At 35.0% G+C, this 288,358-nt stretch overlaps 2 protein-coding genes and 1 long non-coding RNA gene across 4 annotated transcripts; 1 reads left to right on the top strand and 2 right to left on the bottom strand.

The window, feature by feature from the left end:
- Positions 1–26,848: 26,848 nt before the first annotated feature.
- Positions 26,849–28,677, bottom strand: LOC149557917 (strigolactones hydrolase CXE15-like). The gene has a single exon (XM_089832372.1). It carries the CDS (start codon positions 28,028–28,030, stop codon positions 27,002–27,004), a length of 1,029 nt encoding a protein of 342 aa, XP_089688498.1. The 5' UTR covers positions 28,031–28,677; the 3' UTR covers positions 26,849–27,001.
- Positions 28,678–102,926: 74,249 nt separating this feature from the next.
- LOC149557915 (uncharacterized) lies at positions 102,927–248,660 on the bottom strand. Of its 2 annotated transcripts, XR_016352423.1 has the most exons (4): positions 248,264–248,660; positions 247,867–247,921; positions 133,601–133,681; positions 102,927–103,582 (listed from the first exon to the last, which is right to left on the bottom strand). It is a non-coding gene; the product is annotated as an uncharacterized LOC149557915 (long non-coding RNA). The 2 variants fall into 2 exon arrangements; XR_016352424.1 differs by lacking the exon at positions 133,601–133,681.
- Positions 181,490–211,988, top strand: LOC149557916 (uncharacterized). The gene is made up of 7 exons (XM_089786086.1): positions 181,490–181,767; positions 199,814–199,878; positions 203,437–203,837; positions 203,942–204,058; positions 204,179–204,347; positions 204,479–205,014; positions 211,797–211,988. Exons 1-7 carry the CDS (start codon positions 181,490–181,492, stop codon positions 211,986–211,988), a joined length of 1,758 nt encoding a protein of 585 aa, XP_089642212.1.
- Positions 248,661–288,358: the final 39,698 nt, after the last annotated feature.

Raw genomic sequence — 288,358 nt, 5'->3', positions numbered from 1 at the left:
TGTTAGATGAATTGCTTATGCAAGGATTAGGTGCAAGCGTATAAATAAGGTTTGTATATAACATAGCTTGTCATTCCGACATATATGTATTCATCATTTCATGCAACTAACGTAGTAAAATGTGGTGTACATGGATCATATTATCATTAATTATACATAGGGTACATGAGCTGACGAGCTACCTCTAATGACATGCGTATTGACCCTTATTACATACTAGCTAACTAATGCTTTATTCCTACACTATATTTTCAAATTGGTATATATATTCTATCAACTTTGATATTCTACTAATATCTTCAATCGAATCCACAACATTCATTATCTAACTAACATTCCCTCAAGAAAAATATAAAATTCATTTGACATTAAATCCAACATCTACATAGGTTTGTCATGCATTCAATTCTATCTAGTAACTCTTATCTATCAATGTGCTTTATTGACTAGATAAAACTAGATTTGAGTTATTATTTTAATCCACCATCCATCCTTATCCTTGATTCTCCAATCCCATCATCTCGACAACTTACTTCATATTAACCCTATTATATCTACATCCAACTATCCTCATTTACAGTCTTAACACTAATTTAATTAAACCCTCCGTACTTAACATCATGTTCAATTATATATGCATTCTCGTAAACTTATTTATTTCATTTAATTTATTTTCCTATATTGAGCTTTTCCATTACCATATGGTTTAATTGTTACATGTTTCTAAATGAGCCCCTTGATATAAACATTACCCTTAAACTAAGCTCAAATACACTAAATGTCATTATCCTCTACTCAAGACTTGAAATGATTAAATAATTATCTGATAAAAATAAAAACAAATCTAAAGGGTGAATCTCCTATCTATCTTAAATCCTCATCATTCCCTAACTCTTACCAAGGTCACATTTCTTCCTACATGTGGTCCCCACAAGGTCCCACATGGGTCATGTGCATAATTTTGACTAATCCAAGCCTTAGGACATCTTTTTCCCATCCCTCCAATCAACAATCCTAATGTGAACAAATCATATTAAATGTCAACTTGACATTCTCCTAAGTACAAATCCCTTGGGATTGCTATCCCAATCCCCCTTAATTTCAAGTCGACTACCTATGCTTGGGAACACGTGATCATTGTTGCAAGAAATTTCAAGTTGACTACCTATGCTTGGGAACATGTGACCACTACTGCAAGGAGGGGACAACTAGTGCATAGGACAAGGATGTGACATTAACCCTTTCTCCTATGCACCCAAGTATATTAATGGGGATGAAACCCCTTTTCAAGGAGGCAAGCTCAAGGATAAAAGTTTTGACATGACATGTCAGAATGAATGTCATATTTAACAATACGCCTTGGGGAGTGGAGAAAACTTTTTGCATTATGATGGCTTAGGAAATGTTGGGGGCTGCTCTAGAAGGGCGGTCAAGATCAATCTTGGCTTTTATTTTATTTTTGAGTTAAATATTTAAATTTTCATATTCTCCAACATGCACACTAATATGCCTTTATTTATTTAATTACTAATTTATTATTTGAGTGTTGGATGTGACTTAGAGGTCACAAGATTGTAATGTGTACCGTTTTGTCACTTAGGAAATATATTAGTCTAGGACACTCATTAGCCTCTATATGCTATTATTATTATTTTTATTGGATAGCAGTCTAGAATCTGGGAATATTCTTTAATATTTTATTGCTCTGTATTAAGGAAGAGATTTATCTTCCTTTACCATACATTTTCTAGAGAGGAAAATGCATGCCTACAACAATGTATCTCATAGATTTTATTGTGTCTTCTCTTACAACAAACTTAATTTTGTTATATCATGAAATTAATTTGATGATTTCCTTGCTTAGAATTGCATTAAGCTTGGTAATTAAAATCAATGTTATCCATGCATGTGATATGAACATAAAATTTTCCTTCCAAATTATTGAGTGCACAACAAGATTGTAAGCAATCTACTAAGTTTTAAATTTATACAATCAATGGTATCATATAACATCTATGGATTTTTATTATCAACTAGTCATTTACAATACCACAAGGAGAAAACTTTCTTTCACATTTTCAAATGATAACAATGATGTCAAAGAAAATCTACGACTCATACCAATGCTTTCATAACAATATAAACTCCAAATGAAACATGCATATACAACATTATCAATTATTTCCTCTACATGTACATTACGTAACAATGATACAATCTTCTTCCATCACAATGGGGAAACATAAGGGACTTTTCAAAATCATAAGGAACATGAGCATTGAAAGATATGGAGTAGCATGAACATTGTCAAACATGATCGTTGAGAACATGAACAAGCTAGTGAATCCGCCTTCACAAATGAGGGCACAATGTCAAGTTTTCTCATCCAACATCAATCTACAAGATGATCATTTCAAGCCATTTCCATTGCTCCCTTGGACATAAATCTGCATATGCAACACAACAAAAATAACAAGGACCATGGGTGCTTTCCACCTAACCATAGGCTTCAAAGAGACCACCCCCGTGCTAGGGAACAAGGCTCAAACTAGGATACACATACAATATTTCAATGCATAAACATTACATTTCAAACTTGAACAATTTCCCCCCAAGACTATTTCACAATGGCTTCACAGATGGAACCATAAACATAGGGTGAAGGTGTGTTCTAAAATGGAGACTTGCCATACCAAACCATATCTGCAATAAAAAAATTGCATGCCCTCTCGGGGCTATCATAATTCAACAAATTTCATGCCCTCTTGGGGCTATCATAAATCAACAATTTAATGCCCTCTCGGGGCCTCCACATTTCCTCCTCCAAACCCACTACCATGAGTTGTAACTCCTCAAACTTCCTTTCTACACCATACTTTCCTTATCACCCCCAGCAAGATATGAATGGTTATGGCATACAATGGAGCCCATACTCCAAGGTTCTCAATACATTTTTCGAACCCAACTTAAGCTCTTCACCTTGGACTTCTCTTCCCTTCCCACAAGGGTGAGTGTAAGTCCCACGCCCATAACAACACTCAAGCACAAAACAAGAAAACAAAACCAAGTAGAAATAAAACAAGAAATTTTCAAGAGCACGTCACATTTTCACAACACAATATCAACACCCATAATACAACAAGAAAATAGAGGAAATCCAAACCTCATACTCACAATACTCCACACAATACAACAAGATGCACAATGACGTCACACTAATCTACATGGAATGAACACCATTTAAGCACTCACATGAATGCTACTCCACAATGCAATGCAATGCATACTCCATTGATAAACTCCACACTTGCATATTTGCTTAACCATGCTAAAAGAAAGAAATGGAAAAGAAGCAAGTTTGAGATACCAACCTTGGTCCAAGCTAGGGTAAGGATAGTTGTAGTAGAGCTCCCCTAATCTCCCTCCAAAACCTAACTGTCTCTAAAATTAGAGAGTGGGTAGACACCCCACTAGTTTGGCCAAGACCCTCTAATAAAGCCTTCCAACTAACTTATTTTAGCAAAAACACTAAGCCACTACTTCTTACAAACTTGTCTCCTCTAACAGTTCATTGATAGCCCTCACGAGCTCTGAGTTATGACCCTCGAAAGATCGACCTCAAAATGCACTTAGAGCACCTTGGAGACTCCTCGGTATGGGGTGGCTGCAAATGATGGATGGTCTCTATGGCCAGAAAAAGGGTGTGCCTAGGGTTGAACCACCCATCCGGAGCTAATGGCACTGACGATTCGATGCCAAGATCAGCGGTTTCAAAGTTACGCTGTGGTGCACCTATGAATTGAGGCACACTGTGAGTTTTGGCATTGAGCAAGATGGTTGTGCCAAATCCAAAAGGAATGTGATCTCTTGAAAATGATATAGTTTATTTTAGGCCTCAGTATCACTATCCTGTAGCATTTGACAGTTCATCAATAGCCCTCACAAGCTTTGAGTTATGACCCTCGAAAGATCAACCTCGAAATGCACTTAGAGCACCTTGGAGACTCCTCGGTATGGGGTGGCTGCAAATGATGGATCGTCTCCGTGGCAAAAAAAAAGGTTTAACTAGGGTTCACCCACCCATCCGGAGCTAATGGTGCTGATGATTCGATGCCATGATCAGCGGTTTCAAAGTTATGTTGTGGTGCACCTATGAACTGAGGCACACTGCGAGTTTTGCCATCAAGGGAGGTCACTGTGTCGAATCCAAACAGAATGTGATCTCTCAAAAATGAGATGGGTTGTTTTAGGCCTCAACATTAGCATCCTGTAGAATTCAATAGTTTATCGATAGCCCTCACGAGCTCCGAGTTATGACCCTCAGAAGATCAACCTCAAAACGCACTTAGAGAACCTTGGGGACTCCTTGGTACGGGGTAGCCACGGACGATAGAGGGTCTCCGTGGTTGGAACAAGGGTGTCACTAGGGTTCACCCACCCACTCAAAGCTAATGGCATTGATGATTCAAATAGTTCGAGCCATTAGGAGTTAGATTTTGAAAAGTTGTCAAGAAAATTGCAAAAGTTGCTAAGCAACTTTTTGCAATTTTTGCGCTAAGACAAGTTTTATTGAAAACTTGATTGCAAATAGACTCTACAAACTCCTAGGGATCCTAATAATGTTCTAAACATCTAGACTTACCTAAAAAAACATGGAATTTACCAAAAATTCACTTTATTGGACCAATTGATGGCCAAGGCTTATAGTTGCACCATGGGGTCTTGTGTCCATTACAAATGTGGATGGTCATAGGGAGATCATTAGATCTATCCCTAGACCTTATTGCATCAAGGAAAGAAAAATAATTAGGTGCTTTGCACTATTGTTCCATGTATTTGATAAAATTTAAACTATAGAGTTTCCTTCCAAAATGCTCATGTAGCCGTTACATTCAAGATTTGAATTTTCTAAAGCAATAAGCTAAATTTTAAGTGACTTATTGAATGTTTCAACTTATGAAATGACTTGAAATTATTATAAGACCTTATTAGGACCTGTGTAATGACTCACTTACCCTATGCAAACCTAGACATTACTAAAGTTCAAATCTCATGGTCCTTTACAACTTTTCAATATGAAAGTCTTTCAAAACATTATACAATATTTAGACTCTTTATGCTTTCAAATGCCATGATTGTTTGCAAAATGGAAGAAATCAAGTATTCTAATTGTTCATCCGTACTTTCTAGATTTTTCTTATTTGATTAGTTTGGTAAAAATAGTTTTAATAATCATAATGTCTACTTTATGTCAAATAAGGAAAAAACCAAATTTGTAATAAGATATCCGCAAGAAATTATCTTTCATATAGTTATAGATACTCTTACAATTGTCCTTATAGCCTTGTATCACATGCAAATATGATTTGCAAGAACTTTTTCAATATCTTCCTCTTATAATTCCTTACAAAGAACCTACCTACCAAAATACAAATTAGAATGTGCAACTAATTTAACCTGTCTTTTTCATTATTACAAAAACCATATACAAAAAAAGTTCACATTTTACATCATAATACATCATAAAACTTAGGAATTCTCCCCAATACCACCCCCCCCTACATTCCAATATCATAAAAAAATTAGTAACTTATTGTATTAAACAAGATAATCATCAGTTCATTGAATCATTATGAAAAAAATAACATAAGAAGTAAATATACCTAGTAGAGTGTTCCAATATGGTCCTCTCTCTGTTTTAGGGTCTCCAATAGGGCTTCATGATCAACATTAGCAATAGTAAAAAGTTCTTTTACTTTTCATCTTCCTTGATGCTTCAACAACTTTACATTTGTTGCTATAATAAGATGTGAATATATGAGAATTATTTTGTGCTTCTAATAGTCTTCGAATGCAGAAATTCCATTCCTTCTAAGCATGTATGTCTGCAACCATGTTCTAGCAACAACCACTGAACCACTACGACCTACGACTATGTCTTGAATAATTGTAAAAAAGATTTGCCTTGAAATCTGAAATAAAACTAGCCTCACTAATATATTTTCCAACCAATTCACATCTAGATCTCTCACCTCCACTCTTCAATGTGTATTTCACCATTTCATATACCTTTTTTTTCACTATTTTCTTTCCAAGATCTTGTTTTCACCCCTCATGGAAACATGTGTCAAACTTGGATAAGCAACCACATTCTAAACACTTCTCATTTAAGCAAACATTTTTATAAAAGAAACAACCATCAACTCTACGACATAAAAGTTGATCTAGCAAGTCTCTTGATGATTTTGGAAGCTCACTAGCACCACAATCCTCCAACATTTCTTTACTATGCAAAGTAGAATGGATGGAGCGCAATAGTTGATAGTACATAGAAAACTCAACATGATATTTGCAACAACATGTATTTCAAATTTTGAGTGGCACAAAATAAAATGGCTTCAAAGATTCAAAAGCCCTTTGTGATATATGAAGACTTGGATGACTCTCTTTAAATTGTTTGAACAACATAGTTTGACTTACCTCCAAACAGTGCTTAGGATGTGGCGTGCAGTCTCTGATGCCAATTCTCAACTTTAACACATCTTTAGCATTGGGTGATACTCGTGAGTTTGAGTGCAAAAATTGTGTAATTTCTTCCTACACATCATCAGATAGCTTCTTATCAAAACGTAGAAGTCTCCCACCAAATGCCCATGTTTCATTTTGAAGAGGATCATCAATTTTCTCTCGTCGACTAAGTGCTCTTCGCAAAGTAGTACGATTTAGATTCAAATCAATACAAGTTTGTCTCATATATCTATCCCTTCTCAAATGATGACTTACCAAAGAGGTTGTAATAACCCTTCGAGCAACTCTGTTATCCTTCTCCCTATTATTTTTCCAATGCTATTGAGAGCATTGAAAAGATTCTTCACAATAATGGCATTTCTTTCTAACTTTTTATTGACACGAATCTTCAATTTGGAAAGCATAGGTCTCATCTTTTGCATCTTTAATAAGTGCATGAAAAGCTGACATTGCTCTACCACTATCTTGTTGCTGAAAAACATCTGACATAGTCTTGAAGCCCATAACCGAATGGTTCTTTCCAATTTTTTCCCTTCCAAACTAGTAATAATCATTTCATCAATTTCAATTATCCATTTTGGTGTTTTAGAACCTTCATGTCAATTATAATTAGGAGAAATGTAACGTTCTTGTGCATTGTCATGTTCGACATGGTCAATTATGCAATTTGAATTATGACTTGGTAGCATTTCATCTTCAAAATTTTCATTCTCTAAATTTTCAATTTCGGCATTATCATTTTCAATAGGAACATTTTCATTCCCTAACTGTACATATTCATTATCTGACTCTATGATTTCACCTTCAACTAATTCATTGTCAACTTGACTGATATTTCGCTTACCTTTTCTTTTTCTTTGGTGTTCCATTTTGTCTCTTTCCCTATATGCCGCAATGTCTTCATTGGATATCTTCCTTTTGCGTTTACCCTTTCGACAACTATTGCTCCCCATTGAGATGACAAATTCGAACACCTAAGGTTATATTTTCAAATTTTTTTCGATTGGTTGGGCCCCAAAATGCACTTTTTTGCAAAACCCGTGAATTTTTTTTGAAAAAGTGATGTTGTCAGGTCCGCAGGGATAGGGATATGTTGGAAACTGGTGCCAGGAGAAATCGGATATCTGATTTTCTCCAATGACATTTGGAGGGAAAACAACCTTTGTTATAATAGTATTAATATTAGAATAATTATTGAAGGGAAACCGACTTTGGTTTATTAGTACTAATATATAGTATCAATATTATTATTATACCTATAATAGTATTCTTATTATTACTATAGATATAATAGTATTAATGTTTAGTGTTTATTTATATTATTATTATTATTATGTTACAATAGTATAAATATATATATTAATACTATGCCATAATAGTATTAATATATATATTATTATTATAGCTATAATAGTATTATTATTATTACTATAGATATAATAGTATTAATATTTAGTGTTTATTTATATTATTATTATTATGCTACAATAGTATTAATAGTATATAAATATGTCGTCATTTAATGGGACAAAGGGGTTCATAGGTCAACCTATTACACCCTTTGACCCATATTAACCATTCTAATATGTCTCTAGGGGTCCTAGGACCCCTAGGGACATATCTCGTCATTTAATGGGTCGTGGGGGTCATAGGTCAACCTATGACCCCCTTTCACACATATTAACCATTCTAATATGTCCGTAGGGGTCCTAAGACCCCTAGGGACATATGTCATCATTTAATGGGTCAAAGGGGGTCATAGGTCACCCTATGACCTCCTTTGACCCATATTAACCATTTTAATATGTTCATGGGTCAAACGTTGTCATAGGTGCCTTTGACCCATATTAACCATTCTAATATGTCCCTAGGGGTCCTAGGACCCCTAGAGACATATGTCATCATTTCATGGGTCGTGGGGGGTCATAGGTCAACTTATGACCCCCTTTGACCCATATTAACCATTCTAATATGCCCCTAAGGGTCTTAGGACCGCTAGGGACATATCTCATCATTTAATGGGTCAAAGGGGATCATAGGTCAACCTACGACCCCCTTTCACACATATTAACCTTCTAATATGTCCCTAGGGGTCCTAGGACCCCTAGGAACATATGTCATCAATTAATGGGTCGAAGGGGGTCATAGGTCACCCTATGACCCCCTTTGACCCATATATACCATTCTAATATGTCCCTAGGGGTCCTAGGACCCCTAGGGACATATGTCATCTCTTAATGGCTCAAAGGGGGTCATAGGTCACCCTATGACCCCCTTTGACCCATATTAACCATTCTAATATGTTCCTAGGGGTCCTAGGACCCCTAGGGACATATCTCATCATTTAATGGGTCGTGAGGGGTCATAGGTCACCCTATGATCCCCTTTCACACATATTAACCATTATAATATGTCCCTAGCATATGTCATCATTTAATGGGTCAAAAGGGGTCATAGGTCAACCTATGACCCCCTTTGACCCATATTAATCATTCTAATATGTCCCTAGGGGTCCTCGGACCCCTAGGGACATATCTTGTCTTTTAACGGGTCATGGGGGGTCATAAGTCAACCTATGAACCCCTTTGACCCATATTAACTATTCTAATATGTCCCTAAGGGTCCTAGGACCCCTAGGGACATATCGCATCATTTAATGGGTCGTGGGGGTTCATAGATCAACCTATGACCCCTCTTTACACATATTAACCATTCTAATATGTCCCTAGGGGTCCTAGAACCCCTAGGCACATATCTCATAATTTAATCGGTCAAAGGGGGTCATAGGTCACCCTATGACCCCCTTTGACCCATATATACCATTATAATATGTCCCTCGAGGTCCTAGGACCCCTAGGGACATATCTCGTCATTTAATGGGTCGTGGGGGGTCATAGGTCAACCTATGACCCCCTTTCACACATATTAATCATTCTAATATGTCCCTAGGGGTCCTACAACCCCTAGGGACATATCTCATCATTTAATGGGTCAAAGGGGGTCATAGATCACCCTATGACCCCCTTTGACCCATATTAACCATTCTAATATGTCCATTGGTCAAAGGGGGTCATAGGACACCTTATGAGCCCCTTTGATCCATATTAACCATTCTAATATGTCCCTAGGGGTCCTAGGACCCCTAGGGACATATTTCATCATTTCATGGGTCGTGGGGGGTCATAGGTCAACCTATGACCCCCTTTGACCCATATTAACCATTCTAATATGTCCCTAAGGGTCCTAGGACCCCTAGGGACATATCTCGTCATTTAACGGGTCAAATTTTCACACATATTAACCATTCTAATATGTCCCTAGGGGTCCTAGGACCCTTAGGGACATATGTCATCAATTAATGAGTTGAAGGGGGTCATAGGTCACCCTATGACCCCCTTTGACCCATATATATCATTCTAATATGTCCCTAGGGGTCCTAGGACCCCTAGGGACATATCTCATCTTTTAATGGGTGACCCATATTAACCATTCTAATATGTCCCTAGGGGTCCTAGGACCCCTAGGGACATATCTCATCATTTAATGGGTCGTGGGGGGTCATAGGTCACTCTATGACCCCCTTTCACACATATTAACCATTATAATATGTCCCTAGGGGTCCTAAGACCCCTAGGGACATATGCCATCATCTAATGGGTCAAAGGGAGTCATAGGTTGACCTATGGCCCCCTTTGATCCATATTAACCATTCTAATATGTCCCTAGGGGTCCTCGGACCCCTAGGGACATATCTCGTCATTTAATGGGTCATGGGGGATCATAGGTCAACCTATGACCCCTTTGACTCATATTAACCATTCTAATATATCCATAGGAGTCCTTGGACCCCTAGGGACATATCTTGTCATTTAATGGGTCATGGGGGTTCATAGATCAACCTATGACCCCCTTTCACACAAATTAACCATTTTAATATGACCCCTAGGACCCCTAGGCACATATCTCATCATTTAATGGGTCAAAGGGGGTCATAGGTCACCTTATGACCCTCTTTGACCCATATATACCATTCTAATATGTCCCTAGGGGTCCTAGAACCCCTAAGGACATATCTCGTCATTTAATGGGTCAAAGGGGGTCATAGGTCACCCTATGACCCCCTTTGACCCATATGAATGATTCTAATATGTCCATAGAGGTCTTAGGATCCCTAAGGACATAACTCGTTATTTAATGGGTCAAAGGGGGTCATAGGTCAACCTATGACCCCCTTTGACACATATTAACCATTCTAATATGTCCCTAGGGGTCCTAGGATCCCTAGGGACATATGTCGTCATTTAATGAGTCAAAGGGGTTCATAGGTCACCCTATGACCCCCTTTGACCTATATGAACAATTTTAATATGTCCATGAGGGGACATATGTCATCATTTAATGGGTCAAAGGCGGTCATAGGTCACCCTATGACCCCCTTTCACCCATATGAACGATTCTAATATGTCCCTAAGGGTCCTAGGACCCTTAGGGACATATGTCATCACTTAATGGGTCAAAGGGGGTCATAGGTCACCCTATGACCCCCTTTGACCAATATGAATGATTATAATATGTCCCTAAGGGTCCTAGGACCCCTAGGGACATATGTCATCATTTAATGGGTCAAACGGGGATCATAGGTCACCCTATGACCCCCTTTGACCCATATTAACCATTTTAATATGTCGCTAGGGGTCCTAGGACCCCTAGGGACATATGTCATCATTTAATGCGTCAAAGGGGGTCAATGGTTTACCTATGACCCCTTTTGACTCATATATATTAATAATATACATATATATTAATAACATATATATATATATATATATATATATATATATAACGTTATTATATATATTAATAATACACACACAGATATGTGTGTGTGTGTGTGTATTACGTTATTATAGTTAATGGAAATATTACGTTATTATGTATCTATTAATAACATACATATTAATATAATAATATATAATACATATTATATATATATATATATATATATATATATATATATATTATGTTATTATATTTAGTAAAAATAATAATAATATAAATTATATTTATAGATTGTAATATGATTAACATAATATATTATTATATATTAATAGATTATATCTTATATCTTTACATTACGTTATTATATATATATATATATATAATATACTTAAATACGTCTTTACATAGTAATATAAGTGAAATAATTTATAAATCATAAGCTATAACTTTTAAATGCAATTTTCCCTCCAAAATGGGTTGGGATTTGAAATTTCCCACCCAAATTTTGCCGAAGCATATTGGATATCCAATTTCAAATCGGATATTCGATTAGGCTTGGTATTTACCAAGCCTACCCGGTCAACCCAAAAGACGTGTTTGAAGAGGGTTTTAGTGATACTCAGACTTCGGGTAGCCGTCTGACAATGTTATTTTAATCGAAATTGAATGAAATGAAAATAATTTTTTAATATTGCACTCGAGATTCCATCAATATAATTTCTATCAAATTTTGAGATCGATAAGTATTTATTAGTTAATTATCAATGAAGATTAGTGTAAAGTGTTGATTGACATACTGATTGAAAAATAGTTATAATTTTCAATTGGTATAACATTTTTTTAATCTAAAAGTTACGTCACATTCTATGCTTTGCCTAGTATAAGAAGAAAAAAAAAAAATTGGTAAAATTTTCTATTAGTTAAGGTGGTCAGACACAGGACCTTTTTTTTTCGAAAAAGTTTTGGTAGAAAATTCATATTTAATTATTTATTTGGAATAAAAATACTGAAAAATATGCGTCACATCCGGGCATGAGTCTACTTTTCATATCTATAATTATATTAAAAAAATATTATAATTAATTTTGATTAAGGTGGTCAGGCATACACCTACTTTTTATTTTTGCCCTGAAATTTTTCGTAGTACTGCATTAAAATTCAAACTTTTGACCAATCAATTATTTTTTTCTCCTGATAAGGTCTAGTAGTTTAGAAACTAATTCAATTTTCTATAGATTATTTTCTTACAAATTTTTGATATAAAGTCCATAACCACTTTAAAATTATGTGTCAAGTTGACATAACCCTAATTTGTTGGTTTTTCACTGCCACTTAAGGCCATAGTTTGGTTCACCATGATCCTGCACATACCCGTGTCTCTATTGTAAATTTTGATTATTTGTCTATTTTAATAAGGGCGTTTGTGGTGGTGCACAAAATTGTTGGTTGACTTCCTACATGTTTGCCTACCCTGATGTTGGAAAACTCAACACAATTTTGGTCAACGAAGAAGGCTACAACTTTACCTTTTTCAACCATTTTTCAACCTCCACACTTTAGACTCTGCAAGACCTAGGTGGTAAATAATAATTGTGATTGCATACTTAGTGATACTCTTGAGTTTGGCAATAATTCTCAACGAAAAATTAAAAATGTTAGAAAGGTTTTGAAATGGGTAAAGGTATTGAAAGATGATATGTGCAATACTAATAGATTGAACCTCATTAACCTACAACCATATATATACACTTACAAGAAATATGCAATGACCAACCTTTGATCCTTTGGGAAAATAGAGTCAACTCCCACATAATCTTATTATTTAGACCCTTAGAGACATTGTGCACCCCATCAACTACTGGATGAAAGGAGAGATAATTGCAATCCTAAACCTATATGGGTTTAACCACAACTTAAGGAGACAATATATATAAATTAATGCAATATATTCATTCATCAATACAATAGTATTAATATAAGATAAATAATGAAGAACATTAGACATTTAATTAACAAAATGAGCAAAAAAGATTTACATAACTATAACTAAATAACTAACTATGTAAAAGAAAAGACATAAAGCATAAAATCATTAGGCCTCATCAACATCTTCTTCTGCAACAACAACCTTGACTTCTTCTGGTACCTTCATGTATATTTAAATCCATTTGGCTATCTGTGCATGAGTTATCCACGTGAAAGTAGAAACTGTAGGAGAAAATGCTTGAAAATCATTCCATCTGTTACCCTAGGCTCTTTTAGCTTAGCTGACGTGTTTGACAATTTTATTTTCCAAGGCAATCAGCTTGTTAAGAAATCTATGAAATGTGTCTATTTGGAAAGTCTTATCACCTTTATACTTTTCTATCACTATATGTGGGAACACTTTGAATTCTTGCTTCCAATATTCAAGTGATTTAACCCTTCCATCTCCATCAAGAATTGAAGGGATGCATGAATGTTCTGTACAATAGAGATTGTCTTATGTTTATTCCCAAGTTTCTATATTTCTTGATTTATGTAAGCTAAATTCTTTGACACCTTATCAAGAAAATCAATGCTATCCTTAATTTGAATAGGTGCATTAATATCTCTTTTAGTAACTTCATATAATCTATTCAATTAAAACTCTAAAGTGCTCAATTTCCTTTCTATTTCCAAAATCTTTTCAATTCCTTTTTCAAAGAAATCCAATATACTTGACACATTATTGTAACCTTCAAAAACTTTAGTACACTTATCTAGAATAACATTAACTCTGTATGAATGCACTTCATCTAGTGTGTAAAGAACAATCATGATGACCAACTCTCTGAATCAATTTTAAACTTGGAACTTCCTCCATAGTCACAACGAGGGCTCTTTGAACAACCATGGCACTAGAAATCTCATTTGGTCTTTTCTCACTTATTTTGTTTTCAAGTCTTCAATTCTTTACATGACCTTATTGATAATAGAGTTCATTTCCATTTTTTTTTATTTCAATTCCTTGATCATTTCTTTCATATGCCTAATATGGGCTTGATTTAACATTGACTCATGAGTGAGTCTTGCAGCAATAACTTCTGGCTCTGTATTCTCCATAGTTTGGATTAAGGTCATTCCTTCTTCATCCTTTGAAATGTCAATCAATTTTGGATTATTTCCTTTGAATGCCACCTAGGTGGCTAATGTCTCTATTTTTGGATCATAATTGGTGCCTTCTACCTTATCTAATGAACCAAATTTTGATACAAAAGTCAAATCTTCTTGCTTTCTTATTTGATCAAGTATGAATAAATCTTTAAGGGTCAAACCTGGAAGAATCAAGATATCACCTTTCTTCACAATCTCTTTGGATTCTTCCTCTCTACATTTGATGTTATCTAAATCTAACTCACTCATCATCTGTTGTATTATTGCAACATGATGAGACTCATCAAATCCTTCAAGTATTTTGACCTTTTTCTCTTCAAAATCCTTCATCTTATATTTAATCCAAAAGTTCTTGAATTCTTGTGATTGAACAAAATTTTCCTATTCAATGGACCGCAAAGAGATAGCCTGTCTCTCATCCTCAATGTCTATTGGAGAATTAATTTCCATTGTTTGAGCATAATATCCATGTATTTATTTTGAATAGTTCATGGAAAGTCCTAAAAGTCCAACCCCTTGTCATCTTTCATGCTTTCAAGAACCTGAGTGATTTGTAATGACCCCATCTTTTAGCCTTCATGTTCTCCAAAGTCTAAGTGGAGCATAAGAGGAAATTAAATTAATTTCTTATAAAGTCATTAAATAAATTAAAAGGTGACTTTATATTTAATTAATTATTGTATTACAAGGGAGAAGCTTCTAGAGTGGGTATTAATTATTGGAAAGGTGGAAGCCTCTAGTAATTTAATTTTCTAGAAGCACAATTAATTATTGTATTGCAAGGGAGGAGTTTCTAGAGAGTGCATTAATTATTGGAAGGGGGAAGCTTCTAGCATTTGCAATTAATTAATGTTTTAGTTCCTTCTAAAAGGGTGAAGGAAAAGGATAAATAGGGGTGAGAGTCTCATTGTTGAGCATGGGATTTTTGTGAATGACATTTGATAAGAGCTTGGATGTGTGAGTCACATATCTTTCTTGGCAACAGAGGACATTCATCCTCTCTTGTAACATTCTAGACGTCATTCCCTTGGGGTTTGGCCTTTGGAATACATTGCTTTGTACTTGATTTTATCATTTTGAGAACTAACATAATTTCAACATCGGTTCAATCTTTAGTTTGCATAAAAAATCTATTTTAGCAGTTGGTTTAATTTTTGGGCATTTCCAAGGTGCCCATTACAGTGGTATCAGAGCTTTCTTGCAAAGTCTTTCATGAAGTTATAACCGGTGGGTGCCCATTACAGTGGCATTTCTAGGGTGCCCATTACAGTGGTATTAGAGCTTACTTGCAAAGTGTTTCATGAAGTTATAACCAGTGGGTGCCCATTCTAATGGTATTAGAGCCACCCATTATAGTGGTATCAGAGCTATAAGTCCTGTCATCCTGTGGTGGATTGAAACCTATGCAAAGACATTTAAATTGCTTTCAAAAATTGGTTTAGTTCATGGGCATTTCTGGGGTGCCCATTATAGTGGTATTAGAGCTATAAGTCTTGCCATCATGTGGAGATCTTTAGCATCTATGTTTAAGCATGCGACAAGGGCTTTATAATTTCCGCAATACCAAAGCAAGACAAAGTAGGAGTTTAGACTTGTAGAATGAATAGGGTAGTTCATCCGTGCAGAGGGCCATTCAATCTAGTCATACAGACAAATAGGAAGTATTCTTTGAACAAGACAACAGTATGGGTAACCAAGATGATAGGAATACTGGTCCAGATCAGGAAAATATAATGTTTAGGTTATTGGATAAATTATAGGAGGGGCAGTAGATGCAATAGGAGTAGAATAGGCGAATGGATATGATGTTGCAACTAATGGCTAGATAGATGGGCATCAATATTAATCCAGATGATGCCAACAATGGAAACAACAATAACAGGGGCAATGATAATGGAGGTTAAGGCAACATTAATGGTAATAATGGACATGAAAACAATGGTAATGAGGTTGATAACTTTAGACATGTTGCACACCAAGCTCGAATAGTAAGCTCGAGACCTCTTCTACCCACCTTTCCACCCAGAGATCCAGTTCAACCAGTTAATGAACCAAAAATTACAGAGTTATAGGATCAGTTCAGGGGGGATTGGGAGGCTAGTGGACCAGAGTTTTAGGCAGACATTTCTCTCAGAGATTACTTAGACTTGAGGATGAGACACATGCCCAGATTAGGAGGAAGAAGTCAAAACCTTGAGCTGAGAAAGAAAGTTGGGAAACTTTCTTTACCTTATTATGATGCTTCAAGGAAGATGACTGCACGAGCTTGGGTGTAGAAGATGGATACATACTTGTAGATGAATCATATGCCTAAAGAGGAGGCTATAAAGTATGCGGCTATTCACTTGGATGGACTAGCACATGAGTGGTGACACCATGGCATGGTAACCACGGGGCATATTCAGATCACATCTTACGAGGAGTTCACTAAGAAGCTCATAGAGAGATTCAATACCAAGGATCCTAAATTACAGTTTAAGGAGTCGGCACAACTCAAGCAATGGGGATTAGTTGAGACATATATCAATGAGTTTCAAAGGTTAGCTGTGTTGGTCACAAATATTTTAGAGAGGAGGTTAGTAGTGTTTTTTATGGATGGACTCTCAGAACCCTTATGAGGTTGTGTCAAGGGGCATGACCCAACTACGTTGCAAGAGGCCACTAGAAAGGCTCATGACTCAGCAGCTTCTTCATTTAGGAGCAGATTTCAGCACATGAATTCTTATATGAAAAGGGACAAGGAGAAGGAAAAAAAAACTATTCATAAGGATGCTTAGTCAAAAATAGATAAGTTGGATAATGACACGTTGAATGATTTAAGAAAGAAGAAGTTATGTTTTCATTGCAGAGAGCCTTTGGATTTATTTCATAAGTGTCCTCTCAAGGCTAAGGCAAATCAAATGGATTATTTCTCAACTGAGGAGTCACAGTCAAAGAGGGAGGAACGACACACTAATTCAGATTAGGATAGCACTACAGAGGAGAGCAACATTCCTAAGGATGAGAATTCATCAACACGATTAACGGGGGCTCAGAAGGCAATCACATTTAAGGTCAAAGGTACTATCCAAGGGTGGAAAGTGATCTCACTCATTAACACTAGGGCTACATATAATTTTATAAATGCACAATTGGTAGCCAAGAGAGGTCTACAGACTGAGGAACATGCCAGATTTAGAGTTATGGTAGCTAATGGTGAAAAACTATTATGCACTCGGAAGATATCTAATCTTCACATCAGGTTTGGAGATGGCTATGAGTTGGAAGATGAGTTCTATGTGGTAGACATGGGAGACTATGATGTCATCCTTGGCATGGTATGGATGGCCTCGCTTGTAGAGTTCACACTTAACCTAGCAAAATTGGAGATGAAGTTTCAACATGAGGAAAGAACTATTGTACTTAGAGGACTTTCAGATGGGAGTTGCAAAGTAGTTTCCATGAGGAGAATGTAGAGACTTTTTCGGCATAATAACATAGAGTGGGCAGAAAAATGCTTCACTATGCCAACTTCACAAGAGCAATAGGTGAAGAGTCATCCACCAGATATCTAGGAGATACTTGACAAGCACACTAAGGTATTTGGTGAGATTACGCATGCGGTTCCTCCTGACAGGGGGATAGAGCATGTTATTGAGCTCAAGGAGGGAGCCAAACTAGTCATGATTACTCCCTATCATCATCCTAAGAAACATAAGGATGAGATAGAGAAGGCAATTAAGGAGTTGTTGGAAATAGGGCATATTAGGCCTAGTAAGAGCCCCTTTGCTTCATCAGTAGTGTTGGTAAAGAAGAAGGATGAGATGATGTGCATGTGCATCGATTACAAGAAACTAAATAAGAAGACCATTAAGAACAAATATCCCATCCCATGAATAGATGAGTTACATAGTGCATGCTTTTTTACAAAGATTGATCTATGGTCAGGGTATCATCATATCAGGATGAGGGAAGAGGACACTGAGAAGACAACTTTTCGGTGTCATTATGGCCACTTTGAGTTTTTGGTTATGCCATTTGGGCTAACCAATGCCCTTGCTACATTCTAGAGTTGCATCAATCAGGTATTTAGGGAGCAGCTTAGGAGATTTGTTTTGATTTTCTTTGATGACATTTTAGTCTTTAGTAAGACTTGGGAGGAGCATTTACAACATCTTGAGATGGTGTTGTCCACTTTGGAGAAAGAGTCAGTGTATGCCAAGGAATCTAAGTGCAAGTTTGGGATGACTGAGCTGCTAGATACCTTGGACATATCACTAGTGCAGATGGACTTCAGGTAGATCCTGAAAAGATTAGGGCTATTGTTGATTGGCCTAATCCTATGAATCTTACATAGCTTAAGGGATTCCTTGGTCTCTATGGATTTTATAGGAGATTTGTTAAAAGATTTTCACAGACCCCTACACCCTTAACAGACCTTACCAGGAGAGGGGCCTTCACATGGATAGAGGTAGCTTAGAGAAACTTCAATCATTTTAAGAAGGTGATGCCATCATGTCCAGTACTAGCTCTACCAAATTTCACAAAGCCATTTGAGCTTCATTGTGATGCATTAGGGGATGGGATTGAGGCAGTCTTGATGCAGGAGAAGCATCCCATTGTTTTTGAGAGCAGGAAGCTCCATGGGGTGGAGAGGAACTATTCCATCTATGATCGGGAGATGTTGACTATAATGCATGCATTGGCTAAGTTTCAGTCCTACCTAGTTGGGGGAAAGTTTGTTATCAAAACTGACCACAACAACATCAAATACTTCATGAGCCAACATGATTTGAATGATAGATAATAGAAGTGGGTTATGAAGTTACAGGCCTATGATTTTGACATTGAGTTTGCCAAAGGTAAGAAGAATGTGGTGGCAGATGCTTTATCCAAGAGACCTCATATTTGTGCTCTAGTTGAGATTATAGGAGATTGGAGAAATAAGATCATAAAAGAGTATGCGAGGGACACTTGGGCTTTTGGAGTAATTGTAGGCACCATACATGATGATCATTACATGGTGATGGATGAATTGATAAAGTTTTAGGGTAGGCTATATTTGATTCCTTCATCACAATTTAGGGAGGTAATACTGAAGGCATTTTATGATGCACCTACAACTAGACATCCAGGGGTCTTTAAGACCTACAGGCAGATCTGTGAGCGGTTCACATGAAAAGGGCTCAAGGATGATGTTCAAAAGCATGTCAGGGAGTGTGCAATTCGCCTATAGAATAAGGGAGAGCACACATATCATGTAGGGTTATTACAACCTTTGCCCATTCTAGATAGGAAATGGGAAAGTATTTCTATGAACTTCATCACTGGGTTACCATGAGTACAAGGGAAAGATTGCATCTATGTGATAGTTCACCAGCTAACGAAGTTTGCTCACTTCTTTGCTATTCCATCCACTTACACAACAGTACAAGTGGCCGATCTTTTCTTCAGAGAGATATTCAGGTTACATGGGCTACCTAGTTTCATTGTCAATGATTGGGACAATAAATTCATGAGTACTTTTTGGCAGTAACTATTTAGGTTGTATGGTACAGATCTTACACCTAGCATTAGTTATCATCCACAAATAGATGGGCAGACATAGATTGTGAATAAATGGGTGGAAGGATATCTGAGGAACTATGTGACTACACAATAGAGGGCTTGGGTCAAATGGCTACATATGGGAGAGTACTGTTATAACACCACTTATCATATGTCCACCAAGATGACTCCATTCATGGCATTGTATGGTTATGAAGCACCTAGTTTCATGGATCTAGTTTTGGGGAATAGTAGAGTGCCTAAAGAAAAACACTTCTTGTAGGATAGTTAGGATATTTTGAGGGTGCTCAAGGAGAATATACAGCAAGCCCAAAATCAGCAAAAATTGTATGCTAACCAGCACCAGATAGAGTGCAATTTTGAAGTTGAAGATATGGTTAACCTGAGGCTACAACCATACAGACAGACATCACTCAAGAAAAGCAGAGCAGAGAAGTTGAAGCCTAGGTTTTATGGCCTCTAAAGAGTGATTCACAAGGTGGGCGAGGTTTCTTACGAGATTGAGCTTCCAGAGGGTAGTCGGGTGCATAATGTGTTTCATGTGTCAAGGCTTAAGAAAGCCATTTGTCAAAGAGTTATGCCTTCAACAAAATTACCACCATTAGATGAGGAGGGAAAGCTCATATTAATTCTTGAGGCTATTCTGGATACTAGGGAAAGGACTCTGTGAAGCAAGTTGATTAAATAATATTTAGTCAAATGGAGATATCTGCCGAAGAAAGATGCTACTTGGGAGAGTGACCAAGTGCTACATCAAACAGGACTGAGATTGCTTGATGACAAGCAATTTCAAGAAAGGCAGACTATAATGACCCCATCTTTTAGCCTTCATGTTCCCCAAAGTCTGAGTGGAGCATAAGAGGAAATTAAATTAATTTCTTATAAAGTTATTAAATAAATTAAAATTAAAAATCAAAAGGTGACTTTATATTTAATTAATTAAATTAATTATTGTATTACAAGGGAGAAGCTTCTAGAGTGTGTATTAATTATTGGAAAGGTGGAAGCCTCTAGTAATTTAATTTTCTAGAATCACAATTAATTATTGTATTGCAAGGGAGGATTTTGTAGAGAGTGCATTAATTATTGGAAGGGGGAAGCTTCTAGCACTTGCAATTAATTAATGTTTTAGTTCCTTCTAGAAGGGTGAAAGAAAAGGATAAATAAGGGTGAGAGTCTCATTGTTGAGCATGGGATTTTTGTGAATGACATTTGATAAGAGCTTGGATGTGTGAGTCACATATCTTTCTTGGCAATAGAGAATGTTCATCCTCTCTTGTAACATTCTAGACATCATTCCCTTGGGGTTTGGCCTTTGGAATACATTGCTTTGTACTTGATTTTATCATTTTGAGAAATAACATAATTTCAACATCAATTCAATCTTCAATTTGCATAAAAAATCTATTTCAACAGTTGGTTCAATTTTTGGGCATTTCCAGGGTGCCCATTATAGTGGTATCAGAGCTTTCTTGCAAAGTCTTTCACAAAGTTATAACTGGTGGGTGCCCATTACAATGGCATTTCTAGGGTGCCCATTACATGATTTCGCTTGAAGCTTCATCATAAGAATCATCATATGAAACTAGTGATATGTTAGACTCCTCCTACTATTGGGATGTGGAGGTACTAGGGCTAGGCTCTACCTTTGTCTTTTTAACCTAAGGGGAGGATGGTGTGTCTTCAACATTTTTTTGCATTCTGCTCAATATACTCTTGGTACAATTCATCATAATTATGAACACATTTTTCAATCCTTATTATTTCCAAATCTATGTTTGAGTAGAGTCGTAGCATGCATTTGCTTAGTCTTATTTCTTCAATTCTAAACAAGACATGCCATTTCTTTAGTCTTTGATAGACTTGGGCTAAGTCCTCACAATTTATGATGACATCATCTTCTAGATTCAACTAATGAGTACATCTGGCCTTAATACTTATGACATGCCTCTCAAGGTTATATTCTCTACTCTTCTTGTTTGTCAACTAGTAGCCATTCTTAATATACTCCTATAATTCCAAAATCATGTTGTATCCAATAACAAAACCATCAAATTTGATGAGGAAACATATTGCCCTTCCTTCTAGGTTGAGCTATTTCCCTTTCTATCCACATCATCTACCAAAAAAGCTCCAGAAACCCTAACCTCTCTGGGACAAACAATGACAACTTATGAGGAGACTGCTTGCATCCATAAATCCCAATTAATGTGTACTTGGGTTTGGAATCCAATCTCCCAAGTTGAAGACAAAACCTTTTAAGGTTGGCAATCTTTAGGTGTCAACATATTTTTTATTACTTGATGAATTCTTGTTATGGGCTCTCCAATCATCCTAATCATCCACTACACAAACACATATCTGAAAACACTAAAATCACCATCTTTGGCACGATTATCCCAAAGGGGCACCACAATTGAATAGGCAAAGGATTCCATCATTATCTATAGTTGCCAACTTCATAGATTCCTTAAATTGGTCAACATTCTGATATAGTATCAAATGACACAATAAAGAATAATTTCTAAAGGACTTCGATGTCTTCCATTTGATCAACTAATTATGCAGATTCTTCAAAATCTCAGTGTCAAAGTTAGATTCCAAATAAGGACATGGATATTGAATCTTCATACAAAAATATTGTGAGGTCCCTCATCTCAAACACTTAAAACATATCTTAATATTTTGAATATGTTTTATAATAAGAGTTTAGAATTGTTTAGAAGAGTGAGATGGGGTGTTATAAAGGAAACATGTTCCTTGTAAAATTTGATGGGAATAGAACTCTCATATATTGTTACCTTACTATATTTCGATGATAATGTGCTTTGAAATAATTGTTAATAATATTTTTAATTATTCATATAATCCATATTATCAATTCATATCCCTTTCTAGGTTGATGTGTGTAAAGCTATATTCTAAGTCATTATAGTTTGAATTCCTTCATAAAGAACTTTCTATTAGATTCATTATGTTGATATGTTATGAAAATTGAATTTTCATTGACAAGAACTTGATATTATGGATTACGTTGATTTCTGACTTGAGGTTGATGTCATAGTGATATCTCATGCTTAGTTTAGGGATAAATGATTTGAATGGTTATTATGTATTATAGTTCGGTAAATTACCTTCAAGAAGATTATTTAAAATTAGAGATGAAACTCGTATTAAGCTTAGAAGTCCTCTTACCAAACTTAAGGGAAAGTATTAAATGTGAAATATTGGAGAATAGTTCGATAATTAAGGATATTGTGTTGAATTATATTAATTTCTTTTATTATGGCATGAATTTCTCTACTAGGTTATGATATTAATTAGAAGTTAAATGATTATATTGGGATACCTTTCATGTACTTTCTATCCTTAATAGATTTAGATGAGTATTATGTTGAGTCAAAATTGCATTATAAATTTCATGATGTGATTATGTTACGCAAATGAATTTTGGTTATAAAATAAACTAAATGTTGATTGAATATAACATGATGTCCTAATTTTGCATATATAGAAGGAACGCTTGTGTTTATGTGTGATAACTGAATTACAAGTTGATGCTTTGATATTTAGGTTCATTAGAATTGTTACAAAACAAATGTCGATAGAATTTGTATCATGACAAGAAGGTATCATATGATAATTTGTTATTAAAAGTGAAATTATTGCACAAGTAAAATCACAAGGATATTGTATTGTGAGATTAAAAAAAATAAATTATAAAATTGTGATGAGTTTTGGTTGACTATATAGAAATATGAATTAGATGGTATATGATATTCTATATGCTATTGACCAACGGATTTAGATGATTAGCATAATGGAAATAGAGCTAGGAATTTTATGGATTAATCATAATTGACATGCGAAGTATGTTTAAGGAAATTGATGTCGTTGTGTTGAGTATGATGGTAAAAAATTTGAAAATACCTTATATGAAATTGAATTGTGAATTGAAGGGATTATGCAATATGAATTATGTATGTTTATTGTGGATTAATTATTATGTTGATTTATATTTTTGATTTCTTGAATAGAAAATTCGATTAGGAAAATGGTGAATTGTTCAATGCAATTAGATTATGAGTTGATTATGTTAATAATGTTATCAAACATATTATTTCTTGGGCTACTGATATTTGAATTGAGATGTGCAGGAAAATAACCATGGAAGTTTATTAGGAGAATCAAGTTTGAGCTAATATGAATCTATGATGCCAAGGATTCATCTAATGAAGAGATGTAAACCTCATTGTATTGTGTTTATTTCGTAAATGTGGTTTGAAGTATGACTATTCTAAATGTATTTTTATGTTTAGTATTTTTTTCCCTTTCTAAATGGACATGTCATGTGGAATTGTTGTACTGTCAATTGACACATGTGCAAGTGAAGTGTAAATGAGATGGCCAAACAAGGATTATTAAAATAATGAAACCCAACCTATATTGGTAACCCTAGGTATCACCTACGTTAATCCCATCATTGAATGACCCATGATTTGAATCAAACCTCTTGAACCCATAGGTGGGTTAGAAGTGGGTTTTTAGAGGGTTATAAAGACCCTAGAGGGTAGCTAGGGCCAAACTAACCTATGCTACTTATGGAACCTTGGGTTGGGGGGTGTTTTCTAGTAAAAAAGGTGCTCATGCCTTATTTATGATCCTTTGTAAAGGGTACCTTTGAAGAGTGATGAAAATTAAATTGCAAGGAAGCCATACCCCACACCACACCTTTACTCTTTATTCCATTTATGAAGGGTGGGACAAGGAGGATTTATGAGGGTAGGAGACCCATTCCTCATTAATGAGAGTTAGATGGGAAGGGGGAGAACCCTTTTTAGGGAGGATTTAGTGACACATTTGGGTGTTCACCCACTCTCTAAACTTGGAGACCACTAGGAATTAGAGATATTTTGGAAAGAGGGAGTTGTGTGAAGAATTGGTGAGAAGTCTTAAGAGAGCTCTACTACAAATTTCATTGCCTTAAGCTTGGATTCTAGGTTTATTTTACTTCCCTTGTTGTATAATTTGCATGTTCTTTATTGTGTTATGTGCTTTGTAGAGAGATGTTGATAAAGTGAAATGTTATATTTGCAATGTATATGTAGTGTTGATGATGGATTGAAATGAGTCCTTGTGAAGTTTTCTTGTTGTAAACAAATGTTGAGTTTGTTTTGTTTTTGTGTTGTTATGAGTCTTGTAATGTTGGGTGTATAAGGCACACTCACCCTTGGGAGGGTAGAGTAGCTTGGGGTGAAGGGCATTTGATACCCCATTATGTGTAGAGCCTCTCCTTGTGTAGGAGAGTGGAAAATCATGCATGGATGGGCTCCATGTTGTCAAAGTTGTTTTAAATATTTGGGGGTGATAAGGGTTGATATGAATTGGGGGTGATAAGGGTTGATGTGAATGAAAAATAAAGATAAGATTTATTTGTATGTTGGCCTTGTTGAAGGCAACTCTGTTTATCTTGGTTGTTCAAACTTGGTTCTCTTAGCTCGGGGGTAGGCTGGGAGGTGAGCATTCCATGGGCATGTAAGATATTGTATTGTAGGTCTTAAGTGAAAGGATGGAATTGCGGAAGAGCACAAGATAATTGTAAAGCTGGCTTGCTTCAAGTTAATTCGAGTTAAAAGCTTGAGTACCAAGCCTTTAAAAAAAAAGTGTAATTTGCATTCATGTGTAAATCCATAAAAGTCGGATGTAATATGTTAAGAATGGACTATTCATGTGTTGTTTTATTTCATTGTTTAGATGTTAAAGGAAGGAAATAACATTTTCTTCATGTTATATAAGATCAACTAGTTAAGTCCTTTAATTTGTATATCTATTTGAATGTTAATAAACTTTTATTGATTTAGAATCTTGTTAAAATATAATATAACGAATTTTAAAAACTAATTTTTAGTAATATATATATATATATATAGTATTAATTTAAAATTCTTTTAAACTTACATAATTGAATTTTTTATATTTTATTTTTTTAATATATTACTAATTTATAATTATAAGTTATTTATAAAGACATTTGTATGTTTTGCTAATTAATATTAATTACTTTCTAATTTATAAAAATATTTAAAATTAAAATGATTCGTTAATAATTTAAAAAAATGGCTATATTTTTTTTCCCATAACATAAAAAAACGAAAGGCACTCATCATTTAAAAAATAATAATCATATGATAGGTAGGGGTGGCCGTCAAATTCAGGCCTGTTCCGCGGCTCCTGCTCACGCGACTTCTGGCAACACTTTTGACTGAGGGGAGACTCCAAACTGAGACGAGACGTCTGCAGCCAGTCTTTGCCTAATTCCTACTTAACCTTGGAGTTGGGGGTCTTCAACTTCGCACTATAAATATTATAATATTGCGAGGCCATGAGAAAAGACTATAAACACGCTTGGATTTTGGCAGCTGTTTCATCATAGCAGTTTCTTGGCACAGTTTATATCAAGAGAAGACGATTACGTTTCTTAATCTGTTTTCATCAGCCTCCAATAGCAAAGAAACAAATTAAATTTAGAAAAAACCCAAATAATTTTAACTATTTAAAACGTAGCTTTTATGGTGTGATATAATCGAGACTATTTCTAGAAGTTGGTCGTTAGAATTGAATGTTCATAGTCAAAATTATATTCTACAACAATTTATTTGCAAAGACACTAAGATCCTGACAGCTATTTGTTAGTACAATTTAGCTAAGCTGAGAAACATACAAACATGCTAATATAGATATAGCACTTCAACAGGAAACTGTTGGGAAATTGGGAATGCCGTATTGCGAGAGGAAACTGTCGAGATATTGGGAATGTGGGAAAAAGATGGAAATATAGAAGACAAAATGAAAAGACTCATTGTACCGAATTATTCATTCATCCATTCGTACGTTAATAAGTGATAAGAAGGCTGTCAGGATGAGGACCACGAAAGTTAACAGGAGGATTCCAGACTAAAAACAAACCGCGGAACTGACCGCTAACGTTCATCAACTGTGGCCACCAAATCCGTTATTTGGCAAAACAGCGGCGGAGGAATCTGTCGATGCCATGCAGAAGCTTAGCGGTCTCGTTAGCCACGTGCGGATCGAAATTGATGGCGAGCTGATTGAGATAAAAACAGTGCCCCACGTTCTCCGACACAACCGTCTCCACGTCATGCCCCGCTTTTCTCATCGCCTCGCAATACTCCATCTCCGTGTCCCGAATCAGATCTCTGTTCGCAATTCCCACCAGCAACGGTGGAAATCTTATCTCCTCCAACGGCGGCGCGAGGGCTCCCATGGGGCACGTGATCGGGTCATCTTTCGTGCTCCCCGCCGGCAAAGAAAGCCCCAAAAACTTATCCACCATCTCCAGCGTCAAAAGCGCCGAATCCGGCGGAATCTCGGCCTCCGATTTACTGCGCTCCGACCGCACAAACCCCGGATGCAAAGCCACGCCGCCGCGCACGCAAAGCGGCCGCAGCTCTTTCTCGCGCTCCACCGCCCGTGCTGCCACGTGGTGGACAATATTCCCTCCCGAGCTGTCGCCGATCAACACGCACCGCTCCAAATCGGCGTGCTGTGAGAGCCACGGCTCCTCCTGTTCCCCACGTGCGACTTCCCCGAGCCACGCAACGGCGGCGAAACAGTCGTCGATCGCCGCCGGGAGGCGGTGCTCTGGCGCGAGGCGGAAGTCGACGGAGACGCAGATGACGTTGGAGGCCGTTGCGAGGCGCGAGTAGAAGTGATTGTACATTTGCCAGTCGGCGCGGCTCACGCAGAACCCGCCGCCGTGAAAATGAATGACCACGCCCAATTTCTTCCCGGCCTCCTTATCCAGCGCCGCACGAGGCAAATAAATGCGGATCCAGACGCCGTTTTCGCCGCCGATGGACACGTGCCTGGTGGCGACGCCGTCAACGAAAGCGTCGTTGGATGGCGGCACGGGCATGACGAGCGGCTTCACTTCTTCGGGGCCGGTCCATTCGCGCTCCACAGAACCGTCGGAGAAAATTTTGAGCCATCCAGAAACTTCGTCCACAACCTTTCTTTCCATTTCGCAGGGTTTTCTCGCAAAAACTTCACTGCTGAGAGAATGAATAATCACGGTCAAGGGTAACGCGAGGGTTGCAGAATATTTATAGAGCAGGTTTTCTTTCCCAGGGGGACTCGGGTCAAGTCCGCCGGCGGCGCCGTCTCAGTTGGAGTCGTTGTATGTTCTTTTCGCCGGAGAAAAATGTGGGCAGCCGCCGCAGGAGCAGAGTCCGTTGGCAACGGCTAACCAGGCAGGAGGATCGCCCTGCCTGGATGCCCATCCCCATGCATCTGACGTCTGTCCTGCTGATCAGTACTCTGACAGGTCCCACACACCATGCGAATTGGTCCCAGCGGTCTGTCCAACGAAGAGGTCCCATCGATGACGTGCCCCACCTCCCATTCGACACTTCTTCTTTTCTGACAATCTCGGTATCCTAGCGAGTTCACTCTACGGGATTGTTTTTTAAACGAAAACTTACAAATATTTTTTGTTTTATGATGAAAAGTGTTAATTTAGTGAAGGTTTTTTATATTTCTATGTGATTAATTATCATTGTTAATTCAATTTTTCATTTGTTGTTTTACATTTGTTTTACATTTGTTTTTTTTATAAAATAATTAATGTATCGATATGTTAATTTGAATATAAATATTGTCAATTTGATTTTTGAATTTTTTATTGTGTTGAAATATAAGATTTATTCATTTAAGTATTTGTTCAAATATGTGATTAATTATAAAGGTTAAACCTTTATTGTTAATTCTATTTTTAATGTTTTAATATTTATATTTTGTTAAATTAACTTTAATATAATGATTAATATGTAAAGTAACATTTAAAAGTAAATAGTATTTAATGTATCAAAGTTTAATTTGAACATAATTTTTTTCAATTGAATTTTTTAATTTTTTAAATATTTTTTTTTAGAATTTAAGATTTTATTCATTTGAATATTATTTTAAAAAAAAAAAAAATTGTTTACTATTGTTTATCTCATAATATTAATAAATATATAATTCTTACATTTTAAAATCTATATAATTTAACATTTAGTATGAACATAATTTTTAAAATACAATCAATTTATTTGTATATTTAATAACAATGTAATGTATAGTCTTGTAAATGTGAATAAAAATTTAAAAAATTATATTTTTCATTTTCTTACATTTTAAATTCTATATAATTGAACATTTAGTATCAACATAACTTTTTAAATACAATCACTTTATTATTTATATATTTTGTATATTTAATTAACCAATATAACTTAATCTATCTTTTACATAGTCTTATAAATGTCAAGTAAAAATTAAAACAATTATTTAGATAGTTCTTCACTTCTTACATTTTAAATTCTATATAATTTAATTAATAAAAACTAAAACAAATTTAAAGATAGTAGTTTGATTTTCCATGATATATAGTACATATTCATATTAATTTTAATTTGATATAATAAATGTCAAAATATTAAAAATATTTTATATTATTAATTTTTACTCAACATCATTACTATTGTGATATAAATATCAGGATTTAACTATGTGATTTTGAGTCAACCTCGATGATCCAAAATCACACAATTAAATCCTAATATTCATATCACAATTTGACTTGCTGTAGAAATTATCTCCTACTTATCATTATTATTACACAAATACATATTAATAAAAATACGTTCAAGATTTAAAATTGAAATAACATTTAGATATAAAAATTTAAATTATATATGCATAAATAGAGAATTTATTAAAGTCATTATTCATATATAACATAAAATTAATATAAAAAATACAATATTGAGAATTAATATGTATATTAAAAAATTAAATTGTTTTAAGCTGAAAATTTGAGGATACTTTTAGTAATTTTATTTCATGTCCTTTTTTGAACTTTTTTTATTGGATAAAACTCTGTATTACTTTAAAAAATTCTATTAATTAATATTAATTTCTAAAAATGTTGTTCCTAATATAAATTATACAATTTATTTCTATATTTTATATTATCATTTTTAAGTTGACTTTTATATTTAGAAATATTATCTTTTATAAATTAATATTAGTAAACCAACATAAAAAAATAATAATACTTAAATCAATAAATCTTATATTTGAACACAATAAAAAATTTAAAAATCAAATTGACAATATTTATGTTCAAATTAACATATCGATACATTAATTATTTTATAAAATAACAAATACTTTTTTTATATAACTTATAATTCATGAAAAATAAATGTAAAATATTTATTGTTAAATTTTTTTTATTTTTTATAATTTTCAAAAAAAACTACATTTGTACCCATCTATTTAATTTAAAAAATAAACAATAATAGACTAATACAAATGAAAAATAGAATTAACAATTATAATTAATCACATACAAATATTAAAAACCTTCACTAAATTAACACTTTTCATCATAAAACAAAAAATATTTCTAAGTTTTCGTTTTAAAAAAAATTCGGTAGAGTGAACTCGCAGGAGATTGTCAGAAAAGAAGTGTCGAATGGGAGGTGGGGCATGTCATCGATGGGACCTCTTCCTTGGACAGAGCACTGGGACCAATTCGCATGGACTGTGGGATCCGTCAGAGTACGGATCAACAGGACAGACGTCAGATGCATGGGGCTGGGCATCCAGGCAGGGCGATCCTCCTGCCTAGTTAGCCATTGCCGAGTCCGTCGTTGGGGGGGGGGGGGGGGGAAATGTTGTACATCAACTGACATCTGTGTGTTTACATCAGTGTACATTGTTTAAAATATTAAATTGAAACACTGTTTGAGAGTTTTTGGCGCCTTTAGGCAGCTAACTTGAACATTAGGCAGTTTTGTATTCTTTATTAGTTAAATCAATCGCCCATTAACTTAAAAAGAAAAGGCATTGAAAATTTATATTTAAATAAAATTTTGAAAAAACTAGTCTTGTCAGGTGTGTTTTGTTTGCTGTACAGCTATTTTGGATTTTGGATTTTTGTAAGCCAATATAAAATATTTTCGCTTAAAATTTTTTTTTTTTTAAACATAAGATATTTTCATGGATGCTTTTTGTTGTAAGATTTGATATCGGGTTCTTTATTCAATCATTTTTAAAAATCTAATATGTTTTATATAAAGAATTTTATACAAATCTATCTCACTCTTGAAATTTAGTTAATATACTTTATAATCATGTGAAATTATTTATAATAATAATTGTATGTGATTTTTCTTTTCAGATTTGCTATATTTACTAGATTTGATACACTGAATATTTTATGTAATGAAAAACTTTATACGATTTGCAAATCATCTTATATTAATATTAATTATTATGTAGAGCAGATTTAAAAACCAGCAAGATTAAGATGGACTCGGGTCATAAATATCTGCAGCCGTCGCGTGAGCAGGAACAGTGGGGAAATAATTTGCATCATGCCTTCAAATTGACCTCCTTACTTTGGATATACTCGTTTGATGATTTAAATAAAAACAATAAATCAATTTTTAAAACGAAAACAGTGGATCGATTAGCACAACTTGATGTGTAAATTTATATTTATATTTGTATTATATGTTTTGGTAAATATTTTTTTAATATAATAATTAAGTCTATACACTTATATATGGGAGATTTGCTTTCATATTTTATAATGTCTTTATCTGGTCTCCCTTTTCTTCTTTTACCTTTTTTTTTTTGGACAATTGAGTTGATTTGGATGTATGTGATTTGGGCAGTTTTTTGCTTTAATTTGCTATTTATTTTATCTATGTATGGAGTTGTTCATTGTTCACATGTATATTAGCTATTTTTATTTGTCAATTGGAATGTCGAGATTGTTCTTGATTTGGATTTTAATATTTGTATTGAATTTAATAGGGGATATATGTTAGTATTTATATTGATTTCATTTTACCATATTCATTTTATATCAGAATGAAGATAGAAATAGAATACCTCAAAATCTCAAATGAATGAAAGTGATTGATAAATTTTAATATATCAATAAAGTTCATTAATTCATTGAATTTTTATTTTATGGAAGCATTAAATTAGTGTAAATAAATGGTGTGTCAAGTTTTATGTGCACACATTTAGAGTTTGCTGATTTTTTATTAACTTATGATTTAAGATTTATGGAAAATTTAGTTTTTAAGATGAAATAGTTTATTTTGGAATTAATTAATAAAATGATTCTAAATAAATGGTGTGTATTGTTTTATACTATGTTGATAGCCCACATTCGGAGTTTTCTGATTTGTTTATAAATGTATGATTTAAGATTTATGAAAAATTTAGATTTAAAGATGAGTAGTTTATTTTGGAACTAATTAATAAAATGATTCTACAACTTAATAAGTCAAATGATAAAAGTTCACATATGTAAAATTAGAAAACAATTTTTTTATTTTTCAAAATGAGGCTAAAGAATTGTGGGTCTAGGAGGTTTGGATATATGTTTTTTTAATTTCAGTATTTTGATGAAACTTTTTAAAATTTGTCTTTATGGCACAATTAAACACATTTTCATCTATAGAAATAATAGATTTTTTTTGTTATTATGTGCTATAATTATTTTTTATAAACTAATTCTGACATACTTATTTAATTTTTAATAGATTTTGTTTGTTTATATATATTTAAATAACCACAAAAGTCCAAAGTCTTGATGACTCAATTTTCATTGTAATGTTTCTTTATTTTTGGATGTTCAACTTTTAGTGAAACATAAAAGAAACTTTTTGATAATATTAAATTTATAAAATTAGTTTTCTATCGACACACCCCTTACATGCACAAAAATATGCAACTGATAGTTTATAAAATGTTGTATATCTTTATTTTTATTGATTCGTGCTGACAATAATGACTATAAAAATTAAATTATTATATATATTTTATTTGTTAAGGTGGTTAGAATATAAGATTGTTGACTTTGACTTCATGTTGTTTCATTAATGGCAATTGTGATGTTATTCATATTTATATTTATTACATAATTACATTAAATTTTTTTAATAAATTTTACATTATGCAATTAAAAGATATCCAATTACTTTATGTAGTCTCTATTAGATTACATTACATATTGATAGTATGTAATGTTTTCATTAGTTTTTAATATTTTGTTTAGTTTGTATATTCATTTAGGGGAAGAGACCCAATAGCCACCAGGGGGTCTAATGACAATAAGGGTTTTGTGATAAAAGAATTACTCCTAATTAATACTTTTAAAAAGCTCCTAAAAGTCTAATGACCATAAGGGCTTTGTGATAAAAAAAATTACTCCTAATTAATGCTTTTAAAAAGCTCCTAAAAATGATAACATGTGCACTAATAGCCGGTAAAACATGTACTAATAGTCAAATTTCTTAGTTGTTGACTGGTCCATTTGTGCCAAACGTACTTTTTTTGTGAGTGGCTATTGGGGGTGAACATAACAGGTATCGAGTGAGTATTTTAAAATGATACTTTTTGACCACTTCACTAATTTATGGCCAACTAACCTTTAACAATTTATTGATGATACAATGCTATATCAGTAGGGAGGTGCCAAGGAAGCTAGAAATTTTAAATCAATTTTAGATTTCTACTCTAAGGCTTCTAGGTAGAAAATTAATCAACACAAATCTAAAATATTTTCCTATAATACTAAGAAGAACATGGAAGAGGAGATATATAGAATTATGAAATTTAATAAAGAGATTATATGTTAAAAATATCTAGGTTTATGTCTATATTTTGGGGTTAGATTAGACCCAAATTTTGGGATAATTTGATTTAAAGAATTAAAATCAAGAATTGGCTCATAGAAGGGTAAGTGGCTTTCCTTAGCATACACAATTATTATTCTTAGATCAATCCTCTCTTCCCTCCCCATCCCTAGGATTTCTTGTTTAAAATTTCCTGTTGGGAAACAAGAATGCTTAAATAAATGCTTAGGATGCTTCTTTTGGAAAGGCTTAATGGTCAAAAAAATGTATTCCCTTCTATCTTAGGATAAAGTTTGCAAACCCAGAGAAGAGGGGGGTTTTGGTATCAAGAACTTGTAGGACTAAGGGAAAGCATTGGGTGCCAAACTAAAATGGAGATTGTTTACAAATCCATACTTTAAATGGGTAAGAATTATTAATCAGAAATATATGAAAAAACACAAATTGCACTACTATCTTGCACACAAGGAATCCCCCAAGGGGATCAAGAATATGGAATTTTATGTTAGAATGTATAAACATTATTCTTAAAAAAGTAACTTGGGATCTAGGGGATGGCAAACATGGCCTACTTTGGTTAGATTTTTAGGGAGATTATTAGGTTATCTATGAGGTAGCTCATTTTAGTACTGCTTAGACCTTGCTAGAATCCTCATGGGGTATTAATGTGAAGGACTATCTTGAAATACAAAATGGGGACCTACTATTAAGATGGAGATGGAAATCCTTCATGGACATTGCAATACTAGATAAGGAACAAGTTCACCTTGAAGGGATCGGCAAGGAAAGAGTCATCTCTTTCAATCTTAGAAGAAATGAAATGGTTTGGAATGACTCTAAAAAAAGCAATTATAATACTATAGATGGATACACCTATCTTTTTAATAAAAAATAGACGCCTAGAGAATATCCCTTCCCTCATCAATATGTTGGGACAAATTATACATTTCTAAAGATAGAACCTTCTCCTAACTTGCTCTTCAAATAAAATCTTGACATGTGATAGGTCTAAGAAAAATGGCTCCGAAGGTCCTATTCAATATCCATTATGCAAACAAGTGGAAGAAAATATTGATCATGTCTTTATTTTTTGTAGTATTCTTATCAATGTTGGATATGGCTTATTCAAAAATTAGGATAAAAAATAGCCTTACCATCATCTATTTGTAGTATGTTTTAGGTTTTTCCATTAGTTAAAACAACTTGTGCATTTAAAGGCCTGTGGATCACTACTCTCTCAATTATGATATGGGAATTATAGAAATAAATAAACAAAAATGACTAATAAATTGTCCAGGATTGAAATGGAAGCATTGATAATTAAGAATCTCAATAGAAAGACATTACAATTTGGTAGTGAACTTGAAATGTCCTCATGGGATGAAAAAATGAGATTGAAATGATCAGGTTTGAGGATTTCTTCATTCAATAGCCAAGGGGTTATTATAGGGAAAGATAAATAGAAGAAATTTGTATGGAATCCCCCTAGATTAGGTTGGTTTAAAATGAATTTTGATGGGACTTCATGGGGAAACTCAATTATTGTAGGGAATTGATTTTTTATTCATGAAATTATCAAGGCAACGACCCCAACTATATGGCTAATCCCACAGGGATAACTTCTAACAATGAAGGAGAACTTACAACCTTATTTGAAGGAGTTATCCTACGTTATAAATTGGGTATACCTAGGAAACCTTGATATTGAAGGAGAATAAACAACTATCATTAATGTACTCTACAAGGGTGATATGCCTTATTGGAAACTCTAGTTTATAGGTCAGGAAATCATAGAGAAGATGATTCGGCCAATAAAGGGGATAGTGGGGTGATAATTGATTATCTAAACTAGCTAGCATGACATTTCTTTCTCTCTTCAAGATTTAATTTTTTTTTTAAATTTTTTTTCTAAAATATGATTCAAAAAGTAAGTTTTAAGGGTTGACAAGCCAATTGTACCTTTTTTTGATATCCATCATTTATGAGGAAGGGTTGTTAATATTTGGAAAGACCTATTTTTTATTCTTTCTTTTCTACATGTTTCATCCTTTGTTCTTGTTGTCATTCTTTTCATCCTTGGTTTTCTTGTCAGTCATATCAAACCTTGTTGTATTTATGATTATTCCTTTCTTGAAACTCTCCTTATTTTGAAATGGTAACTTTCTAGCTAGCCTGCATGCTTTGATCTCTAACAAGCATTTATTGTTACTATAAAGCAATTTCCAACTAAAGCCTATTTTAGGTATTCTCTACCCTTTGCATCTTTTTGTTTCATGCTTCCAATTCATCTTTGTTGATAGTTGGAAACTCCCATTAAATTTCACAACTTCAATAAGAAAACAACCTTTGATACATAGGTCACTTTAGATACAACCCATCAAATTATAGTAACTCATAACAAGCTTATCTGGAGGGTTGTCCTAAATATTTTGGGAGATTAGTTTATCTATTGTAGAGACAAATTTTGAGCCAACATAGGTATCCCTACTATGATGATAGTTGTAGGAAAACATCTTTTTAATGATAGGATTGGTATTTCCAAGCTTTGGAGGGAGCTTTTCTATTAAGGATATTCTTATTGATTTGGATATAGTTATTCTTAATATTAGGGATGATCATACTATTCCTAGAGATATAGAATATGGTGTGTTCATGTTGCATAATCAACATGTCCCAACTTATCCCATTTTGTTCTCTAAATATTTAGATGGAATATAGGTCCAATGGTCTTCCCTAGAAAGGAATATCTGGTATGTTATGATTTTCTTTGATGTTTATAATCTCATTAAGAAAAACTCATTATAAGTATATATTCAAGCCAAGAGCCTTGCCTAAGATGAAACCTTCGCTACTACAACTATGCACCTTAGAGAGGTTGTTAGCCTAGCAAGCTAATAGGTTGGAACTTTTTTTTGTGTTTCCTTTTTGGAGAATAGATCATAATCTAGCTTGAAATTATAAAAGTTGGTAATGAAACTTTTACAAAATTACACTTTTGCTAACAAATTTTTTCTATGGACCCATTATGACTCACACTTTCTCAAATGGGGAAAATTTATCCTGTTCACATCATGAGAGGCCATATAAGGCCTTTTGACAACTCTTAATCCAAATCCTCTTCACAGTATGAGAGGATATATGAGGCCTTTTGACAACTCTTATGCCATATGACAACATTGACACTTTATAAACAATTTTGCAATTATAACTAAAAAATGACTTCAAATCACATGGATTGGTTACAAAATATCTCAAGGTTGTCTTGAAGACCCTATTTATGCTAGAACAACCTTATTCATTATCAAAACAAAAACACAACCTATGAAATTTGGCTTTAGAGGCCATTATGGCCTAGGGTACTCTTGCACTAAGTAGTCAAATTTATAAGTTAATACTAAGTTTAAATCATATATAAATCAGTTGTGTAAGATTAATGTATACTTATACATCATTTTTTCACATTCACATTACAATATTTGCTACAAACACTTAACACAATAACTTTCTCATTAAAGAAGAAAAATATGTCTCCATTCTATATTCAACAAAATGTGTAGAAACATGATAATATCAGGGTCCAACTTCTGCTTAGTACAACTTATTCAAAGAGGATACTCTTGTGAAGTTGGGGATGAACTCATCATCTTCTTCAATAGTAAAAGGATTGAAATCTAGAAGACATGATGAAAAGGTTTATTATCACACATACTAATTAACCTTATTTTAAAATAATTCTTTCATCAACTCATATGTCATAATTATCAAAAAGGAATCCTAGTTTTAAGTGCACAACATTTATTATTTTTGAAAGTTGACTAGTCAAATTTATAAATTGATATTCAAAATCATCCATTGATAATAATAAAAATAGCAATCAAGCATGTAAGATTACTTAATAATTTCACCTTATGCTTGTATCGCAATATTTCACAATTATATTACCTTTTTTTATCTATAAAAAAGAAAGAAAGTATAAACATGCTAAATTCATAATAATTTCTTGGTACAACTTATTCAATGAGGACACTCTTGAGAAGTTGGGGATACAAAATAGGAAAAATATTTCAATGTAGAAGAAGAAATGATAATGTTGATTGTCTCATAGACTATATAAATAACCTTATAAAAATTATTCACTTATCCATTCAAATATCATAATTTAGTCAAAGGGAGAGAAAGTTGCATCCATGCTAATATCATAACTATTGTTTCTTGGTAAAATTTATTCAAAAGAGAGAAAAGTAACAACATGCTAATTTTATGACAAATGTTCTTGGTTGCTAACATTTGAAAATAGTCTATGTTGAAAGAACAGTACAATGATGACAACATAATAGTTGTTGGTGCGTTTTATACAAAATTGAAAAATCTACAAAGATATTAGTATCATAACAACTACTTCTTGGTACACTTTAATCAAAGAAGGTAGTAGATTAAAAAGTTAAAGGTACCCATCATCTTCTTTCGTAAAAAAGAAAGATAAAAATATAAAAAACAAGAGCTTTGATGGAGCTTGAGTCCCTACTTTTTGTAAAAGTGGAAGATTTGTGAGATGGTTAAACCATAATTACAAAATAATTAGAAGATTTATGTAACGATTAAATAATATAAATCACTAATTGTACTTGAGACAATAATTTTAGTCTTAATTTGATGATTACCAATACTTCTAAGTTTTATGGTTTGTAGAAGTTAACGATCATCATTTCAACCATTCCTTCAAACATCATAAAACACATTCAACCCTAATGTTACTGATTATGAATAAGTTTGATAAGAAACTTCTAATTTTCCTTATGAAATTCTAACTGGTCATTTTTTTAGTTTGGAAAAAAATCAATTCAATATGATTTTAATTTTTCATATTAATCTGCATGTAAAACATTAAATTCAGCTATATCCATATTTGAAAAACTTATACAATATTTATATAAAAAAATTCAACCATTAGATCTTACCCATAATTCCTCATAAATAGATAGTTAATTCTATATATATATATATATAATAAGCCGAGAGATATCCTTCTACCTATTTTCATAATCCCATAATTTTAATCATTTCATATTTATGTGAGTCTAAGAGGTGTGAGGAAATGATTTGAGATTCTTATCTGCCTCATTTTTACTTCCACTTCCTCTCTATAATTTTCACGATTTTAATTACAGTTATATTTAGTCTATTTCTATTTTGTTTTTCTGAAATGTAAATGAACGTCAAATTTTTTTCAAAATAGATAATGTTTAAATTGAAGATTGCTGCCACTGTAGAAAGCCTCTTAGCTTAATTATAATAAATGATACATTTGAGTGATGTGTAGTTGTGGTATTCTATTAAATCAACTAAATTCAATTAACCTTCAAGTAAAAGTCATATGATTAAAAAACTAATAATTATAATAAATGATACAGTTGAGTGATGTGTAATTGTGTTATTCTATTAAACCAACTAAATTCAATTGTCTTTCTGAGTAAGAGTCGTTGATTAAAAAGCTAACAAATAATGATATATTTGCGATAGATTTTTCTAATAGTTTTATAGAATATTGTAATAATATTTGACACTAAATTCTTTAATAAAACTATTAAAGAATATTTAAAAACAACAATATAATAATACCATAATTATAATTTAATATAAAGTATAATAACTTTGTAGCTCAATAATAATAAACAAATATATCACTTTTGATCTAAAATACTATATGAACTTAAAATATATTATAATAATAAGAAATTAGAAAGATATCATACTTAAATAATATAACTTATTAAAAAAAAATTCTAATCCCTATATGTAGGCATGCTAAAAGTGGTGTGCATAAGGTAAATGCCCGAAGACACTAGCTAACTATAAATGGATGTGGAAAAGTTCAACTCCAGGTGCCTTATGTATTAAATTTTTAATTTTTTGTCATTTCCTCTTTGCCTTTGTTTTCATTTTAATTCTTTGGAATTATTTTCTCTTATTTGAGAGCATGTACCAAAAATAATTGGCATCTCTAAAACCCATACTAGAGGATATCTATAAAATGCATTTGATTAAAGCTAAAGTTTGAACTCTTTGCCATCATAATTTTTGTCCGCTAAACTTAAAAAATAGAATTGAGTTTAGACATTTACCAAAGGGAAATGGAGTGCTCACTTTCACCCTTCCTAAATATGATGCTTGATAGTTATGACTTAAAACTCCTTGGATTTTCACTTATAACAAATTTAACAATGGAAATAAGGTCGAACAATCTAAAGGCGTTCTACATGTAAAGTGGAAATGTGAAATTCCACTTCTCTAAAAGCAATAATTTCTAATTTGAGAACTATATTCTAGATTTATGTAGAACAAAAGATACAGTTTGATTACAGGAGAAAATTACAAAATTCTTCCACCTATTGGAATAGAAGTTAAAAAAAGAGGGGCTCTACATTACAACACCTCCTTCCAAAAATGGCAATGTTCCTTGATCAGAAGAAGACCATTGCATGTTTGCATTCAAAGATGTGAGCACTTCGAACAACAAAGATGAATAGGTAGAAGTTTTGGGAAATCATGGTTGGAAGCCTGGAAGTTTCTTAAAGAGTGCTAGAAGTTGGCCTTACTAAATATGTGCCTATACAACTATTCTTGCATTAGATTTTTGATCTATTTTTTTTTAGTTCAAAATTGTTGAACCCTCAGCAAAATTTCAGTCGACCAATCACAAAATTAGAAAAATGGCTGAAAAATAATATTTAAATAAAAGCATTGGAAACCTTACAATTTATGTTTTATTGGGATGCCCAAAATTAATGCAAGGAGCATTCAGGAACATTAGTTCCTGGCCTTATGTAAGGTAGGGACTAACCGAACTAGAAAAGTCATTATATACCTCCAAGCTATTTTTAAAATTGATAAACTTTTCTCAAATTATTCACTTCTTAGAGAGTGAAACTGGAGGGTTACAAAATATTTATAGAGCGGATTTTCTTTTTCGGGTGGAGTTGGGTCAAGTCAGGTGGTGATGGAGTCATTGTATTTTCTTTTCCCTAGAGGAAAATGTGGCCAGTCGTTGCAAGAGTAGGAGTCCATGGTGGGCCAAGGGGAAATTTTGTACATCATTTTGCCATTTGTCTTATGTGTTTACTTATTTAATGGTTTAAATTTTTTAATTGAAACACTATTAATTTTAACGGTTATCAAATATTTTTTAGCGTTGTCTACGTAGCTAACTAAAAAATTCATTCAAATTAGACAGTTTTGTATAGTTGATTAATTTTAAATTAGTTGTTGATTAACTAAATAGTAAAAGGATATTGTGATTTTCTATTTAAATAACAAACTAAAAAAACTAGTTTGTTATGTTTGTTTTGAAGGGTGCAAGGGTTAAAATAGTTTGTATTTTTTTTTATGATGTTCTTCATTATTTATTTATAAAATATCTTTGTTTACTTCCCTACACTAGTTTTTATATCTTTTTTATACACACATATTTATATCTTTGTGATTCACACACATGGACACTCCTTTCACCCTCCCTATCTCTATTTTAGCTTACCCCTTTTCCTTTATACATTCCCCACCTTACTATCTCCTCTTCCTATTCTAGTTTGGTCACATCTCTTCCCTTAACCCTCCCTATATCTCCTTACATATAAAATAATGTTACATTATTGATATATTATTTTATATTGTTGATGTCATATTTATATTTACATTTACCTTTATGATGTTACATATAATATTTGGCTATTGTGAGAATTTTTTAAGGGGAAACTATACTAAATTGTAATATTCCTATTACATATATTTTTAAATATTAATTATTATAAATAACCAATATTTTCAGATAGATCTATTTTTTAAATATTTAATATATTAGAAATAATATTTAATATATTAGAAATAATATTTATATTATAACAAAAATTAAGAACACTATTTCTTCCAAATTAACAAGGTGTAAAGTGAGCATAAGAATTCTCATTTAAATATGAAATAACTTAATTTATAACCTTTTCATCATAGACAAATTTATTGAATTCTTAAACTATAAAATTGATTAATAGTGATTGCATTTCAATACTCAAAATTTTGTTGGAAAGAAAATATTTAAAATAATTAGTAAAATGGTTTCTATTATTTTATATTAATTTAAAAATGTAATTTTTAATAAATAATAAATAAAGCATATTTTATATATTTTAAATATACTAATCTTACTTTTTTATGATTAAAATTATAATTGTACTTATAATTTTAATCATTTAAATATGAGATTTATATAACCTAATTTAACAATTTTAAGTAGTTCTAATTTTTATGTCAAATTTATTTTTAAAATATATATTTATAATTGTGTAAATATATATTGGCCTTTTAGAGTAAGATGCTATAATAGTTTTATATAAAATATTGACATCTTATATGGGATTGTTTATTATATTGTTAAAGTTAATTATATTACATACTAATGTTGAGTAGATTCAAACCTAAGATCTCCTCGATGAGAGACTCACAATTTACCATTGCATTGTAAGCTCTTGCCTTCATTATAGAATATTTTCACCTAACAATCTAATTAAAATATTTTTTGTTGCAAGATTCAAAATCCCTTTCTTATTCAATGTTTTTTCCAAATCTAATATCTTTTATACAAAGGATTACAGATCTCTTGATTCTTAAAAGATTTATCAAAATCTCTTAATTGACAAATTGAATAATTTGAATTATTCTATTCAATAGAAATAAGTTAATATACTTTATAATCATATTACAATTATTTATAATAATCAATATCTAATTCATAATAGATTTAATTGTATAATATTCTTTTAATAATTTATCTCCTTTAACAATTATTAATGTATATGAACATTATGATTTCTATAGTTAAACCAAAATAATTTTTACTCAATAGTTCTTCGATCTTTATAATACATTGAATATTTTATCTAATGAAAATATTTCTATGATTTTCAAATCATCTTATACTAATATTTATTATGTAGATTTTTTGGGCATAGTATTATGATATTCTTAATTGGATCTATTTTATAGAGGGTTTTAAAATGCCCAAGCTTAATTTGACGTCGGGTAAAAAATATTGGGAGCTATCACGTGAGCAAGAGTTGGGGGGATTCTATGCATAGTGCCTCTACTTGTTTAATGGTTTAAATAAAAATAATGTTAATTAGCACATGCATAAATCAATTTTTAAAACTAATAGAAAGTTTTCAACATCAGGTGGCAATTGGATGTGTAAACTTATATTTATATTTTATTTTAATATTGTACTTTTTTGGTAAATAAAATTTTAATACTTATTTTATAGAATGTCATGTATCTTTATTTTTATTGATTTTCCAAAAAATAAATTATTGTTTTTTTTTAAAACATTGTCACTTCAATGACTCCCTTGGTCCATAGTATTATTGACTTCAACATCATGTTATTTCATTAAGAAAAAATGTGATGTTATTCATATTCATATCTATTATAATTAAATATACATTTTCAAAAAACTCTCACTAAGTAATTTTAAAAATATCTAACTACTTTATATGTAGTGTCTATCAAATAATTGATTATTTTTAATGTTTTAATTACTTTTTAATACTTTGCTCAATTTGTAGGTATCTATTATTCATGTAATATACAATACATTGTATACAAATATTTAAAATCCTTAATAAATCTAAATAATAACAATTTTTTTAACAACTTTAAAAGTTCAATTTACTACTTTATATAGGTTTGCAATGAAGGTGATTCATTCATCTACTCCCATGCTTCAATTGCTCCACTAGGAGGTGGAGGATGAAGGTCTCAACACAAAGGACTCAAATAAACTATATGGCTTCCTAGCACATGATCGGACCAAGGTCTTGCTAGCGAAAAAGGTCAAGGAAAAGGATAAAGTTTAAGCCTTTTTTAAATTTTATGTTTTATTGTCTATGCTCTAGTTTTGTTGGGAATTTCTAGCTGGTAAATTTTTGGGTTGGCCAATGATGACCCTTATGGACTTTAATAACTTTTCCAATAGTTGTAATATGTATGTTTTAAGTTGGTATAGATAGTACATGCTTATATTTGTGTTGTTAGAAGAACATTGCTCTGGTTGCTAGTAATTATTCTACTATGTTAGAGAAGAACTTGTTTTGGCTATGCAAGTTCTGTCGGATCAATTTTTTTGGTATTAAGGGATGGGGTTTGAATGTGTTGGTATGTTAGTTACTGGTTATCTATTGTGAATGGTTGAACAACTATTTTTTTATAAGGGCCAACCCCCCTTTTTTTTGCCTACTTTAATATCAAATACAACTTTTTACTACTTACATTAAATTTATTTAGTAATTATTTATAATGTCATGAAAAAATTATATATGAAACAAAAATATTCTTTGTTGAAATCTATGATTTTGAATTGTAAAGAAGGGTGAAAGATGATATCAATAATTAATTCAGTATATGCATAAGGATGTGGGTCCAGACTTTTGGTCTAGCAAAGTGATATTTCATGTGCCATATGCTCTAGGGTGCACGCCTTATGGTATGGTGTTCCTAAGCATAAAGGCTTGGACACACCATTTCTATATAACATACACCTTATTCTATGGTGTGCCCATGCTTGAGGCTTAGGCACACTAAGCCTATATGGTATATGCCCTAAAGGTTGTACACCCTATGTTTCATATACAATGTATACCATATGTAAAACATCACATATTTTGAAATCGCATCCTCAAACCCTTAGTTTTTGGTTGAAACTATGCACAAGGAGAGCATTTTTAAATGACATACATAATATTTGAGACTCATTTTTCTTTATAGTCACATTATATCACAAATATGTTGCCAAGACATCGAGGAGGTCAAAGAGGTGAGGATATTTTCCATTTTAGTTTTTTTTTATTAAATATAATTTTAATAAGTGTTTTAAATTAAATTTTCTTCAATTTCTAATAAATGTTAATCCTCCTCAACAAACCCCAAGCAACCTCCCCATTAAGAAGTTCCTGAATGTAATGAACCTCATCCTCCTCCATCAAAGACAATCATTACGAATACAATAGATACTTTTTTAAAAAACCAAAAAGAGAATAACAAAACTCAATTATATGCTTTCATTGGGAGGTTGGAAGAAACTATTGGAACAAATCTCATAGGGAATCACTTGAAAATTTATTGCAATCAATCTTGATCTATGCAGGCACAATTAGTGGACAATTAATTTATGGTCAAATAAATGAAATCAGAAAACATAATATTACGTTGATAAATTATCATATAAGAATAGTAAAAAGATTAAAAAAAGGGATATTTGTGCATTGTTTACCAAAACAAGAATATTTGAACCTCTTGAAGTTAATTGCAAGAGATTTTCATCTAGTAGTATGACCAAGAAGGAATTAAAAATAATGTTTAGGATATATGGTGCATGGTTTCTAATAGCCCTCCTTGTAATAATCATGAGGTTTCATTTTATTTTTGGAGGAAACTCTATTTTGAGTTTTTCCTTAATGAGGTTCCAAATTATTTTGATTACCATAAATCAAGAGCATAATGTGACCCTAACATAGTCCTTGGATTTGGATTTATGATGCCATTGTATAAAAAACCTCTTGGTGTAATTAAGTAATAATACTACACATTAATTGGGCAGTTAAAATAAATGAATAAGATAATTGTGTAGCTCACCCATGCCTTTAGTGCTGGTATAGGCAATGATGGTGTAGGAAGGTGCTTGTCATTTTGTGAGTACTAGATATCTTATATTTGGTAACCTTGTCTAAATGGGAGGTTTTTTAAGCCACATATAGTCAATTGGGTGTCAAGGTGTAGAGATACTACCTTTATAAATCAAGGATTAGATGCATGTAATGAGTCTTCCCTATATGCATCTTAGGTTTCCTATATGTGTTGGTTGCCTTTGTGATTAGAAATTCTTACCTTTTAACTATGTATAGTACCTCTTGAGATAGAGAGATTTTTGGATTCCCTTGCCTAGGTTTTATGTTTTTGCTAAAATTTTGGTTGATATTGGAGTGGGACATGATGTTATCTCCTCACCACAATAGGAGTGGACCTTTGGTTCCACATAGTGGGGTGGTAGTGATTCTATTTCTATTTGAGGTTATGATGTACTTGCACTTGCATTAGATGATTATTGTAGCAATTTTACCTTATTCTTCGTCATCAATGGAGACTTACCCATCCCTCTTATGTTATATATTGTATCATGTATCATTGTATAAGTTGTGATTCTTATGAAATATTACAGTATTATATTTTTTGCTTGGACTATTATTACATATCCTGTGACTTGTGCAATGGATATTGTTCCTTGTTTATACCTTATGATATCAGTTGTATTTATGCATTCATATATGCAATAATGCATTTGACATTCATTTATGCATGAGAGATTTGTAATTATCATTAATATATATAATTAAATTAACATAAATGTGATTATATGTTATGAAACCCTTTAGAAATCTAATTTGTGTTTTGTATTGCATTTATGCATATGTAATGTGTTCCATTATGTTTCTTTTACATTGTTGTTGTATAAAATTTTTAGAGAAAAAATATTATTATATTAAATTAGTAACATGTTTTAGGTAAATTTATCTTGGGTTCCCATGTGAGGCATTGCACTCATTTATTTTTAATTTAGATTTTAATGTATTTAATTTATAATGAATTAATAACTAAACTAGTAAAATGATTATGATCAAATTCAAGGTCAAAGTGTTCATGGTAGTGGAAGTCTTCCTTTAGTCCCCCTTTTTCATGACATTGTTAGCACCAAAAGCATAATTCTAAAAAAGGATTATAACTATTACACATGAGTAAAAAAGAACTATATGAATCGTCATCTCATAACTCATAGCACACGTGCATTGGTTTACGAGTTGACCCTCAATGTTGACCTCACATAATCAAATACATTGATATGGGTGTATCTTAGGTTCTTAGCAATCCTGCATCAACCAAAGAACATCCATGTTTTAGTTTGTTCTTAGTTTACTAGTTTGTATAGTTAGTGTGATCAATTGGATGACCTATCGGATATTTGAGTTACACCTTGTGTAGTTGGGGACTTATTTAAGACATATTTGTGGATCATTTTCTAGGATCTTGGCTCATTTATTCAACTCTTACTCAAGTTATGTTAATTTTTTATTGGGATATTGTGCTCTTTCCATTTTCTTGACCATTTCATGGAATCCAATCTAGTGATAGAAAATCTTGATGTGTGATGGTTGATGGATCATAGTTCTATGTTTGTGCATCATGCATGGACCTAAATCTTAGTTCTCCTTCTCTTATATGATGTTTGTATTTAGTTCCATATGATATACAACCTACCATATTTGTGGTAATATGTTTCCTTTTCTTGAGGAATGTAATTCAATTCTCCACCCACGTGTTTGATGTGGCCTATATATTGCATTCTAAAAGAAATCTTAAGGAAGTATAGTGAAAATTATGATAAAGAAGAGGATTCAAGGTTTTAGATAGAATATTGACTTAATCATGCATGTTTTTCCTAGCATGTATGAAGGAACATTGCCAACTAATTGTAATTGGCTTCTAGTTGAATAAAGGCTGATATGCATTTGTTATCTCATCTTCCTTGTCTTTTTTAATGTTTACTTTTGTTGCACACTTGGGAAGATAACTTTGATGTCCTTCCATGAGTGACTACATGTGGTATTAGAGAAAAGGTTTTGTTTATTTTGGAGGTTGATTTATAAATTATAGTGTGAAGCCCTAGCTAATTTTTCATGGGGTAGTATAAGTGTGATATAACCCACAATTATAAAGGACTTTCAACACATGGTTTGTGGAAGGAGATCTAGGTGTAATGGACATGTAAAGATAAAATGCATCCAAACTTGAAGTTGTCGAAACTGCCTAAAAAATAGGTAGAAATATTGAAGATGTAAGTGATGGTGAAGTTGAAGAAGCTGCAATTGAAGGTGAATAACTTGTACTTGAGAAAGAAGATGAAATATTTCTTAGAGAAATAGAAAGAGTGAATGTCAAACCTCAATTCAATCCTCTTGATTATAAAAAGGATTCTGATGAATTACTTGATTAGATCAATAGTATGGAGAAATATTTTGAATATTAAAGCATCAATGGAGACATGAAGGTTACTTGTATGTTAGTACTAAGTTGAAAGGACATGCACTATTATGGTGGAAACAATTAAAAGTTGGAAAGGAAAAAGAGAGAATAACACTCTTTCATATACATATACATTTCAGCCCTAGGTTCTTGTTTTTAATTTTTTAATTTGCAATTCAACTTCCTTCATTGTAAATATTTTTATGTAACTATTTCTTCAAAGTTCACAGTTGACAAAGGAAGATGAGTTTCTTGCAAGAACGAACCCTATCATGTTTTCCTAAATTGTATAGAACCTAATGCAAAAGGATTCTAGTGTGAAGGTGTATTTTGAGGAATTTTATTTCCTAATTGTATTTCTACAAGCATAATATAAGATTTCCATCAACAAATATAATAGCATAGATATTATAATTATTGTCTAAAAACACTCAAGAATATTTATAAACAACAAGAAATGTAATTTTTTAATTAAAATCTATTAATAAAACTACATACTGCAAATTATATTTTTCATTTTGAAAATTGATAGTGCTAAAAAATACTAAACCTAACCTTTGCATTCTTGTTCATGGGATCTACTCTAGAAAACCACTTGAATGCCATAACTACAATAATGCTCAAACAAGTCAAAAAAATTGGAGGAGAAAATCATTAATGATACAAAAACTAATATTTATAAAAATGATCTTTAATAAATATATTAGTAATATTACAGGGGTCTTGTTTCACACAACCATATATATAGTTTTGCATCTTCTTAATCTAATCTACATTAATGGAGCAACAGTCATGCGTTATACCATGTTTCTCTTAAAACACCACAACATCTAATTGTTAGTGCTAATTATGCTCACCAAAACTAGTATATATGCAATTCCTATATTGTCTCACTAAATAGGCAAACAAAACAAAATTTTCAAGAGCTATATATTCATTAAACATTTCTTGTGATTTAGATTCCACATGTGATATTATTGCAAACATTTTTACCAGATCAAATGTCAAAAAATACTTGTATTTTATAAATTTAACAACTTTCACTTAATCTAGATATGGAACTTATTTAAAACTACTTTTTCTTTTAAGGAAGAAAAAAAGATGAAATCCAACTTGAAAAAAATGTAGCTAACCCTTAGCAAACTCAAATGAGCGAGCCTTTAATTCTCTCTTCATTGTCTTCAATTGATTCAAAACAATGTCGATGAGATTTGACAGTTATGTACCCACTCTATGGTATACAAGTCAAAGTTTAATCTAATGTCTAATTTCCTAGAAAAGGATGGAATGCTCCAATCATTTGACAGTTTCCATAACACAAACACATTGATTCCTATTTGAATATGCCCACAAAAAAACTCATAAATCTCAAGATCTCTCTGAAATTCCTCACCCCATTACCAAAAAATAATTTCCCCTAAAATAAGAGGTTGTTTTATTTTAGAAAAAATATGTACTTTTTACATGAATTTCATCACCACTTTGGTACTATATTTTGATGTACAATGTTTTGTATTTTGATCAAGTTTAATTTTTAAAAATAAAACACAACTATGAACAATGATGTTTTATTATTATCAATTATTATATATTGATTAGGATTTATTATTGGCAGTGGGCTAGCATCTTTCTGGAGATTCGTGACATGGCTTAATAGCCTATTGTGTTCTATAAGACAAGTAGTTGTATTTGGCATTAATACTTCGAGCTTTTGGTGCAATAACAACACTAACATCTCAACAAGTAGTATTAGAGACGGTCACAAGTTGAAATGGGGGATTTTTTGTAGTGGACCAACATCTCTCATGGGAATTGTGACATGGCTTAACTACCTTCTATAATAAAGTGGTTGTATTTAGCATCAACATTTGAGTTTTTGGTGCAATGAAAATAGTAGCAACTTAGCATTTATGTGTAGGTTTAGAAATAAAGACTATAAATATGATGACACATAATGTATTGGTTTCTTAAATCTTTATTCATATAACATGCAATTATACACCAATACATACTCAAAATCTAAAAAACCATGAGTCTGAGGTTAATAATGAAGACCTGCAAGATTTGGTGGATACCATGCTCTTAAACTCAAATAAATCCATGTCATCATCCAAGTTATCATCAAATCTACATATCACTCTCTCAAAGCCCCCCAAATTACGCCTACCCTTTTCTATCAATCCTAGATTACTCAACACTTGTTGAATCTCATAAGAGGAAATATACCCATCTTCATTCAAATCATAAAATTTGAATGCCTCCATTAAGTTTGAAGTTTGAAGATATTAATGGTGGGTGAATTGAGGGGCTCAATTGAAGGGGTTTGGAGAAAAGAAAAGGGTTGACATATTGAAGCCCTCTATAATATGGGTAGAAGATAAAACTCTTTTTTTGTTTGGAAAGGATGAGGTGATGGTAAGATAGATCACAAAAAAACACGATTAAGCCCTATAAAATTATTTCCATGTTTACATGTTTTCTAATGTTGTGTCTCATTTGCTAAAGAACAATTAAAGCCTAAAAATGTTTACTTACAAAATGCCAACAATGCAATGTTATAGTAAATGATTCTTTTCAATTTAACTCTTATATTAAGTTTACTTAGGTGAGCTCATAAATTAGGAGGAATTATATATTCTTGGATATTATTATTAGGAGGATATTGTGAGTCATCTTTTTGACTCCAACTACTCCTAAGATATCACATGTGTTTAATTCCAATTTGGACACCACCCTTCTAGATTGTAGGTGGATGGTAGGTGGTTGATTCCACTAGGACTCTACATCCTCCAAGCAGAGACACTTGTCTCAATCTTGTCCAAGTATCCTCCTAGCTCTTTCCTTTATAATAGGCTAGCTCTTATGGATTATATATTAGAAAATATTGATGCTATTATGCCTTTGAGAATTTACATCAAATATTTTTCTTGTTTTGCTATTCTGACCATTTATTTCCTCTTAATTAATCCATGTCTTTCATTAGATTTTGTTTTTTATTTATTTTATACAAATTCTAACATAGTATCAAAGAAATTTTGAAAGAGTAGATTATTTTTATTAGAGGTTTTGTACAATCTCGTATGCTCTTCTCTTGCATTTTTATACGAATTGGAGAATTATAAAGGTTTTATGAAGACCCAATAATCCCTCTTTTGCATATATGTATTTTTCCTTAATTTGTTAATTCTAGCATTTTGGTGGATTCATAGAGTCATTCTGACAATTCTATTGCAATAGAAGGTTCAACAATGTCAAAATTGACTTTTGTTTCATCCAAATCAAAGTTTGTTTTCATAAATAAAAAACACATGCTTATAACTCAAATTTGGAGGAGAACAGACAAAATGAAACATTTTTAGGCCAAACATATAGTGCCATTGTGTCTAGAAGGCTTCAAAGATGAATTTTCATATATAATACATTCTATTTTGGTGCCGAGAGCTCTTTGTGGCAACTTTTTTTTATTTTGCTCATAGTCTTGACATGCAAACCAAGACAATCTCAGTGCACAAATCAAGGAAGATTTTATGTAATAAATATTATAGTTGGTGAAGGCAGCTACTTTGGCACATGTGCCATAAAAGGAGGATCAGCAAGTTGGCGAACACATAATACAAGGAGCTGACCATAACACTCATTTCAAGGTCAAAAGGCACAAATGCATTCACTTTCCTAGTGGGGCCCACGTGCACTTACTAGCCCCTCAAGTAGACCACCAACCATTCATGCTTACATGATTCTCAGACACTAGTCAAATTAAAGCACTTAAAACCCATTTTCTCATGAATGTGGGACTAAAATTCTTTGCACTATACCTCTGAACTCCTATGTCAAGTTTGGCATCCATATGCTCATCTTTGTGAGTTGTTTTTCCTTTTCACAATGTCCATTTTCCCATCAAGTTTATTTATAGCTATTTTTGAATTACCCTTCTTCAATTATATTTTATGTTTGGTAGTCTAACTTTCAATGGCCATAACTTGGTCATCCAGACTCCAAATTGGATGCAATTGTTTTTGATTTGGGGTAGACTTTTCCAAATAATGCAGTGGTAGGATTTTCCAAATAATGCAGTGGTGGTGTTAGTTTTAATTTTTAGATGCATATGGTAATCTGAAATTGTAGGTTTTCATGACTGTACATGTGTAATCCTACATGTTTTAACTTCTAGAGCATCGTACAAGCTCATATAGTCAAATTTGTGAGTGTCGTTTCTTTTAAGTGATTTATTTTTTGAGAAGAATTCAAAGATTCTATAAAATTACAGTCTTATTTGGATGAAAAATGTACTTTCAACCTTTGGCCAAAAATGGTACTTGTAATAGTTTGTATTCATATAAATCCTTTGTCCTAATTGTATAAGTCTTCATTTGCTTAAAATTGGAAGTTTTAATTGCAAAATCAAGTCCACTTTGATTCATATTTTACAAAAGTGACAATTGTACAATCACTAAATTATAAAGTACCAAAATCATTGCATCTTAGAGGGTAATTTTTTGATCTAATAAAAAGGGGGGTAGTCTCGTATGTACTCTCATTACTCTCTTTTGTTAACCTTGCTTCTCTTTCATTCTATACAACAATATTTATTTTTGCATTAAAATGGATTAATCAACAATACCATTACTCACACCCTATAACTACTATGAGTGGAAGTCTAAAATGACAATCTTTCTTAAGAAGTTAGAGTTGTATAGAGTAACAATGAGTTTTGAAATTGAACCAACATTACTTGTAGAAAATCCTAAATGACACAACAAATGTGATGACGCATATTGTACCTTATGCATAGCTATATCTCTAGAGTTTCTCGTTCATGTGGAATCATCTACAACTCTTAATAATGTATGGACAACATTAGAATAATTATTTGGAAATAAACATGATTTTAGAGGGCATCAATTAGAGAATGAATTGATAGGATTAAATCCATGTCATTTTGATACTATTCAAGACTTCTTCACTAAGTTGAAAGTTTTTAGATTGCAATTAGAAGAATATGAAATTAAGAAGAAAGATTCACATTTAATCCTAGGTATACTTTCCAAGATTGGTCCTACATATTCTGTGTTTGTCTCTACCTTATACGCTACTAAAAGTGCCTTGGGAAACAACTATATAATGTCTTCTCTTGATGAGTTTGCAAATGAACTCACAAAGGAGCAAGACAAGTTTATCCATATGGGCACAATCAAGCCATCTAATTCCCATGCCTTGACTACAAACCAGGCCATAAGAGAACAAAGAGGGCCTCCCAAGAAAGAAAAGAAATAATAGTACCAAGCACAAAAGAATCAAGAAAAGAAGTTTTCTACTCCAAGAGCAATAAATGATGCATCTTCTTCAAAAAGAAATAAGCCCAAGGAGAGAACATATTCCTATTGTAAGAAACTTGGTCATGATGAACATAAATGTCTGAAGAAGCAAATTGATCACTTGTCCCATCTTCTTGAAAGGAACAATATCAAAGTGCCTGATTCTCTCAAGTCAAATTCATCTCAAGAATCTTCCAAGGAATCAAGTAAAGGAAAAGGAAAGGGTAAGGCCCTAATACTTGTTGCCTCACAACCAAATTCATGGATTATTGATTTGGGTGCTTCACACCACATGACTTCATCAAAAGAATATTTTTCCTCATTGGAGTCATGTCCTATGCCATCCATTCTTTTGGGTGATGACACTCATGTTGAAATGCATGGGAGAGGAGCTGTTGACATGAGTGAAGGGACATTTCATGATGTTCTTTGTGTTCAATCTTTGTCAACTAATCTCCTATCTATTTATCAGTTCACTCTGGAAAAAGAGTTCAGTTTACTTTAGACACAGTGGTTATTAGTGAGATGAGAAATGAGTCAACAATTGTAGTGTGAAAGGCAGAACATCAATCAAGATTATATCACTTCTCTCACTTTATTCCTGATTCACCTTCAGTTGCATTACTCACTCACTCTAATGAAGTGAGTTATTTTGGCATCAACATTTTGGCCACTTAAACTATCGCTACTTACAACAACTTAGTCAAAATGATAGTTATAGGGTTGCCTTTTGCTTGATTTTCTAATGGAGCTTGTCAAAGATGCATTCTTGGCAAGCATCCTGAAGAAAAATTTGATAGAGGCAAAGCATGGAGAACCGCAAAAAATTTCAAGCTAGTACATAGTGATTTGGCAAGACCATTTCCACATCCTTCTTTCAGTAAAGCCAAATATGTTTTAACATTCATTGATGATCTTTCAAGCGATACACTTTTCTATATTTTCTCAAATAGAAGTTTGAAGTCTTTGAGTATTTCCACTTGAGTTCAAAGTTTTTGCAGAGAAACAAACTGGGAAGTTCATCAAGGTCTTGCACATGGATAATGGAGGAGAATATGTCAACCAAAGGTTTGAGCAATTTTGTATCTCAGAAGGATTTGATCTTCAACACACAGTTCCCTATAGTCCACAATAGAATGGAGTTGCAGAAAGGAAGAATAGGTCCTTAAAGGAAGTGGCCAATACTATGATCCATTCAAAATTATTAGCATCTTAGTATTGAGAAAAGGCCATCAACCATGCATACTACATTCAATATTAGGTTCCTCGTCAAGCTATAAAGAGGGTAACTCCTTTTGAAGCTTGGACTAGTCAAAAACCTATAGTCAGACACTTTCGAGTGTTTGAGTCTCTTGCATGGGCCCATATTCTAGCCAAGAAACACAAGGCAATGGATCCACAAAGTAGGCCTTGTATATTTGTTGTGTATACAAATGGTGTCAAAGGCTATAGGCTTCTCTAACCCACCACACATGAGATTTTCACTGGGAGGAGTGTTTGCTTTGAGGAAGATACATTGAGTTCTTGTTCTATCACTTCTCCATCATCCATTCCTATGGAGACATTGTGACTGCATGATGATAGTTCTTCTAAAATTCTTGATCCTCTTGATCTAGATGAGGAATCTTCTACTTCAAATGATGATGATGGGGATCCATTTTCCTCTAGTCATCATTTAGAGAATGATTCTTCTCTAGATTCTCCTCTTGGGATTAGTCCCTCTTCCTAAGGGAAGAAAACTTGTTCAGTGCAAGTGAATCTATCGAACAAAATTTTTAGTAGATGGGTTAGTTGATAAGTATAAGGCTTGCCTAGTCACCAAAGGATTCTCCCAAGTTCCTGGAATTGACTTGTCTAAGACCTTTGCACTAGTTAAAAAAATGAATTCTATCTGACTTGTCCTCACCATTTTTGCATCCCATTATTGGGAAGTTCATCAAATGTATGTAAAGAGTGCATTTCTTCATGGTGATCTTCAAGAAGAGATCTATATAGAGCAGCCACAAGGGATCATTAAGGATCCTACACTTGTCTTCGCCTTCAAATTTTCCTCTATGGACTTAAAAAAGTTCCATAAGCTTGGTGTGCCAAGATGGACTCCTTCCTTCTATTAGTTGGGTTTACTTGGTGCCATTTTGATCTCAAAATCTACATCTGGAGGCAAGATGAAACTCTCATCTTCTTTGTCCTATATGTTGATGACTTGTTGATCACAAGGAGTCACTCATCTCACACCATGGTAGTCAAAATTGTCCTTCATGATCAGCGCTTAATTGTTAGGATAAACCACGGACAGAAATAAAAACTACATGCAAATATAACCAATAACAAAAATAATAAAACACACAGAAATGAACACAAGGCACCAAGATTTAACGTGGTTCACCCAATCCCTGGGCTACGTCCACCAAACAGCAAGTCCGATCTTATTACAATCCAGTGATTACAACCTGATTACAATCCGTAATCCCTTACAGCTCAATACCGCCGCAAGAACCAATTTCGTATCACCACATATGAAAAATACCCAACCCTAAGCCCTTTTTATACAAGTATTAAACCGCTTTAGGCTTATAACATGTCGGCCATATGTCGGCCATAATATGTCGGCTACCATGTCGGCTACTTCCAAAAAAAAAAATTTTCGGGCCGATGCCCCGAACCCCACTATTTATGAAGTATGTACAGTACTTTCCTGATCAGTCACCACAATCTAACATTAATGTCTAACTTAGGCCCTCTTCATTACTTCTTAGGATTGAGATCTCTCAATATTTATTGGCTAGCCTAAGTATGCTCTTGATATGCTCTCCAAATTTCACATTATTGACTGCAAGTATACATAGACTCCATTTTTGTTAGGGGTCAAACTTGAGGCTTCGTGTTCTTCACTCTTGGTTGATTCTACCAAGTGTATCATCAGTTGGTTGGTAGCCTCATATACTTGACTCACACAAGGCCTAATATTTAATATGTTGTGGGCATAATTTCTAGGTTTATGTAGGAACCACATGAGCTACATTGGAAAGAAGCTAAGTGGATTCTTCATTACATCCAAGGTACTCACAATTATGGAATTCATTATGCAGTGGGTTTAGATATTGACTTGGCGAGCTATACAAATTCAGATTGGGAAGGCAATTCTCAAGATCGTAAGTCTACTGCTGGGTATTGCTTCTCTCTTGGTTTTGGTCTAGTCTCTTGGTCAAGCAAGAAGTAATCTGATATTTCTCTTTCATCCACTAAAGTTGAGTATCAAGGAGAAATTAATGTAGCCACTAAGGCTATTTGGCTTCAACACATCCTTAATGAGTTTGACATTTCTTTCCAAAAGCCAACAATCATCTTCTGTGATGATCAAAGTGTTATTCAAATTTCTTGCAATCGAGACCATCATCAAAGGACCAAGCACACATAGATTCACATGCACTATATCTGTGAGCTGATTCATGAGAAGGTCCTTGACCTTCAGTACTGTCAAACATCTGATCAGACTATAGACATCTTCACCAAACCCTTCACTGAGAGCAATTTCATACACTTACATGTCTTTCTTGGGGTGCGACAGGTGTCTTCTTCTAGAGATTTTTAGCTTCATTTCTACTTTCTTTTGGAGAGGAGTTTTGTCCTACTGGGTTTTCTCTTTTTTCTCTAGTTATGAGAGGATGCTTTTTAGATACATATATGGGTAGCTAACATGGCTTTGATGCCAGGACCCATTAGCTACATATTGCATTATAGTACTCCCTAAGTTGTATTTAAGGGGGGGTGTTAGAGTAAATGGTTCTTTTCCAGTTAACTCTTATATTAAGTTTACTTAGGTGAGCTCATAAATTAGGAAGAATTATATATTCTTAGATATTATTATTAGGAGGATATTGGGAGTCATCCTTTTGACTCCAACTACTCCTAAGATAACACATGTGGTTTATTCCAATTTGGACACCACCCTTCTAGATTGTAGGTGGATGGTAGGTGGTTGATTCCATTCAGACTCTACTTCCTTCAAGTTGAGACACTTGTCTCAATCTTGTCCAAGTATGCCTTTGAGCATTTACATCAGAGATTGTTCTTGTATTGTTTTTCTGACAATTTATTTCTTCCTAATTAATCTATGTCTTTCATTAGATTCTAGTTTTTAATTGTTTTATACAAATTCTAACATGCAATGCATAAAATAAGCCTTATTTCCAGTTTATTATTTTCTCCTACTTTATCTCACTAGAAAAATAAAAGAGTATTAAAAAAATGAGAATAACCGATAAAAAATGAGAAACGAAAAAATAGAAATTTCATTTGAATAGAAAAAAAATCAGAGCCATAGAATAAGTGTGACGTTTTTTCTCGATTTATGAGGAACTGATTAATAAAAAAGAATGAGTCGAAAATATTAACAGCCTAAAGAAGGGAAGGACTAAAAAGACAAATATAAATAGAAACTAAATTTTCTTTTGATTTGATTTGATTTTTCATGTCACATATTGAAGTCCCATTTTAAATGTATACGTGGGAACATCTTATTGTTAGATTTTTTGATTACTAATGTGTGACATTTCAACAACATTTATCCTAAATGACATCTATATTTTAGCATGAATAGTTTATGACGAAAATATGTATGTGTTTTCATAAATGATTGGATGTTTGATATAGGTATACAAATAAATATCCTCTTTGACTTAACAAAAATATGAGTGGCATCCATAATAACTTTCTATGTCACTTCAAACATATATAATATAGTTTAAAAATATAACAAATATATAAATTTTACATTTAAGAAAACATAGAAGAAATATCTCATTTATTATTTTTCACATTTCAAAATATGAATATCATGAATATATTGAGGCAATTTATCTTTTCTTAAAAAAAAGAAAAAAAGAAAAAATATATATATCATAAAATATGGTCAATTTTTTAAAATGAATTAAGTATTTTTTTAACACAGTATATAATTCTAATAAAATCATAACAAAAAGACATTCCCTCAAAATCTAAGTAATAAATACCTGGAAACAATTGAACAATTTTTTGGGGGTGTGACTTGATTAGTGAGTGCTTCCTATAGTAGGCATAATGTTCAATCTACCTCATTGACATGACTTGATACGCAAGAGCTTCCTCAGATAGATACAAGATCATGAGGTCCAATCCACAATCATAATAAAAAAATTACCTCACTCATATAACATTAAAAAATATATAATATCAAATATCAATATCACTAATTATATTAAAAAGATTACCAAATCTGATAAAATACTACCCAACTCCACATATGTTTGAAAATGTGGCCAACATAAAAAACCAAAGTTAATCCTATATAACACTAAGCAATTATAGTATATTTTGTCTTTGCACAAAGCTATTTTAATATAAAGTAGGTTGTAAGGAAGAGTCGAGCAATATTTGCTTGAGGATCATAAGTGCTTGTCACATTCCAGTCACTTTGCAATCTGAAAGCTTCACTTGTTGTTGTTGGAAAATGATGGATTAACGTGTTTCTTTATTTTGTGGAAAATCAGTTGGCAGACATTTTTATAGTGGATGTCTTTTCAGTCGCTGATAAACACGGTATCCATTGAAGTTGGGCAATTCTGAGCTAATCATGTTATATGATGGAATGTCTATTCAAATTATGATATTGCAATAGCTATCACAATAATTGATCATTGGCTTAAAAAAATCCATGGCATTCCATTTCCTCTCATCCTTCTTTTCCTTGAAGGTTAAAATAACCCACTTTGAACTAACGTGGAACAATTGGCAATACTGAGTTCCAAGTTGATAGACATAGTTAATTGGAAGTATAAAAATTCTGAATTATAGCTTGTTCATGCCAATTTGGAGTTAAGATTTTGAGTCAGTGGAAACTTATAATATGGTCCAAAGATGCGTGAATATCTGTGTTATGTTCTTTCATTTGTCATAAGTTATTATTCAGTATTATCAAGAGGTATTAGAGTGGTTTCTATCTAGGTTTTATTTTCATGGTAATATTATGTTGTTTTATTTGTTGTATACAAAGTAGTATTAGAGTGACTTTTGTTTTTTAAGTTGTTATGAGTGCTTTAAATTTCCTCTATAAGTAGTAGCATTATATCTTATAGTTAGAGAGTTCCCCTGAAAAGCATTTCAATAGAAGATAAAATAATAAAGCTCTAGTGAGTTATTTTAATTAGTAGAAGTTGTGAAAACCATAGGGAAGTCATTCACTAACATATTTCTCAAAGGAGAAACTTAATCTAGTTAGGAGTCTGGAAAGGTGAAAATATTACTTGAAGTAAATATATTATATTCAACATAAAGGTCTATCATGATCTGAAGTGAGTGTATAAATTGTAATTTTACTTCTTCCATGCTGATAATAAAATTTACACTATTGTTCTCCATATTGTTGAGTAACATAGTTTTATATTTTGATGCTTAAGGTATAGTTTGACTTGATGAGATTAATGTGCAAATTTAGTGAATATGAGTACAACACATGCAAAATCATTAGGACTAGTTACTAATTTACATTTAAACTATAAAGAACGTAGATTTGTTATGTTAACATGTATCAATTAGTCTTATTTAAAACCGACCAAGATTCCAAGTCATCCATTTTAGAATGTAAATTGTGCCCATTGTGTTCTTTCTATATTTGGTTACTTTTAAAATTTATGAATCAAATGCAAATATATATATGTTGTAGGCAAAAATCACCATTTTTGGATTTTCAAAAAAATTGTTAAGGATATAATGTTTAGTCGTTACATAATTCTATTACATTTGTTCTTTTATTGTTTTAACAAAAGAATATTTCAAGATTTTGTTTTTACAATTTTCAAGGAGGATTTTGAGAGCTTGTTTGGAAGCACCATGGTAGATTTTCTTCCTTTCTTAGGAAGGAGTTAGTTTCAACACTTATTAGACAACATGTCTATTGATTTTTATCATAAGATTGATGCAAGTTTTCTTTTTGAAATCTTTCAATGAGGGTACCGCTCATTACTTCTTTTACCTCTCCTTGGTAGGCACTATATTCTTCTTAGGTTTTTTCCCTCTATTGGGGTGTCATGAACCATATATTTTAGCTTTCATATGGATACTAAAATCTGCTAAAATGATCACTCTCTTAGAAAACCATACTTTTTTTCCTATGGCCTTTTGTGTGTTTAATGGTAACCTTCATCCAAATAACCATGCATTTGCATAAAGACCCTTCTCTCAGATGCTCAAATCTACAAGAGGAATACAAAATAAAGATGCTATAATCATAGTTTTCCATTCATTTTTGGATGACATACCTATTGAATGCTTCCTTTTCTCACAAGGAACATTAAGATTCATTGAATTATTTCTCTTCCTTCTATAGATATGGACTAAATTATTTCTAAAGTGTAGAGGTTGATCATGATCTAAATTGAATGAATAAATTGTTGGTATAGATGCTTCTAAAAGCCTTCTGATGAAGGTTAATCTCTATCGCCCTATTGAATCTTGGACCCAGTCGTTAGATTATGAGGATCTCTCATTTCGATGCAGGAAATGCTTTAATACCGAGCATTTTGCAGCAAATTGTGCAGGTGAAAAGATCAAATCCAAAAAGCTCACTTGGTGGTTGGGGGCTTTGAAATTTTATGGTGGTCAAAGTGCTTGAATATGAAGTTGATGTACCCCAAGGTGATGTTGTTTTTCAATGCTAGAACACTAATTTTGTCGCTTCTTATGTTCTAATTGTTGAGGTTGGTCATAAGGATGATGTTGTTATGGTTCCCTCTTTAGCTGGTTCTACCATTGTAGCTTCTGATGTTTCTATTGTTGTTGATCAGTTTTTGACTAATTATGTTGGCTCATCCCAACAAGTTGTTGTTGTTGGTAGTGGTTGTATAGTGGCTTTTGTGGATAAGATTAATACAACTGGCTCTACTTGAAGTGGCTAAGTGAAGGGTGGTACTTGAGCTATTGGAGTTGCTTTTGCTAAACCTGCTAGATATGATGTTGGTTTCGATGGTGTTGGTGGTTCTCTTGATATGTTGGCCTGACACTCTATGGAAACTAAGATTGAGGAGGGATGGATTATAGTGAAAGGAAAAAATTCAAATAAATTTTCCTTACATTCTTCTCCTAATCCCCATAAGATAGGGGTTATCTTATGGGGGTTAAGGGAAAATATTAAAATCTAATGTCTTGATGGGTAGACTGATTATAAGGCGTTTATCCTTTCATGGACCACAAGTTTGCTTCGTGGGATTTGTGAGTCATTTTACATCCCCTTTCTATCTAAGTTATGTTGTGTCTTTGTCATGTGTCTCTTTGGAGTGCATAATATTTATCTTTTGGGTTTGGACCGCAAGTATTTAGTTTTACACCCATTTGTATTTGGTTTCAAGGCCCCTTCAAAACCTATTTTACTTAATCAAAAATATTGATCTGCAATATCTTGGACAAGAGCGTCATAGCTGGGAAGATGAATACCTCAATGAGTTTTATTTGTAATTTTTTAGATCATGTAAGCATACATAAGTTTAGATAGTTTTGTGATGAACAAAACAAGAAGTTCAACTGACACATAATTCACTTGTGACCTTGTGTTTGATAGCCCAACCATAGTGATGTTAACCATGGGTTATATCCATAACTAACTTAGTCCACCTCTATTTCATATCCTATATGTATGAGGATATACATAGTCATTGATTTACATGTTATTCATCCATTCCCACTTTTAGCATGCTTGTGTTAGTTACTAGAAATAACGTGATTCAATTATTCCTAGCATTGGAGGGAATATGTCTCACTTCCTATTTGCTAATTAGTTTTGGTTCACACAACTTCAAGTGATTAAGGAAACTATCAAATCTATGCTTGGCAATGAAGTAGGTGGATTCTAATTATCTCTTTATATTTTGGGTCATTTCACTCTCTTTCAAACAATAAACTCCTTGACCAATTTTTCTTGTGCTATTGCCTTTTTCCAAACCCCACAATTCTTTCAAATTCTACAATGTGAGATTTTGTTGGAAAATCTGCACAAATACAATGCATACTTGGTTACCTAATGCAACATAGGGTCTCATTCTAGTCTCTCTTAGATTCATGAAACTATTATGGTAATAGAAAGTATTTCCATGATATCAAGGTGATCTCATCTAATCGATTACCCACTCACTGCATTATCCACACTTTATTTTGTAGGGTCTATGACATCCTCTACAACAACTGTTGAAGTTTTACAAAATCATCTAAAAGAGAGCCATAACTTATCTAACCTACAATCAATTAGGATATATAATATTTTCTTGTGACATCTCCACATATTTGATTAGCATTATTCGCTTAATGCATCTTGTATTTTCTAAGGCATTATCATCCTTGAGTGTACATTTATTGATTCATGCCATGTTGGATAAGAAAGATAATGTACAAAAAGGGAGGGATATTGCTTCCTTGTTACCCTCAACTAATGCCATGATGCCAATTGGCATCTCATCCCTTATTGTATTTCCTTTTCTCAATGTATTTCATTTCAAATATGTGATCTCAGAGATTGCTCACACCAAATATACCATCATTTGAAACTTTTCTTTCTAGTTCCAAAGTGTCCCTATCTTTTCCAATTCTTATAACTCTTTTCATCCACCTCTTCTTACATTTATAGAAAAAGCTGATCCATTCAGGTGATACATCCTACAAAGTTATGATGCACCTTTTCATCATTTAATAATGCTCTATCTTTTGAGAGTCTTTTTAAAGTATACTTGGCCAAAGTGTGACTTGTTACCCCATAAGTACTATCATAAAGGGGATGTTTCTCACCCAACATGATCATATTGCAGACATATTAGTCAAGTTTTTTATTAGTGACACACACTTATTTAGATTGTATATAGCTACTGAGCTCATTGTACAGTTCTCAGTGTTTTCCATGTAATTCAATTGTTCATCGAGTTCTACAATTTCTATCGAGTCCTTTGGACAAATCTCAATCATTACTAAGAAATTTTAGTTAATGTGAAGACCAGTAGTGTAAACCATGCATTTTAGTTAATACTAAGTTTATCAGTGGTTACCAAGCAGTGCAATGTTCATCAAGCTTCATAGTGTAAATGAAGAGACTCAATTAATACCAAGCTTGAGGTGAGAATGTTTACTGAGTCATACAACGTAAATCAAGAGACTCAGTTTATATGAAAAGTTTCACAATGTCTACTGAGTCACCAGTGCAAACCAAGTTTAGGACTACTTAGAAGTGATCAGTATGGACCGAGCTTCTACATCTACTGAGTGCATGACAATGTCGAGCAATGACAGTGGATGTCGAGTATCAAAACCTCACCGAGTCAGTCTTCAAAACCCAAATGTCTTCATTTGAGCCGACTTTGTAACATTTGTGTAAACTTTTATGATGGCCAACTTTGTAATTTGTATAATTGGATTGATATATATGTAATTCATTGTTTCATATCCAAGCATGCATGTATGTGAAATATGAAGATGTGAATGCAAATTAAATTAGAGAAAAGAACAAGGAGCGAATTGTAAAGGCCATAACAGCATAAGGAGCAGCAGAGACATATCTATCATAGAAAGGTGATCAGTACACAAAGGAATCTCATTTAGCAAATGAAGTTGCAGATCAGAGATCTACTACTGCTTCATCCTAATAGGTGGATCAATCAAATCCGTTCACAAGGTAGACCTAATAGTCTTTTGTAAATCTCTTTACTGAGTGCATACTTAATTGTATGTTTGTAAATCCTTTCACAAGGTGGACATAGTAGTCCTTATTGCTCCTAACAGGGTAGATCATCAAAAGTGATCAATGTAAGCTTTAACAGGCTACCTTTATACTGCAGTACTAAAGTTGTGGGTATCATCTCCAACCCAGTTTTACTTTCTATTTGGAAGGTTTTTGGGTCACCAAATCTTTGTGTATCAGTGTTATGAATGCTTTCATGTTTTCAATTTCTTATGCATGCAATTAGATCATAATTTATTTGATGGATTAAATGATATTTGAATGAATGGATTAAAGGCTAAAATTGTTGACTTTTTAGAAGTTATTGATTCACCCCTCCCCTCTCAATAACTTAGCTTAGTCTTAAATATTTCCAACAATTGGTATCAGAGCATTTTGGTTTTTAGGAGAAAGTTTAACAGCTTGAGCAAAGATCAAGGCCATGGAAATATTCAGACTTGACAAAGCTATTGACAATGAAAAGCTAATTTTAGAAATAGCCATTGCCCAACTCAAGAAAAAAAAGGAGAAACTCTCTCAATCCTTGAAAAGAAGAAAAGATCTTGCAATTCAAATGAATGATAATCTCTAAATTGAAGATCTTCACCCTTTAAGCAGCTCAAATGAAGCAATCAAAGAACTCCTAGAAAATAATGGTTCCCTACAAGAAGAAGTAAGAAAGCTAAGAAGAGAACAAGAAATTTAGTCAATAAGGTTATGTGAAGTCTTGGAACAGAGAAACAAGATAAAAGAAGAGATAGATGGAAGGAACAATGAAATCTAGAACCAATCCCTTTAGCAAGCAGACCTTATTGATCAGCTCTCCAATGCAAATGAAGAAATCATGAGCCTAAGATTTGAAAATGAAAGAATGAGGAATGATCTAAATTCTAAAAGGAAAATCAATGAAAGAATGAGAAATGATCTAAAAACTGAAAGAAAAATCAATGAAAGCTTAAGGAATGATCTAAACTTTGAGAAGAAAATCAATGAGAGAATGATGAAATCTCAAGCACACATGAATCAATTGAATGAGCATAACCTCTATAGACAAAAAGGAAAAGAAGGAATTGGATATACAAAAGAAGGAGAATCATCTAAGCAAGGAGCTCAAAAGAATCAGAGACCTACTTACAATAATTGTGGTCAGATAGGTCATACATCAAACAAGTACTAGAGTAATGAAAAAGAAAAATTCAATGAAAAATGCTACAATTGCAATCAACATGGTCATAGAGCTAATGAATGTAAAGAGAAACCAAAATTTGAACGCAAATGTCACAAATGCAAGAAACATGGACACAAGTCATCAGAATGCAAAACCAAGGTATTAAATCTAGCAGAGCAAATTGTGAAAGCAATATTTGGATGGGACTACAACACCTAGTGTAGATGTCATTACTATGGAGAATTTGGACACATTGGTATGAATTGTGTTAAACATCATATTAGGAAAAGAGATACTAATAAAAGATGTTTCATTTGTACAAAACTTGGTCATCTTGCCAAGAACTACATGAATACTGGTAGAATTGAAGATGAAAAGAAGGAAAAAGCTAATAACATCTAAAAGCAGATGAGACAACTGAGGATACAAATCCAAAATAGTTCCAAATTGAAAGATGATAAAGATCCAAATCTGTATTCAGGATACAAAGGGATCACTGAGTGAGATCACTATCAGTTATTATCGAGTTACCTTTTCTACCAAGGTCAGGTCATAGAATCTATTGAGCAAGGTTGGGAGTAATAAAGGTACCTATGGTTACCAACTCATGAAGACTTTGCTAAGTGATCAATGCCAAGTAGTGGATGATAGTCTGTCAACATATCTACTTTTGTACCAAGCATTAATGGCAAAATTTCAACAAAAGGCATGGAATCAAAATCATTTTTTATCATGAAATTTTGAGTGCTATTGTGAAGAGCAATTCAATCAAAGAAATTTAAGAAAATTTCTAGCAAAATTCTTTTGAATTCTCTCAAACCGTAATGAGTGAAAATGACATCCAGCAATAGTAAGGTTAAGCTAGGATCTGACATGTTGGTTCATGGAGTTGAGTGGAAGGGGCCAATTTCAAGCTCACTCCTACGATTGCTGAAACCCTAGATCCAAGTGGTGTGCAATCCCAAATTCCTCCCAAGGTACTTCTTATCAATGATATTCACACTCATTTCAAATGCGTTATCCAAGAAATTGGTACACTAGAAATGGATAATGCCTAGGTCAGTTATGTGCAAATGGAGTCCTAAAACTTGAGCATCAACATCTAGAAACCAAAGGGTTGACACACATCCCTCCCATGCCCCATGAATTTCAAATCAAATGGATTAGGTTTATTCTTAGCTGGGTGCACAATGGGAAACTATGGTTAGAACAACCAATTATAATAACTAAGAAGATGATTCATCAAATCACTAGCCTTCCTATGCTAGCCAAAGCCAAAATGATAAAAACCTTAGGTCAAGCAGAAATGGAAAAGAAAACCCTAGCTGAATGGGATGGCAGAGGAATGAAAATCAGCAGTGTTGCTGATGTAAAATTGAAGTTTGGTATTTACGTCATTACACACAAGATATACAGTTCAAGCAGACTGAATAGTGTGTCATGTGAAGCCATGGACTTAGCTTACAAGGTGGTTAAGAATAATTTATCATACGACTTTGCCAAGCTATTGCTAAGACAACTCAACAAGAACATGGAAAGCATAAGAACTTCAAAGAACAACCAATGTAAGTTTGGTTCCTCGTTGACTTGTTTATTGTTTTATGTTCATAAATTATTTCCCTCTAAAGGCACTATAGTATGGAGAAAAGATGTGCCTGTGCTCTATAAAATCAATGAGTATATTGTTGAGATGGGTGAGAACTACAACAGTATCATGGATAATTATTTTGATGTATTTAAGGAGAAAATGAACAATAGGTTCAAAATCCCCAAGTAACTAGTTGAAGACTACAAAGATGATATATGTTTCATGGTGGATAGTGATAAGGTGTATATTCAGGCAGTTAAGCCTAGAATTGTGTGGGTAAAACCTCTTGGTTATGAGGTCAACATTGATGAAGCAAAGGATATCACTGAAGCTCTTATCAATGAGCCAGTTGATCCTAAGGCTACATACTTTGGAACGTATGATGAAGCAAAGACCAGCATTGAACTTGAAATAAAGCTCCCTCAGGCAATCAACAAAGGGAAAAGAAAGATTGCAAAACTAGAATCAAGTTCACCCCTTTTGTTAACAGAGGGAAAAGGTGAGGATGAGCAAGGTGAAGAAGCAGAGGATGAGGAAGAATCTAAGGAAGAAGAACCTTTAAAGAAGAGAGCCAAGGTGATCATCACCAAGCCAACAAAACCATCCACTACAGTATTCACCAGGAGGTCAAGAAAGAAGGCTAACAAAGAAGGAGGAGACATCATATTTAGAAAACCTCCACCCACCTTCTAAGACAGATTAAAGCAATTGAAAGGAGCAGGCATAACAAATTTTAAATCATTAAAATATGAGATTAGGACAATAGAGGAGTAGAAGCATATTAAAGACTTGGTGTTGAATAAAATGGGTAAGTGGAAATACTCACCAGATCAGCTTGCTTCTCAAGTTCCTAGTGAGTTATTACAAAAGATAAAGCCAAGATGAGATTTTTCTATACATATTGTCAAGGATATATATGGGAAAACCTTGAGGTAGTTATTACCAAGCATATCAGATGCTAAGGTGAAAGAGTCATTGAAGAAAAATGAAGAAAAAATGACTCTAAAGTTTAATAGTTGTCTAGTTTTGATTAAGGACATTGAGCATGTTGTGAAGAATGCAACAAACACTAGGAAGAATATATATTTGTTACATAAACCAAGTGATTTTCTAGTCAATGTCAAAGATGATGATGATGAAGAAGATAAGGAGAAAGATGAAGAAGAGAATATTAAGAAGTAACTTACCTTGACAATGAAGAAGATGAAGAGGATCAAGGACAAGAGGCTGTTGAGGAAGAAAAGAAAGATGATGAGGAGACTGATCTAGTCAAGATAGCTACAATAGTCATTACCTCACTTCCTCACTCTCCAATCAAGCCAGTGTCAACATCAAGTGTGGAGATAGCATCAACAAGTTTGGTTATGACTACTAGTGACATCTCAAATGTCCAATCACTCTTTGCTCCCACTCAACCTAGAGCATTACTGACATAAGTGACTTCCACTTCATCCACTGAGCTGTAGATTCTTCCTTCTTCTATTGAGTTGAGTACTTTAGTTTTGACTTCTCCAATTTTGACTTTTTCAATTTTGAGCACATCACTTTTGGGTTCCTCAAGTATTTATGTAAGCTTTCCTTCAATTAGTAAAGTATTAGTTTTTACTGCAAGCCCAAGTATCTCTTCTATTTTTTCTATTCCAAATGCAAAAGCAATAAGTTGAAGGACAGTTGAGCCCAAGGTTCAAACAAGCACAAAATTTTTGGGGAAAGGAAAGGAGATAGAAGAAGATATTGATTTAGATGAGGAAATAGTAATCCCCAATTAGGATATTTACAAGCTTACTCCAAACCAAATGCAGACATTTGGTGAACTCCTCCAAAAGAAGGCTAAACAACAAAGGCTAACAGAGGAGAGAGATAAAGAGTTCAACATAATTGAAGATGCTAAGAACATTTTGGCAGAGGCTATAGGAATTGAGGTTGATTCTTCTCAACCTATATTATATTAGCTAGTAGAATTAGTCAATAAATTTAATGAAGACACTGATGGACAAGATAAGCTAGTGCAGAAGGCTAAAAAGAAGTTTGACAATAAAATGCTGGAGCACATTGCTCAGCAGATTGCCATTCATCAAGTAGAGCTCTCTACAATTTTAGGCAATTTAGAAACATCATTTTCAAATGTGTCATCACTTTTTGGGAAGCTATGTGATGTTTCTTGTTTTACAAATGAAATAAAGGAAAAATTGTCCAAAATAGATGAAGATTTGAAAGCTAGTGCTCAACAGCTACAACTTGAACCCAATTCAAGCTTTGCACACTTCAAGAAAATAAGTTTCTTGTTAGATATGCAAGTAGAATTGCTAAGGGAAGAAGCAAGGATCAGATCCACATTGATTGCCATATAGAACATGATCCTTCCCAATATGGATGCACAGCAAAAACATATTACATATTCAAAAACTCTGATTCATGACAATAACTTCTCTATTGCAGACCATATGATAGAATTTTCAACAGAGGTACAAATTGCACTTCATACGTGTAAGTTCCAGCAAAAAAATTGGGATAAAACCTTGGCGATAATTCTCAAGGTATACTCTAAATTTTTGTCTCATTTTGGTGTTTCTATGTAAATAAAATAGAATAAACCATTGGCATTGCTGTCAAAAAGGGGGAGAGAGACATAGTATGAAAAAGAAAAAAGGGGCAAAGAGACACATAGTATGAGGAAAATATGCTATGGGGGAGAACTTGCAATAAGTAAGAAATAAACAAAAGATGTTGTATATAGCAAGAAGATGTATAGTATATTGTATATACCTTACAAAATCAATTTTGAAAAATCCCAAAAATAGTATACTATACTGAGCTAGTATCACGTGGTGATGGATATAAGGTATTCAATTTTGGTTGATAAGTGTTTTTTGTCACTAATGCCAAAGGGGGAGATTGTTGACATATTAGTCAAATTTATTATTAGTGACCCACAATTATTCAAATTGTATATAGCTACCAAGCTCATTGTACAATTCTCACTATTTTCCATGTAATTCAATTGCTCACCGAGTTCTACAGTTGCTACCAAATCCTTTGGACAAATCTTAATGGTTACTGAGCAGTTTTAGTTAATGTGAAGACCAGTAGTGTAAATCATGCATTTTAGTTGATGCCAAGTTTATCAGTGGTTACCGAGTAGTGCAATATTCACCGAGCTTTGCAGTGTAAATCAAGAGACTTAGTTTATACCGAGCTCAAGGTGAGAATGTTTACTGAGTCATATAGTGTAAATCAAGAGACTCACTTTATATGACAAGTTTTACAATGTCTACCGAGTCACCAGTGTAGACCAAGTTTAGGACTACTTAGAAGTGATTAGTATGGACTGAGCTTCTATGTCTACTAAGTGCATAATGATGTTGAGCAATGACAGTGGATGCCAAGTATCAAAACCTCACTGAGTCAATCTTTAGAACTTGAATGTCTTCATGTGGGCCAACTTTGTAACATTTTTGTAAACTTGTATGATGGCCAACTTTGTAATTTGTATAATTGGATTGATATATATGTAATTCATTGTTTCATATCCAAGCATGCATGTATGTGAAATATGAAGATGGGAATGCAAATTAAATCAGAGAAAAGTAGGAGGGAATTGTAAAGGCCATAATAGCATAAGGAGCAATAGAGACATATCTATCCCAAAAAGATGATCAATACACAAAGGAATCTCATTTAGCAAATCAAGTTGTCGATTAGAGATCTACTACTGCTTCATCCTAACAGGTGGATCAGTCAAATCTTTTCAAAAGGTAGACCTAATAGTCTTTTGTAAATCTCTTTACTGAGTGCATACTTAATTATATGCTTTTAAATCCTTTCACAAGGTGGACCTAACAGTCTTTATTGCTCCTAACAAGGTAGATCAATATAAGTTTTAACAAGCTAACTTTATAATGCAGTACTAAAGTTGTGGGTATCATCCCCACCCTAATTTTACTTTCTATTTGGAAAGTTTCTGGGTCACCAAATCTTTGTGTATCAGTGTTATGAATGCTTTCATGTTTTCAGTTTCTTATGCATGCAATTAGATCAGAATTTATTTGATGGATTAAATGCTATTTGAATGATTGGATTAAAGGCTAAAATTGTTGAAATTTTAGAAGTTACTGATTCACCCCTCCCCTCTCAGTAACTTAGCTTAGTCTTGAATATTTCCAACACATATAAGGCGCATTTTCTATTTAGTGGTTGAGTGCGCAACTGATATGGCTTGGTTGCATTTCATCACAACCTTAGATTAATCCTTGATTGAAGCCCTCCAATCTTATTAATAGCATTCATCAAGATTCATTCCCTTTCATATTCATCTTTTTTTATTTATGTACATTCTTTCCATCTAATTTTGTTTTCATGCCTACCTTAGTAGGGAAGGAAACATTTGGGATAACTTAGGTCACTAGAGAAACTAGAACTAATAAGTGGAGTGATCAATACTCTAACAAGGGTGAACTTGTCATATTTTGGCATAAATATTTTTCATAAGAAGTAAAAAAGTTTAGATGGGACCTCAAAACCCAATACAATCGGATTTTGAAGAGGTTCTAAAATTCCACTAGGATGATTCACTACAAGAGATGGGAGGTTACAAGAAAATAACCCAAATCTAGTAGATAAACAACAACATAGCACACCAAAGTATTCAAGTTATAAGTTTTCCTTGAGCCCTACAAGACCTTTATCTTAAGACATCAAAATAAACTTCCAAACAAGGAGATCATTGAGGTTTTCAATGACACCCCAAACCATGACTTTGACTTTTACCATGGCTCCCAAAACCATAGTACACGCACATCCTCAACAAAATAATCACCAAAAGATCAACTAAAACCTTAAACTTGGTTTTTACAATGGCACCCAAAATCATCAGTAAGCTTTTTACCATAGAATCCATAACCATCTATTTGTAGGAATAAAAGATTCCCCATAAGAAAAAAAATCTAGTCCCACAAAAAAATACCCTTCACCTCAATAGAAGGAGATACCACCTTAATAGGAATGACAAAAAAGAGAGATGTCCGCCACAAAACCCATATCATAGACCACCCTTCCTTCTAGAAACCAACCACAAGAGAGATAAAATCCCTTCTACAACCAACTTCAACCTCAAAGCACATCACCACATCCATAGATGATGTGACTGCTTCAATAGGGAATGAGATCAAAAGAGACAACAATAGAGGGAATCTAACTATCTAGAAGTTCATAAAAAGTAACCAAAAAAACCAAAAAAGGACCATCGCCTTTATAGAAAATTCCATTAGAGTCCAACAAATCATCAAAATAGTGAAATACCCAACTCTCCCAAAGGTTAGAGAAACCCTAAAACTTGAAAACAATCCAAACCAAAAATAGACAACATCCAAAGAGGACTCTTGAAAACTTTCACCATCCATAATCTGGCCAAAACCATAAAAACAAGCACAACTCACCTTAACCAACCAAAAAGAAAACACGAATAAAAAAGAAGAGCAAGATAGGTGTAGTTTCAGACAAGATTACAAAACACCATGGAAAGGGTGAGAAACCCCCATGAATAAGGATGATACACCTAAAGAAGAATCTCTCCAAGGAAGATGAAATCAAATGGCAATAGAAAAGGCCAACTTGGTATCAATAACTGCATAAGAAAAAAATTTGAAGCCTAATGACTCAACACACTATTTAAACATAACCTCAAACACCCTAGAGAAAAAAAAATATGTACAAGGTTCCGAGAAAAAAAAATGTAAAAAATGCACAAATCAAAGATGATCTTAACTCCAAATCAATAAAACACACAACTACTAGTTGTACACCTACAAAAAAGAGATCAAAAAAATTTCTGAGCACACCAAAGGAGGAAAAAGGGAAATAGAGGCCTCTAAACCCCACATAACATCAGGAGCAACAAATTAATGCCCATGGTTGTTGTTGCACCAAAAGATTGACTTGTTAATGGACGATACAACCAATAGTCTTATAGAACCACATGAGGTGGTTAAGCCATGCTATGAAGCCTATGAGGGATCTTGGCCCATTGTCAAAAATCCCCCTCCCAATGTCACTCATCATGTGGAATACAAATTTGGCACATGAGTCCCATACTTCATGCTTTATCCCTCTTCCTTCTAGGGAAGAGACTCTACCCTCAAAGACTAACCCAACTAACCCTGTCATCCAAAAGGCCACTACTTCCCTCCTAGAGGTGAGTGATTCCTTGCACACCTATAAAAAAACTACCATCAAAATAACAACAAGAAAAAACAAACAAGAATTTACATATCCATTACAACAAGACATCCACAATCAACTCTACATAACAAGAATGCATATATTCATTACATACACAATGCAACAAGCTAATCTACAACATATTAAAAGTCTACAAATCTCTTCATGGCAAGAGCACCAACCTTGAAATCCTGTGCAATAGTAAATGAGGTTTTAGAAGAGATTTTCCCTTTTTTTCTCCTTATCTTTCCAATCTCCAAAAAACCCTAAGTGTCTCTTAAAGTAAAGAGTGGGTGCACAACCACTAAATCTCAAAAAGTCCACTTAAAGGCCTCCAAAATCCTACCTAACCACTAGCCATAAATGTGAATATGAATACATGTCCTTCCCTTTCCATATTGTCCCCTCTCATTAATGAGAGTTAAACTAGGAGTGTGGGATAAGTAAAATGCATGTGGCCTTCTCCATTTTCTCCGCTTTTTAAAAGTGGCATTTTTGGAATGTCATAAATGTGATCTAGACATCCTAATGGTCAAAATCTAACCCCTAAATCATTGTATCCCCACATGGTTAGTTAATTCTGACTTAATTGCCACCCTATAGTCACTTTCAAACCCTCTAAAGTCTACTTTAAGTTTATCTATTATTTTCATGTGGATGGGACAACATTTAAGGATATCTAAACAAGTGTATTTACTTAAGTAACCAATTAGATCTACCCTAGGTTAGGTAACTTTTGCAAACCCTAATTGATATGTCATTATCACATACACAATACAAGTGTCAAGTGACACTACAAAATGCACTTCACAATCATAAGTGACATGTCAAATTTACACAATGCACTTTAGTCTATTACATTCATCCAAATTACATTTACAAAATAAAATACATAACAATGAGGTTTTAATCTCTTCATGAGATTAAACCTTAGCTTCACAGTTTTCACATAAGTCTAACCTTGGTTATCCAATTAAATTTGATGGTCTATTCACTACAAAATAAACTTGAGCATCAGTAGTCCAAGGAAAATTTACACACACACACACACACCAATCAACATTACATAGTTGAATTCAATATTTGACATTCATAACTCAAATTCAAATAACCTTTTTATTTCTTCAAGAAATGTTCCCAACCTAATGCTTACGTACAATACTTGAAGAATTTGAACACCATGATATGCTCATCAGAATCAATCCTTAAACTTAAAACATACTTCATGTAACATTTGAATTTAATCATGATTTAATTATCCTCATCAAAACCACACACACACACACACACAACCATCAAAGAATATAAGCTAGGTCCTAATCAACATCATAGGTAAATTCCACATAATTTAAATTATCACATAACATTGAATAACATGGATCACTATCAAATCAGTCAAAAGTGAAAAATGTCAAACCATAAAGTATCAATTATGAATGTATCATCAGTGCTATGATGGGTTGGGGTGGGGCCTCACAATTATAAGGAGAAAGTTTTTAAGTCACATAATGTCAAGTTAGCCTCTAATTCCATCCAACATATAATTCAAAATTTAACATGGAATATAATGCTCCTATTGCAATATTGTGGTATCATATATATAGCAATCACAATGCATATAATAAGTATCATAACTTCGTAATCATAAGTATAGAAATTATTATATAACTAAAATATCAATTCCTTGTCAATTAGAATCTAGACCCATTCCAATATCCTATAGGAAAACATATTTGAAGAGTTAGATTTGTTTAAGCTCCTAAGAGGATGGGTCTCACAAAAATAATATATGTTTTTCCCTTTGGAGTTTGGTGACTACAATTATTAGATTTAGAATTATAAATCAATATTCAATATTTATCAATATTTAATTGTCATTTCATACACATTTGGAGTGATCCTCCTACTTTAATAGGGAAAATAGGGAGCAAATGAAACCAAGAAAGAGGGGTAGACCATAAAGCTCCCCCTCCAAGATGAGATGTTGCATGAAAAGGTAAAAAGGCCAAAGAAAAACTAGCATGCAAACACAACTAGGAAAAGGGAAAGAGGGACTTCCAACCATACCCAACTAGACACTATTAACATTTACATTTTTTATTACCCTTATGGGAACAAAGGGTCATCTCAAATGAGGACTAAGGAGATTTAGATTTCTTTATTTTACCTATAATTTGACCCTCTTCCACCCTAGAAGAAGTACCCTACCATGAAATCAAATCCAACACAAAATTTTGCTAACCTTGGGAGGGAACACAATATCTCAAGGAAGGGCCAACATAATTCTATGAGGGAGAGACATATCTAATAGATCTAGTAGGTCTAGAAGGAGTAATAGAGCCAATAGAAATATACAAATATGAGACAAGTCCAATAGAAGCATGAGTTCTAGGACCAGAGACACCCACAAGGGGACAACTATCAACCATCACCCAATGAAGAAAAATACTCACAAGAGGATAAGAAGTAGAGACTACATTAGTACCACCACAAGAAAGAACCTCAGTAGAGGTAGAATTATTAGCACACACTATAGCGGATCAACTTATAGCGGAAGACTAACCTCAGTAATCAAAAAATCTTGTGCAACCACCTAGGAGAAATTGTTCTTCCTAAAAATGAAATGCTCTCAAGAAACACCCTACTAACAAGAAGAATATTTTTTTTGATTCTTCTAATCCACACTAAGAAGAGACATGACCAACCTTGAAGAAAATTTGACATCTGAAGGGGATGCCTTCGTAGTCAAGTAGTTGAATCCAAGGTCACATGGAAGAATTGATCTCAATCTAGTAGGAAGACCCTTAGAAACATCCAAGTCAACCAAAATGTTGGCAACAAGTAGAGTGGAAAAATATCAGAAGAATCAACATCAAACATCCAAAAATCTCCCAGAGCCTTGCCCCTTCCTCCAATAGAGATTTTCTCCAAAGATGAAGGGGAAGAACCTCACCCACTTCCTCCAATAGGGAGTTTGTCCAAAGATGAAGGGGAAGGTTTAGGAGTCTAGTCTAGATAGGAATCTTGTTGACTAGTTTAGAGGAGGGACTAAAAGTCATGGTGTCATGGTTTAACCATCAACATAACTTTATCATCCTAGCTCAAAAAGTGATCACACAAGACTCTAGATCCACCCTCAATTTTATCAAAAATTGTAATAAAATATCCCTTTATCATTGGGAAAATGTGAACAATATCAATTAAGATATGTTCTCAATTTTATGAGATCCAATCAAGAAGTTGAGGGAGACTTGAACAAAAGCCCTAAAAATGACAAATTGTCCCATGAGAAGTAAAAGCCTTGGTGTTGTGATCAATATCCCTCTTAGTCTCTATAGATAACTTGATGATAATAGATTTATAAGCCAAAAACAAGTCCCTATGTTATAGGACAACAAATCAGGCCTCAATCATATTTGCAGAAAAGGGGATAATTCTCATATTAGATTGGCCACCACCTCACACAACTCCTGTAAAGGGAAACATAGTAGGCCTTCAAATACCCAATCCCTTAAGAAGAGGAGAAAGTGATAGTCTTGCAATGACAATCATCAACACCCCTACTCTTGAAGTCATTGATCACACTCCTAAGAAGATATTACACCCAACATAGTAGACAACCTTGTGCAACCAACAATCACCCCAAATGTAGCTAAAGAAAGCTCTAGATGAGCAGGCCCAATAGAGGATGTCTTGTGACCATTGCCACCACGACATAAAAACCCTTCATTACCTGAAGACCCAACAGAAATTGTAGCAAAACCTTTGTGAGCTCCAATAGAAGCCATTATAAGTATGATACATTTTAATAAGTTATTCATTCCAAAATAAAATTATTAATATCAAATCTCTAAATTTTATAACTACAATCATCAAGGGTATGTATACTAAGATGAGGGACCAAAAATATGTCAATTCTCATTTTGGCCTCCATTGAGTATTTAACAAGTGCCAAATTTTTTGTATGTCAAAATTTGGCATAGTATAAAAGAATTCGTGTACTTTAAACCCACACCTTTCGTTAACTTGTGCTTACAAAGGTAATTTTTTATTTTTTAGATGTAAGTTGTGAAATCTCCATAAAAATACCATTGTGATGCCTAGGAGATCAAAGAGGTAAGTATCTTTATCTTTTTAGTTTTTTGAATTTTGATGAAAATGCAGATTGGAATAGGTTTTTAATTTTGATTTTTCTTTTGAGGGATTGATATTCCACTCCCAATTGTTGAAAATCATTGATCGCTCCTCATGAAGATGACCTACTAATTGATTATTTTTTCACTTGTAAGTTGTGATATCTCTGTCAAAAAACTACCATGTAGATGCCTAGGCGCTCAAAGAGGTTAGTATCTCTATCTTTCACTTTTGAATTTTGACTAAAATGTAGATTGAGTTAGGTTTCTTTATTATTATTTTTAGCAAAATCCTAGGAATTGATATTCCACCCCCAAATGTTGAAAACCGTTCATCAGCTCCTAATAAAGACCCTCCTATGTCTAAAAAGATAAAAAATATCTCCATTGATTCCTATACATCTCCTAGGAATATGAGAAAACATACTAGGGGAAATAGAAAATACAAAAAAATAGCTCGAGGAAAGTATTAAAAGAACAAAAAATTCCATTCTATAAAATATCATAAGGTAGACCTTTCTAAATCTCTAAAATCTATGTCTCATATAGAAATAGTGGGTAAAAATTTATTTTTTGGTCCAATAATAGGGAAAAGCATAAACATTTTCATAGGAAAACTATCTTATGAGCAAGTACAACAAACAAAAACTAACAAATCCAACTTGAGTGCCATCTTCACTAACTCATAAGCCAATAAACCCTTATAAACTAGATGCGTGATGATTCTTATCCATTGGTTCCACCAAGAAGGGATAACAAAATAATTTTTGGGCCAAGCAGTGGGTGAATTTTTACTAGGGTTGATATAATAATTAGGAGGTGCCAACATACTTTTTGAGGAAAAACTATTGCGTGTCTTTCCTTATGATATTCTAAACTATTTTGAATTGATAGATTTATAAGGTAGGTGTGAGGGATACTATCAAGACACTTAGGTAGACCTATGGTGGATCATGTGTTTGTTTCTTATGTTTTTAAGGAGAGTGTTGAGGTGGATATACTACAATCTATTAGCTCACTCACTAAGAGTGTTATACAATATACTACACATCTAGTATAGGTGGTTCTTCTAAGCCTCAAGTTCTAGTTTATTTTTATCAACCGCATGACACTATTTTTCACTTATGATCCCTAGCATAGTTAGGATGCACCTACACTGGAGGCATCAGCTATAGAGGTGATAGTCATGAAAAAAAAATTGTTGAATGAAACATATAACATTAATACTCTATTAAATTCTATCAAGTTTATTTCATTATTTTTGTTAAATTTTATTTTTAAATGTAAGTAATATTAACATAATGATTATGATAAAATATCAAGGGCACAATGCTCACATTGTTTGGAGTGCTCCTCTATCCTCTTATTGCATGATGTCGTCAAGTCCACTAGTATGTAATTATGTGAATATTTCAACCTAATGTGAATGTTTTTATTATAATTCACATTGAGTTTGTATTATTCAATGTTAGACTTTCAACATCAACACTTCTATAGGTCATTAATGAACTTTCACCCAAGAAAACCTCTATTTATTCATGTTTTTGTAAAATAGTGATAGATGGTTTAGACTATCATGTAATACATCATACATGGTGCATAGTCTTAAAAAGAAAACACTTACTCTGTGTTCTTTTTAAGACCATTTTGATCCCTCCTTAATGTGTTTATTATATTAGGATCTCACATTACATCTAATTACATACATTATTTACATCATGTCGTACCCTCTCCTTTGATATTTCTTGAAACTCTAAGCTACCTCTAATTTCTAAGTACAATTTCCCATTTATCCATTCATTCACAATTTATTTCCCTCTTGGACCTTTGTAAACATTTATGCTTGGTTTTTCTACTTACCCTTATAGTTTTTCCAAAAAAAGATTATCACTCTTTGAATCTTGTAACTATTAACTCAAAATTGACACCTTTTGAGTATAGGTCAAATATAGTTTGATCTATACAACAAGGGTTTAATTTTGATGGGTTTTGGGCCCAATGCAAAGTTATTTTAATTTTCTTTTCCAGTGAGGTTAGTCTTCATAAATTTGGACCCTAAAATCACTATAAAAGGAGACCTCTTCCCCTTATTTTCATATCCAATATCACAACTTGATATCTCATCTCATACAAGCAAAACCTATCTATAAACAAGCTATTGTGAATTCAAGGAGTTCAAGCAAGACTAAAAAAACATCAAGGCTTTCATCCGTCATCCATCAAGCATTTCCTTCTATAGATCTACCTTCTTTCTTTATAGGAGACAAAGGATTTGGCTATCAAGGGACAAGATCTACATTCATCCATTCAAGTCTGCTTCTTATTCTTCTTCAATTCAACATTGGAGCAAACTACATTGTCATGCCCAAAATTCAAGGCACAAACACACCAAACTTTTTTTTATTCAGAATAACAATGACTAAGGTTATAACATACTAACAACAAGGTAAGTTGAGTTCAGGTCACAAGGTTTGGATAGAAATTAAGTTTAGATTACATCACATGAGGATGCAAAGTCAGTATTCAATCATACTGCATAGGTTCGAAACCCTAGGTTCTAATGCTATAGGAACACTTAGTTCAGGTTGAATTAGTCGATCGATTAAGAATTAGTTTTAAATTACCAAGGTATGACATCAAGTTCAAAATAAATGTTAGGGTTTCCAAGTTCTTAAGTCAACTCTAATGCTATCCCTTTTAATACTATACTAGACCAATCCTTAGGAGAATCTAATTATGCATTTTAAAGGTTACTCTATAATATACTAATACTTAACTCTAGGTGTTACCACAACCTATTTGGATCTAAATAAAAACACTAAAATATTCACCATAAGAATAATTTCAACATGCATTTTATCTTCTAACATAAGTAGACTTATCCCATCAAGTTATCTAGTTAACCTTAATCTATAACAGTTTCAATGCATTAACATCTTCTGATTTTCAAATTTCTAACTTGACCCCTATATATATAATTATTATTATTTTATTTGTTGAAATTTGCCCTATAATTATTAAGATATCCAAAACAAGTCATCGATTAATAACCCATTACTATACAATCTTGAAACCATGATCTTAAAGACATTTCTTATCACTATGCAATTCTAAGCCATGGCCCTTCTATAACTAAAACCCACTTAATATATTAACTAGAAATAATAGATTCAAATTCAAATGCATTATAAATGTAATTCTTGATATAACTAGATTAAGTTTACTATCTCATAGTAACTATAAAATAATATTTAGCAAAAAATAACACTAATATACTAGAATAATCTTAATTCCAATCATATTTCAAATGTATAATAATGAACACTAACACTAATTATATGACCCTTCGGTCGCGTAAGGGTAACCTCGTTTTAAAAGGATAATCTTTTGTTCCCTTATGCTGACTGGTTCCTCTGGGTTGGTGTTATGGTCTTGTCTCTGGTTTTCTGGTATCTGGTTTGGATAGCCTTCCTTGCTGCTTTGCTCCAGTCTGTTTGTCCTTTCAGATTCCAGAGTTTTTGGTTAATTTTACTGGTCATATCTGCTGGTTTCAGGTCCCTGCAAAACCTGGTTTAGTTGTTTGGTTGGTTTCAGGTCCTTTTAAAACCTGGTTGTGCTTAATGGTTTATCTTTCTCTTTGATGTAATGGGTTTCGGGGCCGCTTCAAAACCTGCTTTTACCTTAATCTAAATCTAAAACTTTATCAATTTTAAAATCCAGAAAATAAAATTTCATTTTCATACTTATCAAAAAAAAATCCAGATTTCAATACACTAAATAAAATCCACTTATTCCTAAATAGAACAATCATAGCCTAATCCTTATTAGCTACTAACCCATTAATATAATCATTCTTTGGTGAACTTTCCTTTATAACACAAGATCTATAAAAAAACATTAAATTCTTATTACTTAAATCTTAACTTCTTTATTAACTACTAATCATCATTAATAGTTACTAAAATAATCCTAACTAACCACACAATAACAAGACTACTCACTAATTGCACTTTATTTACAACATACTAAACTTCATTAAAAATACATTAAACCTTACTAATGACTCATACTACACATTAACTTATCCTAATCTAACACTAATCTCGCTACTACTAAATTTGTAAAACACAATTGAAATTTTTATATACTTAAGCACTCCCTAAACACCCACTACCCTTATTAAGCAAACTTCTTAAACCCATTCCAAGTATTTCCACCCTACCCCACTCATTACATCCCATCCCATACTCGCATACTCCAAGTGGGTGCAATGTTTTGAAGGTGGCAGGCGGCCCACACATGCAACACCCAAGTTTCAGGGAGATGGTGCCAAGTCAAGAGGATTGGGTGGTTACCAAAAAGTGCAGACCACCACCCAATGATAGGAGGCCATACTTAATGCCAAATCAGTGCATAAGGCGGGGAACATTCCCACACACATGGAAAGGGAAAAATATTTATCGGGTAAAAATTAAACTAGCACTTGCACCCAAAGGAGCAAGGGGTACGCTAATAGTGACAAAAGATGCAAGTCTTATAATATGATTGTTCACATAATTTTTTTATTAGACATTTAATATAATATTAGAGGATACTTAAAAGTTTGAAAAATAAATTAAACATTGTTAATTTGAGATAGTTCAAATCAATTGTTCTTAAATTCGTATAAGTTTATTCTAAAACAAAAAATAAATGTAGAAGAGGAAAAAAAAATTAAAAAATAGTTAAATTGGTAAGGTTTTTCCCACAAACAAAACTAGTTTCTAGGAAAATAGTAGAATCTTTTAGACGCAATTTTTTTGCAAATTTAATATATTATATGTATTAAAAAGTAATGGGTAGTCTGTTTTTGGAACAAGAAGAAGTGGTTTTCTCAAAAATATGATTTGCATTGAGAAGGGGCATCTTCTCATAATACTTATAACACAACAACTCTATTTAAATTTGTATATATTAAGGGAGCTCTATTGAGACTTGTTGCAATCAAGATTCTTCTTTTTTCATGATAATCGTATATATGTATTATTTTTCCCTCTTGAGTATCGATCTAAGGATAATGGTGGTTCTATTTTAAAGACATCTAGTAAGATTTTTCTATAGTTGTAAAAGTCAAACCTTGTCATTATGTTTTACCAATATCAATTTTTATTTTTCGAAGCATTAATCCTTTGGATTTACGTATGGTGAGCACCCATGACATGGTTAGTTGTATTTGTATATGATTAATCAAAGATAGGGGTGATATATGTAAATTGTTTGGGTCGTCTTGGTTCCAAGGTGGGTCGTTGTAATTATCAAATAAAAAAACCACATATATAGGTGGTTCTCAAGATTTACAGTCATATATCTATACAATATCTACTACCTCCCCTTTAATTTTTTCACTTGTTCTAGACATAGGTAGATGAGTAGCTACCATGTTGGAAGCACCAAGATCTCTCTTTCTATTCTCTAACATCTTCTAATCTCAAGAGATGAGCACTTGGAATGAGATTTCTCAGCAATTTATGAATTGGGTATCACATTTGCATGTTGCTATGAGATAGTTTTTATTTTGAGTTTGTTAGTATCTTTCAAGATAGTTTGTGAGTCTCTCAAGAGTTAGATTAGCTTCTAGATACCATCTTGGTTTACTAACCAATGTGTTATATGGTAACCTTTTACACTATCCATTGATATCATTGTACTTTTTATCTAGCAATATGGAACCATCAATATTTATCAATATTTTATATTGGTAAGGAATACAATGTGCATTTTTTAAGGTTCTTTAAGGATGTGTATGCTAGTTCATTATTGTTAAAAAATTTCTTATTTGGAAATTATAATATAGAAGATTCTTTAAAATTCATTGACATTTCAAACATTAATTTATTTTTTCATAGGTTTTTCAAAGCAATAGTTTTATTTATTTATGTAATTTTGTGATATTCCTATGAGAATTCAATTGTATAGATTTTAATCCAAACTCATTGATCCATGTCCCAATATATTAAATGTCTAACATTTTAAAAAAAAATTTGAACAACCATATTATATAGACTTGCACCTTTTGTCACTATCTACATACTCCTTGCTCCTTTGGGTGCAAGTGCTAGTTTTGTAGCAAGATTGAAAAAAATATGAGCTTTTCATTTCATCTTTATGTGGCTATTGTAGGCCCCTTATTCTCCGAAGAATGGTAAGATCAAGGGAAGCGTTGGTATGGATACTACTTCTACATGCATAAAGATAGGAAGGAATCAAACAAAGGATGTAATGTTGGAATGCCCTACGATAATATACCTCCCGAGGGGTGTGAGGCATGGGTGAGGAATCCAATCTTGATGCACGCCTAGGTTGAATGGGTGATTGAATCTTCATATTATGACTACATTTATGTCCCTCAAATAAGATAATTGACATGATTTATTATTTACATTTCATTATATCTATAAAATAAGATTATTGTGATGAGTTGATTTTCAACTTCCAAGATTTGAATAGTTTGATTAATTCAAGATCTAACTATCATACATCAAGATGTGCATCAAAATTATGATTTGTGTACTTAGATATGTGTTTATAATCATGCAAGTCTATGAAACTTGCACGCCATCAATAACATTGCTCAAGTAGAAATTATCTTTAAAAAATAAACTAGAGGCACATTATTCTAGTAGCAATTATCTTTAAAAAGCCAAAGACTCCAAGCACATTATTCTACATAGTCACTCATTGGCTTGAATCATTTTTAGCAAACAATAAAAATTCAATAAGACATTATATATTTTAAATTACTTTTATCTTTTGAATCTTTTCATTGCAATTATTAGTTAAAGAACTTGGTTGTTGAAGTGGCTGCGAGTTTCTTGTTGGGTCTGTGTGCTAATATGTTTGTGTCTCTATTGTGTAGTTGAGATTGGCAAGGTCACCTTACTAAAACTACATGAAAGTTTGGCATATTATCAATGAACTTATATATATATATATATATATATATATATATATATATATATATATATATATATATATATATATATATATATATATATATATATATATATATATATATATATATATACTGAAGAAATAACTTCCATATGGAGATAGGAAACTCTTCTCCAGCTTTTAGAAATATCTCCTACCACTACTCGATCTTGTGTAGTTTGACTCGATCAAACATAGCAGCTAGGATAGGAGATGAGGCAGTAAGTCCATGAGTGACAACAAATTATTCAGAAGGTAGGGGGGTCAAATGGAGACTTGCCTAGCTAAACACCTTGTTGGATCAGGCTTTCGCTCATTGTCCAAGATTCCCCACTATTGCTCCTCGTGGGAGTTCGAGTCAGGTCTCAGTTCTAGTGTAGTTGATCATCCAAAAAGACCAAGTGACCACCTTGATAAACACATCCTTTGGCTCAAATGCATGTGAAAGGAAAGTGGCACCATGATAGTTGACCATAAGTCTTGCAGCAATCAAACTCATATATATATATATATATATATATATATATATATATATATATATATATATATATAAAGTTTTTTAAGGAATGTTTTTAACAGTCATTAAGATTTATTTTTTAATATTAGGAATATCTTTTAACATTTATAAATAAATATATATAAACAACAGAATTTGTAAAGAAAAAATATCATTTATAATTGACTAGACATTAAACAATAGACTTATTGTATTTTTTTTTGTAATAAAAAGAAATAGCACCATTATATCTCTCCACATAATATGTTAAATTATTAAATGTTAACATAATTGACTATGATTTTTTTTTAAAAAAATTTAAAATCTATATATAAAAAAATCATTATCTAAATATCTCTCTTATATGCACACATTTTTCCTAATAAATTGCTCACATTTATCATCTTTTCTTTCAAATATAAAACAATCACAAACTACTCCACAATGAAATAAGCTAGTAAATCAATCAGCTCACAAGTTGTTTACTACATACTCTAAAAACAACAAGCTAATAAATCAATCAGCTCACAAGTTGTTACTCCAAAAAATAAAACAAATACTCTAAAAACAACATATAACATCTGAATAACAGGTACTTCACACAAACTCACATAAGAAATGGCAAAGCAAAAAGCTACCCAAAATTCCTTAAAACACAAAATGCATATTAAGTCATTTGAGAGGAATAAACTCAGATGAATGGGTAGCTCTAATTCCGGGCTTTCCATGTTTGATAGGGTAGAAACAAAAAACTATGCTAAATAATGTCCAATCATCTCAGCCTTGATTCAACCTGGTTGAACGTATTAACATTGTAAATGGCCACAATACTCCCAACCATTTTAGGGAGAACGATAATCTTTCTAGTTGGCCTAGTGGTGGAGAACTTGTACTCTTGAAAGAGAGGTCACAAGTTCAAATCCCACTGGGGGGTAGGGTATGTACGCCTCGTTTGTAGCACCAAGCGCCTCTCGAAAAAGAGTACGAGGTAGTCCCATATCACTGTCACCATATGTAAACCCAAAAACTATGGCATAGTGTCGTGGACTATAAAACCCACTTACTTACTTACTTTTTTTCTAATGTGGCTTTTAACACCCAAAGATTGTTGGTGTTATTAATTCTAACTTTGGAACACCTTCTTTGGATTCGTAATTATGGCTGACTTTGTCAGGTATAGAGCAGTTCAAGGGTGATTATCATTCATGTTTTAGTTAACTGATTGTATCTTCACTATAACTTCTTTTCTCGTGGTGGTTTGATTTGTATAAATCTTACATTGACATCTAGTTTGTAATCATCAATGTTTAGTAAAACTCATTTTTCAACAACTTTGTTTCTCTATTTTATTTCCGCATGAATTATTTTCTCTTTCCTAACTTTATACTAACTAGATATATGCAGTTTTAACTACCAAATTTTACAATGACTTCTCTCCTTGAAGAGCACTTCTTTTTTCTCTCCTCAGCTTCTTGATGAGAGAAATGGCCTACCTTCCCATACCACATTGGAGACTTCTTCTTGCATGGGCACCCAACTCATTCACAAGATAAGTTAGAGGCATGTCCATCAGAGCTTCCATATCATGCCCTCTCAATGTGAACTTCAAACTTCTCTTCTTTGTTTGCATATCACCCAAATCCACATCTGCATTCACCATGATAATGGAGATATTTAGTGCAATAAAGAATGTTGAGTTATGCATTATTTTAACTCATACATATGTTTATATAGGTATGTTTGCAAAATCGATAGTTGTTCTACAAGGAATATGAGTCACTGCCTCGAGCATTTTATTTAATAATAGGAAAGAACAAAGTGGGTGTTTCCTGAATACTAAATGGATAAATGTCTCTTCATGATTGTTATACTAAGATCTTAGTATCTTACAATCCACATTTCATTCAAAAGAAGAAAGTTTAATTCTCAGTTCCATAAAATGCTACCCACAACTTGCATCAACTATATTTGCTCTCAAATTCAACGAGCCATTCAAAGTTGAGTCAACAACTTTAGATCCATTTATGGAATTAACTACAGGTTACTTTTCTATCATGTTCAAAATCTCTTCTCGGATATTGTCCATTTTCCATAGCTCTCAATCATGTAGTAGATGTAGATAAGTGAATCTTTGATATGAATCCTTTCTGAAACTATGAAAGGGGAAGAGCTCAAACTACATCTAGAAATGCTACAAATAATGTACCAATCTTCACATGAAGGAAAAGCCACACCCTATGATTTATCATGTTCGGTGTTCCCAATTGATCAAATGACAAAAATTGTAAAAATGCAACATTAAAATAAGAAAATAAGTGAAAGGGAGAGAAGGGTTGAGAAGGATTCACACAATGACCATTGAAAAAATAAATATTGGAAAGCCTCGATTTGCAAACTGTACCACAATTCTCAGCCGCATCTGTTGGAAATCCACACAACAGAATAAATAACTCAATGAAGAAACTTGAATTATACTGATTTTAATAATTAGTAATTCTCATTTTAAACTATTCAAATCACACCAATTTTTTGATGAAGATTCTCCACATGATGACAAGGATTAAAATTATAAATGCCATCTATTTCAACTATATGATTAAGGAAGAACAACAATAATCCTTGAATAAAATCTATAAATGATAAGATCAATATCTTGCCTTGTATCCAAGTCAAGAAATATCATTTATTTGACCTCTCAAAAATATCAATGGAGATTAACAAAATTCATTTGATAAATTAAAGATTTCCTTGAAAGGCCTTGGGTTCTCTACTCCTGCGGCTGGAATGCATTGTGAATTGAAGCCCTGACTCTAGCCACAGATCTATTTCTCTTAGGTTGCACCATGTTTTTATTGACTACTTGTTTGACAAACTCACTTCCAAATTCATGTTCTCATCGACCACCAATTTGATAAACTCATTCTCAAGTTCACTCTTTTCAAGTATAAAGACAATTTATTAGAAATCTGTTAGTCTTCTCCGTAGTGCACCCCTACAATCCATTTCTCTAATCAATTGCATCATGAAGAGTTTTGGCTTAATGGCCTTTTTTTTCTCAATCTCTTTCAGTTCCCCCAAGCAAGAAGATACTCAAACACAAACCCAAACATGCAATTTATGTAAAGTTATTATCTTTCCTTGCAAAGGCCTCCATAATCATGTACCCATTGGAAGCCCTGATTCCATTTTCACTGTTCTTCTACCACGAGGCACCAAAAAGCTTAGGTAGGCTTTCTTTGATGTGAAACCCAAATACCCTTGGTCAAGCTAGAAACTTCAAGAAGTTGGGGGGTTGTTATCACATATATATAACATGGCGTAAGATATTGCTTCAATAACATGGAGAAGACTTATTTTCGAAATATGTTGAATTAGGAGTAAATAAATAAAGAAGTTAAGTTGTGGAGGTTGTAGATTTTTAAAGGAAAGATAGTTAGCAATGGAAATAAGTGTGAAGTTTCAGGTTACTTTTACAAAGGCAAAATGACCCACATCACTTGTTAAACATCTCCAAAACTTGTTAAGATCTCCAAAACTTGTTAAACATGAAATAGATATTTGAAGCTTGATTTTCCAGTATGCAAGCTTTTTTTGTGAGGGATGTTGCTATGTTATAACACGCAGGCCTTTTCATGATTTAAATCTTCTCCCTTGCTTGGCCTTTTCCTCTGAGCTCAATCATTTTCTAGGCATCCAACTATAACTTCTTCTAGTTGTTAAGAGATATGAACCTTAATGGGATGTGGAGCAAACCCTATTGGAGCCAAGCGGGGCATCTACGTGTTGCCCCTCCCCTTACAAATGACTTTGGCATCGTTCTTTATTGGGACTTTGAAAAATAAAGCTCACATAAACATCTTGATTCCTCAAGCCACCTATGATGTTGCCCTACTTTCTACCTTCTGCTCTATTGTATTTATGGAATAATAGGTTTTTTAATACAAGGTAAAGATGGAATCAGTTAGATTTTATGGTGATTTGTAAATCTGATTTGATTATGAGATCTTATCGCTTAGATTTTATGGTGATTTGTAAATCTGGTTTGATTTGAGATCTTATTTGTAAATCTAATTTGACTTTTAAAACTCTAAACCACCTCAAAAATAATAAGTTGTTTTGAAACATTAAACAGGTTTCAAGTGAAATTCTTATCTATAATAGCTTATTGACTAATGACACAAGAAGCTTTGTTTTTTTTATTTAAACTTCAATAAAATACATTCTCACCAATATGAAATTTTTTATTTTAACATATTAAAAATATTTAATTTAATTTTTTTTTGCAAAAAGAGGAGTAAAAATTTATTAAGACAGAAAGGAATACAACAAGGAGAGCTCAACAAGGAGCTCGATCCTAAGCAACAAGATCATCAAATTCTTGCACCATCTCAAAGGACAGTTGCCCCCTATCCCTAATATTCCAACCCGGATCATGACTGGAAGTCCATTTGGCTAAACAATCAGCAGTTCTATTCCATTCACGAGGAATATATATGAACCTAATGAACTGAAAAGAGGAAGAGAAGAAAAGAATCTTTTTTATATAAATTATTATTTGAATTTATAGATTTAATTGATAAAAATTTGAATTTATTTATAGATATTATTTTATAAAATAAGATGAATAAATATATTTTATTTGAACGAGATGCATGCATTATATGTTATAAAATATATAAAAAAGTAATATGTATTAAAAGTAACTTTAAATGAATAAAATCTAATCTAATTTAATAATCACAAATCATGTTAATTAAAAGATACATAATTATTGTTTAGATTTTAATTATATAATAAACAGATATATTTATATTTATATAAAATAAATATACTTATAGATCTAATTGAATTTAAGTATAAAAATATTTGAAATAACTTTAAAATGATATAGAATTAAGGAAAAAATGAAAACAAAACTAATTATACTAAGAATGATAACATTTTAATATTTATCAATTTATTCTCTCAAAATTTTATGATTAAGGAAAACATGAAAACAAATATAATTATACTCTAATAATGCTAACATTTTGATATTTATCAGGCAAGAGTGTACAACACAACGGTAAATTGTGAGCCTCTTATCAAGAGGTCTTGGGTTTGAATCTACCTACACTTGATGAATAATTATAATAATTAAAAACAACACATTAATTAATCTTGCCTTCTGCCTCTTTTCGATCAAAAATATATATTTTGATATTTATCAATTTATTCTCTCAAAATTTTAACTATTAATACACTTACTAATTATTCATATTGTATTTTAAAGATTGCTATATTTTCTTTATCTTTGTTTTTACATCATATTGTGTCCATCTCACTTAAATTTTGCTCATGACAAGCTCATATGTTACATGTTATTATTGAATTTGATTATATCATTATTTTTTGCATTTGGAAAAAAAAAATTGTCTATAATTCTATTATATGAACTTTAAAAATTGAGGTGCTTAAAAATATTCATTTTAAAAATTAAACTTGAATTTATTATTATATAATAAAAACAAAAGTTAGATTTATATATTTAATAAAAAGAATTAATTCATACATAAAATTTCATTAAATTTTTTTATAAATATTTATAAAATATAATATTAACAAAAACTATTAAATTAGAAAAAATAAAATTTTCATTTAAATTTACAATATAATTTTAAAAGATATTATACATTTTAATTTCTAAATAAAATTATGATAGTTTCTTTTGTTTTTTATATTCAGATAACTTTGATTGAAAAATAAAAACTTATTGTATTGTCACTTTAGATAAAAAGTGAACAAAAACTGTTATCTCTTAATTTTAGAGGAACGAATTTTGAGATGCGTTTGTTTTGAAATTACTAAAGTAAAACTAAAAAGTATTGTCGGGATGCACCATAAGAGAGCGACAACGATATGGAGGGAGAAGGGGCCCAATACAAATAAGTTGCACTGTAGGTGGTGCCAGTGGTATTAGGGATAAGGAGAGAGTGAGTGGGGTGGGTTTAGGGGGTTGGGTGCATTTAAGTTTTCTTCTTTTTGACTTTGTAATTGCTCTTTCTAAGATCTACATTCACTTGGATAGAGGAGGATATGAGATGGGTGGGGTGTGGGCCCCACATAGGTCACATCCCCCCTTACTACTTGCATTTAAAATACATTTTTATTCTTATTTGTATTTTTTGTATAATAGGATATGCAAGATTAACTTATTTTATTGACTTTGGATGTCATGTTTTTGTTTGCATAAATTTAGGATATTTACATTTAAGAAAATAGAATATTCTCTATTATAAGTTTTTTTTTTGTTTTTTTTTTAGAATTAATCTATGCCCCATACATTTTCTAGAGAGAAAATTTGCCCTCTCCCAAAAATGTATGGGCATATTACTTGCATACCTAGCTTATTCCTTATGACATATATTTCTTTTTTTTCGTGGTGTATGGGGTTTGTTTATTTGAAAGGTTTTATACTAATAACACCTTACTTGCTCCCTCTCCTCATCGTGAGGAGAGATTCTACACTGACCTAGAGTCCAACTAAATCTCTTCTCCTGTACATGGCCACTTCTACCCTATCTAAAGGTGAGTAATATCAACACACCCTTCATATATTTCCCAACAAAACTAAAAATAAAACATGAAAGGAAAGGAAATATAAAACCCCCAAATATTCATCCCTTACATATTACAACACAAACACAAAATATACACATGCAAGAGATCTACATAAGCAAGCAATGAGCAATGTATGAAGAACATGGCCATGAAGAATCATACCTTCACAAAGGTTATGGCAATGGAGTTTTGAGATGAACTAAATCATTTTTCCTCCTCAATTCCAAGCTTGACTTTCTCTAAATGTAGAGAATGGGTGAACAACCTTCAACTCTCAAAATGACCATTAAATAAACTTCTAAACTCACCCACTTAAAATAACAATAACTTCAGACTTGACTTGAGCCTTCTAAGGTCTTACCACTTGTTTCTACCATTAAGACAACCTTTTAGGAGAAGTGTAAACTTGACTAACCTCATGGTAATGTTCAATTTTCGCACTAAAGGGAAAATGAGATATTTAAGGGGTCATAAATGCTATTAGGAAGTTCTAGAAGGGTGGAAAATGTTTCCAATCCACACACATACCCCTTAGGTACTTGGATTAAATTAAATTTGGCCTCTAGAATCATTTTAGAACCTATATAATTGACTTGAATATTTGATCTTTCAAAATCCTAAGGATGGCATTTCCACTAAACCCTAATTAGGGTAATTAATCTAGGTTATCAACTAATTAGTCTTAGATTACGAACTTAATCAATCTTTGGGTAATGGGTTATATTGTCAATCCTAATTAACATGTTGATACACATATACATATTACGAGTGCCAAGTGACACCATAAGATTCACTATTACGTGACATTCAACACCTTCAAAATATAGAACGATACACATGAATTCAAATTACGATACAAATAAAATACTTAACAACGAAGTTCAAATCACTTTATTGGATTCAAACTTAGTCTTATAGTTTGCACATAGGGTCAATTACTGATTCTCTGATAAATTCCATCGTTAATTATCCTGCACACTCAATTCAAATATCAGTAGTTCGATAACATCACATTCACATGTTTAAACCCAATTACATTTATCAAAATATTAAAGATTTTATTTAAATAACCTTTTTCATTTCAACACACATATTTAATCATCACTAATTTCATAATTGAATCATCACAACCTATTCATCAGTTCGAATTAAAATACCAAATATAATCATCGTAATGCATATGTATACTTAAAACATCACCAATGGAGCATACTGAACTATTTGAATGCATATAACCTAATCATCAAGGTACCATAATTAACATCATCATCATAAGGTGAAATGTCTCATATCATCGTTAGTACAATCAATGCTTAAACAGTCAAACAATCTAGTAAGTCTCGAATCAAGGGGTATCAAAACATGAACATATCAACCGATCCTAATTTCCCTTAGGACTCCTAAAGCATAAAACATTAATTCATATCCATTCAAATCTCCTTTAACGAATTTAACAAAGAAATTCATATTTAATAAGTACATACGAGAGGGGTCTTACATACATCACGTACTAAGAAGAAATGCATTTACATTGTATGATATACTTCATTTTTGTTTAATCTTCACTTCATGATAGCATTTCTCTTTTTTTTATTCAAGGTTAATTACCAAATAGGGGCGTTGACCAAGGCAAGCTCCTTCCCCCAAAAAAAACCCCTTATATTTGGTGTGGAAGTGCATATTTGTAGAGTATTGGATTTGGAATGTGGATTTGGAGGTATAATTTCAGCCACATTCCTGAGACCTTCATATTTATCCTTCTTGGGCATAGGTCAACTTGGTGTGACCTATACTAATATAGGTCAAATTAGGTTGGACCTATTCCTACAACACTCAAATTTTGACGTTAGGAAGACATAGCCTTCAAGTCATTGGATCCTTATTTCTTTCTAGTTCTTGTACAGTTTGATAGGGTTTCTATAGATCTAAAGTTACTTATCCACTAACCCTCAAGGTGAGTACATCACCATCCTTCTTTCATAGCATTTACTTTGATACACTAGATCTAATATCTTGTCTATCATTGCATGAGTGTTTGCTTTCATTTACTTGTATATACAATACACTTTTATTTGTCTATACATTAAATGAACAATACTCTAGTATTAATACTTCCTTTTAGACCTAGATCATGCATTATCACCCATACATCCACTTGGGTCATGCTAATCAAATTTAGTTTGAAAGAGGTTACATTTTAGGTCTTATTTCCAATGTATTGTGGTGAAGTCAGAGTCTACCATTGATAACCATTTTTCCAATATAATGATATAATATTTTTAAAAACTCAAATTTCAATGTCCCCCCTTATAGTGGGTCTAATGCCAATGTTTGTGGCATTTAATTGTTGCATGAAATCAACATAAATGTGAATCTTGTCCAACCCTATGATTCTGTCTCATTGTATGACTTTCTCAATGTTTCTATACAATCCTCAGATACAATCCCCTTACCTACTATGACATGTTTGGTTACTTTACTTACAACTATGTGTGTTGTGTCTAATACCCTTGCATATAATATTCTTCTAGGGAAACCTTACTTGCATGCTATGCTATACTATTTAAGTTCCTATTATGTCACACATGGTGACATTATTATCCTATTCTTTGGGGGCTCATTGCCATTCTTGGGGGATAATTTTAGGTGTAATCATATAATCTTAGCAACATAATAGCCTTTCGTATCCTCATCTTTGTTCCTAGTGGGCATGAGTAGTATTTTGATCTCCTATCCTTTAAAAGTATCTACTTTCACTTCCAATTGAGTGGTACTTGTTTATCACATGACATTTTCTCTTATGAAATTGTTTGTTTTACTAAGGAATTCTCTCATATTTATGAGTTGTGTATTCTTGACCAAATTGTATTCCTTTCTTTACATTGTATGCCTACCATAAACAAATCTCTTAGAAAAAGTTAAAGATAAGTGAAGCCAAAAGAGTCATCGAGTAGTGGTCACTATGAAACAAGTTAAAATATAAAGTGCAAGATGGATGATAAATTAAAGGAGTACAATTTGAAAAGAAAGTGATGAAGACAGAAAAATTTAATGTGTGATGCTTAATGGCTTGTTTGTTGCCTCTAAATCAATGAGAACAGGGCATGGATTAAAAATTATAATTATGAATGTAGAAGGTAAAATTAAGGATTTGAAATAGGTAACCAAGAAAAGAAAAATCATAGAGTGGAAGAAAGGAAAGGAGACCCATCAAAGGGTGATAGAAACAAATTGTATGGTGGATTGTGAAATAGGTTAGGAAGGAGGAAAACCCAAGCCAAAAAGAGTAAAAAATATTAAAGACAAAGTATATTTAGCATCATGAAAGAAAATGAAATAAAGATGAATGAGAACAAAAACTGAAAAAATAATTTATTTGTAGCAAACAACCCTAAGAAAAGATTGGCAAGAACCTCAATTAGTAGTTGTTTTGGTTCCAACAAGTGAATCTTCGCATTCATCGGCCCTTGATGTTGACAAGTTGAATTACCATACATTAACAATTGTGAATCAAGGAGTTGCATCTCTACATCCATCAGGCAATTACGTGATTGATACACAACAATGCAAAAGCCATAACCAATTATTGCAATTTGTTGATGATATCAATGCAGTATTTACAACTTCTGCAAAAGCAAGTAGTGCTTTGGCTATTGCTAGTGATTCAAGTTACATTGAACATGAAATACTTGTGGTAAAAAGGCTATCAATTTTAACTTTCATAATCATAATAAATGGCTCAATCTTGTGATCTGGGTAATGGAATCTACATCTTTATGTTCACATCTATAACATTATATATTGAATTGATTGGATTCAAAAATATTTTTTTGCAAAAATAAGGTGCACAAACCTTCACAAGTTAACAAGGAATTCATGGTTGGTTAATATTACTTAGTCACTAGTTAATTATTGCACAACCAAACTTTTGCATGAAATAGACTAGTCTTGAGACAACTTGAGCAAGTGAAAGTGACACTTCACAATATTGTAATTGTAGAACTAGATCTTAGTGTGCAAGGAACATTAACATTAAAGAAAGCATTCACAAACCAAAACTAAGTTCACATATATGCTTAGACAAAGAAAACAAACAAGAGATGCAAACCTCAAAAGATGAAGCACTTCATTGCTTTCTTGATTTTGTAGATGTGTCCTTTGATGTGGATGTATGCTCAATTGCTTGCCCAATTGCTTCAATGGTGGAGATGGGTAATGGCAAATTGGTAGCCTTGTGAGCTCTCAATTTGGCATTATAAGGGTAAGATTGATGACTTTGGTTCTCCAAATAGCATGGTAACTTTAGCTTAAAGATTGTGATTGAAATGGCTTGGGAGGGGATTCAATTTATAGGCTAAGGGCCTAAGGGATGGAGGGCTAAGATGCAAGGAGAGATGAAAGCTCAAGGAGGGCTAGGATGCACTCAAAGGAGAGCACATGGATTGTGTTTGTTTAGCACAAATGGGAAGGTGACACTTGTCACAAAGAGGATGAGTGTGAGAGGGTAGGGTAAAGGGTTGGTTAAAGGCATGATGAGTGGGGTTGAGTATGTAAGATAGATGTAAGAGGAATGAGTGTGGAAGAGGGAAGAGTGTGGAAGATGGATGTAAGAGTCATGAGTGGGCTTGTAAGAGTCTTTTATGGTTTGTAAGAGCACTCATGACTTGGTGGTTGGGATTTTTGAGGGGAGACTTTGGTTTGGTTTAGGAAAGTCTTAAACTTGCTTAGGGAATGTGACAACATTAGGGGGTGGATTAGGCTTGGGTTTAGGATTAGATTAAGGATGTTAGAGATGTGCAAGTGGATGGCATTAATGAGGGTGGGTGAGTTAGTGGCTAAGCTTGGTTAGTATGGGTCGATGGGGTGGATTAGGCTAAATGGAGGATTAGGGATAAGTTAGGGGTTTTTGGATTTGAGGATTTTATTTATCAAATAGATTTATTTAATAAATGGAGATTTTTGGAATTAGATAGGAGAATAAGATTTAATTGATAACTAATAGGTTATTTGATTTATCAATTAGGAATATAGATGATTAATTAAATTAATCAACTAGGGATGGCAAAGGATTAATTAAATAAAAATTTAATTAATGATGCCTTTAGAGATGGCTAAATTAGATTACCAAAGCGGTGTAATCAAATTTAGGTGTCTACAGTAATCAACAATAATAGGCCTATATAGCGGCAAAGAAACACTAAGAGGTCAACCAAAATAATGAAAAGGATATTAGATGACTAAAGGTGGGAATGTGTTAAGTTCATCAAGTCCATGATGAGCATGCTTTCGTACACTGACATGGATAGGCCTTTCCTTGGAGAGAAGTATGATGGCATAGACTTGTGTGGGTTAGGATAGGATCGAGTCCAAAGTGGGTAGTCCAAACTAGACCACAACGAATATGGACCTAGGTAGACCAAATGGATAAAATGTCAAACAACAATCAAACCACACACAAACTTGGTCCTATGAACAATAACAGTCAATGGCCAATTTGGTTTTTGTGACAAATTTAATAATTTTTTGACATCCACAACCCTAAAAAGTGGATTCCAAAGGCCTATGTTGGTTTCTAACTCTCATTTTCAATGTGTGAATAGGTTATATCTCTTGAGCTTGAGAAAATGGATGGTTGAGCAAGAGTTTAGTTGTGCAAGAAATTGGAGGATTGATTTGTGGATCTTGTTCAAGTGTTTGTGCCCCATTACTACGTCTTTGCAATCTTACAAAGAGTGGAGAAGGATGTTCTTTTTCCATCTACTTTTGTTTTATTTAAGTTTTTCTTTTCTTTTCATTTAGTAAGATCTACTTATCTTCTTATAATTTTTCATTCTATGTATAAAACGTCTTTCCATAGGAAAAGGAACAACAATGGCACTTACCTTTTCCTCCATAAACTATATTGAATTAAGAATAAAACCCTATTTTTATTCCCTTGCATGGAAGTAGGTTGATATTGTGAGACCCCTTCCAAGAGGTGTTGTATTTTGTTAGAAATGCCAGGGTTGTGAGGTAGAAATGAATATTTCATATTATGGGGCAGTAGGCCATTTCTGTGGAATTTTTGGAATAAGTCACAAAATGCCCTTGAAAAATGATGCACCTATACCAAATGAAACAATATTAAAAATATATTGAGGACCATGAGGCAACTGAAGAGAGAGAGAAGAACATATACAAAATCATTGATAGTAAAAGCTATAAAAAGAAAAAGCAAAGGGAACACAACTTCATTGTACAAATATTTTGATAGATGACCTCCATTTTCATGCTACCTCAAATGGCTCTGCTACTAAAACTAAAACACTCATTACACACTTAATGTACTATTGGAAACTAAATTTCAAAGTGATAGTCGTGATATTACCAAAATTGATGTGGCAAGATGCTTATATGCAAATGGGCTAGTGTTGATTGCTCACTAGACTAAAAGATGTTGAAAAGTTCCAATGAAGCTCCAAGAGGGTATAAAGGCTCCTATTATGAGAGTATTGACCACCTTGTTGGATAGAGGTTAAAATGAATTGACGATGCATTGAAGCCCATAAGGAATTCATGTGATGTGATGAAAGTATCAATTGTTTTAGATGGGTGGAAAGATGCAAGAAATCATCCCTTGATCAATGTCATGGTAGTATCCTCTGAAGGAGCAATGGTTTTTAAATCTATGGATTGTGAGGGGCAAGTATAAGATGGGGCACATATTGTTGATATTCTCATCTTTGTCATTGATCAAGTAGGAGCTAGAAATATTGTCCAAGTCAACAAAAACACAATGAATTGTAGATTTGTCAATCATTTGTTGGTTGCAGATCAATATCAACATATTACTTTTGCAATCAATTCCCTCAATATTATGCTAGAAAAGGTTGGGAAAATGAGCTCGTACCTATCATCCTGAATCCGGACATCTATAATATCACGTGCAAATGTGTTCTTGGAATACTCAACTAAAAGTTAAGATTTCCAATCAGCTGAAATCTCTAACATAGCACAACAAGTGGCATTAGTTGGTCTCTTGGAAAGTGCATCAACCACTTTAATATTTTTCCCTTTGATGTATTTGATGTCAAATTCATAAGCTTGAATATTGTTGATCCACTTTTGTTGTCTCTCATTCAATTTCTTTTGTGCCAAGAAAAACACAAACTGTTATGATTTGTTCTTACTACAAACCACCCACCTACTAGAAACTACCTAAATTTAGCTAAAGCATGCACAAGTTCCCTCACCTGACACTTCACACTCCAAAACAGATGGTTTAGAGAAATCAGGTAATGTTAACAGTGAGCAAGTACTCGTAACCTTTCTTACCTTATCAAATATTGCCTCTACATCCTCTGACCATCTAAAAGAACCCTTTTCTATGAGATTCATGAGTAGTGTCAACAACTAAAAAAATCCCTTTACAAATATGTCACAACAAGAACACAATCCAAGGAATCCTCTCAAATTAGAAACATTTCTCGATGGTGGCCAATCCAATATGGCGTGTATCTTTTCTTGATGGACTTTGACCCCATTAGCACCAATAACATGCCCAAGGTATAAAATCTTTGTTAGGCCAAACTCCCATTTAGACTCTTTGGTAAATAAGGAATGTTGCTCCATGATGCTCAAGACCTCATCCAAATGTTGTAGTCTTCCCATGTCCTAAAATCAAATTTTCATTAAAAAATACAAACACGTATTTGTGGAGTTTCTTATTAAAGATGTATTTTTCTGAAGTTTAGCAAGTACACTAGTGAATTTGAAGGGCATCACCAAAAACTCATGATGATCGAAGCAATGTTCGAATGTTATCTTATGCACATGCTCCTCGCGCACCCAAATTTGATGGTACCTTAAACGAAGATCAATCTTCAAAAAGTAAACAACCCCATGCAACTCGTGCAACAACTCACCTACGAGTGGAATAGGATAGTTTTTCTTGATATTTCCTTTATTCAAGGCCCTATAATCAATGCACATATGTAAAGTCCCAACTTTCTTCTTTACCAAAACTAGTGAAAATGAAAATGGACTCGAGCTAGGTCTCATGTGTCCCATGGCTAATCCCTGCTTATCCTCTCAATCTCCTTGTAATGCCTAGAGTGGTAATAGGGTCTATTGATGACAGAATTCACACTCTCCAATTCTATCACATGCTCAAACCTACAATTAGTCGATATGTCAAGAGGAATGTCCTCAAAGATTCTCGTGTTCTTATCTTGTACTGCATGTATATCTAAGTAATGATGTCCCAAATTTGAAGTGGATTTGGTGGAAACAAAACAATGTGTTGCCTTCTCAATGTCATTGTGCCTCAATATGGTCTTCATCTAATGAACTAAAATAATCCTTGAAACCTTGTTAGCCATGGCAATAAGAATGCTTTATTGATCACCTCTCATAAACTCAATTTATTTTAGGTCATGATCAATCATGTACTTGCCAAGAGTCTGAAGAAATAGCATCCATCCCTCCTAGCTTAACCACATAAAAAGATGCAATCAATGTATAAATCTCCAACTAAATAGTAAGTTATGGAGTCATTCCTAAGCACTTAAGTCGCTCTCTACCAACTACCTTAACATTCAATTCAAGAATTGTTTCCACTTGCAACTTCCCTTGTGCTTCTATGGAAGCGCTGACAAAATTATGTGTAGCTCTTGTATCTACTAAACAAATTGTTTGTTTCCCCTTAGCCATTCCCTTAAAAAGGGGATAAGATTCCCTATAGATCTTCCTCGGAGGTGGCAACTGTAGGCAAGTGATTGGGAACTTGGCCCTCAAATGCCTCTACTTGGGACTACACTTGATTTATTTTCTCCACCACTATTATCAAATTTGTTACCTCCAATTTCATCATTGGAAGCCACCTCAATATAGTGAACATTATAATCCCTTTCGTAGGCAGCTATGATTCAGGGTACAAGGTTCTTTGCACGTGAAGCATAATTTGTTCCTTAGTTCATTATTGCACTCATAATCCAACTTAAGTGGTGTGTTTTTGCTTTGAATTATTTTTTTATTTGTTAAAAGGTTGTTTAGGGGGTTGAACTATACTAAATGACCTATCTAAATTGAGTGTCATCTTAATTGCATCTTGAAGTGTATTTGGTTTCAACAATTTCACATACCCTTTAAATCTTTTACTTAACCCTTCCACAAACATCACCTTTCTATTTTCTGACAGGTTTAGAACCATGATAGAAACCCATCAATGTATGTGTCAAATGCATCATTTTGCGTTAACTGGGCTAGCTTCCTAAAGTAAACTTTTATGTCCTTCCTATCAAGTCGAGTGATCAACTTGTTACTAAATTCTTCATTTGAATTGATCATGTCATGATCCTAGTGTAGGACCAAAAAACGGGCTAATATGTAACATACTATGAGCAAATCACAAACTCATTAAACATACGTTGATACCCTCTAGTCTACCATGAAAGCCAAATAAACAAAATGAAAACTACAAAATGAAAACTCCCTCTTTCACTTGTAGCTCCCATGTCCTTTTTTCTTCTCCATGTGATGTAGCTCCAGTTGCCTAATGCACACAATTAGGAAGCAAAAGCCTATGATAGTGATGATGCTATGAGAATACTAGATGTGATTTAAGCTTGAGAGAGCAAAAGACAAAGACTTAGAACCTACGAACTTGAAGGACTTGAAGGACTCAAAGACTCGAGGACCAAAAATGAGAGGAAGAATGCTCATTTTATAATCAACATGAAAGATGAGAGCGTTGGACTTGTCACCTTGGATATGTGACTTGGCAAGAGATTCCTTTGAGAATCCATGATGCATATGACACAAGATGCCAAATGTAGGATTGTGTGATACTTGGAAGTCAAATGTGGCTAAAAATGGAAGAGGATCTATGATGCATCATGTGACACCTCAAACCCACTTAAAGCCAAGAATCTATGACAATGGAAGCCAAATATAGATATGCGTAAGGGAATAAGAATTTATCAATTATGACATATCTTAGCCAAGTGTAAATGGAGAATCCATGATGTGTCATGTCCATGTGTCACGATGATGGCAATATCATGTCGAATATTTGAATTAAAAAACCATTATTCCACACAAATAGAAATTAGTTTTAAAAAAATGGAATTAATGGTGGAAAATATGACTTAGGAAATTAAGAATTTCCATGGTTTGTGAATGATGAATCAATTAATTAATTGAGGATGTTAGTTAAGAAGAACAATTAATAAAATGACCTAGGATTAAATCATGGGTTATTAAATCCTATTGAGAAAATTAGTAGATGATTGGCCAATTTGATTAAATAAGTGCAACAACATCCTTTGATGAAATGTGACGATAATGGAGATTGACTAGGATGATGACGGATAGACCAAAGTCAGGGTCAAATTGATCGATTGATTGAAATTGATAACATGTCAAGGACACATGACATGAATTAAAGATACGTAACATTTAACCGACATTGTAAAATGCTATAGGATTGAGATTGGTTGATAGAGTTGATCATAATAACATCGACGGACACTGTCAATGTTATTAAATGTTTGATAATGTTATGATCTGACACTAAGAGACTCGACAATGTCAAAGATAGGATGATGTGAATGACAGTTTGACCTAGCACTGAGAGCCATAACAGTACTAAAGTCAGATTGATAAGATTTGATAGATTGATAGGTTTCTAAAACACTGAAAGCCACAAGAATGCCTAGGATTGAATAGATGATGATTAATTTGGGATGTTTGACACGTTTTGTGATGATTATGGTTGATTTTGGGTGATTCCAAGTTGATTTGTTATGATAACAATTTGATTTGATATGATTTCAAAATGATCTGCAATTGATGTGAAAGAGGATACAAATGATGATAGACATTGTTGAGCTATGATCAAGTTGGCCAAAAGATCAAATTTAGTGGAATGAGAAAGTGGGATGAATTAGTATGAAAATGTGATGAAACCATAGATGCAAACTATTTTTTAGCGTCTACACCTAGGTAACAAGTTCATGATGCCACCAATCATACGTTGTCTTGTCACGGACAATAGTAGCAAACTTAACCACCTCAACTTCAAACATGGGTTTTAGTGTAAGTAGTGTGTTGAGCTTGTGTATCCAAGCTCTAGCTATAGTTTTCTCGTTGCCAACAAATATAGTTAAGGTTAATTTGTTCATGGCATACTTTAAATCTCTCTTTGGGCCTCTAGGCCTTCTATCTTGTATAGCCCTTAGCCATTTCCCTTCGTTCTCCCATATGGTAAACAAAGCTCAAATCCTCCTTCACATTATCACGAAATAGATCCCACTCAGCTTTCATGGCCATAACATCTTCTAGAATAGCAACTATCGCCCTTGCATTCGCCACCTCAACTTCATCATTGTTCTTAACAAACACTAGCATTAATGGTCTATCTGTTGTATGTGTAGATGCTTTAACACCTCATGGTGTCCCAACTGCACTACCGCCATCACTGTGATGACTTTGGGGTCTTCTTGGTCCTGTATCTAACTGATGTATCGCCTTTGTGAGTTGTTGTAACACATCGGCAAAGTGGGTTTGCCCTTCTCTGAGAGCTCTCAAGGTTTCCCTGACCTCTCTGTCAACTTCATCTACTTGGTTTGCAGCCATTTCAGGATTAGATTGAACTCCACCAATTGTTTTAGGTTGTCCTAGCTTTTGGGACGATGGGTGGTCTCCAAACCCCATGTGGTTCCCTGTTATATTGATGCATTCAAGCAATTTTTACTACAGTTTATTCAAAACTTGAAGGAAAAAAACATTTACAAATAGCCTGTAAGAATAGATGAGCAAGAGAAACTAATATAAGTGTTCCCTGTTACTATCTCCTTTGATATTCAAATACATAGGTATCTTACCACAGATTGAAGAGACTCCATTATTACTCAATTAAAACATGTCATAATCGGATTTCAACCCCAATCATATTTCAGACACTAATACCTTTGCCTGAGTCTTGGTATCACATACAAGTTATGCAATCTTGTAATTTACATGATTCTAAATCATCATAAGAGATGAGATACAGTCCATATCCTAACAGAATGGATGTCCTTCTATCTTTGATTAAAATAATTAAACTTGACATTTGTAATGCCGCATTGGAAAGAGAAAATCTTATAGATAAAACAAAATCCTCCTAATATCTAATTTATAATATCTCAATGCATTAACTATTGATATCCAATAATCGATGGAAATAAGCAAAATGGTATCTTACATAAAATAGAGTGGCAGCCACATGAACATCCAGTGCATTAAAAGAGTCATTAAGTAGATTAAGATCAGTATCATTATACACTGGTCTAGCAAGCTGAATCCTTTGGTTCTGTCCACTAATATTCAATCCTCTCCCCCGATCTCAGTCTGTGTTCGTGAGAGAAATTCCCTATATCCTCGTCCAATGCACAGGCTTTTATTGCACTTTCACACAGTTCTTTTTCCATTGGTTTCCCCAAAAAGTATGTTTTCTCTGACAGTTCTCTGAATCCGAGCTGTTTGAGCTTCATAGGCACTTTTGTCGTATTCTTCAACCTGTATACAAATACATTAAAAGTTCTTGAGCTATTAAAAAATTTCCAATGACAAACAAAACTTACAAAAAAATGATAAATTTTATTTACAACACTTCCATATTGAATATAACACTCCTGAAAATTTTGGGATTTCTCCAAGAATTGTATACAAAAGAGCAGATTTTCTTGATCCTACTGATCAACAAACTACTATCTTTTCTCTATTTCTAATCTCCAGATCGGTTCCCTTTTATGTTGTACTTACAGATTCTGGAACCCTGCTGAACATACCAAAATGAATTTTAATCACACATTGTGATGCATCTGATGATATCCTCAAAAAATACATCTGGTTTCACCTCATCATCTTCTAAAAATTTATCAGGACCATCTAAGGAAACCTTAACTTGAATCAATATGGCCAAGACATCTGGTAATATTGTCACTGGCACTTGAAAGATATGGAATGTTGCAAGCACTGTAAATATAGATGTCACAGTTAATGGTGAGTTTCCTATGATAGCACAGGCCGCTAAAACTATTAATGAAATAATAATTGGTGTCATCCAAAAAGTGTGGTACCATATGTCCTATTGATCTGAGACGATGATAACCAATTGAACTCAAAGGCTCGGAGACTGTCAATCAACCCCTTGAATCCATCTTCCCATGCTTGTAATATGATTATATTCATACTATTAAGGATCTCAGAATTTTCTCTGAGCCTTTCATCTTGAGCAGCCATGAAATCATTTCTGCAGATACTCTTTCAGCTGTGGAGGTCTCATCATCAGCAATTAAATGTCGAATATCCCTGAACTCTAAAGGTTTTCGATATCCTAGATTTAGCAAAGAATTGAACCATTTGAAAGTCAAACAGCTAAACAATGCTAGCTTTGTATAGAGGGGTGACTTTGAATTTGGTTTCCTCTAATTTAGTTCCCTGCAGCAGAGGCTCAGTCAAGTCTATGGGGCTAGACGAAGTCCAGTTTCTAATAATTCTGATATTAAAGTAGAAACGAAGAAAGCAGGGTCCACAGGTTGTTATATATAAAATTCTATTCAGGGAGAGAGTAAGTGTCAAAGATGTTTGATATAGATTTTAACATTATTATCCAAAGATCCACCAGGTAATGGCAACTAAGGCTGGTGGTTTCTTGAGATTAAGCTTTAAGGAAATCGCTAGAACAATCCATGTCAATGCATGGATATAGTAAAGAACAGAGTTGTGCTAACTGTTCGTTAGATATATTAATATCATCCGTAAGCAACCTCTATGTTTGCTAGGCCTATAATGAATGAAAGCAAAGTAGTGATTTTATGTAGATTTGATCTACTATAGTGCATACAAGAAGAATGACTTCTTTCAGAAATAATAAGGGCAACCAGAAAAATTATTATAAGCTAAAGACTGCTTGCAATGGCAAATAAATTCTGTGGAAATGCTTTAGACCATGGAAGATTGTCTCTCTGTAAATATCAGCTGTCACAGAAATTATCTCCACAACTAAAACTATAGCCATGGAACCATGAGACTGCTCCTGCATTTGTCAAAAATATAACGAGTCAAGCAAAAGCCAAACCAGACATAAAGTTTACGATGTAAGTGAAGAATATTCACAGTAGTAGCTATTCATAGTTCATGTAGTATTCAAGATATTATATTTTAAAATAGTTGCATATATTTCCGAATTGACTGTCTCCTCAGAGTATAGAATATGATCCAAAACATTGAAGAAAAAAAAACCTTTCCTGAAACAATCTCTTAGATGAAATAGAAATTATTATGGATGTCTATAAATGACTCAAGATAAAGTCTAGTGTGGCAAGATAACATAGAATCTCTGGACAAAAATGTTCCAAACAAAAGGTCAAGTATCATGGTGTAACGATTTCACTATACATTTTTGTTTTGAGATCTCATGTTTTCTATCACCACAGTATGAAAGCCTCCTCCTTATTGTGTGAAAGCTTCTTCTTTAAGTAAAATCTAGTATTTAACTTACCCTCAAACGCCTTATGAAGCCGGACAGAAGTAAATATATAAAGTCAAGTTGCTGCAATAATCAATAACATTTAGTTCCAGCCAGCCAAGTTAACCAGTTAGCACAATCTATTTTAGTGACCGGATCTCTAAGCTTTACAGGTTATCCATAGAAGTATGAGATACACATCTTCCAACACATATCATGTCATTTCCTGTGCTCTATCTTTTACGTGCATAATAAGACATACCCGTGTCACAAGTGCAAATAGAGAGAGTGTAATATAGATGCACAAAAACACAGGTATCCTAAAAAAATACACAGTATATTCATGCAAGTCAACATTTGTCTTCATGACAGAGACTTAATTGTTTTTTCTGAAGGGGAATAGAAGCCTAAAACCCAATTCAAAGGATTTTCTATGCATCCTGAATCTATTATCTTTATTTCAGGGGAAAATGATGTTTGTCAATGGTTGTAACTTGTTATGGTAACTGAAACTGTAGATGAGAAAAATGATTTGTAGATATAATTCGTGTGCTCGCCCCACTGCAACTCTAATCATCATAAATGTGAAATTTGAATGGAAATGTGAGCTTGGGCCAAACTCGTACTGCACTTGCCAGATGATGAAGTCTAAATAAGTTGCAATTATACTGGAGGATGCAAACTATTCAATTGTAGTACTGAAATTTTTCTTAAGAGTATTTAGCTAACTACTTATTCCTGACCAAATAGAATTGTTTTAACACAAATAAAAAGAAAGAGTTAAAAAGCATTCTGCACAAAATAAGGAAAAGTTTTCCTGTTAATATATCTTCCACTGAAATAACAAGAACTAGCATTTACATTGAGACTTTAGCTTGTAGTGAATTTGACACCTGAAAGAGAGTAAAATGTATCAGAAAGAGAACCAACTTTCGGTGGTTGAACCAGAACCATTTATCACTGGGCTGCACAACTAATGCTCCTTTGACTAGCAGCATGTCTCTCATGGATTTCTACAGCAATCTCTGTTATTATGACTTGTTTTGTTCCACGGAACTTTCATAACTTAGACATAAGGGTATGAAAGAGAGCCAAAAGTAAGCATACCACCTTGTTCCAAAAGGCAATGCATAGAATCAACGGGAGATTAATTAGATTCTCAAACAAAAACAATCCTTACAAAAGCATGAAGAAACAAGATTTAGCGCAAGTGTTTTTTCTTGTTAAGGATTACAAGATACATTAAGAAGCAAAAAGACCACAGCAAATGCCCACAATGCAGGGCTATATACAGTTCAAAGAAAGAGTGTTAATTTAAATGAAATGGGAATATCAGGGCAGCACAGAAAAAGCCATTATAGACTCTGAAGGAGGATGAAGGATTTCAACAGTATGTTTACTAACCTGATTCCTACTACCTCTTTGAAGTCATCATCCAAAGACCTCATTATATATATCTGAAAATCAAACTTGGTATTTACCCTATCTTTGATCTTTGAAAGATTTGAATTCTGGACCAGCGGGTTTACTTCATGCAGCTGATACTGCCACTACTTTTTAGTAATGTTGTCAAATAATGAGGAATGGATGATGTTTCTTTCCTGGTAATGCATAATATATTCAATGTGAGACTTTTCAAGTGGTTTTGACGACACTGTAAGGCAGCAATGGATTGAAGGTGGAAGTTGGTAGTGGTGAAAGCCAGAGGCCCAATAAAATAAATAATGAAAAGAGCGTAAGATATTTGAAGTGGGCTGTGCTTGCAGTGAAAAAGTGTTATCCTCTAATTAATAGTATTGTGATTGCATCCAACCAGAGTCACATTATCATAATTGGACAACTCATGAGTGCAAAACAATTTGTAAACATTGATGGACTTCATATCTGCAATGGGAACAAGGTATTGTTTCTTCCCTTACTACAATCATGGAAGATAGTGTCACATTTGTATACATTTATAAAGTTTTGAATTTAAAAAATGCTGTATTTTGTCTTTGCGTACTTTTCTTAAGATACGGAGTTTTAAAAATGTACTTTGTACATTCTGTGCTTTTATTTTCTGTGGTCACATTTTTGTAGCCCCTCTCAATTATTAGACTTTACAAGTCTCCTATATTCATGGATACTATTTTCTGATTAATCAATGTTTAAATAAGTGAAATCTTTATTGGTCTAGTAGGGTGGAGGTAATTTCTCAACATGTGACTTATTAAAATATGTACAATGTGTGGGTTGTTTTGTTGCCCATTAAAATCAGGGGGGATGTGACTGGCTTTTTACAGTAGATTCTTGAAATCACATCTTTGGAGATGAAAATATGAGCATCATGTATTTGGATAAGAAATGTCCCTGGAACAATAGACAACAATTTAGAACTATAGGAAGCATTTGCTGGTTGCCTGCTAGGAACATTCTCATAAATACCTACACCATATTATTTACTATCATATTGGTGTAGATATTTAGATCAGTTTAACTCAAAGAACCAAAAATCAGAATCGGCATGGCCTACTCGAATCGTTAATTCCCTGTGAATCGGCTGTGAATCAGCAAAGTGAAAAATCCATTCAAAATTCAAAGATTTTAACGATTTAAAACATATTTCATGCACCCTTTACTGAATATAACTTAAACACACTATAACATCATCAAATAGAAGCTAAAGCCTAACATACATAAACAATAAATCCATCACATATGTTTAAAAAATTGGTGATTTTCAGTATTTTTTTACCAATTTGACGATTTTTGGGTCCAGTTTCATCGTTTTTTGTGATCGCCGATTTAGGTGATCTAGGCAATTTTTGCCTAAAAAATTGGCGATCCAGTTTGACAAGTCAGCGAAAATTGCCTACTTCACCTAACCGAGTTAGTCTTGCGTAGTTCAATTTTGTCAACATAAAGAGACACTAGAAATAAGCAAAAATGGGATCTACAAAAGCATTTGTTTGAGTGTATGACTTGAGAACTCAGAACTTTACTCCTTGTTTATTAAATTGCTTGATTCTAGTGTCGATGTGAGAGTTTGTTTTTGTTGCCCATTAAAATCAGGGGGATGTGACTGGCCATTTATAGTAGATTCTTGAAATCGCATCTTTGGAGATGAAAATATGAGCGTCTTGCATTTGAATAAGAAATATCCCTGGAACAATAGACAACAATTTAGAACTATTGGAAGCATTTTCTAGTTGCCTGCTAGGAACATTCTCAAAAATACCTACAGCACATAATTTATTATCATATTGGTGTAGATATTCAGATCTGTTTAACTACTACAGCTGACAGAATTAGTCTTGTGTAGTTAAATTTCATCCACATAAAGAGACACTGGAAATAGGTGAAAATGGGATCTGCAAAAGCATTTGTATGAGTGTATGATTTGGGAACTCAGAACTTTACTCCTCATTTATTAAATTGCTTGATTCTAATGCGGATGTGAGAATCGGGTGTGTGGATGCGTGATTTTATTTTATTTTTGGATGCATTATATATATAACGTTTGATAGTATGATCCTTCACCATTGATCAAGACATCTGATAGTTTACAAATATTCAAAGTGAAGTAACTAATAACTAATAAGCCCTCTATGTTCACGATTATGATGCAAATCAGAAAATTATTACTATTTCTGAGCATCCACAACGCATTCTGATGCTCTGGATGTGCATCCTACTGCACTTCCTGAGTCGAAGACCATTTTATCTTCATAAGGATTGATTTTTCTTTATCCAACAAAATTAAACTCTCAGTTGAGCTGTGTGCACCTAGAAACAATTAGGTTACGTTAAGTTGTGTTAAAATCCATCTATGTTTTGTGTCATAGGGCTGTGTTACTCATCAACTAAACATGAAATAATAGGCAGGTGAGTGACTGTTTGCAGAATGCTGGAGTTTACTTGTGGAAGAGATGAATGCAGAATTCAATGTCTGAGAAGTCAATACACGAGGGATCTTAGGTTTTTCAAGAGGTTTTATTTAATTCATTATACAAGTTATCCTGATCTTTCATTACTCTAGATAAAGAAATAGTCATGAAAGTATCAATGGCTTAAATCAATGACAAACTATTTTAAAGCGTTTGCTAACATTGAACATTGGTAATAATATTTTAGGTTTTCAGACTAGCTCAATGTACTGAACCTTGAGGGACTTGGCCTTGTTAGTTTTGTACTCAGAAACTGAAAAGATGACAAGATCTATCATCAGATCATATCTGGCAACAACACATGTACATATAGGGGAGATCTTAATACTGAGGTCTGTTGTGAAATGATTGATAAATTGATTTTCAGACATCTAAGGAATTGGAATTTCACAGTTGCAATTTGTAATTAATTTTTACCAAGAATCATTTATGTCTAACTATGTCAAATGAATTTCCATCCTTCTAGATGCATGGATGTTGCAGTTCTTGAGTATTAGTAAATCTCCCTTAACCTTTGTTAGACACCCAGAATATTTCCTTCTTTTAGCTATTTTATGGATGTATAAGCTAGAAGCATAGAAGCAGATGTAATGATTGAGGAATTCATCTCCAAACATTTTAAGGAATTGGAATTCACAGTTTCAATCTGTAACTGATTTTACCAAAAATCAGTTATGTTTAACTATGTAAACTGAATATTCATTCCTTCTAGATGCATAGATGTTGCAGTTCTTGAGTATTAGTAAGTTTCCCTTAAACCAGAATATTTCCTTCTTTTAGCTATCTCATGGATGTATACGCTAGAAGCATAGAAGCAGATGTTTTTAAAATATCATGATACATTCCAACATATCTTTTCACAGCATGGTCCTGACTCCTGACATTTGCTTGAAAATATTGTGAGTTTTTCGAAATGTCACTAGTTGTCAATCTAACTAATGATTTCAACAGTGGCAATATATCAACATAGATTACATCTAATACTACTTATAATCTAAACATGTGTCGGACATGTCATTTTTTAGAATACTTTTAATGATGTAAAAGTAGCTTTAAAGATTTTTAGCTACCATTATCGAATAGAACTTAGGTCTATTTCAAGCCATGACAGCAATCATTTCTGCTATTATTTCAAGAGTGAGCACAGTTATCTACAGCTGTGAAGACACTTGGTACCTTTAAAAGTGTAAAAGTAGTTTTAAATTTTTAACTACCATTATTGAATAAATGTTAGGTCTATTTCAAGCAGAGTTATGAGAATCGCCAGAATTGCCAATTTGGCGATTCGGTTCATGCATGGCAATTTTTTTGGAGCCGGTGAATCAAATCACCATTTTGTTTTCATGAATCTCCAATTCATGCGATTTGTGCAAAAAATTGCATGAATCGGCCGCGCAGAAAGGCAAAAAGTGAACTCATTTTTTTAATATAAACACATTTTTTTAAATCTTTTTTTTGCCTTGCCTATACCACCTGATGCAAAGAGCGCAGCAGGAAAAGTGGATTCCTCAATATCCCTTACCCACTTCTCCAAAAGAGGATTTTGGTCTCCCTCTTTCTAAGGATAATTTCTAGGGTCTTCAAATTAACCCCCTAAACAAATCTGACTTACCCCAAGACTTCCCAACAACTTGGCTAAGACTTGAAGTTTGATACACCTTTTGGTTTTAGGACTCAAGTCCCTCAACTTGTTGTTTTGGTGGAAACTCACCCTAAGCCTCTCACTAACTCTCCCTATCACTTGGGATGATGTCCTAAGCACTCAAATAGGATGTTCCAACATTTGGTTTGATTCCCAACTCCACACAATGCTCTAAACCCAATTTGGGCTAGTAGGTCAATTAGGCCTTCCTAATTGGTTTTTCCTACTTAACTTTCAAAACTTCCAAAAGACTAACCCAAAAAAAATTATTTTCAAATACCCTTTTCAACTTTACTTCTGATTCCGAAAAATCAAGACTTGACTCTACTCCAACATCTCCTAACCCTTACCTTGTACACAGACCTAATAGGCCTAATTAGGCTTGGTTTACAAAGCACGTATAGGAAAATGGGTGCATAGGACCAATCTAACCCTTTGAATGTGTTTCCCCACACAAATTCACACTACCTACCAAATTTCATGTCCTCTTGAGATGGTTTGATCCTTCAAATGCTTGCTACTACATTTCCCAAGGTCAAATACATAGAGATATTTGACCTAGGGTTGACTAGTAAAAATAGCAAATTAAAGAATCTAACCACCAACCTTTGGAATCTAATAGCATACATTACCAACTTGCTTCCCCAAATGGCCATTGAATTCCATTTGTGAAAATGCAAGTTAGGCCCCCATTTTGGTTGCACGCGCTAGAAATGAGGGTTTCTAATGTTGCCTGTACAAAATTTGTTATAACTTTCATTACAGATATCACACAAACTTGAAATAAAATGCAATGATTGACTACTTCATCCCTCTATCCAACTATGTAAGTTGATCAAGTCTAGCAATCTATACACAATTGTACAATCATAGGAAATAGCGAATTTGATGGTAAAACTCTATTTTTATTGTTCCAATTTACAAGCACAAAATTGGCACCAATTAGTAGCTATCAGCTGTAGGTAGATTGATAGACAGAGATTGTGAATAAGTGGCTAGAAGGTTATCTTAGGAACTATGACTTGACACAATATGAGGCATGGGTTAAGTGGTTATATTTGAGTGATTATTGTTACAATACCACATAGGATCCTTCATTATTTGTGGATATGGCATTGAGTGACAGTCACACGCTAGGACTGGCTACATGAGGGTTTTGATATATTGAGATCTCTTGGTGCAAAGCAACCAAGCAATAACATGAGAAACCTCTCTATAAGGTCATAAGAGATTAGATAATATTAGATAATAGGCTACTTGTTTGGAAAATCCAAAATTGTATGGCTAAGGTATCCATTGGTGTATTATAAACCATGGATCACCTTGAGTCACCATAGGATTTCAAACATTTCTTTTCTATTTGGTTATAATAAAGGTATTAGGATCATATTAAGTCATTTCAAACTTGTCCTAACCGATCAAAAATCTTAGAAAGCAATTAGTTGGAAAAATGTAAAAGTTGTCAATTTCGCATAAATGAAAAGTTGCAATTTTGATGCAACTTTTCAAAATTTGGTTCTAAATGGCCTTGGTCTGTTGTGACCATTGGGGAATGCCTATTTAAACATGTTTGACATCTCTCAGGACAAAGATGAAGTTTGGTGATGATTTGAAACATTGGATGGGATAGGGATATCCGCTTTGTTGATAGGTCCAAAAGGTACTTACGAAGCGAATATCCCTATCACTTACAATGTTTAGGGGATGATTGTGCAGGAAAAATACTTCACAAAAAAATGACTCTACTATTTGTGTTACCTGATACCCAATGGAAATAGCAAAGAAGTGAGCATACTTGGTTAGTTAGTCGACCACGATGAAGATATAGTCCTTTCTTTGCACCTTGGGAAGGTTGAAAATGAAATCCATTGGGATGTTATCTCACTTTTGTTTAGAAATTAACAATGGTTGAAGAAGACATGTAGGTAAGGTGTGCTCAGATTCGTTCTACTGGTAGGTGGCACATTCTTGAGTGTACTGTAGGACATCATTCTTAAGACCCTTCCACAAAAACGTTTCCCTAATGTGTATGTAGGTCTTCAAGTATCCTAGATATCTGGCCAAGGGTGAGTTGTGCATCTCTTTTAAAACCCTATTGTTCATCTTGGACTTTGGTACCAAACAAATTTTGTCCTTATAGTAGATGATGTCGTCAACCACCCTAAAACCTATCATCCTGCACTTCACTATCCATCAACTAGCCCTCGAATGTGTTCTTCAAGTATTCAACCAACAATTGTGTCTTCCAATCTGTTAAGCTCTGAGACAGAGAGAGGATACAATAGACCTTCCTGATAGCACGCCTACCATAACGTTATTTTTACACTTCATGCATTCAACATCAAAATCAAAAGCTTGGATTTCGGTCACCCACTTCTATTGTCAATCGTTCAACTCCCTTTGATGCAGGAATTAGCTCAAGCTCTTGTGGTCCATATGAACAACGAACTTTGCATCAACAAGCTACTACCAAAACTTTTGTAGGGTGTGCATGATGGCAAGTATTTCTTTTTCATAAATGGAATACAACCATTCTACTCCAGAGAGCTTCCGACTCTTGAATGCAATAGGGTGATGGCCCTACATTAGTACAGCCCTAATGCCTTCCCTAGATGCGCCACATGCTAGGATGAAAGGTCTAGTGAAATCATGCAATACGAGAACAGGACAAGAACTCGTGGCCTCCTTCAGCTTGTCGAATGTGAGTTTTGCTTGTTCATTCCATTGGAAGGATCCTATCCTTCTCAGATCTGTCAATGGTGTGCTGAGTTCTGAGAACCCTTTCTTGAACCTTTCCTAGTAATTGAACTCTCCAAAGAATCCACACAAATTTGAGAGAGATTTAAGAGGTGGCCAATGCAAAATGGCTCGAATCGTTTCTTGTTGCACTTGAAACCCCTTGGCCACTAATGATGTGTCCCAGATATGATATTCTCATCATTCCTTTTGGCGAACAATTTTATCGCTATAATCCCCAACACTTTGTCCACATGCCTCAGATGATCCTCCCATGTCTAATCGTAAAGAAGTGCATCATAAAAGAATACCAACAAAAACTTGCACAGTTGCTTGTTCAAGATGTTGGTTCATGAAGTATCATATCCCCATTTTAAGATGGAATTTTAATAATAATTAGATAATACAATGTTATTAAATATATAATGATAATAAAGTTAAATTAAAACTAATACTAAAATATAAAAATAAGAAATTGTTTTTAAATCTATATTATAAATGAAATAATATTTTGTATTTTAAATAAAAAATAAAAATATTACAACGAATATATAAACAAATAAAAGTTAATACAAGAGATAATATTGTAGAAAGTATGTTAACTTTCTAAATAGAATTTAATAATAAATAATAATAAACACGAATAAATAAATAAATAATATAACATATAATAATATAAATTAACTAAATGTAATGAAAAGTCAAGAGATATTTAACAAATAGACATGACTCTTTAAAATTAAGATATAAAAGGGAGGAGAGCTTATTTTAGAGAGGGGAACAAAAAGAAGAGAAGATAGGAGTTCAAAAAGGAAAATTGGAAGAGGAAAGAATATGAAGAAAATAGGGAAGTGACTTTTAGAAAAGGGATCAATGATATTGAAAGGATGTGAACCCTCGAAAGGATCATAATTGTGAATAGTTGCGACTCTTCAAAAAATTTGTAATTATAAAGTATTGGGACTTTTCCAAAGGATTTTAATTTGAAGTGTTGTGACTTTTCGAAAGGATTCTAATTATGAAGTGTTGTGACTTTTCAAAGGATTTGTATTATGAAAAGTTGTGACTCCTAGTAAAGAAGAAACAAAAAAGTACATTTAATCATTTTCTTGTAATTAAAAAATGAAGAATTTTAGAAAGTAAATATAGAGTTGAGATAATCTAGAAGGAATAATTCATTGAAGGGCCAACTAAGGATAGAGCCACATGGACCAAGCAAAGAGCAAAGTAAGAAAGGTATGTTTGTGGATTATATTTATTTAATTATGTTTATGAATTTATTTACATTAATGAATCATACTTGTGGATGATTTATACATATACATATGTATATGCAAAGGTGGAATTCGAAATGGACAACACACATGACTTAATGGTTAATGGTTTAAGATCAAGATAATCCCTTTTTAGATTACTAAGTAATCTTAATGTTCCTTAAAGGTTACTTGATCAATAAAATCTCTTATGGAGAGAAGATTTGATCATAATTTCTATAGTGGCAGTATCAAAGATGGGCGTAACTTCCCATTTGGCTGACATGATGAAGTAGATCACAAAGTCAGTATCAGAGATGGGTATAACTACCCATTTGGTTGACACAATAGAGATGGACATATAGTGTTGGTATCAGAGATGGGTGAAACGCCCATTTGACCAAACACTACCTAAAAGGATATGGCCTCTATAATGTTGGTATGCAAGAAATTTTATCTCCATCTGACCAACATGCCTGAGGAAATATATATGGTAAGAATATTTTGATGGTGTCAACATATGTATATGTGAGCCTTAAGGGATGCACTCTAGAAAAAACGAATTGATAACTAAGGGTTAGGAAACCCGATTTAGAGATGTCTTTAAAGTTGGGTTAGGATTGAGGGTAGCATAGTAAAATATATTTTATTATTGTATAAATTCTAACATTGGTTTTGCAGGTAGTATTGTCCTCCCTAGTGGGGACATTACATGTAGGATTGGAATATGTCTAGAGCATTGGTCAACCCAAACAGCATGACCAAGAATTCATAGTATTCACTATTCATAATGGTAGCAGAAAGTTATTTTCTCCACATCTTACTTACATGGATTCGGTGATAATCTCCTAATGGAAATCTATCTTGGATAAGTATATGGCATTGTGTAACTCATCAAGTCACCTATCAATCCTAGGAATAGGGTATCTTCTCTTGATGGTCTTCTTATTCAATGCACGATAGTCCACGCACATTATAATGAACCCAACTGGCTCTCACTAACAATGTCGGAGAAATATGTTTCTTCTTTGTTTAGTTGTTTTACGATTTGAGTTTTTATTTTCAAAATATATGATCTCTTGAAATTTCAATAAACATGAAATGTTGAAGAGATATTGTTATCCAAATACAAGTAATTTCTGCAAAATATCACTAATTAATTAGTAATCCACTATTGCCATAATAATTTAAATGCTCAAGAAATTACAAATATATATGAACCTGTGTATTGAAGAATTTGAGTTCTCCAAATTCAAGGAGAGTCAAGTTCACGGGTGAATACACCAAGTTGTGGTGCCAAAAAGATGACACACAACTCAAATTCCTAAAAGCACGCAGGCGCTTTGGCTTGGGCTTCAAAAGCCCTAGCGCGTCCGCACTTTTTAAAACTCTAGAAATGGGCTGTAAACACACAACCCATTCCATTTTCCCTTATTTCTTTGTGCTGGTTTCTGCTTTCACCTCCAAAGCGTGCACACAGTTTGTGGAATTTGAAGAATTTGCTCATTCTCCTCCTCAAAATGCCTCCTCGTCGCCAGAGATTAAGATCGGGATCATCAAGTATGTTTTCTACTCTTCTTTTTGCATTGTTTTGTATGTTTTTTTAGTTTTGCTTCAAATTTGTTTATTTATTTAAAATGCAATTGGTTTCTTATCAGGAAATGTGAATAATCGACCACCAAATCCCCAGCCTGATCAACAAAATCAAAATGAAAACCCTCCACAAGAAGAGCAAAAAATTCTGCAACCTCCACCGATTGAAAGACCTCCTAGCACCCAAAACAATATAATGAATGAAATAGAAAGAGGGAAAAATGAATTAAAAGCAATCATTGGTAGGTTGAAAGCTTGCGGAAAAACTAATACTATGAAAGCAAAATTGGCATCCTCCCTTGAGTCCATTATGAGCCATGTAGCTTTTGTTAGTGGTCAGTTGGATATTTTGCGTGTTATGAGAGAAGAACAAAGAAGATATTATGCAAACAAATTATCCTATAAAGATGTAAGAAAAAAGGACATAGCAAAAGGTAGTATATGTGCATTGTGTAAAAAGCTTGGAGAATAAGACACTATTAAACATACAACTAAAAGGTTCCCCATTGATTGATGCATACATGATATTAAAAATAACTTTTGGTATAGATGGTGGATGGACTTTGATGCCCTTCCCTACAATACTCACGAGGTTCCAATGCATTTCTTAAAGAAATTGTATTGTGAATTTGTTCTTGGAGAGATCCCCAATTATCTTGATATGTTAGATTCGTAGGGTAGAGGTGGGGGGGTCGTCATTTGAGAGGTCGGGGGCACGTCGTGATCCTATGTAGTTAGGGAACCTGTTGTCAAGCCACATGGGGAGCATGTGATTATTCTTTCAGTTGTGAAGGAACATGTAGAGACCAGTACTCTAGGGACTATCAATGCTTTGACACAGACCCTCATTCATTGTGTCAATCCATTAGTTAAGGAGCCTTCTTTGTGTTGCGGTCACATGTGCACATCATGTGGATCCTTATGCACATTTGGCAATAATGTTGGAGACACTATGGATGATGGGCTAGTCACTGATGAGTTCCTGAGCGACACATTTGACATTGACACATAGGTAAATTATAATTATAATAAACTAATTTGATCACATTTCATATGTACAATAAATGACTAATTAATTAGTATGTCTTGACATTGTTCAAGATTAAGGGTAAGAGTGTCGATGGCCCTAGTACAAATTCCCTGACCCCATTTTACGTCTCATCGATGAGTCGAGAGGTATGTATCGATTTAATTATTTAAATTAATACGTATATTTATTAAGTAATCATATGAAGGATTGACAAAAAAAATTTATCCATGTGCCTTAGTTCTCTACTTGACCATCGACATTCACAAGGGACTCTGAGCCTAGGCATGATACGAGCTTCATAGAGGTACATTTGTTTCATGTTAAGTTAATTCATTTGATCATATTTGTTTCATATTTCATGCTACATGTAAATTTTATTATATGATTTGCAGTTGTTGACGTTCGAGACTCCTCACCTTCATCAGTCCATCGATCGTGGACTTGCTGTCGCAATGGCTAGTTCAGAGCCATTGACCGAGGTATGAAAGAGTTTTCATAGTTTTAGTTGTTATTTATAATAGTTAGTAATGAAATTTCAAATGGTATTTATAAGTATGATCGAGTGATTAAATTGATTGAATTGTTGTAGGGCTTTGTTACTCCCAATTGTTCACGAGCCTTTGAGGTGGATGTACAAAGTGACTATTTGATTGCAATAAGAAAATAATTAATTTTGCGTGCACATATATTTGATTTCAATGTATAATAATTATTGATTCATATATACTTTGTTTGTATCAGCTCCAATTAGAGAGGAGCCTAAACAAAAGGATAAACAAGTGTGTGAGGAAGACCCCACCATCCTCATCATCTCCCTCCATGCAAGGACCGAAGACCTCTAAGGATTTGTTTCCTTCCCCTCGTGGGAAGCAGAAGATAGAGGGATAAACACACATGTATAGGCATTAGTGGACATATATCTTGGATTTTATATTAGTGGACATATTCAAAATACATTTGATGTATATATGACATTTTATATTTGATGCATGACATTATTGGTTATCATAATATATGATATGTTTGTTCATGTATGACATTATTGGTTATCATAATATATTATATGTTTATTGATATATGACATTATCGGTTATCATAGTATATTATATGTTTGTTCATGTATGACATTATTGGTTATCATAATATATATCTTGTTTATCTTGTTTACGTTTTAAGTATTTCATTTTAATGTAATTTGCATCCAAAATGATGCAAAATGCTCACATCAAAAGCTAGTGGATTCCCAACAAGAACACTTTTAAGGCAAACTACCTTTCCCACCTTCCTAAGTGTCTTCAAAGACTCTTTCCAACTTGGTTACAGCACTTAATAAACTTCTACTCAACTTCACAAAACTACTTGATCACTTTCCCTATTTAGGACTTGGGAAGCAATAAGGGAAAAATGAACAAATTTGATAAATGGATCCTAATCAACTTCTTGCTTTAAATTAACACCTTAGACACTTCGCAGAACACCTAATGATGAGGTTTCCACTTACTCTCCTAACATGTATTTTGCAAAATTGCTTTCAATAGGCCTAATTGCCCTTATAGCCTTTTTTGTGGTTTTTAGACAGCAACTTTGTTTTTCTCCACTAAACTTGGCAAACAAAATAGGTATTTGGATACCCTTTTTGAAGTTACACAAAACCCCAATGCTTCAACTCCCCAACCTACTCTAGCACTCCTAAACCTACGCAAGCCTCACAAGCCTAATTGCCCAAATCAAACCTGGAACCATTGGAATGTGCAAGAATGGCTTCTTAGGATTGGCTTGCTGTTACATAGGGTCTTATTGCACCTATCCCAACATGGAATGACTATTTGCCAAGTTTCATAGCCCAATTGGTGCAGGAGCACCCTAACCATCTTCTTGGAATTTGGAGTCATAATTAGTATGTTTTTGTGTAATGATAGGTTAGGGGGTTACTTATTTCAATTCATGTATTTAGGTGTTCAATTAAGGTCATGTTGACCAAGTTCATGTTTTAATCAATATGGGTCTAAGTGAGTCAAAGTCCCACAAAATGTGGAAAATGCCATGTAAGGCCATAGATGGAGTGTTAAAAAGTCATAATAAGCTTTTGTACCTATTTAGGGTACCAAGAAAGCATGTGAAAGTACAAAATGCAAAATGTGCAAAAAATGTAAAATTGTCAAGAAATGTTGTTGTCAGCATTTTTTTGCAAAAATGACAAATTGTGGAAGATGGAAGGTCATCCATCTTGGACGAGCTCTTAGAGGAGGTGAAAGGTCATGTTATGGTATAAACAATGTAATGTCATGTAGAAGATAAGGGGGAAGAGGTGTGAAGAAGAAAAGTGCAGAGTATGGTGTGAATTTGTATAATAAATCATTCATTTTCGGTGAGATTTTGCTGATGTACTGTCATTTGATTACAGTCCTTATTCGTTTCTAATATCTCATGGTTATGGTGACTCTTAAACTTCCTTATACATGGTAATGAAGTTAGGATCAATACTAAGTGTTGCATGTATGTCTAACATCACTAGTTATCGGTATAGTTCTCTGTATTCATAGATTGAGCAGTAAACTGCATGCTTCTTTGGTTTGAATGATCATAGTACCTGCATGTTATCTTTATATAAAGTGGAGGAAGATTTAAAGGTTCCCTTGGTTGTTTTAGATCACACTCTTATAAGTTGACACCATACCTTTGTTTCTTATTATGGATATGGCCGAGGGTCAGTAAATACCTACTGATTGCATGGAAAATACAGAGGATCAGTAATTGAAAACGTGACAGTGGCTTGGTTAGAGTGAGCAAGTGTGTTGGAAGGCTTGTATGCATTCGTGGGACGCTAAGGATGCATTCATTAGAGTTTTCATTAGAGTTTATAGTTGAGTGTGTTCTTTAGGCCTATTAGCCTAGATTAGGGCCTACGAGTTATATGCCTTAATGAACAAGTTAGAACCTAAGATTTTGGAATTTGATAAAGTGCAGTAATGGGTATCTGAATCTCGCTTGAGTATTGATAGGTGATCAGAAGATTTTGATTTCTTACCTAAATTCCAAGCTAGGGCTATAAGGAAGCACCCTCAATAGGTCAGTTTACTTGTAATGGTGTTTGGAGCCTACTAAGGTGTATAAAACCTTATGAATGTTTGAAAATAACTTTATTGGTAATGAGTTAAGCCTTTCAAAGTAATTTCGAGTATGGTGTTGTGAAAGATCCTGGAGGGTATAAGGTAGTGGAGGTGTTGTGTGTTGTGTGGGATAGTTGGTTGATTTTGTGAAGGTTTAGGTAGAGATATTTGGAATAGGTGAGTGTGGCATGAAGAATAGGCCAACCACCTGGTCTCTAGCCTTGGAAGAGTCCTGAGGGACTGAAAGCAATATGTTTGGAAGGCTTGGAAGAAGCCTAGTTATAGAGTTTGGTAAGAAGAACAAGATTAACACCTCCTACTTGCATCACCAACTCCAAGCCCTGTCTACAAAATCAACATTTTAAGGACTAAAAACACCATATTTTCATACTAGGGCATGTTCATTAACCCTTTAGATCATCTAAGAAAATTATGAAACTTAGGAATCTTAATCTACCTACCGTAAACTTGCAAATCGTAGAAGGCCATTGAAAACCAACCATAGAAATGCAAGTTAGAGCCACATCTTGCTTGAAACCCTCAATTTAAGGGTTTTGAAACCTACTGAGAAAGAAAATGCTCTAGCTTGCTTGAAACTTAATAAATCAACCTGAAAAAAAAAGCATTGTAATCTATTCAAAATTTGTGTTCAAAAGATCCAACCGGATTTGGCCTCTCAATCCGAACAAGATCGTACAACACAATTTCTCAGAAAATCCATATATTTGGAATTAAAAATGTGTTGAACGTACACCTTATGACTCCTCTAACTTCATAGAGGGTATTTTCATCATTGTAAATCCATTCCAACCGATTACCAGTTGGTCTGATTGGTTACAAGGTTAATTTCAACATTTTCCAAAAAATTGCTAAAATTGCCAAAAAGTTGTCAGCAACTTTTATTGTAAAATGCAATTTTTGCACTAACTCTTCCTAGAACTTAACCACTTGGTTTTTGGTAACACATAGGACCTATATAAAGTGTAATGACTCTCAAAACACTTCTTGAGTCAACTTATTAACAAAATAAAACAAAAAAGCAAAAATCCTTAGGACTAAAGCAACTGGGTTTATAGGTGACCTCAAGTTCCTTGACCTTACAAACAAAGATTGCTTTATTACCATAACAAAATAACATGTTCAAAATGAGGTGTATGATCACCCCTTTAATTTCTATCACGAGTCTCCATTGGATGAGATGACATCCAATTGCCACCTAGGTGCCCTGCACCACAAGTTTCAACATCACCTCAAATGGGGCCGCAAAATCAAAATGGATTCCAATATCCAAAAACCAAGAGATGTTATTGTAGGTGTTGGCAACACGATCTCGTAGCACCCGGAATTGCATCCATATCTCACACGATCTCCAAGATATGCCCCGTCAAAGATTGTTGCCCTATGGCATTTAGTGACTCTTAGGTTCAATTAGGTTTGGCGTGCCCAAGAATATTCGAGCGGTCAATGGGATGAGATGAGCTTGGGACTATGGTTTACCCAAACACCCGAACCTAACAAAACAGACAGTCTGATCCCACAACAAACGGTTAGAGAGATTCACCAGTTGGCAACTTTGTACTGACCAACACTACAAGTTTGAGCATCACCCGAGATGGGGCCACAAAATCTAAATGGAATCCAATCTTCAAAAAGTGAGAGAGGTTATTGTAAGTGTTGACAACATGATCTTATCACACCCAAAGTTGCACCCATACCTCGTACAAGCTCCAAGATATGCCTCATCAAAGATCGTTGCAATATGACATTTAATGACTCTTAGGGTCAATTCGGTTTGGTGCACCTAAGAACGTTTAAGCAGTCAACGTGATGGGACGAGTTTGGGACTAGGATTTACCCGGCCACCCGGAGCTAATGAAACAGACAGTTCAATTCCAAGACGAATGGTTAGAGAGATTCACCAGTTGGCGACTTTGCACTAGCCAACACTATAAGTTTCAACATCAACTGAGATGGGGCCGCAAAATCAAAACGAAATCCAATCTCCAAAAAGCAAGAGAGGTTATTGTAGGTGTTGGCAACACGATCATGTAGCACTCGGAATTGTATCCATACCTCGTACAAGCTCCGAGATATGCCCTATCAAAGATCGCTGCCCTGTGGCATTTAATGACTCTTAGGGCCAATTCGGTTTGGCATGCCCAAAAATGTTTGAGCGATCAATGAGATGGGATGAGGTTGGGACTAGGGTTTACCTGGCCACCTAGAACTAATGGAATAGACAGCTTAATCCCACGACAACTGGTTAGAGAGATTCACTAGTTGGCATTTTTGTACTGGCCAACACTACAAGTTTCAGCATCACTCAAGATGGGGCCACAAAATCAAAACAGAATCCAATCTCCAAAAAGCAAGAGGTTATGGTAGGTGTCTGCAACGCGATCCTGTAGCACCCGAAATTGCATCTATACCTCGCACGAGCTCTGCGATATGCCTTGTCAAAGATCACTTCCCTGTGGCATTTAGTGACTCTTAGGGTCAATTCGGTTTGGCGTGCCCAAGAACATTCCAGTGGTCAAAGGGACGGGACAAGCTTGGGACTGGGGTTTACCTGGCCAACCGAAGCTAACGGAGCAAACAGTTTGATCCTAGGACGAACAGTGAGAGAGATATGAGCAAGATATGTATGCCTAAGCCACTTTGTGCAAAATATGAGCAAAAGTTTCTAATTAGGCAAAATTAGGTCTTTTAGAGTTTTTAGTCAAGATAGCCTAGGATTAAGTGTTTTTAGTTGTTTTTTAATAATTTGGAACCATTTCCAAGTCCTAGAAGTGAAATCTAGTGAACTCCGCAAAAGTTGCACTTTTTGTGCAAAATTGCAAAAGTTGTAAAAGTTGCTCAAAAATGCAACTTGGTTGGAAAGGAGTGTGAAATCTGACTGGAAACCTTTTGACCTTCCAAAATATGTTTCCCATGCTCATATACCTGAGCATGGGTAATTACAACTTCCCAAACTCAAAAAATTGCAAAAGTTGCTTAGGCAACTTTTTGAGCAACTTTGCAACTTTTGAGCAATTTTTGCTCTTTACATCTTTGGGTCAAAAGGGTCCATCTAGGACTATTCTAAGACCCTAGTTAAGATTCCTAGGACCTATTAGGTAACCAAATACCTTAGTTGCCCATTCCTAACAACTTTTAACCTATTGAGCAACTTTTGACCAACTTAGGAATTTGAGTGCTTCCCCATGTTGAAAACCTTCTAACCTTCCAAAATATGCTTCCCCATGCTCAAATACAAGACCATGGGTAGTTACAACTTCCCAAACTATCATTTGCAACTTTTTGCAAAAATTGCAAAAGTTGTTCAAGCAACTTTGCAACTTTTGCACAATTTTTGCTCTTTACATCTTTTGATCAAATGGGTCCATCTAGGACCATTCTAGGACCCTAGTTAGGATTCCTAGGACCTATTAGGTAACCAAATACATTAGTTTCCCAACCCTAATAACATTTTACCTTAAGATTCCATTTTTTGTAATTATATTCAATCTAATGAACCATCTGGATCTGCTCTACATTTTAATGTCTCAAGTATTGCCTCATGGTCTAACTTGCAAACCTTCCAAAGAGTTTTATTATGTGGTTTTCCACCATATTTTATCAAGTGGACATTTGATGCGACAACAAGGTTCGAATAATAACGAATCTTCCTCTCTATTTGCCAATCCTCGAATAACCACAAGTTAGGGTTATTCATAGAACATTGTCTAAGCCATGTGCCAGTTACAACCACCACACATATATGGTACTCTAAACCTTCACCATCTATAACCGAGTAACAAATATAATTTGTCCCTTCTTCATTGTTTTCAGGTGCAATAACAACAAAAACATGGCCTACAGTGATAAATATACAAAATGCGGTTATTAAGTCAACAAATACTTAGGTAAAAGTTATAAAGTTACATATTAAATTTACAAAGATATATATATATATATATATATATATATATATTACTAGGTTGCACTAGATCAGACAAGCGGTCAAAGTCAATAAATGAATCCATCTCTACCATTTTTAGTGCTTATGGAGGACAATAGGTGTCAATTGGGTCTAAAATCCGTATATCCCATTTGTCCACCCATTCAATCGACTCACACTCATCTCAATTTTCCTTTGCACATGATGGACAATAGCATATCATTTTTCGTGTATGGATACTCCATGAACCTGCATCAAAGCTTCTAAAAGAGTACAACTCACTCGATCTTGTTAGTATGCAACAATCCTCATATGGTGCAATGTTAGTATTAGCTATCAACCATAAATCTACGAACCATTGACTCACCTTCCTTACCTGGACCCATTGTAGCATTACACCACTGGACGATGGATTTTACATTTGTCAATGTTGCTCCATCTTTGTACTTTAGTTCTTCACGAGCTAAGGTTATTTTGATGCATGCGCCTGAACCATTGTGCTTTCCCTTTCCATGACCAGCCTCTGTGAAATTCCACATATATTGAACTGTAAACAACCTGTGCATCCTGCTCAACCAATAGAACATCCATGCATTCTTGAATTGAGATGCGCAATTGTCAAACCAAATAATGTGTTAGCAATATGGTATGCCCGTGTTAGCCAAATCTCCATAAAATAGTTGAATTTAACAACCATGTACAAACTCCGTAGAATGTGATCGATCATCGTTGATGTAAAAATGGCATTCCCTCAATATCTTCCTGTCATCCTCTAGTCTTGTATGTGAATGCATGAATGTTATGTGAACAAATATGGAAACCTGTTGAGAAGTATAATGCTTTGCTTGCATTTCATTTTGCGGATGTAGTGTGTATTTCTCTACGAAGTCTACAACCGAAACAATGGTATCCAATGGAAATCTATTCTTGCACAACTTGAATTGCAAATCCAACCATCGAGCTCTGTGTATGCCTTGCATACTCGTAAATAATCTTTTCATGAAAATCTTCATGAACTCGTACACTAGAATCTTTTCAATGCTTAAATCACATCTTTTACCCAGTTTCCCATCTTTTAGAGCATATATCACTGTCTTATATTTTCTGTAATCTACTATTTCATTTCCAATTGCATGTGTATTATCCATATGTTCACAAGTTGATAAAAGCTGCAAAGACCCACAAAATAAGCATATACCATCCAAGCATGATGTCATGTAAAATTATTGACTGTCCCCTATTTCACCTTAAATGTTGGATATGAATTCCCTTGAAGATCTAGGTGGCCCATTCATGTCACAATCCTACAAAATAAACTTAAAATGCACAAACACACATATATGCCTAAAAACATCAAAATAGTTAGAAAATTCAATATGTATCCTACAACAAGTTGTGCATGTGTGATTTATCTTCACATAAAAAAGTTTACCCATCTCAAAAAATCTTTGACTAATTCCAATTTGAGGATACATACCAACAAATTTTGCAAAACATTGTGTCTGAGTTGAGTCCAAAAAACGTTTCACATGTGAGTCGCAATTTCAACTACCAATCTTCCTTACAACATCTCTTTGATTAGGAGAAACATGCGTGTTATTTGTCTAAAATCTTCAATCAATGATTTCAAAGCTTCATTAATTTCTTTATCCTTTCGTGGTAGTCTACCAGTGAATGTCCATAACTCATTTTTTGTTGGACCTTCCAATCTCTCATGCCTTACCATGGCTCTCCTTAGAGTACATCTACCAATTTTCAATGTTTTGTTTGTCTTTCTCATGAGTTGATCTTTCTTCACTTTGGTACTTACTATTGTCAATGTAAGTACGCGTCTTGTAATATTTCTATCTTTGGTGCATGATTTAGAACCCACTTTGTCATATGCACTCATTAGATTGTTTACAATGTTTTTTACATTTGAATCATCCACCATGCTTAACCCAAGAATCTTCATGATAGGCCTAAATTTCAAATTCCTCATCATTTCAACAAATAATTGACATTGACCTGTAATATTTAATTCTTCAAAGAATAATCTCCACATACGATTAACTTTGCTTTCACAAGTACACTTGCTAATCTTGTCAGGCATTGATTTCAAAGTGTTAGTATCAATATCAATCAAATATTTTGGTCTTTTAAAACGGATTCTAAGAGGTGTTATAATCAACATAAGGTTTAGTGTTTAGTGTACCTTGAACTAAATATGATGTGCCTTGGTAATAAGATGCAAAAGATGGAATATCACCTACTTAATATGTTGATGTTGTGCCTTCAAAATGCATGATGGAGTGTGTACATTGTCAGATGTACAAATTAGCGTTTCTTCAACATGAGATGATGATATGACTCCAACATTGGAAGATGGTGTAGCTTCACAATTCAATTGTCTTCTTGAGCGTAAGAGTCTCATTCGTTCTCTTTGTCTTTCCAATTCTTCCTCTTTGTTTATTTGTATCAGTGGTTCTTATTCCTTTTCAGAAGACAATTCTTGATTATTGCATTGCAATTTTCTTTGTTCACATAGTAGTTTCATTTTATCTCTTTTAATTGCCAAATCTCTCTCCCTTTCTGTTGTTTGAGTTTTTGGTTTCTTCCTTAGCATGATGATGATTTCTAGATATCAAATTATTCAAACATCTGAATTAATTACAATTTTTTAATTACAAATCATTCAAACACATATACAAATTACAATTATTTCAATGAATACACAATATGTATTGAACTTGTCAAATTTCTAGCCATTTCCAAATAACAATTCACTCAAACATACAAATTTCAATGAATTCACTATATATTAAACAACTTTTCAAATTATTAAATGAAATTTGTCTCTATAGTAACAAAGCATATTTAAAAGGGACTGCACTAACCTTTTCTATAGAAAGAATGTTCAAAAAGCGTTCAAATAGTGTATAACGTAAGAATTTTTCATAACCAATTTTAAACTCCTAATAATCTGATTTTATAAGTAACTGATTCCATTTCACATGACAATGATTTCTACTAATTGATTATAACTGAAAGAAACTCTTTCCAATCTAACTGTCTTTCATATTTAGCTGATTTCACAAGAAAGAAAAGGGAATATTTATGCATTGCTAACAATTTATCTACTTCTAACATATTCAACTAAAATTAAAGTAACGGTTAATTATATCAATTGAAATGCTTACTCAACATAAAAGTAAATGTTTACTCCATCTAGAAATTAAAGTATCTATCTATTCTTTTGGTTAAGAGTAAAAGAAACATATAGTAATAATGAAAGAAATTCATTTATCTCGTTGCCCAAGCTTCGGCATTGGTGAGAGGAGAAGCATTAACATAAGCTTAACCTCGTAACCGCGGACCATTACTTACCCCCACTCACCCTAAATTAATAGAACGACCCTCCCTACCTCGGTATCAGACTGGGATGTTCATAAGTCTAGCCATCTGAGCAATCAGGTGGTTTGAGTGTCCCAACAGTTATTCTCCAAAATAACTGAAGCATCTAGACAAACAACAAAGATCACTTGTTTGGCACATCTGCCTATTTCTACCCTAGCCAAGGATTTCAAGTTTGGTTCGCAAACCCAATCTCCACTCGACTTGACAACATATTTCATAACTGGAACATGCATAAGCTATTATAGTTTTATTTTTTCTGTAATTTATTTATTCTAATTCCATCCTTGCTTGTGCAGGTTCTCTACACCTCACCTTTTCAAGCTACCATGTCGGTGATTCCTAGGTGCTTGCGAGTTTATATCCACTATATTTGCTTTACACCTCTTCACCTATAGTGGCGTCATTGTTGGTGAATTCCTCACTGTTGGATTCATGATAGTATTTTCATCTTTGTATGGCATGAATAAATGTATTACATTCTGAGCTGAATTAGTTGTTCGCCGTTATCATTGTATTTTCATTTCTTATATACATGATTGATACACTCTTATGAAATAAGAAACATCTATGATATAAAAACAGACAGGTTCCAAGAACTAGAAATCTATTACTATCCACCACGATCTAGTTTGTAATTATATTGGTTTCAGTATTTTGAATTTTACACAAACAAGATATTCCACTGTCACAGCATTATGGAAGGATATACTGTCATGGCTAATCGATATATGTGCTCGGTTCTTATGATAAATCCCACTCACGTCAGACATAGCAATATGAAAGGAATTAAAGAAAAGAAACGGTTTGCAGTATCTTACATGACGCCCTTGTCTACTTCTAACTCCGCGGCAGGAAGAATGGACTCTACTCCTTGTTGAGAGCCTACAGATATAGAGACGTGAAAATGATACGGGGAAATGGAAGAACGGTGAATGAAGTCGGAATTATTTCTAGTTTCTCCACTCTATGAATAAACGTAGAGAATGGTGAGCCACTGGTAATAGAGAAGGAAGAATGGATTGTCCAATATAATCATGAGACTTTGTAATAAAAGAAGTAGCTTGACTCTTCGGCTACCATCAGTTACAAGAAGCCATTCAAAAGTCATTCAAATCAAATAAAGAGAAAAAGGAGGGAAAGAAATAAATAAGAAGTTAAAAAGTTTTCATTATTATTGAATTATTATTATACATTCTTATGTAAGTTCATGTGCATGTATTGATAAAGTGGCATCATTAGATTATAACTTATAATTTATTGGTGTCACCTTATTTTTATATACATATGTTCGTATTTGAGAGTGTAAAATAATGATTAAATAATAATTTCATTAAAAGTATGAATTATGTTTAATTTATACTATTTATTATATAGTTCTTTTAATAGCTCATGCAGTTCCACAATGCAATATATTGTCAAATCCTAGTATCCTCGCCAGGGTAGTCTTAGGTCAAACCTGTTGATTCTGATGATTGAATCATTCAACCATCCCCTTCTGATGGTCCTGTTTAGCAATGCTTCCCCTCTCTTCAATCTTCTTCCTGCAATCACTCAAACAAACATTCTTGCCAAGACATTAATTCAAAATATATTAATTGTTAATTCCAAACCATTACCAATCATCTACTGACCATTAGAGATTTCATCAAGGTCTATAATAACTAACTCATTTCACATGATCATGAAAATAACTTATTCTTAGTTGATACAACATATATAATTCAACTCACTCACTTCACATGATTAGAAAAGAAATAAATTGATACGTCGTCTATAATTAACTAACTCACTTCACATGAAAATAATTTGTTAAACCAACGGCTATGATGAATTTAAAATTTAGGGCAAAATTTTGGAATGTAACATAGTGTATCCAATGATTGAATTTAGTGTTAGCTATCTTCCAATAGCATGAAAGAATGTTCAAAAATCCTTCAAATAGTGTATCCAATGATTGAATTTGTTGTTTGCTAGCTTCCAATAGCATGAAAGAGTGTTCAAAAAGCCTTCAAATAGTGTATCCAATAATTGAATTTGGTGTTTTCTAACTTCCAATAGTGTAAAACCTGTGTTTTCTGTCAAAAGAATATAACAAACAACAAACAAAAAATAGAATATGGGTCAATAGGAACCAAAATTTCGTTATAATCATTTTTTGGTGTTTTCATATAGTGTGTACGCACTATGAAGCACAACGCTCTATAGTACGTACGCACTGTGAAAAATCTCTCTCCCTATCCCACCCTCTCCCATGCCCTACTACCTCTCTCCCTCTCTCCCTCTCCCCTACTATGTGAAAAATCTATCTCTCCCTATCACACCCTCTCCCATCCCCTACTCTCTCTCTCTCTCTCCCTCCCTATCCCTATCCCACGTTCTCCCATCCCCTACTCTCTCTCACTTTCTCTCTCTCTCCCATCCCCTTCTCTCTCTCACTTTCTCTCTCCCTCTCTCCCATCCCCTCCTCTCTCTCTCTCTCCCCCCCATCTCCCCTACTATGTCAAAAATCTATCTCTCCTTATCCCACCCTCTCCCATCCCCTACTCTTTCTCTCTCTCTTTCTCTCCCACTCTCATTCTCTCTCTCCCCTACTATGTGAAAAATCTCTCCCTATCCCACCATCTCCCATCTCCTACTCTCTCTCTATCCCACCCTCTCCCATTCCCTATTGTCTCTCTCCCTCTCTCTCTCTCTCACACCCCCTGCTCACTCTCTCCCCCCTATCCCACCCTCTCGCATTCCCTACTCTCTCTCTCTCCCTCTCTCCCCCCCCCCCCATATCCTACTCTCTCCCCATCCTCTACTCTCTCTCATTCTCTACCCTCTCTCCCTCTCTCCTTCCCTCTCTATTCAAATTCAAGCTTATAGAGTGTGTGTGCACTATAGCGCATACGTGCTATGTAAGCCTGAATTTAAAAATACTTTAAATAGCACACATGCGCTATTTAAAACTTTGGATTCTACCAAATGTAAGGCTTGGATCTACTTTGGGAATCCAACCCAAAGGTTTGGAGTCCCTAAACTAGTCTAATATGTGTTTTGCAACAAACATCCAAAAAATGATTGATTTTCTTATGTGCTCTCCTTCAAGTTTCACTGTAGTTGAGCATCAAGGAAATCAGGTTACATGACATTGTAGATCTCTGTGTTAACTATATAACCATATAATTTATTTCAAATTTGAATTATTTCAAGCCTTTCAACTATAATTTCTTTTGAATGTATGTCCATTTTCTGCCAAAAACCAACATGTACTAATTGGGTTGTAGATTTTAGCTCAATCATCGAATTTCGCAACAACATAGTTTTTTATAAACTAGTCTCCATTCTACACACTTTGAAACAAAAAAATTTTGATTTTAGATTAGTTTTCATTCATTTCTAGGGGGAGCACACAGATATTTTATGTTTTTGGGATGTGTCCAATTAAAAAATACACATTATAAAATTACCTGAAAAATCTAGGACAAACTACATGATATTAGGTAACTTTTTACCAGAGTAGTTAAAGAATTTCAAAAAGAAGTTAAAATTTTTGGAGGGCTACACTTTGCACTATGTTATGTTTTTTTCTGAAAAAACAATACCACTTTCTGTGGCCCCCTTTTTTAAGGACCTAAAACTAAACTATTTTGAAAAAAAATTAGTAGTTTAGAAATTAGATTCAAAGGACTACTACTTATAATTTTTTTCATATCTTAAAATTTTGAGCATAACTATTTTCAAATTCTTGTTGAAGTTCAGAAATTGTTGATTCCAAAAAAAAAGAAAAAAAAAAAGTGGCCACTTATATCCCCCTTTTGGCACAACAACTTGGTGCACTTACCTTCACAAGATCACAAAGATGCAGGTGATTCGAGCCAATGCCATGAGTAAATTTCAAAGGATGGAGAAAATTCTAAATGTTGAGAGATACTTCTGCAATTTTAGCAAAAGCCTTCTACAAGCTAAGCTCCAAGCACAACATAAGGATAATGAGGTGGTAATGGTTTGCCTCCTCCAATTGGAAAATCCAATTTCAAGCACAATCAATCAAATCATGCCAAGTGTCCTATTTTCTCATTGGCTATCAAAATAATTGTCATTTTCTTATTGGCCCGTGAATTGGTGTCTTCATGTAATTGGTTGCAAAATTGACAACCATAATTAGGGTTTGTGGGAAAAAATCTTCACCCTTGATCTTGAATAAATCTTTCTCCTTCGTCATATATGGAATTACTATAGAAGGCCAAGTCTCATTTGTAAGAGGAGATTAGCTTAGAGATTGGAGGTAGTAGAGAGCTACTAGTTAGAGTAGGCTAGCTAATGGAGAGACTTGATCAAATTGTTGCTATGATGCTTTCAAAGTAATGAATAATTGGTTGTTGGTTCTTTATGGTGGATTAATTAGCATTGCTTTGAAGCTTTGCATGGTTTCCTCAATCTTTCATTTGGAGTAGATTTCTTTTCATGTTGAAGTAGCTTAGTTGAATGGAAGTTATTGTGGATGTTTTCTTGTTGGACTAGAATAAATCTAACCACTAGCCTCTTGCCAATGGTAAGGGTGCCTTGCGTAGTAACTGTTGGAAACACAATAGGGAAAGTAGACTCTGAGAGGCGGAGGGTGAATCAGTCCTTCAAAACTTTAACCATAAATTCATTCACCACACATCCATCTCACAGTTTGTACGTAAACTAAAATAGCTAGCTAAACATATTCATTCAAAGCATGAAAGCAAATAGCATTCAACACATGTATGATACAAAATATTTGGTTACCCAAAAAACCTCCAAAGAAAAGGTAAAACTAAGGTAGGGATGACACCCACAAATCTCCACTACTACAGTAATAAAGTATCAAATGAAGGCTACAATGTTTGATCATAAACTATGATCTACCTTGTGAAAGGTCTGCCTTATTAAAGGCTTGATCTTACCCTGTCAAAGGATTTCAACACCCTGTTAGAACTGTGCCTAATTAAAGGACTTCAACATACAATGATGTAAGCACCCTGTTAAAAGATTTACAACAGCCTATAAGGACTACTGTCTTAAGAGATTTAATTGATTCACCTGCTAGAATGTATCAGTAATGATCCTTCGGTTAGCACTCTACTGAAAGATAACAAATCACCTCTTTCTTGATGTGTAATTGATCCTCTCTGATCAGATGTATCACTTCTGTTCTCTAACTACTGTTACATAATTTTAACACATGTTAAAATTCAGTCTTGAAATTTTTATTTGCCAAAAGCACTTTTCATTTGATATTTGAAAGAATATAAATGTCCTTGTATCATTCATTTCTTGAATATACAATTGATATTTTACAAAAGAATGAAATGCTGAAAATAAAGTATCTCACACAAGCCGTGAGTCTAACTACTGTTTTTATACATATTGACAATAAAGAAAGGCATAACATATGAAAAAAAGAGTCAGCGGTAACCAATCATTGCCTTTTGAGCCTTTGACTGGTTAAGTGTTCTTTGCTGATGCTTCCGGTCTAGCCCTCGATCTGGGAGCTCTTCTTTCTCGTTCTCTTGCATAAAAGAATGGAGTTAGATCTTAAAGATCTAAGCAATGACTGATTATCCGCAACTACATATCCGCACATGTCATACTTCTCTTATTCTGAATACATATAAAAACAATACAAATCACAAAGGAGTAATTTATGAGTGTCACAAGCCCGTGCTCGAACCTCATGGAATGCTTTTCAAGTATTACAAAACAAGATAATTCAACACTCAAAGAGTTGTTTCAGAATATAACAAAAAATTGCATAGCTTGCTGCAGGAAGGATCAAGTATGGAGACACCATAGAACGTTACTACAGTAAAAGAGCTAATTTCCAGAAGTAAAGTAAAATATGCTAAAGACAAATATATTTGGAGCAACTACAAAAATGAAGGGTAATGCAACAAACAGTAAACAATCAGCAACAAACAGATTTCAATTGACAATTTTTTTTTTTAAATGGTAATCAACATTTTTGAAATCCCTGCCAGACATTAAATAACATAATGAGCAGCTACAAGATAATAAGGAAAAAACCAGTAACAAAACAAAGATCTCAAATACCATCATCATTTTTCTCTTAAAGACGACTTAGCAGGAGAGATACAGCACAAACAAAGCATATGGAACTGGAAGGAATTAGGTGAAGGTCAGATGAATTTTAACTTCAAATAGAAGGAGCAGCTACAATTTTGTATGTAAAGATTCAGTAAACACATACAAATTCATGTCCAATGTACAGATTTATAACTGATGAACAGACTCATAACTGATATGCAGATTCATAATGATATTCATGACATCGATTCTCATCTCTCTTTCTGACATGTAATGAACAACTACTAATGCAGATTTGTTTTTGATCTGCAAGCCAATGACTCAGAATTCCTATATTCTTGTGTGGGTTTTTAGTTCTATTGCCAACTTTGAATTGATAGGCAGACAAAGGCTCAACAGATATGTACCGTTCTATACCCAGAAAATGGCAAAAAAGCCCTCACGTGAGTGATAAAATTGAAATGTAACACTATTCAAGAAGTTCCAGCAAACATCTCATGGCCGCATGTAATGAAAAACCACAGGAAGATTTTGTGGTTATAACAAATGGAAGGTTGCTAATAGCAAAGAAAGCAACAATTTCTAGTAGCAAGGTAAAAAACCCAACTCGGATTTTTTGAAAAAGTGCATTTAGAAGAAATAAGTTCGCTGACTATCTCCAGTCATGAAGACAACTCCATATATCTGGTAAAAAATGGCGACTACAGAAGAAACATTGTTTCTACATTCAAAAGAATAAAACCCTGCAGACGGCTTCAATGTTGTCTATTTGACAATAGAAAGATAAGCTTATTCATGGCGGCATTAACATGAAATATGCCCAAAAAACCATGCACACCATGTATGAGAGATAGGAGAAACAAAAAACGTTTTTAAGCATTTTTTTTTTTTTAAAAAACTGGAAAACGTGCCTTAAAAATCAGAGCAGCAAACCCTTGTATGAAGAATTTCTTTTTTGCTTCTACAACAATACTGGCATGTGCATGAAAAAAATCGTGCTTCCAGCACTAGTAAGATCATGGTGGCATTTCAACAGGGAAAGTGAAAAATGCCCAAAATTTTGCTTCTAAAACAATACTCATGCACATTCAAAAATAGTGCTTCCAATTTAGCACAGAATGGCAAGCAAAGCAAAGCAAATACGTCTTTCATTCACAAAAAACGTGCCCTTCAAATGAGAGCAACATATTACCTTCCATGGCGGCTTAAAATGATCGAACAGTAGCAAGATATCACTGAAAATAACTTCCATAGCGGCTTCATACAGAAAAAACGTGCCTTTTCAAATCAGAGCGAAATGTTACCTCCAAAAACATCTTTCCAATCATGGCAAATGGCAAGAGAAAATGCAGAAATACGACCTTCAACTTCCATAGCGGCTTCATACAGCAAAAACGTGCCCAACAAGAGAAAAATGCAAACTTCAAGCAAGCTCACAAACCCTAGCCGACCCCCCTCTCTCCATGCAATGCAAAAATGCAAATGAAATCAGTTTTAGGGTATTCAAACTAATACATTTCTTTTTCTCCATTGCCTGAAATTTGAAAGCCATAGGGGACTTAAGTGGGTTTTATTTCCCATTTTCATTTCAATATTTGTACATGTCACGGGTTATAAGTGTTTTAAAACACTTATTCTTTTTTTGCAAATCATATGAAAATAAAGATATATAATAGTGACTTTATAAACTATTTTATATTGTTGTTTAAATTGCAAATCTTTATCAACATGTGTTCCTTATATTACTATCTCCAACACTTAGGATAAGTGTGACATGTGTTTAAAGGAGGAGAAAGAGGAGAAAGATTAGCTGAAGACTTAGTACTTCAAATCTTTTGAATTATGAGGAGGGATTGTAGGGATTTCAATTTGGGTCGAATTTAGACTTTGACCAAGCATTTTGGAGGTCTTTATGGCCAGTTAGAGCATTTTTGGGGGATTTTGACATGAGTCATGGGTTTCATTATGACTTAGTGCAATTTTTAAGCAGTGAGTCATCTTTTTGATAAGTTTTGACTCCCTTTTTGTACCCTGGTTTCCTGATTTCGACCAAGAGTTTTGTATTTAGTATTTTGAAACTGTAATACGAAAAAGGGGATGCAGTTTTGAAATGACAATAGACTATTGTGACATTTTATCGTCCTTTGTATACTCATTTTTCTGAGTTGTATCTCTGAAGTTGATGTTCGTTGACCTTTGAAGGCATAATACAGTTATGTGGATCTACTTTGGTACTCATTGTTGTGTGTAAGGCTAGTGATTGATGTTTATTTTATGTGTTCTATCAAGAACCTTTAAGTTTGTCTCATTTTCGCACCTATTGTGTTAGTAAAATCATTACGCATAGATCATAAGTTGTGCAGTTTTATGAAATAATATTGATTATGGTTTATATCTTTTGATATTATTCAATAAGGCCTTCTTCTGAAACACTTTTTATGCAGAGATTTTCATCAAAGTTGTATTTCATAATTGATTAATGTCACATCATTGTGTTTTAAAATGTCAAACCCTTCATTGTTGTTTAGGTGCATCACCTTTCTAGTTTAAATAATCATTTTTTCATACTTCCTTCCCCTTTTCCTCATAAGTTCGTAGTATAGGTGGAGCATCACATAGCATTCAACAAGAACCGGCCTAGAATCCGGAGGTTCAGTCACTTGCATAGTTTACCCACAAACTTGTGATTGTTCCCATGTTCACCACAATTTCTAAGTATTTAGGTGCTTTATTTTAGGGTGCAAATTCTGGTGATAACAGTTTTTGGCACGCTCGGTGGGGCAGTATAACATTTTTATTTTTATTTTTTTTTTGCTGGTTTTACTATTCAAGCTTGCACTCACACTTCTTTCAGCACAGTTGGCGACTCTATTGGTAAAAAATTAGAAGGATCGGTGCTGCATCGTTTTTATGAAACGACACACAAGAAGATCAGAGAACTTTCAATACAGAGAGTTGTCTCCTCATAGAAGAGGAAAAAGGACATTTGATAAAATCCAAGAAATTCTTGTTTACACAAGGAGAGCATGTTCAACACCTCCTACTGCAAGAGTTTGTGCTGCTCAAGTCGAGATACCAAGAAGTGGAACTTTACCGGCTCAAATGGCTACAGCTTTTGCTGCTTTTAATCAAGGCAGTCCTTTAAACTTGGCTCAACATGATGATATACCAGTGGCAGCCCTCAAAAGCCTGTCTTATTTCTCAGGAGAAGATCAAGTTACCCCCTCTGAGCACAGTCAAGATGTTGCAAACCTGTGTACTTTACATCATATTACGGAAGATAATGTTGCTGTGAGGCTATTAGCGGCGCCTTTCAAAGGAAAGGCTTTGGAATGGTATAGAAGATTAGCTGCAAGATCAATAGCAAATTGGGATCAACTTGGTGGAGCACTATGCGAATTTTTCAAAGATAATTCTGATCATCTATCGCTGGTTTAGCAGCTGGCCACCATTCAGAGAGCACCTTATGAGCAAGTTTCTGATTTTAATTTTAGATTTCAAAAAACTTGGGAAAGAATTCTTGTGACAATAAGGCCTACTGTTGAACATGCGTTCTTATATTATTTAAGGGCTTTTAATAGCAGTATTTCTGTTATGATCCAAACATTGGGTGGCAATACATTACCTGCAGCTTACCAGCTAGCTATTAGAGCAGAGAATAATTTGATACAAGCTGGTCAGATAGCTCCAAGGCCACCAATGCCTATTTTCCCTGTGGCGCCGGTTACACAGCCTACAGTACCACTACAAGAGATCCCATTAGCAATGATACCACTAGCACCAGCACTACCAGCTCCAAATTCACAACAAACAACAGCTGCAAGTGGTGTGTCAGCTCAACCGAATGATTTACATGAAATCAAAGGTATTTTACAAACATTCGGTAATGAGTTGATAAATATTAAGAAGCAACAATTCCAAAGCTCAAGGCCTTACCAGCCAAATAATAATTTCCAACAGCAGAACCAAAGCGGGTATCAAGGCTATAAGCAGAATTATCAAGGAGGATACCAAGGAAATAGGCAGAATGTAAATTCAAGGCCATTTCAACCATATAATCCCACTGCAACTAGTACTTCAAAGGATATAGTACTTGCTCAAAACAATCTTGTTGTTGATTATGAGTGGTGTTTTCCATGCAATCAGCCACATAATCAAAGTACATGTGCAAATGGTGTGATCAACCAAGCATTGATGGTACAGAATACGCCAATGGCTCAGCAAGATGCACTTCGTGATGACGCTGTTCCACATCAGAATCAACATCCAAATGAGACTGGACTTTTAAATTGGCAAGGGGAAGAGTTCTGTGGTGTGAATATGGATGACCCTACAACTGTTGTTTACACCAGAACTAAAAAGAGAGCTTTTGAGCCCAACAATGCAGCTGGTAACGTAGCTGATGCATCACAAATACCAGTTAAAGAAAACAATAAAGGTGAAGCAGTTGCACAGGTATCCACTCCACAAATACACGTGCTACAAAAGAATCCACCTGTTGCATCAAAAGTACAGCCTTATTTACAAGCAGATCGTGATATGGAACAACCTTACCAAAAGGCAAAACCTACTGTACCATTTAATATTGTGGATAGTATGAAGAAGCTAAACGTGAATATTTCAGTATGGGACACGCTGGCAATTCCAGGGAAAAAGGACATGTTGTAAGTTGCTTTGGAAGGGCTAAAAGGTGAAAGTGGATCTGCAACAGCAGTAAGAGGCAGTGTGCTTACAAATCATCCACAAGACAGCAACAATATATCAAGCAATGAGGTAGTCAAAGACCCTAAACCCCCTCCTTTCTATTTAACAGTGATTGTAGGTAATAAACTAGTCCAACATTGCATGGTAGATAGTGGTGCCAGCAATTTCGTTATGCCCAAAGACATAGCTGATAAGTTAGGACTCAAATACCAACCTTTAGAGAAAGGTGTTGTCCAGTTAGATGGAACAGCAGTAAATACTCTAGGGATCATTAAGGGGTTAGATCTTACACTTCATGCTTGTCCTAATTTGTTGTTCCCCAAGATATTTGCGTAATTGACTTACCCCCATACTTTGCCATGTGTTTTTCAAGAGATTTCACAGCCAAAATAGGTGGTTATCAGTTTGCAGACTGGTCTCATATGTTGTTTAGGACTCGATATTGGACAAAAGTTACCATTAAGTCTGAAAGATTGGCAAAAAATCATATAGAACCATATTGTCCTAGCACTATAAATGTAATTTCAGATGCAACAGCAGTAGATAATGAGCGTGGGCGATCCAGCTGCTGTCATTCATGACAGCTATGAAAATAGCAGTATTCCTAAAGTTTTGTTACGAGAATGGGCAGAAGAAAATATTGTTCACAATCCTTCTGACAAGGTTGTGGAAGCAAGCATGGGGAATTATGTCATTCATGAGCTAGATGCAACGATTCCTAATTTGGAAAAGGGAAATGCAGAATTGTCCAATCAGCAAAATGAGTTGTGGGAAATGTATTTTGATGGCTCTCGTAGTAAAAATGGTTTTGGAGGAGGGGCTATGCTTATATCGCCTTCTGGAGAAAGGTATTACTCAGCTTTCCATTTCGCTTTTTCTTGTACGAATAATATAGCTGAATACAAAGGCTTGATAGTTGGTCTTGAATGGGCAAGGAAACATGGTATTAGCCTTGTGAAAGTTTATGGCAATAGTGAGTTAGTGGTAAATCAAGTTAGAGGCCTAAGTATTGCAAAAAACCATGCTTTAAAATGCTACAGGAACAAGGTATGGGATTTAATTGAAGATTTCAATGCCTTTAATGTTATTTCAGTGCCTAGAACTCAAAATAAATATGCAGATAGACTAACTACTATTGGGGCTCAGTTTAATCCAGTGAAGGATATTAAAAGAGAGAAGGTACAGGCACATCTAAAGCTGGTTATCCGGCCATCTATACCTGATAATGATGTCAATTGGCAAGTTTTTGATAGGGATGAGCAGATTCTAACCTTCTTGTTAGAGGAAGAGCACTTTGCTGTTACAAATCAGAATAAATTAAAACAGCAATATAACAATCAGATTATCCAGCTAAAAAATAATAAAATTCCAAAAGGACTAGTTGCATTAGAGTCCAATTTCAACAGTGATGATCAGCTGAAGAAAGTAAAAGTTGGGATGCAGGTGAAAGATGATCATTTCGAAGAGCTCGAAATAGTGGAAGGCAAATGTCTGAAAGTTGGAAAAGTTTGTTTAGCTGAAGAAAAACAGCAATTTAAAGAGTTGTGTCAAGAATTTCCAGAAGTTTTTGCTTGGCAGTATTCTAATTTGAAGGGTTTTAATCCAAGAATAGTGGAACACAATTGATTTGGACCCAAATTTGAAACCTGTAAGACAAAAACAAAGACCTATAAATCCAAGGCTGGAACCACTAATGATCAAGGAATTAACTAAGCTTGTTGAAGGAAGGATCATTTTTCCAATCAAACACACGTCTTGGGTGTCAAACTTAGTTCCAGTAAGGAAAAAGAATGGTGAGATCAGGCTGTGTGTAGATTTTCATGATCTCAATAGGGCATCCCTCAAAGATCGCCATCTGCTACCTTCTATGGAGCAGATTCTTCAACTGGTAGCTGGTTCTAAAAGGTCTTCCCTCTTGGACGATTATTCTAGTTATAACCAAGTGCGTGTAAATGAAGCTGATCAATTCAAGACAGCTTTCACAACAAAATGGGGTACTATGGCCTACAAACGGATGCCTTTTGGGTTGTCTAACGCTGGTGCAACATTTCAGAAAGCAATGGAGCACACATTTCAAGGTCTACTTTATGATTTTTTATTGGTATATCTTGATGATGTGACAATTTTTAGTAAATCTACAGCTGAACATTTACTTCACTTAAGGCAAGTTTTTGAAAGGTGCAAGGAGTTTGGTATCTCCCTAAATCCAAAAAAGAGCATTTTCATAGTACATTAAGGTAAGCTAGTAGGACATATTGTGTCCAAAGAAGGAGTTACTGTTGATCCCGAACGAGTGCAAGCTATCCTGGAATTACCGCTACCTAATCACAAGAAAGGTTTGCAAAGTTTTTTAGGAAGGATAAATTTTATCAGAAGATTCATTCCAGATATCGCAAGATTGCAGCAGCCATTAATAGCAATGTTAAGGAAGAACATAGAGTTCAAATGGACTAAAGAGGGGGAAGGAAAGTTTTCAAGCCATCAAGGAGGCATTATCAACCTCACCAACTCTTGTTAGTCCAAATTTTGCTAAAGATTTCATTTTGTACACTTTTGGTAGCATTGACAACATCTTTGCAATGCTGGTACAGAAGAATAATGACAACTATGAGCAGCCCATAGCTTTTTTTAGTCAATCTCTAACTGATTATGAAACCAAGTATACATTTGTGGAAAAACATGTGCTTGCAGTAGTACGCAGCTTGAAAAAATTGAAGCTCCTAGTTGCTGCCAATAAAGTGCACATTTTGGTAACCCATCCAAGCGTAAAGGAATTTTTGCTAAGTAAAGATTTGAATGACAAACCAGCTGGATGGATTACTAAAGTCATAGAGTTTGATGTGGATATCAACGTCACAAAACTGATAAGAGGTAAGGGAATGTGTGAGGAAATGGCAATAGGTCCAAATGATGAAAAGGATGTAGTTACAGTTGTTGTTTTGTTCAACAGCGATGATATTCAAGCTGGTAAACCACCAAAAAATAAAGGTTGGGTGCATGATATGACTCATTTTTTGAAAACTGGTGAATGTCCATTACATTTGGATAGAGCCAAGAGGAGATATTTTCGTTTACAGTCTATTCCTTATATTCTATTAAATGATGTGTTATTCAGAAAAGATATCAATGGTGTATTATTACAGTGTATTGACTCTGATCAAGTGGAAAGAGTACTTACAGAATTTCATGATGGAGACTCGGGAGGTCATTTTGCGACTAGAACTACAGCATGGAAAATCATGCGTGTTGGTTACTATTGGCCAAAATTATTTAAAGATTGCTATGCGTGGTGTAAAAAGTGTGTCAAGTGTGCACTTTTTGCAAGCAAAGAGAAGCTTTCAGCTATGCCCTTGCAGCCAATTCAAATTGATCAGCCTTTCATTAAATGGGGATTGGATTTCATAGGACCAATCAATCCACCATCCAGTGCTGAAAATAGGTGGGTACTCACGGCAACAAATTATTTTACAAGGTGGACTGAGGCCATTCCCTTCAAGGATGCAACCGACTTATCTGTTTTGACTTTTTATGAAGATATAATTACCAGATTTGGTATACTTGAATCTATAATATCAGATAATGCTTTGGCTTTTGTTGGTTTGAAAATTACAGAGTGGGCTGTAAAAAATGGTATTTACCTAAGTACATCCTCAAATTACTATCCTTAGGGGAACGGTTTGGCTGAGTGCAACAACAAAAATCTAATAAGGATTATCAAACAAGTCATGGAAGATAATCAACGAGTTTGGCATTCTCGTTTAAAGGTTGCATTGTGGGCAGATCGTATAACATCTAAAAGATCCATAGGAAACTCTCCTTACATGCTGGTCTATGGGAAGGAAGCTCAGTTACCATTATCTGTTGAACTTCTACCTTTAGATATTGTGCATCAATTACAAATGTTTGAGGGAGAAGATCCTATGGCCATAAAATATGCAGAACTAATAGAATTAGAAGAATCTAGAAAGAAAGCTATGGAAACAATTGAATATCATCAGCTTCAAACAAAGCGGGCTTTTGATAAGAAAGCTTCTTCTAAACCTTTTGATGAGGGAGATGTTGTGTTAAAATGGGACGTGTTGAAAAGCAAGCCAAGCAAGCATACGAAGTTTGATAACTTCTGGAGTGGTCCCTTTATTGTTACTCAATGCAAAGAACATAATGCGTTCCAGCGTCTAATATGGAGGGTGATGTGCTGCCAATTCCAATTAATGGAATCCACCTCAAGCATTGTTTTGAGGTATGAATTATCAGTCCTATCTTGTATATATTAGGTTAGTTTTCCTGTTTTCAATAAGTGCATCTGCATTTTAGTTGAGTTTTTCTAAGTGCTGTCCAAACGCTTGTCAGTTTTTGTTTTCTTTCCTAGGGTAGTTTCCTATTTTCTTTAAGTTTTAAGTTGGTCAAGTTGCTGGTTTGTGTTGTTAAGCTTTCATAATTCGCCCATCCCACTCATGCATGCATCAATACATGTGTTTAAATGAATACACATACCTAGCAAACACATGCATACACACATACATAATGTTGCAACAAATCAAGTCCTGCTGCCAACATACATACATGCATATCCACATATCTACTATTCATATGCATTCATTCAAACCCACCCATTCATCCATACATCAATAAGATGGCCAGATTATAAAAGTTTTGCTTCTAAGCTGTTACTTGAATTTGGCCATACATATCAGTCAGCTAAATAAGAGTTTTAAGTCCTATTCAATTCACGTACATGCATTCAAAACTCAACCAGCAACTTTAGAAGTCGCGTTGTGTCAGGTCTAGGTGCTAGGATGCATTTTATTTTCAGACTCTATGCCCAATGGATTGTTAAGGCTACTGATCCAATGTCTAGCAAGCAGACCAACAACAAGAGGTCGCCAAAGATGTTAATTTTAACACATGTTAAAATTCAATCTTGAAATTTTTATTTGCCAAAAGCACTTTTCATTTGATATTTGAAAGAATATAAATGTCCTTGTATCATTCATTTCTTGAATATACAATTGATATTTTACAAAAGAATGAAATGCTGAAAGTAAAGTATCTCACACAAGCCGTGAGTCTAACTACTGTTTTTATACATATTGACAATAAAGAAAGGCATAACATATGAAAAAAAGAGTCAGCGATAACCAGTCATTGCCTTTTGAGCCTTTGACTGGTTAAGTGTTCTTTGCTGATGGTTCCGATCCAGCCCTCGATCTAGGAGCTCTTCTTTCTCGTTCTCTTGCATAAAAGAATGGAGTTAGAGCTTAAGGATCTAAGCAATGACTGATTATCCGCAACTACATATCCGCACATGTCATACTTCTCTTATTCTGAATACATATAAAAACAATACAAATCACAAAGGAGTAATTTATGAGTGTCACGAGCCCGTGCTCGAACCTCATGGAATCCTTTTCAAGTATTACAAAACAAGATAATTCAACACTCAAAGAGTTGTTTCAGAATATGACAAAAAATTGCATAGCTTGCTGCAGGAAGGATCAAGTATGGAGACACCACAGAACGTTACTACAGTAAAAGAGCTAATTTCCAGAAGTAAAGTAAAATATGCTAAAGACAAAAAATTTTGGAGCAGCTCAAAAAATGGAGGGTAATGCAACAAACAATAAACAATCAACAACAAACAGATTTCAATTAACAATTTTTTTTTTTTAAAATCGTAATCAACATTTTTGAAATCCCTGCCAAACATCAAATAACATAATGAGCAACTACAGGATGATAAGGACAAAACCAATAACAAAACAGAGATCTCAAATACCATCATCATTTTTTCTCTCTTAAAGACGAGTTAGCAGGAGAGATACAGCACAAAAAAAACATATGGAACTGGAAGGAATCAGTTGAAGGTTAGATGAATTTTAACTTCAAAGAGAAGGAGCAGCTACAGTTCTGTATGTAAAGATTCAGCGAACACATACAAATTCATGTCCAATGTACAGATTTATAACTGATGAACAGACTCATAACTGATATGCAGATTCATAATGATATTCATGACATCGATTCTCATCTTTCTTTCTGAGATGTAATGAACAACTACTAGTGCAGATTTGTTTTTGATCTGCAAGCCAATGACTCAGAATTCCTATATTCTTGTGTGGGTTTTTAGTTCTATTGCCGACTTTGAATTGATAGGCAAACAAAGGCAACAAATATGTACCGTTCTATACCCAGAAAATGGAAAAAAAAGCCCTCACGTGAGTGATAAAATCGAAATGTAAAACTCTTCAAGAAGTTCCAGCAAACATCTCATGGCAGCATGTAATGAAAAACCACAGGAAGATTTTGTGGTTATAACAAATGGAAGGTTGCTAATAGCAAAGAAAGCAACAATTTCTAGTAGCAAGGTAAAAAACCCAACTCGGGTTTTTTGAAGAATTGCATTTAGAAGAAATATATTTGCTGACTATCTCCAGTCATGAAGACAACTCCATATATATGGTAAAAAATGATGACTACAGAAGAAACATTGTTTCTTCATTCAAAAAAATAAAACCCTGCAGACAGCTTCAATGTTGTCTATTTGACAATAGAAAGATAAGCTTATTCATGGCGGCATTAACATGAAATATGCCCAAAAAACCATGCACACCATGTATAAGAGATAGGAGAAACAGAAAACGTTTTTAAGCAAGGTTTTTTTTTTTTTTTTAACAGGAAAAACGTGCCTTAAAAATCAGAGCAGCAAACCCTTGTATGAAGAATTTCTTTTTTGCTTCTACAACAATACTGGCATGTGCATGAAAAAAATCGTGCTTCCAGCATTAGTAAGATCATGGCGGCATTTCAACAGGGAAAGTGAAAAATGCCCAGAATTTTGCTTCAAAAACAATACTCATGCACATTAAAAAATCGTGCTTCCGGTTTAGCACAGAATGGCAAGCAAAGCGAAGCAAATACATCTTTCATTCATGAAAAATGTGCCCTTCAAATGAGAGCAACATATTACCTTCCATGGCGGCTTAAAATGATCGAACAGCAGCAAGATATCACTGAAAATAACTTCCATGGCGGCTTCATACAGAAAAAACGTGCCTTTTCAAATCAAAGCGAAATGTTACCTCCAAAAATGTCTTTCCAATCATGGCAAACAGCAAGAGAAAATGCAGAAATACAACCTTCAACTTCCATGGCGGCTTCATACAGCAAAAATGTGCCCAGCAAGAGAAAAATGTTGACTTCAAGCAAGCTTACAAACCCTAGCCGACTCCCCTCTCTCCATGCAATGCAAAAATGCAAAAATAAATTTCCTTTTCTCCATTGCATGAAATTTGAAATCCGTAGGGAACTTAAGTGGGTTTTATTTCCCATTTTCATTTCAATATTTGTATATGCCAAGGGTTATAAGTGTTTTTAAACGCTATTCTTTTTTTGCAAATCATATGAAAATAAAAATATATAATAGTGACTTTATAAACTATTTTATATTTTTGTTTAAATTGCAAATCTTTATCAACGTGTGTTCCTTATATTACTATCTCCAACACTTAGGATAAGTGTGACATGTGTTTAAAGGAGGAGAAAGAGGGGAAAGAGGAGCTGAAGACTTAGTACTTCAAATCTTTTGAATTATGAGGAGGGATTGTAGGGATTTCAATTTGGGTCGAATTTAGACTTTGACCAAGCATTTTGGAGGTCTTTATGGCCAGTTAGAGCATTTTTGGGGATTTTGACACAAGCAATGGGTTTCATTATGACTTAGTGCAGTTGTTAAGCAATGAGTCATATTTTTGATAAGTTTTGACTCCATTTTTGTACCCTGATTTCCTGATTTCGACCAAGAGTTTTGTATTTAGTATTTTGAAACTGTAATACAAAAAGGGGGATGCAGTTTTGAAAGGAGAATAGACTATTGTGACATTTTATCGTCTTTTGTATACTCATTTTTCTGAGTTGTATCTCTGAAGTTGATGTTTGTTGACCTTTGAAGGCATAATACAGTTATGTGGATCTACTTTGGGACTCATTGTTGTGTGCAAGGCTGGTGATTGATGTTTATTTTCTGTGTTCTATCAAGGACCTTTAAGTTTATGTCTCATTTTCGCACCTATATGTGTTTGTAAAATCATTACGCATAGGTCATAAGTTGTGTAGTTTTATGAAATAATATTGATTATAGTTTATATCTTTTGATATTATTCAATAAGGCCTTTTTCTGAAACACTTTTTATGCAGAGATTTTCATCAAAGTTGTATTTCATAATATATTAATGTCACATCATTGTGTTTTAAAATGTCAAATCCTTCATTATTGTTTAGGTGCATCACCTTTCTAGTTTAAATAATCATTTTTTCGTACTTCCTTCCTCTTTTCCTCATAAGTTCGTAGTATAGGTGGAGCATCACATAGCATTCAACAGGAACCGGCCTAGAATCCGGATGTTCAATCACTTGCATAGTTTATCCACAAACTTGTGATTGTTCCCATGTTCACCAAAATTTCTAAGTATTTAGATGCTTAATTTTAGGGTGCAAATTATGGTGATAACAAGTCCTTAGCCACCATGGATTCTCTCTTTGTACATGCAAACTTCTCTCTTCCATTCATACAATGATTAGAGTTTGTCCTCCTTAAGAAGACCTAGGTGACTTAGGGTTAGGTGTGAATCAAAAATTGTGATTCCCCCATTTTGCCGTTTAACACATCCCTTCAACTGATTGGTTGCATGTACTGCATAGAGATCCTCAATATAGATTCATCCTTATCATCTAGAATTGCAAAACAATCCTTATGTCGGCTTAAAAATGGTTTACATAGAAGTTTGTGCCATTACAAACAACTATATCCAAAACTGTTTACTTGGCACTTGAAGTGTCTAATGTTCGAAATCCACTCTCTTCAATGCTGTAACTCGGCCTTTGAATGACTCGACATCCATTGATCACTCGACATCTGAATGACTCGACACTTACTATCTACTTGGCACTTGAGTGACTCAGCAGTTACTGGTTACTCAAACATATACTATATATATCTCACTTGGCATACACTATCTAACATCTTATGCTCGGCATACATTACTTGTAGGACATGAACAAAGAAAATGACTTAAATGTATTGTTACTCATAAGTCAAAACCAATCTGAGATTAACAATCTCCCCCTTTGACATGAGTGGCAAAAACACTTGTTCAAGCATGAATATCCTTAGCTCTTGTGCATAACTCAGATAATCTCTATACAAAATTTCAAAACTTCAAAATTTGCAAGACTTATGACTTAACAGTCATACCTCAAAAATTCTACAACCCCCCCTAAGCTGATTGTTCTGTTCTGAATCTGAAACTGAATACTCCTACTGAGTAGATCGCTCTATTTCTATTTTCCCCCTTTTGACACGTATGTCAAGGGTTGTACACAAATTGTGTGTTTGTCCAAAAAGGATTTATGGACGTCCATCATTATCTTCCATGATGCATCCCAGTTGTCTAATGCTACTTCAGAGATTTTATCTGTATGTCTAACTCGACAGCAAGGTTAAATAAGCCTTCATGTGTAGAAAGTTGGGGATCTTTCTTCAACAATGTCTCTACATAGGCTAGTTCCTTGTGTAACATCTCTATGTGAGGGTTTAACATGGACTGGATGCTGATCAGTGTAGCCCTAATATTTGCATCTTGAGCATTTAAAGCTGCTAATTGACCTTCTGCTGATAATAAATTCTGGAAATGAGATTGACTTTGACTAAGAGATTGTTGTAAAATGTTACCTGTTTTCTTCAAATCTCCCTCCAGATAGTCAATATGTCTCTGTACTTCTTGTGTGAACAAGGGAACATCACACAGCTTGGTCAACATCTTCTTCACACCCTCAATCTTGATTGCTAACTCAACATGGTGTAGTGCAATGGCACTAGATATTTGTTCCTCCAACTTTGTTTGAAATTTCTTCCCAAACCATTCCAGTAATTTGACATTGGAATCTAGGTCTTCATCATTGATCTTTTCCACAATATTTGTCAACTGCTCAATGATTGGCTTGGCTTCATTAGGTGCAAGTAGGTTGAATGCATTAAGAAATATGTCCTTGATGTCATGAAGTGCTTATTTCTGCCTATGCTCCCTTTTGAGCAGTTCTTGGTGTTTTTTCTTTGTTAGAGCATCCTACAATATGCTCATTTGCTCTATTGCGATTGTTGTAAGATCATACTTAGGCAACTCAATCACCCCATCTAAGTTGATGTCACCATAACATGTCACTTCATCAACCTTAGATGTGTTGGGACTTGGCCTTGATGCTTGCAATGGTGTAGCTTTCATACTCGGCCTGTGAAGTGCTTGACTAGGAGTAGGAGTAGCACTGTTTGGTAAGGTAACCAATATCTGTATTCCTATCACTTCCTCTAGCTTCATAGTCAAGATTGAATCTTCAGTCCTATCCTTCTCCTTTTCTTTGATTTCTAGTCCACCTTGTGCTTGTGGTGTAGGTGCAGGACTGGCTTCCTTACCTATTTGGAATGGTGTCCTTTCCTTCTCAATTATTGTAATCGTTGGTACTAAAACATTTTGTACCTTAGTGCTGACATGTGATTAATATACTACAATAGACATTTTAGGTTGCACCTCTATAGATTGAGAGGAGGCAATGGATAATGCTTGTGTTTTCTCCCCTGCAAATGCCAATTATGCCTTCTCAATCTCATCCACACTCATCAACACAGGATGACTGCATTGTTGTACCTTGGCAATGGTATCAATCAGTATCTTCTGCATATCCTCCTCTGTTAGGAGATTGATGTTCTAAATGGTGGTGTCAAAGACATCCTTAACCTTTAGTTTATCTTCTTGTAGATTGGCACTCGACATTTGTACTTTTGGTACACTGATCTTGTTGTTTCTCTTCCTCAACTATTGCCTCTGTAGTGCCTTCCCCATGTACTTCCATTACAGATTCATCATTAGTTACTTCAATTACCTCTTCTTGTGCTTTTTCTTCACTTACTTCCATAGGTGCCTACTCAATAGCCTTTTGTGTTGTCGGTGTGCTTTGCTGAACAACAGCTTCAATTTTGTTCTGTAAGATATTAAAGGCTGGATACTTTGGAGCAAATCTTCCCTTATAATTGTTAATAGCTTTTGTCATCTCAGACTTGTCCAAGTTTGGCATCACTCTTGCAAGTGTAGTCTCTCTAATGTTTCTCTCTGTTGTGAGACTATATTTCCACCTTTGCTCAACTCTATCAGATAGGCTCTTGGGTAAAGAATTGGCAATCTCAATTGGAGTCTTCTTGAAAGTTGCCATCATGGCATACATACACTCTTCTACTTTATCCATATCTAACTTCCCAAGTTTATCAAACTCAACATGCGTAAATCCACTTAAATCGGCATTATTCTTGATATTTTCACACAAATTGTCCAAATAAGAAGAGGGACTATGACTTACCACTTAGAATTGGTTGTTGTCATCTGACTCGATCCTTTCCTCGTCTAATTCTGTTGGGGCAATATATTTCCTTCTTTCCTCCTACTTGGGTTCATCTTCTTTTGTAGTTGTGCTAGCTTTCTTGCCTTTAGGCTTCTGAACTTCCTGAGTCTTTTTGGTAGTAGCTCTTGTGCTAGCCCTAGTAACAAGAATTGTAGGCTTTTATTGTGTAGGTTTCACAACCTTTCTCGTTTTTCTTGTTGCTGGCTTCTTTGCTTTTCTCTTCTTTTCTTCTGTGGCAACAGGTGCTTGATTGGCTTCTTCTCCCTCGACGCCTTCATCAATTTCTGCTTCTTCTTCTCCTTGGTCTTCACTTTGACCCTGTGTGAGAGTAAGTGGCTCTTGGGTAAGAGCATCTTCATCATCTTCATTATCTTCTTTCTCTTCATCTCCTTCTGCCCCTTCACCAAATTGTTCCTTGAGCTTCTTTACAAGCTTAATCTTCTTTTAATACTTCGTTCTCACACAATTTTCCATTTAAGTCTCTTTTTTCCATGTCTCCAATGCTTCCAACCTTACAAGTGTAGCAACACCTTACATCTTGTATCATCAAAACTAGTGGTGGTATCATAGATAACGCACTAGATGAGTCTCCTTTATATGCAATGTCAGGAACTACCCAAAAATGTGGTTGTTTGATTTCATTACTTATCAATTGAACATTCAAAACTTCCTTCCCTTCATTAACCATAGCAGCAGAAGAGCCAAACACCATAACAACTAACTATGGTTTGCATAAATTCAAACAACGTAGCTTGGCACACGATAAATACCTTGAAAAATCTGATGACTAGTGTTGACTATCAATTGAATTCAGTTCCAAACATTTGAATCAATTTCTCCAATTCGCCTTAAGCTCTTCGTGCTCTCTTCAATCTCAAATATTTGCAAATGAATCAAGAATCAACCATATAGTCCTTAAAACTTCGCAATTAATGCTCAATGCTTACACAATTGTAAGCTCGGCTCCAATAGCAATTTTGACTCAATCGGCTTCCATGAATTTCCTACTACACTCGGCAACCACAGCAAGCTCGGCCAACACTATCACCTTCGATAGCTCGACAACAACTAACTTTCACTCGACAACCACAGTGAAACTTTTCAAGCTCGGCAGCAACATCAAAACTTATAGATTTCTTCTAAGTTCTAACCAATACTTTGCATCTTACTTTATGCACATATGATCTTTTCAAAACTAAATCCTTGGAACTGATGTATAATTAAATTTTGAAATATCAGTCCCACACATACCTCTTAATTGCCTAATTGAGGGTGGTGTGATCAACTGATCCATTGGATGAAGTGACCCCATCTGAACTTGATGTGTTGTAATCTTCCTTCTTCTTCCATGTCTTGCTCATCTGCTCTCTGACTTCTTCAACATCAACCTTTCTTTTGCCTTTGTCAAATTCACTGCTAGGTGCTTTTGACTTTGTTGGACAATTTATGCTGATGTGACTAATCTTCAAAGAGTTAAAACAAGTAGTTTGACTCAACCATCTTTTTGCAGTCACTTCTAAAATGTGTTCTAATGCAATTTTCAGCAACATGTCCTTACTCTTGACAATAGTGACAACTATACCTTGTATTGTAATCCCAATTGTAGGATCTGTAAGTTAGGCTTTGATCTACATTCATATGCTCTATGTCCATATTTCTTACAGTTGTAGCAATAACCTTTAAATCTTTGTGTGCTTGATGTCTTGCTCTTGCATTCATGTGTCTGATGTCCTTGTTTGTTGCACTTGTGACAGTTACCCATGAATTTCTTCTTAGGATTCTGATTTTCATTGTTGCTCCTGCAAACATTTATTGTATGACCTAACTTTCATCAATTATGACAAGTAGGTTTGTAGATCTTTTATTCACCATTTTTGGATGATTCTCCTTCTTCAATACTAGTGTAACCCAATCCAATATTACCACTGTTAGATCTAGGAGATCTCATCAATTGCTCAAAATACTTGATGGCTTCACTAGGTCTGGTGAAACATTCAGCAAATTCTTTTTCTCTTTTTACATCATTTCCCAGTTGTTCATTCTGCAACTTCAGTGTTGTGCTCTCAATATCTTTTCCATTCAATTCATGATTGGCAATCATCATTTGATTCAATGTTTCCAATTGCATGTGAGCAATCCTATTCACCTCCAATGTATTCTCTTCCAGTATGTTGGTCAGTATCCTTTTGTCATCTTCAATCATGACTTTGTCTTCTTTAGCTTTCTTTTTTTGTTCAGTCACCTCACATAGAAATACTAATTGGACTTCTTGTTCTATCTTAAGATTTTTGACCTCTTTAGTTAAGGCACCATTCTTTTTCATCAGATCTACAACTGTTGCATCAAATTCACTTGTGTTTCCATCTAAAAACAATTCAGTAGTGTCAATCTCTTGGTATTGTGTGTCATTCTCTTCAATAGCCATCTCGTTCCTTCTCTTTAATGAGTGCTTCAACTCATCTCTTGCTTCATTCAACTGATGTAGGGCAAGCTAGATTTCAATCACCTGATTATCAATAATCTTTCCCAACTTGTAGACTTCCATCTTCAAGATCTTTCCTCAAAGCTTCAAAGCTTTCCTTTCCAGAGAACAACGCTCTGATACCAATTGTTGGAAATACAATAGGGAAAGTAAACTCTGAGAGGGGGGAGCGAATCAGTCCTTCAAAACTTTAACCATATATTGATTCACCACACAACCATCTCAAAATTTGCATATAAACTGAAATAGCTAGCTAAACATATTGATCTATAGCACGAAAGAAACTAACATTCAACACATGTATGACACAAGATATTTGGTTATCCAGAAACCCTCCAATGAGAAGGTAAAACTAGCGTGGGGATGGCATCCACAAATCTCCACTACTGCAGAAATAAAGTGTCTCCAATGAAGGCTACAATGTTTGATCATAAACTATGATCTGCCCTATGAAAGGTTTGCCCTATTAAAGGCTTACAAGATTGTTAGATCTTACTGTGTTAAAGGATTTCAACACCTTATTAGAAGTGTCCCTGATTAAGGGACTTAAATTACAACGATGTAAGCAACTTGTTAAAGGATTTAAAACAACCTGTTAGGACTACTCTATTAAGAGATTTAACTAATTCACCTGCTAGAATGTATCACCAATGATCCTTCGGTTAGCACTTTGTTGCTAGATAACAGATCATCTCTTTCCTAATGTGTGCTTGATCCTCTCTGATCAGATGTATCACTTCTGTCCTCTAACTCCTTTCCTCTGTTCTCCTCTAACTGATTTTATAATGCATCTCAATTCACAAGTCCTTAGCCACCATGAATGCTCTGTTTGCAATATGCAAACTTCTCTCTATCATCCATACAATGTTTAGGGTTTGTCCTCCTTAAGAAGACCTAAGTGACTTAGGGTTAGGTGTGAATCAATAATTGTGATTCACCCATTTTACTGCTTAAAACATCCCTTCATTTGATTGGTCGCATGTACTATATAAGGATCCTCAATATAGATTCGTCCTTATCATCAGTATTGCAAAACTTTCCTTACGTCAACCCAAAAATAGTTTATATAGAAGTTTGTGCCATTACAAACAACTATGTCCAAAACTATTTACTCGGCACTTAAAGTGTTTGATGCTCGGTATCCACTGTCTCTTCAATGTTATAACAGTTAACTCGACCTCTAAATGACTTGGTATCCATTGATCACTTGGCATCTAAATGAGTCAACACTTACTATCTGCTCGACACTTGAGTGACTCAACACTTACTAGTTACTCAGCATATACTATATACATCTCGCTTGGCATACACCATCTGACATCTTATGCTCAGCATACATTACTTGTTTGGCATGAACTAAGAAAATGACTTAAGTGTATTGTCACTCATGTCAAAACCAATCTGAAATTATCGTGAATTGGTGCCTTCAAGTAATTGGTTGCAAATTTGACAATCCTAATTAGGGTTTGTGAGAAAAATCTTGGCCCTTGATCTTGAATTGATCTTGGCCCTTCGTTGTATATGGAATTGCTATAAAATGCCAAGGCCTTGTCATTTGTAAGAGGAGATTAGCTTAGAGATTAGAGGTAGTAGAGAGCTATTAGTTAGAGTAGGCTAGGTAACAAAGAGACTTGATCAAATTGTTGCTATGATGCTTTCAAAGTAATGAATAATTGGTTTTTGGTTCTTCATGGTGGATTAATTAATATTGCTTTGAAGTATTGCATGGTTTCCTCAATCTTTCATTTGCAGTAGATTTTGTTTCATGTTGAAGTAGTTTAGTTGAATGGAAGTTATTGTGGATGTTTTCTTGTTGGACTCGAACAAATCCGGGCCACTAGCCTCTTGCCGATGGTAAGGGTGCCTTGCATAGTAAGCCGATGAAAACACTACACTTCAATTGATGTTCAATTTTTCGTTTGCATCCAGTTTATGGGTTTGGAGAGAGAATATCGATGTGAAAATCATTTGTATATTCCTTAAAAGCTTGCACTAGGTAGGTAAAGCCATTGGTGAGATTGCACCTAGTAAAGTTCAAGTCATCCAAGATTCCTTGCATTCACAATTAGAAGTAGAGGTAGAAGTCATAGTAGAAGTTTAAATCTAAGTTGAAGAGAAAAAGTAGAATTATATTTTCTTTGCATATTGTGAAGAAAAATCTTTAGAAGTGCAAGAGTTGATATCCATTGAATGCATAACGTAAGTCCCTTTGTGATAACCAGCATATCACACCATAAAACTAAGTGAAGTCCACGATTAAGAAAGAACCTTGAGCTCATTTCATGATCTTACGTTGAAAGCTTAGCATGAGAGATGACCTTATATCAAGAGAGGATTGAGTATTTGGTGCTTCTCCTCAAAATATTAAGTATTTGATTTTGCATGTTGTAGTGGAACAAAACTCACATCAACAACTCCCACCTTGGTCAAACGTTGATAGTCACAGTACTAAATATAACCTTTTTTATCTAATTGATCACCAACAACCTATGCAAACAACATAGCTACAAGAAAACCTAGTGCCACGAGTGGTTCTTTGTTGCTCTCAACTTATGCACTCATCCGAATTGTATCGACCACACCTGTTAGTGCAATGGATGTAGCCACATCCTCATCATTATTTGTGGATATAGAAACATTACCAACTACTACTATAGGAAATTGAAATGTGTCTACAGTGTAAATTATGCTCAGCTCCACTCAGGTGAGTGATCAACATCAACCTCAAAAAGTGGATTGTCATAAGACAATGTTGCATCCATCTTGAACATAGGATTGTTGATCCACAATCAAGAACTAAAATAGAAGAACCTTCAAGTCAATTGTATGATATTTTGCAATCTTAACATACACATGTTCGTTATCAAGAGAGGATAAGATACCTTGGTAATGTATTTCAAGTCGGTATGGTCATAAACACCCATCAACACATCCATGATTTTTTGAAACTTTCTCTTCCATTCTAAGTTGGGTCCTAAATCCTTGTTCTTGTCAAACAAAGGAGGCATGTGGTAGCTACTAAGGTTGTTTAAAACAATCTATCTTGGTTGCTTTCGTATACATTCTGAGTTTGATACAATATCTTTAATTTTCCTTTCATCTAACTAATCATTTTATGTGGATATTCCAGTGGTAGCCATTTAGATGGGATTGATAAAAAATTAAAAATCCAAAAGCACTTTGTATTCATCCCATGTTGTATCTACATGTTCCATAATAGCATTAAGCCTGGACTCCAAAAGAGTCTATATGACCTCTATCATAGTCCTTACCTTTCCTCCTTTGATTTCATTATACAACTGATTCATATTTTCTTTCATTTTTTAATAGTTAACATTTGTCATTGTTAGGTCATTCCTGAGACCTAACATCTCTTCTAAAGTTTGTCCATGAGAAGCTAGTAAATAAAATGCAGCCCTATAAATCAATCTCTTCCTTCTGCATATTCTTCTTCAAAATTTTGTTTCTTCTTCTACTCTCATTGATACATTTTGTGTCAATTTGGACACATCAACTATTAAACCAATAGCTTCAATATTAGAAGTATTTGAAGCACTTTTGAGGAAAATTCAACCATACAACTCATTTTTTTGTTGGTTTCATGTAAGGCTTTTGTGTGACAAGGTATAGGGACCAAATTGCCAATACATTCAACAAAGCCAAAGTATAAACTCTTGGGTTTCTCAAGGTCCATGTTATCAAAGTTGATATATTGGCTTCTCCTTAAGCTATCAAATGCAATAACTAGTGAAAAAACTCATCTTTCAAGATGCAAGATACCACTTTTTTCACTATCTTTTTTCCTAACTCTGGAGCTTATGGTCTTCAACTATCTTTCTACCTTTTCCAAAATTTCATATTTTAGCTTCAATCTTTCTCTTTCTTCCAACCCTTCAAATTCAATAGCTCTTCCCTTAGCCATTTTGTAGCCATATGGTTAAGCCAATGAAACCTAGGAATGCGCACCCAGCCCAAAACCCAGGAGTACCTGGTGCACAGACATCCCAGGACGATACTTGGCATACCCAAGTACCCCCCCCATCTCCCAAACATTGCCAAAACTGTCACCGCAACACTTGGATGCTTGAGGACATCGGGGGTACTTGGGTACTTGGGGGCTTGTGACATTAGGAGTACTTGGGTACTTAGGTGGTTGTATGCCTGGGTGCTTGGATGCTTCATCCATTCTGTTAAGAGGAACAAACTTACCTCTAATTGGGCACTCAGCTACTTCATCCACTCTATTAAGAGGAACAAACTTACCTTTAATTGGGTGCTTGTGTGCTTAGGTTCTTTGTCCACTTTGTTAAGAGAAACAAACTTATCTCTAAGAGAGCAGTGAAGCTAGTTGTTGTACACAATGTGTTGCATATCATAGATCGCAATACATACATGTACAAAGAGAGCCTAGCAAAACGATGAATTGTAGAGCCCAAGAATCCATCTCATATTGATGAGGATGAGATTGCGCCAGAAACAGATATATGGTTGGTTGGTGTTCCTTTTGTGGAGCCTGAACGTAAGGATTCTAGTAGTTCCAGTGATGAGGACTTTGGCTTGGGAGATGATTAGATGCTTCCCATCACTACATTTTGTCATTTTGAGATGATTTGTACTTTTTTTTATATTGAACATGATTCATATCACGCATAATGCTACTCATTGTAATCATCTATATCATTATGATATAATTGATTTTGATAGAGCTAATATAAATGTTATTTGTTGATGATTTGGATTTATGTTTGAATCTTGATTTATGAAAGTTACTATTGAGTATATATTATGTTATTATGTTCAATGGTTCTGGTTTGTGTTTCAATTTTTCTATGTGTAAGCATTTCAAATTGGTATATCATACCGAGACTTCATTTCGCAGGTAGCATTTCATGTTCTATTTGTATAGTATGAAGCAACCCTCCCCCTCCCTATCAACCCTCCCCCCCGGCTATCTGTTGTCCTCAATTTTGACATCACAAAATTGAGGCAACCTTGAGGAATTTTCTCATGGATTCATAGGCATGTGTAAACAATTCATTATCTTCGAATTGTTCTTTATGTAGTCTTGTCTATGCGTTCTTTTAAAGGTTTTCCATCAAGATTATCCCCAATTGTTTGTCGGTAAGAGTTTTACTTCTCGCACTGCAAACACTTGATTTTTGATAAACTTTCACATCTTTTCTTTCTTGCTATGTGTTGTAAAATAGTACTTGCTTTTTTTTTTTGCCTTAGGTGAATAGCCCTTGGAATCATGCTCTATTCGATCTTTCGGTCCAAATTAGGGTTTTCTAGCTCAAGTTATAACCGAAAAAGTGGGGTTTTTTCAGGTCAACTACATATTTTTATTTAAAAACTTCATAAAAGTGGGTTTTTTGTTGGCAATTGCACGATATAAATTTATATTTAATATTTAAAGTGGATTTTATGGTCCATTTTAAAATTTCAACTCATTCTGAGTTTTGACCATAGTTTTTTATGTTTTATGAAAATAGCCTATTTCTAAACTATTTTTCATGTTACTTTAATAAAAACTATAGTTAAATATTACATATAAATATATGAAACAACTTAAGTGCATAAAGTGGGATTTTTATTACACATTGCATACATCAACATGCAAATCACTATGTGAAAACCCACTCCCAATAAATTATAAGTCCCAGCATTAATTTAAATGGACTTTTTATATGCAATAACACATTTTAATGTATTAAGTAGGGTTTTAATATGTATTTACATATTTTAAACTTATTTAATTAATGTAAGTGAGAAAATATTACTCATTTACATATGTTGTTGCATATATAAGCTTATTTTATATATATTAATGCATTTAAATGGGGTTTTTCTAACTCATTACATATACATCTTTTAAAATTGCTACATAAATGACTCTTTAACTTAAAATACATGTTTTAATAACATGTAAATCCACTAGATGGCAGTTTTGGGCCCAATTGCATGTGTATGTAATATTTAAAAACCCATTTTTAAGCCGAAGTGGCATGTTTTGGCCAAACTACACGCATTTGAAAATGTGTTTTCATCTTTTAAAACCCCACCAAGGCAAAGTGGCAATTTTTTGCCCAATTGCATGTCTCTCAAAAACATGTAAATGGTCTCCAAAAGTGTGTATTGCACTAAGTTCTTAATGAAAAACACAGAGTAGCAATTTTGGAGCAAATTGCATGCATTATAATGTATGCATTTGCACAAGGAAACCTTGTTTTTCACTTGCAGCTTACATTTGGAGAGCTTTAACCAAAAAGTGTGTTTTACTTCATAACATAAGACCTTTTTCTATCAAACACACAAAAGGTGGCAATGCTTAACCCAAAAACACATGTTTTTGGCTCTCAAAACTTCACTTTTTTGGGCGTTTTCCTCCAAAAACGGGTTTTCCAGACTTCAAATGCTCATATTTTGAGCATGTCTTGGTCGTTTTTATGATCTATGGTTGTTTTTTCCTAAGATCACCCAAAGAACACATTGGGCTAGTAAAAAATGGAGAGTGTTGAGCGTTTTCTTCATTTCTCAACCCATCTAAGGCATATTTTTGCTCAAAACGCCTTAGTTTTGAGAAATTTGCACCATTAAAAGAGCAAGTGATTGGATCAAGGTAAGCTTGAAAGTATTTCCTATCCCTCCGAGCTTGCATTTAAGTCTTCTAAATCACTTGATATGCTTTGGACATCATTTTTCAAATTCTTTGCATGTTGCACATTGCTTGGTCAAAATGGTTGCTAAAATGATGCAATTTGTTTTGCTCTAACTTCCTACACTTGGCAATCTATGGATTTTGACTCATCTCTTGCAAGGACTGAGTAAAGATTTGAAGTCTATTTAACACTTCATCTTGCAATCTTTCTAAATGCAAGAAATCTCTTTCATTGCATTTTTAGATTTTTCACTAGTGTTTAAAACGACTTCTTCTCTTGCCTCTTGATAAATGGTTATGATTCCTTGTTATTTTTCATAACATTTTTATTGTATATATTTGTTGTGTTGTGTATGCAAGTCTCATTTCCATTTTCAGATATGTTGTCACTTCTTTTTCTTCCATCTTTTTCAAGTTGCATATGCAAAGTCTCATTTACTTGCATATGCAGTCCAACATAAACTCTCGTTCTAATATGAAAGCAAGTCCCTCTATTCCCCTCATGAGAATGCAAGTGCAAGTCCCACCAATATGCATTCCGTGAACATCCATATGGTTGTCCTATGGATGAAGATGAATTTTCCACATGCTTGTCGGATACATAGTATGACTTACACCTATTAAAGTATATTATGTTTCCATTTCATTACACTTTAGCACAACTTAAAGCTCATTGTCCACATATGCAATCCACTACAAAAAAATCGTTTTTGGCTATTCTAGTCATTTTTTAGTCATTTTGAGTTTGACCCATTTGCTCTTTCGTTATCCCTAACCATTCCATGTCCTTTCCCTATACATACCTTGCTCGAATTTGTGTTTTTACACACCCAAGTTTTCTATGGAGCCTTTATATGACGATGTTCATGCACTATGGAACTTTCATGTGATGGTTGTGCAGGCACACCATTCGGCAATGTCGAGAAAAGTTACACCAGCAAAAGGGAAAGAGACTATTGCTGGATTGAATGACATTCTCAAGTCACTCAATCATCAACTTCAGTTGTTGGATGGAATCTTGGTGTCTAGAGTAATATGATAGAGATTGATTTGGATGTCTTTTGTGAGTCATCACGTTTGTTGAAATGTATCATGATTATGCACATGTGAGGACCAACATATAGAAAGTTCTACAAGGACTTGTAAAAGATGCAAAGGCAGCAGTATCTAGGATAACTAACCGAGAAAGCATGATAAGAGAGGCATTTAGAGGTCTATCATGTGAAATCATCACTAAGGATAACGAATTCAAGAATCAAGAAGATGTTCTCATAGCATTCACAGAGGCCAACAACTTACAACTTGAAGTGGATGACCAATATGTTGGTGTAATGAAATAACTTGCACAATAAAAGAAATAATATGAAATATTATATAAATACTTGATAATAGCTGAGAGTAATAGGCCACTTCGAAGGGGCAACCTTCAAATATCTCCAATGAGAACACACTTCACAATATGATGTTGAAATAAGACTCACAACCTCCTATATATACTTAATTATGATTAGGTTGAATAGACACAACCCTACATAACACCTAGGCTGACCTACCTACCTAAATAATAATATAACAATGATAACATGACTTAATTAAGGATTAAGATAGCCACAAGTTGACTATTCAAAATTCTATATACACCAATATTAAGGACATAGCATGCCCCCTCTCTTGAAAGAAGCATTGTCCTCAATGCTAGCCAAGTGTGGATTCTTTGGAATGAACTCCTCATCCTCCCATGTGGCCTCTTCGATTAGTAAGTTCTTCCATTGGATGAGATACTGAGTAAGGATTCTATTCCTTAGCTTCTTCATACATGTTTGAAGAATGCACTCTGGTTCCAAAATTATTCTTCCTTCTTCATAAAAATCTGGTAGTACTGTTTGAGTAGGAATATTTTGCCCAATTACCTTCTTCAAACAAGAAACATGAAAGACTAGATGTATCTTTGTTGTTGGTGGCAACTCAAGCGTGTAGGCAAAACTACCAATTTTTTGCATGATTTGGTATGGTCCATAATATCTTGAAGACAACTTATTATTCTTTTTTTGTTGCTTCATTGAGATTTGTTTATAAGATTGCAATCTCAAGAAGACCTAGTCACAACTTCAAAATTTCTTTCACTACGATGTTGGTTTGCTTGTTGTTTTATTCAATTTTGTGCCATAGCTAAGTTCTCCTTGAGTCCTGAAAGTACCTGTTGTTGATGAAGCAAGTGGTCGTCTACTGCTTGAACACTTGGTGACACCTTTAATGATGATGTGATGGAAGGAGGATGATATCCATAAAGTGTCAAAAACGGAGACATTTTTTATGAGCTATGAAAAGAAGTATTGTACCACCATTCTGCAAGAGGTAGCCAATCTACCCATTGAGATTGTTTTTCTAAAGTGAAACAACGTAGATATTCTTCCAAACATTTATTAACAACCTTAGTTTGCCCATCTGATTGAGTATGGTATGAAGAACTATGAGCCAATTGAGTACCCAAACACGAGAATAAATCTTTCCAAAAGTGACTAGTAAAGATAGGATCACGATCACTGACAATAACATTAGGTGTACCATGTCCAGTGTACTTCCCTTGATTTAAGAAGATCTCATTTGCATGTTGCCATACTTCTAGTCCCAAGAAATAGTGTAGTCACAAATTCTTCATGTAAAATTTGGATACAGGATCTTGTTTACATTTGTCAATCAAGTGATCTTCTCCTGTAATCAAAAGGTCATCAACATATAAAACCATAATCAACATATCCCCTTGTAGTACCTTGAAGTACATATTAGGGTCTGCGTTATTTTTAGTAAAGCCAAGTTTAGTTAAGTGATGATCTATTCACTCATACCAAGCTAGGGGAGCTTGTTTTAGTCCATATAGTGCCTTCTTTAATTTACATACATGTGACTGTTATTGAGCTCCATAAATCCTTTAGGTTGTTCAAGATAAACTTCCTCTTCTATTACTCCATTCAAAATTGCAGTTTTGACATCTGTTTGATGAATTATCAATCCCTTGGATGCAATAATAGCTATAACAGTTCCAACTAAAGTATATCTGGTTATTGGAGCAAAGGTCTCCTCATAGTTGATTCCTTCCTTTTGGGAGAAACCCCTTGCATCAAACTTAGTTTTGTATTTCTCAATACTTCCATCTGCAGCATGTTTGATCTTGAATAACCTTTTGGAGGAGACAACAAATTTGTTTTTGGGTCTAGGAACAATGTCACAAACATCATTTCTAAGGATGGAATTATATTCCTCTATTGTAATGTTTCCATTATAAAATAAATAATAAATTCAACTTTTCTAACAGACCGATTGATTTAATGTATCTCAGACCCATTTTTATTTTTGTTTCCATAGTTTGTGTCGCCGTCGGCTATCTTTGTACACTCTCGGAAAGGCTTCCCAACAGGTATTTAAGCACAGCTTATAGGAAATTTGTATGTATGCTTTGGATTATATTTCTCTGTACTACGAATTCCTGTTGGAGTTCTCTATAATTCGCCATTTCGGAAGTGAAAGATCTTCCCTATTTTTCTCTTTTAGTTTCGTCCTCATCATCGGACACGACCTCAATGTAATGGATCTTCCCCTTTTCAAGGCATTGGTGGCTAGGCTCCCAAGGTACCTTGCAATTGAAACACAATTCCTTCCTTCGGACCTTCATTTGCCATTCCTCGGAGTACAACCTTCTTTCTGTCAACAACAAAAGTGAAGTCCATCCGTTTAAAACTCTGAGTGTATTCATCAAGGGTCTCCATCCACTGTATGCCAAGAATCATGGAGGAATAGTCCTTGTTCACCAAGCAGTCCAAATGTGAATTTGGTATGACAGAAATATTGTACTTGGGGCATGTTGTCAGTAAATACGGAGTTCAAGTGCATTAGGAGAAGACTCAAGCTATCCTCGACTGGCATCCCCCAAAATCGCTCATGAATTTGCGAGGATTTTTTAGAATGTGCAGTTACTATCGAAGGTTCATTAAAAGATTCTCTCAGCTCAACGCACCTTTAACGGATCTAACAAAGAAGGGGTCTTTCCAGTGGAACGAAAAGGCACAACTTGCCTTTGATAAGCTGAAAGAGGCCATGAGTACTTTCCCGTACTTGCACTACCTGATTTCACTTGACCGTTCATTTTGGAGTTCGACACATTCAAGGAAGGCATTGGAGCGGTACTGATGCAAGATAGACATCCCATCACTTATAAGAGCAAGAAGCTTACGCCAGCAGAATGCCTATATTCCATCCACGACAAAGAAATGTTGGCCATCGTACATGCACTACCCATGTTCCGGCTATATCTGGTAGGTGCCAAGTTTGTCGTCCGTACGGATCAGAACAGTTTGAGATATTTTCTGGGGCAATGGGACTTGAACGAATGGCAACAAAAATGGGTAAGAAAAGTTCAAGCTTTTGATTTTGACATTGAATATGTGAAAGAAAAGAACAATGTGGTTGTAGATGCCTTGTCTCGAAAACCCACCATCTGCTCACTAGACCAGATTTCAGCTGACTGGAAGGCACATCTATTAGTGGAATATTCCAAAAATAAATTTGCCTGTCAAATAATGGATGGCCACACTCACGATGATCAATACAGAGTAGTGAATGACATCATCTACTACAAAAACTAGATATAGTTGGTGCCAGAATCCAAATTAAAGCAGAGAATCTTGAAGGAAGTACACGACTCACCCCTAGCTGGACACTCGGGTTTCCTCAAAACTTACAGGAGTCTTCGGGAGAGGTTTTCATGGAAATGACTTAAAGGGGACGTATTGCAGTATGTAAGAGAGTATATGGTCTATCAGCAAAACAAGTCCGAACATACTCTACTTATCGGGTTGCTACAACCTTTACCAATTCCCGAACATAAGTGGAAAAGTATATCAATGGATTTCATAACAGGGCTTCCCAAGGTGAACGGAAAGGATTGTATTTTCATGATGGTTGACAAATTGACAAAGTATGCACATTTCTTCGCCATCCCCGTCGACCTTCAAGCCGCACAAGTTGCCGATCTGTTCTTTAGAGAAGTCTTTCGCTTGCACGAGTTACCCCGAAACATCGTCAATGATGGGGATGGACGATTCATCAGTATCTTCTGGATAGAACTATTTTGGATGGCAAGGACAAAATTATCGCCAAGCACAAGTTACCACCTGCAGACAGATGGACAAACAGATATTGTGAACAAATGGCTCAAAGGCTACCTTTGGAACTACGTTTCAGCACAACAACGAATGTGGGTAAAATGGATCCATCTGGGGGAATATTGCTACAATACCACATACCACATGTCCATCAGAATGGCACCATTTAAAGCTCTAGACGGGTACGAACCCTCTCCTTCATCGATACAATTTTTGGTGATAGTCACGCACCAGGGGCGAGGGACTGGCTTCAGGAGGGACAGGACATACTGAGGTGCTTGAAAGAAAACCTATAGCGGGCACAAAATCAATAGAAGATGTACGACAACAAACACAGAATAGAGAGGAGTTTCGAAGTGGGGGATTTGGTATATCTCCAACTCCAGCCATACCAACAATCCTCATTAAAGGGAATAGGGAAGGAAAAATTGAAGCCACGATTTTATGGCCCCTATCGTGTGGTTCATCGCATTGGTGAAGTAGCGTACGAACTAGAACTTTCGGAGGGAAGTCGTATTCATAATGTCTTCCATGTTTCTTATCTGAAGAAAACCATAGGGCAAAACATCACAGTTGCTATCGACCTTCTGCCTCTTAATAAATAAGGAAAGCTCATTTTGGAACCAGTCGAGATCCTCGAAGTACGTGAAAAGACTCTACAAAACCGCACTATGAAGGAATACTTGGTACATTGGCGACACCTACCGTTGGACGACGTGACATGGGAAGGCGAGCACATTCTCCAACACTCGACATTGCATTTGCTTGAGGACAAGCAAACTTTGGGAAGAGAGGACTGTAATGTTCCCGTTATAAAATAAATAATAAATTAAACTTTTGTAACGAGCCGATTGATTTAATGTATCTCAAACCCATTTTTATTTTTGTTTCCGTAATTTGTGTCGCCATCGGCTATCTTTGTACACCCTCGAAAAGGTTTCCTGACGGGTATTTAAGCACGGCTTGTAGGAAGTCTATATGTATGCTTTGGATTATATTTCTCTGTACTACGAATTCCTGTTGGAGTTCTCTGTAATTCGCCATTTCGGAAGTGAAAGATCTTCCCTATTTGGCTCTTCCAGTTTCAGTGGAATTCAACCCTCACCCTATTCTATTGTTGCATGTATTACTTCGCTCGAATCTGGTAAATCAGAGCACCATCTTTCGACATATATTATTCGTATTCAAGTTTCTAATATTGTGTCTGATCCACTTGTGTTTTGTGAACGAATTTGCATTCACTGTTGTGGCTCAACCCCTAACCGTGTAGCCTTGTGTCATTTTCCTGTATTGCTCATTCCTCACCCGTACAACCCTCATTCACCCATCCATGTTATTCAACACTTCATTGTACGGCTTGAGTTTCTGCTTATCGTACGACCTTCCAGTTCAGTCGTACGGCCTGTATACACACCGTACGACCTCCTAGTCCAGTCGTACGGCCACACTATATACCGTACATCATCTACCATATTGTTTGTCATACATCACTACCTTTGTCCCATCGTACAGCCATCATATTCACCGTATAGTCCTCCATCTACCAACCGTAGAGCCATCTACCTGAGATACATACACTGTTGTCGTACACCCCTTCCTACTCATCGTACGGCCAGCCAGGCCTTCCCTGTGACACATCTAAATTGGATTCAAACATTCTCTAGCCATACGCTCCTGTTACTAGGGGGTCAGAGGACATCGGAACATTACATCCATCATAGCATCTTTCCAGTTTTGTTGTTTCATGGCTTCTTTTACATCAAAAGGTTCAGGCTTAGATATTTCACTTATCAATGCAGTGTAGCTAGAAAATATGTTTGGTCGTTTTCTTTCTCTAATAGATTTAGTGGGGAAGGAACTGTTTTCTTCAATTAACTTTCTAGCACATAGTGGTCTTTACTTTTCCTTAGAAATGTAAGACATGTCCATAGGTTTGGGCAAAGTTATCTTCTTCCATTAGGGTCTCCCTCTCAATATCAGAACCCAGTTCTTCTAGAGTTTCTTCAAAATTTGACTTGTTCATCTTTGGATCTTTTATAAGCAGTGTCTTCATCAAATATTAAATCTCGACTTAATTCAATGTTCCTCTGACTAGGGATTTATATACGATAAGGTTTAGATGTTTCACTGTATCCTACAAAGATTCCTCTTTTTCCTGAAGGATTTAGTTTTGTTCTTTTCTCCTTAGGAATATCTATGTAGACAAAACATCCAAACATTCTTAAATGTTTAAGATCAGGTTTCTTTCCAAAAAATACTTCTTCAAGAGTATTTAGATCAAGGTGAGAGTGTGGACATCTATTTTGAATGAACACAGCAGTACTAGAGGCTTCACCCCAAAGGAAGGTTTCAAGATTTTGATCATGAAGCATAGCTTTAACAGCTTCAACAATAGTTCTATTCTTTCTCTCTGCTACTCAATTTTGTTGGGGATTGTAGGGGACTGAACACTCCCTCTTAATTCCAACCGTTTTACAACAAATTATAAAGATCTCAGAAATATATTCTTTTCCATTATTAGTTCTTAGAATTTTGATTTTCTTTCCAGATATGTTTTCTACAAGAGCTTTGAATTTTTTTAATTTTGTCAAAATTTCTTCAAACTCTTTACATTTTAGAAAGTAGATCCATGTCTTCTTGGAGAAATCATCCACGAATATGTAGTATAAGAAATCCCCAAGAGAAGGAACTTACATTGATCCACATAAGTCATAAGTTCTAAGACTTCTTTGGTTTTGTTCTTAGTGTTATGAAAAGTGGTTTTAATGTTCTTCCCTAGGCACAACCTCTACAAGTTTAGTTTGTATAGACAACCATGTCTAGAACCAACTTTGTGAGCATTTTTTATATTTGAGTTCTTAGGCCAACCTAAGACTTTTCCCTCCATAAATGTGATCCTGTATCCCTCATCTTCAAGTGCTGATATAGAGACCAAGTTTCTCTTTATGTCTGGTACGTATAATACCTTAGTTCAATTGAGATTCTAGATTTCAGATTTATAGTACAAGTCCCTATGCCTTTTACTGGATAGCTGGTGTCATCTCCAATAGTTACTTCATCAACATAATCTTCCTTGATTGAATCTAACTATTCTTTGAACCTAGTAATGTGTCAAGGCTCCACTATCATTTACCCATGTATTTGATCTATTAGACACTTCACTAGATAGGACTGAGTAGAAGACATTATTTTCAGAGTTTCCATTCGAGTTGCTAACAATTGCAAACAAAGCTTGTTGCTTAAGTCTATCAAGACATTTAGATGCTGGATGAACAAACTTATTGCGTCTAAAACATTGCATTTTGGAATAGTCTAGCTGCTTCCTTTTTCCTTTGAATTTTTGTTTCCTTTTTTTCCTATTTACTCGAGTGGAAAGGACTTGCATATCTTCTTTTGGTGATGAGATATTCAGACCTCGAGATATTCGCATACATTCTTCTTGCACACAATCAGCTTTGAGTCTTTCGAATTTAGGAAATCTGGTTCGAGAGCACACTCCTCTAAAGGTATCCCATGATGGTGGAAGTTCTTTTAGGGTCATTATAGTTAACTCTTTTCCATCACAGATATGACCTATTGTTGATAGTTGATTTCTCAATTCAGTTATTCTCATGAAATATGAAGAAATTGTCTCTCCTTTATTCATTTTGATGTTGGAGAGTTTCTCTTAATGCGATAATTTGCACAGTATAGTTAATTTTGAACATGTTTTCAAGGGCTTTGCACATCTCATGTGTTGTGTCTAATTCTGAGATACTGGAAGTAAATGAGTTTTTACACCGTCAACAATTAACGTCATGGATTTGTTTTTGTCACTTTCCCATTTTTCCAACTCATCATTTCCTTTAGGTAGTGGTTCAGATCTCTCCAAGAATTTATTTGACCCATTTTCTTTCAAGGTTAACTTCAACCGTAATTTCCATCCCACAAAATCTGAATCACCTTCAAGCTTGTCTTCTAGCCTCATACCATTCACCATTTTGAAGAATATGAGTTTCAAAATTATTTGAGAGTATTGTTGATAAGTCTGATCAGAATCGCCTCTCAGACATGATAACACGTTAAAGTTCTTTCAGACTTATAGCTCTGAGTATAATATATTTAGAACAAATATAATTGTGACTTTGATTTCAACTAATAGATAACATGTATCTATTAATAGTCTGAACTTAGTATTGAAATCTGAATGTGATCAGTACAAATTGATATAACTGATTTTAACATCCTTTGATTAGATCTGATAATATAACTGTGGAAAGTTCCATGAACCATGTAATCGCCGCTAGGGGAGAGGACCCAATAGTTGAGCGGGGTCCAATTGTCGATCACCCTATCGTGAACATAGAGTCCAATCTTCCAACACATTTTTACTATATATTGTAATTAATTGATTTATTTGTATAAAAAAAAATCCAACCGTTGATAAAATTTATACCAATACTTAAACACATGAAAACTTATAAATGGTATAGAAAAAATAAATATATGAATTCATTAATGAGTGAAATAAATAACTTTTTGTCTCAAATTAAATATCATAGTTATTTCATATATGTGTATCACTCAAAACATAATATGCTTGGGCGGGGGCCCTAGCTCGGTTGGCTAAATCTTCCCTGTTGCAGGGGGTTGGTCACGGGTTCTAGTCTCCCCCGTCCTCGTGGTACTAGTGGGCGTGTCGCGCCAGCGCTACCGGTCACGTTAAAAAGTTTACCAGGCGCACTGCAGTTTATAGGGGGCCGTGTTGCACCGATTCCTGCAGTCTAAAAAAATTTTTAAAAAACATAATATGCTCAATTAAATAAACATTGATATCTTTGTGTACAAATACTACTCTTATGTGTACAACTATTTGGGTAGCAATGTATATGCAAAGAGTAAATTATATCAATAATATGTCTCATCACAAATATATATAGTGAATACTAATAAATGCCTTGTATTTTCTTATGAAATGTGTGAGATTGTCAAAAACATTTAATGTTCAACTAATGGTCCCTTTGTATTGGTTATAGGTTGTATTTATATAATAATGTGTTATTTTTATAACAAATAATTTTTTTTTGTTCAAGTATTTGTCCTTTTGTGTTATATATAACAAATATTTATGATTAATAATAACTATTTGGTCCATTTAAGTTACATATATATTACATTTCATATAGTTATACAATATTCTATAACAACAAACGATAATTTTAAATTCAATTATTAGATATTTTTAGATTAAGCTTTGGTCAAATGTTTAAAAAGTCATTTTTTGGACACATCTCACTACGTACACTACTTTAACAAGTTGCGTGATGAGTCACAGCTTCAAACCTTAGTTGTAGGTAGTTCAATGTCCATTTTACATTTCTAAAAAAAGATGAAGGTCTTACGATATCCCATGTAGTGGCTACATGTTAACGAAGTTAGCCCTCATGACTACTGGTTCCTCTCCCTTATGCAAAGAAGACTATATGTTATTGTATGTGTTTGATGGCATAAGGCACCGATAGCAATATAATTATATACATGACTGTGAGTCACGTTCAATAGACGTGACTTGCGGGGGACTCACGTACATTGAACATGACCCAACAGTCACGATGGTACATATGAAAACATCATTGGTATCAACACTCACATTAATTAAATATTGATTCAATATGCAAAATGCTCATCGGCATATATATTTAAGTGCACCAACATTATATATATATATATATATATATATATATATATATATATATGAATATCAATACGAATATATAGTCTGCAAGTAATTATATATATAATCACTAAAATATATAATTTCAATATCCAACTAAGCCATAATTTAACAAAAGTAAATAACAATAGATAAGGAATTTTCAAATTATTTAATTATTGTCTTTCGACATATATCATTTGTTGAATACAATTGAATTTATTAAAACTTAATTTATTTTCCAATGATAATAAGGAACCTGGTATGTGCAACAGTTTCAAATGTCTTCCTTCAATGAAACGCAGGCGTTGGGAATGATGGCGTTGTCTCTCCAAGTTCACGCTAGGACCATGTAATGATTGTACCGCCCCTGCCAATGCTCTTACACAGCCCAAAATATATGAATGCAACCTTAGTTTGGATGCGGCTACAAAAGGTAAATGTTGGCAAGCAAAGTATATGATCTCTGCCTTCCAATCTCAAACGCCACCTTCAGCATGAATACACAACCTTCAAATGCAATTCAAACCCCTATCTAAAATGCAACTATTTGTTAAAATAATTTGCAGCTCTCAACTTCTTCACAATGAGATTCATAGTTCAAACAATTCACTTGCACAAAAGTAAACTTCTCAATCCCAGTAGGCACAATAGAGGAAGTCAACTTGATTTTCTATACAATAGCAGAAACTTGATATCCAATTCAAGAGGAATCGGTCCTCAAGAAAATCCACACTCAAACCCTCACCAAAATATATCAAAAAAGACAAATAATTCTTCGCATAGAATCATTTATTAATTCAATTGTGCAATCCAACTTCTCTAATACACTTCTCATTTACATGTTCAAATAATAACATGAAATAAGATAAAGTCCCTTAATAATTAAATGCCTCATTAATAACTTATTATATGAACTCAATGAATATGCTCAACCCACTGTTGATGGCAACCAACCACCAGTCTCCACTGCACTCTTAAAAATAAAAACCACCTCAAATTAGACTTATTTAAAATAGCAAGTTTGCCACTGAGACCCTCAAAACATACTACCATCTCAAGAGGGTCGCAATGATGAACTGAGCAATCCTGGCTATAGCAACCTGCTAAAATGGGGACATTACAAAAATCAAATAGGCAATAGAAGTCAATAATGGAAATCCCAATCCAAAAGTTAGCTACTACAATGATTGGGACAAGACAATTGAAACAAAGTGGACCTTTAAAATGCCTGATTCTCTCTCCAAAGCAAAATCAATAACAAATCCAACATTCACTGGCTGGCTCTTCCTAAGGACTAGGTCAAGCTAAATTTCGATGGTGCCAACAAAGGCAATCCAGCAAAAGCAGGCTACGAGGCCGTCATCAAAGATGAGCATGACAACCTTATCTCAGGAATCTTCGGATATAAAGGGATTACCACAAACAATGAAGTTGAAATTCGAGCATTAGAAGAAGGATTATCACACTATATAGATTGCAATTATTTGAATGTCATCTTTGAAGGCAATTCACAAATAAATTATTCATGCAATCTCAATTTCAAAACTAGAAACGTTAGAGATGGCTACCCAGGATAAATTATCTTTTAAAACACATTCACCAATTCATAGTTCGACACATGCTTAGAGAGGGCAACGATGTAGTAAGTGCACTTCCAAACCTAGGGGTGTCATCAAATACTAACAAAAGTCGAGTCATCACAAAATTCTCCCCTAAAATCTCAGCTTTTCTCGACATTGTAGTTCATGATTCGTCCCACATCCCTAAAGAGGGAATTGGATGATTATCACTGTGTCACTACCATCTTGCAAGCTTTGAACAGACATGATTGATACTTTCAAGATGAGGTGGCACCAAACCTCTACTCTACGACTTTCATGGACAAGATAGAGCAACATACAATCACATTCAAATTAGACCAAAATCTAATCCTCAAAACTTTTTGGGATCAGTAGATTTGGGCATCAGTTGAATCTTCCAGAACCCTCCTTTCTTCTATATCTATCAACCAAGAACCACCTTCTCCACACCAAAACATGGTTTCTTTCACCGTCTTAAGCTATATGAAATGTGAAAATTCCCTAGTAAAGAAAATCATAGATCGCTTCAATGCAGCAAATGACATATACAAAGCAATCCTTGGCATGGTGGATGTCTTGATCTCTTTAAATAGGAACTTGTATGATGGCTCAATCTATGGAGCAAACCTAACCCCCTTAGTAGACACTTTAAATTCAATAAAGAGATGTATTGAGCTAATGCATGGTTTTGTCGAGATTGTCAATGGTAATGCAATTGCAAAAGCAATCCTTGAACTCGCACTTGAAAAGATCAATAGTTTCTAGAGGATCTACTTTGACCTCGACACGTACTACCCTCTACCAGATGGCCACTCCAACAACAACTTTGATACAGAGAACAACAACAACGAGATCGAGGTACTTTACGCAATAGGGGCATTCATTAGAAATGCATGGAAGAAATACAAGATTGGTATTCTACGGGGAGACTTAACAAATTTCAAAAACCTCCAAATCTCGAGAAATTGGTGACTATCTCAAACTTCCACCGAAGTTCTCACAAACTATGTTGAATATTTATCCCAGACCATCCTTCGTCTACGTGGAAACTAAGGTTTATGTTTCCTCTTAATAGATTTAGGCTTCGCCAGTTTTCCTCTTATTACATCTCCAGCTTTAATGTATTTACTACTATTTCTATGTTCTTAGGTTTTTAGATTCTATATCATGTGTCTTCTTCATTTTGTTTCTAAGAAGACACCTTGACTGAACATGTTGAAGCCCTACACCATTTCAATCCTTTCAATGTAGCTACTTTAACTTTTTCTATAACAATAAAGGGTGTTTTCCCAAAAAGGATTGTAATAACCCGGCCTTGTTATAGCTTCAAATAACATCAATTTTCTTCACTATTTAATGGTTTGACATTTCCTCAAACACTTGGCAAACATTTTTCCATACCAGCTAGGGGTATTCAATATATAATTAAAATGCTCTAGTTTGATCTAATAACCAAATTATGTATTTCCAAATAGCAATGATTTTCAATTAATTCCAATGGTCTACACGAGCATATAATTCAGAAAACTCATTAAAAGTCACAAAGGCAACAAAAGCAAATAAATTATCCAAGCGTTCTTTTTCCGATGAAATGAAATCATGTTTACAAACATTTTGTTGATAAATGTTTTGAAAAGAACTCAGCTCTTGAAACTTTCCAACACAACATCACTTTATATATTTAATATTTTGTTTTAGGCATATAATAAATGGCCCCCTTCCAATGATGACTCAACCATCAACTTAAGTGAAATTATAACTTTATAATAAGCCATTTAATAATTTAATAATAATTTGGCCACTAAAAGTATGATAACTCCCAAAATACTCATCAATTAAATATGTCATCTGAAACAGGAGTCAGATATTATTTCTCCATGGAACCAAATGCACTTTCCAAAAATAGAAAGGGTCCATCTCAATCAACACCCAATCTGCCACAAATAGTAAGTACACAAAACTAAGCCCAAATGAAATCCAATCTAAGCCAAACGAAGACCAACCAGCAAATTACTGAATTGTGGAGAAGATAAAACCCTCCCAAGCCAAGCCACTACCTCAGAAGACCCTTTGTCCACAATAATTAGCCTACGAGGGTCACAATAATAGGCTAATCTCTCAAACTCCAATGTTGGCAAAAATCGGGACATTACAATGATAGCACTTACCTTAAGATATATATATATATATATATATATATATATATAATAAAATAATAAAATAATATCATAATATCATAAAATAAATACTAATCTAATTATAATATACAAGATAATAAAAAATAATAAGTATTTGTCAACTTAGTTGACAACCTGGCATGACTTTTGTCCAAATAAAGAAACACAAAAAAGCTCCTTGCAAAAATGGTCCATGTCGAATCGAACGAATAGGGATTCAAATAAGTAATGTCGGCAATGAAGAGGGGTTCAAATGGCAACTTCCCATGCAACAAATATGTCATCTTCACCCCCATACAAAATTGCAAGCCTATAACTCTTGGGCTCTCAAGAACAATTAGTTATTGTGATCCTAAGGAGGAAGGGGCTTCCATTGGTTTCTCTGAAAATACAGCAATGAAAGACCTAAGAGGTGGAAGAATAATCACACGAGGCAGTTGTGAAGTTGTAGGAGGAGAAGGAGATGCCTCATAGCTTGGTAGAGGAGGTGAATAAGTAGGGCTAGGTTGTCATGAACCCTTCCTGAATAGAACCTACTAATAATAAATGATTATAAGAATTATATTATGATATAAAAATAATTACAAAACTAATAATAATAGAACAAGATTACAGTATAAATATTGAAAAATCTATTATTAATATAATATAATAATTAAATATATTATTATAATCAATAAGACAATGATATGATATATCATTAAGATAGAATTAAATGATATATTATAATCTTAATATAATAACATATTATTAAAATGATATTAATATAAGTATAATATAATATTAGATAAAATAATATCATAAAATAAATCTTAGTATAATTATAATATAAAAGATAATAAATAGTAATTAATATCTGTTGACTTAATCGACAACCTAGCATGACTTATGCCTGAATGAAGAACATAGAAAAACTCCCTACAAGAGTGGTAGCTATCTAATACAACGAACATGGATTCAGACCGGTTGTGTCGGCAATGAGGAGGGATTCGAATGGCAACTTCCCATACAAAAAATATATCAGCTTCTCTAGAGACGCCATTATAAGCAAGATATGATCCACAACTAACCAACAACGTATAATAAGGCTTATGTCGACAAAGGAATAAAGTTGATTTAGTGCCCAACAATTATCATTTAGAAGGGATGCAAGTAATAACAACAAATAGAACTGTTACACAATAGTTATTAATCGAAAAGATGTAATGTTGACACACGTCCCAATGACATGGATCTTCATTCCTTTACTCAGGTATAAGACATTTGATTTATCCTCTTCAATCTCAATGATCAAAAGGAAAGGAAAGATTTATTATACAGATCAGTATACCATCTACTCCTAATTATACAACTCAGCATAGGAGATATAGTCGTTTATTGGGATCATCTAAATATATAAACACTTTAGTTCTCATTTCTTCTATAGGATAACTTGACGGGAACAACAAGATCCTTGCTTGAACGCGTTAGCATAAGTATTCAAGAAAAAGGAATGTCAACTTTAAATCATTGGTATCTTGCATTGCTGATATATCTTATCGTTCGTAGGGCCGTACAGCCAAGGCTCTTTCCTCTAATACTTGTACAAGCTCTGGTAATGCGATGAGTGTTTGGACCATGCAATCTCCTCCTGGGTGTACAGTGATGTGTTTTTTCCCTTCCTTCAATCGTATGGGCTTCTTCTCCACCTTGCTTCTAGCTGTATGATTTTATTTTTCACCTCCACAACTGTCGGCCATACAGTCCTTTTTTACTTTCGCAATCCCCCAACTGTATGGTCCTTTTTTTACTTTCGCAATCTTCTTTTCCTGCTTTAGATTGTCGTCACTAGTTTCTCCTCTTCACCATACACCGTACAGTCTTCAACACGTCTTATGGCTTGCCTTTTGGTTCCCTTTCACCATACACCGTACGGTCTTTACTGTGCTCCCTTTTGGTTCTCTTTATCTTTATCATACATCATACAACCCCTGCAGTCTTCTTAGTACCTTATAGTCTTCGCTCTCTGTCTCTTTTCCAGTCACTGTCCAGTATATAGTCTCTTATTCTGCCTTCCTTATTGTCGTACACCATACGGTCTTTTATACTTTTGTTTACGTGCTTTAGTGTTACCTCCTTTAGCCGTACAGTTACTAATATTTGTGCATGTTCCATATAGACCGTACGTTTCAATATTTTACCAACTGTACATCGTACAAGGTTTTTAACTTGCTCTCCAATGCCGTACAGTACCAACTTTCCACTATTTCTGTTATTGACCACTATACGGTGGTGACTAGTTTGTTTAATTTAACAATTATGTTCCCAATGTATTACTTCCGTACTCTTTTAACACTCTGATCTTTTATTACTTTATTACTTTGTAGTGGCACTCAAAAATTATGTTCAACTCTGTCTTTTATCTACCTTTACTTATCTTACATATGTGCAGTATTTACATATATACAGTATTTACAGTCGTTCTTTTCTTTCTCAAGTGTTTGTCGGCGGAGAAATGTTTCTCTCGTGATATATTTTAACTTCAACCCATTCATTGCATCTGGTATTTCTTTCCTGTCCATAACTTGATTGCCCCCTTATCGCCAACTTCCCATATCTTGTACGGTCCGAGCCATTTAACTTTGAACTTTCCAAGTTTGATTTCATTCCATCCATTATACTTCAACACTAACTAGCCTGATTGAAACTTGTTTAATTTTAAGTGTTTATCATGCTATGCCTTCCGCCTGTTTTGTGTAACTTTGATGGCCCATTGTGCCTATAGCTGTTGCTCATCAAGTTTGTTCAAGTTGTACAATCTCTCCCTTAAGCTTTCCATGTCACCCAACTTGTTCTCAATTGCTATCCTCAAACTTGGTACCATGAATTCTGTTGGTACCACTACCTCCTGTCCGTACATTAGCTAAAACGGAGTATGTCCTGTAGTTACCTTATATGAAGTACGGTATGCCCATAGGGCTGATGGTAACTTTTCTTCCCAATCTTTTCCCTCAACTACACAGGATTTATAAATCACTCCAACCAGAATCTTGTTCGTGGCTTCCGCTTGTCCGTTGGCTCTTGGATAGTACGGGCTCAACAATGAATGATAGATTTTAAATTCAATAGTGAGCAATCGGATGACATGATTGACAAAGTGTCCTCCCAGATCACTTGTCAATTGCAATGGAATGTTGTACTTAGTGATGATTTGTTCATAAATGAATCTTGTTGCGCTTACTGCCATGTTATCCAATAGTGTGTGTGCCTCCACCCACTTAGTCAGGTACTTTGTCGCTACCACAATGTATCGGCACGTTCTAGTTTTGCTCACCTTCAGAGGTCCGACGAAGTCCAATCCCCATCTTTCAAAGAGTTACTGTGCGTGCGAGGGATTCAAAGGCATGAAGTCCCTCTTTAATGGTTTCTCGGCTCGCTGACATGTGTCGCATGCAACGACCCACTCCTTGGCATCGTTGTGTACGGTTGGCCACCATAGTCCTGCCAGGAGTATCTTTCGCGCAGTTGTGTCTGGCCCCATGTGTCGTCTTGCCAGTCTTTCATGGGCTTCCTTTAGTACCTTGGAATTTCCTCCTCTAGGACACACTACCTTAGAATCTAATCAAGTCCCATTTTGTATAATAGCCCGTTGATTAATTGAAATGTTCGGCTCCTCAGTACCAATTTCCTTCTCTCATTTGGTGGCATTTCACTCGAAAACTATCCCGTTGATAGATATTCTCCAAAACGTGTGTACCGGGATGGTAGTACTATAACATGAAATAGTTGTGCATCTGAAACATTAACTCCCTCTGGTGGCTCCCCCAATTTTATTCTCGATAGATGATCTGCACTTACATGACTTTTCCCTCGCCACACCACAATCTTAAATGTGAACTCTTGTAATAATAGCAACCATTGACTTATTCTTCCTTGAATAATCGGCTTATTCACCAAGTATAGCAGTGCCTGATGATCTATGTAGAATATGAATGGCATGGCCAACAAGTAATATTTGAACTTTTGCACTGCGTACACCATCCCTAACGCCTCTCGCTCCACCGTACTATAGTTTTTCTCTACCTTCGATAACAATCTACTTGCATAATACACTAGATGGTCCAATCCATGGTCACCTGTCTGCGCCAATGTTGCTCCAATGGCATAATTCGATGCATCTACATTAACATGAAATTCTTTGTCCAAATTCAGATAGGCCAGAATCAAAGCCGTGGCCAATCTTGTTTTCAATCCCTCAAAAGCTTCATTTTGTCCAGCTTCCCATCTGTAAGGTACACCCTTGCAGGTGAGTTTGTTCAGCAGGTAAGAAACTTCTGCAAAGTTTTTAATAAATCTCCGATAATAACCAATGTGCCCAAAAAATGACTTTACTTCCGATACATTCGTCGAGGGTGGCATCTCCAAGATTACACGGACCTTGTCCGGATCCGTCTTCAATCCTGCTTTACAAACTGTGTGTCTGAGCAGCTTTCCCTGTGGCACCATAAACCTGCACTTCTTTGGGTTCAATGCTTAATCATGCTCGTTTGCACCTCTCCATGCATTCTCTGAGTGCCATTATGTGTTTATCCTCTTCGCTAAAGATTGACCAGTCATCTAGGAATGCTTTAAAACTTCCAACAAACATTTTATCAAATATATGTAAGATAATCCTTTGAAATGTCGCCGAGGCATTGCACAATCTGAACAACATCCTGTTATATGCATATACTCCATCTTCCTCAATGAATGTCATTTTTAATTTGTCTTCCTCAGTGATGGATATCTGGTTGTACCCCAAGAATTCGTCCATGAATGAATAAATCTCATGCCCTGCTACTTCCTCCAAGATGCTATCCGTAAATGGTATTGGGAATGGGTCTTTAATTGTTACCGTGTTTAGACATTGGAAGTCTACATATTCTTATCTGTGTTGTGTCCTTTTTCAAGGATTTCACAATCGGTGATACCCACTCACTTGTCTGCACTCCGAAAATGATTCCTGCCTCCAGCATCCTATCGATTTCTTCCGTGACCTGTGCCGCATAGTTTTTATTCATTCAATACGGCCATTTTCATACGGGTACTGCACCTTTGATCAATGGTATCCAGTGGACACATAGCTCTGGTGGCACTCCTTTTAAGTCTTTATACATCCAAGCGAAGACATCCTTGTACTCCATAAATATTTTGTGTTGCCGCTTTCAAAACTGGGTTCCAATCATCTCCTACAAGAATGTTTTTTGGATTTTCCTCATCACCCAAGTTCATTATTTTCACCACAGGCTCTTCATACTTCATTGGTCTATCTTCATTGAACGTACGGGCCAGTGTTTCATCCACTTGCACTTCTCCCTCTTTCAGTTCACTATACTCCTCTGGAAACTCATTGCCTTCTTTTTCTTCCTTGACACCCAACATATTGCAACTCGGAAAGAGATTGTAACCTTCCATCTGCCAGTGTAGCAGTCCATTCACCTTATCTAGGTCATCATCTGTCGACCCTCCTTCCAATCTCAACACCCCTTCTTCATTTGGTTCCATCCTCTTTTTTCCTTCGTTATCACTCTCGCTTTCGCCTTGAGTCTGACAACGTTGCCTCTTCCCCTACCATTTGTGTATGCAAATCAATTATGAAACTTCTGCCTCCGCATTCCATGGATAGAGTGTTTCGTTTCCAATCATGTTTTACTATTGCCTACACCAACCACCCCCGTCCAAGGATGGCGTCATACCCTCTTCTCTTCAGTGGGATGATGACAAAATCTAGTAAAAATGGTTGTGTTCCAATCGTTATCGGCAGTGCCATCAAAGTTCCCAATGGTTTTATCCCATGCTGATCTATCGTGAGTAACTGGAAGGTAGGTAGCCATAGCGTGGGTTGTCCTAGCCTTTTCCAAATATCTTCTAGTAACACTTTCACGCTTGATCCTCCATCTACAATTGTATCTGTCAGTACAGTGCCCAAAATGCCCATCTCAACTACTATCGGATGCCTTTCTATCCTAAGTACCAGTAGCATCGGGTCTGTTGCCGTTGTTCCCTTACTGTCTCTTCCTACTTCCTCCGTCACTCTCGGGGGTTGTGTCATATTCATAATAGTCGTTCACAACTGTGACATCGTGAGAATGTCATTTAATTTAATAGGAACTTCTGCTTGCATTATCTGTCTTATCATGTTTTGTTCCGCTAAGTTCCTTTTCAAAGTCTCATTAGTGTCTTTTACTTGTAATTTTTCTATTTTCATCTGCCTCTCCAACTTTGTTCGTGCTTTTTGTAGCCTCTCCTTCTCTTCTTCTGCATTAGGGTATTTTGCTTTCTTCGTCTGCTCCCATGTGACTGCCAGGACCTTTTCATCACATGTTTCAATGCTTAATAGATTTACGCCTTGCTTTGGGCATTTTGAATCTTCGTGGTCCCCTGGACCACACCATCTGCATAGTAGCTACAACATCTCCTTCGTAGTACAGTCTCTAGCAAAGTGGCCCCAGAGATTGCATGCACACCACTAAATCATCGGCCGTCCACTCGCGTCATACTGTATTCGACTCCAACCTCCATTGTTACTATAGTTGTTATTGCCACCCCTTCTGTGTCTATTATTGTTGCAATATCCTCCCAAAGCTGCATCAATGCTTACGCAATAGTAACACCTACTGGTGCCCTTTTGATTTCATGTTAAACAGACACTCCTTTAGGGAATGTCCCACAACCTAGCAGATGTCACAAAACTGTTTCTTTGGGCATGAGCCCTTTGTATGGCCATCTTCTTTACAATCTGTGCACTACAATTCTCCCATCACTGTGTCTGGATTCTTTTTCAAATTCTTAAATTCTTTCATCATTCTGAGCATATCTTTCTGTAATACACAAACTTTCTTGTTCAATTCTTCGTCACTACTGCTACTTTCAGATGACAAATCGTCTGAATCCGACGACTTATGCTTTTTCTTCTTACTTGTCTTCTGTTCGCTTTCCAAATCCATTGCACAATTATACGCATCAGTGTACGACACAAGTGGTACAATCTTCATCTTCTTTTTCAGAGCCGGCCGTAGCCCCTCCACAAACCATCGTTTCTTCAATCCGTCTGCCGATTCACTTTTCATCTTCCCAACCAGTTCTTTTAGTCATCTAGCATAGGCCCAGATTGTTTCATTCTTTCCTTGCTTAGTGCTATATATCTCCACTATTATTTCATTATCATCCCATAGCAATCGGAACTCCGCTATGAACTCTTTTCTAACATTCGCTCATGTAGTCAAATTCTAAGGGTCGACGTCCGCAAACCAATCAATTGCCACACCCCATAGGGTCAGTGGGAACTGTCTGACACAATCATCCTCATCCATCATGCCATTTGTTGTCCATATGGTTTCCCACGTCTTGCAATGTCTGATCGGATCTGTCGTTCTATCACCATTAAACTTAGGCAATTTCTCCTTGGGTCCTGCCATCGCTACTTTCTTTTGATTTTGAGGTACGTGTTAAGCACCCGCGTTGTTCTGAGCAACTACGTTGTTCAAAGTACCCGTGCTATTCTAAGTACCCGCACTGTTCCGAGTACCCGCATTGTTCTGCACAACACCCACGTCCTGCACACCCGTGTTGTTCTATACAACTGTGCTGCTTCGGACAACCATCCTACTACCGACAATCGCGTTACTTGGTGAGAAAAGGTCTTCCTCAAATGCAGTTGTTCGATTCTCTTCATGTATCCTTTCGTCGGGTGTATCGAGAACGAAGAGTTCACTCCACGCTCGTGCTCCCTCGGCACTTCGAGCCGTGCAAGTTGCTTCCCTTCCATTCGGCTGCTTTACCCTCGGTGTATATAGGTTAATGAACTCCTCCCTTGTTTCTTCCACCAAATTCAATCGCTATCAAGTCTCCTCCAGCAATTCCTCGGTACTCCTCAACCTACTAAGTGAGTGCACTCCCTCTGTCTGTGCCCCTTCACCCCCTCGGTGTCCATCGGCAATCTGTTGAAGCTTTCCTCTGCGTTCTGCCTACTATGCTAAAATTAAAACTTCTTGTGTTGTGCGTATTTCATCCTTGTCTTTTACCTTGTTCATATCCTTGTTAAGCAGATTCGCCATTAATCTTCATAACATTTCTTCGTTCAAAATTTGTCTAGCAATGGTGCCAAATGTTTACTGTACAGGGTAAACGGTTTATTAATGCATTCGGACAACAAACAAGAGTATGTAACAGAAAAGTATTCCTTTTATCATTCGCATGTATGCAAAAGATACTATATATTCAATATGCTTGATTACAATGATGATCCAAAGTCCCTTTCGGACAGTGTACATATACTTTCCCGAAGGGGTGACTCAATCATCACACGCCCGTTCGGATACTATTCCACCCACGTCTACAATATAGAATTTACCAACAACATGCTCCTAATTATACAGCTTAGCATATGATATATAGCCGTATATTGGGATCATCTAAATATATAAACACTTTAGTTCTCATTTCTTCTATAGGATAACTTGACAGGAACAACAAGATACTTGCTTGAACGGGTCAGCATAAGTATTCAAGAAAAAGGAATGTCAACTTTAAATCATTAATATCTTGCATTTCAGATCAGTAAATATATACATCACAATCCTTGGATAAGGATACAATGTAGAGTCTATCAAAAAATCAGCCCTTGACACCATAAATACATATGGGCAACCTCATTGATGGTTTCCTTGCACCTCAACCAAGATATATTCCCTCTCAAAAAGCCAAATAATAAATTCATTATAATATTAAGCATTAAGAGACAAGGCAAACTTAAAATAATTTCACAATGGGCACTACAAAGCCAAATTCTAATTGGAAGATTTAAACAAAATGAGTAAGCTCCCATTGGGATCATTGGTGGAGAGGATTCACCAACTAGACAACCAATAGATGGTGGAGAAGAAGGTTAATTTTGACCCTACCTCAATAGGAGGTGACTTAGGCAATCCAGATTGTAACCTTCATCTTGATTGCTCATGGATTAAAGGCATTTGATCGACATCTCTAGATGTACCAAAGATGGATCACATTCTAGTTTTTGAAATCAAAAGACTCTTCCAAGAAAAAGCGAAGGACATGTCATTATTCTCCAAATTTTCATAATACATAAATCTATACCACCTTTCTTTCAGTTTTCACACCTCCTAATAATCTTATACATTCCTAATTAAATCTTCATCTTCACCCCACTCATGATTAGAAACCTTTTTTTCTAAAATACTTTGAACAAAACATAAAAAATCATAAAAACCTATATTTGGCTAGAGGAAGATTATTCTTACTAAGTCTATTGTTCAAGACTTCAAACCCTTTTTTCTTCTGAAAATAATATTCTCCTTGAATTAGAACTTGTGATGGGAAAAAAGGCACTTTTTTATGAGATCCTCCAATAGCAACCTTAGCTTCAAACAATTGATGCATAACATGAAAAGGGAAATTCTATTCAGCACTATGATTGAAAGAACCCTTGGGATTGCAATATTTCCAAAGACCCTAACAATGGTGTTGTCCTTCGAATAGAACAAGGATCACCAATTATGATCAATACCATTCTCTAGGTCAAGGTCCTTAGACCTCACAAAACTCATATGCCCTTTCACCTAGTCCCCATGATAAATTTCCTTGTAACAAACCTATTAGCTTTCTAACAAAAAGGTTTTCAAACATAATAGAGCAAGACTCTTCACAATGCATATCTCATAGATATGTCCACTCTTGGACAAGAACATATTGACCTTCAACTTGCGGTTTAACACCAAGGTCTTCATGCTAGTCCTTGAGACCATTGAACAACAACAAGTGTACGAGAATTAAATTGTAGGTAAAATGGGTGGAATGGTTCCCCTTCAAACAAACCAATGCCAAATGTTGCTTCTCTACTGGTACACTTGCATGGTTAAAGGCCCTATGGCAGTCTCTAGTTTGAACATCCATACATATAATTAGCATCCAATTTGGGATGATTGGTTTTGCATCCACACCATATTATTTACACAAAGCATAGTAGGTAAAGTATCTTGATTATAGGTTTATATTGTAAGGAGGTTGGTCCCTTGGAGTTGGGGCTTTTCCATCACTACTCAAATGTCTGAGCTTGAAGAGTAGTATTTCACCCGTATACAAGTGATGGTGCTCCTTGAATTCCTTAGCCAATTCACTATCATCAAATGCCCATTTCATAAATTTGTCCAACATGGAGGTATCTTCAATAGTTTTCTTGCTTATGATGACTGGTCTACCTCCTTCATCTACCCAAATTTCCCTAGTATCCACTTTGTATCTCTTAGCTAGGGCCAACATAAGGTCAACATTGATGAACCCAAGGGCAAACAAAGTCTCCTTACATTCAAATCCCATATATTACTTATTAGAATATCATCATTCTTCTTATTGTAGCACTTCCTCTACAAATTGAATGCCCAAGGATCAATAATAGGGTACACTTTGCATGGAAATCTATGAGGAACTAATCTAATTTACTTCTAGCTTTGGCTCTCTTCTAAGATTTAAAGGACCCTAGGAGTTGGGCAATTACATCATCATTGTATTCCCATTTAGCTTGGGAGCTAGAAGGCTTAAACATGATGGAATTCAACAATTAGAGCTTACCAAGGAAACAATCACAATGCTAGGGGTTCAGAACTCAGCTTTGGCTTTCTTCTAAGATTTAGAGGGCCCTAAGAGTTGAGCTATTACAAAATCATTGTATTTCCTTTAAGCTTGAGAGGTAGAAGGCTCAACCATGATGAAATTCAACAATTAGGGCTTACCAAGGAGACAATCACTATGCTAAGGGTTCAAAATTCAACTTTAGTTTTGCCCTAGGGATGTTCTAATGGATTTAATTATAGTGATAAAGTTCAAGAATTCATATTCAAGGCAACATATTGCAAAAATTGAAATCAAGGCTCATGAAAATCAATAACATACAAAACTCGATTCACCTTACTAGAAACCCCAAATTCAATGATTCCAAGCTTAGTGAGTGGAAAATTTGATTTACACTAGCAAAGATTATATTTGCAAGCTCATGTGAGATAAGTTGTGCTTGAAATTGGGCTTTAGTGGTGCATTTGATGTTGTAAATGCTTTCACATATTCACTTTGGTGGTGCGAACTAGTTGTTGATGAATTTGAGCATTAGAGGAATTAAAGCTAGTAAGCTACAATAGTCGACAACCAATAAAAACATAATACATCGATCCATTGCCTAGAAGCTCTAGTTTGACGATTGGTTACTTGTTAGGTGCAAAAGTGGACTTATAGAGGTCAACCATTTTATGCTAATAAAATAGCGGCGCATGAATCTCAACCATAGATCTTGCCTTTGACATTCGGCATTCAACACTCCTTAACTTGCTGACCACCACTAGTATGGGATTTTTTAACTCTGTTGTCCTGCATTTTGTCGATGACAAAATGCAAGTAATAGTATGAAACTTTTTCAACTTGGTTTTACATTTCTTTGAGTTAGTTCGTTATTTAATTGGATAATATTGATTGACCAATCAACCTCAATTGTTATAATAAATCCTTTTACTGAAGGTTTTCGTCAAGTCATTTTAGTTTTTCTATTTGTTGAGCCTATGCTTGATTTTTGAAGCCTTCAATGGTCTTTTCCTCATTTTTTAGTGTGTTTGTTAGCTTTTGGTCTTTTGGTTTTGCCCAAATCATTTCTTTCAATTTGGTCTATACTAGAGCTCAATCGGACTTGGCAGTCAAAAGATACGATCATTTTAGTGCCTAAAAAGTAGACTCCCCAGTTGTAACTGCATGATTTAAAAAATTATGTTATATTTTAAAGTTGACATTTACTTTTTGAAAAATATAACATAAATCCACTTTATGTTATGTATTTAAGTTACTTTATCACTTGAGTGAATATAATACACTTTATGTTGTATTTTCATTTTGAGTTGCTTTTTAAAATTTTCACTTAAGTGACTATATTAACTATATAGTTTGATTTAATTTTTGAGTTTTAATTCAAAACATCTTAGTAAAAATTAACTTTTTGAATAATATTTGCACATTATATATTAAACTATATAGTGTAGATATGTTTTCTGACCCAATTACGTGATATTTCTTCAAAAATCAATTAAACATGTGCTTAATTGATGACTTAAGTTGTGCAAACATGTCTTTTGACCCATTTGCATGTAAAATATGCAAATGCTCTTAGAGAATGCATTTTTGAACTAAAGGCATGTAAATGCCTTTAAACTTAAAATATGCAATAAGCCTTCTAGAGTGAGCAATGCATATTGAAGTTTTTATAATGTCCAATCCCCCTTCTAGAGTGTGTTTTGCACTAAATGGCTTATCAATTTCATATTTTTAAAATATGCAATGCTCCTCCAAGAGTGTGTTCTGCACCTTGACAGTATATGACATATTTTTAAAATGTGTAATAGCACCCCGAGTGTGTTTTTGACCAAATGCATATTTTAAAACATGCAAACACTCCTCAAGAATGCATTTGGCATGAAAAAAACAAAAGATGTGTATTTTAAAACATGTAATCTCTCCTAGAGAATGAGTTTTCCATGTATTTCATGCATTTGCAAAAGGTGAACCCAAATTTGAAGATTCAAGGGCAAAAAAGCTTCATGTTTTCTTCCTCCAAGAACATGTTTTCCATAAAAAAATGCTTAGATCTACCCATATAATGGCTTGAAATCCATCACAAGGGGGTCATTTCTGATTTTTAATGCATACACAAGCATTTGGGGGTCATGATTTTCCATATCCAAGACAAAAATGACTCAGATTTTTGCATTTTTGAGCCACATTTTGGTGAAAGATGCCTAGACTTGGGGCAATTTTGATTACGTTTTGGCTCAAATAGAAGTCGTTTTGAGGATTTGATTCATATATTTGCTATTGAAAAACATGTTTTTGCCTTTAGATGTCAAAAATGCTTCATTTCATGCCTTCTATGAATCAAATTTTTGGGAAAACTGCCCAAAATTTTGGGTTTTTATCCACGTTTTAGCATTTTGGAGTCACGTTTTTGCATTTGGATCCATGTATATGCATTTGGGGAAGACGTTTTTACATTCCCAACTAAAAAACGACTCAAATACATGCATTTTTTGGCCACGTTTTTTTCAAAAAAGGCCCAAATGTTTGCACAAAAAGGGCACATTTTTGTTAAAAACACCCAAAAATGGTATTTCCAGCCCATACATTTGGATCAATAGAGGTTGTTTTTGAGTTATAATGCATGCTATTGCCTTTGGAGAGCACATTTTTGGCATTCTCATGCCAAATTCGACCATTGAATGCTCATTAATCATTTATTATTTGCAACCGTGGAGGAAGTCAAATAGTTGTTTGTAAATCTGGATTTGAGGGAGAATTGATCTTCAAGTCGTTAAAACTTGCTATTTTGGCTCTTTGATCTCCAAGTAAGTGGACATTTTCAATCTTGCTTACTAATTCATGCTTATCTTGCTATTTTGATGCACATTTTAACTTGATGTTGCACACTTGTTCATATATATGCCATGAAAAGTGCATTTTGCTTTTAAATATGATAAAAACTCTCATTTTCACACTTTTGAATTTTCCCTAAACTCCAAATTCAAATTGCACTTGAAAACAACTTGCTTGTTGACATGTTTCAATCTAAAACCAAAGGTACATCTTTTCTTGTGCTTATTTTCATTGTTTGTTTGCTTCTTTTCTCGTTTTTCTTCTTTGGGAAGAAGTTGCAAGTTCTTTCCCAAGAACTTGAGCACATTTCACTGCACTCCACCTTCCACCATTTCATGCAAGTGCATCATTTCATTCCACATCCATCATTACATGTCACAGCATGTTGCATCTCATTCCCCACATGCGATTACATGTAGTCTCATCTTCCATCCGCATTTACACATAATTCCATCTTTCATATGCATTTACATATAAACCTATAGTCCAAACCCACTTACATGTAATCTCATCCTTTGAACCTAATTACATGATAACATCAAGTCATGATTGCATGTAAATCACTTTACATGTGATTGCATCTAAAGAACCTGATTTTGATGAAAGGTCACACTTTTAAACACCAAAGTCGTCATTTGAATACATCCATATGCATCCCAACTTGCATTCTTGGCCATAACTACGAAAGCCCATCATTGCCCACATGCAATCCATCTTTCCAAGTCTGACTTTGGCCCTTTCCGTCCAAATACATATGTTTTCCAGTTCAATTCCAGCCATCATATGTGTTCGAAAAGTATCTAATCCATACTTCTAGCACTCATCCCTCATTGATTTGTCATTGTAACTCAAATCCCAAAGTCTTCATGGATCCAGTCTTATTGGAAGATGTCTCTGTCATCATGTTGTAGTGCTCTTTTTAAGATATGTCAAAACTTCTTCAAAGAATAGAGATATCTCATCAAGAAGACATGCTTCGATTCTCAAGAAGTAGTAATTCATTTGATCTTCATTTTCCCAATGGTTGTTGAAGAACCTGAGTTCGTGCAGGAATGCACCAAACACTTTGCTTCAAAAAAAAGAAAAAAATATTGCAGATCCTAGTGGAAAAGTTGTTCCAAGTTTACATCCAAACATCATCGAGAAGGTTTTCAAAGTGTCAAAGACTCTAATTTGTGTTGATATACAAAGGAGAATTCATGACAACTTGAACAAGAAAAAACTTGATCACATTAAGATTTCAAATAACAACAGGATAATTCATCAAAGAGAGTCAGAGGCTATCAAAAGATGCAACACCATGATTATCAAGGTGAATGCAGTGGCATGAAATATAGGAACACCCGATCTTGTGATCATCTGGGATAGCATCGCCAAGTACAAGGCCCTTCAGAACAATTCCCAGGATTGTTTCAATTCTCTTTTGTCTTCTTCTTTCTTTAGTTTTCATGTTTGTAGTTGGAGAGGATGTATAACATCAAAATGTGTAATTACATGTAATACGATTTACATGTCCTTATGATGTGTAATCCAATACTTTCTCTTGTTAGTTTGACTGGGTCAAAGTTGGTTGAGTTGCTCCCACTTGTTCCTCCATCTTTTTCTCAACTCCTTTGCCTATATAAAGAAGTGCCCCCTCATTGTAAAAATCATCCTTTGTTGTATACAAAAGATATGCCAAACTTGTGCAAGCATAACATTGATTGTGTAGTACAAATTTGAGAGAAAAGTGAATAAAAGAAGCAAATGGATTAGAAGTTTTGATTGGAAGCAATTGTAATAGAGAAAATTAGAAGCTTTGATTGTAATTTGTCCCTATTGTTTAATTCATGTTATTATTGTGTGTTCAATAATAGAGCATGGTGAATTAAGAAGCAATTGGAGACGAAGCTTTGACAAGGAGCGATTGTAGTGATACATAGGCTACAAGCTTTGATTGTAGCTTGTATTACCATCTCAAATTCATGAAAAATAGTTAGAAGTCACTATTTTTGGAAGTCTTTGTGCCCCAATGGTAGAGGTTATTCTTATAGAATAGGTCAAAACATGACTTAGAGCCAAACTAGTACACTTACAATCAGCGTTTGAGTTTGTGTGAGTTAATCGGTATTACCATTTCTAGCTATTAGATAGAAGTGTAGTTAGAGATTTCATCTTGCCCATTACTTGCTCCGTGGGTAAGTGGATTATTTCCTAAAAGTAAATAGGAAAGAATATTGGTAACACCCTTTCAAAATCTCTCAACTTCTTGCTTACCTTGAATTGATCCAAGGAACAATGAGAAAGGGGAGCCTTCCCTTTAAAGTCGAACAAACTCTATCTCACATGTCGTAGCTGGTCTACCTATTTTGCGACTGAATTTTACCCAAGCTATCGGTTGCAAAATATCCACCTAACAAACTCAAGCAGCTTTTCCCTAGTTGTACAACTATATGTTCAGTATGTACCATTGATCATGGTTGATATGATCATCCTTTATGTTTAAGGTAGTACTTCGTATCTGAGGGATCCACCAGCCCACCATTTTAAGCTAAGACATGTAGCACACTACGATTGGCTTGACCCAAGTGAAGGGGCATAGTTGTAGGGTCACATGCAATAAATAGGGCGCAACTCACTCATGGAATTCTAAGGACCTTATAGTAGATCATGACTGAACACACATCACCACAACAAAGGATGCAGGGGGCTTGGAATCTAGCATTGGCAAACGACTTTTCTTAATTGCAAAACTAAACAAAAATATCAAGCCTTATCTCGCATTGAGTCTTTGACCTCAGTGTCGTAGAGTTGAACAAGAATGCAACTTCAAAATAATTGACACATAAATATGACTGTTAATTTGGCTTAACCTGCACAAAGCATATGTCAATATAAAAGCATTTACCAATAGCGGGGATCAAGCAAGTTGGTTAATGGGCTTAGTTGTGCATCAATGCAAACATCTAGACCATCCACATGCAAGGACTTGTGAGATGTTAAAAGTCAAAAAAAACCATGTCATACCCTAAATCAAGGAACATATTGACTTGTCAAGGGCTCAGTCATCTCAAAAAACTTAAAGGCTTTAGCTGATGATAGTTAATAGATAGGCCAAATCATCTTGAAAGGAGGGTTTTGAGCTCAAGGTTTGGTAACTAAGTGAACTAGTAGGGCTAACCAAAGGTACCAACCATCTTAAATTTGTAATACGCTTAAATGATGACTAAAACTAGTGGAAACGAGGTGTGAATGGTCAACAATCAATTATAACAAACTCCAAATGCATAATGAACAAAATATTTAGTGATTAGGACATTAAAACAAGGGCTTTGACTATAAACCCTTAAAGAAGTTTATGATACCAGGATGGAAGGAAAAAAATGGAGGCCACTAACATACCTGATTATCACCACTGCAACTTCAGAAAAAATAAAAATATTAGCAAGGGCATGTTACCCTAATTTTGGACCTGCCCATTTTTGAACATTGGGGTCTCAATAGAAATCTGAAATGTTAACTTGTCAAGGTTTCCTTGTTAAATCAGGTTGTTACAATCTTAAGGAAGATCGAGCACAAGTATGCCCTGACCCTATTCCTAAGTTCAAAGATCGCTTGATTCTCCAACCCTACAAACTATCGAGCCCAAGCAATTTTTCTATCAAGTTCTAAGCTTCTTGTTTCCCGCAATCCCCTGACATCAAAATGGTCTAGGGAGGACGGGCCTTTTCGTCCTAATAGAAACAGGTGTATTGGTTCCCAAGATTTGCAATCGTTCAATCATCCAATAGATTTATAGGGGGTAAATCTACTAACTCCTCACCAACATACACAACTCATTTTTCCATACAAATCTGAATTAATTTGACAAAGTACATCTCTTTAATGTTGACGTGTAACAAAATAGATTTGTTGAGATGGAAACATATTTCTCTGAACATAAAAATATTTTCACTGTCAGTGTTAAATGAAATTAAAGCTTGTTTATTAAGGAAAGTGGTGATATTCCTGAGCTGATTATTCTTTTCATTTAACAACCAACAAAGCCTTCATGATGGGGCTTCCAGTGGTCACAAAAGAAAGGAAAGGGGAACCTACAACCCTTATCCAACCTAATTGAAATTGGCTCAAGTCAGACTATCTTGACATCATATTTAACTTGCGCCACATGCAATGGAAGGAGAAGACTAGTTATGTAGGCTATCACAGTGACAACTATGTCCTTGAAGAAGAGAAAAATGGTGAGTTTCGTCAACTTCTCATGGAAATTGAGTTGGAAGTTGAATGGGACCCTGCACTCTAAGTAATAGTTGTTCCTATTTTAGCCATACAAAATCATGGATATTAGTAATTTGTGGGTTTAAGTAACTGTTGTCGTTTTTACTCTTTCTTGATATTGGTTGCTTTCAAGACCATTGCCCTATATTTTGAATGGTTTTTGCTCTTTTTATATATAAATATGAGACTTGGTGGACAAAAAAGAGATATGCAATAAAATAGAGAGGGATGGGGGAAAGAAATAACTTTTGATGCATCTATTTTTAGTATGGGAATAAATTGAACTTCGCGTCATGAATTTCTCTGCAATTATCATTTAATAGGAATATATGTGGGCAAAGCTATAATTTTCTATATTCTTTCTTTTCTATAGATTAAATTGTGTTAAGATATTTGCTTATTAAAATGGTTTCAATATGTTCATGTCAGAAAACTTTGCATTTTCTTTTTAGCAAGAAACCCCTCCGTATTCTTTGAAACTATATTTTGGATTAATTGGAGATTGTGTCAAGTCATCACTTTAATTTTACTTCAATTCTATCGTTCACATATATATCATAGCTATGTCGAGGTGTTGGTTTTCCTTTCCTTCTTTCCAATTAAAGGCATATTCTGAAAATCAGAATTCTACCATAAGAGGGAGTTGTACCTCTAAAATTCGGAGGGTTATCTATCCAATGGAAATTCTTCCAATTGTTGGTTCTATCTTATTTTTCATTTCTAGGTATGTGCGGGGTCATTTGTAACAGGTTATTTGCAGAGAACAAAAATCTGAACTAACAGATTTTTGGCGACTCTACTGGGGAATGAAAGGTCGGTGCTTTGTTCTCCCAAAAATTTGAAGATGCCTTCCCAAGAACAAAGGCTGGCCTCTGTTAAGTTCTGAATCCTAAATCAAGTTCTATGACTGAAAAAAAGGACTTGTGTCTCTATTCCATAATCGATGACAGTGACAGCGATGAGGACAAAGAGGATTTCTCTTGTGATCTCATTAAGGAAAATCCCATGCAAATGGAATACTTGAAGAGCTTCTATGGCGGAATGCAGTTCCAATTACATAAAATTCATTCTTCCTTTCTGCAGGTGTTAGAATAAGTAGGTAAAAGAAATCATGGTGAAAATATCCTTCTCGCTCAAGATTTGGTTATGCCAAAGAAAGATGAACCGACATGCACAGGCAACGAAACATCAGAACAATCTTGTTCTAGTATAAATAGTCAAGTGATAGATCAAAGATACGATGGTGAAGTTGTTGAGAGTCTGTCCCATGCACAACTAGAACTCCAGATTTATGATGAAAGATGTTGTAAAATGCCCAATGGATAATTTTTCCAAATTTTAACACAGAAATTTAAACAAATATGTGCATGCAAGAAATTTCATATTTATCTAGCAAAACATCCAAATTCCTGATAATATAATTTCAGAAATGAATATTGCATTTAATATCACCAGAAGAATAACCTAATCCAGTCATAGCTACAAAAATTATAGCAAGATTGGATACCAGAAATGAACCTGGAACACTATGTGAACTCTGTCTTGAATCCACCTCTAAAGATAAACTAGGTTTTTGTCCAATCCGTTATGAAAGCCTAAAGGTTTCTATCCTCGAGTTTCAACTCGAAAGCTAGAAACTTCCCCAATTTTACAAAAGGAAATCAAAACTCGAAACATAAATCCAAGCATATTGAAATTAGCTCCTCTTTGTTCTGTTAAGAAGCATCCCTATGACCCTTTAATTTCCCAATTCTGTTTTTCCATCTGCTTCCTCTTTTGTCACTTTCTACCTTTTTTAATATTAAAGTGACTTTTTATCAATTTGCATTAGGCTCCCAGAAAGTCATTTTTAATATTTTAGAAAGTTGGCATTCATAGATGTACAGGTGAGGATCGAGAAGGAGACTGTACACCTCAAGAAATCTTAAAAGAATCTCCAAAGCATGGATATGAAGTTATATTCAAAAGAATTACCTCTAGTCTTTCTTGAAGAAGAAAACAAAAATTTGTGTAGAAAGAGACTCCATTGAAGATGATGTCTTCATGTCTCCTCTTGAAGATAATTATGACCTTGAACCTGCCATACATATAGCTGGTTGCAAGATTGAGGAGCATACTGATAAACATATGCAAGGTGCTATGAGCAACAAAAGTCTTCTTGTTTCAACCTATACACGATGGTATGGACATTCTCTTGGGGATTCAAGAAATATAAAACGAGAAATGGTTTTGGGGTTATGAGCTTATACACGGAGGCTTCATGAGCATGATAAATTGCCATCAGACCTACATGTTATCTTTGAATTTATGGGCATTGTATGGGCATGCATCTCTTTTCCGTAGCAAGTCCTATTTTTCACAATTGGTCAATAGTTTCGCATGATCAGTTTCAAGAAGGCTTTAAGGTAGCATCTTGCAACCATGTACATATCTAGGAAGTTTCAATGTGTGTTTTCTTTCTATTGTGTCTTATTTTGGCTTGTTCATTTTTGGTCTGCCTAATTTCCCCTCTGCCCATCTACAAGCAACTCCCTGTTCTTTGACTCTCTTTGAATCTGTAGCCCGATTGAACTAGGCATTGGTCTTGTTTGATATTTTGGGTTCTCTGTCCTAGCAGTCTTTGTGCCCATTCAGAGCCTATTGTTACTCCAATTTTGAACCTCCCATAATCGAAACTTTTTTCATTGTGGTCTCAACAACAATCTGAAATGTTAACTTGTCAAGGTTTCCTTTGTTAAATGGGGTTGTCACAATCTTAAGGAAGATCAGGAACAAGTATGCCCTAACTCTATTCCTGAGTTCGACAATCGCCCGATCCTTCTAACATACATACTATTGGGCCCAAGAACTTTTTCAATCAAGTTCTGAGCTTCCTATTTCCTGCAATTCCTTGACATTAAAATGGTCTATTAGGAGGTCAAGCCTCCTTGTTCCAAAAGTAGCAAGTTAATTGGTTTCCAATATCTGCAAGTGTTTGGTCCCCTAATATATCTAAAGGTGGTAAATCTACCAAATCCCAACCAACATGCAAACCTCAGTTTTCCATGCAAATATGTTCGGGTCTGACAAAATACAGTTCTTTAGATGCTGAAGAGTGATAGAACAGATTTGTTGAGGTGGCAACACATTTCTCCGGACAAAAAAAAATTATCACCCATCACCAGCATTAAATGAAATTAACTCTTGCTTATTAAGGAAAGTGGTGATATTTCGGAGCTAATTATTCTTTTTAGAAAAGGACCAATTGAGCCTTCTGGATGATGCTTCCAGCGCTCATAGAAGAATAAAACGAGAAACCTGCACTCATGATCCAACCTAATTTAAATTGGCCTGAGTGAAACCAGCTTGGCATCATATCTAACTTACACCACTTCGCATGGAAGGAGAATACCAGTTGTGCAGGTTATCATAGTAACATCTTTATCTAGGAAGAAGAAGAGCCAAATGTTGAGCTTCTTCAACTTTTAATGGAAATTTAGTTAGAAGTTGAACGCAACCCTGCACTCTAAGTAATAGTTGTTCCTATTTTAGCACATGCAGAACCTTGGTAATTAGTAATTTTTGGGTTCATGTAATTGTTGTCATTTTTAGTCTTTCTTGATGTCCGGCGCTTTCAAGACTGTTTCTATATATTTTGAATGATTCATGCTCTTTTTATATATAAATATGATTCTAAAGGGCCAAAAAAGAGATATGAAAGAAAATATAGAGAGATGGGGGAAAGAAATAGCTTTTGATGTAGCTATTTTATGGTATGGAAATGAACTGAACTTTGTGTCATGAATTTTTCTAGAATTATCATTACTAGGAATCTATGTATGCAAAACTATGAATTTGATATGTGTTTACCGTACGAGGTAAACAGTTTATTAATGCATACAGACAATAGACAAGAACATGTAACACAGCAGTACTCCTTTTATTAGTCGCATATATGTCGAAGAGATTACATAGTCCTTCCAATGATGATTACAATAATGATCCAAAGTCCATTTTGAACTGTGTACATATACCATTCTGAAGGGGTGACTCAATTGTCGGGCCCATTCGGAAATAATTACTTCTACTCGTCGGCTACATAATAATTACCGACTACATGCTAATCTACCCGTCGACTATTTTATAACTTTACCGACAACATCATCCCCGCAAAAAGAAAAGTCATCTCCGGACGAAAATTACAAAATATCCACCCGTGCCACTTTCTCTGCTTTCAACTCCTGGGTACACTGAGCCAAGTGTCGTTGTACTGCCTTCAACTGGATGATCAACTCCTCTCAAGCTCTCTATGCATCCACCAAGATAGCTCCACGTCCAAAACCTACTCCAAGTGCCTCAAAGTGTATCACCCCTCTCAAAAGGCTTGCTCTATTCTCTTCACCTCTAGTACACAGACACTCCATGCCTACAACAGCTCCAGGTCTCATCACCTGGTCACACTTCCCACAACTGATAAGGTCCTAGGGTCAAGACCAAATTAGCACTCTCAAACCCACGCATAAGTCCATGGAACACACCATTTTTGTGATTTTCTTCCAATCCCACACTCTTTTTGGCAACTGCTTATGTTTTACTACCTGTTTATGTCTTTCCCTTCCCTTGGGCATCATGCGTTATTCATTCTAAACATTTTTTATTTGTCATCATTTTTTTATTTATTTTTTGCTCATTCTCTTCTTACTGCTTCCTTCTGCCTTCTCTTCTGACTGCTTCCTTCTACTAATCTGTGAGCTTTTGTTGTATGGTTAAACAATTCCTCAATTGTACCGCTGAATAATATAGACTTCTACTGTAATTTGTTCGGGCTACTTCATCTCACTTGCTGTAGGGCCTTTACTTTTGTACTCTTTCTCCAGGAAATACTCCCACGGCCATACAAGCTTCTGTTTGACTGCAATGGGGTTTCCTCTTCCTTTGGTTCTCTTCAAATCATGTCGTACGGCCTTTTCTTTATCTTGCCTCAGACTTTCCTTCCTTTACCCTACACCGTACAATCCTTGCTTTGACTTCCACTTGTCGTGCTTTTCCCTAGTCTCCTTCTGTTTCTTCTTCACCATACGGACTTTGTTATTTACTTGACTTCTTTTTTCCTACAATACGGTGTCTACCAATGCCTTGAATGTACGGTCTTCTTCATTCACTTCAAGCTAATCTTCCTGATGTAGAGACAAGTCATACGGTGCCATTACTATGCAGGAGGTCGTACAGTGTTCATAACACATTGCCATAATAGGAAATCCATATGGTGGAATTCTTTTGTCGACTCCTGTTAGCCATACAATTACGGTGGGTTACTTAAAAGGGTCGTACGGGGTTTCACTATGCTCCTCCTCACCATACGATAGCCTTCAACCTGACGCCGTACGGTGCTTGCAGCTTCACCACACGGTAATGGCAGTCCAAGTACCATACGGTGACTTTCACCTTCTTGAGGGAAGTTGTACAGTGATTATAACTTCTTCATTTTTTTATTTTTTTTCAATTTTTTTCGTTTTTTAACATTTTGTTGAATTTTACTGCTCCTTGATATTCGTTGATGACGGAACAGTTCACGCATGATATATTTTTAACTTGGAACCGTTCACCGTTTCTGCAATTTCCTGCCCGTCCAATGTCCGTAGCTTTATTGCTCTGTTATCAACTACTTCCCAGATTTGGTATGGCCCAACCGATTTGACTTTAAATTTCCCCAATTTGATTTCGTTCCATCCCCTATACTTCAACACTAGTTATCCCGATTGAAACTTGTTTAGCTTTAGGTGTTTGTCATGCCACGCTTTGCACCTATTCTGTGTCACCTCCATAGCCCATTGTGCCTGCAATCGTCGCTCATCAAGTTTATTTAAGTTACACGATCTCTCCCTCAAATTTTCCATATCGCCCAGTTTGTTCTCGAAACAAGGTACCATGAATTCTGTCAGCTACCACTCCTTGCCGTCAATAATTGTATTCTTGATTTTAGAACCTTCACTCTGTACTGCTAAAGCTTTTATTAAACCCTTCTTCTTTGTTTCCTATGCAGACCGTATGATGTGTTTTCCTTGTTGCTAGCACCTTTCTACTATATCCATAGTTCGACGTAACATTTTCTTTCTGCGCGGTCTGTTTATTGTGTACCATACGATGGAATCTTTCCTTTCTCTAGGTTCGTACTGTATATTCTTCCCTTCAGCTTTTGTCGTAACCGTCTTTCCTTCTTCCGCTTCTCTGTATTCCTTTGGACATTCATTTCCCTCTTCTTTCTCACCTTCGTCGACCCTTAACATATTACAGCTCGAAAAGAGCTCGTAATCCTCCATCTGCCTGTGGAAAAGGCCATTCACCGAATCCAAATCATTGTCCATCAATCCACCTTCCAACCGTAGGACTCCTTCCTCATTGGGTTCTAATCGCTACTTCCCTTCATCCTCTTTTTCGGAATCAGATCATACGGCTTCTTCGCCCACCATTTGTGTGTGTAAATCAATAATGAATTGTCGTCCCCTACTTTCCATTGATAGTGTATTCTTCTTCCAATCATGCTTAACCTTTTCTTGTACAAGCCATCCCCGACCCAAAATGGCATCATATCCTCGCCTCTTCAGCAGGATGACGATAAAATCGAGTAGGAACGGCTATGTTCCAATAGTCTCTGGTTGTGCCATCAAAATTTCCAATGATTTGATCCCATGCTAGTCTGTTGTGAGCAAATGGAATGTAGGTGGCTACAACGTCGGCTGTCCCAACTTCTTCCAGGTATCTTCTGGTAGGACGTTTACCCTAAACCTTTGTCCACAATTGTATCTGAAAGGACTTCCTAATATACCCATATCTACGACCGCTGAATGTTGTCCGAATGTGAGGGCTAACAGCATTGGGTCCGCTATACTTGCTCCGCTTTCCTTTTCCCTTCCATGTTCTCCCGGTAATTTAGTAGCTGGAGCAATGTTTGTAAGTGTCAATCAAAGTTGAGGCATTGTGAAGATCAGATCATTTAACTTGACTGGTATTTCAGTTTATAATATCTGTCGTATGATGTTTTGTTCTGCGCAGTTCCTCGTTGAGGTACCGGTAGTGTCTTTCAATTGTGATTTCTCTGCCTACATTGCTTTCTCAATTTCCGCCTGCGCTTCTTCCAATCTCTTTTTTTTTTTTGTCGGGTCGGGGTACAGTTTTGCTTGTTTACAGATAATTTCTAAGACTTCTTCTTTGTCCACACCAATGTTGATCAGATTCACTCCTGATTTTGGGTGTTAGGAATAAGGTGTCTCAACCTTGTATAATTCCTATTCTTATTATTTGTTTTGTAAAATGTATTTCTTGCAAATAATGTTGATGTGTCAACATCTTGAATTGTGTGTAAGGAGATCATGACTAAAATGGTTATGACGGATTCCTATGACACGTAAGAGCTATGTTAGGAAGATTCAATGATAGCTGAAGACATGTGGCAACTAAGATATTTGAGTACTGTACACAAAATTTTTTTGGGGTTCCTATTTTCTCGGAGAATGGTAAAACCCTAACACGGTTTACCTTTGGGAGTAACCCTAAAGTGAAGCGCATGTTATAAGCATTTTTAGGGTTGCAAAGAGATGTGATGCAAAATAGTGTATTGTTGGTACTGCAAGTAGCTACTGGAGTCTTCTGTTGTTGATGTTGAACTTGCATTGCAAGTGTATTGTAACCTCGTGTTGAAGATAATACATTGTGCAGGTTCTGAAGGGGTGGGGTTGTTTTACCGAAAGGTTTTTTCCCACCGGCAAATCCTTGTGTTATGCGTTCCTTTCTCTGTCTATTTTTTGTATGCATGGTTGGCTGCAATATTGTTGTTTACATGATATTGAATCTATAAGTGTAGAAGATTTTAATAGGATTTGCATCATACTTTCCTTATGAGATTAGTGTAGGAAGCTGTTTCCACACCTGAGTTTCCTTACATTGGGCACTTGGCATCTTCATGATCTCCAGGACCGCACCATCGGCATAACAACTTTGGTGTATTCGTTGATGTACAGTTTCGTGCAAAGTGGCGCCACAAATTGCATGCTCAGCATTGAACCATCGGGCGGCCGTTCACATCGTACTGAATTCAGCTATGGCCCCCATTATTATTGTTGGTATTGTTGTTTTGCCCTCTTCTATTATTTTTGTACACCCGAAGTGGCACCATCAGTGCTAGTGTTTCCGCTACCTCCTGACGCGGAAGCCTTCTGTGTCAGGAGCACTTGTTGATGCCCTCTTGTTTTCATATTGCAAGAGCATTCTTTTGTGGAATGTCCCATAATTTGACAAATATTGCAGAATTGGTTCTTCAGACAGGATCCCTTCATGTGACCTTTTGTCTTGCGTTTCGTACACCATAGCTCATTTCCTTTCATCCCTTTCTGCATATTCTTGAATTCCTTCATCATTCTAATCATATCTTTCTGGAGGGCTCGGACCTTCTTACTGTCATTTTCATCACCACTGCTATCTCCTTCCAAAAACGAGTCATATGAGTCGGATGAGCTATTTTTTTCTTCTTTTTCATTTTCTGTTCACTTTATAAGTCCATTGCCCGATTGTATGCTTTGGTGTATGATGATGGTGGCACAATCTTCATTTTCTTCCTTAACTCTAGGCGTAGTCCTTCAATGAACCATCGCTTTTTCAGCTCATCTACCAACTTACTTTCTATTTTATTTATTAATTCTTTTAGTTTTCTAGCATATACACGAACTGTTTCATTTTTTCCTTGCTTTGTGATATAGATTTCTGCTATGATCTCATTATCGTTTCAAAACAATTGAAATTCGGTGATAAACTTCATTTTAACTCCTGCCCATGTAGTTAATTTTTCGAGATCGGCATCAACAAACCAATCAATTGCTAAACCCCTTAGGGTTGCTGGAAATTGTCAAACCCATTCATCTGTACCGGTTACGCTATTTTTCGTTCAAATTGTTTCGCATGTCTTACAGTGTCTGATTGGATCGGCCATTCCATCACCATCAAACTTTGGCAATTTTTTCTTTGGTCTAGCCATTACTATTCGAGTTGGAGGTACTTGTTGTGTACCCTCGCTATTTTGCACACCCGCGCTGTTCTACACACCCGCACTGTTCTGCATACCCGCACTGTTCTGCACACCCGCACTATTTTGCACACCTGCACTGTTTCAGACAGTCGTCTTATTTCCAACAGTCACATTACTTAGTGAAAAAGGGTTTTCCTCAAGCGAAGTTGTCTGTCCCGGAAGTGTATCGCAAACAAAGAGTTCACTCCACGCTCGTGCTCCCTTAACACTCTGAATTGTGCGAGTTAATTCCCTTATGTTTGGATTCTCTTCCCTTGACATATACAGGTTAAGAAATTCCTCCCTTGTTTCTTCCACCAAATTCAACCGCTGTCGAGTCTCTTCCAACAATTCCTCGGTGCTTTGGTGTCTGTCGGCAATCTGCAGAAACCTCCGTCTGCACTCGGCCTGTTGTGCCAAAATTAAAATTTCTTGTGCAGCGTGTATTTCATCTTTTCCCTTTATCTTATTTCTATCCTTGTTAAGCTGATTCGACATTAGTCTTCATTCCTCCGCCTTCATTCCAGGTCCATTGGGCAACAGCGCCAAATGTTTACTATACGGGGTAAACGGTTTATTAATGCATATCATAGTAACGAGAATCGCCCAAATATCGCCTGATTCGGCGATTCCGCGACCAGATTCATGTTGTATGATTTTTTTTGCATCGTGTATTGGTATTGCCGATTTCTGGGCCATGAATCACCTGAATCGCCGATTCGGGCAATTCATGTAAAAATCGCCAAAATCGCCTTTAAAAATCGGGTATGAATCGCCCGCGGAATGTAAAAAGGGAAGTTGAAATTTTTTTTAAAATACTTGTTTTTTTCACTTTGTGTTTGACCTATTCTCTTTGTTATAACCCTAAAGGGCCTTCTATTTGTTAAGTATGAGTAGAAGAGAGGAAAAGTGTGAGAGAAGAAGAGAAAAGAAAAGCCATAGGTTTCCAACCGGCAAGAAGGAAGAGCACCAAAGAGATCAGCAAGCCATTTGGGGAGCCCATCAATTGCTTTGAGAGCATTAAGGAGCCAATATCAACACTCCTCAACTCATTTGCAAGAGGTAAGTGCTTATTTTTTCTTGCATGTTAATGTATTATGCATTTTTTGTTAAATTTTTAGTGTATTATGCGTTTTTTGTTAAATTTCTATAGTTTTCAAGAATTTTAGTGTAAATCTTGAATGTTCTTTATTTTTACTAAGTTGCAAGCTAGGGTTTGTTGTTTTCTAATTTTTATTAGCTTCAAACTTTGATATTTTACATTAAAAAAATTATTGCAGCAGCCTTTGCTCTCATTTTTCGCAAATTCCAATGGGTAAAAAAGATGAATGTTGGAAATATAATGAAGAGTTTCCTGGAAGAACCAAATATCAAACAAAATGCATGTTTTGTAAAGAAAAAATAACTTCCAGAGGTATTTATAGATCGAAATTCCACATTGCTGCTATACCTGGACACGGTGTTACAGTTTGCACTCACCAAACTCCTGAGGCAAAACGCACTTGCTTAATGGCATTAGAAAAAATTGAAAAAGACAAAGCAAATAGGAAAATGCAAGTTGAAGGGTTAAGGGGTATTGGCTCCCATGTTCCCGCATCCGCAGCCGCATCCACATCTGCATCTGCATCAGCTTCCGCATCCGTAGGTTGTGTTGGAGAGGGTTCTTCTAGGCCTCCTTTTTATCCTAATTCTTTTGCTCGTGCTAGTGCTAGTGCTAGTGCTAGTCGATCACATATTGAGACAGAGTCCCACACCAACCTATTGCAACCTAGAGTGCGAAAAAACAAAATGGATAGTTACTTTGTGCCCCGCACTACTCCTGGTTCCCAACCCATGCTTGAGGGCATGGGTTTGAACAAAGAGATTCATGATGCTGCCAGAAAGGAGATATGCAAATTTTGGTACTTTTGCAACATTTCATTTATTGCAGCCAGGTAATTGATTCTTTTTTCTTTGTTTTCTTTAAAGTTAAAATTAAAAGTAAAAGTAAAACTTTAATTATATCTACTTGTTTTATAATTTGAGTCTTTGACATCTAAACTTTTATTTGTGACAGGGCTCCTTATTGGCAGAATATGATAGAGGATACCTCTTGGATGAGATGGTAGAGGACATGAGGGTTGACCTCGAGGAGAACCGAAAAGAATGGATTGCAAAGGGTTGCACCATCATGACTGATGGTTGGACCGATAGGAGGAATAGAACACTCCTCAATTTTCTTGTATCCTGTGGAGGTGATTGATCATTCTACTTTCCTACATACATAATTGTAAATTTTGATTTGTTGAATGCTAATTCGTTAATGATCCATTTAATATTATAATTCGTTGTTTTGTTACTTGTAAGATATACCATGTTCATAAAATCCATTGATGCTTCCGCACATGTGAAAAATGCCACATATTTATGTGAGGCTATTGAGGAAGTTATAGCAGAGGTGGGGGAACAAAATGTGATCCAGGTGGTGGCGGATAATGCAGCAAATTATATTGTAGCAGGTAAACTTTTAACTTTTCAAGTTTTGAAAATAAATTTATTTGAATTTTGAAATTTGAGTTTCTAATTGACTTAAAATTGTTGTAGGTAAACTTTTGATGGAGAGGCACCCCACCATATTTTGGTCGCCTTGTGCGGCACACTGCATTGACCTCATGTTGGAGGAAATTGGCAAACTTGAGTTTGTCAAGTCATGTGTGGAAAGGGCAAAAAACATATGCAAATTCATTTATAATCATGCATTTGTCCTTAGCACAATGAGGAAGTACACAAAAGGCAAGGAGTTAGCTCGCCCAGGTATCACGAGGTTTGCCTCGAATTTCATCACCTTGCAGTCCTTGTTGACATCAAGAGATGGATTGAGGAGCATGTTTGTTGGGCAGGAGTGGATTTGCTCTTCCTATGCTACGACCACTGTAGGGTTAGATGTGGCGGATTGCATATTTTATGAGGATGGTTTTTGGAAACCCGCTAGAGAAATCCTTAAGGTAAATTTATTGCAATTTAACATTTAGTATTTTGCTTTTACTTTAAGTTATATTATTTTATATTTAAGTTTTGACTCAAATTTTTTGTTTTACTTTATATGTAGGTCACTGAGCCCCTTGTAGCTTTGCTACGAACTGCTGATGGGGAGAAGCCCTCTATGGGCTACATTTATGAGGGCATGGATAGGGCCAAGGAGGCCATCGAAGCCCAATATGCAGGAGTGCAGGAGAGGTATGGCCCTATTTGGGACATCATCGATAGGAGATGGCAAAATTAGCTCCATCGACCCATCCACGCAACAGCTTACTATCTGAATCCGACATTTCATTTCCGTCCTAAGTTCAAGGCGGATGCGGAGGTTCTCACTGGCTTATACACAGTGATTCAGAGATTGAGTAGCGATGAAAATAGCGCTGCTGCGATTGTTGAGCTAGACCAATTCAACAATAAGGAGGGGCCACTTTTCTCTGGCAGGATGGCCATAAATGCTCAGACAACACTACAGCCAGGTAAAAATTAAATAATGTATTCAATGTTCATGAATCTAGATTCTAAACTTAAAGTTGATTATATAATGCATTAATTTTAGAGTTGTAATTTGTAAATGAGACTAATTGTTTTTGTTTTTTCCTTATTTCAGATAGATGGTGGCAAATGTTTGGGGCCACAACCCCAAACCTTCAAAAAATTGCCATCCGCATTCTGAGTCAGCCGAGCAGCGCTTCTGGATGTGAGCGCAGTTGGTCCATATTCGAGCACATCCACTCGAAGAGGAGAAACAAGTTGACAATGCAGAGGTTGAATGATCTTGCCTTTGTTCATTACAACCTTCGTCTTAGGATCAGACAGATTTTGGGCGTTGACTCCTCTCCGATCATTCTGGAGGAGATTGATCCAGAATTAGAGTGGATCACAGAGACCGTGGACCCAATCTTCACTGAGGAAGACCACGTGTGGGTTGACCAAGTGGATGTAGAGGCTGAGGCTGTGGCCAAGGCAGAGGAGGCAGCTAGAGCACGTTCAGGCATTGGTAGACGCACACGCGCACGCACAGACGCAGGCCCTAGCGACGTTATTCGTGAGCCCATTGCCCATGCAGGGGACATGGCTTGGCAGTCCCCTAGGACCTACCTTACACGCCTTTCTCATAGGAAAACTGGATACTCAGAGGCTGAGGTTGAGGTTGCAGCAGAGCTAGAGGATGATGATGAGGATGATGATGAGGCTTGAGCTGGAGCCTTGTTTTTATATTTTGTTTACACTGTATAGATATTGATAGTGATACTGAATCATTGATAGACATATGTTTCAAACTTTCATGGATCTTCATCTTAGATTTATACATACATTTATGATTTGATGTCTTATAGATCTTCATGATTTCATCTCACTGATTCTATGATTTGAATCACTATGATCATTTGATTTTTATTTACTTCAGCTAGCATACAATTTACATTTTAGTACATAATGATAACATAGTTACGTATGTAATGGATTTTATGTTTCATGTTTATGTATGTTAGATTCTATTTGATGATGTTATAGTGTTTTTAAGTTATATTCAACAAAGGGTCCATGAAATAAGTCTTAAATTGTTAAAATCTTTACATTTAAAGGGTTTTTTTCAAATTTGCTAATTCATCGCCGATTCACCAGCGATTCACCCCCGATTCACGATTCGATTCGGCCGTGCCAATTCCGATTCACATTACTTTGATGCATATAGACAATAGACAAGAACATGTAACACAGCAGTACTCCTTTTATTATTCGCATATATGTCAATGAGATTACATAGTGCTTTCAATGATGATTACAATAATGATCCAAAGTCTATTCCGGATGGTGTACATATACCATTCCGAAGGGGTGACTCAACTGTCACGCCCATTCAGAAATAATTAATTCTACTCACCAGCTACATAATTATTACCAACTACATGCTAATCTACCCGTCGGCTATTTTATAACTTTACCGACAACAATATGTTCTTCTTGGCTATACATTAAACATTGTGTTAAGATAGTAGTCTATTATATTTCCCTATAAAGATGGTTGCTATATGTTTATGTCAGAAAAATTTGCATTTATGTTCAGCAAGGAACCCTTCCCCTATTCTTTGAAATTATTTTTGGATGATTTGGACTTTATGTCAAGTAATCTCTTCAATTTTACTTCAATTCCACTATTCACATCTATATCATAGCTATATGTAGGTGTTAGTTTTTCTTTCTTGCTTTCCAATTAAAAGCATACTTAGAAAATCAACATTCTACTATAAGAGGGAGGTATACTTCTAAAATACAAAAGAGAGTTATCCATTTAATGGAAATTCCTCCAATTGATGGTTCTATTTTGTCATTCATTTATAGGTACTAAGGAGTCATTTTTAAGAGGTTATTTGTGAAAGGCAAAAATCTGAACTAACAAGGCACATGATCCATGAACCACAACTCTACTAGCCAAAACTCCTAGAAAACAAGAAAAGAGGATTTGCTTCAAATTTCATGTGATATTTTAATAGGTAGCTTGCCACTGCATTCAAATATGAGTTTCTTTTCAACAAAAGTGGAAACAGTTATTTTATCTATGGCTCAATACACCTCATATAACATAGTGATCTCTAGAATGAAGATCATTGGTGGAAAGAAGAGTTAAAAAATTGCATTAGTGCGTATCAAAGTTATTATATCGTGTGCAGAAACTTGAAACACAAACTAAACGTCCATAAAATAGACCTATGACCCACTAGAACCTAACTAACTATAATCAACTTATCAAATCCCTTGTACAATCAACCCAAATTATTTACTGCAACAGAAGACAGGCAAGCATCACATTCACAAATCAATTTCAGTTCTTTTTCTATAGCATTTTCAGTAGCTATCATTTTTAATTTTGCATCTCTAATCTAAATACAATTCTCTTTGCTCTTGTTATACCACTTTTTAGGTTGATTCCATTAGTTACCCTCTTTGATCTATAAAGAATCTCCAGTTTTAATTAAGTAAAGTGGTCAATAAGAGCATTTTTGTTGAGAGATACTTATTCATAGTGACCCGTTCCAGCTCAGCTATGATTAGGTATCTATAGGAAATGATTGAAAGCAGTTATGTAAGTTTATAGCACCTTGTTAAAGTTGACCAGTCTGCCAAATGCTCCCAGAAGTACAACATTCTTCTGTTACTGCATAAACCTTTAAATGTTGATTTAAACTCTAGAACTACGTAAGTTCCTATGATTTCTAACATTTTGAACATTGTTATTTTTGCATATATACAATGTCATAATAACCGCTACCTTCATATACGACAAGTTAATAGACTTTATGTGAAACAAACTAATGGTATTGAATTTGTTGACAAAAATCTTGAAAGGAAAAAACTGCTAATTGGTTCATCTTTTCATCAGTGGTACAATTCCTGTTTTGTGGGTGAACTGAGCAACAATTTTAATGTAAGTGAGTTTTACCTTAAAAACCACCCTTTCAGGAAGATATACTACTAAGTCTTTTAACTTTCTTCTTGAAGTCTTTGTTGATGAGAGTTAGTTGTTTCAAGCAAGAGGGCTCTTTATAAATTTGCATAAATTGGCAATGGATCTAAATAGTGTTAGTCTTAATCCATTTATTGATGCAGAATCTAATACGAACCATTTGGCTGACTACCGCCAACTATTTGATAAAATGCATCTAGTAATTGCATATGTGATTGTATCTTTCAATGCACTAATAGATTTTGGTAATCATGTATTTTAATTGATTAAGAGGGTCTAAATGGAGATTAAAGAGTTCGCCAGAGGATGGAGGACTATTCCCATCTCCAACTAGCTTCTTTGTCAGAGATTGGGATACTATACTGCTTGACAGGTAGGTTTGGTAGGAATAGTGGCTTTTTCACGTAATGTCCCCTTTTAGGATCACCTTTTACGTTGTCCTAATTTAAAAAATCCAAAATTAAATAGGAGCAAAAATGTAATTAGATATGTTATTCTTACTCAAATAAGATGGCACAGGCTGTATAAATATCTGAAGTTTGATTTATCATATCAAGTATCTTAGATCAATCTCCTTTCTTAAATGGGATTCTTTTGCTCAGTCTACTCTCAAAATCTTAACACTCTTCTATTGTTGCTCCCCTTTTTTGCTTGGAATAAAATCTCCTTTATTGGTGAAAGGGTCAGCACCTTTCATTATAATTATATCACCACTTTTCATTGTTGCCTATGAGAATAATATATTATTCCCCAAATTTATCTCTCTTGTATGTCCTCAAATGAAACATATTCACCTTTCTCTCTTCCAATGTGGGGAAGTCACACCTCTTAATCATGGCTTCCTTTTGCAAAGGTTGTAACCTTCCACATATACCACTCTTTGGATGAACAACCCTTCATCATTTATGCCCTTTGACAGAATCACAACCCTTCATACATGTCCCTCCTTGGAAGAGTCACAAGCCTTTATAATTACCACCCTTTCAAATAGTCACAACCCTTCATAACCTTTATCTTTGAAGGAGTCACTTCCTTATTTTTTCTCAGTTCTTTTTCCTCTTCTATTAATTCTTTCTTGCTTCACACCTTCCCTTTTTAATTCCTTCCTCTCTTCCCCTTTCAAATCATGATTAAGGGAGTTGCATATTTCATTTCATGTTTTTTGACCCTTCATTAACTTAATGAAATGTAATTATAACTAAATTTAATTATGTTATATTTTAGTTTTATTATTTTGTATATTTAATTTACATTTTATTTGTAATCCTTTGTATTTTAATTTTATTATTGGCTATTTTAACTGAATTACATTTATAACTACATTTTTGCTCCTATTTGGTTTTGGATTTGTGAATTTAAGGCGAAGTATAAGGTGATCCTAAAAGAGGGCATTACATGAAAAAACCTCTACTCCTACCAAACCTGCCTCTCAAGCAATTTAGTATCCCAAACTCCAACTAAGAAGCTAGTTGGAGATGCAAATAGTCCTCCATCCTCTAGTGGGTTTTCCAATCTTCATTTACACCCCCATAATTAATTAGAATATATGATTACCAAAATCTATCAGTATACTTAAATGTAATCTCCTAAATATGTAGAGGAGAAAGTATATATAACATAAGAGAAGAAAGTATGTAAAATGCGATATCCTATGTATGATCCAATCCAATACAGGATCACAAATTTTGTAATGCAAAGCCACTGACTGCAAGTGAGGCTTTGATTGCATTGTAAAGAAACGATGATATTGCTATCACTGTCTTGTAATTGTTAGAAGCAAGAGTTGTAAATTCATAATCAACCAAACTTTTAAAAGTTTTGGGCTATACTAGAGGTTTTTTTTACTCTGTTCTTTCCTCCCAGTGCCCACAAAAAATTGAGTTTTAAAATTTAAAAATTTTAAATAAATATTGTTGGTGTTGGCTCTCGATTTAACAGAATTTGAACAACCAAGTATGCAAGGCAAGAATGCGTCTATGGGCAGCTATCTCCAATAATGGACACAATTTACCAAGAACCTAGGCCAACTATAAGGCTATACTCCTTCTGCACTTCAGGCTCTGCAAAACCTAGGCGGGTGGACCTATAGATTCTTTATATGGTACCAGTTATCAAAGCATACACTGAATCTAATGAAAAGCAGATAAAAACCCCTAAATCTTCTATACTTAACTAAGAATTACCAGAACGAAATAGCTAAGAACATAACTCATGAAACTAGCAAGCTAAGTGCGGGTTAACATTGAATAGCTTTCAACATAAAAGGGAAAATTGATTTAATATGTTGATAACAGCAAGACCCAAGTATGAGCAACAGAACTTAATGATCCTATCTCTGACCAGTGCCTTATCTTTTGGGAAATTAAATGAATTATAACCATACATCTTCTGGAAATCTCAGACATATCTCTACATCAAGATCCCTGATCTATCCTTCAGTTTGTGAACTCGCATCTGTTACAGAATGAATCTCATACTCAGAACATCCTATCATGAAATCTGAAAACCCTGTGACAAACATCAAGCAATTACATGGTTCTTTGCTCCACCAGCAAGACATTTTAATCACATACATTCCTAAACGAAATACAACCTAATCTATGCTTTTTGATCACAAATTAGAAGAAATAACAAATCCATAATCAGGAGACAAGATTCAGACTGAACTTAAAACCTTTGTTGTGCTTTATTTGTTTTCCTTGAAAGCAAATACATAAAAGATATACAGAAATGACTCATGAAATCACCTAACCAGTAAGGACTATCCGCATAAAAAATCAAAATGTTGTTCAATACCACAGAGAAATGCTAGGTGTGTGGCTTTCACAGCCTGAGCAAAGCTCCAAGAACTGAAAATGAAAAACCAACCAACAACCTCTTTTAGAGAAGAAGAAAGAATATGTATGAAGAGGGCAATTCTCGAATTGATTTTGCAGTCGACAAGTGTCCCTTCAGAATTCCCTTTCAGGAAGATGAAAAAACCTCTTTCTAACTTCTCCATCCAACTGAAAATCAAATCTTCATCATTCTTACCTCTCAAAGGCATCAAGTATTTTAGAAATCTGATGAAAGAATATAACTGATTTTCATGTAAAAATGAACTCGGTAAAAGTAACAAATCAGTTAAAATGGTCTTGAGAAGACAAGAAAACAACCCCAAGTTGATTTTCTTCACTTTCAGATTGCAACTAACCTTTAAAACTATCCTCTAACCTATATTAATCATCAATGAAGAACTCAACCTGTTCTATCGCCAATGCCCAAGATTTTACAAATTGGCCTATAACTTGAACTGGTGAACACTTGTGCATAATCTGACTCCAAAAATAGAAATTTCAATTTCTCACGATTCTGGCGGTATATGATAAGGCATACTTTGCTTTCCGGAAACGCCCAAAAATTCGGTTTGAAAAATGCCCGTCTGCTATGAAACTCAGCTCTGCAACTTCTTTAATTTTAAATTTTCCAAATTTTAAAAAAAAAGCCTAATGTTGAAACTTTGGAAAATGACGCTTTTAAAATTAAAAAGGGTCTGACGTGCACACTTTGAAAAAAATAATAATAAAAGACCATATTTCTTATTATTTTTTAAAATTCTCCTCTCCTCTGAAATCGAGGTCAACCCCAGGTTTGACTAGCGCCACTTGGCGCTTCCTGATTGGACACCTAATATGAATGCCACATGTCATCTCCTGGTTCTCCCTCGCTATGTCGCTATATTAACGGGTGAGCAGCTTCTTCTTAACGACATAGCAAGGACCCTCAAATTTGCCACGTGGCACGATCCGGTGCCTCTAATCTGCCTCGTGCCACGTCATCATCACTTCCAGCCTCGCTATGTCGCCATAGCTAACTAGCGAGCACTTCCTGTTGGCGAGATAGTGACACCCGCTCGATCAGGACACATGTCGAAATCCTGCACACCTTCGCCACATCAGCGTTAATGCACTTCCGTTCAAAATTTGGCCCGTGTCACGATGAAGTCACCTCCAACTAGCATTTGGGTCGAGTCCCACGCGGGCTTTGCTTTCACAAAAGCCATATGTCTTATAGACACTAACTCTATCTTGTGCAAAAGTATTTAAACTATAAAATATTTGCTCACCCACCCAATGTGGGATAAGGTGTTTTGAATGTTTCGCCCTTTGACTGCATTTTCAATCGCTCTATATGCCTTTTGTAGGCGTGGAGATCCCTTTATATTGCGTTAGTCTCTGCTCTTTGCTACTGGACGACCCCCTTTTTAAATGCATGGAGCTCCTTTTCAAACATGTTTGCCCTCTATGAATGCATGGGATCTTCATTTCTATGGTCTACGGCTTGGACTGGCATGAATTGCGCTGGGTGTCTCAAATTTTAAACGCCTTCTTGTGTTTTCCCTTTAACCATGCCGCCTCCTTGCTGATCTCATTGGCTGTAGACGCTTTGTTTGTTTTTATGCGCGTGTTCTGCCTGAAAGCGTGGGCATCTTCTTTTAAAAAACTGCGGGTTCCTTCTTTTTGATTATGCAGGGTGTCTCTTTATGTCTGCATGGCCTCTTATTCTTCTCACCGTTACCCTGCACTCTTCCTACATGGCGTCTCCATCTGCTGCTGCCTTAGTGTGGGTGGCCCTTTGGCGTGATGCTTGCATGGAGTCTTTGTGTAACTGATGCCTCCTCTGTTTTATTGGCGGCCCTCCTTTAACATTGAATTCTCTCTTCTTCACGAATGCATGGACGTGAGGTAAGATACAATTGTTGCGGCTTGGTCCCCTTTGAAGTTGATTGTTGACTCTCTCCTTTGGTGTGGGCGTTTTCCTGTACCTGCAACAGCCTTCATCTTGTTTCCAAAGGCTGAATGGTGTAGCTGCTCTTTAATCAAATGGCCCACACTCAACATCATGTTTTATCTGCCAAGGTTTATGTGTTTGTCGATTTGCTCCTTGATGTAGCCAAATTTATTGGCTTGACCACGTGTTATCTTTGTTATGGCAAGTTCCTCGGCAGTATTAATTTGAAAAGCTTGTGTTGTGTTCAATTCAGCAGGTGGACTACCTGTTTCAAGATTTGAAAACGTCGTACCATTAGATGGAGATGCCCTGGATCTCTTGGTTGACAAATATTCAGGTGTTTCACAAGTGGTATGCAAAAGTCCATCTTCCTGTTGAGACAAGGCACTCAGTTCAAAATCTGAAAACTTCAGGTTCCCTTGAGATTCTAGGAGAAGCTTTTCTTTTTTAGCTTTAAAATCCCTGTGATAAACACCCTTGCTATGGGAGTAATCAAGAGCATCTATAAACTCTACATGATTCATTCTCATTAAGTCTTCCCTAATAAACCTATGGCCTATCGAACAATGCAAAGAGATTAAGTCCTTGAGATAAAGTTATCAATTCAAAAGCATTCATCATCAATGGACATGTTTCTTTCTCTTCTCTTGACAAATCAAACCTTTAGTTTGGTCATTCTTTCCTGTAATTTGATCTCCCAACAAATTTTTTGGCAAAATTCATCTCTCTCCCCATCACCAATGCTAACTTACATCATTTTCAGATTCAGGACATACTAATAAAACAAATTCATTCTAATTCCTTTTTTAAATTATCTTGAAAATCCCACAATGCCCTATCATTTTGACAAGATTAGTCGGGTCCCAAAGTGGGCCCAGCTAAAAAAATTTCGTTTCCAAACAGCTGAACTGCAAAACTGATCTATTAACCATTTGGCACTGATTAGAAACAAGTTCGATCACCGATTAATCAACTAAAAACCATTTTACCACTGATCTGCAAACTGTCAAATTGGTGCCAGATGGTCCGTTGACTGGCCTTAAAAACTAACCCGAACCTTTGGCCAGGCTCTGAAAACTGGCACACTGACTCTTTGCTCCACATATTTTCACCCTATCAGATCTCGTCTTATGACGAATTCGGAATCAAAAGATATTCGTTGTCAAAGTTGACCTTTCGGAACTGCCTACAAACAAACATGTCAAAAAGCACTAAAATGGGTTCGGAATCGGCTTCAAAAACTAGGCAAATGAGCACATGAGGAAATGAAAACTGGGGCATTGGTTCTCTGTCATGAGGACATTACGGATCTACGATTTGGGCTCATGACGAATAACAGGACGCAAATGGCAGACGTTTAAAGTGGGCTACCTAGAATTTTGCAACTAGGAACATTGACTGAAAAGTGATTTTTAGAAATGGAAATGACCTGGAAAAATGTGCATACGGATTCATCATGACTTACAAACTGACACACTTGGAGTATTTTCAGAGGACAATACAGGGGTACAATCCATTCGATCTCACCAATCACGGATCTCAAGTTAAAACGTCTCGAATAGGGGTCCTGATAAATCTGCAAATGCTGACACTAGTAAAAAGATAAAAATTGCATTTGGAATTGCGTTTGAAAACTAACCAAACGGATTCGTCAAGACTTAAAAATTGAAACATATGAAGTCTCTGACATCTACAATGCAACGCAAAAGGAATTTTAGCATTTTGGTCAACTAGTCAAAAGTTACAGAATGTCAAATAGGGCTTCCCAGAAAAATGAACAATGTGCATCAGCATGAAAACGTTAAATGACCAACTTTGAGGGATTCAAAACCTAATCAAACGAACTCAAAACGACTCAAAATCTAAAACATAGTTTCTTAGGTATGGACACTAGACAATCTCAGAGTGGTGAATCACAAAACATTTCTGGGTGCGAGATATTCAATCACAAACAAGGCCTCCTGTCGCTGTTTGACATTTAGGGTAAAATGCAAATTAGACATTGCTCAAAACAGGACTTCACCAAACAGCTCGGAATGATGTTTTAACTTCATGGAACAGGAAGACAGGATGAATGGAGGGTGTTAGAAACATTAAACACCTTACAAAGCTCAAAAGTACAGCCGGGTACATAGGCATTAAAAGCATTCATAGGGCTCAAAATCTCGATGGTACTCAAAATTGACCTTGCAATTTTTAGTCCCAACAGTTGGCTACAGCCTATTACCCATAAAAAAAATTCTAACAGTGTACTTAAAGGTAAGATAACATATGCAATTCCTTATTGTTGCATTTTGTCAAATAGTTGGTGGTAAACAGCCAAATGATTTGCATTAGAATCTACAACAATAAATGTATTAAGACTAACACTATTTAAAACTACTGTCATCTTATGCCAATATATAAAGAGTCCTCTTGCTTGAAAAAACCACTTTCTGTCAACAGAGACTTCAAGAAGAAAGTTAAAAGACTTGGTAGTATATGTCCTGAGACAATGTTTCCAAGGTTAAACACACTTCCAATAAAATTTCTTGTTAGTTTTGTTCCAGTATTACACACAAAAGGAATTGTACCACTGAAGAAAAAATCAACCAATTAGCAGTTTTTTTTCCTTTCAAGATTTTTCTCAACAAATCCATACAACACAGGGTTGACTTTTCTCTATCACATTCTATGGACTGTCATCTTATCTTTCAATCTACTTTCAATATAAGTTTGAAACTATGTTCTTGAAGTTTTCCATATAGACCAAATCCTTGGATTGTTCCAAGGGTTTTAGATTCTCCTAATGGTCTCCATTCGCTATAATAATAGATATGTCTCCTCCAACGAAATAAAAGTATAAATGATTGATCTCCTTCTTTGATTAGTTCTCAAACTCCTTATCAATTTGCTTAAAATAATTGATTCTTAAATCTGCTTATAGTCTACTCAAGATCTGTACATATTCACCCTTATGTTCTGCGACAAAACACCTTTGAAACCTCCTTGATGTTCTTCAAACATTTCTTCTCAAAGGGGACTGACAAAATCTGCTCACAAATCTGCTTAAATCTGTTGGCAAGTCTGGCAAATGTCTCCCAATAAATCTGGAAAACGTATCAAATAAATTGCTTATAAATTTGCTTAAATGAACTTCAATGTTTAATCCTCATGAGTTTGCTATATCTGCTCAGAAAGTCTGAAATAATTTGATTATTCAGTCTTCAAAAATCCGCTCACAAGGTCTGCTCAGATTTTCTTTTATATCAGAGTGATAATGAATTGAATCCATGATAAAATGATCTCCAATAATTTCTAATTTTTACCCTCCAAATACTACTTGTAATATCTCTCAGGCTGGCAGGAACATTGCTTTGATACCACTGTAATGTCCACTTTTGGAATCGTCTTATACTTTAGCTTAAATTCACAAATCCAAAATGAAATAGGAGGAAAAATGTAGTTAGATATGTAATTCTCACTCGAATAAGATGAGATACTTGTGATATTGCTATCAAGATTCAACTGTATAGTGTTTGAGTCAAACTCATTCACCCATGTTGAATGAGTAGTGGTTCACACAGACCTATCTTATGAGAATGAAAGGAACACTTAGCACTCATTGGATCTAGGTGATGCTTACAGAGGTGAAGCATCGGTACTTCCCAGAAGGTCACCCATCCCAGTACTACTCCAGCTCGAGTGCGCTTAACTAAGGAGTTTCCTTCATGGTTAAACCCACTCTACTTGCAACCCCATAATTGTTACATCCCAATTTTTGGCTCAATTTAAAAAATGCTCATAGAGTCGTTGATATTTCATTTGAAGTTAGTTGACAGGTAAAATTAGTTATGATCATGTGAAATGGGAAATTGGTTCATCATTATAATTTCATATGAAAATGACATGTTCATTAATCGTTATTATTGTTATTGAGATCTTGGAAAGAAAGAGATGATACAATGGTATTTGATGCTTTAAATGGTATTGGTCATTATGATGCAGTGGTATCTAATACCCTAAATGGTATTGGTCACTACGATACAATGGTATATGTGGACTAACTTGGATTTTGCAGATGCTGCGCTAGGCGGATTCCGGTTTCGAAATTTAGGGTATGGAAAACTTAAATCCTCTAGTTAGATTTATTAATGATGCTTTCAATTGTTAGTCTTGATATTACAGTTAAACTGATTGTAACCGTTAATATCTTTCACATGAACATAACTTTTACAATTGCCTTCTCATGAATGTGAATTAGTATCTGTATTTCAATGGTATGCTAGTTGATAACCAAGGCCCGAGAAAAGGGGTTGTTACATATGGTATCAGAGCTCTGGGTTCAACACTGAATCTTGGTCTTAACATTGTTTCAGAGAAACTGATAATGTAATGTTGAAAGAGACAGGATGAATATTTATTTTGTGTAACTGAATATTATACAATATAAGCTGGAAAATCACACCAAAGATCATCCAGAATAGCCGGAAAGGGTTAAAATGATGGTGTATAGTGCATATGAATTGGACTAATGGACAAATTTGCAAAATCTTACATATGAATTAGAACCAAAGAAATAAACATGATTGACAAGCCGAGAGGTGGGTGATCGGGCACACAATGTCCATTGGAAATCCCCAACCAAGGTAGGTCTAGTGGCAAGAGTGTTGTTGTGATCACCAAAGCTCTGAATGCTAGCAATTAGAAGATAGGTTGATGGAGGGCATCCATAGCCTCATCTCTTGTCTAGTCGATACTCTAACACCAGGATGCTCGGATGGCAAAACCAGAACGGTGTACATGTGCCTTATCCCAAGTAGGGAAGGGTCATCCTTAGTAGAGAATGAGTGAGAATTACACTAGGTCCATATGCTGAGGCTTGCACAATGCAAACCAATTTCTATATTCCTTGGTGCAGTGATATCTAAACCTTGATCATAACTAGATATTTCTCTCAGTTGCATATATTCAGCATTATACTTTATGCAATTACATTCATGTTCAAATGAAATGGCTATTAATATTTTGCTATCCATTTTTGGACTTGAAAAATAAAAATAAATAAAAAATAGTGAACCATGATTTTGATCTTGAAGTGGCTGAGGTGCCTATATGTTGTTAATTCTATGTTGTAAATTGATGTTCTCTTCTAACAATGATTAAATAGTGGAAAGGTTGCACCACGCATTTTGTGCTTTTGTATAAACAAAACTATCAATGCTTATCTATGACAACATATTACTTTTGATTGACTTAAATGCTTCTTTGAAAACATTGTGGGTGATAGGATGGGCATGAGAGCCTAGGTCACATGAATGGGAAAAGTGGATTCCCAAATCTTTAAAGGTGATTGGCAAAGCACACCCAGATGATCTACCTACCTGATAAGAACCCTATGTAAATTTATTTCAGATGCTTATGATCAATTTATGACCCAAGGATAGGCTGAGTTGATAAATTCCAGCTTAAAAGGTAATGATTTTCAGCATAGAATAGATTACGAAGAACTTACAATATTTTACTTGCATCTAAATATTTGAACTGTCTCAATCGTGATAAAATGACCAAACTAGATTAGTGTGCACATGGATGTATGGATTTGAAATGTCTTATACAAAACAAACAATACTAGACAAGATATATGATGTGAGTTGATGCTATGAGAAGCATGTTATTATGAATTTGATTATGGATAAGGGAATTCTACTTTTGACACACTGATATACATGTATAATATACATGCAGTATTGATTTCATAGGGTAATGGAGTATCAAGACATATTGAATTGTTTTATATTGTTTTAGAGAGGAAATATATTTCTATCATGATATGATAATTGTAATGAAATAGTATTGTGATAAGATGGGCATGAAGGCCCGGGTTACATAAATGGAAACATGGATCCACTAACCATTTCAAGTAATCTGTGAGTTTTCAAGGATGACTTGCTCATTTAATAAGAACCATATGCCAAATGGTATGTATGAGTGATTTAATTTATATGATCAAGTTATGATCTAGACCATGTTAGTTGAGGAATTATAAATTTTTGAATGGCTGCTTCACTCTTAATTATTGAACACTGAAAACTCTTACACGAGATATCAGTATGAGAATTGAACTAAAAATATTATGAGTGTCTATATATATCATGTGGAATATGCTCTTAGAGTTTAAAACTGCAGAGTTCACGAGGACGATGAAACACAAGGGGGAGGGTGTGTTCCATCCCAATTTTTCGCTCAATTTAAAAATGTTCATATAGCTGTTGATATTTCATGTTAAGTCAATTGCCATGTAAAATTAGTAATGATCATGTGAAATGGGAAGTTGGTTTTTCGATATAATTTTATATGAAGATGACATTTTAGTTAATCGTTATTATTGTTATTTTGAGATCTTGGAAAGAAAAGGGATGATACAATGGTATTGGTCATTATGATATAGTGGTATTTGATGCCTAAATGGTATTGGTCATTACGATACAACAATATATGTGGACTAACTTGAGTTTTGTAGATGTTGCCCTTAGGCGGATTCCAGTTTCGAAAGTTAGGGTATGGAAAACTTAAATCCTCTAGTTATTTATTGATGATACCTTCAATTGTTAGTCTTGATATTTCAATTAAATTGATTGTAACAATTAATCTGATTCACATGAACATAAATTTTATAACTACCTTCTTATGAATGTAAAGTAGCATTTGTATTTCGATAGTATGCTAGTTGATAGCCAAAGCTCGGGAAAAGGGGTTGTTACAATAACCTTCACCAAGTGTTGTGCTTTATCAACCATTCATTAGAAAGCCCTTTAAGTTCATCAATCGATAAGTAAGAGATATTTTCCACAGCAAGTCAAATTGTGATATTGCTATCATGATTCAATTGTGTATTTTTTTAGTCAAACTCATGCACCCAAGTTTCATGAATAGCGGTTCACACGAACCCATATCTAGGTGATGCTCACAAAGGTGAAGCACCGAGATCTCCTACTTATTGATTGATGAGCTTAAGGGGCTTTCTAATGAATTGTTCATAAGGAAAAATACTTAGTGAAGGTTTTGTAAATAGGGTTGCAAGTAGAGTAGGTTTAACCATGAAGGAAACACCATAGTTAAGCGCACTTGAGCTAGAGCAGTATTAGGATGGGTGACCTCTTGAGAAATCTCAATGCTTCACCTTTGTAACCATCACATAGATCCCATGAGTGCTAAGTGTTACATTTATTCTCATGAGAGATGATGAGAGATGGGTCCGTGAACCTGATGCAGTACAAGGAAGGAGAATCCCCAAAGGAAATGTCCAAGCCCCCAACAAATAACCACATAGTGGAAATACAATAATAATGCAACAACAATGCAAGATCTAAAACCATACCACAGCTCTTTATTCATAAAATTGCTGATTACATGCAATATGCCCAGCTATAAGGCGTTCCGGGTTAGGGCCAAATACAACAACAATTACAATAACAATTCTAAAAGATCCAACAAGATTCAACTTACAAACCCAATCCCAACTAGTCCAAAACCACAACTGGACAAGAACACCAAGAAGGATCCACACTTGTACCCTCAGGTCCACTAAGCAATCCTTTGTTTCTCAAGCCATAGCTACTAGCTCTTCAAAGTTCACATCTAGCCTTCATCCTCTTCTCCAAGTTGGATGATCATGCTTAAAGACTCCACAAAACCCCCTACTTATACCCAACTAAGCCACAAGTCGGCCCAGTTCATTACAAATTAAAATTAAATCCCTCACGTTAAATATATGTTGAGCCACAAGTTGGCTACAATACAAATTAAATACCCAAAGTCGGCTCACAAACAACTTGGCACCAACAGGAACCAAGACCAAGCCGAGCATCAGTAAATTCCCAAGCATTGTCGAGCTGCCAATGCATGTTGAGCACCACAGTCTACATCAAGCTCCTAGTATCCTTCGAGCTTCCTTCTGAGCTGACTCGAGCAACACTATTGACGAGCTCTCAGTGCAAAACAAGGTCTCGATATCTACTGAGCACCCCAAGCTTTGTCGAATGTCTTCACTAATCAAGTCACTTGGTTAACACAACAACCAAACCAACTCAATATCAACTGAGTCGCACTTCATTCTTCGACCGAGTTCCCAAACTCCAAAGCCAAACTACACCATCCTGCAGGATTGCAAGCCAACCAGGGATGCTCCTACATCAGACACCCCTGGTTCGAAAAGATATTCTTAATAGCTAGAAGAAAATCTTCTAGGATTCCAAACATAAATCCCAAACTGATTCTTCACATACATATCCTCCAAGTCTTTAACTTGTACACTCTTTCCCTTCTTCTTCTTCTTCTTCTTCTTCTTCACATCCATTCTTGGTGTTCTACAGGTCTGCTTTCCATGCTGATCTCTAACCTTTTCAGAATCTGCCAACTTAATTTAGCTACCAATACTCAGGTTTCTTCTACTGAGCTCTTTATTCTACAAAGGAATTAGGGTATGCTTCCTGCCACCTTTCACAATTGTAAACACATTCTTGACACAATCATGCACAAACCTGCAATCATACTGCCAAGGTCTACAAAGTCACACATGACAATTGTCCATGTCCACAATATCACACAACACTTGATCCTTATATTGCCCAATCTGGAAATCAACAAAGCATTGCCCCCTCACTTCCAAAGCATGCTCACCTTGCAACCAGCCAATCCTATAAGGATAAGAATGTCTCACTCTCCTAAAACCAAGTTTCTCAACCATCTCCTCAGCAACAAGATTATCAATACTACCACCATCCACAATCACCTTGCAAACTTTACCACCAAACTTCCAACAAGTCCTGAACAAACTAGTCCTCTGATAAGAATCCAATGCCCTCTGACCAACCAATACTCACCGAGCTAGCAAACTCTCTCCTTGCTCAGGTTGATTGTCTTGGACTACAACCTCATTCACAACAGCAACTTTCCTACCATGAGGACATTCAAAAGATCTATGCTCTTCTTCACGACATCTGAAACAATTACCAGTAAACCCACATCCACCTGTCCTTCTCTTCTAATCAACAGGTTTTGGTTCACCATCAGCACTTAGTTTAGTCTTTGCCGAGTTATCCTGCTTCTCCTTCCCTCTAGCATTACCTTGATTTTTCCTCTTCAACTTATCTTTTGCCTTCAGAGCATTCCTATGTTACCCGGGGACGCGTTTCCACCTCTAAGGCTCAAGTTTCGGAAACAGGGACGAGAGGACAGCAAGAAATGTTTCCAAGCCATCCCCACCTAGATAGGAAAAAGGGAAACGCGTCCCCGAAACATAGGAAACGGTCAACGAGTTTCTGAAAATGTTGACTGTCTCGAGGACTGCATTTTCATTTCCTAGAGGTTTCCAAGACCTCTAAAAAAGTTTCCAATTTTTACCAAAAAAATAAAATAAACCACCAAACTTCAAATATATTAAAAATTAAAACTTTTAATGTTTTTTATAAAGACTTAGGTTTGTTTTGTTAATTTTTAAAACTTTAGAACTTTAGAAGGAAACGAAATATTTTCATTTCCCATCTTCCCGAAAAACGCAAGAGCCGAGTTTGCAAAGCTGAGTTTGAAGGGTTGAAGAGCTGAGTTGTTCACAAGACAAATGCAATTCACCTGGTCTGCAATTTGCAAGTTTGTTGAAGAGCCGAGTTTTGCTGCTTTTGCAGGTATATTGTCGTCTTGGGTGTTTTCATTTTGTCATCTCTATCTAGGGCGAAATTAATCTACACATTACTGGGGTCAGGCTTGGTGATTTATTTGGCAAATAGTGCCCAGTTTTGCCGTCTAAGGCTAAGCAACACCCAGCGTTTTTCTTAGGGCCTGAATCACCATTAATCTTAGGCGATTTTATTGTGGGAAGCTCACATAATGTCAAAATCATTGGGCGTCTTTTATTGATAATGATAAAAATCGTTGGGCGTCATTTTAATTTTTTTTTGGGAAGCAATCGATAGACCTACGAAAATTTATAATTCTCCTTGTCTGGCAAGCCACAAGCATTTTTCAGGAACTGCATTGCATAAACTAGGGCCCTGCGAGTCATAGTATGGTCTTGCTTTTCTTCATTCGTGCTCTTAATGGCCTAATGTATAGTACTGGCGCAAAAGGATCAGATTTTCCTATTAACTAAACATGATAATATCATAATTGAGAGTTAAAGATAATTAGAACGGCAATTACATTAATTCTATTTGGGCAATTAGTAATGACAGCAATTATTAAAAGAGTCAAAAGGATGCAATGTGACTTTAAGAACAAACACATCTCATATTTTGCAACTCTATATGTAATAAACAAAATATAAGGCAATCGCATCATTCAATGGGGATATAGAAAACATTCAATAAGGAAGAATATACAGATATAAGTTAAATGCATACTCTGATAAAATGGAATAGGAATCGTTATTTATACAAAAAAGAATACATTAAAGTGTGCTTATAAACCATTCATTAGATAAACAAGATATGAAGGCAGTCCCATCATTCAATGGGGATATAGAAAAGTATCAATATAGAAGAATATATAGATATAACTATTAAGTCTTTGTTAAACAAGTCCTTGCACCAGTTTTACTTGTAGAGTGCACAACTCTAGATCACTATAGAATCTTCACCCTCTCAAACCTGCAATTAAGTTGGAGGGCATTGTATTTACACTCTGAAGGGTTGCAATCAGTTAGGCATTCCATCAAATTGAAAATCCAGTTTCCTTATTAATATTTTAATATTTTATTGAGTTTGGGTTTCATTCTGAGTTTGGTTTTATCCATATTTATTTATTTTAAGATAATATGTTAATGTTAAAGTATTCTAAGATTAATATTTAATATTTATTGTGTTAAAGTTTTTGATATTTTAATACAATTTTTTTAATGTATGTCATGATTCATGAGAGAGAAGTCTAATTTTTATTTTCATTTTTGTTAAATTTCAGATTCTTGATCTCCATAAATTTAAATATGAGCAGCAGCAGCACTGATGGTTCTAGTAGTGATGAAAGATGGCACGGTGAAGAAGTTGGAATTGGAGGTGGTGGTGAATCTGGTGATTCAAGAGATATAACAAACAAATTTGAAATACCTTCAATTGTCCTTAAAGACTTTGCACGAGGTCCTTTTAATCCTAAAAAGCCTCTACTTTGCCATGTTCATCCAACAAATGTCAAAATGAAAAATTTAGGTGGAAGTAGGATTTATAAATGTCATGTGTGTGAAGGTGAAATTAGAGGGAGCTACACACGGGTGTGGTTTCATTTCTTGGGGGTTAAGGGCAAAGGAGTTAAATACTGTAAACAATTAGAGGAGGATGCTAAATTAGAGTGTTATAGATTGCACATGGAAGCTGAATACAAGTCTAAAGGTTTGCCCTTTGTTATGCCTCCACCTTCAGGTTCACAGTTATCTACTCATGGTATTACTACTCACTCTATGTCATCCAGTGATAGTGTGTTTACTAGTTTGGGAACAAAAAAAAATGAAAAGGGAAAGAGGAAGGCTAGTGATAGTGGGCAGCCAGGGTCAGTTACAAATTTGTTCAATACACAAGCACGAGAAATGTTAGATTGTTCAGTTGCTGATTTCTTTTATGCTCATGCCATCACATTTCATGTGGCCCAATCACCATTCTTCAAGAAAATGATTAGAGATGCAAGTTCAGTACGCCCCTCTGCAGTACCCCCCTAGAGATCATAAACTATGCACTACCCTCCTTGATAAAGCATATTCCAAGGTGAGTTTGGTGATGGAGGATATGAGGCGTACTTGGATGAAGACTAGTTGTTCCATTGTGATGGATGGGTGGACTGATATTAGACATCGGCCACTTATCAATATCATTGTCACATCCGCAGCTGGTTCTTATTTTCTTAAGGTAGTTGATTGTTCAGGGAAATGCAAGGATGCAGATTTTCAATTTGGCATTCTACGAGAGGCCATAGAGGAGTTTGGGCCCTCAAATGTTGTTCAAGTGATTACTGATTCAGCACATGTGTGCAAATTGGCTGGAATGATGGTGGAGGGTGCTTACAGGCACATCTTTTGGACTCCATGTTGCATTCATGCATTGAGCAATGCATTGAAGGACATGGGAAAATTGTCTTGGGTAAAAGAAGTGGTGACACAAGGAAGAGAGATTCAAATGTTTATTTGCAACCACCACACCTCACTTGCCCTCTTTAGGACATTTTCAAAGAAGGAATTTCTCAAACCTGTAGAGACAAGATATGCTAGCTATTACATTCTGCTAGAGAGGATGGTTGAGGTGCATGACGCTCTACAACAAATGGTAGTGAATTCAGAGTGGAATAAGTGGCCTACATCAAACACTATTGAAGGAAAAGCCATCAAACAAAGGATTCTTGATGATGCCTAGTGGTCTACTGTGAGGTAAGAAATTGTTGATTCTCATTTTCACTTGGAAATCATAAGTTTCATAAATCCTTCCAATTTTCAGATTTCTAAAATCTGATTTAAATTTAAAAGATTCTGATTTTCAGTCATTTACTTTTAAAAATATTTAATTGACATGTTCTTCTTATTCTCATTGCAGATATGTTTGCTCAATTATCTCTCCTATTGTGGATGTCATCAGATATGCTGATACAAACTCTCCTAGCCTTGGGGAGATATATGAGACTATAAACAGCATGCTTCAAAAGATGAAGCAAATAATATTGGCTCATGATAATGATTTGGTCTTATATGAAGAGTACATTAATCCAATTTTCTTGCAGAGGTGGAATACTATGAATACTCCTCTTTGTTAGAATCGGATAAGATTAATAACCCAGAAAACTAGTGCAAAGAATAAATATCTAAACTATGAATGCAAATGATACAAAATCAAAATAGCATCATAGAGTTAGTCTCCAAGAGAGTAATGCAAATGCTGGAAGCAAAATAGCATTAAGAGGATGCAAAAACAAGAGATGCAAATACAAGCCAGATAGCATGCTTATATAGGCTAGGAAGAGGGAGGAGGTGGCAACACCAACCAATGAGGAGCAACCATCTATCGGACTAAAGATAGCAAAGTATCTTCCCAAGATAGCTAATGGATGCTCACATGTAGGAAGGTGACACCTCACAACCATTCACTTAATAAGAAATGCTTTATTAACCTAAGCGAGATTATTAAAAGTGTAGGAAAAACCTAGCAAAATAGGAAAAATAAAAAACTACACTAACACCCCCCCATAAGCGAAGCTTAGGTGGATGTAGAAATGGGTCCCGGCAAGTCAAGCCTGATGAGGTACCCATGTACATAAGATTCTCCGAAAAGAGAGAGAAAAGAGACTCCCCAAAGAAAATCAGGACTCCAAGTGAGATGAAGAGGCCCCCCCAAAAGATGAAGCATCCCACACCCCCAGCAAAGCTTGCAAATTTTGTCTGGTAGATCCACTTACATCGAACAAGTTTTCTTCCCTTAGGAAAAGGGACAAGATCCCAAGTGTGGTTCCTCATCAAAGAACTATACTCCTCTTGCATTGATGTATCCCACTCAAAAATACCAGAAGCCTCATGAAAGGACTGTGGATTTGAGGCAGTAGCAATGAAGATATGTAGAGCATCCTAGAATTGTGAACGAGTCTGCTTGGTGTCTGATGGATCCCCAACCCAATCACCTGCAAACTGCAAGGTCTGTCTAGCCCAAAGTGGACCAGAAGATGGAGAATCTAGAGGAGAATCACCAACCTGTGAATGATGACTAGGAGAGGAAGGAGGTGAGTCCTCTGAATCACTCTCTGCATCAAAAGTGGAAGTAGAAGACTGCTCAAGTGAATCTGACCCATTAGAAGATCTATCATGTATTCCAAGTGACTCCAATGTCAAAGTAGAAGGCAACCCTATGACCATGCTCTGCTGGTTAAGCTGATGCAAGTAGTGGAAGTTAAGATGGCCAAACCGCTCATGCCATAATCTGCTCACATCATTAGAGTGAGTGAGTGAAACAGTCAAAGGAGGATCAGAAACAAAGTGAGAAAACATATAGAGTCATGACTGATGATCTGCTCTCCCAACTGCAACTGTAGAATCATTGTGCAACTCACGTATCTCCACTGAACTAAGAGTGAACTCAACCCGCTTGCCTAAACCTGTGAGTGATCTGGTGTACCGATTGGAGATTAGTTCACAATGAGGGTACACAAGGAACATCATGGAATGTGCCATCCCCCACATCAACAGACCCTCTCCCACACACCTCAACAAGAGTGTTATCACCCATCAAAATAGAAGGCACAGTACATGGCTCCAAGGATGCAAGTTCTTCCTTAGATGAAGTCATGTGGTGTGAAGCACCCGAATCAAGAACCCAAGTGGATAGTGAGGAAGCAATTGCAAAAAGGGCATTGCCCTTTCCTTTATCCTTGCTGTTTTCTTTTTCCTTGTTAGACCCTTCATTAGAACTTTGTTTGATAGACTCAGGAACACTGATATTATTCTTTTCAAGAATGTATGTCAAGTGATCAAGTTGTTTTTGCAAACATTTATGTTCATCATGACCAAGTCTTTTACAATAGGCACATTTGACCTTTTCTTTCTTAGGCTTATCGCCCTTGGAAGATGGTGTATCAATAGTTGCTTTTTGTGTCTTGGTTGGCAACCAAGGCATGTGACTTAGAGGACTTAAGAGTGCCCATCTCGATTAGCTTGTCCTGTTCTCGAGTGAGATTGACAGCAAAATCATCTAAAGATGGCATGGTGAATTGAATACCAAGTGCACCCTTAGTAGCATAGAAGGTAAAGACAAACACAGAATATTCTGAACTTAGCTTAGAGAGAATACTAAGAATCAGTTGTTCATCTTTTTTTTCAATTCCACATTGTTTTAACTGCAACCTTAGTGATTTTAATTTGGTCAAGAAATCTTGGATTGTGTTGAAATTTCCTGGACTTAAACTAATTAATTGATTTTCCAACATATGACCCCTCATTGAATCTTGTGTGCCAAATAGTGTTTCTAGCTTTGTCCATACTTCATTTGGTGTATCCAAAGACTCAATGTGAAATAGCAAGTCAGGAGAAACAGACAAACACAATGTTCCATATGCCTCATCACATTTGTTAAACCACTTAGGCTTGTCTTCATCTTTAGTAGGTTCAGTTTCAAGTCCCATAGTTATCCTATTTAATCCAGCTTTCTTTAAGTGAATTGTCATGCGTGATTTCCACTCAAAGTAATTGTATGGAGTTAGGTTGGGCATATTTTTTTGATCCATGATGAAGAAATGCTAAAAAGAAGAGAACCCAGCCACGACAATGCCCCCCCCCCCCCCCCCGCTTTTTTACTCAATCAAAGAACCCCCCCCCCCAAAGAAATATGATTTGGCACTTTATTTTAATGCGTTTACAACTACCACTAGAAAGAAATACTTAGTGGTCTTGATTTCAATGCATTACAAACCCTCATGAAGAGCATATTCTAAAAGTGAAACTTGGGCACAATAATCACGGAAACAAATAGCACCACTGCGATCTACTCGAAAAATTATGCACTTTCAAAAAAAGAATGACCTCGACACAATAATCACGGAAACAAATAGCACCACTGCGATCTACTCGAAAAATTATGCACTTTCAAAAAAAGAATGACCTCGATACGAGGTCATATGAGAAAGTTATGATCCGCCGAAGTTTTCAAAATGAGAACTGTGCACAGTCACGGCTGAGAATCTGCAATTTCTAAAGAATTCATGCATGAAAATCAAAAAACAACTCCACTAGTGGATAGAGCACCAAAAAATAACCAAATTCATAATAAGAATCATCAAAATCGGAGTCCGTATGAACAAGAACGAGACATTTGAAAACTGCATTCAAATCTGCGACTGCCAACAGAGAGGGGTATGGCTGTAGCCTTTCATGCTCGATTCTGCAAAATATATAGCTTGCATGCAAAATCTAAAAGATACCCAGATGGTTTTTTGGGGCTGCGAACAAAACCCAGAAAGCGTTTTTCTTGTTGATGTATAGAATATGCTGCTATAGTGTAAATTAGACGCCTTTAATAGTAAAAAACGGCTCCAAAAATCAAAAAACGACCCCAGCAACCAAAATATGACATGCAAATGTTGGATTAGCTTCCTTAGTCCATCAATGGCATGCTGGAACCTGCAATACTGATTGAAAACTCCAAATATGCAAGTTGGTTGTCAGATTTGAGATTGAAACCCCAGAGAAAAACCGTTTTTGTCAAAACTTTTCTAATTCTCAGGATCATCCAAAGATGCAAGAGAAGAGCATACTTCGTTCTTCAAAAAACTACAATAAAGTTTATTAGCCCCCCCCCCCCCCCCCCCCCCCCGAATCTCTCAAATAAGGAAACTAAAATCTACTCTTGCACATAGAAAAGCTCTGCTACCATGTTAGAATCTAATAAGATTAATAACCCAGAAAACTAGTGCAAAGAATAAATATCTAAACTATGAATGCAAATGATACAAAATCAAAATAGCATCATAAAGTTAGTCTCCAAGAGAGTAATGCAAATGCTGGAAGCAAAATAGCATTAAGAGGATGCAAAAACAAAAGATGCAAATACAAGTCAGGTAGCATGCTTATATAGGCTAGGAAGAGGGAGGAGGTGGCAACACCAACCAATGAGAAGCAACCATCTATCGGACTAAAGATAGCAAAGTATCTTCCTAAGATAGCTAATGGATGCTCACATGTAGGAAGGTGACACCTCACAACCATTCACCTAATAAGAAATGCTTTATTAACCTAAGCGAGATTATTAAAAGTGTAGGAAAAACCTAGCAAAATAGGAAAAATAAGAAACTAAACTAACACTCTTCACATGGCAGCTTATGCATTAAATCCAAAATGGTATGAGCCTAGGCCTAGAAGGTGTGCTCCTAGTGAGGATGATGAGGTGAGACGTGGTATTATGAAGGCCCTTCAAAAGATGTATTCGTCTCAAGAATGTAGTATACTTCGAGAGCAATGGGTTGCCTTCACAAACCTTGATGGTCCAACCTTTGGCACAACAGAGGCAAAGGTGGATAGAGCAGTAATGGCATTGAAAAGCCCCGTTGGTTGGTGGCAATGGCATGGATCAGATGTACCATAGTTAAAGATGCTTGCAATTCGTCTCCTCTCACAGGTAGCTAGTTCCTCTGCTGCAGAGAGGAATTGGTCTACATACAACTTTATCCACTCCGTGAAGAGGAATAGGCTTACCTCTAAATGAGCAGAGAAGTTAGTGGTTGTGCATAGTGCTCTGCGACTTGAGGATCGTAAGACTCCAATGTATCGACAGAATCCAACTTTATGGTGGGATATTGATCCCAAAGACGCCACCCAAGTTGATGAGGATGACACACTGCCAGGATTGGTTGGCATTCCATTGGATGATGCATCCCTTGAGGCTCAAGATGATAGTGATAGTGACTTTGATATGGATGATTAGGGGCAACTGTCATAGTATCTTTGCTTTCATTGTGATTTTGATGTTTTAGACTTTAAGTGTTTTCTCTTGACATTATATGATCATTGATAGTTGATAGTGATACATTGATGGAACAATTATACATCAATATGATATTATGATCATTGATAGACATGGTTGATAAACTTGATACTTTAAAAGTTTAATTGTTTAAGTCTTAACTTTTCAATGTTTTCATTTTGTTGAAAGTTGATGTTTTCCATTGTCTCATTTGATTCGTTTCATGACTTACTAATGGTATTGTAAGTACTTAGATGATGATTAAAAGTGATTATTTGAATTTTCTTAGATGATTGAAAATGATGCTATTTAGAAGTTTGATTTTCTATGACGAATCAATTAGATGCTGATTGCTATGCCCTATGAACATTGATGAATCAATATTTGATGAATGGAATTGATAATTTTTAACTATGTTGCTGGGATGAATGTAGAATTGATGAATATTTTTGAAAATTTATACATGTTTATATATATATATATAGCCATCCCCTACCGTCCTCTATTCCTGCCAAAAAAAAAAAACCATCTCGAAAACCCGTCCACCCATCCCCTCGTCCCGGAAACTTGGGGTAACATAGGAGCATACTGATAAGCAGCCTCAACCAAAGAAATATTCAGCATACCAACCTCATCCTAAATATTGAATCTCAAAGCATTAATGTATCAAGCTACATTTTCCTTTGACAATTCTCTATGCCCAGACCGAATAGTCAACTTGTAGACCTCCTCGATATAATCCTTCACAGTCATCTTTTTGCTTCAGATTCGGCAACCTCTTAAACAACTCAAGCTCATAATCTACAAGAATGAACTTAGCCTTCAATTTAGTCACCATCAAACTCCATCTAGTGATCTTCATCTCACCTTCATCCTCTATGTCTCTTTGCAGTTCTTTCCACCAAAGAGTAGCATGTCCTTTCAACTTAGTTTGTGCCAACCTCACTCTAAGTGGATCTTCAATATCCTCAAGCACAAAGTAGTCTTCCAATTCACCAATCCAATCAATCAAGTCTTCAAAAGTCAAAGTACCTAAGAAATTAGAAACCTCCATCTTATGCTTCAACTTCAACTGAGATCCAGGTCTAGCAAACTGATCAACCCTAGTTCCAATAAGTCTCTACACACGATCAGTTCTGTCCTCACCACCAAATCCAACAACTTCCTCATAACTACCTTTAGTACCCACACGCTGAGGTACACCACCTATAGCACTCAGCATTTCAGCAATCATGTCACTCTTCATCAGTGCCATCTCAAATTTGAAACTGACTTTATCCTCCTTCATTTCAAATCTGAAATCTGCCTTGACCTTCTCTGAGATCCTTTCTTCCACAGCATCACTAAGATCATCAATCGCCCTAGGGTCCAATCTTCTTGGAGGCATCTTCCAAAATTTTCGCAAACCCTAAGCAATAGGTCCACAAATCCAAAAGATCAATCAACTTCACTAGATCAACCTTCTTTTCAAGTCTTGGTGCAAATTGCCTCAGCTTCGGTAATCTGTCTACACACTCAGAAAAACCTTCGCTCTGATACTACCTAATGCAGTACAAGGCAGTTGAATCCCCAAAGGAGATGTCCAAGCCCCTAATAAATAACCACACAGCAGAAACACAATAATAATGCAACAACAATACAAGATATGATACCAAATCACAACTCTTTATTCATAAAATCACTGATTACATGTAATATGCCCAGCTATAAGGCCTTCTGGGTTAAGGCCAAATACAACAACAATTATAATAACAGTTCTGCAAGAACCAACTTACAAACCCAATCCCAACTGGTCCAGAACCACAACTAGATAAGAACACCAAAAAGGATCCACACTTCTACCATTAGGTCCACAAAGCAATACTCTGGTTCTCAAGCCGCAACTACTAGCTCTTCAAAGTTCACATCTAGCCTTCATCCTCTTCTCCAAGCTGGATGATCATGCCTAAAGACTCTACAAAACCCCCTACTTATACCCAACTAAGCCACAAGTCGGCCCACTTCATTACAAACTAAAATTAAATCCCTCACATCAAATATATGTTGAGCCACAAGTCAACTACAACACAAATTAAATACCCAAAGATGGCTCATAGACGACACCAATAGGAACCAAGAGCAAGCTGAGCGTCAGAAAGACCAAGTCAAGTATCAGTAAATTCCCAAGCATTGCCGAGCTCCCAGTACATACCGAGCACCACAGTGTACACCGAGCTCCTAATATCTTCCAAGCTTCCTTCAATGATTAAGCTGATTCAAGCAACACTACTAATGAGCTCCCAATACAAACCGATCTCTCAATATCTGTCGAGCGCCCCAAGCTTTTCCCAATGTCTTCATTAACTGAGTCACTCAGTTAACACAACAACCAAACCAACTCAGTATCGATCGACTCACACTTCATTCTTCGACTGAGTTCCCAAACTCCAAAGCCAAACCACACCATGGTGCAGGATTGCAAGCCAACTAGGGATGCTCCCGCATCAAAACCACTACTCACGAAACATGGGTCAATGAGCTTGACTCAAAAACTACACAAGTAAATCCTAATAGCAATATCATAACTTGACTTGTTGTGGAAAATGACTCCTACTTATCAATTGATGAGCTTAAGGGGCTTTCTAATTAATGGTTCATAAGGCACAACACTTAGTGAAAGTTTTGCAAATGAGGTTGCAAACAGAGTGGGTTTAACCATGAAGGAAACTCCATAGTTAAGTGTGTTTGAGCTGTAGTGCTAAGATGGCCGACCTCCCAAGAAGTCTTAGTGCTTCACCTTTATGACCATCACCTAGATCCAATAAATGCTAAGTATTTCATCCATTCATTCTCATGAGAGATGGGTTCGTATGAACTACTACTCATGAAACATGGGTCACTGAGTTTGACTCAAAAACTACACAGTTGAATGCTCATAGCAATATTACAATTTGACTTCTGGAAAATATCTCCTACTTAAGATGAGATAGCTACATAAATATCCAAACGCTTATTTCTCATATCAGGTATATCTTAGATCAAACTCCATTATCAAATGGAATTCTTCTACTCAATCTACTCTCCAAATCTAACTAATATTCTTTATTGTTGCTCCCTCTTTTTTGCTTGGAATAAAATATCCTCTATACTTTATTGGTGAAAGGGTCACCACATTTCACTAAATTTGAGTAGCCATTTTTCATCGTTGCCTTTGAGAAGAATATATTACTCCCTAAATTGGTCTCCCTAAATGAAATATTCTCCCCTTTATATCTACCAATGAGTGGTAGTCACACCTATTCATGATGGCTGCCTTTTGCAAGGATCACAACCTTCCATGATCATCACCCTTTGGATGCATTATTATGCCCTTTGAAAGAGTCACAACCCTTCATAAGTGTCCCTCTTTGAAAGACAAAAATTCATAATCACCACCAATTCAGAAAGTCATAGGTTGCAACCCTTCATAACCTTTTCCCTTTAATGGGGTCACTTCCTTATTTTTTTCCTCTTCTATTAATTCTTCCTTGCTTCACATCTTCCCTTTTATTTTCCTTCCTTGCTTCCCCTTTCAAATTAAGTTCTCTTCTCCCTTTTTGCATCTCATGTTTGAGGGAGTCATAACTTTTCATTTTATGCCTTTTGACCCCTCATTAACTTAACTAAATTTAATTATATTATATTTTAAATTTTATAAAAATTTATATTTCAATTTTATTTTATTATTTATTAATAAATTCTATGTCAAAAAGGGGACAACATTTCAGTTTCAGCATGTCATCATTCCAATCTTGGCTTTCCTATATTCAAATGTGATGATTGATCTCTTTTGGTTCATACAAATGTTATTATTTTCCCTCGCAACTCTTGGAGAAAGAGGTATTGATGATCAATTGTCTATTGTGCTCCCTCCATATCAACATGTGTTGCTTGTAGAAGAATGGAAAGCAAAAAGGCCAAGCAATTTTAGGTGGATGTAACCCAATTGTTTCGGGTTCAAGTTATTAAGTGAAACAGAATCGTTGTGGTTAACCAATGCATATGTTGTTTACATGATTATGTCAAGGTGAAAACAAATGACCAATACTGTTTGTAGAAAACGAGGCATGCAAGTCAGCAAATGCCAAGAAATGTACCAAAGACTTGAGATCATCTTATTGTTCCCCCTTAGGATCTAGGGGGTTTTATTAGGTTTTGACAAATTACTATTAAAGAAGATCAGTTAAAGAAAATAAGAAAACTACAACAGCCATGTAAGAAACCTTCATAGACTCTTTTGTTGCATTGAATTTTAATTTTTTTTGTTTTGATATATGTAATTTTTTTTGAGTTTTTGAATAGGGTTTGAACTAAAATAAATTGCAAACTAATACTATTTAATTAAATCTATATGCCATATTGAATCCTTGCAAGAAGAACACTTTTTGATTGGAAATCAATACATAAAAACATATGCACGAACTTCATACAAACCTGGTATAGAACATCAATTGCTGCTATAGTATTTTGTATTCTGTCCCTCAGTGACAGCATTAAACCTTCTTGCATGTGTTGTAGCAGCTTAGTACTATAGCATTTACTATTCAAGAGTACTTTAGCGCATCACTATTCTCGGGTACTGTAGCATGTCACTATTCACAGGTACTCTAGCGCGACACTATAGCACGGGTACTATACCGCTACTATTCACGCCATTGTAGAAGCAAACATAATTTTGATTTGCAAATGATTAAATCTTAATCTTCCACAACCAATAGATCTACAAACCTGTAACCTTGAAACCCTTGAATAATCTTTGCACTCCTTCACCAATATGCTAGAATAGAAGACCAGTACGATGTCCTCCCAATACCAAATTCACTGGTATTTCACCAGCTCAAATGGAGGCACATAGAAGAACTCCATTCTCCAATGGAAAATGTTGAAACCCTTGCTCAGAGATCAAAGAAATCAATAATCAAATATGCAAGTAATGAGTGCCTAGTAATGAGATGTTAAAGTATGTTACACACAGACTCCCACCCCCCTCCCAAACCTCGGAGTACCCGTCCCCGCAATGTCCTCGAACTGGGTACTCACGTACCCAAGTACCCCCACCTCTGCCATTCCACAACCATGTTGCCGCTAGTATGCGGACTTGGATTTCTACTTGACTTTTGTCTTTTAAATATTACTATTGTGTATGTTATATGTTACTATGTTGAATGTTAAATGGTTCTAGTTCATGTTGCAATTTGGCTATGTTCAATTATTTTGATTTAGTATTTTCTATTGAAACATCATTTTATAACAAGCATTTCAAGTTTTATATGTATACTATACAACACTCCTCCCTGCCCCATCCTCCCCTTGCCACCATCCCCTAGTCATCTCCTCGCTGTCCCGAAAATGAGGCCCATTTTCCCCCCGTCTCGACATACCCCAGTACTAGGGTAACATTGCTCTTTTCCTTCACCCCTTCTAGAAGGAAATAAAATATTATTTAATTACACTTTCTAGAAGCTTCCCCCTTTCCAGCACAATAATTAGTTGTGCTTTTAGAAAATTAAATTAATTAAATATAAAGTCACATTTAGATTTTTTACAAATTTATTGACTTTAATTTAATTTATTTCTCCTTATTTCTCCACTTAGCCTTCGGAGATTGAAAGGCTAAGAACTCCACTGAGGACCTAAAAGATGGGGGACATTAGAGTCCCCCCTCCCTAAAATTGCTTGTCCGCAACCAACTTCAACTCTGGATGCTAGAAAATCTCCTCATTCTCTCATGTCGCATTCTGTACAAGAAAGTCTTTCCATTTCACTAGATACTCCCTTATAATACGCCACCTGAAGTTCCTTTCCCTGAAATCAATGGTAGCCTCTGGCACCAATACCAATTTTCCCTCATCATCCAAGGGTGGAAGCACTATAGAAGGAACAATATGGTGTCCTAACACCTTTTTGAGATGTGACACATGAAAAACATTATGGACTTTGCTTTATGCCAGCAAATCCAACTCATAAGCCACCTCTCCAACTCTCTTGATCACCCTGAAAGGCCCATAAGAACATGGCTTAAGTTTCTCAATGCCACTCTTTTTGAGAATGGACTAGCGATAAGGCTGCAACATCTATATACCATATCACCAACCTCAAAAATCTGCCTAGTCATCTTCTGATCAACATACCACTTCTGCTGATTTTGTGCCTTAGTGATATTCTCCTTAAGAGCCTTTCTAATGTCTTGGCTCTCCTGTAATAAGTCTCTAGCACTAGGCACACTACTATCCAATAGCAAAAAACCCATGAAGTTGGGTGCCTCACATCCATATAATGCCATGAATGGTGACATTTGGATAGACATGTGACATGTGGAATAATAACAATACTCACATAGATATATCCACTTAACCCAAGCCTTTTGTTGCCTGGCTATGTAATTCCTAACGTATCTGACACAAGGAGAATAAGGAAAGTTAGGGCCTAGGGAAAACCCAGCTATCCAGATCAACCTGTCAAAGTCAACATAGTGAAAACACAACACAAATACAGCGCCAAAGGAAGAGAACAAGATAGTTCATTGATTCATCAAGGGAATAGTATACATGCCCAATTGTAAGGCCTTCTAGATTACGGCTAGATAATTACATTCAGATCCATTATCTAGCTACAAATTCAAACCTTCCGTCTTGAATCCCAAATTCTTATTTTTTCCTCCTCTACCTTCTTACTCCTCTTCCCTTTTTTATTCAAGCCTAAGACACTCTATTTATACTTGCCAAAATGGCTTACAAAAGATTCTAGAACATAAAGAAGCCACAAGTAGACCCTCAGAAAATATAACTACCTATACCAAAATTAAATGCGAGCAAAGTAGGCCCAGACAGGAACCAAACACATGTAGGGCCCATTTGCCGTTGCACCAAAAGCCATGACTGTTAGTGAACATGGAACACCACATAATTAACCACCTGTGGGCAGGGGAGCGCGTCGCATCACCCAACAATCTCCCCCTCGACGCGCATACCAGGTGCTTACGCGGGTCGGGAAGGCACCAGGGAGATTTGAACCCATGACCAGGCCAAAACCAGGCTCTGATACCAATTGTAGTGCCCATTTGCCGTTGCACCAAAAGCCATGACTGTTAGTGAACATGGAACACCACATAATTAACCACCTGTGGGCAGGGGAGCGCGTCGCATCACCCAACAACACAGATAACTCGGCAAAAGAAAGCTTTTCAAAACTGGCACTCAACAGCACTCCGAACTCGGCATCCAAAGAAATCACTCGACAACCAAAGGAGCTCGACAACCAAAGGAATCACTCGGCACCCAAAGGATCACTCGGCAACCAAAGGAATCGCTCGGCACCCAAAGGATCACTCAGCAACCAAAGAAGCTCGGCAACCAAAGGAATTGCTCGGCACCCAAAGGATCACTTGGCAACCAAAGAAGTTCGACAACAACTTAAGGACTTGGCAGCAACTGACAAAATGGACAAAAGTGCAAGATTACAAGGAACCTAGTATGCTCCTACATCAGTATCCCTCCATCCATCTGCCTAGGGGTGGTAGCTAGTAGTCGGAGTGAGCTTTGTCCTGCACAATTTAAACAACACTTGCCAAGAGTGACTCATAAACCTATTGTCCTTGTCGCTGACGATGCTCTGAGGTAAGCCATGCAACCTGAATACATCTCTAAAGAATAAATCTGCCACGTGTGTAGTAGTGTATGTAGCAGTTCTCTTGGCAATCCTGTAATGAAGGTCATGGACAAACACTCACTTCTTGTCAGGAATCGAAAGTGGCTGAAGTATACCGATTGGATAAAAGTGCTCCTATTTATTTTGTTGCTAAGTAGGACACTCTCTAACGAATTGTAACACCTCATCTTTGAGCCCTTTCCAAGAAAAATGCTCAAGAATCTGTTGATAGGTTTTATAAAAACCTAGATGTCCTCCCATAGGTGAGTCCTAATAAACTCTCAACACCATCCTCCTCACCTCTGACCATGGCACCAAATAAATGTACCCTTTGTAAATAATGAGCTCATTTACATGAGTGAAATCACTATCCTGGACTGATCCATCTATGAATCCTAATGCCCATGTATCCTTGCATACTCGACAAGGATCAAATATCTCTAGTCCTTTGATATATTTGTCATTAAACTCAAGTGGGGTCTTTGTGACAAGGCATCTACTACTACACTTTGTGTCCCCTTGAAATAGGTAATATCAAAGTCATATGCCTGTAATTTACTTACCCATTTCTATTGCTTGTCATTAAGATTTCACTGCCCCAAAAAATGATTCAGGCTATTGTGGTTGGTTTTTATGCCGAATTTGTTGCCCACTAAATACTGCCTGAATTTGGCCAAAGTATGCATTACGACCAACATTTCCTTATCATAAATGTTGAAGCTACTCTCAGGTCCCTTGAGCTTCCTACTCTCATATACAATCAGGTGCTTGTCTTGCATAAGCACAACTCCAACGCCCTCACTAGATGCATGACAATGAAGCTCAAATGGCTTACTAAAATATAGTAATGCTAGCACTGGACAAGAAGTCATCAACTCCTTGAATTTATAAAAACACTCTTGTGCCTCAAGAGTCCACAAAAAAGCCCCCTTCCTCATCAAATCCGTCAAGGGTGTTGCATGCCTACAATATCCACTAACAAATCTCCTGTAGAACCCCCACAACTCCAAAAATCCTCTCAATTGCGTCACGTTCATTAGAGTAGGCCACTAAACAATAGCAGGAATCTTTTCAAGATCCATGCATACTCCACATGCCTGATAATGTGACCCAAGTAATAATAACTCATTATAATCCCAAATCACACTTGGACTCCTTTACATACAAGGAATCCCTATTTAGAATGCTCAACACAGTGTCTAAGTATCACACATGCTCATGCCATGTCCTACTATACACCAGGATGTCATCAAAAAAGACTAATACAAATTTCCTTAATTGAGGCTAAAAAACCCTATTCATCGTGGAATGAAAAGTAGCTAGAGCCCTAGTATAACTACAAACTCAAAATGGCCACAATGACACTTGAATGTCATCTTCTCTAGATCTTGCATGATAGTCTGATCTCAAATAAATTTTGGAGAAGAAACATGCTCCATGTAGCTCATCTTATAACTCATCAATTCATGGGATCAGGTACCTATTTTTGATAGTCTTCTTGTTCAAGACTCTATAATCTATGCACATCCTAAGAGTACCATCATTCTTCACCAAAACCACAAAAGAATCAAAAGGAGACTTAGTCGATCTAATGTACCCCATAGCAAGTAGTTCCTTGATGGTTTTCTCAATCTCATCCTTCCATCTCTTTGGATGCATATAGGGTGTGATCATGATGGCTTTAGCACCCTCCTCCAACTCAATAATGTGCTCAATAACCCTATCTGGAGGTCTACCTGGTGGCATGTCACTGAAAACCTTGTAAGTGCTTGATTCTCAATTCTTGTATGTTCAAATGATATTCAGATTTTTGTTGTCCTTGTAATGGCATTGAAGTGCAACGGGCTGCCCACTTTACCTAGTCATGTCTCAACAACCTCTACATTCGTTTGCAAGACATCATCCTAAACTCACTATCGCAAATGGCCTTGAGTATATGTGTCTTCCCTTCTGATTGAAACTTCATCTCCATATCCCTCAAATTGAGAGTGAACACCCCAATATCATGTAACCAAGTCATACCCAAGACCAAATTTGTATCACCCATGTTTACAACATAAAAATCTTCTTTGAAATCAAAGTTGTTAATTTTTAGGGGCAAACCTATAATCTTCTGGTCACATATTAGGAAGTAGCCATCAGCTATCCTCACTCTCAGACCCTCAAAATGCGCGGTTTGTATCCCACACCTATAAACCAACCTAGAATCAATAAAATTGTGAGTGGCACCTGTATCAAGCAAAGTGATAACTCGCTGCCCAACCAATACTCCTCTCATCCTGAATGATCCCTCTTGCTATACACTGGTGAGATGGGCCTTCTTAAATCTACCCTCTATCTTCTCATCACCTGTAGCCATTTTGTTCATCTTTTCATCATCTATGATTTCCTTTTCTTCATTTGATTCCTCATTTTCAGATTGTTGGTCTGAATTTTCAGAATCCGACTCCTCATAATAAGCCCACATAACCCTATTTGTTTTCCCTTTTGGTCTCAAAGGAAAAAACAAAGTTTTTTTTTCCTACAATGTCTCTCTATCCAAGGGAGTGAATGATTTATCTTTATTTTCAGCCTTTGTTTCATTCCTCTTAGGTTTTTTGAAGAATGGTGTGTTGTCTTTGCTAGAAGATGTTCCTTTGGACTGAAATTTATTTCTCCTTATTTCTCCACTTAGCCTTTGGAGAATGAAAGGCTAAGAACTCCAAAGAGGGCCTAAAAGTTTGGGAAGAATCTAGCGAAATGTCTGAATATATTCCTCAGTTAAAATGTGATCTTTGATGATTCCATGAATGCATAGAGGGGTCGAGTTATTTGACATATCACTCCACCTAACATTGCAAATGGAAAAGCACGAAGTATGCCATCTTATGTAACATAATTATTGCTGAAACGCATGTATTTCCGCCAAAGAGACTGAGATTTTAAGATCTGCAAATAAGGAATACGCTGTCAGCCATTTAACAGATCCCCTGTATGGAATTCTCGCTTCATTCCATGAAGCTAAATGATAATCAATATGCATGAAATAGGCTCCCTAAAAGCGGTGTCATCTACTTAAAGCAATTGGAGAAAGATTGTTAATTGTTAATTGTTTGACAGAATGCCTCAACAAATTATCAATTCATGGGCTCTCTATAGCAGTTCGGGTTCCCTTCCCCTTCTCTGCACATTGTGCAGATAACTGACTCGGGTGATGGAGCTTACTATTCTTCATAGGCCCCCTACTATTAAAGGAGAGGGCTCAGGCATATGAACCAGTGTTTAGCTGCGTGCTCTACCAATGACCAGAAACAAAGGTGACATGTATGTTAGTGGTGTGCGCAAGACTTGAGAATGCCATTGCGGACATTAAAAAAGCATCAATCGTTGAGTGACAATTTGATTGTTTCCTCAAAGAAATATTATGGATATGTGTGCAAGATACATAAAGGATAGGTTATAGAGATTTCCACATAATGAATTGTCCGATGAAGTGCTTCAACAAAGTGTTACTTTATGTAGTGGTGGAATACAAAGTTTGGGGTTTCAAAACATGCACCACAGATCGGAGGCTCCACTGTGGCAAGCAAGTCATTCAAAATGCTTTTAGAAATATGACACCTCTAATGTGTGATCCCAAGGAATAATAAACAAGGAAGGACTTTATTACTGAATGCACCCCTATCTGTCCTTGTGACATGCAACGTGGCAACCGTGTTGTACAAAGGGGTTTGAAATATTGATTGCAGAGCTTCACATGAATATTTTTTCAAGTGATGGACTGTCATGCTCACTGCATCACTAATATTATAACATGTCTTGATTATGCATTGGGTAGTTAGCTGTTCCCACAAGATTTATGTTTCTTCTTCCAATCATCTGATTTAGAAAAGGTCTTTACGAAAAAAGAAGGAAACGGTTGGGGAATTTGTACATTGAAGAAAATAATGGCACACTCATTTTTGTTTAAGTACATTGGAGATATTATGAAAAACACGGAGCAATACTCCCAAAATGAGGAATACAAAGATAAAAACATCCACACCTATCAAATGCTACTTGATGCAGATCATAACATGGAGGCAAGGCACTTCAAAGATGGTTTAAATAATGAGGCTCTTACACTGGATACTACCAATGCTATCAAGAAAAATATCAAGATATGGGCCCTTTTTCAGATCAGTTGATTTGACCACCAGATTATGTGGAAGAGGTAATGGACGCTAACAGGCAGGCCAGAGGAAATTGCTCACATGTTTACCCTACATCAGATGTGATTATGCATGTGTTAAGGTTGCAAAGATGCCAATCTTAGCTAAATGTAGAAAGACGATACACAAATGACAGATGTGGAAGGTACATTTGATGTGGGTGACTGCAAACAAGGGAAATTACTTTGGGTGGAAATGTATCGAGTTCACAGGGTATAGGCCTTGGTTAGGCTACTGGAAACAAATAATTTCCCTATATTCAAAAGATGTGCATAGCCCACCCCTTATTAAGGTGCACATGAAAATTATTGAAATTTTATATCCATTAAAAGTATTAAATACCCCAAATATAACACACTCTCAAAGCACAGGGTACTATCAGAACAATCACAAGATATATTCCTTAATCAGCCACAAAATGATTAACAAGCGAAAAAACCCACACAATTATCAGAACAATGTTGAAAAAGAACTTTGAAATAAAGTATATGAGTCCTATTAAAGAGGAATCTTAATGAGCTAAGAGAAACGTGTATGGTTGTATGAGACAAATGCAGGCTAAACAAAAAATGTAATTCTTACCACTACATCAGATGGTAGGCATCTTGCATTCTTTAAGGGAATAAGATCGGGTGGCACATGGTTGCCGCATTCCCATGTAAATGAGTTCTTGTTTATGTTTACCTAAATTCCCAATCGATAACTTGTAGTATGCAATGATCTATATCATGACTCCAAAACATGAAATATGAATAAGTACAAAAAAAATGATCATACTCCATGCAAATTTTTTTGAGGTTTAAGGGACAGTTCTATTTATGAAGAGAGAATGATACTTCACAAATGCAATTTGACATCATGCAATCAATATTCAAGTTGTTGGGAGTAGATATTTACATATTTTAATGATCAAGAAGGTGAAACAAAGCTGCAGATGCTGATTCAGAAAACAAGGGCAAATAGTGTTGGTGCTGAAGATTTTCAAAATTGTCAATATTAATAATTTGATCTTTCTTGTGGAGACTTTTAATAACCTTGTGATGAAAAGTGACATATGTCAGTTGTTGTAACTCATAAGTTAGGATTTTGACTTTTGTTTTGTTAAAAGTTAAGGTTTTAGCTTTGATGCTGTAAAGGTTAGAGTTAGTTGCAAAAAGCATAGATAACTTCCATACTCCAACTTGGTTAGATACTAGCCCAAAAAGGTGGTTACAAGGAGGCGGTCTTGTGAGTCTATAAATACAAGGCTTTTGCATTGTAAATGGGGGAAAACTCTTATGAAGGGAAAATGCTGGAGAAATTTATAAAGGAATTTTTGGGTCTACATTTTGTACAAAAGTGTTCTTAAACTTGTATATTTTCAAAGAAATAATGGAGAATACATTTAGTCACATGTCTTCAATGTGTTCATCATTTATTAGTACTTACTTTTCGTATGTCAAGTTGATAATCTCTTGTGTAATGATGGAGCCCGCTATTTTTCCTAATCTATATAATTGATATGACAAAATGCACTCATGTCCTGGTATCTTGATCTGAATGTATTAGAATAGTATATCATTTCGTATATCAGGATCTGCTATCTTTCTTTGCACATCATTTCATTTCGCACTTGAATCCCTTTTGTAATCAGTTATCTGTTGTGAAATGCTATTTGGTATCAGTATGTCTACCAGTGAGATTTCTTATGTTAATCTTGTTCAGTTTTGCATTTTCTCCTTTATGTACTTTCAGGCTAAAAGTACACATTAATAAAAATACCCCAATCATATGAGGGAGTTGCCCAGATCAAATACAGAAGAAAATTGCAATCTGAAAGTGACCGATTGCAGTCTCTCCAACAGTTGGCACAGTTGTCACTGCCCACGGGGAAAACATAGTCATTTTCAAAGAAGTGCTTGTCGTGACAAATCTGTTTACTAACAAGGTACAAACCTTCATAACCTTTGCAATTGAAGGAGTCACTTCCTTATTTGAAGGAGTCACTTAATTTTTGTCAGTTCTTTTTCATCTACTATTAACTCTTCCTTGCTTCACACCTTCCCTTTTCTCTTGCTTCCCCTCTCCCTCTTTCAAATCATGATATTGAGGGTGTCACAACTTTTCATTTCATACCTTTTGACCCTTCATTGACTTAACTAAATTTCATTATAATTTATGCTTGATAGCAAAAATTATTGATTGTGGAAATCTGATCGCATTAAATTTAATTATGTTATATTTTAGTTTTATTATTTTATATATTTTAATTTACATTTTATTTGTAATCCTTTGTGTTTTAATTTTATTGTTGGCTATTTTAAATGAATTACAACTTTAACTACATCTTTGCTCCTATTTCATTTTGGATTTGTGGCTTTAAGGCAAAGTATAAGGTTATCCTAAAAGGGGATATTATATGAAAAAGCCTCTATTCCTACCAAACTTGCCTCTCAAGCGGTATGGTATCCCAATCTTCAACTAAGAAGCTAGTTGGAGATGCGAATAGTCCTCCATCCTCTCGTGGGTTTTTTAGTCTCCATTTAGACCCTCATAATTATTCAGAATAAATGATTACCAAAATTTATCATTGTACTTGAAGGTACAATTACACATGCGATTCCTTGTTGATGCATTTTGTCAAATAGTTGGCAGTAAACAGCCAAATGATTTGTATTAGATTCTACATCAATAAATGTACCAACACTGACACCATTTAAAACTACTGCCATCTTATGCAAATATATAAAGAGTCTTCTTGCTTGAAACAACCAACTCCCATCAACAAAGACTTCAAGAAGAAAGTTAAAAGACTTGGTAGCATATCTTCCTGATGGGGTGTTCCCAAGGTAAGATTCACTTCCAGAAACTTGTTGCTCAGTGTTGTTCTAGTATTCACACACAAAAGGAATTGTACCACTTAAGGAAAAATGAACCAATTAGCAGTTTTTTCCTTTCAATATTTTCATCAACAAATCCATGCAACACAGGGTTGGCTTTTCTCTATCACATTCTATGGACTCTCATGTTATCTTCAGCTCTACCTTTGATAAATGTTTGCAACTATGATCTTGAAGTTTTCTATATAGACCAAATCCGGTTTTAGACTGTCCTAAGTTCCTAACGGTTGTTACTCACTATAATATTAGATAAGTCTCAAAGTATAAATGATTGATCTCCTTCTTCGATTAGTTCTCAAAAAACTTTTCAATTTTCTAAAAAAAAATGTTCCTTAAATCTGATTTTAATCTACTCAAGATCTGTACATATTCATCCTTATGCAACAAAACACCTTTAAAACCTCCTTGATGTCCTTAAAAAAATTATGTTCAAGAAGGTCTGATAAAATCTGCTTAGATCTGTTCACAAGTCTGGAAAATGTCTCCCAATAAATCTGGAATATGTCTGCAATAAAATGCTTCAAAATCTGCTTAAATGAACTTCAAATTTTAATACTCATGAGGTCTGCTAAATCTGCTCAGAAAGGCTAAAATAATTTGGCTGGCAGGAACATTTCTTTGATACCACTGTACTGTCCACTTTTAGGATCACCTTGTACTTTACCTTAAATTCACAAATCCAAAATGAAATAGAAGCGAAAATATAAATAGAGATGTAATCCTCGCTCGTATAAGATGAGATCAGCTGCATAAATAACTACACTCTGATTTCTCATATCAGGTATCTTAGACCAATCTCCTTTATCAAATGAAATTCTTTTTCTCAATCTACTCTCAAAATCTGAATTATATTCTTAAATTGTTAATCCCCCATTTTGCTTGGAATAAAATCTCATTTATACTTCATTGGTCAAAGGGTCACCACCTTAAAATTGAGTCACCATTTTTAGTTGTTGCTTTAAGAATAATACATTAATCCCCAAATTGCTCTCCCTTGGATGTGCTCCTCAAATGAAGTATTCTCCCCTTTACATCTTCCAATGAGGGGGAGTCACACCTAATGGCTGCCTTTTGCCAAGCTCGCAACCTTCCACGATTACCACCCTTTGGATGAGTCGCAACCCTGCATCACTTATGCTCTTTGAAAGTCACAACTCTTCATACTTGTCCCTCTTTGAAAGTCACATAATTTCATAATTACCACCTTTTCGGATAGTCACAACCCTTCACAACCTTTTCCCTTTAAAGGAATTACTTATTTATTTTTCCTCTTCTATTAATTCTTCCTTGCTTCACCTTTCCTTTTGTTTTCCTTGGTATCCCCTGCCCCCCTTCAAATGAAGATCTCTTCTCCCTTTTTGTATCTCATGTTTGAGTAAGTAACAATTTTTCATTTTATGCCTTCTGACCCTTTATTAACTTAACTAAATTTAACCCTATTGCAAAAAGGGGACATCAGATTTCAGTTTCAGCATGCCGACATTCCACTCTTGGCTTTCTTGTATTCAAATATGATGATTGATCTATTTTGGTTCTTACAAATGTTATCATTTTCCCCTTGCAACTGTAGGAGAGGGAGGTATTGATGATCAATTATCTATGGTGCTCCCTACATATCAACATGTGTTGCTTGTAGAAGAATGGAAAGCAAAAAGGTCAGGTAATTTTAGGTGGATGTAACCCAATGGTTTCAGGTTCAAGGTATTAAGTGAGACAGAATCATTGTGGTTAAGCAATGCATATAACGTTTACGTCACATATAGGGTATAGATGGTCAGAGGCATATTGGATTGATGAGACTCAACATGATCATGTCAAGGAGGAAACCCCAAGTAATTGACCAGTACTGTTTGAGAAATTCAGGTTTGCAAGTCAACAAATGCCAATAATGTACCAAAGATTTGAGATCATCTTATCGTTTCCCCTTAGGATCAAGGGGATTTTATTAGGTTTTGATAAATTACTATTAAAGATCAATTAAAGCAAATAAGAAAACTACAACAGCCACTGCAACACATGAAAAAATGAAACAGTCAACATACACATTGATGAGGCAATTTTGGATTATTTCTGAACTATGTAACAGTTCCACAATAGTTTTATTGAAGCTTTGTTGTTTACTAGTTTCTGTTGCAATGCTTGTGATTATCTGTTGAAGGAAGTGGATCTGGACAAATTCTCCAATTGCTATAAGGGGAAAAGTTTTAAGAGATTTAGCAGCTTTCACCAAAATTTATCATGTCAAATTTTAACTCGCCTAAGCTCTTATACCAAATGTAAATTTTAATAACAACTCCTGCCCCTTAAAATCAATTGTATTATACAAATATAACAGAAACAAAGCAAATAACTGAGATAACTAAAATGCTAGATCAGCTGACTGTGGATTCATTCAACATACACACAAAAATAATTCATATTTATTTTCTCCATTCAAAACATTTGATGATCATTTTTTGGTTCTATGTTGAATAAGCCTAGAAATAGCTGATCTAGTATTTTAATTATCTATGTTATTTGCTTTGTTTTTATTAGATTTGTAATTTTGTACAATACAATTGATTCAAGGAGCAGGGGTAGTTATTAGAATCTACATTAAGGTGGCCGTGCTCCTCAAATTGGAGCCCTATCAGTTAGGATTAAGCATGCAACCCATGTGGAGCCCCTTGAAGATCCCGCTTAGCTGGCAATCAAATGTTAACACACAGACTGCCTTCCAAAAGATGGAGCATTTGCATCTTCTCACTGAAGATATACTTCATATGGTACTCAATGACCCTTTCGGATCTGCTGTGTAAGTAGGTTGAGGAATCTAACCCAAAGATGTCAAACTTGGCACCCATCAATCTATCTAGAAACTTTTCACTTATTTTTTAGGATAGGATGCTAAATCCAGAGCCCATCTATGAATTTCCAGGCTGACTAGCAATTAACAAATCATTGATTTCTGGACTTGCTGCAAGAACTTTTCAAAAATTATGAAAAAATATGCAAATCTTGGGTGTATTCCTCATGTCCTACTATTACTAGGTGATGGAAGGTGTGATGACAGTCAAGTCTCTTCTACGTAGAGTGGATTTGGATTTGGCTAAATACGAGGATAAATTCCATAGGCCTTGATCTTAGGTCACTCTTAAGCTCGTCATACAGACCAGTAAAAGTGATGTAAGTATTTATTAGCTCCATGTATATTTTGGGATGAATGTATTAAGCTTCCAGATCTAAAATATCAAATGACTGAAATTCGAATGCAACCAAAATTGGGATGAATGTGTTAAGCATTAAATGGTTTTTTATACCAAACAACTCTTAAAACAGAGTGCCCGGCGGAGAATGTATGGAGAATATTTCACACACATATTGAAAACTATCAAGTATATTACCTAGAAGAAGATGAATTTGAAAAAAAAATGAAGATTCACAATAGCTAGAAGTCATATTGAACAAATATAAATTTAGGTAGAACAATTTATTGCATTTATTGCCAGTGCAGAATGTCTGGAGAAAACATCATACGCAGATTCAACCCAGGAAATTTAACTCTTGTACATATCAGAAACTGGTAAGTAGATTACCTGGAAGAAGAAGAATTCTGTCTGTTCTGACTCCTTGGTTGGCGCCGCCTTCTCTCTGTAAAAATTATCAAAAAAAGAAGAGAAATTAAGAAAAATTATAGATAGAAAAACAACAGCCATAGAAAATGTGATGAGAGGGGAAATCAAGACAATGATAGAAGGAAGAAAACATCTGCAAAAGATGAGAAAAAGCATTCAAAAAGAAAGAAAGCACATCCTGGTAGCGAATAATTAAATCCCGAGTAGACAATCCCTCGCAGGATATTCATCCCAAACACACGCTATTCTTGCTTATCATAGCTGGTAAAGTTGGGTGTCTTATCGAGAAGAGATATTATAAGCGACAAAAGCGAGTGAATGTAGGCATTCAATAACATTTCGTGCCCCATCTACAAACCTCATTGTTTTATTATCTTATTTTGCTCCATTACTGCAAAGCGACATTATCGCATTCCGTCCCCGCTGTGCTGGATGGACGCAATTCCAGAAGAACTTTTCATTTACGTTCAAACACACTTCATATTAAGGTTTTCCTACTTCCTTCACCTCTCTTCACTGATAAAATGTCTCTTGCATTCATTCACTCTCGCAATCCCTGGAAATCACAAGTACAAAAGCTGATCGCGTCCAACACAACATTCCCAAATCGGTTATAATCCCTCCAATTTTGAATTTGCTATACTCCAACAGTCTTTCCTAACAGTACTTGCTTTTTGTCATAACGGTACTTTTTTTTTGACAGCATTTTCATGCAGTACCCTACCACACCACTCTTCCTTGTCCAAGAAAATCCGTGAAAAGTGGAAATGGCACGCATGAGATATTGAAGATCTTAAATCTATTGGCAATTCTACTTAAGGTTATTGTTTTACCCATCATGGTCTTGCATTCAGTGTGTTTTTTAATAAAAGTAGAATAATGATTAAATTGAAAAAATAAATGTTAGAAATATATAACAATCAAAAAATTAAATGTTGTTGGAAAAATTCTAATACAATTTATTTGAAGTCTATTGACTAATAATGAAATATTGTGTAATTGTATCACCACTTAAATCTATTACGAAAAACCTAGCGAGCAGCATGTTGTGATTAAATTAGTAAAGTAGATAATTTGAAAGAATCATAACTAAATGCAAATTGTGTTGATGTGTTTACAACAAATATCAAATGCTTGAGAGCAGCATGTTGTCATTAAATTAGTAAAGTAGATAATTTGAAAGAATCATAACTAATGCAAATTATGTTGATGTGTTTACAACAAATATCAAATGCTTGAAGCCTATGACTAGATAGAAGCAAAATGAATATTGGATGTTAGAATGAGTTGGTGCAAGATATAAAGTCTTGCCAAGTGCCTATGTAGAATGTTGAATAGTGATTGAAGAGCATTTTTTAATGGTTAAATGTGGTGGTTGTCTTATTTACAGATGTATTAGGGATCAATTATTTTGTCAAATGACCTCCATCAATGCCCTTTTACCTGACTTAAACTCTTAAGGTTTTGGCATGAGAAATAATGAGTCATAACTAATTTGAAGGTGTTTGACATGTGTTAAGGGAAAACTTTAAGTTTAGAGAAAGAGGGTCAAAACAAAATTCCACCTAAGAATGTATGGGAATAATAGAAGGGTAATCCTCTTTTCTAATGATCAAGTTGTATATTTAGATCTAAAAAAGATATTAAATCAATCAAAAATCATACAGTCCTCCAATAAATAAGTCGTACACGTATTTGAAGCAATCCTCGGTATATAGGGGGTAAGGGGGTGTCATATGCTTGAGATAGTTGCACAAGTTCTTGAAGTTCTAAGTTTAGACAGTGTAACGACTATGTTTTTCATTTTTATAGTGTTATTTGGTGTTTTAAGGTTGAAGAAGTGCAACTTGCAATGTATATATGCAATGCATATGAAAGCATGTAAGGTTGCATAGTTGTGACTTGTAATGTATATATGAAAACATGTAAGGTTGCATAGTTGTGACTTGTAATGTACATCTATTTAATATAGTGTTTAGTTGAAACATGTTATTTTTTTACTCTTGATTCTTCTTGGACTGCTTTTTTTAATTATATCAACATTGATCAATAATAATAATAATAAATTAAATATTGAAAAAATTAGTTGAGCACTAACAATATGTTTATTGTGTAGGGGAACTAGTTAACCCACCAAATCAAAACACACATCTTTAATGCTACTCAATCATGATAACTTATATAAAGTAGAATGGCACACAAGTTTTTTATCAATGCATTATTTTCTAAATTTATAAATATCCATTATTTTAATCCTTCCCTTTTATTAAGTCGATAGACCTATTATGCATAAAAACTCCAGCGGGTTGGTTGGATTTTCTTGTGGTCTGAAGCCAATAAAAAGAGAAAATAGTGTTGCTAAATGGTATCGCCTAATACAATCAAATGGGTTGTTATATGAAGTCAATATCCTCATCAACAAATGATTTACAAGTTCGAAGCTAGTTGTACAAGGTTTGTATTTCAAGTAGAACAGTCATTTGAAATCCCTCAAATAGTTGTCTCAAATAAAAATGGTGTTTCATTCATCCATAAAGTAAAGATTATACATGGTGTTTATGACTTTGGCAATTGGTATCTCTCATTAGTTACTAAGAAGACTATATTTGCGCACATAGTATGATGATATTGAAGATTATGTCTTGAGGATATGTTTGAAGTGTTGAACCCTTGGTATTAGGTCTTTGATTGTTGTCATTGATGTCAATAATGAAATTATAATGATCATATGATATGCTTAACATCATGTAATTATATTATTTTATGTCCTTCAATATTGATCAAAACATATTCAAGACAAACACTTAAGTTTTATACAATTAACACTTAATGTTCACATTGGTTTAGAAAATGGTTATAAAAAAATAGTTTTAGTCTATGAGAAATTCGACAAGGTTTTGTATCAGGTAGACCCCAACTATGATATCATTTTCAAAAGGTCTCTGAGTTAGCTAAAATGGGTCTTTGTTAGTTTTTGCATAACACATGTATGGAGAGAGAAAACGTTTGTTTATCAAAAACAATTACCAAATTGTTATGACAGTTTTAGCAGTTTTGAGTGGTTTTGGTCTAATGGAAGTATGGGGTGTGTACCAACCTCCAAAATTTTGACTTTCTTGGTTTATAAGTAGAGGATACATTCCTCTAAAACATCCAATAGGTGGTTTTGATAGAAGTTGTAGAATTGGTGTGGAATTCCTTGTAGACCGAACAATTTGCAGGCAAATTTTTAACAACAAAGAAGAGGGCAATGCTTTATGTTTCTTATTTCATATTTCTGATTTGATTTTCATTGTAGAAGTTTATCAGAGGTAGAAGAAGGGTTATATATTGCTTCTTCATTCATTCATAATAGTATTTGATTAGATATTTTAATGGAAAAAGAAAATATATTTGGAAAATGGATGTTTTGAGGAGAATAGAAGTATATCCTACATTGTGTTTTCAACAAGAAGTTGAAACTAGTGATTCATGATTTGTGTTGTAACAGAGATGATCCTCTAATTTTATATCTCATTTGTTCATTCTGGAAGTTGGTGCTTCTTATATTCATGAAGTTGGTACTTCAGGTGTAAGGGATTGGTGTTTCTTGAAATTGATGTTTCACAAAGTTGTGTTGGGCATTCGTTTTGCATGAGCTCAATGGCAGGAATCCATTGCGTAATTCCTCTCTTGAAAAGAAAATATTTTTAAGGATCCACTCCAAGGTTCAGTATTTGTCTTGCGACGTACCAAAATTCGCTTAGTAGAAGATAAATGTGAGTGTTCACAAGGAGGCCTATGCAAGTACCAAAGGCTCTTTTATCTCAGAATCAAAATAAATTTGTTTTCTTTCTCAAATTATCACACCAAAAGAGAACAATATTTTTGTATTTTTTGTTTTTTTAATGAATGCAACTCTAACAATGCAGCTACTATGAGGTCCTATTCTAACAAGGGGTTAGCAAAGAAAATAATGAAACTAAAAGAAAATAACATGAAATCAAATGACTTGAAATTGAAATTCCTAAATGGACATAAGCTACAGAACACAACACATTACAAGTTAAACCTTTGAAGAAATTAGTAGGAAACTAATGAAAACAAGAGCAGCGCTTCCTAGAATCCATTGATGCAATCGTCGATGAGAATCTTTAAGAAATCGGATGATGTTTCACTCTTCATCAAATCGCAAGGCCACAGAAAGTGCACTCATGCAAGAGAAAAAACTATGTAGACACAATCAAGTGATCTCTTCTTAAGCTCGTTACGTTAGCGAAATTCGTATATCTATAGCAAACACCAAAACTAAAAGATCGCACAACTAGAAACAATGCAATAAACCTTTGGCTCAATCACAATCTCATGAATAAAATTCACAAAATAATGACACATTCAAGCAAGAATGACTACACTCCAAATGCAAGCACCAAAAGCATAATTTTATTGCATAATGCAGCCCTTGTTACATTTTACAATGGGGTATTTATAAGAAATCATCTCCTTAATTTGTGTTGAGAGTGAGAGATATCTTCATGCAATAAAATATTTTTAAAACATTAAAACAAACTAAATATATACAAACTAACAATCTAACTAGTGCTTAAAGGGACTCCATCCATATTTTATTCATTAATTGGATGCATGAGCCCTTTACATGTCAAAAACAATGAAAGCATGAGAGAGAAAGTAGGAGGAAGCCATCAGTCGAAGTGGAAGTACATGGAGGTGCCAAAAATAGAAGCTAGCCCTTCACTAGGCATATGTCGGAGTTAACTTGCCATCAAAACGCACTCCCAATGCATGGAAAGTGTTATTTTTGGAACTGGCAATCAACTATTGGCGCATCTCTGAATTGCAAAGCTGCATGGAAATGTGAAGCTGCAAACCTCAACTGGGTCAAAATCTCAAAATTTTACTAAGTGTCAAAATTGAAATTCTAGCATCTAGGTTTTGTTCATCTTCATCCCAAAGCTATGTTTGGATGTTTGCCCTTGAATTTCTCTATCATCTCAATAATCTTAGCCACATCTAGAAGATCTAAAGCCTCATACTTGTCCTCGACCAACTATCTGTAGTTGTCCACCTCAATTTGAGTCTTTGCAAAATCTCTAAGTTTGGTGTCCAACTCTAGCAGTGCTTCCTCTATCCTCAAAGCTTGTCTGATGTCTTCATTACTGGATGCTTCCTCTAAACTCTTCTTAAAATTCTCCACAACTACCTCAACTGGCAATAGCTTCTCTTGTTCTTCATCTTCAAAGATGTCCAAGCATGCATCACTGTACAACTTTTCTACTTCCAAAATTTGCTCTTAGGCTTGGTCCTTGAGCCTATGTATCTCATCATGCAATATTTCCATCACTTTATTCTCATCTGCAATCTTTTCTATCCAATCATCTATCATGTCTAACTCTTCCTCGGTATATACATCAATCAGAATGTGGTACCTTTGCCCTTTTATGGCTTGTAGAGTTTGCAAATCTTTGCTCCATGCACGTACCTCATCCATGATACCGAAATCCTGCCTCAAAATTGCCACAATCTTATCCATGTTCTCTTGCATAGCATGTAGCAACTTCAAACTTCCTATGATTATAGTCACACCTTTATCCTCAAGGATGTCTCACCATTCCTGACAAGCTTTCAAAAATGGATTAAGTCGTACACCTTCCTCTTCTCTAAGAATGGCATTCAAAGTCTCCTTGGGGCATTCAAGATCAAAAGGACCAATAACTTTGGCTAGATATCCCTTTAGGATCTCAACTTACCTACGAAGTGTTATGATTTCAATCTCATCCTGTTCCATGTGCCTGAGAACCTCTTTGACTCCCATAGTCATCATTTGTCGAGATGTATCCCGTGTAGGCTTTCCCAACATAATATCTTTCACTTCATAGTCCTCAAGACTAATAGCTTCTATATTTGTACCTTCACGAGGGTGATGCACTTGTGCAAATAAGTCCTAGTTTTGTACAGTAGTGACGAATGCAAATGGTGTTGCATCATGTAATGGAGACTCAAGCTTGTTCAAGATCTTTGCAATATCCCAAATGTCATCCTTTGAAGCATAGAACTGATGCTTGGTACTTCTCATTATTTCTTTTTGAAACCATCTTGGGATGTGTCTCTCTACAACCTTGGCTCTTGATGACGAAGGGATGTGTTCAACTAGCTCCTTCCCTTTATCACTCTTGCTCGGAGTCTCCTACTGTGAGGACTCTTCTTTTATAGTCTCAGTCTCTGTAGATATTGTAGTTTGATCCTCAACTTCCTGAGAAGGTTGTTGTACGCATTCTACTATATGTGTCTCTTTTGATAGCTCATTAGTAACCCTTGGTTCTAGTTGCTCTTATAATGATGGTTCCTTTTGAATATGTTCCTCTTCTTAACTCGAAGGTGGAGGAGTTACTGAACCCTTATCTACCACCATAACCTGTGGTGGATATGGAGTGAGATTAGGACCCTGTGTCTCTGGTGGCATGTCTTGTTGTTGGAGTTCACCTGTTGGGGTGTCTCTAATCTTATCCCCAACTAACTTCGTACCTATAGGCATGAAGTCAAAATCTGGGATGGAGAGAACATCTTCACCTTGCTCCCTTTGCTCATTCACCCATTGCTACACTTTGTCTTCTGAAGAAGAGAGTTCTACAGGTTCTGCTTGGGTAGGTGGCGGGGTACTCATGGAACTCTTCCTTATCTCCAATTCTGTGGGTTTTGCCAATTGAGTTCTCCTTTGTAGAGGCACTTGTTCTTCCTCCTCATCTGATTTTGTTTATTCCTCATCTGTTTCTTCCTCCAGAATGGTTTCAAGAACTGATGGATTAGGAACTAATCTTCTACTGACTCTTTGCCTCTTGTTCATCCTAACCTTGATCCTCTTTTGTCTCTTCGAAATCGCAGGAGAAGCAGTCTCTTATTAAAGAAGAGGAATAGAGGTCTCTGGAATTTCTCCCTCTTTAGGTTGGCTTGGAAAAATAGGAGGCAACTGAGGTTCATCCTAGATTTGAGAGGCTCCAATACCTTGGGATTCTTGTGAGCTCTATTCATACTGCCTAAAAGACACATGTTCTGTAACCTATTTTATCTGAATCCTCTGAGGAGAGGCTCTCTTCCTCTTTCCCTTCCTTTCAAGAGGGTGATAATATCTGATTGGGCGATCAAGCTAGTAGACTGTCTCTAGCCTAATAGGAGACTGGAGTGCAAAGATAGGAACTGTGACTTTCCTTCCCTTACCTCTTTCTGGGCGAGCATGTGCATGGAAGATTACAGTATCAGGAATTGGATCAAGTGGAAAGGGTTTCTTAATCCAACTCTTTGTCATTCAAATGAAATATCTCGCTTGATGATTAATATCATCTCCTTCCTCTCTATCTACTTTTGCATTCAGAATGGGCCTCTCACCAAGTTTATCTGCATTAAATAGGGGATCCAGTAGTTCCTTGGAGTCCTGTAGCCTTATCTCATCAGGGATGGTCAAATGGAGAGCCTTTTTTGCTAGATACAAAGTCATCCTACAATAGTCTCTGATGTACACATTGTAGTCATTTGTGGCATTCATCCAATGATCCTCAATGGCCTCCTCATGATAGAAATCTTTTCCTACCAGGTTTTCCACTTTGCCCACATTGTCAAAATATGGTCGAGAAGAGTTGTACTCTTCAAAAGGACAGTTCTCCCATTCCCATTCAAATGTTAGAATATCCTATTTTCTCTTCACCTGATATGCTCCTACGATAAAAGGCCAAACCCAACAAGGTCTCCATTATTTTTTGATCCTCTCATAAGATGACTCAATCTGCCAAGATATTTCCATTATGACCAACTTGTCACTTGGGTAACTCGGGAGCTTCTTCGAATTGATAGATGCACCACTTACCCAAATGTATGTGAATGTCCTGAACTGGATGAAATATGCTCCAAGAGCTATGATCTATGCCTTGGCTTCATTAGACAATCTCTTCCCATAGTCTCCCTCAATGAATTAAATGATGGAAAAGATGAAGGCATCGTTTACAATTTTGGACTCCTTGCTCTATGGTGAGAGCTTCTTCTTCACCAACTGAGGATAGACTATATATGGCCATGCATTGGGGTCCTACATACTGCCCTTCTTGTATAACCTGGGATAGTTGGTTGCCCTTGTTGCAAGTAGATACACCATGTAAGAAGTCATATAGAACTTCTTCTTGTCCTTTACTATCCTCAACTGATCACACAAGTTTTCACTAAGCATGGTGGCCCAATCCAGTGGTATCTTTGTGTGTCTAATGGTCTCGATGAATTTGACCATGAATGGAGCAAGATGACCTGTTGCAGGTAAGCTCATGACTCTTCTTAGGAGAATGATTGAGTATCTGATGTCATCCTTCATGTATCCTTGAGTCATATCCACTTTGTTGATTGTCTTTCCCCGAGGTGGCTTCTCAATAAAGTACAAGGAATGTATAATTTTGATGGCCTCTTGGTAATGGTCTTTGTACCATCTTTCAGCTACTTCATAGGAAAGTCTGATGAACAGATCAACTCTGGGCAGATGGAAAACCCTCTCAATGTTGTTTGGTCACAAATCTAAAACCACTTCTCTGGTGATGCTCTTAACCACCCTTTCATCAAGAACAAAATGTTGAGATAGGGTCATGATCAAATCAGCTGACTACATGGTCCCTGGATTTGATGTTGCATTCACTAATCTAGAACAAATTAATGTGGACCTTAGGGTTGACCTTTCTGTCAGACTGTTGCAAACTCTCAAGAATTCTCCCAAGTTTTTGTATCCGAGATTAGTGTCTTTGATCTCAGCATACTCATCGAGTAGCCTAGATTTTGGGGTTACGCCTTGGAACTTGTAAACAACTGGTTTCACTGTTGATCCGAATGTGGATGCCATCTAATCACGTTACCTGCAAATTATTGAAAAAAAGCACGATCAGTCACAAGATAGCAAAAAACAACGTAAGAGAAAAAAAAGTCCCCCTTAGGGACTTATTCATTTTTTTAAATTTAAAAAATAATTATTTTTAAAAAAATTTCAATATTTAAAAAAATAAAAAATTGCGGAGACAAAAGGCCTCGCACATGCACCGAGGTAAGCACGCTCGGGCACAAGCTAAGCTTGTGGCTCATCACGCGTAGGGCCTGCGTGTAAGCAGCACCAGCGCGCGGCCCGAACGTGACACGTTCGGGAGATGGGCACCGAGAGAGGGGGGGGGGAGTTACCTTTCTCCCTCCTTTAAACACTTTGAAAATGAAAAAGGGGGGGAGGGGGGGGGAGGGTTTTATAGCCCTCCCCTTCATTGCGCACAAAACACAATGCACGCCACGCCTCGGTGCGCACGTGCGCGAGTAGGAGGAGGGGAGAGGATTTTTTTTTTTGAAACTTGCATCTCTATTTTTTAATGTTTTTGGTGTTTTTTGACTTTTCTATTTTTTTTTTGAAATTTTCTCATTTTTTGAATTTTTTTTTCGAATTTTGACGCAACTTTAACCAAATTTTCTTCTTCCGACTCTCAAACCAAGAGTCTGAGGGTCGAAAAAAGTAGGGGGTCCCATTCCTAGCGAGGAATGGGGCATGTGTTGTGGACACTACAACAAGTTGTAGCTCTAAAAGATTTGCCCAACAGGCCAATAAAGTTTTAGATTCAAAGTGGTTTTTTACCCTAAGGGGTTTTCCACATTAAAATATTGTGTCACTTTGTTATTCATTAACTATCTTTCTCATGTGTTAAATTTATATAACTTGTAATTGTTTCAAGTTTTTAAAAGTATTTTAAACCATTGATTCACCCCCCCCTCCTCCCAGCCCCCCCCTGTGGTGTTTGTATTCCAACAAGTGGTATCAGAGCAAGGTTCCCTATATCAAGTTTAACAACTTTGGTATATTTTGGTTGAGTGGAATACTTATCTTTATGGCTCAAGATAGTTCTTCAAAGGTTCCTATTTTTTATGCATCAGATTATGCTTTTTGAGAAGTAATGATGCAAACATGTTTTTTATCTATTAATGTTGATGTTTGGGCTGCAATTTTTAATGATTATAAAGTTCCTAATACTTTACCTACAGATCCTGATGAAAAGAGGAAGTATGAAACTAATATGAAAGCTAAATTTTCTATACTAAAATAGTTTATCTAAAGATGTTTTTGTTAAGGTAATGCATTGCAGTTCTTCTAAAGAAGTATGGGACAAATTGAAAAACACATATCATGGTAATGATAGAGTTAAAGAAGCCAAGATACAACGTTTTAAATCAAGATTTGAAGACCTTAATATGGGTAATGATAAAAAGGTAGAAGATTGTCTCCTTAAGATAGATGAAACTGTAAATGGCCTAAGAAGACTTGGTGAAAAATTGATGATATTGATGTTGTAAAGAAAGTATTGAGATCTCTTCTTGATAAATTTGATTCTAAGATATGTTCTATAGAAGAAACTGGAGATATTAACAAGTATACAATGGAAGATATTCATGGAGCACTTGTAGCTTATGAAATGAGAAAGTTTGGCAAATAGGAATCCACAAGCAAAGAAGCAACATTCAAGGTGGAAAAGAAAGTGAAGCAAGTCTCTTTAGAATCAAAAGATCTTGATGTTCTTGAAGCGTGTTTATCAAGGAAATTAAATAAAGGAGCAGGTAAATACAAAGGTAAAATTCCTTTCAAATGCTTTAATTGTGGTAAAATAGGACACTTTGCATCTAAATGTCCTTATAATAGTCATGATGAAGTAGATGATGAGAAAGAGAAATCAAGTAAAAAGATATTCTATAACAAAAAGTTCTTTAAAAAGAAGAGTTTGATTGTTGATGTATCAAATAGTGACTCTAGTAGTCTTGAATGTGATGAAAATGAAGTTTCATTCATGGCTATAGAAACTACTTTTCAAGAATCATATAGTGATGATGATGTTGAACTTGTTAAGGCTGATTTAGAATGTGAATTTCTTTATGCACTTAAAAAGATCAAGGAATTTAAGTGTTTAAGAAAATTAAAGAAAAAGAGAACTTTGAAAAAGAAACTAAGGACTTAAATCAACAAGTTATAGAATTGAAATTACAAGTTGAGAAACTAAAGAGAATTGTCTATCACTAAGGAAGAGTTAAGTTCTAAAGATCGAGAATGTACAAGGTTAATGAATAAAGTAGTATCATATAGAAGAAAGTTAGAAACATATGATAACACTACTTTGGATGATATGTTAAGGAAACAAAGAAGAACTAATGATCTAATAGGAATTGGTTTTGAACTTGGACAACATTCTAGTGACAAGAAAGATAAATCTTTATTCAAGATATTTAAATCTGAAAGTAAGGATACAAATTAGAATGCTACCACTTCAAATGTAGGTAAAAATGCAGATTTTAATCAGATTTCTAATGATAAACATCAGGTTATATCTGTAGACACCTAAAAACCTTTAGAAAATAAAGTATTTTTATTTTCTGAAAAAATCTCTGATGACATCATCATTTATTAATTAATTAATTAATTAATTAATTTTTATGCCATTAAATCCCTTTATCTTAATTAAAAATATTTAATTAAGGAATCCCTCCCTAAAATGTTTAAATCTTATTTAAACATTGTTTCCTTATTTATTAATTATTTAATTAATAAATTGACCAAAAAATCCTAAAATAAATAAAAAAATTATTTTTTGCCCAAAACTTGGCCAATTTCCTTATGACCAATAACCTCTTCCAAAATCTTCTAATCCTTCTTTAATTTCGATTAAAGGCTAATCCCATCATTTCCTACCCCTAATCCCAACTCAAAATATTTAATTAAGATTAAATATTAATCCTCATGTTTATTAAAAAAGTTTTTAATAAATATCTCCTCAACCCAAACCCTTGAAATAAATAAAAACTTATTTATTTCTTAAAAATCTAATTTATCCTCATCCTAAGAAGTTCTAGACTCTTCTAGAAAGTCTTCATCCTCATCCTAGGAAATTCTAGACTATTTTAGAAAGTCTTTATCCTCATCCAAAATCTAGACTCTTCTAGAAGATGTCTTTAAACCTAATCCTAATCCCCTCCTAACCTTGTCACATTCCCTAAATATGGGTTAAGACTTACTAACCCAAGCCAAAAGTTAACAAATATCTCCTCCTTCACCCACCCTCATTAAATGCCATCCACTTGCCTATCCCTAAGCTAATCCTAAACCATCCTCTAATCATTTGCACAAGCCTAAGCAAGCTTAAAACCCTCCTAATCAAGTCCAAGTCGAAATTGCTCTCATCACCCTCAAAATATCTCAACCATAAAACTTTATGAAGTCCACTAGGTCATAAATGACTCTTACAAGCCCTTTTATTGCTCTTACAAGTCATTATGAGGGTCTTTATGAAGATTTTATCCCTTGAGCCTCCTTTGTTGACTCATCCTTCCCCTTTCCTCCATCCTCTCACCATGTGACATGTGTCACTCCTTGATTGGCTATAAGGAAGCACAATCCATGTGCTCTCCTCTCATGCAATCTGAGCCCTCCATGAGCTTTTTCCCATCCTTGCATCCTAGCCCTTGATCCCTCAAGCCTCTTGCCTATAAATTGGATCCTTCCCCTTTGCAAAATAACACAATCCATGAAGTAAAGTTATAATGCTATTTTGAGAGCCAAATCCATACTAAAGCCATCTATCCACACCAAAAATCCACAATCATCCATTGAAGCCCTTTTTGAAGCATAAAGCTTGAGCATACATCCTATCTATTTAGACAAAGCTACTCAACAAGAGAGCTTCTTATTGAGAGAGCCCATTAATGGCTCATATTCTCAATTAAGAGCTCATCTTAGTCTATCTTGAAGTTTATGAATTTTGTTTAGTTTGTAGAAGCTTTATTTAAATTTGGTTTCTATTAGCATACTAACATTTTCTCATATACAATATCAAGCACTTCATTCATGGGTAAAAGATACTCAAACAAGTTCACTTATGTCTTTGATGGGTATTGCTTCATGTGTCATCAATATGGACATAGAATAAGTAATTGTAGATACATGTCAAGGAGGTATTCAAAGTTTCATTTTGGTTATTCCTTTCCTAAAATGAAAGGTCTAAGATGTTACAAATGCAATATCTTTGGTCATGTTATGAGTAATTGTAAAACTAAGTCAATTCAGAATGATCAATCTTATGCTAGTCTACTAGTTGATAAATAATTTGATACTAAAGTGACTAAAATATGGAGGCTTAATATTAATAAGTCTATGTTTGTTCAAATGGCTCTACATTCTAAAGAAAAGGACTTTTGGATAATTGATAGTGGTTGTTCTAGACACATGACAGGAGATAGAAAAAAGTTTGACAAATTGATTAACTACAAAGGTGACAATGTTAGTTTTGGTGATGATTCTTCAAGGAAAATTAAAGGTTTGGGTTCTTTGATGCTCAGTGACAAAATGTCCATTCATTTTGTGTATTATGTTGATGGATTAAAGTACAATGTTCTGAGTGTTAGTCAAATTTGTGATCATGGATATGAAGTTGTGATGTAGAGCATCATACAAAACTAAACAATTAGTAGGATCCATTCTAATCCCTTCAATATCTATGAAATAATTTCATTATATAGAGGCATCTCATGAGGCAAAACACAACATGTTTTAATACAAAAGCATCAATTGTTCTTCATTTATATATCCTGATTTTTATATCTGATTCCTTTATTCATAACTTTTAGTCCTTAACGTTTCTTTCCAAACCCTTTGGTGATGTTGTTTAAAATTAGGAATCCTAAAACATATCCAAAGATGAGCCAAAAGAAATAAATCCATTAAAAGTTATAGTATTTGTACTTAGACCCATTTTCTCTGTCATAAACCAAAAATAAAACTGGTAACCCTTCCTAGGGCATCAAATAAGTTTCACAAAAAAAATTCAAATAACCTAAAACCAATTCCAAATCATCCATTTTGATTCTAGTTTCCAAATCTGTAAGCCATTAATTTATCCAATAAATAAATCATTATACCATCACAACTCTTTGCCTGCAACTCCATTGAAGAGGGTTTAAAACTAGTCTTCATTAAAAATGTCATTAATTCCACAAATCATCATAAAATTTAACCAAACCAAAAGGAAATGAAATATTAGTAAAATATATTTCCAATGAATATAATTATAGTTCTATTATCTTTTGTATGCATTTTTACCACACATTTTAATATGACTATTCTCAGAAATCTTGAATCTGCAAATACTAACTTCCACCAAAAACCTCATAACTTCCTCCAACATTAATAAAAATTGATCAAACCAAAATAATAAGAAATAGGATTAATTATACTATCTAACCACTATAAATATATAGGATTTCTAGGCTGTACATGGCCGTACAAGGCCTAGAAACAACAACTTATCAAAAAAACCAATCAAAATGAGAGATTCAAACTCACTTAATTGTTCCAAAATGTTCTCCCCTTTCTCTATTCTCTCCACTATGATTTGGTTCAACCAATACATCATATTTATACATATTTAGGTAGTTAGAAACTATTTAACTACCCTTATGACCTTTCATCTTCCTTTTGACAACTTTTAATGCATTTTTGCATTGTTTCATGCTTTACAATTTTTATACAAACCCAACCTAGACCAAAATTATGACTCAAATGACTTTATATGGATACTAATAGATCCATTCACCTATGAAATAAAAATTTTGACATTATTTATCATATTAATACCTCCTCTTACAATTTTGACAACTTATTACAAATGGCTTCTCTAGCCTTTATATCTTGACCCAAATACAACATAAATGACTCAAATGGATTTAAATATCTCAAATAAGGAATCTTAACTTTCTCATGTTCTTGTACTTTAGGTGATCTTGCACCATACTCCCAACCTTAAAATTTTTTTAAGTCTCTTAGAAACATGGAACTGATAACCTACAAGAAATTTAGACCAAAAATCTTCATCTTCACCTTTGCCTATTTATGTCTTTTCTCTCATCAACTTACCCTTCAAGGACACAGGACTGTCCTCAAAATCACTTTCTCAACTACTCCTATCAGTGGAACATTAATGGCTATCATACAAAGGTTCCATAAATCCACCATTCCTCTTGCTGCTATACAACTACCAACCTATTGCCATCTCACCCATCCAAGACCCTGGAAGATGCACTATGACCCTCTCCTAGTGGTTTCTCTCTTTACACCTTCTACCCAGCTTCATCTTGATGGAGATAATAGTAAGACCCCTTCTTATATATTTTGCACACATTCTTACTAAATCTTTTATGGATTAGAACCCTTCAACCAAAACTCATCAACAAAATAGATACCAAATCTCTAAGGTCCTAGTGTGGATTGCCTCCTCGGCACTCTACCCACACACTCAAGATCTTCAAGCTCTGATACCAATTTGATACAGAGCATCTTAAAAATAAACCAATAAGTGGGATACATGCTGGTCCCTCCAATATCTATGAAATAATTTCATTATATAGAGGCATCTCATGAGGCAAAACACAACATATTTTAATACAACAACATCAATTCTTATTCATTGATATATCTCAATTTCTATATCTGATTCCTTTATTCATAAATTTTAGTTCTTAATGCTTCTTTCCAAACCCTTTGGTGAAGTTTTTTTAAATTAGGAATCCTAAAACATATCCAAAGATGAGCCAAAAGAAATAAATCCATTGAAAGTTATAGTATCTATACTTAGACCCATTTTCTCTGTCATAAACTAGAAATAAAACTAGTAACCCTTCCTAGGGCATCAAATAACTTTCAAAAAATAAATTCAATTAACCCCAAACTAATTCCAAATATCCATTTTTGAGTTTAGTTTCCAAATCTATAAGCCATTAATTTTTCCAATACATAAATCATTATACCATCACAACTCTTTGCCTGCAACTCCATTGAAGAGGGTTTAAAACTAGTCTTCCCAAAAATCATCATAAAATTGAACCAAAAAAAAAGGAAATGAAATATTATTCAAATATAATTCTAGTGAATATAATTAGAGTTCTCAAATATTCCATATGCATTTTAACCACACATTTTAATATGATTGTTCTTAGAAATCTTGAATTTGCAAATACTAACTTCCACCAAAAACTTCATAACTTCCTCCAACATTAATAAAAATTGATCAAACAAAAATCATAAGAAAGAAGATTCATTATACTATCTAACCATTATAAATATATAGGGTTTCCAAGATGTACATGGCCATACAAGTCCTGGAAATAGCAACTTAACAAAATACCAATGAAAATGAGAGATTCAAACTTACTTAATTGTTCCAAATTGTTCTCCCCTCTCTCTATTCTATCCAATATGATTTGGTTAGACCAATACATCATATTTATACATATTTAGGTAGTTAGAAACTAATTAACTACCCTTATGACCTTTCATCTTCCTTTTGACAACTTCTAATGCATTTTTTAATTGTTTTATGCTTTACAACTTTTATACAAACCTAACCTAGACCAAAATTATGACTCAAATGACTTTATATGGATACCAATAGATCCATTCACCTATGAAATAAACATTTTGACATTATTTATCATATTAAGACCTCCTCTTACAATTTTGACAACTTATTACAAATAGCTTCTCTAGCATTTATATCTTGACCCAAATACAACATAAATGACTCAAATGGATTTAAATATCTCAAATAAGGAATCTTAGCTTTCTCATGTTCTTGTACTTTAGGTGCTCCTACACTAAATTGTTTTTGATGACCATGGTTGCCAAATCAAATTAAAATTTGGATAATTGGTTGCATCATGTAAAATATCTAAAGGGAATGTATATAATTTAAAAGATATCACAAATACTAATAATCATGTAGATGTTTGTCTTATGGGATAGGTGAATGAAAGTTGCTTGTGGGACAAAAGGTTTAGGCACTTGAATTATGATAACTTGGTAAAAGTTAGTAAGCATCATAAAGTAAGAGGTATGCCATGTATAAATAAGCTAGAGAATGTTATTTGTGAAGGGTGTCAATGTGGTGAACAAAAAAAACATCTTTTCCTTCATAAGAATATTTTGCTTCTAAACCATTGCAATTAGTACATACTGATTTATGTGGTCCTACAAGGACAATATCATTAAATGGTGAGAAGTATTTCATGCTTTTTATAGATGATTATACAAGAAAGACATGTGTAATATTCTTAAAGCATAAATTAGAGGCATTTAACAAGTTTAATATTTTTAGGAAAATGGTTCAAAATGAGTTAGACATGAAGATTGAATGCTTGCGATTAGATAAAGGTGGTGAGTTTACTTTAGATGAATTTGTTGATTGTTGTGAAAAATATGGTATCAAAAGACAATATGTAGCATCTGGGACACCTCGACAAAATAGAGTTGTTGAGAGAAAGAACTGAATAGTAAAAGAAATGGCAAGGACTATGTTAAATGAATCTAAAGTATCAAATAGGTATTAGAAAGAAGTAGTTCAAACAATAATATATATTTGAAAAAGGGCACAACTAAGGGTAAAAAATAAGTACACTCCTTATGAGTCATGGTATGGACATCCTGCATCTGCTAAGCATTTTAGAATTTTTGGAAGTAGATGCTTCATTAAGAATTCTGATGATAAAATAGGAAGCTTTGATTCAAGATGTGATGAAGGAATATTTTTAGGATATTCTTCTCAAAGTAAAGCTTACAAATGTTTTAATAAAAGGTTGAATAAACTTGTTGAAACTATACATGTGAAAGTGGATGAAGTTGTGCAGGATAAAAAGGAAATAAGAATGGATAATACTTTCCTACACGATGCAACTAATAAAGTTGGTGAAGCTAAAGAAGAGATAAAGGATCAAATAGAAACACCAGAACCCACAGGTACAAAGGCTACAAGAACAAGATTGAAGAAGTATCATCCTTAAGAATAGATTATAGGGGATAAACATGTAGGTATTCAAACAAGAACATGAACTACATCTAGTGAATGTGCTAATCTCTATTTGTTATCTCAAATTGAACCTAAATCATATAAAGAAGCTAGTATGGATGAGTTTTGGGTTAATGCTATGAAGGAGGAACTAAGTCAAATTGAAAAAAAAAAAACTTGGGAATTAGTGCCAAGACGTAAAGATAAAAATGTAATAGGTGCTAAATGGGTCTTTAGAAATAAAATTGATGAAAATGGAAAGATATCAAGGAACAAGGATAGATTGGTTTGTAAGGGTTATGCACAAATAGAAGGTGTGGACTTTGATGAAACTTTTGCATTGGTGGTTAGAATTGAAGCAATTAGTATCTTTCTTGCATTTTCAGCTTTCAAGTGCTTTAAAATGTACCAAATGGATGTTAATATGACATTTCTTAATGGTTATCTTGATGAGGAGGTTTATATGGATCAACCTAAAGGATTTGAAAACAAAGACTATCCTAATCATGTCTATAGGTTAAAAAAGGCTCTTTATGGTTTAAAACAACCTCTAAGCCTAAGGGCTTGATATTCTAGGTTGGATCAATATCTTATCAAAAATAGCTTCAAAAGAGGTGGTGTTGATAGAAATTTGTATATATATAGTACATGTGATGATGTTCTCATTGTTCTTGTTTATGTTGATGATATAGTATTTGGATCCAATGATGATGCTTTAAGTCTGAGTTTTTTATAGCTTATGCAATCTGAATTTGAAATGTTCATGCTTGGGGAACTATCCTATTTTCTTGGGTTGCAAATTTCTCAGTTGGAAAATGGTATATTCTTATCGCAAACTAAGTATGCAAAAGAAATGTTAAAGAAATTTCATATGGAAGATTGTAAGCCTATGGGAACACCAATGATAATAGGATGTAAACTTACTAAAAAGGATGATTCTCCTGATGTTAATCAAACTACTTATAGATCCATGATTGGTAGTTTACTATATCTCACAACTTCAAGGCCTGATATCATGCATGATGTATGTTTGGTTGCAAGATTTAAATCTTCACCTAAAGAATCTCATGTTATGGTAGTTAAAAGAATTTTCAGATATATTCAGGGTACTTTGGATTATGGGATTTGGTATCATAAACATGACAATTTCAGATTTGTTGCTTATACTGACTTAGATTGGGTAGGTTGTCTAGATAAAATAAAAAGTACTTTAGGAGCAACATTTTTCTTGGGTAACATGCTAGTGTGTTGGCATAGTAAGAAGCAAGAATCTACTACACTTTCTACTGCAAAGGCTGAATATATAGCTGCATGTTCTTGTTGTCAACGGGTTCTTTGGATGGTTCAAACTTTATTAGATATGAAAGTAATAGTGTCTAAACTAGTTCCTATCTATTGTGATAATCAAAGTAAAATCAATATTTCTAAGAATCCAATTATACATTCATGCACCAAGCACATTGATCTTCATTATCATTTCATAAGGGAACATGTCTTGAATGGTAATGTTGAATTATATTTTGTTCCTTCTTCAGATCAACTTGTCGACATATTTAGAAAACCTCTCTCAAGAGCCATATTTGAAGGGTTAAGAACAAGATTGGGGGTTTTATCTCTCTCTTCTCTTGCATAAGTTCATAAATGAGTGATAGGTTTCAAGGGAGCATATTTTGCTTATCTTTTTGTTACACTGAAACCTTGGTATCTCCTTTATCATTGATGTCAAAGAGGGAGAAAATTAAGAAGAAGATGTCTACATGATGGATATATAGGTACAAGTACACATGGATAGACAAGTATAGATACAAGGATATAAATGTACGGATATAGGATATATAGGTACACAAGGATATACAGGTGGAAGTTGGTATTGATAGTAATGCCAAAGGGGGAGTATGTTGAACCCTTGGTATTAGGTCTTTGGTTGTTGCCATTGATGTCAATAATGAAATTATAATGAGCATATGATATACTTAACATCATGTAATTATCTTATTTTATGTCCTTCAATATTGGTCAAAACATATTCAAGACAAACACTTAAGTGTTATATGATTAACACTTAATGTTTACATTGGTTTAGAAAACGGTTACAAAAAAATAGTTTTGGTCTATGAGAAAGTCGACAAGGTTTTGTATTAGATAGAACCCAACTATCATACTATTTTGGAAAGGTCTGTGAGTTAGATAAAATGGGTCTTTGTTAGTTTTTGCATAACACATGTACAAAAAGAGAAAAAGATTGTTTATCAAAAACAGTTTCCAAATTGTTATGACAATTTTAGCAGTTTTGAGTAGTTTTGGTCTAATGGAAGTTTGGGGTATGTACTTGCCTGAAATTTTTTGACTTTCTTGGTTTATAAGTAGAGGATACATTCCTCTAAAACATCCAATAGGTGGTTTTGATAGAATTTGCAAAATTGGTGTGGAATTCCTTGTAGACTGAACAGTTTGTAGGCAAATTTTTAACAACAAAGAAGAGGATAATGCTTTATGTTTCTTATTTCATATTTGTAATTTAATTTTCATTGTAGAAATTTATTAGAGGTAGAAGAAGGGTTATATATTGCTTTATCATTCATTCATATTAGTATTTGATTAGATCTTTTAATGGAAAAAGAAAATATATTTGGATAATGGATGTTTTGAGGAGAATAGAAGTATATCCTGCATTGTGTTCTCAACAAGAAGTTGAAACTAGTGATTCACGATTTGTTTTATAACAAAGATGATTCTCTAATTTTATATCTCATTTTTTCATTTTGGAAGTTGGTGCTTCTTATATTCATGAAGTTGGTAATTTTGTTGTAAGGGATTAGTATTCCTTGATATTGGTATTTCTAAAATAGGGTGTTGGTGCTTCCCAGAGTTGTAGCTCTAAAAGATTTTCTGAAGAGGCCAATGAAGTTTTAGATTCAAAGTAGTTTTCTACCCTAAGGGGTTTTCCACATTAAACTATTGTGTCACTTTTTTATTCATTAACTATCTCGCTCATGTGTTAATTTTTTATAACTTCTAATTGTTTCAAGTTTTTAAAAGTATTTTAAACCACTGATTCACTCACTCCCCTCCAGTGGTGTTTGTATTCCAACATGAAGGTCCTTATTACAATCAAGAAAGTGCTTGATCTTGATTGTGGTGCTTCTTGTGAGTTGGATTTAAGAGAGTTGATGGAGAGATTGAAACTAGTTTATTTCACTGGCATAGATTCCCTTGACAAGAGTCACTTGAATTATTTCCTCTCACTTATGCTCCCTATTAATGACTATAGTGAAACTCCTCATATTGGGATACACATTGGACACATGTATGGAAAAATTAGAGGTTCTGGAGATGCAACATGGAAGCCTTTCTAATATTGACATGGAGGAACTTAGAGCAATTTTGATTGGGTTCATTGATCTTGCTATAGGGGAAAAGGAAAAGAAAGTATATATCTTGGATGGGGAGTTATATGATGACTAGGTGACTTCCTTGCTTCCTACCAGTCCTCAAGCCTTTGGATTTTCTTATTGGCTAATTTTGTAGTGCTTCATTTTTATCGGTTACTTTTTGTTGTCCTAATTAGGGTGTAATGGTTTTATTTGAGCCATGAATTTCAATTAAATCTTGGTTATTCATTGTAATTGGACCTCTTATATAAACCTATATTCCTCTCATTTGTTAAGGAGGTTTTTTGAAAATTGTTACTAATGTAATGCCAAATTTTCTCTATTTTCTATTGGTATGTCTTACATGGTGAATTATTCTAATCAAGTTTGCATTATTGTATGTTGATCTTCACGTCTCATTTAGAATAGATTTTCATTCAAAGTTATTGGAATAGTATTTATTTTAAGCAATTTATTTTGGTTGAATGAAAGTAATTGTGGATGTTCACTTTCTTGACTTGAACAAATCTAGGCCACTAACCTCTTATTGATTATAAGTGCACCTTGTGTGGTTAATTGATGAATGAAATTACAATACTTAACTTCAATCGGTGTTGAATATTTAGTCCACATCCATTTGATGAGATTGAAGAGGATATATTGATTTGAGGATCATTTGAGTATATCATAGAAGCTTGCACTAGGTGGGTGGAGTTGTTGTCAAGATTGCACCTAGTAACTAATATCCTTGTTAGCAAAGGATTTACAAGTCATAAGCTAGTTGTTCAAGATTTTTATTTCAAGTAGAAATATAATTTTAAACCCCTTGAATGATCATTTCAAATAAAAATGGTGTTTTGGTCATCTAGAAAGTATATATTTTACATGGTTCTTATGACTTTGATCATTGGTACATCTCTCATTGGTTACCAGGAAGACTATTTATGAGCATACACACACACAGTGTGATGATATTGAAGATCATGTCTTGAGGATATGTTTCATGGTCCTTATTGAAGTCATTGAACTACTTGATCTTGACTTTGGTGATTCTTGTGAGTTACATTTGAGAGAGTAGATGGAGAGATTGAAATTAGTTTATTTCATCAGCATAGGTTCCCTTAAGGAGAGTCACTTAAATGGTTTCCTCTCACTTTTATTCCTTGTTAATGATATATGGTAGAATTCTTCATATTAGATAACACATAGGACACAAGGATAAAGTAATTGGAGGTTTTGGAGATGTAGCATGGAAGGCTTCCTAATATTTTCATAAGGGGACTTAAAGAATTTTTTCTTAGGTTCATTAATTTTGCAAGAAGTAAAAAGGAAAGGAAGTATACATCTTGGATGATGAGTTGTATAATGACTAGGTAAATTCCTTTCTTTCTACTGGTCCTCAAGCCTTTTAGTTTTCTTATTGGCTAATTTTGTGATGCTTCATTTTTATTGGCTAATTTTGGTTTCCCTCGTTAGGGTTTCTAATGGTTTATTTTGGGCCATTGATTTCAATTAAAACTGGATCATTTATTGTAAGTGGGCCTCCTATATAAACCCCCATTCCTCTCATTTTTGAAAGTGTTTTTGAGAATTGTTATTAATGTAATTCCATTTTTTCTCTATTTTGTATTGGTGTGTCTTGCATGGTGGATTGTTGTGATCAAGTTTGTATTATTGCATGGTGATTTACATCTCTCATTTAGATTGGATTTTTATTCTATGATGTTGGAATATAATTTCTTTTAAGCCATTTCGTTTGGTTGAATGAAAGTAATTTTGGATGTTTAATTGCTTGGCTTGAAAAAATTTGGGTTGCTATCCTCTTATTAATTATAAGTGAACCTTGTGTGGTTAAATGATGAATAAAATTACAATAATTAAATTCAATTGGGTTTGAATATTTAGTTCATGTCCATTTGATGAGATTTAAGAATAGATATTGATTTGAAGATCATTTGAGTATACCATTGAAGATTGTACTAGGTGGGTGGAGTCATTGGAAAGATTGCAATGATTAGAGTCAAATTTTATCCATACTTCCTTTCATACCTAGATAAATAGAAGCAAAGATTAGAAATTTTAAGTTAAAATAGAAGTTGGAAAATATTTCATTGCATATTATAAAGCCAAATCACTAGAATCAATTTGACAAGTCTTGAATGAACAAGAATAAGTCCCTGTATTGATCTAGCATATCATATCATTACAACTAAGAGAGTGTCCATAATAGAGAGAACCTTGAAGTCACATTGTGATCTCACTTTGTTGGCTTAGCATAACAAGTGACCTTATATCAAGATAGAGTTGAGATATGATGTTTCTCTTTAAAATATTGAGTGTGTGATTATGTGTGTTATAGTGAACTAAAACTCCCATGAATAATACCACTATGTGGGCTAATTAAAAAATTACATTTCATTCATTGGCCAAAAAAAATAAAATTAGGCATAACCATTAGATGAGATGTGCCAAATATGAGGCAATGAAATGATTACAATATTTTGTGGCCCAATGAGAAGAGAGGTTAGGTAGAAGTTTGTAAAAGAAGAAAACTTGGAGAAGAAGCCACCATTTAATGGACCAATGAGAAGCTACCACTCATATTTACACCAAACCATCTCTAAGAATATTATTTCCTTTATTGTTTTCTCTTTTGGTAGATTCAATGGATCTAGACACAATATGGTAAAGTTCATCCACTAGGGCACTTGGCACATTCTCATTGGTTGAGGAAATAGTTGCCACCTCAACATACTCACCCTATAGACTTGATAAGTACCCTTCTTTGATGATGGGAGTTCATTGTTGAGTACTCAATTATGATGGCTCATATTCTATATTTGCTTCTTCTTCAAGAATTATCTTCATCTTCTTCATTTTTTGGAAATCTTCTCTTCAAATTATTCTCATCTTGATGTCTTACCCTCTTATAATGATTAGATCCTTCATATTTATGTTGGATTCCTTCTTAGGTATAGGTACTTTCCTCAATTCCTTTCCCAATAGTTAATCCTCATAATTTCTACATTTACAACCACAACATTGTTGAGGCATCTTCTTTTGGTAGTAGATCATTCTTATCCTTAGTTTTGGCCTTAGATTTGAGCTCTTGTTGTCTTTCTCCATTCTTTTTATCCTATAACACCAACCCTTAATTAGGTTTTTTTATTTGATTATATGAGAACTAAGTTATAATCTAAGCTTTTTACGCATTGATGTATGGAAACCAAACTCTTACAATTTTATATCAGACGTAAAATTTACTCAATCTAGGACACACAAAGGTAGAAAAACATTAGAAATTGATCAAATTTAATCATATATGCCCTAGTACTTTTTCAAAAATCCAATTTCAATCTAATATGAAAAAAGAAGGGGATTTTGATATAAATAATACATTCTGACATAGAGTTGGGAGATTTTGAAAATCATTGTATATAAAAACAATAGATAAAAATTTAAGCCTTATAATGACTCTTCTTCAATTTAGTCTTTGAAATCATTGATGATGATTGAAACCAGATTTTAAGTTGTTGGTAGACTTAAAAATATTAGTATTTTCATTGGTAATTACTTGAAATCCCAATTCTTTATTGATAAACATTAATAAACATAGGAGTTTGAGATCAACTTATTGATGGATAGTCTAAAATAAGAGTTTTGTTTCTGGTGAATACTAGTAAATTGATAGCCTTTGAACAATAAATTTTGAAAAATATGATGTAGATCAAACTTTATCAACTCCTTTATACAATTATGTAATGAAATGATTAGAAAGAACACCATAATTTTCCCTAACTAGTTCAAAATCTCCTAGTTATACTTGCAACTAGATTTGAAATAAGTTCTTTGCAAGTTAGAAATGACACTAATTTTATAATTGATGCCATGTATTCACTTCCTCAATGCAATTCTTATTGGTTTCAAATTTTTACTAATATTCATTAAATGTCTGCATTGATGATTGCATCTTACATTAAATTTAATCTTTCATCGTGATTTCAAATTTAAATTTAATGCTTTTTTACTGAATCAAATTTCTCCCATTTTTCATATAGGTCACCTCCCTTGATTTAATTTTCTAATTGGTTTGATAATGGCCTTGGATAGAGCTTTTTTCAACCTTTACCTTCCACTGGACTGAATCGTCATTTAGGACAACACCAATATTGCATCAAATTTAGAGTCTTTATTCTTGAAAAATAAGGTAGCAATTGAATTTTGATCCAACTACATCCACATAGCCCCACATATTTTTTAAGGCCTCCCCTTCTTAGAATTTAAAGCCCAAGCTTAAAATGTATGTTGAGTTTAAAGCTCAATTAAGCTCACATGCTTCATGTGGGTCCCATGTTCGATCAAAGTAATGTGGATATTTGAAGTTAAATTGCTTGACAAGGTTGCCTCCATGATGTTAAGATCACATAATTCCAATTTGGGCTTATCCTTGTCAATTTTGCAATCAATTAGGCCTACACTTACATGAAAATGCAACAAAATTTAATGCTTCAACCACATGTTACCTTTAGCCCTGATTTGGGTCCTAACTTGTTCAAATTTAAGCTTAATTATTAGCATCAAGGATACACATTATAGTTTAGGGCCTATGACTTTCACTTTAAATCAATTCATCATTTCCTTTAGTTGCATTAGGGTCTACTCTAATTACATGAAGCCCATGTGTTACTTGTTTAAGGAAATTTATCATTATCTAAGACTCCACCATTAAGCTCTGAGCCATACATTACATTTTGGGACCTATGTTTAGACTTGAGATCTAGATGTTTCACAATGGTGTCCATCTTAATGCAAACTTGGGTTTGATCATATTAGGTTTTGTGCTTAATTAGGTCTATGTGTTTGAGAAAGGCCTAGATCAAAGGTGATTGGGTCCACATGTTTCATAATTTTGGGTTATATTGTTGGACTAACAACCAACATTTCCCTTCAGAATTCATGACATGGCATAACCATGTCTAGGGTTCTATAAGTCTACTCATTGTATTGAGCATTGGTAGCCAATCATGTAGTGCAAGGACAACCATAGCTTGTAAGAAGTGAAATTAGAGCTTGGTCATAGGTTTGAATCTTTTTTAGTAATGTTGATTGGGGGATTGTTGGACTGACTACCAATGTTCCCCTCTAGGATTCATGACATGGTGTAACTCCCTCCTGTGTCCTACAAGTTTAGTGGTTGTATCAAGCATTGGTAGGTAAATATTTTGGTGTAGTGAAAAACCTAAATTATAACACATTCTTCATTGATTTTAGGTATGATCTAAAAGCCCATAGTCACATGCCAACTATTAGAGAATTGATAACATCTGATGATGGTACAATCCAAGACCAAAATGAACATAGTAGGAAAAGGGGAATATTATTATTAGAAGTGATATGCTATTATATTCAGTACAATGAAATAGACCCAATGACATGCCCTAGGGCTTACAATGTTGTTTGATTCTAGAGAAAAACCCTCCTCTAGTACCTTCTCCCAAACTCCACCAAAAACTGCTTTTACAATGCTAGAAATATCCTTAAGTAACCCAAATTAGGTTTAGGGTTAGGAATACATTTTAGAATATTCCATTTGGAATCCACCACCAAAATAGAAGGTTCCAGAAAACATGTTACAAGTTAGTGTAAAATTAGAAGAATCCAAAAATGGTAGTCCAATTTTCGGGAGGCATAACTTTTGATCTGGGACTCCGATTTATGAACCATTTACATTTTTGGAAAGCCTCCAAGTGCTCTCTAGGCTTATGGATGAGCTTTACTTGTCCCCAATTTTTTGGGCCCGTATGAGGCCATTTAGTGCCTTAAATCTAACTTTGAAGTGCTCTTAAGGGGTCTCCAGGCAACTTAAAATTGCGATAACTTTCAAACCGTAAATCCTTTTGACCTGATTCTTTTTCTGGAGTGCTTTAAATTATAATTATAATAATCCATCCAACTTAAATCCTTTAACTCATCATAATTATGGCTCAATTACAAATTAACCTATTTTTTGCATTGGCACATATCCTAAGGTGCTTAAAAACTCCAACCCAAAAAACCAATAGTGGAACTATGAGAGTTGGAATCTCTATTTGACCCAAAGGGGTATCCAGAAATGAAAAAACATTAAAAGGAAACTAACATTAATCATATTTTTTGGGTGATACAAGATTACCCTTACATCATTGGATGCTTTGGCATCAAACACCCAGGGTAAATAGAAAAATGACCCTGTCACTTTATAGCTGGTAGAGGAAAACCCAAATGGGAAACCTTCATTGTAGATATCCAAGTTGAATCTTCTATTGGTCATCCTTCCCACTTCACCAAGTATTCTTCATACTACCTATTTCTGGTACTCTGGCTCACATGACTATCCAGAATTTCTTTAATCTCTTCCTTCTTAGAAGATGGAATTGGACATGGCTCTAGCATCAACTCTTCCTCTAAACCATCATCATGATATTATGTTAAGTCTGAAATATTGAAAATAGGAGAAATGTGAATCCCATATGGAAACTCCACCTCATATGGATTTCCTAAATCATGTTTCTTCAAAATTTTGCAAGGACCAAATTTCTTCATCTTCATCTTGTTGTAGGCACCCATTGGAAATCATTCCTTCCTCAAGTATACCATAACCAGATCCCCATCTTGGAACTCCTTATGTCTCCTCTTTTGATCTGTCCTAGCCTTATACTATAGGTTCTTCTTGGTAATATGTGCATGTACCTCCTTGTGTAGGTTCTTGACATGTTCATCAAAGTCTTCTGCCTCAGCACTTGTTCTCTCCCCTTGCTCTATCTTCCTCAACTTTGGTGCAGTCCTTGGACTACTCCCATGCACAATTTGGAATGGTGATCTACCAGTACTCCTATTAATAGAATTATTGTAAGAAAATTCTACTTTTGGTAGAATCAAATCCCATCCCTTGGGCTTATCTCCCACTAAATACCTTAGCAAATTGCCCATACTTCTATTTACTAGTTCTGTTTGTCCATCAATCTATGGAAGATGTGCAGAACTGAACTTCAATTCTATCTTCAACTTCTTCCACAAAGTCCTCTAGAAATACCTAAAAAATTTAGTATCTCTGTTAGAAATAATACTTTTTGGGAGACCATGTAGGCTCACCACCTCTCTGAAAAACAAACCTGCAATATGCACTACATCATGAGTCTTGTGGCATGGAATAAAATGTGCCATCTTGGAGAACCTATCAACCACCAAAAATACAGAGTCATTGCCCCTTTGTGTCCTTGGCAATCCAAGAACAAAATCCATACTTATTTCCTGCCAAGGCTTCGATGGAATAGGCAATGGCTAATAGAGTCCAGTATTGTGACTAAATCCTTTAGTTGTTTGACATACTTGACAACTCTACACAAACTTCTTCACATCCTGTGACAGTTGAGGTGAATTTTTTTTTCTTCTAATAATGGAAATGGTCTTATCTTGACCAAAGTGTCCTATCATCCCTCAACCATGCTTCTTCTTGATCAAGTTCTCCCTCATGAAACTCGTTGGAATACACAATTGAGTTCCCTTGAACAACATACCATCTTGAATCATGTAATCTAGCCACCTAGTCCTATCCAGAGTTACAGGTTCTTTACAAGCCTTCCAAGCCTCTGCAAAGTTAGGATCCTTAGTGTACAAATTCTTGAGTTCATCAAACCCAACAACTTCAACTTGCATTACTGTCAACAACAACTGTCTCCTACTCAATGCATCTACAACCCTATTAGACCTTTTGCTTCTACGTTTCAATACAAATGTATAGCTTTGCATGAACTCTAGTCATTTCAAATGTCTTTGATTCAATTTGCCTTGGCTATTTAGGTACTGCAATGTCTGGTAATTAGTATACAAAATAGATTCTTTTGGAAACAAATAATGTCTCCATTTCTTTAAGGCCTGAACTATTGCATAGATCTCCTGAACATTAAAAAATATATTTCTTGTTTGCATCATTCAAATTTTCACTAAAATAAGCAAGACGCTTACCTTCTTGGCTCAACATGCCCCAATAGCACTGCCACTAGCATTGGAATCCACCTGGATCACTTTATTGAAATCAAGAAGTGCTAACACAAGTTGCTCTATCACCATCTTCTTTAGCAATTCAAAACTCCTTGTAGCTCTTGTAGTTCACTCGATCTCTTTTCTATCCCCCATCATTGTTTCAGTTAGGGGTGCACATATACTATTGAAATTTCTAATAAAATTCTTGTAAAAACTAGCCAGACCATGGAATGATCTCACCTCAATGGCAGACCTTGGAGTAGACCATTCCAAGATGGCTTCACCTTCTCTAGGTCCATTTTGAGACCCTCATATGATACAACAAACCCCAAATAGACTAACTCCCTTTTGACAAAGCTACACTTCTTCAAATTAATCAAAAATTTCTCTTCCCTCAACCTTTCAAGGACACTATGAATGTACAATAAATATTCATCCAAAGATTTACTGAAAATAAAAATATCATCCAAATAGACAATAACAAATTTTCCCAAAAATTTCTTTGGTACCTCATTCATAAGCTACATGAAGTTGCTTGGCACATTGGTTAGTCCAAAGGGCATGACTAACCACTCATATAGATCCTCCTTGGTCTTGAATTCATTCTTCCATTCATGTCCCTCTTGTATTTGTATCTAGTGATATCCACTCTTGAGATCTATCTTTGTGAAGCACTAAGCTCCACTGAAGCAGTCCATAAGATCATCCATCCTTGGCAAAGGAAATCAGTACTTGACAGTTATTTTATTTATAGCCTGAGAGTTTGTACACATTCTCCACTCTCCATCCTTCTTTGGTGCCAACACTGCAGGTACTGCACATGGACTTAGGCTCTCTTGAATTAAACATTTCCTCAATAGCTCTTGAACTTATTTTTTTAGCTCCTTATTCTTGGTAGGAGTCATCCAATGAGTAGCCTTGTTAGGCAAACTAGCTTCAAGACTAAATCTATTTGATGACTAATTTGCCTTATTAGTGGCAACCCTTCTGGCACATTATCATAGATGACATCTCCATACTCACTTAATAGACCTAAAACTTCAAGTAGAACTTCACTATTACCTTCCTTATCCTTTCTAGGAATTAAAGCATAACACATATGTTGCTGCTTCATGCCATCTAGAAATTTTCTTCCATAAAAAAAAATACCCTAGCACTATTGCATACCTTTTCACCCTCCATTATCAAGGGCTTCAATTTGTGGTGAACTCCATCCTTTATCAGAGAGTATGTATTCACATGACCATCATGTATAGCATGCTTATCAAACTACCATGAACTTCCCAACAATAAATGGTAGACATCCATTGGGATGATGTCATAGAGAGCCTTGTCATGGTAACTCTGAATCTTGAACTTTACCAAAAATTGCTCACTAACCAAGACCTTATGATCATCCTACACCCAAGCAATCCAATAGGGTTGGGGGTGTTTCTCCCTCTTGGGCTTTAGCTCTGAGACCATCTCCTCTAACACCAAGTTGTCAGTGCTTCCACCATCAACAATCACAAACCAACATTTACCCTCGCACTTGCACTTGGTATGAAATAAACTCCTCCTTTGTCTAGGTTCAATCTCACCACTTAGTAAGACCATTTCATTTACTAGAACCTCTCCTCTTTCTACATCTTCTGGATGTAGTGACTATGCATCATCATCCACTTGAGAAACCCTTGCTTGACCATCAGCTCTCCTATCTATCCTTCCTTGGCATTGAGGGCATTCGTAGGTATGATGACCTTCTTCATTGCAATGAAAATAGATACCACAGAAGCCTCCTCTTCTTGAACCTTGTCCACATCATCTAACTCTTCCTCTCTGATCTACAAGTTTTGATCATGGGAGTAGTTGAAGCCCTCATTCCTTTGGTTTGGCTATGACGTAGGCAAAGGGTGAATAACTAGGGCCAAAGGCTCACCTAGCTATCCAAACCACCCTGCAAGAGTTAACACAATGAAAGAAAACACAAGGAACAACAACTAAAGGAGGAAGAAGAGAGAAATACTTTATTGATTCATCAAAACATCTTCATACATGCTCAACTATAAGGCCTTCTCGGTTACATCCAATTACAAATACATTCACATTCAAAGATCCAACTACAAATTCACACTTTTAGTTTTTCTCTCTAATCTCGTTCCCCCCATTAAACATTTTTTTAAACTCTAAGCCTAAACACTCTATATACTTTTTCCAAAATGGTTTACAGAACATTCTAGAACATAGAGAAGCCACAAGTTGGCTCTTTACAAATTTTAACTACCTAAGAAAAATTAAATGTGAGCAGAGTTGGCCCAACTAGAACCAGACATAGACAACTTGGCAAATGAAAATTGGCACTCGACATCCACACGAGCTCGATATCCAAAGGATTCACTCGATAGAAACTATGAACTCGGTGCCTGAAGGAAACCACTTGGCACCAACATGAACTTGGCACCCAAAGGAAATCACTCGACACCAACAGGAACTCAACACCCAAAGGAAATCACTTGGCACCAACAGAAACTCGAAACCCAAAGGAAATCACTCAGTACCAACAATAACTGGACACCCAAAAGAAATCACTCAGCACCAACAAGAACTCGACACCCAAAGGAAATCACTTGGCACCAACAGGCAAAATGAACAAAGAGTGAAGGATTTTCAAGAAACCTAGGATGCTCCTGCATCAAACAACCAAGGTTGAAAGAAATGATTCTCTCAAATCATTGAGAGGTCAGAATCTAAGTTGAATCCAACTTAGATTGAGAAATCCATAAGCATCTTCAATAGGCCTATTCTTCCACTTCAAATATTCATAGTAATCTTTTCCTCTTGTGCTCTTACCAACTCTCTAATCCAATATCTATTCAACTTCTTCAATTTTCTTCTTAGGATAATCTTCTGATACAACAACTTCATCCTCTGACTCATGATACTTATACAAATCAGCAATATTGAATATAGGAGATATATCCATGTCATTAGGTAAGTCAACTTCATAAGTATTACCACTGTCAAACTTCTTCAAGATCTCACAAGGTCCAAATTTTTTTATCTTAAGCTTATTATATGTTCCAACTAGGAATCTTCCTTTCTTCAAATGAACCATCACCTCATCACCAACTTGAAAATCATGGTGTCTTCTAGACTGATCAACATTATCCTTGTACTTCTAATTACTTTGTTCCAACCTCAACTTCACTTCCTTATGCGAAGACTCCATAAAATCAACAAATTCTTCTCTTGCAAAACTTTTCTTTTCTTCACTAGCAACATCTCTCAAATCTAATATACCACTAGGATGCATTCCAGTAACAATCTCAAAAGGTGTCTTCTCTATACTCCTATTCACAAAATTATTATATGCAAATTCAACTTGCACCAATACCTTCTCCCAATTACTTGACTTATTCTCAACTAAACATCTCAACAAATTATCCAAGCTTCTATTCACAACCTCTATCTGACCATCTATTTGTGGATGGAATGTAGAACTAAACTTTAATTCAGTACCCATCTTCTTCCACAAAGTCTTCCAAAAGTAGCCAACAAACTTACTATCTCTGTCAGAAGTAATACTTCTTGGTAATCCATGCAATCTCACAATCTCTTTAAACAAAAGTTTAGCAACATGCTTAGCATCTGATGTCTTCTAACATGGTATGAAATGCGCCATCTTAGAAAATCTGTCCAGTACAACAAATATGGAATCATACCCCTTCATTGTCTTAGGTAATCCAAGAACAAAATCCATACTCATGTTAGTCCAGGGTTTCTCAGGAATAGTAATAAGTCTATACAAACCAGTATTTTGACTCACCCCTTTTGCAACTTGACAAAATCCACAACTCTTTACAAATTTATAAACATCCTTATACATTTGTGGCCAATAATACTTCTCTTTTAGCAAACTCAATGTCTTATCAATTCCAAAATGTCTAACTAATCCACCACTATGCTTTTCCTTAATCAGATTCAACCTCATAGAACTTCTAGGAATACAAAACTAAATACCTTTGAACAACATGCCTCCTTGAATGAAGTACTCATCATACTTACTTATGTGATTAGTTAGATTTGGTGCTCTGCACTCTCTCCATGCCTCAGAAAAATCAGGATCAACATCATACAATTCTTTCATTTCATTAAAACCAAGAACTTCAACCTTCATTTATGTTAGCAAGGAACGTCTCCTACTCAGTGCATCAACAACTCTATTAGTAACTCCACTCTTATGCTTAATGAAAAATGTAAAACTCTGCAAATACTCAAGCCACTTCATATGTCTCTTATTCAATTTATGTTGACTTCCCAAGTATTGTAAAGTTTTATGATCAGTATACAACACAAACTCCTTAGGAATCAAATAATGACTCCACTTCTTCAATGCTTAAACAATGGCATAAAATTCTTGATCATACACAAAATACTTCCTTTTAGCATCATTCAACTTTTCACTAAAGAAAGCAACAAGCTTACCTTCCTGACTTAATACAACTCCTATTGCATTACCACTTGCATCACATTCAACTTGAAATACTTTGTTGAAATCAGGCAAAGCCAATACAGGTAATTCAAAAACCTTTTGTTTCAAAGTCTCAAAAATCTTATCAGCTCCATGTGTCCACTTGAATTCCTTTTTATCTCCCCTCATTGTCTCAGTCATAGCATTACAAACAGAACTAAAATTCTTTATAAACTTTCTGTAAAAACTAGCCAAACTATGAAATGATCTTACCTCACCCACATTCTCAGGTGTAGGCCATTCCAAAATTTCTTTAACCTTCTTAGGATCCATCTTCAATCCATCAATTGAAATCACAAATCCCAAATACACAATCTCCTCTTGCATAAAAGAACACTTTTTTAGATTAATCAACAACTTTTCCTCTTTCAACCTCTGCAATACTTGTCTAATATGCTCAAGATATTCTTCCTTAGTCTTACCGAATATCAGAATATCATTCAAATAAACAATCAAAAACTTACCCAAAAATCTTTTTAGAACTTCATTCATCAACCTCATGAAATTACTATGTGCATTAGTCAAACCAAAAGGCACAACCAATCATTCATACAAACCATCTTTTGTCTTGAAAGCAATTTTCCATTCATCACCTTCTCTGATTCTGATATGATGATAACTACTCTTCAAATCAATCTGGGCAAAATATTTTTCTCCACTCAAACAATGTATTACATCATCCATCCTCGGCATAGGAAACCTATATTTCACTATTAGCTTGTTGATGGCTCTGGAATCAATACACATTCTCCATTCTCCATTCTTTTTAGGTGCTAACACAATAGGTATAACACATGGACTCAAGCTTTCTTTGATCAAACCTTTCTACAACAACTCATGCACTTGTCTGTTAAGTTCTTCATTCTCTACATGTGTCAATCTATATGGTGCTTTGTTTGGAAAACTAGCTCCAGGAATCAGATCCATACAATGACTTATGCTTCTTACTAGAGGTAAACCATTAGGAATATCATCAACAATAATGTCTTTATACTCATTTAGCAATTCTATAATTTCTACTAGTACTTGATTGTCATTATCTACTATCACTTGGTCATTACTAGCTTCTGCTACTCAGCCATTACTACCAACACTCGGCCCTCTAGGAACTATGGCAAAACAAACTTGATTATTTTTCATTTCCTTTTCAAATTGATTCCCATTAACCATGCAAATTTTTATTGTAGTGCAACTAACCTCATCTAGACTTTCAATCAAAAGAAACAATATTTATTTCTTCCCATTCACCCAAAGAGTATATTGGTTCAATCTTCCATCATGCACATCATATCTATCATATTGCTAAGGTCTACCCAACAAAATATGACAACAATCCATGGGCATAATATCATGCAAAACATCATCAAAGTAATTTCCAATCTTGAACTTCACAAGGCATTGTTCACTTACCAATATCTTATGCTCATCTTTGATCCATGAAACATGGTAGGGTTTGCGATGTTTCAGCCTCTGCAACTACAACTTGGTAACCAACTTTTCTAATGCCAGAGTTATAGAACTTCTACTGTCAATGATCACTTTGCAACATTTTCCAACCATCTTACATCTTCTCTTGAAAAGACTTCTCCTTAAAATAGGTTCCTCATCACTTTCCTTATTACATAAGGTTCTTCTCACCATCAGATTTTCTCTAGCCTCAGGTCCACTTGGTGAACCCTCATCATCTTCTTGAATCACAATATTTTTGTTACCTTGCCTACTTTTAGAGGATCTACATTCAAAAGACCTATGTCCCTCTTTACCACATCTGAAACAATTACCATGAAATCCACCTCTAGAATAGGAATTACATCTTCCTCGGTAAGAATTAGTGCCTCCTTGATAAGAATTACCACTTTTCCATTCGGTCTTGCCTTTGTCATTATTCATCCATTCAAATTTTCCTTTATCCTACATAGAACTGTAAGATTTACCACTTTCTTCATAAGATCTACCTCTGCCTCTTTGGAATCTACCACCTCTACCTCTTTGTCTTTGTTCATGCTTCTTTGTCAAGATCCCCTCAGCGTTCAAGGCATATTGATATGCTTCTTCTACACTTTCCAACTTCACAAAACATATTTCATCTTGAATTCCAAATCTCAATCCATTAATTTACCTTGCAATTTTCTCAACATCATCATCCACATGTCCAGATCTGATGTCCAATCTATAGAATTCCTCAGTATATTCTTTTATAGTCATGTCTCTTTGTTTCAAATTTTGCATCTTTCTCAACAAGCTAACTTGGTAATCAGCAAGGAGGAATTTGTTCTTTACCTTGTTCACCATCTTTGGCCAAGTTCTAATTTTCTCCTTTCTTCTCCTTTGTCTATTAGTTTGCAAGTGCTCACACCATAGTGATGCATGACCTTTCAACCTAGTGACTGTAATCTTCACCTTTCTATTATCAGGAGTGTTTTCATACTCAAAGAACTTCTCCACATCAGAGATCCAATCCAACACAACATTGGTATTCAATTTTTCATCATAAGGAACAACTTCTATAATAGGCTTTGAATTTTCCCTAGACAACACTCGCACCAATCTTTCCTCATCTTGATCTTCTTTAGGTTCTAGATTATGGTTTGGTGTTGTTGCTTCATCATCACTTACATCATCAAGATGTGATCATCTCCTCTAGGCTATCTTCATAGCATCTAATCTGGCTATAATTTATCTAAACTAATCCAATATAGCATCATCAACATTTCTTCTACCACAAACCATCTTTACAAATCAGGTTCCTGCAAGATTGTAACCCTCTACAAGTTATAGGTCAAATTCACAGATCTGCCACCCTACAACCAAATCAAAATTAGGGTTCTACATGATCCAATCTCCACAAGGATGAACCTCAAGCTCTAATACCAACTGACATAGGCAAAGGGTGAATAACTAGGGCAAAAGGCTCACCCAACTATCCAAACCACCTTGCAAGAGTTAACATAGTGGAAGCAAACACAAGGAACAAAAACCAAAGGAGGAAGTAGAGAGAAATACTTTATTGATTCATAAAAACATCTTCATACATGCCCAACTGTAAAGCCTTCTAGTTATGACCAATTACAAATACATTGACATTCAAAGATCCAACTGTAAATTCACACTTTCAATTTTTCTCTCTAATTCCCTTCCCCCCAATTTTTTTTTTAAAACTCTAAACCTAAAAACTCTATATATACTTCCCAAAATGGTTTCTAGAACATTCTAGAACATAGAGAAGCCACAAGTCAGCTCTTTACAAATGTTAACTACCTAACAGAAATTAAATGTGAGTAGAGTCGGCCCAAACTAGAACTAGACACAAACAACTTGGCAAATGAAAATTGGCACTCAACATCCACATGAGATTGACATCCAAAGGATTCACTCGACAGCAACAATGAACTTGAGACTTGAAGGAAACTACTCAGCACTAACAAGAACTCAACACCCAAAGGAAACCACTCGGCACCAACAGAAACTCAACACCTAAAGGAAATCACTCAACACCAATAGGAACTTGACACCCAAAGGAAATCACTTGGCACCAACAAGAACTCGACACTCAAAGGAAATCACTCAGCACCAACAAGAACTTGGCACCCAAAGGAAATCACTTGGTACCAACAGGCAAAATGAACAAAGAGTGCAGGATTTGTAAGAAACCCAAGATGCTCCTGCATCAGGCTAGTACCCACATCTTCATTTTTCTTCTAGTTCTCATTTTGTCTTCCAAATGAATTGCCACCGCCCCTTCCTCCTTGACTATGCCCTCTTTTCCTTCCATAAAACTTTTTGTTTAGCTTCTCCTCAACTCAGAAGGAAAACTAGTATGCCTCTTGAATATTAGTCATTCTAACTAGACTTAACTCCTCTTGAATGCTAGGTCTTAACCCATTAAGGTAACATACAACCTTATTGTTTGCTTCCACATGCCCTGCCATAATAAGGACTCAATAAAATTCCTCTATGTATTCCTAGATAGATTTTTCCACTTACTTTAACCCTTGCATCTTCTTGAACAAATCATGCTCGTAATCAATAAGAACGAACTACTTCTTTACTTTTTCCACCATGTGATCCTATCTTGTGATTTTCTCCTTTCCTCTTCTATTTCTTTCCAATTGAATCTCTTGCCACTAAATTTTGGTATGACCTTTCATTTTTGTCTTCACAAACTTAACCCTATTAGGGTCCCTGATATCCTCATACTTAAAATATTCCTCTAGCTCATTGATCCAGTCGATCAACTCATCCGGGTTTATATTTCCCAAAAACATGCCGACATCAATTTTAGGTCTTTTTCCAAGCTAGGCAATGGCCCTAAAAAGATTCTCCTCTACCTAGTTTAGGAATTTTTATCTCCTTCCTCTTCCTACCCAATATTTCCTTCTTCTTCATTTTCTTCCTTACTTCTATTGCCTACGATAATATTCATCCCTCTATGGATCTCCTCTTGCAATGCCTGAACTTGTCTTTGGAGTGCTCTGACCTCAGGAGGAACAACTCTGACCCTTCCACCATACTCTCTTTGTGGAGGAATCTTCTTGCTATATCAAAACCCACAACCACATAGTCCTAGTGCAAATTGGCTCACAATTAGCACTCTGTCTACACACTCAAGAAAACCTACTCTAATACCACTTGATGGGGGTACAATCCAAGACCAAAATGAACACAATAGGAAAAGGGGAATATTATTATTAGAAGTGATATGCTATTAAATTTAGTACAATGAAAATAAACCCAATGATGTGCCCTAGGGCTTACAATGTTGTCTGGTTCTAGAGAAAAAACCCTCCTCTAGTACCTTCTCCCAAACTTCACCAAAAATTGCTTTTACAATGCCATAAATGTCCTTAAGTAACCCAAATTAGGTTAAAGGTTAGGAATATATTTTAGAATATTCCATTTTGAATCCACCACCAAAATAGAAGGTTCTAGAAAACACGTCAGAAGTTGGTGTAAAATTAGAAGAATCTAAAAATGGTAGTCCAACTTCTGAGAGGCATAACTTTTGATCCAGGACTTTGATTGATGAACTGTTTACATTTTCAAAAAGCTCTCCAAGCACTCTATAGCCCTATGGATGAAATTTTCTCCTCCCCCATTTTTTGGGCTGGTACAAGGCCATTTAGTACCTCAAGTCTAACTTTGAAGTGCTCTTAAGGGGGTCTCCAGACAACTTAAAACTACAATAAATTTCAAACTGTAAAGCCTTTTGACTTGATTCTTTTTCTAGAGTACTTTAAATTACAATTCTAATCATCCCTCCAACTTACACCCTCTAACTCATCATAATCATGGCTCAATTAAAAAATAACCTAATTTCTACATTGGCACATATCCCAAGGTGCTCAAAAAGTCTAATGTAGAAAACCAATAGTGGAACTATGAGAGTTGGAATCTCTATTCCACCCAAATGGGTATCCAAAAATGAAAAATCATTAAAAAGAAACTAAAACTAAGCATTTTTTTGGGTGATACAGGATTGCTCTTACACCATTGGACACTCCTGCATCAACATCTTTCATATATGTTTGGGCCTAATTGGATTTTTAAGTAAGTCATTGTGTCTAGATTTAAGCCCATTCTTAATTAAATTAGACTAGGCCCACACATTACAACTAGAGCTAAGCTTCATCAATTAAAGGAATCACGCTCTACCTTTCTAAGACCACATATCGAATAAAGTGGGGGTCATATAGCTCATTAAATCCCAAAAAAGGTCTATTCTATGGGTTAAACTAGCCCTTAAGTTTACAAATTTCACCACACATTTAAATTTTAGGCATTATTCATTGGTTAAGGCTCCCTTTCTCTCATTTTTAGCATCACTTTCTCTTTCCTCTATGAAATCATTAGGATTTAGTTTCTTCCCATTGCTTGATAAGGCTTAACTTCTTCTTTTTCCACACAGAGAGGTGAAATAAACTCCTTGATATGCTAATCACTAGATAAGAAGGTGAAATCCACTTCTTGAGATGTTAATTGTTAGATGAGAAGGTGGAACCTACTCCTCAATGTGGTGACCTTTCCACTTGAGAAGGTGGAGTCCACTTCTCAATGTGTCAATGCCACTTGAAGAGGCAGAATCCACTCCTTGATGTGGAAACCCTGCCACTTGAGAAGGTGGAATCCACTTCTTCAAGTGTCCACACTAAAAGGGGAAATAATATTTTATTTTTAACAATAATTTTTCTTTTATTTCCCTCTCATAGTGATTTACTTAGGCATAATTTAAAATATTTTTGGCTCAATTTTAATTTTAATTTCTCATTTTCTACTCTTACCCAAATTTTGTCATTTGCCTCAATATTTTTTATTTGATATTTTGGGAAGACTTGCAAAACTCTAAATTATTGTGAATGTAGACACCCAAAAAATGGTACACACCTATGACCCCCCTTCTTTAACATGTCTCCAATATTGAAAAATATATTGTATCATTCACCTATGTCATCAAGCATTGATTCTTGTCAGTAATTTACATGATTTTCTAATCAATTTGATTTCAATCATATCATTTTTCATCATCGATCATTACTTAATTCATTCTTACAAAGGTAAACAACCATTAATTTATCCCTTATTCCTAGGTCCCAAGATTTGATAAATAAATTATATTTATTTATCTATTTTATCTATAGTTTCACAATTAATTAATTAACTAATTATTGATTTGTAGAATTTTC

Source organism: Cupressus sempervirens, chromosome 5 (genome assembly GCF_028749045.1).
Source record: "Cupressus sempervirens isolate cs-2001-9-10 chromosome 5, ASM2874904v1, whole genome shotgun sequence".
NCBI lineage: Eukaryota > Viridiplantae > Streptophyta > Pinopsida > Cupressales > Cupressaceae > Cupressus > Cupressus sempervirens.
This window is presented reverse-complemented; position numbering and strand designations above follow the sequence as displayed.

What these genes read in the sequence shown, in the direction of transcription:
- LOC149557917 (XM_089832372.1), bottom strand. Translation starts at nt 28,030, where the DNA reads ATGGAAAGAAAGGTTGTGGACGAAGTTTCTGGATGGCTCAAAATTTTC.
- LOC149557916 (XM_089786086.1), top strand. Translation starts at nt 181,490, where the DNA reads ATGTCTGATCGGATCTGTCGTTCTATCACCATTAAACTTAGGCAATTT. An exon ending in TCGAAGCCCAATATGCAGGA is followed by an intron (nt 204,059 to 204,178) that starts GTGCAGGAGAGG and finishes TTCCGTCCTAAG; the next exon opens with TTCAAGGCGGATGCGGAGGT. An exon ending in CTGGATACTCAGAGGCTGAG is followed by an intron (nt 205,015 to 211,796) that starts GTTGAGGTTGCA and finishes TCTGCCTGAAAG; the next exon opens with CGTGGGCATCTTCTTTTAAA.